Source organism: Macaca nemestrina, chromosome 2, assembly GCF_043159975.1.
Source record: "Macaca nemestrina isolate mMacNem1 chromosome 2, mMacNem.hap1, whole genome shotgun sequence".
Lineage (NCBI taxonomy): Eukaryota > Metazoa > Chordata > Mammalia > Primates > Cercopithecidae > Macaca > Macaca nemestrina.
Window position 1 is genome coordinate 108,690,183 of NC_092126.1, and position 242,177 is coordinate 108,932,359.

Below are 242,177 nucleotides of genomic sequence, written 5' to 3' on the forward strand. Positions count from 1 at the left end.
AGGTTGCCTGTAATAACAGACTGAGACCGCCCTCTAAATGATGAGTGGTTCATCTTTTCAGTCCTTCACTGTTCTGTCTTTGGAGACTGTGTCAGAAGACCACATTTGAGGCTCTACGTTCTCCCACCCTGCCCACCCCACCCCAACCCCAACCCCCACCCCCAGGGACTGGGTGCCCCCAGATTTCTGTCTTGTTGCTATGGGGATGTTCAATAGGCTCTTCTCTCTCCCACCCAAGAATCAATCTGGAACTCTGGCCGTGGGTTTGGACTGCCTCCTGCCACCTGCCATTTCTCCTTAACTTCCTGGTAACGTGCGTATGCATCGTGTCCACAGAGGAAGGAACTCTGCTTCCAAGAGTTCCTGTGAACGCCAAGACAGGACAAATCTCTCAGCCTCTTTGAGCCTCAGGTTTCTCATCAGCACGATGGGGCAGGTCGATGAGAGGATGTGCAAGGATTCACTTTGGAAACATAAGCATTCAACGTCGAATTAATATTTCTTATAGATGGTGCCCTGGGGGTGGGACCTCATGTCCTTCATCTCTTGATTTCCAACAAGAGTCACTGCAGCATCCTCATGTGAACCCCCGATTGTAGTTTACCAAATTAATTATTATTAAACCCTGTTTCTCATAGAGAAAAGGACCAAGCCACTTTTGGGCTGAGAAATCTTCCGGATCCAAGTAACAAATGGGTGGGTTAGCTCAGAGCTCAGTGCCGGCCTCTAAAACAGCAGAGCTCCTGTTGGGGAACCTGAAGTGTCCCAGGTTTCTGAGGACTCCTGTCCTCACAGAAGCCCTGTGACTGTGCCCCCCTGCCAGGAGGCAGGACAGTGAGCTCTGCCCACCCACGAATGCTGTCCCCAGCACAGCACTGGATTGTTCTGTTTCCTTTGAGGCACTAATGAGGTGCGAGACTGTCCCCTCCGGAGGGGAAAATTAAGAGGCACAGTGGGGAGCTCTGTTGTGTTTTGAAGCTTTTCCAGAATTGATTTTGTTGGGGGACTTTTTTTTAAAGAGTCCTTTCTTGAATGTTGGCAGAGTGGACAGACTGCCAGCAAAGGCTGTGATCTGGACACCCCATCCTGTCTGCGTGAGGTTGCCCCCACCCCTCCACAGCCCTAGGGAGGCTGCCCATCCCACCCAGGGCGCTATGGGCTCCTGCGCAGGGGTAGCAAGCCCAGGTGTGTGCTGCACTCAGCAGATCTGTCTGCTCAGGCAGCATCCACATTTGTTTCCCATGGTTACTATAACAAAGTGCCACCAGCTGGGGGCTTAAAACCGCAGACATGTATTCTCTCACGGTTCTGGAGGCCAGAAGTCCGAATCAAGGTGTGTCATGTCTCATGCTCCCTCTGAAGCCTCTAGGGGAGAATCCTTCCATGCCTCTTCCTGGCTTCTAGTGGTTGCCCCAAATCGTTGGTGTTCCTTGGTTTGTAGCCAATCTCTGCCGCTGTCATGACGTCACAGAGCCTTCTTTCCTGTGTCTTTATGTGACCTTCTTGGGAGGACATTAGTCATCCTAATCCAGTATGACTTCATCCTAACTAATTACATCTACAAAGACCGTATCTCCAAATAAGATCCAAGTAGACCTGAATTTTGGAGGGACACTCTTCAAACGGGTACATTATTCTTGGCGCTCGCTCACTCCAGGGCCATAGCACCCTCTCCCGAGACCCTGCCCTGTGCTATTACCCCAGTATCCACTGAGGAGCCGCCATAGTCATGAGTTGGCATCTAGTGCAGAGTCTGCTTGAACTCTGTCAGAGGGGTCTTTAGCAGCCTGAGCAGGGTGAGCTCAGCACCACTGGCATTGTGGTGTGAGGGAAGGGGCAGGAGCCTGGATCCGGGAGACTGAGGTCAAGTTCCAGCGCACCCAACTTCTCATGGAGGGACTTTGTGCCCTACTTCTCTCTGAGAAGGAAGCCACCTGCAGCCCCACGTTTAATGGGATTAAGTACTAAGACTGTCTACATTAAAATTATCCCTCCATTCTCTGCAAGAAATTCCTGCCCAGTAAGATAAAGTTATAAATGACTTTATTATTTGTTTTATTAACTTTCTGAAAATCCATTTATATGAACTTTTACTTACCACTCAACTAGACTTCATCTGGGTAAGAAGACCCTTTCTTAAACAATACATTGTTCAGTTGGGCTTATCAAGCAACTGTTTACTCTTAAGGTTCATTCAAACTTTCCCCACTCTGTGTCGCCCAATCCTCAAAGCTTGTATCAATACCTTTAGGCCGGGCGTGGTGACTCATGCCTGTAACCCCAGCACTTTGGGAGGCCGAGGCGAATAGGTTGCTTGAGCCCAGGAATTTGAGACGAGCCTGGGCAAAATGATGAGACCCCATCTTTATAAAATATACAAAAATTAGCCAAGCATGGTGGCACACACCTAAAGTCCCAGGCTGAGGTGGGAGAATCTCTTGAGTCTAGAAGGTCGACGCTGCAGTGAGCTGTGATCACACCACTGCACTCTAGCCTGGGAGGGTGGGAGTGAAGAACTTCATCTAATCCCAGTCAGTCAGCTGCACCCCAGTGAAGACTCATCTTAAACTATATCCCCCAAATCACATAAATATGGCACCCTTGAGCTGCCTGTTCTGAGGCAGTGGACTCTCTTGGAGAAAGCAATCAGCTGGCTCCACAGGTTATTTAGGTGGCATTTTGTGGGGAGTTGGCAGTTGAAGCCTCTCTGAGTGTCCATCTCATATATATATGAATATATGTGAATATATGAATATATATGTGAATATATGTGAATATATGTGAATCTATATGTATATATGAATATATGAATATATATGTGAATATATGAATATATGCAATATGAATATATGTGAATATATATGAATATATGTATATATGAATATATGCATGAATATATATGAATATATGTATATATGAATATGTATATGATATATGTATATGAATATATGCAAATGTATGTGTATATGAATATATGTGTATATATGAATATATGTGTGTATGAATATATATGAATTTGTATGAATACATATGTGGATATATGAATATATGTATATATGAATGTGTATGGCTATGTAGGAATGTGTATGAATATATATGAATATATATGGCTATGTATGAATGTGTATGAATATATATGAATATATATGGCTATGTATGAATGTGTATGAATATATATGAATAGATATGAATGTATATGAATATATGACTAGATATGGATGTATATGAATATATATGGATATATGAATAGATATATGAATAGATATGAATATATATATTTTTTTGAGACAGAGTCTCGCTGTGTTGCCCAGGCTGGAGTGCAGTGGCATGATCTCTGTTCACTGCAAGCTCCGCCTCCCAGGTTCATGCCATTCTCCTGACTCAGCCTCCTGAGTAGCTGGGACTACAGGCGCCTGCCACAACGCTCGGCTAATTTTTTGTATTTTTAGTAGAGACAAGGTTTCACTGTGTTAGCCAGGATGGTCTCGATCTCCTGACCTTGTGATCCACCCACCTTGGCCTCCCAGAGTAATGGGATTACAGGCGTGAGCCACCGCGCCTGGCTTCCATCTCCTATATTTTATGTTATATAGAGTATATGTAAAATATATCAATGCATATATATTTTATATATTACATATAAACATCATTTTGCTTTATATAGTCTATAAAATGGGGATAACAGTTCCTACTTCACCTACCACGCAGGTTCATGGGCTCCCCACTCTTTGGCACCCTGCACCAGAAAGGACAGTGCAGACCAGGGAAAATTCTCTCCAGCCAGGAAGCAGTCTGAGCCTGAAAGGAACAGTTGCCCACTTAGATTTGGAGTCTCTTCAATGTGATGTGTCTGTGTAATAATTCTGTAAATTACAGGCCACTGTCTAAACCTTAGGGACAATTATTAGCAGTTAGATATTTTTGTCCCTCCACCCTCAAACAGAGGTTTTTGAACCAAATAGCAAAATTTTGTGAGCTAAAATTGGCCACTTGTATAGAAATTCTGGGCCCTCAACCAAGAGTTTCTTTTGTTAATTAGACGTAGAAACCCCCAACCTCCCTGGGGCTCAGGATTGACTTGCATGATGCCGGGTACTGTGGGGAGATGGGGGTGCAGTGCCAGGTGGTCTCCTTTGTCTTCCTCCACCCAGCCTCTGTGCCTCATGTTGCGCCACCTCATGGGAGTCACAGGAATAATTACTTGTCCAATAAGCCAAGAAATATTGAAAATTTACCTACTGAAAATTTAGTAAAGCTAGACTGTTTAGAGTTTTCTGATAGGTATTTTATGTAAAACAGGGAAGGACATTTTGCTATTTTGAAGTTGTGCATAATTCCTCCTAGGTTTAGCAACATACTGTGAGGCTTTCTCCAGGTGTATCTAATATAGACCGTGATTCTGGGGGTGAAACTTCTGCAGATCAGGTAGTTGTGAACTGAGCAGCACATCTGTAGTGTGGCCATGAGAAAACCGAGACAGAGAAATCCACTTTCAACTTTCCTCATCTGTCCCTACAATGTCTCTGGGTTCTGAGTCAGGATCCTATTGAGGTTTGGGCATTACATTCAGTCCCTGTGCGCCTTTAGTCTGAGTTAGTCTAAAATAGTTCCCTAACCTTTTTGTCCCTTATGATGTTGACTTTTGGAGAAGATGATCAATTCTTTATTGAATATTCTACCTTCTGGATTTTGTCAGATTGTTTCTTCACGGTGTTATTTAACTTGTTTCTCTGTCTCTTATGCAAAGTGGAAGTTAGGGCTCAAGTATTGATTAGATTCATTTTTGGGCAAGAACATAGATTTTTAAAATAATCTTTTTCTGCGATAATAACACCAAGTTCACTGTAGAAAAACTTAAAAAAATAAGAAGGTAGCCTGTAATCCTGCCATCCTGCCATGTTTGTATTAATTTATATATCCACTAGTCATGTATGAGCCTTCTCATTTTGCCAAAACTTCACCAAGCCAGAATTTTCTTTTAAAAATTTTTGAAAGGTTAAAAAAAAATGATATCTAATTTGAGCTTTTGTACCTATTTAAGGAAACTAAGCATATGTCCATATGTTCATTAGATATGTTTCTTCTTCATCTAATCTATATTTTTTTCTGTGGATGCAAAGAGTCCTTTATCTATATTAAGAAGAGTAATCCTGTGTCATATATGTTGGAAAATGAAAAGTAATCTTGGATCTACCAGTTGAGAGAACTCTGGGGCAAGGCACAGAGGAAGCCCTTGGTGTGGTGCCTGGCACACAGGAGATGCCCAGCACAGGCTGGGGGCACACTGCCCTTGCAGAGGTCTACCCCCAGGTGATCCCAGGAAAGCCCCGGGTCATGCCCCCTCCTGTGGCCACAGGGACCCTGTGATCAACCACCAGGACAAAGCTCAAAGCTCCTCCTGACCCTGCCTCCCCACCTCCCACTTACTTCATTCCCCTCTCCCCAGCTGCTCTTCGTGGATCCAGCCCCACTTGGATTTGCCCCTCGATTTTCCCTCGGCTGAACTACAGCACAGAGGAAGGTGCCTACCTTCAAAGAAAGCCCGGCCCAGGCTGGCCCTGGGCATGAGAACATCCCCTATAGGCTAATTATTTGGTGCCCCATGAGGCTGATTTTTAAAAAGACATCTGTAATAGGAAGTAGAAAGAAAGCAATTTTCTATTAAAAAAAAAAAATCAGCATGCAGAAAGAGCTTTTGTCCTTTATGTTCCCAGAGTGGCTTCTCTAAATCCTCCTTCTGTGTTTTCCATGTTGCAGTCACCACTGGCTGGTCTGCCTCCTTCAACCAGATGGTGAGTGCCTGGAAGGGGGAGACTTCCTTCAGTGGTCTTGGAGCGCCCAGCACCTGGAGCAGTGTCTGGCACAGAGAAGGCACTGAGATGAATTACTCACCCTCTTTCTCTAAAAGGCTGCAGTAGACACATGAGCGCCAAGAGAGGAGCAAGAAACCCAAACATTACTGATCTCAGGCCACTGCGGACACAGATGCTCAGTCCTTGATGGCTTGGGTCCCCATGCACAGGCTGCGGAGGGAAGCCCAGGGACTCCCCCTGCTCCCTTCTGTTCCAGGATTTTCATTTTTCCACATCTGGAGTCACATTCAGCTCATCTTGTCATAGATTAACTTTAAAATGTAGCAATTCAGCTCAGACAGGGAGAAAGAGAGGAAAGAGAAGAGAGCTGGAGGGAATCTGAATGCGGTCTGGGACTGGAAGGGCCACCATGTTGCCCTGGACACCAGGAACAGGAAATTAGATTTGAGGCAGAGAAGCTGTAGGTGGAAGGGGCTTCAGAGAAGGCTGTAGGCTAGCTTGAACAGTTTACAACAACCTGATGTAGCTCTTCCCCACCACCTGTATGATTTAAATCATTTCAGCATTTAAAAAAGAAAACAGCCCTGGTAGAAATCTGCTGTGGGCAAAGAGGAAAACATAGAAAATGATACCAATCATCCATTCTCCTTTTTTTCTTTCTCCGGACCCCAGGGTGGCAAGATGCTCTCCTCTCTCTGGGCCTTCCCCAGGATAAATGCAACTTCCAGGAACAGGATTCAGCAACCCACCCACCAATGCAATCCAGACGAGAACAATCCGCTCACCCTAACCACTTCCTTGTGTCCCTGTGCAGTTGCTTCTGTCCCCCACCAGCCTCAGGCAGCCACTGATCTGCCTTCTATCCTTATAGTTTTGCCTTTTTCAGAATTGCACATAAGTGCACTCACATAATACGTGATCTTTTGACTTCTTTAATGTAATACTTTTTGATTCTTCTGTGTTGTTCCATGCATTGCTATTTTGTTCCTTTTTATTGACAAATGGTATTCCACTGCATGCGCATTCTACAGCCTGTTTTTCCATTCACATTAATGGACATCTGGGTTGCTCCCAGGTGGATCTCAATAAAACCACTACGAACATTCATGTACACATCCTTGCATGAACATATGTTTTCATTCTTATTAGGCAGATATCTAGAAGTGGAATGACTGGGTCATATAGTAAGTTTAGGTTTAACTTTAAAAGATCCTGCCGCATTGTTTTCCAGAATGGCTGCACTGCTGTGCATTTTGCCTGACAATGTCTGAGAGATCTGGCTGTCCACACGCTTGTCAGCCCTTGGCATTCTCAGTTTATTTTGTTTATTTGTTTTAGCTATTCTCATCGCTCGGTTATGCTGTATCATTGTGGTTTTACTTGGCGTTTCCCCAGTGATGCTGAGCATCTTTTCAAGTGTTTACTGGCAATTTGTATATCTTCATTGGCAAAATGCTCAATTTTTTTGCTATTTTTTTGCGTTGGATTGTTTTAGTATTGAATTGCATAATGCTTAATATTTGTCAGCTAAATTTCTATGAAAATTTCACTCCCATCTGAGGAGTAAATATCTGATTTCTGTCTCAACTGCTTTATCACACTTAAAAGAGACAGATTTGGTAAGAGAAAAACTCAAAATGTGTTTCTATACAGGTTGTGCGGACTACCACGAAGCTATGTCTGATCTACTGTGCATGTTATAATGAAAAAAGTATTTGTGATCCGAATCCTAAGTATGGCTAATATGACTTTTGTTTCCCTTTTTCATGACGATAAACATGGAACAATACTTGTGTGGGGAAACACCCATGTGTAGGTTGACAACCACTTTTTATTTTCTATCTCAACTAAAGTTAGGTCATCCCAAACAGAACTTGAATAAATCTATTCTAGACACAAATCCCTTAGCTTCTTGATTCTCTGATGGGCCATTGCTTGGAATGAGGAAATTCTTACCTCAGAAAATTTACACCTTGGCTGGCATTTTTGGAGTTTCTGATGTTTACAAAAGGTTCTAAATATTCTGGGGACTCTTCTATACAGTGCGTCTCTGCTTCTGGTTCATCCAATTCTCCACCAAGGTGGGACACAGAAAAAACCTAATAAGTTTGGTAATTTAATAGAAGTTATCATCTGTAGACTGCTTACTGTAGGCCTGGCCCCTGGGACTTTGAGTCCATTGTCTCATTTAACCCTCACTTAAACCCTGAGAAATGGCTGTGATTATTATTCACATTTACAGGTGGGGAAACTGAGGATTACAGAGCAGAAGTAACTAGTCCAAGGCCTCATAGCCAGCAGGGGAAGGGCTAACACTCAGTCATCAGAGCCCGTGCTGCTAACCACTCCCCTGAACCATCTCTCATTCTGTGTAGCACAATTACATCGTCTGTTCAGCCAGAACATGATAGTGCTTGTACAGTGGCCTACTGGGCTGGACACACAGGCAGGCTCTCCTCTTTCTATTCAACCTCGCTCTATTTGGAGAGTCTGAAAGCTAGCACTGTGTTTCCCAGACTGCTTGGCTGGATGTGAATGAGGTTCTGCCAATGAGATGCTTCAATGCTAGGTTAGAGTTATGGGTTAAATTGTGTTCCTCATAAAGATCTGTTGAAGTTCTAAGGCTGAATACCTGTGAATGTGAATTCCCCTTATTTGGGAATGGGGTCTTTATAGATGTAATCAATTTAAGAAGGGGTCATTAGAGTGGACCCCAATCCAATATGACTGGTATTCTTTTTTTTTTTTTTTTTTTTTTTTGAGATAGAGTCTTGCTCTGTCACCCAGGCTGGAGTGCAGTGGCGCAATCTCAGCTCACTGGAGCCTCCACCTCCCAGGTTCAAGCAATTCTCCTGCCTCAGCACCTCAAGTAGCTGGGACTACAGGCGCATACCACCACACTTGGCTATTTTTGTATTTTTAGTAGAGATAGGGTTTCCCCATGTTGCCCAGGCCTGTCTTGAACTCCTGACCTCAAGTGATCCATCCACCTTGGCCTCCCAAAGTGCTGGGATTGCAGGTGTGAGCCAACACGTCCGACTGACTTATTCTTATAAGAGGAAAATGCCATGTGGAGACAGACACACCGGGAGAATTCCATGTGATGCAGAGGCAGATTGTGGAGAGATGCAGTCAGAAGGAGTGCCAAGGATTGCTAGCCACCGCCAGAGGCTGGGAAGATGCAAGGAAGGATTCTACCCAGAGTCTCAGACAGAGCATGGGCCTGTGGAAACCTTGATTTCAGACTTCTGGCCCCCAGAACTGTGAGAGAACAAACTTCTGTTGTTTAAGCCATCCAGTGTGTGATTGTTTGTTTTGGCAGCCACAGAAAACTAACACAGGAAGGGAGACACGGTGCAGAGAGGGATGGCAGTTAAGCCCCTGTGGGCATGGGTACTGCCATCGCAGCTTTGTGGCGGTGACCTCCTGCCTGTAGACCTCGGCCGTGAGGCTGGATCTTGAAGTCCACAGGCCAGTGGTGCCCCCAGACTTCACTTTCCCACCCCTTCCAACGACTTTTGTAAGCACAGTTCCCTGTGTCAAATCCTTTTCTGCTCTGTTTCATGTACTGAATCCTGACGGATGCACACTCACGCTGCTAAATACCAGGTAGACTTAAAAGAGGAGAAGACTCTCATAGGAAAAGAGGGCAAGCTAGAATAGAAAGGCAGCTGTGGGGAGGAGGACTTCAAACCTGCCTGGCCCTGCATCCTCCTCTCTCATCTCCAGGTTAAGCATCCTTCTGGCCGGCCGACATCCTGCATCTCTTGCAGAGCAGACATCCTGAATGTGCCTCACCCCAATTTAGTTTGCAAGCTGTGTTGGATTGTTGTTGTCAGTGTTTACTCTGGGAACAACTTTGTCCCAAATCCTGTTCCTCGTGTGGTGTGGGGTTTGATGTGGCCAACATTGAAGTTCTGCGAGATGTGTGAGGCAGAAGCGAAGGCTGGTGCTGGCTGGAGACACTGAGAGAGGGGCTCGCTCATCAGCCCGCACCCTCCTTGCTCCAGTTCTTCCTCCTGACTGCCAGACCCGCCGGCCAGCAATGGCCCAAGACACTGCCATATGCCTCACTGTGAACTCCACCTGTGGTTCACACCTTGGGATAGCTAATTCCTCATTTTATTGTCCCAGAACTAAGGACACTGACTGCCTGCAGTCCCTGCATTCTCTCCTTTTTGTAGGGCTTTGTACACTTCTTCCTGAAATTAGGATACAATAGGGTAGATTGCATTCTAAGCCTTCACCTTTCCTCTGTTTGCTTCCTGTGATTAATGTAGCTGTGGTGCTTGTCATAGTCTGAGGTTGGGTGCACAGGTAGGGGAGGACAAGCAGGGATTTAAGAGCTATTGCTGGCAGCAGGATCCACCTGGTGGTGGTCACAGAGCTCACTGACGCATGTTATACGTCTCAAGATGCCAAAACCACAAAAACATTGGAGGGTTAAGAAAACCCCCAATGAGAAACATCCAGACTCCTCATTCTGCCTGTCTTGATACTCCTTTATAAGAAGGGGGTTGTTACGGTGATGGAAGAGGGCTGAATCGGAAAGGATTTGTTCTTTTGTTATTATTTATAGACAGGGGCATACCTTGTGTGAACCTTTCTGACAATTTTATTCTTTGAGCTGAGCTTGAGACATATTCCCTTAGCAATGGTGGACACCAGGAGGGAGGAGGAGGTTGTTTTCTAGGATTCCCAGAGCTAGGTCAGCTTCTGTCTTCTTGGCATTGCCCAAAGACCCACCCCTAGGGAGCCACACGTACTAGCAAAGTAGAGAACAGAGAGGACAGATGGCCTGGTGGCAGGGCACTGGCATGTTTTATTTGTCATGTTTCCCATCCACCTCTTGGGCTCTAAAATTTGTGTAGTTTTTAGTGAACCTCTGAAGTAGTCATAGTCTGTCGATGGGTACAAACTGCTTTAACTTGCAAAAGAGATGCAGAGCCTGGCTGGAGAACTCACTAGCCGGACTTGGGTAATCTGTCCTTAAGGAAATTCCTGGACTATTAAAATCCTTTCCTGGATTCCCTATTTAATAAATGGTGCTGGAAAATTGGCTAGCCATAAGTAGAAAGCTGAAACTGGATCCTTTCCTTACTCCTTATACGAAAATTAATTCAAGATGGATTAGAGACTTAAATGTTAGACCTAATACCATAAAAATCCTAGAAGAAAACCTAGGTAGTACCATTCAGGACATAGGCATGGGCAAAGACTTCATGTCTAAAACACCAAAAGCAACGGCAGCAAAAGCCAAAATTGGCAAATGGGATCTAATTAAACTAAAGAGCTTCTGCACAGCAAAAGAAACTATCATCAGAGTGAACAGGCAACCTACAGAATGGGAGAAAACTTTTGCAATGTACTCATCTGACAAAGGGCTAATATCCAGAACCTACAAAGAACTCAAACAAATTTACAAGAAAAAAACAAACAACTCCATCAAAAAGTGGGCAAAGGATATGAACAGACATTTCTCAAAAGAAGACATTCATACAGCCAACAGACACATGAAAAAATGCTCATCATCACTGGCCATCAGAGAAATGCAAATCAAAACCACAATGAGATACCATCTCACACCAGTTAGAATGGCGATCATTAAAAAGTCAGGAAACAACAGGTGCTGGAGAGGATGTGGAGAAATAGGAACACTTTTACACTGTTGGTGGGATTGTAAACTAGTTCAACCATTATGGAAAACAGTATGGCGATTCCTCAAGGATCTAGAACTAGATGTACCATATGACCCAGCCATCCCATTACTGGGTATATACCCAAAGGATTATAAATCATGCTGCTATAAAGACACAAGCACACGTATGTTTATTGCGGCACTATTCACAATAGCAAAGACTTGGAATCAACCCAAATGTCCATCAGTGACAGACTGGATTAAGAAAATGTGGCACATATACACCATGGAATACTATGCAGCCATCAAAAAGGATGAGTTTGTGTCCTTTGTAGGGACATGGATGCAGCTGGAAACCATCATTCTTAACAAACTATCACAAGAACAGAAAACCAAACACCGCATGTTCTCACTCATAGGTGGGAACTGAACAATGAGATCATTTGGATTCTGGAAGGGGAACATCACACACTGGGGCCTATCATGGGGAGGGGGAAGGGGGGAGGGATTGCACTGGGAGTTACACCTGATGTAAATGACGAGTTGATGGGTGCTGACGAGTTGATGGGTGCAGCACACCAACATGGCACAAGTATACATATGTAACAAACCTGCACATTATGCACATGTACCCTAGAACTTAAAGTATAATAATAATAAATAAATAAATAATAAAATCCTTTCCTAATATTCCAGCCAACACCATATGTATTTACATATTGCAGAATCCTTGGGAAGTCCTCTCAATAGTTATGGCCACACTTCTGTCTACACCTGAAATCTATGGACCACCCAGCCTGTCTTGCCCTTTGCTGCTGTGACTCAGGAAAGCAGTCACATCTCTACAAGCTCTGGGAAGACTCTGCTTACTTCATGCACACTGCACTTGACTGCCGACATTATCTTCGGAGATGGAGGCTGTAATTATAACAATCACTCTGCCGGATAGACCTGGAGTATCCCCATGATTAATGGAAGAGATTCACTCAAAACACAAGATGTCTCATTTTCTAGTTGGGTGTACAAGCAAAATACTGCAGAAACATAACCTCCACTACTTGAGCTAAGATGTCTCAGCGGGTTTCCTTTTGTTCCCAGGCAATTGGAAACAGCAGGAATATCTCCTTAGAATCCAAAACGATATTCAGGATGGGAAGGCAGTAGAGGTCTCAGGTGGTTTTTTGAAAGAAGCTTTAAAAATATCTCATTTCAAAAGTCATTTTATATAAGTTCACTGCAGAAAAGTTGGGAAATACAGAAAAAATATATAAAAGAAACTGAAAGTCATCCTTAATCCCACCAACCACAGATAACCCTTATTGGAATTTTTGAGCACCTATTTCCATTTTCAGTGCACATATATAGCAATGGCTTCCAAAAAAATGTTCTGTTTTCTGACCTTCTTTTTATTTTAGCATACCCAAATTATGATAAATACTGCCAGTGAACACATATGGAGCATTAGTGATGTACCAGGACCAATTTTCCATGGTCTGCTGGAATTAGTTCATTCAATCCTTCCAAGCACTAAAGGGAAAGATACATTTATGTATGTATGTATGTATGTATGTATGTATGTATTTATTTATTTTTGAGACAAAGTGTCACTTTGTTGCCCAGGCTGGAGTGCAGTGGTGCGATCTCTGCCCACTGCAACCTCCAAATCCCAGGTTCAAGTAATTCTCCTGACTCAGTGTCCCAAGTAGCTGGGAGTACAGGCACGTGCCACTACATCTGGCTAATTTTTGTATTTTTAGTAGAGACGAGGTTTCACATGTTGGCCAGGCTGGTCTCAAACCCCTGACGTCAGGTGATCCACCCACCTCAGCCTCCCAAGGTGCTGGGATCACAGGCGTGAGCTACCACTCCCGGCCAGGAAAGGTACTTTTATCTCTTCCAGTTTTACAGGTAATGAAAGTGAGGTACAGAGGTGTTAAACAACTTCCCCAAGGTCCTTAGCTAATTACATAATGGAGTTAGGATTCAATCCCTGGCAGTCTGGCCACACACTCATGCTCTTGGCGCCCATCATGCTGTGATCAGGTTTCCAGGGCTAGCTCTCCCTCACCGCCCCCCTCCCGCTTCCTGTGAGCTATTGACCTGAAAAGTCCTTGGTTCTTCCTGTCACAGCCTATGTAGGTCTGACACCAAGGTATGCTGTGGGGTCCTTTTCTGAGCACCCACTATGCGAAAGGTACTGTGGCTGCAACTTTAACAGGGACTTATCATCAAGAATCCTATCAAGAATTCTCAAACGTGGTAAAGAGACAGACACCAACTTCCTGGCATAGCCAGTGAATTCACAGAAAGATCTCCAAAGGGCAGACACCCTGGAGGCAACTGAGAGTGGCGACCTGATGTTGGGGTGACCTGGAAGGCTGCCACAGCCCAGATGTCAATGCCTAAAAAAGGTGCTGGCTCAGAATCGCTGTGAATCCTGGTGGGGTTGACCTGGGTAGTGGTGTTGCTTGGGATCAGGCAGTGGAAGTACCTGAGAAGTACTGAGAAGTGTATCTGTTGCCATGGTACCCAGACAGCAGGAGGCAACCTGCTCCAGAGAACAGCTTCTGTGCCTTCTGCCCCTCCACAGGAAGCACTTTACAGAGGGGAGGGCAACCCTCAAGTGGGAGTCAGGGCCTAACTGCAGCCTCAGGAGGACAAGGAGAGATGACATTCCCAGCCATGGTCGGCTCTCATGTAGGAAGGGCTCTGGGAAGGCTGAGCTCTGGCCACACTGCCAGCCTTGACCAGGGCCACTCGTCATCAGCACCACAGCTGAGTGTTGCCTGGGATGGGCTGTGGTGCCACTGCTGCGCCTCCCTCCTTCCTCCATCCTACAAGGGACTACCATGAATCCTACTTACCACACTGGAGAGCTGTGCAGATGGAAGGAAGTGGGAGATGTGGAAACATTTTCAACAACTAAAGCAGCAGACCAAGAAAAGGAGTCAATAGCTGTGCTTTTGCCCACAAAAAAGTGAGTTGTCTTCATTAACGTATGTCTTGAACATGGAGCCCATCCCCTCCAGGTTGTTGACTTGGCTGTGCCCCCTGTTGTCAGAGAAGTGTCAGTGTCTGGGAGCATCTACTGGTGATGTTTCCCTGCTCAGAAGAGTCATGACCACAGACCCCGGGCATTTCCTCCTGGCAGGCACTGGGCCCAGAGTTTTAGGAACAGGCTCACTGAATCCATACATCAGAAGGTAGGTCCTAGGGCCACTCTCGTACAGAAAAGGAAATGAATCTTAGAGAAGCAGGGGCCAACTTGAGGCTGTATGGCTACTGAGGGGCAGAGCCAGATCCCAACTCGGAGCTGTCTGATCACAGACCCCTCACTCCAACATGGTGTGTGACTGTGTCCATCTGTGACACGTGCAGCTCCCTTCAGCCTGGAAATGAACCGAAACTTCAAATCCTTTGGGCTTCACTTGGAGCCATTTTGCTCAGGCAAAGATTCTGGGGCCCTGGGAAGTGGTGATATCAGAGGTAGTAGACGGGTTCTGTCTTCATTGGTCCCAGAGTCCAGGTGCTGCGTGTTACAGTCCCCTCTCAAAGCCCACCGATCTCTCCAGGAAGAGCTCCAGCTAGGAGCTTTGCCTGGCTCAGGGCCATACCTGCGGATGCCACACATCCCGTGCTCCATCAACATGCACTAGATGAAGGCTGCAGGCAGGATTCCGGACCCCGCAGTGAAGCTCGTTCTTGTTGGTCTCAGCCAGCGTTTTCGGCCCCATTCCAGCCCTCTGTTCGAATGAAGTCATTTACATCCCACTCCAGTTCCACCTCCTCACCTTTGATTATGACATCCTTCCTATCAGGTAAGCACCCCCATCCCCCATCCCCAAGTCCCAGCCCAAATTCTTCCCTGTTAAAACGACAGGCTTTCGTCTCTGCTCAGCTCTTGGCACACCTGTTTGAGGTGTCGGAGCCTCTCCAGAAGAGCCCTCCCCTCCTGCAGCCCCTCTCCCTCTCCCACTTGCCATTTCATCCTCACCACTTCTTCTTTGTAAGGAACCATCACATCAAAGCTATTGTATTGTCATGGGAGATAGAAAATTATAAAGGCATTACATTTTTAGAACAATGTTTGTAGAATAAAATTAGCACTAGACATATTTCAGTCCTAGCTTCTTTTTTAAAACGAGATTGTGCATTTCCAAGCCTAATTTTTATATGCCCATTTAAAAATTGCACTTTCCCACGTACTCTCGTCACCACCAGCCCCCTTTCATTATGAGCTCAGGTGAAAGCTGCGGACTCTTACCTGCATTACACAGGTTTATTTCACATGACACACAGCTTCACTGAGATAGAGAAGGCCCTGCCTTCAGACAAAGAGACTTAAGTCAAAGCAAAGGGAATAAAATCTAATCCCATGTGTTCATTCAACACATATTTGCCGATCATCTACAACATGCCAGGCACTGCTGTGGGGATCCAGCAATGAACCACTGTTCGGTGCAGGGAGCCAGAACCAAGCAGGCAAGTGAGCAGCAGTTAGCACATGTTAGGTAGGGGAGAGTCAAGGAGAAGACTAACTCCAGTCACGGGAATGGGGAGTACCTGGAGTGGGGACGCTAAGAGGTGAGGGAAGGCCTTGCTGCAAAGGTAATGTTTGAGCAGAGATCTGAAGGAGCTGAGGAAGCCGATCATGGGGCTCCAGGCACAGATAGCAGCAGGAGCAAAGGCCCTAAAGTAGGCGCGTGCTTGGCAAGCCAGGCACACTAGAAGGCAGACGGCCCAGGGCATGGCCCAGGGAGGGTCTGGAGCCCAAGGCTGGACTCTCTGGCAGATCGTTGGGCCTTGTAGATGACTTTAAATGACTTTGGCTTTTGCCCATGTCAGCTGGGAAGCCTTTGCAGGATCTTGACTCATGTTTTTAATTTATGTCTTAAAGAATGACTCTGGCTGTGGGCAGAGCACAGACTCAGGAGCAGGGACAAAGTGGCAATAGGAAAGCCAGTTTGGAGGCTGTTGTTGGTCTAATGCTTTAAATGTTTTAGTTACAGCATTTCCTGATGATTTGGATGTGGGGTGTCAGAAAAAGAAGACCATGTGATGCCAAAACAATGTTCAAAGTACCCCTGCACATATTATTAGAGTCACTTAAACCCCTGGTGGGGCACATGGGCAGGGTGTCTCTTTACAGATGGGGAAACTGTGGCCCAGAGAGTAAAGGGGTTCGTCACACATTGCAGATAAGAAGAGGCTGTGTAGGGGTCAGCATGGGGTTTTCTCAGTGGTGTTTCTCAGGGCTGTGTCACTAGCCACTCTGAGGCATTTTATGTCACTGTGCTAAGTTTTAAGAGAACCCCAGGAGGGTTGTGCAGGGCAGGAGGCGGGGACCCGGGCTGTGGTCTGAAAAGGGATCTGCACAGGGAGCCGCAAGAAAGGATTGAGCATACCAAAGGCAGGTCTTGGCAGCTGTGGTCAGAGGCCGTCTCTGCCTGGAGCCCCATGATTGGGGCTCCTCTCCACACCGCAGAGGTCCTTCTCCACCCACAGAATGACCATGACATCAGCACTATCCACCCTGTGTCCACGTCCCTCTGGCACAGGACTGTGGAGTAGCATCTACCTATTAGTGCCCACAGCTCCCAGCTCCCACCCCAGAACCTTCTTCATGGTGGGCACAGTATGATTTGACCACAACACAAGAGTTTCCACTGGCCTTGGGACCAACGGGGAAACCCAGACCCTCTGAGGTAATTCGGGGGGAAATGGGACAAACTGACCCCTGACGGAGCTCCCCTGCTCCACAAAAAGGGAATTGGCTTTAGACACCTTGTCACCCAGCTTATGAGGCGGAGTTCTGGCTGGAAGCAGAAGCCAGCCCTATGGTTCAAGAGACTTCAGTGATGGGACTGTTTACAGAAGGTGAGCAGGTGAAGGAAATCCAAAGGCTAGCCACAGTGCGGGGCTGTTGTTATCTCTGGACCTGAAGACTGGAGGAGAAGAGTTATTCTCAGAGCCTTGGGAGAGCTGGGCCTGTGAGGAAAGGCCACTCCATGGGTATTGCGGTCATGGGGACACCACCATGGCTAGAGAAGGGGCCAAACAGAGAAGGCCTCTCTGGCCTCTCTCTCCTCCCACACACAGGTCTCTGCCAGTGCTTCCCAATGGCTAACTCAACCTGAATCTAGAAGGTACGGGGACCCCTGGCGATGTAGTCCTCGGGACCAGCCTCCTGGTGCAAGGCAGGTCAGAGAATGGATGAGGGGAGAGGCCAAGGGAAAATAGCACACCCACAACTGCCTCAACCCTGGGGGGAAAGTGGACTTAAAAACCACATTGGGGCCGGGCATGGTGGTTCACACTTGTAATCCCAGCACTTTGGGAGGCCGAGGCATGCAGATCATGAGGTCAGGAGATGGAGACCATCCTGGCTAACACGGTGAAACCCCGTCTCTACTAAAAATACAAAAAATTAGCTGGGCATGGTGGCGTGCACCTGTAGTCCCAGCTACTCGGGAAGCTGAGGCAGCAGAATAGCTTTAACCTGGGAGGCGGAGGTTGCAGTGAGCCGAGATCGCGACACTGCACTCCAGCCTGGGAGACAGAGCGAGACTCCTTCTCAAACAAACAAACAAACAAAAACACACACACACACATTGGTTATTCATTACCACTTTCGACAGATCCGTGCTTAAGTTGCAGCTGGAGAAAATCAGTTTTCTGGAAAGAACATCCTGGTAGGAATAATGACTGGGTACTAAAAACCAGAGACTGTGAAAGTCAGATTCAGGAGGGCTTTCTAAAACATAATTCAACAGTCATGGCTTCAGATATTGAGATCTTCCAGAAGGCAGAGGGATAGATTGCAAGGCCCATGAAGTCATTTCCAGCTCTAGTATTAACATACAGGAGACAGTATTTTCCAAAATAGCCTATATCGTTTTGATATAATAGAAATCTACATTATTTTCCAGGAAAATTATATATTAGAATAGCAACAGAGACTACTATGTAACCTTTTTCGCAGGAAAAATGCACCTTGATAATTGGGATGGTATAGATAGGTCTTCAAGTCCTTGTAAATTCTAAATAATTAGGATGTTTTAAAACCAAAAGGAATTCATTGTAAACTGTAATTAAATACATTCCTTCTTAATTTAAATATTATTTCTTAAAAATTAATGCGTTCTAATTCCTCTTTTTCCCTATCTAAAATCTAGGTTTCCACAGGAGACCAGCTGGCCTTCTGATTTGAGCAGAATTTGCGACCGATTATAAAGTCAAAGATCAATGTTTAACAAAAATCAAGTCAGCCTGGAAATCTTTTATTCTCCTGAGCTGTGTAGGCGGCTTTTCTGATAGCAAACGCTCACTCTGCATTGGCATTTTGGAGGAGTTCTGCATTTGAAAAGCACCCTGCAATTTGCTTTCCCCCCCAACACCCAGGCAAAGTTGACAGCACTTTCCCCTCAGTCCTTTCTATTAGTGCTGCAGGACAAAGGCTGGGTCACAAAGCTCCAAATTCACTACATCCATCCAGCTGTGCCAAACATGGATCACAATTTAACAATCTAACTTCTCGAGAGAGGTCTGCACTCCAGGCCCTGTGCTAAATGGGGAGGAACAGAAATAAATAACATATGGTCCTGGCATCGAGAACTTAGAATTGTAGAGGCAGAAACAGACACACAAACAAAAACATATGACATAGTATTATGGGAGCCACCAGGAGCAGCTGTTGGAATCCAGTTGGGTACAAGGAAGGGAATGGTCCCTTCTCCTCAGTGTTATTCAGCTGGCTGTAAGCCTTGGGGCTTTCCAAAGGATGGAAAAGAGGGATCTGGGGCCAGCATCTCAACACACACACCAAAGCTCCCAGCCCACCCACCTTTTCCCAGCCACCTCTGCTTCTTGAGGTTTCCCTGGCACCTCTATTACTCTGTTATCCCCAGGTTTCAGGGTCTGCTCACCCAAACCCTAGAAAGAAGAGCCCAGTACTTTCTGTGAAAGCCAGGTAGTGATGTAAAAAGTATATACTCTCTCAACAGCAGGTACCCAAAACCCTCCTAGAGAAACCAGCCTGGGGAAATACCATGACAAACTTCTTAAAGGCAGAGAGGGGAGGTTACAGGGTAAGAACCCAAAGGTAATGGTTAATGAGAGAGTAAAGGAAGTTGCCCTGCTCCTGAGAGGAAGAAGGAAAGAGAAAGGAGGCAAAGGCGTAGAGAAAGAAGTGGAGAGAGAGAAGCCGGAGAGTTACTGAGAGGGTAGGTCCCTGGGGTGAAGGTCACAGAAATGACCCACGCTGGGGTCCAAAAGGAATTTCTAAGAATGAGGACGTCTGGCGGCCAATAAACCCTTCTTCACATGCCCTCACCATCACTCTCCCAATATGCATGCTCATGTGCACACACTCACACATGCACACACACACTTTAGAGAAGACACTATACTCAATAATACTTGGAGGTCTTTTGGTCAAAAACAAAGTGCTGAGCCTCGTGCCTGGGTGAATGCCCTTTGGCACAGAGACGGGGGCTAGATGCATGGGCAGGTCCAAATTTCGTGGAATCTGAAGCTCGGTCTGGTGAGATCCTCTGAAGGGAAAAGAATATTAAAATATTGCAAATTGGACAAAACACGACCACGTGAACACTTTGCTGGGGGCCTCCCACAAGTAAGTGCCTCTGGAGTTGAAGCTTCATTAGCTTCCCTAGAAATCTTCCTCTGCGAAGACATGACCATGGAAAAGCCAGAACCCACTTGGAAATCCTCAGAAAACATGGAAGGGGCCTTTGGGCTTCCACAGGCTGTGCAGTGGGGCAGTTGAGTCAAGCTGATCTAGATTGTAGGGGCTGGCTGGATGTGACTGACAACAAGGCTATAATCGCTTTCCTAATCTCAAGAACAAAATGTAATCTCAGAGGAGGAGAGACCAGGGCTGAAGGAGATGCTAAAGGCAGCGCAGTCAGATGCGGAGGATGAGCTTGAGAACTGGTGTTCCTGAAGGGATGGGGGCGGAGAGTGACCACAGGCCTGCGGGGTGATATGAGCCTACTTTTTAAAAGCTCTTAAAGTCTTATTAGAAAATTGCGATGGAGAGCTCCCCTGCCCTCTCCTCCCTCCCAGCACATGCAGTAAAATCTTTACTCCACTCTGATTACCCTCATTTTGGAGCTCAGAAAGAAGCTAATCAGAGGGCTAACAGTGGATAAGCTACTTCAAACGCAATTTAGAATTCAGCATGATGAAGGGAGTCATCGGGTGTGTGATTGTACAGAAGTATTTCAAAGTAATTAAGGCATGAAGGTGCAGAGCTCAGTATCTGGGGCCGGAGAAGTGGATAGGATCAGGAGAAACGGGCTGGTTTACCACCACTATCAGCTCCCAAAAGTGGAGAAAGAGGGATGGATGCCAGCCAGCAAGCAAACAACAGTTGTGCATCCCACCCATAGTCACCTCTTACTACATTTGCAAATATATCTTTCATTCCTGGTACCCTCCTCCAGACACTCTTGCACTCCCAACTTCCTTCTATTTTCAATGCAAAGTATCATTTTGGTGGCTATTGCCATTAAAAAAAAAAAAGCAAGAAAAAGGGAAGCTTTATGCTTCTTAGTGCTTGTGAGAGGGAAACATTTTACCTGCGTTTTATAATGGCGCCAAGCAAATTTGGTCAAGATGGAACCCTTAATGTAATGGCCTCCTGCTGTGTCAGCCTCAGTCTGAAGAAAAGGGAACCTGCACGTGCCTGCACCTAACAGGAGGCCAGTCTGGCTCAACCCCATACTTTACGGCTGAGACACAGGTCCGAGAGGTTCAGCACCCTGCTGAAGGTCACACAGGTCCATTTAGAGGCAGGAGCAATACTACTTCCTTCCATTAAATAATCCAGGCCTTTGGAGCTTCAAGTGCCTGTTAGAGAGTGGGACCCTTTTCTTATCTGTCAGGCTCAGCATCACCTCATCATGGATGATAATGTGAATGGCACCTCCTGGAACGTACCCCATGGCGGCTGAATCCCGGACCTCTGAGGTGGACTTTGGGCCTTGGCCCCTCGCAGATTGGGAGCATGGGTTACCTGCACTTGAGGTCTGCATGGGAGAGCCGGTGCCACGCTGGGGAGTCTGCAGTCAGATGTGGCTCTATTGATAGTCAGTGCCTGCCCCTTAGGGTTTAAAAAATGGAAAAAAAAAAAAAAAGAAAGAAAAGAGAAATCCCTCCAATCTCTGATCTTACAGAATAAGGCAAATTCCTCGTTTTGATGGAATCAAAACCTAAATCCATCTTTCCAAGAGACCAAAGGAAGAGACAAAGTTCAATAGATGTTTTTGCTTAAACAGTTGGATCCCATTTGAAAGGGAAACGGTTTCTCTCTGAAGCTGAGAGACAGAAGTAAAATGAGCATCCCTGTAGCATCAAGACTTCAGAAGTATCGTTTGCCCCCATCCACCCAGAGGCCGAGGGAAGGTGGAGTGTGTCAGGGTGTGGCTGACAGGACATTTGAGCAGGGGATGCAGAACTGGAGGAGATGGTAAGTTTCCTGAAGCACTGGGAGTCTCCCGATGCCCAGTGACCTGCAAATTGCATCCTTTGGTTTCAAGGAAGGCAAAGTACAATGAGCAGCTCTAATCAAAGCTGGTTTCTGTGATGAGCCTCCCAGCCCCATCTGAAATCACTGGGCTTAATTGTCTTGCTCTAAAGTAGATGGATTCCAAACCCAGAGACCTCATTTTACCTTTATTACATTTCTAGGCTCTCCTTGCATGCACCTAGGAACAGGCCATTTGAGTCAAAAGCATAACAAAATTCATCAACACAAGACCAAAAAGCAAAACCAAAGAGCAAGCAAAACCCATAATATATTTCACCTAGAATAAAACAACCTGTTGTTTATTCTTAAGCCCAGACACACATTGCTTTGCTACCACGTGTACCCCATTTTATCCTTCCAATACATTTAGCCAGCAATTGATGGGGATTTTCCAGAGCAATGTTCAAATATCATCTTATCTGAGAGGTTGGACATCCTATCCCCAACAGAATAGGGCCTCGCACCTAGAACAGCCCCTGGCATATAATAGGTGTCTACTAAACATTTGTTGAATGAATGAATGAAAAATTGTTTTACTAGGAGATACCCAGAACGAGTCTTGCTGATACCCAAGGAGTGAGTAGGTCATTGTATATTCCCTGACCACCCCTAAAGTGGACACAGTGTGGGCAGGGAAAGGAAATATTGCCCCAGGTCACTGCCCTGGAGGACCTGACTGTGTAATTTTTGAGGGAAAAATGCACTTGGAAGTTATACAAGTTAGTAAACTTGTAACAGAAACAGAGCAGTGAGGAGGCAAATGGGGCAGTCCATCTGAAAGAGATGTCATTCATCCATCAGAACTGCTCTGCATGCTTCCTAAAGCTGGCGGCACACTGGTGGCTGGGGGATGATGAATCCTGAGCTCACCCGCTGTCCTCCCACAGTCTTGAGACTGGTGAAGTGGAGAGACGGGGAGAGGAATGCCTGGAGACAGAGAAAGTGTAGGTTTTAGACTTTAAAAGAAATTGATTTAATAGTGTTTACCTTAAAATTAAGGTAGAAATTTGATCAAGAATTAAGGAGCAAAAATTCTATTTTAAGTCCATGAAATTTAGTTTATGAAATCTACTTTTAGAGCCAAGGCAGAGTGTGTAGATCGTGTAGCCCACCCCACTACTCCTTTATTACTGGATGTGGAAACAGAAGCTCAGATCAGCCTAGGAGATGTTTTCCATTTAAGAAAAAGGGTTCATATGCCTCAGGCAAGGAGTTCGCAATCTTTAGACAGTCATATATAATGGGAAGAGCATACAATACAAGAACTATTTTCACTGTGGTCATGGAATTTTATTGACTTTTAAAATTTCACACATCCTTAAAGCTGAATGTGAGATTTGTGTGCTTTTTCAAAGTGAGAGTATACACCTGACCCAAGCTTCTTCAAAAGAATCATGGTCAGAAAAGATAGGGAAAGGCCTAGACAATGCCCAGATCAGAGGACACTGGGAGATATAGTGACTGAATGTACCCTGATCAGTGTACCATGAGGATGTAAGATGTTATTAATACTAGAGGAACTTTGATGAAGGGCCTACAGGAATTTTCTGTACCATCCTTGCAACTCTCTTCTATAATCCTCAAATTATCTGAAAATAAAAAGTAATTATCTGAAAATAAAATTTCTGAAGGAGAGTATGATGTGTTAGACTGTATTTTCTACAAATGGTTACAGCAATATTTCTGGTCCCACATGCTCTCCTAAAGTTTACCACTCCCTCATCAAGAGGTGGAGCCCATGTTCTCTCTCTTGAATGGGGACAGATTACTTAACTTCTCTGTGTCTCAGTTGTCTCTGTAAAATGGGGGGGAAATACTAGTATTGTTTTTATTATTAAATAAGGGGATATATCAAAGCACTTAGGCAGAGCTTGGAAATGTTGGATGTCATTATTATTGCAGGACGCATGTTAGTAACCCAGTTATCAGTACTGGGACACACTAGTCAGAGCTGAACAACAAAAGCAGCTTAATACTGAATCCATGAAGTTCCTTTAAATTCCTTCTGCTTCAGGGGATAATTCTTCCTGGGTTGGGGACACCAAGCTTGCCAGGGGGATCTGGCGGGAATGGGATGGAGAAGACAAACACAGAAATGGGCATAGCATGTAGTGTATTTGTTTAGGGAAAGAGTAAATCCCCAAAGTCTGGGGTGATCAGGAATAGTGTCAAGGAGATGGTGATCTATAGTTGGACCTCGATGGCTGGCTCAGGTGCAGGTGTGCAGAAAGGCAGGCAAAGGTAGCAGAGGTGGAACACTAGGCGTGTTCTCAGGGTCTGCCTGACCATGGGTAGGGGTTCCTACAGATGAACTCCAGGAGATAGAGTCAGAAGGGTAAATTGGGGCCAGGCCTTGATTGGCTTTGAATGACCTACTCAGGAGTTTGGATCATGGAACAACTTAAGCAGAAGACACATTTCAGGAAGTGAAGTCTGGCCAAGGGTGAACTGGAATGGAGAAAGAGAACAGGGAGAGAGACACCAGGTGGAGGTGGGAATTGACAGGAAGTTAAGAGGGGCTGGGGAATGTGGTGACCAATTCCCTGCCTGGTCCTCCCAAGCAAAGGGCAGGCAGTGGTAGGGGTGAGGGGTCCACTTGGGTACAGTTTTAGTGCTATTTGCCTCAAGTTATCCTTCTTCCTTGATTTTTACCAGTAGACAATGATAAAAAATAATCTTTACATTTTATCATTTAAAGGTTGATAGACTTTAGTCATGAACCCAAAGATTCCTGTCAGTTTCATATGCACTCTGTAGCCAAACCCTCTTCCTCCAAGGTCACACAGTCCATCAAATGGCACAAAGTGGAGCTTATACCTGAGACTGGCCACTCAGGGCACTGAATCAACATACTGATAGTGATTGGTTCAGAGGTTGTCCTCAGACCCCAGTGAGGCCAATCGGTGTCCTTTCCTGGGATTGTAAGGACTTTGTGAGAAAGAGGGACCCCTTGTGGTAGTTTTAACAAATGGCCACAAGTTTTTGATACTTCTCCCTTAGAACTAGAGCCCGTGTAGCCCAAGATGCTTTTCTTGAATCTGGGCAGGTTTGCAACTGCTTTGACCATAGAATATAACAGAAGTGATGCCATTTGACATTTGAGGCCGTGGCCTAAAAGATCATCTGGACTCTGTCTTGTTTGCTGAAACACTTGCTCTTAGAGCCCTGAGCCACCATGTGGAAGAGGAAAGACAGAAAGAATGAGAAAAAACCCCCAGTCATTTAAGCCATTCCACCCAAGGTGCCAGACACAATAAAAAGGCACTTAGATGATACCACCCCTCAGCCATTTGAGGCTTCCCATCTGTCAGCTGTTATGAACTGAATGTTTGTAACCATCCCCAAATTCATACGTTGAAGCCTCAACCTCCAGTGTAATGGTATTTGGAGATGGCCCTTTTGGGAGGTGATGCAGGTTAGATGAGGTCCTGAGAGTGGGGTATTCATGATGGGATTAGTACCCTTATCAGAAGAGCTGCCAGATGGCATTCTCTGCCTCTCCACATGCATGTACTGAGGAAAGCCCATGTGAAGACACAATGAGAAGGTGGCTGTCTGCAAGCCAGGGAGAGAGCCCTCACCAGAACCCAGTCAGGCTGAATGCCTCTTGTCAGACTTCCAGCCTCCAGAACTGTGAGAAAATTAATTTCTTTTATTTAAGTCACCCAGTCTATAGTATTTTGTTATGACAACCGGAGTAGACCAAGACACCAATTGAGACCCCAGACATCACGGAGCAGAGACCAGCTATCCCACCATGACTTGTCCAAATTTTGACCCATAGAATCCACAAACATAATGAAGAGCTGATGTTTTATGCCACTAAGTTTGAGGATGATTTGTTGTCTTAGTTCAGGCTCCTATAACAAAACAGCACAGATGAGGTGACTTGCAAAAATTTACTCACAGTTCTGGAGTCTGGAAGTACAAGACGGAGATGCAGCTGATTCATTTCTTGGTAAGGGTTCTCTTCCTAGCTTGCAGACAGCCATCTTCTTGCTGTGTGCTTACATGGCCTTTCTCTTGTGCTCTGTGGAGAGCACAAGCTCTCTGGTATTGCTTCTTATAAGGGCACTAATCCCATCTTGCAGGCACCACCCTCATGACTTCATCTAATCCTAATTACCTCCCAAAGGGCCCATCTACAAATATTATCACACTGGGGAACAGGGCTTCAACATATGGATTTGGGGAAAATACACATTTAGTCCATAGCATTTTTTATGCAGCAGTAGATAACTGGAACGTCCTCCTTCCAGAGCCTGGGCACTAAGGACCATGTAAGCCTTGAGTTACCGAAGGCCATATCTGCTGAGAAGTGGAGAGAGAAATAAGCTGTCAGGGAGCTGGCAATGAAGAGGAAGACAGACAGATCCAGCCTTCCTTGAGGATACTGTTAAAATCTCTGAATCAAGCCAGACCAGATCTTCTCCTCAACTTTTTAGTTACATGTGTCGACAAATTCCTTTTTTTAAAAAAAACATTCTCAAGCCAATTTGATTTGTCTTATGTCCCTGAAATGTTAACTAGGACAAAGGGATAAAAAGGATTAAAAGAAGGAAGAGAGAAATGGGGGATGGGGGAAATAGGACCAGACCTGTGTCCTATTTTCCATTTAAATGTTCAGTGGTATGTATAACAGATGCTCTTGGTTGCCTGTTTTTTAACATCCACACCCTACCTTCTCTCCTGTTAACAGAACCTCAATATTTTGCAAGTGCCACCTTTACCCATAGAGTTAAATCCAGATTGGTTCTAAGCTGATCAAAGTAGTCCCATGCCCCTTATTAGTGATTGGCTTGAGAGTGAGCATGTGACCAAGTTCCTCCAATGAGTGAGGTGGTCTCTGGGAGGAGCCTCTGGGAAAGACGTCTTCCTCTCAATAAGAAGACTGAAATGGGCCCTCTCCACCTCTGAACAGTGTCTACTGGGATGTGAGACCTGGAATGGCCACAGCCACCTTGTTAGCACAATGTGCCACTGAGCAGAATAACCAGCAGAGAAAGAACCTGAGCCTTTGATGATATAAATCTGTTGATTGTCCTTGCCTGAGGCATACCCTCTTCTGCCCCTTGTTATGTGAAATGACAAACCAGTGCGAATGGCACGGCGGTCTTCAACTACTTGCAGCCCTGACGTTGCAGAACCTGAGGGAGGCTGACTCACTCACCTTATTTTACTGAGGAAGGAACTAAGGCCCAAAGGGACAGCTGAGTGTTCAGGCCACACAGCTATCTCATGGCAGTGTAAGACAAGAACCTTACTTCCATTCTCTTAACACAGGCCTCATCCTATCATACCACTGATTCTAGAATCTTCCAGGTCATTGTACTGCCCCCACATCTCCATCCCTACCCCAACAATTAGTCCAGAGCCTTAATTTTTTTTTTTTTTTGTTTTTTTTTTTGAGATGGAGTTTCACTCTGTTGCCCAGGCTGGAGTGCAGTGGCACCATCTCGGTTCACTGCAAGCTCCACCTCCCAGGTTCATGCCATTCTTCTGCCTCAGCCTCCTGTGTAGCTGGGACTACAGGTGCCCACCACCATGCCCGGCTAATTTTTTGTATTTTAGTAGAAATGGGGTTTCACTATGTTGGCCAGGATGGTCTGGATCTCCTCGCCTCATGATCTGCCCACCTCGGCCTCCCAAAGTGCTGGGATTACAGGCATAAGCCACTGCGCCCGGCCAAGCCCAGAGCCTTCTGTAGTCAGATGTATCTACGGAAACTCATCTGGTTTGAATCCAGCAGGCAATATTCCATCTAATTAAGCAATTAGGAGCAGGAAGGCGACATCTCTGGAGCCTACCTGAGTTCTGTAATGAACCTTTATAAACCACACTGGTTGTTGTGACAGATGCTGGGGTCTGCCAAGACCTCTGGAAGCAGAGTTTTGCTGAGTCCCAGTGGGGGCTTGGCTGTGGCTGTTCATAGAATCTGAGGTCTGCTTTTGGATAATTACCTTACATGGGTTGGAAGGCGTTTTTGCTTAAGGGAAGAAAAACAAAACCCTTTGAGGGTGCCTAATGATTGTGAACTTGAAAAGAGCCTGACCCCTAAAAGGTGGTAAACCAGTGTGGTGAGGCCAGACCACAGCCCCACGTTCAAGGCCAGCAAGTGTGCTGCAGACACACAGGCCAGCAAACATACATGCCAAAAAAGTGTGTTTGTCGATGAGGTAGGGAAGAGCCTGAATGAAAATGTGTTGATTTTCCTACTTCCCTCACACACGCATACACTTACACACACCCACACACATGCACTGCAAATTCACTGAGAAGCAGGGAGCAGCAGGGCTTCTGATCAGCACCCTCTAACACAGGAGACTTCTGTCAGGAAAGATTCAGGCTGGAAAATTCAGGAAGAAGACAACTTGGGAAAAGGCTGGTCCCAATAGAAGCTACTTCCATCTTGGACACTGGAGCCACTGCTGTTGTTGTTACCTAAGGGTCAGACATTCAGCTCAAATTCACAGCAGTAATGTTTCAGCACCAAGGCAAATATCTTTCTCTCAAAGGAATTCCTCAAAGACGTTTATGCTGCTGGGAAAGATGCCACTGGTCATGTGCCTGCCACTCAGCCTGACAGCAATGCTGATCTGTGGGTAGGAGGCATCCCCAGTAGATGCTACAGAACTGTGTTTTCCCTCAAGGCCAATGGAGGGGGATGAAGTCCTTGGGTGGCACCTTGTGGGCAGGTCTGGGGGTTTGTATACTTGTTTCTTTTTTTTTTTTTTTTTTTGAGACAGAGTTTTGCTCTTGTCGCCCAGGCTGGAGTGCAATGACACGATTTTGACTCACTACAACTTCCACCTCCCAGGTTCAGATGATTCTCCTGCCTCAGCCTCCTGGTTAGCTGGGATTACAGGCACCCATCACCATGCCCAGCTATTTTTTGTATTTTTAGTAGAAACGGGGTTTCACCATGTTGGCCAGGCTGGTCTCAAACTCCTGATCTCAGGTAATCCACCTGCCTTGGCCTCCCAAAGTGCTGGGATTACAGGTGTGAGCCACCGCGCCCGGCCAGGTTTGTATACTTTTATGGCTCAAGGGCCTATTTCCCTAAGTGGCTCTGTGTGGTAAGGGGGGTGGGTATACAGAGGAACTGGGGCAGAGTCAGTATCCCTGTGTACAAGAGGGAGTGTGTGTGTGTGTGTGTCTTTACACACAGAAACCTGTAGGAATTTGTGTATCTCTGAATATGAGAAATACCTGGTGTTTTAGAAAGAGGGCCTTGAGCCAGGAGTTCACAGCCACACCAATAGAAATAGGATATAAGCTAGGTATGTAACTGTCTAGTAACTACATTAGAAATAAATGAAGCCCATGAAATTATTTCAAAAATATATTGTATTTAACCCAATATACCTGCAACGTCATTTCAACATATAACCAATAGAAAAAATATGTAGATGAGATATTTTAAATCCTTTTTTCTGACTAAATCTTTGAAATCTGGTATATATTTTACTGACAGCAACATCTGAGTTTGGACTGGCCACACGTCACGTGTTCAATATGAACTGGGTATCTCATGCCTACTGTATTGGACAGTGTAGGTCTAGAGACTTGAATTTGAGTTCCTGTTCTGTTTATTTCCATCTGTATGACCCTGAGAAAATGATGTGTTTGGAGCCTCAATGTCTCCATCTGTATAATACTAGTAACAGCCCACCTCATGGCGGTTGTTTCAGTTAGTACCTAGTACATGCTGGGTGCCGAAGGGGACAAATCAGTGCTGCTGAACTGGCTTGTACAGTGGTGTGTTGCAGCTGGTTCATGCCATTTCAAAAGAGCCAATTGTTAACTATTTGGGAATTTTGCAAACTGGTGTTAAGCCATGGGTCTCTTGAACTTGGCCATGGAGGGAGTACATTTACTCCATGGAAATCAGCAAACAAGTCACCCCCTGCCACTCCAGAGAGCTGATTTTTAAATATTGACCTGCACACCACGAACTTGCATATGTTTTTATGTGATTGCAGGAATGAGTGTGCACCGGAGGCTGCTTCCTTGGCTGGCTTTCCCTCACTGGGGCCTTGTTGTTTCCCTTTAGGTGTCCCCGTCTCATGGCGGCCCCTTCCAGTTATTTTCTCCCACTTTGAGAGGCCTTCAGAAATGAAGGGAAGCTCGGACGGTTCTCAACATGCTACCCTAAGCCCTGTCATCTGGCTTTCTGGAGCGCCAGAATTCTGTGGGTGCATTTCCCAAATCAGTGCATGAAAAGCAAAACCAACATATTTGGGTGACTGTGGAAACATTGCTAGAAAATGCAGGCATCAAAATGGTTTGGGGCTTGAAAATTCCAGATCTCTGCCTCCCTTCTTTGACTGGAGTTGACAGCCTTAAGTGTGTCCTTTGCTCTTAAAACCAGCCCCAGCTACCAGGGCCAGCCTGGAGGTAGAGTTCTGTAAGACGCCAGCCCAGCCCACAGGGAACATCCCTGCTTTCCCTGCCCCACCCCTACTCCTGACCTACCTCTGTTGACTTGTACTCCTCCAGGCTCCAGGGCATTTTCCCTACCCAAAAGATATTGCCTTGATGGTTCTTACCCATCGGCACCTCCACAGGTGATGATCTTCCACAGGCACTTCCATCTCCTGCCTCATTCCCCTGCCTCCCACTCCCCGACCCAGGACTCCAACCCTAACCTTGGCCACTGACTAGATGGGACAGGGAGACCTCAAAGGAGCTGAAGAGCTTTTCCTTAAATGTTCCTGGGATATTAAAATACCTCGATATTAATAGAGACTTTTTAAGTGGAAGAAAATGCCAAAAATAGAGCTGGTCAAAATGCTGCTAAATGCTCCATGCCAAACTCAGAAACCGACAGAGTAGAGAGGATAGATTCTCCTTAGCAACGCTCTGGCCAATTAATTCAACTCCCTGTATTCTTCCCCAGCAATATGCCTTCCCGACTCTCTCCCTTGCCCCACTCCTTGAGGAAGATCATTAACATCCGAGCAGAGGTCTCTGAATGACATTCTGTCAGTGCTTCTGTCTAGTTCAGTACCATTTCTGACAATGACTTATGAAATGGAAATAATGTTTTAAATGTACATTTCTTAATTATAGAAGTTAAGTTTCATTTAAGAAAAAATTTTAAGTAGAGAAAAGAAAATAAAAAACACTCATAATACCCCCACCCTAACACAATCACTGCCATCATATTTGTGCTTTTCCTGTCATCTCTGTCCCTATAAATACGTTTTATTCTAACGTCGTGATGTTTGTCTTGGCCTGGTTTCCCCAGAATGCGAGACTGAGACAAAGGTTTCCATGCAAGTATTTTATTGAGGAATGTGATTCCAGGGAGCAAAAGCAAAAGGTGAGGGAGCAAAGCAGACAAGGCTGAATGATGGAACTGGCCACAGCTGAGTGCAGCTCCGAACCATCTGAGGAGCCATATCAAAGAGCGAGGAAAGAAAGAAAGAAGCATTTTTCCATGGCTTCCCAGCCCCCATTGGTCAAAGGCTTTCCCCATGGGGCGTTAACTCTGCCACACTTCTGGACTGCCCTTGCATCAGTGCGGAGTGGATTTCCTCTAAGTCCAGGCAATGATGTCAACAGAAAAGCCCCAAGGTGAGGGGCTAGAGAAATGGGGCATTTATCAGGATGCACCTGTGAGAAGCTGACTGGAGTTGACCCAGAACTGGTTACTCCAACTGTGACTAGACTAAGAGACAGGTGGGGCCAAGAGGACCTGAAGAGGTGTCCAATACAGTCTTTGTGATGCACATGTAATTTTGTTACTGGCTTTTTCACTGAACATTATATATTTTCCATATTGATCAATATTTCTCATATTTTTAATGGTTGCTTGTTAATTTTCTAAGTAGACGGAAAGAGGCACATTTTGAATATAACTAATTTCCTCACATTGTGTCATTTACAAACAGTGACAAGTCAGCCCACTGAGATGACTTATGAAGGGTCATTTTATACCTTTGTGGCATGTAGGGAATTGCCATTCCTCAACCCAAGTGGGGAGTGGGAGAACATTCATCTCAGTGCTAAACATTTCTGCTTCTATTTCAGCTATCTTTGGAACACGGATATCTTTGGAACACGTTGATAATTGGAAGTCAGGGAATGAAGAGAACCTTACTGATTTCAGGGTTCTAAAGAAAATCTATCCCTTTTTTTTCTCCCCAGTGGCAATATTTAGTAGGATTGTCAGAGAACTCTGGATAAAGACAGGTTTAGGACTGCCTTCTCCACTTCTCATCCATTCAACAAGTATTTATTGAGTACCCGCTATATGTCAAGTATGGCATCAGGCACTGGGGACCCAGAAATAAAGGACCATCCCTATCCTCAGGCCATCTGGTGGATGCAGGCATGTAAACAGTCAAATATTGTCATGACGATGCTATAATAGGAAGCACAGAACACAGGAAGGTAAGAGGTGGTTTGACAGTTATTCATCAAATGGGTGTATCATTAATGTATTGCTGCACAACAAATTACCCTAAAACTTAGCTACCAAAAACAGTAATAAATATTATCTCCCATAGTTTCGGTGGGTCCAGAATTGAAGAACCCTTTGCTAGGTGGTTCTGACTCAGGGTTCTTCACAATGTTGAATCAAGGTGCCAGCCAGAGCTGTAGCCATCTGAAGGCTTGACTGGGACTCAAGGATCTGCCCCAAAAAAGGCTCCCTCACGTGGCAGTTAGCAGGAGGCTGCAACTTCTCATCATGTAAAACTGAACTGCTTGAGTGTCCTGTGACATGGCAGCTAGCTGCCCCAGAGCAGGTGACCCTTGAAAAGGAGATTGACGTAACCTCAGTAATCATATACTGTCACTTCCACCATCTTATATTAGTCCAGCAGGATGCTATTCAGTATAGAAAAGGACTACTTAATGGAAGTGGAGATCATCTTGGAAGCTAGTTACCACAACAGTTGATGGATTCCTTCAATTGCCATTTATTAAGCTCCTGCCTGGAGCATGGCATTCATTCAGGACTGGGGATACCAGCATTATCAGGAGTAACTGAGTTTGGTAACCAAGTCTTTGTTCAATTTTATATCTCCAGTGTCTGGAACGCAGAAAGCCTCAATAAATGCTTATTTATTTGTCAAAAGGAAGAAAAATGTAACAGTTAGGAGCTGGGTCTCTGGAGCCAATCTGCCTTAGTTCAACTCTAGGCTCCTCCTTTGCACGCTGATGCTTTTCCAATAAATCTTGTTTAACCAGAGTTGGTTTATGTTGCTTACAATCAAGAACTCTAATTGATACAGTCTTAGTTTTTCCACTAATGTACCTTTACTAGTTCAGGATCCAATCCAGGACTCCACATTGCATTTAGTTGCCCTGTGTCCTTAGCCTCCTTTAGCCTGGGACAGTTCCTCAGTTGTGCCTTGTCTCTTCTAACCTTGCCACTTCTGAAGAGTGCTGGTCAGGTATTTTGTAGAATGTTCCTCGTGAGGAGACATATGAAGACCTTCAATGATTGGGGAGAGAAAGAAAGAAGTATTTTTCCATTGATCACTTTTGGGATTGTGTGAGGTTTTGTCGTGATTAGACTGAGGTAATGCATTTTGGATAAGAACACAACAGAAGTGATATTGTGAATCATGTTGGAGACACATGGTAGCAACATGTCTTAGTACTGGTGATGCTGACCTTGATAATTTGGCTGAGGTTATGTCTGCTCCGTTTCTGTTTTTCCCTTTTAATTAATAATTATCTTGTGGGAAGATACTTTGAGACTATGCAAATACCCTGTTTCTCATCACTCTTTTGCTCACTAATTTTAGTATTTATTGATGGTTTCTGACAACAGTTATTACTGTGCTATTTGCCTAATGCTGATTTCCTATCTCCATCATTCTGTCTACATTTTAAATTGGAATGCTGCTGTAAAGAAGAGCTATATCCGTTCTCGTTGTGTATTTATTCAAGTATTTATTTCTATCAATATGGACTCATGAATATTTATTTAATTTTATAGATTATAATCCATTCCTATCATTATTTACTGCTCAAATTAGCTCAGATTTGGCCATTGGGAGTTCTCTCAAATTGGCTGCTGTATGTCTGGTAGTATTTTTAAAGTATCTTCATTTTTGTTGGGCATGATGTCTCATGCCTGTAACCCCAGCATTTTGGGAGGTCAAGGTAGAAGGGTTACTTGACACCAAGAGTTCAAGACCAAAAATTATTATTTTTTAAATAGCTGGATGTGGTGGCACATGCCTGTAGTCAGCTGCTTGGGAGGCTGAGGCAGGAGGGTCATTTGAGCCTAGGAGTTCGAGGTTTCAATGAATTATGATCATACCACTGCACTCCAGTCTGGATGACAGAGCAAGACCCTGTCTCTAAAAGAAAAAAATAAAATAAAATATCTTTATTTTTATCATAAAAGCAATATATGCCTGGATAAATGGTACATAAAAGCTCTCTGTACTATTTTTGGAACTTCCTGTAAATCTGTAACTATTTCTAAAACAAAGTAAAAAAGTAATATATGCTTATTGTTTAAAAATTTCAGGAAATTTACATGGCAGGGTGCTGTGGCTCATGCCTGTAATCCCAGCCCTTTGGGAGGCTGAAGTGAGAGGATCCCTTGATCCTAGGAGTCTAGGACTAGCCTGGGCAGCATAGGGAGACCCCATCTCTAAAAAAACAAATAACAACAAAAGACAACAACAAAAGCAAAAAATTTAATTAGTCAGGCATGGTGGCAGGTGCTTGTGGTCCCAGCTACTTGGGAGGCTGAGGTGGGAGGATTGCTTGAGCTACAGTGAGCTACGATTGCACCACTGGACTCCAGCCTGGGCAATAGAGTGAGACCCTGTTTCAAAAAAAATTTTTTTTCAGGAAATACAGAAAAGTGCAAAAATCATCATCTCATCTCTTAGACATAATGTGTTTCTGTATTCTGATATTTTTCTCTTCACACCATTTTCGTATCATTTTAATTGCCATCGTAACTTAATTGTGGCAACTCAGCACCAACATTCGAGTTTTGTAATGGAGAGAATGTGGGCCAGAGAAACAGAGATTAATAAAATCATTAATACCACCAGCTCTGATTTGCATGTGTCTACCCCATACGCTCGGGCTCTCCCGGTGCTTGGCCTCATGTATTCCCTCCCCCAGCCATGTTAGGGAGGGTGGTGTGGGCAGTGCTGATCAGTGGGGGTATTGGGAGGGTCTTGATCTGTCGTATCAGGGAGAAGAAAGTATCAACGTCATTAGAAACAAAAGGACTTGAGCTTCTAAATTCAGGAGAATATGCACAGATCAGGCTGACTTTGCAGAGGGAGACAGAGAGATTATTAGAGGGAGAGGAGAGAGGAGAAAATCAGAAAATGTTAAAATGTTACATTCTTGCTACCAAACAAGAGGGCATCCAAGAATCCTGTGGGTGTTTAACCAAACAGGGTTAAGGTTCGGTCAAGGATGGACTTCTTGCCTCCACTCTGGGTTGCCCTGACAACCTCCTCCTTCTGGAATTGACATTATAGTAAGAAAGAAGGAAAAACAGGCTAATGAAGAAAACAGTAATTAGAGGCAGAACCAGCTGTGGTCTGACTTGCTCCATCTTGGGGGAAGGTTAGGGAAGGAACTGGGAGGGGTGGAGGGCCCTTGGGATGGTGCTGCAGACAGAGGCATGAGACCTGGAGAGACATTTCTATACAATGGTGAATTTGAGTCTGTGTGCAAGAAATACCAGGGCCTCGCTCAGAAATTTTGATCCAGCCAGTCAGTGTGAATTAAATCTCTGTGGTGACATATCCTTATTGCTTCACCTGCTCTCTTTGAATTAGTCAAGGATGCTTAGAAGGAAACCCCAGACTCAGGAAATAGCAGCCACTCACTCCTTTGGTTGGGTTGAGTCATCCCATCAGCTTCGGGCTTCCCTCTCTCCTTCTCCATCACAAAAAAAGGATTGGTACCTTCACAGGAGGGAGTGGGAATAGAAGAGGGAAGAGACAGTAGTTATTACTCTCTTCTCTTTCCAGATAGGGAAACTGAGGCTGGGACATTAAGTAACTTGTCCAAGTTCACCAAATTAAGAAGCGGCCAGGATTCAAATCCAGGTCTGATCAATTCAAAGTATTTCCTTGGTAATTACCTCACTCTGTGATACAGAGTAACGGTTCTCAAACTTTCACTTGCATTGGAATCCCTTGGATGGCTTGTTGGGCCCCATACCCAGAATTTTTGATTTGGTAGCTTTGGGGTTTGGCTCAAGAACATGCATTTTCAACAAGTTTCCAGATAGTATTGATTCTACTGGTCCTGGGACCACACTTTGAGAACAGTGTATGTAAGGCAAGTCATTTAACCCCTGGACCTCAAGTATAGTCTCTGTAAAACGAAGAGCAGGACTAGATCTGTTATCTTAAATTTTATCCTGAGGATCCCTCCATTTATCAGATATTTCTAAGCCGTGGGACAGAGATAAGAAGTCTGAAGAAGTTCAGGTCCCCTATCCTGACTTCAGGCAAAGCAGGTCCCCTTGACCTCCTTTACATATTAGAGTTCCACATGAGATTTTATTGGAAAAGAGATTTCTGCTATTAAACAAAAAATCGGGAATTATAAACTACCGAACAAAAAGATGTTCAAATACTGTTTGTTCCTGATACGTATTGCTGTGGCTTAAAACACTATGTTAGTTTATGTCATGGTTTTGTGAATCAGGAATCTGGGCAGAGCCCAGCGGGATAGGTCTACTCTTCACGGTGCCCACTGAGGTTATTCAGTTGTACTAAGAATATTTATATTCGTGAATATGTATTATTCTTGGAGGACCAGGCCCAGAGTAAGGGATCCAAGAGACAGAAAGAGGAAGGAACTGATCTTTTAACTCGAGCCTGGAAACTGGCACAGCATCGTCCTGCTGTCTTCTGTCACATAATCAACAGAACTCCCCCTCCCCAGATTCAGGGAGAGGAAACATAGACCCCTCTTCTCAGTGGACATGATATTTTGTGGCCTTCTTTGTTAACTTTTTAAAAATTTGTTGACTTTCATTTTAGGTTTGGGGGTACACGTGCAGGTTTGTCACATGGGTAAATTGTGTGTGGCTGGGGTTTGGTGGGATCATTCATGATCCCAGCACCCAGGGAGTGAGCATAGTACCTGATAGTTTTTCAGGCTTCACTCTATTCCCCCTTTCCTACTCTAGTAGTCCTCAGTGTTTATTGTTCTCATCTTTGTGTCAGTGTTTAGCTCCCACTTATAAGTGAGAACATGCAGTGTTTGGTTTTCTGTTCCTGCATTAATTTGCTTAGGATAATGGCTTCCAGCTGCATCCATATTGCTGCAAAGGACATGATTTTGTTCTTTTCATGCCTGCATAGTATTCCATGGTGTGTATGTACTGCATTTTCTTTATCTAGTCCAGCATTGATGGGCATTTAGGTTGATTCCATGTCTTTGCTATCATGAATAGTGCTGTCATGAACATACTGAGTGCATGTATCTTTTTGGTAGGATAATTATTTTTCTCTGGGTATATACCCAGTAATGAGATTGCTGGGCCAAATGGTAGTTCCATTTCAAGTTCTCTGAGAAATCTTCAAACTGCTTTCCACAGTGGCTTGAAATAATTTGCATTCCCCCCAACAGTGTATAAGCATTCCATTTTATCTGCAATCTCATCAACATCTGTTATTTTTTAACTTTTTTGGGGGGGGGGTTTGTTTTTTGGTTTGTTTTTTTTTTTTTAGACAGAGTCTTGCACTGATGCCCACACTGAAGTGCAGTGGCAAGATCTCAGCTCACTGCAACCTCTACCTCCAGGTTCAAGCGATTCTTGTGCCTCAGCCTCCCAAGTAACTGGGATTACAGGCACGTGCCACCACACCTGGCTAATTTTCGTATTTTCAGTTGAGACAGGGTTTCTCCATGTTGGCCATGCTGGTCTCAAACTCCTGGCCTCAAGTGATTTGCCTGCCTCAGTCTCCCAAAGTGCTGGGATTACAGGTGTGAGCCACCACATCCAGCCTATTTTTTGACTTTTTAATTACAGCCATTCTGACTCTGGTGTGAGATGGTATCTCATTGTGATTTTGATTTGCATTTCTCTATTGATTAGCAATGTTGAGCATTTTTTCATATATTTGTTGGCTGCATGTATGCTTTCTTTTGAGAAATGTCTGTTCATGTCCTTTGCCCATTTTTAATGCGGTTAAGTTCCAATAGATTCTTAGACCTTTGTTGGATGTGTAGTTTGCTAATATTGTCTCCCATTCTGTAGGTTGTCTGTTTATTCTGTTGATGGTTTCTTTTGCTGTGCAGAAGCTCTTTAGTTTAATTAGGTCCCACTTGTCAAATTTTTTTTTTTTTTTTTTTTTTTTTTTTTTGAGACGGGGTCTCACTCTGTCACCAGGCTGGAGTGCAGTGTTTTGATTTGGGCTCACTGCAACCTCCACCTTCTGGGCTCAAGTGATCCTCCCTCCTCAGCCTCCCAAGTAGCTGGGACTACAGATGTGTGCCACCACACCTGGCTAATTTTTGTATTTTTTGTAGACATAGGGTTTCACCGTGTTGCCCAGGCTGGTCTCAAACTCCTGGGCTCAGCTACCTCAGCCTCTCAACGTGTTGGGATTACAGGCGTGAACCACCATGCCTGGCCAATTTTTGTTTTTGTTGCTGTTCTTGGGGACTTAGTCATAATTCTTTGCCAATGCCAATTTCCTAGTTTTTCTTCCAGGAGTTTTACAGTTTTAGGTCTTACATTTACGTCTTTTCTTTTCTTTTTTTTTCTTGAGACAGAATTTTACTCTGTTGCCCAGGCTGGAGTGCAGTGGCATGATCTCAGTTCACCACAACTTCCACCTCCCGGGTTCAAGCGATCCCCCCTCCTCAACCTCCCAAGTAGCTGGGCGTACGGGCATGCACCACCATGGCCAGCTAATTTTTGTATTGTTAGTAGAGATGGGGTTTCACCATATTGGCCAGGCTGATCTCAAATTTCTGACCTCAGGTGGTCTGCCTGCCTCGGCCTCCCAAAATGCTAGGATTACAGGCTTGAGCCACTGTGCCTGGCCTAATCCATCTTAAGTTAACTTTTGTATATGGTGAAAGGTGAGGATCCAGTTTCAATCTTCTGCATATGGTTAGCCAGTTGTCCCAACACCATTTATTGAATAGGGAGTCCTTTCCCCATTGCTTGTTTTGTCAACTTTGTTGAAGATCAGATGGCTGTAGGTGAATGGATTTATTACTAGGTTCTCTATCCTGCTCCATTGGTCTATTTATTTGTTTCTGTACCAGTACCATGCTGTTTTGGTTACTGTAGCCTTGTAGTATAGTTTGAAATCAGGTAGTGTGATGTTTCCAGCTTTGTTCTTTTTGCTTAAGATGCTTTGGGTATTCGGGCTCTTTTTTTATTCCATATGAATTTTAGAATAGTTTTTTTCTAATTCTGTGAAAAATGATATTGGTGGTTTGATAGGAATAGTGTTGAATCTGTAAATTGCTTTGGGCAGTATGGTCATTTTATCAATATTGATTCTTTCAATCCATGAGCACAGAATGTTTTTTCATTTCTGTCATCTCTGATTTCTTTCAGCAGTGTTTTGTAATTCTCATTGCAGAGATCTTTCATCTCTTTGGTTAACTGTATTCTTAGGTATTTTATTCTTTTTTTGCATGCCTATTGTAAATGGAATTGCATTTCTGATTTGGCTCTCAGAATATTATCTTATAGAAATGCTATTGATTTTTGTTCATTGATTTTGTACCCTGAAACTTTACTGAAGTCATTTATCAGTTCTAGGATCCTATTGGCAGAGTCTTTAGAGTATAGATATAGAATCATATTGTCTGCAAAGAGAGATAATTTGACTTCCTTTCTTCCTATTTAGATACTTTTTATTTCTTTCTCTAGCTTGATTGCTGTGGCTAGGACTTCCAGTACTATGTTGAATAAGAGTGGTGAGACTGGGGATCCTTATCTCGTTCCAGTTCTCAAGGGGAATGCTTACAGCCTTTGCCCATTCAATATAATGTGGCTGTGGGTTTGTCACAGATGCCTGTTATTATTTTGAGGTATGTTCCTTCAATGCCTAATTTCTTGATGGTTTTTAACATAAAGTGTTGTTGAATTTTATTGAAAGCCTTTTCTGCATCTATTGAGGTGATCATGTGGTTTTTGTTTTCAATTCTATTTATGTGGTGAAACATGTTTATTATTTATGTATGTTGAACCAACCTTGCATCCCAGGAATAAAGCCTACTTGATCATGATGAATTAAGTTTTTGATGTGCTGCTGGATTCAGCATGATAGTATATTGTCGGAGGGTTTTTGCATCTATGTCCCTCAGGAATATTGTCTTGAAGTTTTCTTTTTTCATGTGTCTCTGCCAGGTTTTGGTATCAGAATGATACTGGCTTTGGAGAGTGAGGTAGGAAGGAGTCCTTTCTCCTCAATTTTATTTTACTTTTTTTCTTTTTGAGACAGATTTTTACTCTTGTCACCCACACTGGAGTGAAATGGCGTGATCTGGGCTCACTGCAACCTCTGCCTCCCAGGTTTAAGCAATTCTCCTGCCTCAGGCTCCCGAGTAGCCTGGATTACAGGCGTGCACCACAATGCCCAGCTAACTTTTTTGTATTTTTAGTAGAGACTAGGTTTCACCATGTCGGTCAGGCTGGTCTGGAACTCCTGACCTCAGGTAATCCACCCACCTTGGCCTCCCAAAGTGCTGGGATTACAGGCGTGAGCCACTGTGCCCAGCCACGACTAGCTCTCTTTTGTACACCTGGTAGAATTCAGCTGTGAATCCTTTTGGTCCAGGGCTTTTCTTGGTCAGTAAGTTTTTAATTGATTCAATTTCAGAATTCGTTAATTGGTCTGTTCAGAATTTCAGTTTCTTCTTCCTTCAATTTTGGGAGGTTGTATGTTTCCAGGAATTTATCCATTTCTTCTAGGTTTTCTAGTTTGAGTGCATAGAGGTGTTTATAATAATCTGAGGATTTTTGCATTTCTGTGGAGTTGGTTGTAATGTCACCTTTCCCATTTCTGATTGTGCTTATTTGGATCTTCTCTCTTCTTTCCTTTGGTTTTTTTGTTTTGTTTTGGTTTGGTTTGGTTTGGTTTTTGTTGTTGTTTTTTTTCTTTTTAGCAGAGACAGGGTTTTGCCACGTTGGCCAGACTAGTCTTGAAATCTTGGCCTCAAGTAATCTGCCTGCCTCAGCTTCCCAAAGTGCTGGGATTACAGGCATGAGCCACCGTGCTTGGCCTTCTGTTTTAATCTTGCTAGCAGTCTATAAATATTGTTAATTCTTTCAAAGAGTCAATTTTGGTTTCATTGATCTTTTGTATGGATTTTCACATCTTAATTTCTTTCAGTTCTGCTCTGATTTTAGTCATTTCTTCTGCTAGTTTGGGATTGGTTTGCTCCAGTTTTTCTTGTTCCTCCAGGTGTGATGTTAGGTAGTTAATTTGAGACCTTTCTAACTTCTTGATGTAGGCATTTAAATGCTATAAAATTTTCTCTTAACATTGCTTTAGCTGTGTCCCAAAGATGATGATGATGATTACTATTATTGGGCAAGAGTCTCCCTGTCTTGCCCAGGCTGGAGTGCAATGGCATGATCTTGGCTCACTGCAACCTCCAGCTCCTAGGTTCAAGCGATTCTCATGCCTCAGCCTCCTGAGTAGCTGGGATTACACGCATATGCCACCATGCCTGGCTAATTTTTTGGGTTTTTTTTGTTTTTGTTTTTGTTTTTGTTTTTTGAGATGGAGTCTCACTCTGTCGCCCAGGCTGGAGTGCAGTGGCGCGATCTCGACTCACTGCAAGCTCTGCCTCCCGAGTTTACACCATTCTCCTGCCACGGCCTCCCATGTAGCTGGGATTACAGGCATGAGCCACCGCGCCTGGCCTAATTTTTTGTATTTTTAGTAGCGACAGGGTTTCACCATTTCGGCCAGGCTGGTCTCAAACTCCTGATTTCAAGTGATCCATCCACTTTGGCCTCCCAAAGTGCTGGGATTAGAGGCATGATCCACTGTCCCCGGCCCCAAAGATAATGTTTTGTTGTCTCTCTGTTTTCATTAGTTTCAATTTTTAAAAATTTTAATTAATTTTGTTCTTTACCCAAAAGTCATTCAGGAGGCAAGTTGTCTAATTTCCATGCATTGTATGGTTTTGAGAGATCTTCTTGGTATTGATTTCTGTTTTTATTGCACTGTGGTCCAAGAGTATGGCTGGTATAATTTCAATTTTTAAAAATTTTTTGAGATTTGCTTTATGGTTGAGCATGTGGTTGACCTTAGAGTATGCACCATGTGCAGATGAGAAGACTGTATAGTTTGTTCATTTGAGGTGGAGTATTCTATAGATATCTATTAGGCCCAATTGGTCAAGTGTCAAGTTTAGGTCCAGAATATCTTTGTTAGTTTTCTGCCTTGATGATTTAACACTGTCAGTGGTATGTTGAGGTCTCTATTATTGTGTAGTTATTTAAGTCTCTTTGCAGGTGTCTAAGAACTTGTTTTATAAATTTGGGTGCTTCAATGTTGGGTGCATATATACTTATGATAGTTAAGTCTTCTTGTTGAATTGAACCCTTTATTATTATTTAATGCTCTTCTTTGTCCTTTTTGATCATTGTTGATTTAAAGTCTCTTTTATCTGATATAAGAATAGCAACCCCTACTCTTTTTCGTTTTCTCTTTGCATGATAGCTCTTTCTCCATCCCTTTACTTTCAACCAGTGGGTATTGCTCATGTGAGATACATCTCTTGAAGATAGCAGACAATTGAGTCTTGCTTCTTTATCCAACTTGTGTGGCCTTTGAACTGCACATGGAAACTCCATACTTGAGCCTTGTTTAGATAACAAGACCCTGGTCCTCAAGCCTCATGTAGTAAAGGGATGAGACTTTGGGGGTGAGTGTATTTTACATGTGAGAGAAACGTAGGTAATTAGGGGCCAGAGGGTGGGTTGCAATATGTCATAGAACACCTGCTTTTGGAGTCAAGTCACGGTGCTAGAGGAAGCCCAGGTGGCCCCATGGAGAAGCCCATAGAGAGAAACAATGGGCCCCTTTCCTCTACCCCAAAAGCTCCACTGAGTTCTCCACCCATAGTCAGCACTAACTTGCCAACCAAGTGAATGAGCCAGTTAGGAAGGTTTGACTTCTCCTGTCCCAGATGAGCTTCTTAGCTAACACCACGTGGAGTGACAAGACAAAAAAGAGGGCGCTGTGATGGTTAATTTTGTGTGTCAATTTGGAGGGGCCATGGTGCCCAGCTATTTGGTCAAACACTATTCTGGATGTTTCTGTGAAGGTATTTTTTGGATGAGATTAACATTTAAATCAATAGACTTTGAGTAAAGCAGATTACCCTCCATAATGTGGGTATCCAATACATTGCAGGTTTTAATAAAGAAGGACTGAGCTCCCCATAAGAAGAGGGAATTCTGCCAGACCGCCTTTAGACTCAAGCTGCAACTGTTCCCCAGGTCTCCAGTTTTCTGGCCTAACCTGCAGATTTTGGACTTAGCAAGCCTCCATAATCACATGAGCTAATCACATGAGTTAATTCCTTAAAATAAATATCTCTCTGTCTTTCTGTATAGATAGATAGATAGATAGATAGATAGATAGATAGATAGATATCCATATGAATACATATATGTATATGTATATATGTGTGTGTGTGTGTGTGTAGGTGTATATGTATCCTGTGGGTTCTGTTTTTCTAGAGAACTGGGACTAATACTGGCAGAGCAAGGGCAGCATTTCCCAGAGCAAGCTCCATGGAATACTAGTTTTGGATAAATGATATTAAGTCCTCTGCTATTTTTAAAAAATGGTTTCATGGTCAATCATGTTTGGGGAAACCCTTTGTCAAATAATGCTTAAAAGGTCTCTATGCTACAGAACTTCTCACCATCTGATCATGGATCTCGTTCTGTGTAGCACTTCTGGCGCCTTGGAGAAGGCTAGTCTGGGCTTATTGCAAGCTTCCTGACATCAAATCTCTATTTTCTTTTAAAAGTAGATCACCCTGACTAGTTCCCCCTCTTTTAGAGTGTCTCATTTATAGCAGAAAAGGGGGTCTCCCTCTTGGAAAAGTGGTGCATCACCTTGGGCTCTTCTCCCAGAGCAGTGCTGTGGGCCCACGAGGGCTGTGAGCTGAGAGCCGGAGCTCCACGGCAGCCTACCCCAGCTCCTGAAGTTTGCCTGTCCTGGTAGAGAGTTCAAACCACTTGGTTAGATATTCTAGAAGAGGAGCCAATGAATTACTATTTATGTGCTATCAGCTGGTAAGGTATGTTAATTAGATGCAAATGTACACATTAGTGTAAGTTGAAAGCTTACACTGGAAACTTCTTTGCTCAGGGTCACTGCCTCTGCCCCCTATTGGTAGGGCAAAGGAGCAAGGAACTGAAGATGTCTCACAGCCCGCTGTGGAGGTCAGAGGACTCCAGAAACTTTGCTCTTTGCTCTTCTGACCACAGTCTACTCATCTTCCTAGATCCCATTTTGGGGACTTGAGGAATGAACAGCCAGAAGGATATTTGGCCATTCCAGGGGCAGGACAGCACTCAAATCACCTCCTCCAGGAAGTATTTCCTGATCCATTCCTTCCCTGCCTGCCCTCCTCTTTATCTCCAGGCTGAGAGATGTGTGGCTCCTCTGTATTCTGTAGCCACTGTGTGCTTACCATCATCATAGAGGGAGAGGCTTCATTGTCTGTCTCCACTAGTAGACCCTGAGCTCCTGAGAATGTGCTTTGGTGTCTTTCTTCTCTTTATCCCCAAGACCAAAGATGGTGCTTAGTATAATACAGGATGTTCAGACACTGTCTGGTGGATTGAATTGAGTTTTTCATATGTGGTTAGTTCAATTCAGAAGAAAGTGTGGTTATTTTGATTGGGATTAGTCTTTGCCTTTGGATCTGCTAAGCAAATTTAATATGTAAATAGGACTCAGGTGAAGAGATGTTAAGTACTCTTTTAAAAAATCTTTTCCAAGAGATTTGACAGCCTCTATTTGATGAATAGTTGGTTAATTTCAAATGAATTAAATGTATTTATTCAAGTAGATTCAATAGGACTAATCTCTAGTAGGCAAAATTCTGTTAATTCTTCTTTTCTTGTATAGCCTTAGAAGTAATTCATTTTGATTTCATTTCCCTTCTTTCCTTCCTTCCCTTCTACCTTCCTTTTTTCCTTCCTTCCTTTTTCTTTGTAAGTTTCATTACTCAAGCTTCCCACTCATCCAGATGGGCCTTTGCTCCCATAATTAAAAGATTGAGTAAGCATTGGGAAGTAACCAGTGGTCATGTGTCTTGGCTTTATTTCTGCATGGCTTTGATGTTGCGATCGGCTCTGTCACACTGGATCTATCAGTTAGCTCTCTGCTGCTCACAGGGTTGCCCATGCAACAGCAGCATCAGCATTGCCTGGGAACCTGTTAGAAATGTAGACTCTTAGGCCCAGAATCTCAGATCCAGGCTCAGGGATCACCCAGACTGTTTGATCCCTAGGTGAGTCATGAACATACATGTTTGAGAAGCAGAGTTTTAACTAACCTGAACAATGACTCTGCCCAGGCCCATACTTTGTAGAGGATGTGCTAACTGAACCAGGAATTGAATATGTACCTTTTTGCAGTTTATCAGTACTAATTCACCTACACCTTTGCTGGATCTACACACTAAACAGGTTTCCTTGCTTATCCAACCCACAACTCCTAGAAGGGGCAGCCCTACATATAATACCAGGGGCTGGCATTCTTGAGAGCTTACATTATACCAGGCATGGCACCTTCTGTTTTATATGTGTTCTTACTCCTTACAGCAGACCTGTGAGATAGGTACCACGTCTACCCCCTTGTCTGTAGACAAAAAGCTGAGGTTTAGAGAGGTGAAGTGGTTTGTTTGCTGCCAGCCAGCAGAGTGCTGGCCTGTAATAAGGGCTCTACAATTGAGGGCTGTTAGCATCCTCATCCTATTTCTGGGGACAGGGTGATCCAGATTTAAATGGCTACAGAACAGTCCAGTTGACTGGCAGATTGCATTGTGGTGGTAATTTCCTGCTTTCAACCCTTTGTGAGCTCTAGAATGGCATTCCCCTACTCAGGGCTGAGGGCCAGGGGCACTATCTCATTGCCTGGCCAGTCCCAAGGCTGCTACCTCTTCCTCTTGCATGTTCTTCTCCTTCTCCTTCCTCTCTTTCTCATTTTTCTCCTTCTTCTACTCCTCCCATTTTTCCTCCTCTTCCATCTCCTTCTCTTACTCTTTCTTGTCTTCCCCCACCTTCTTCTGTTCCTCCTCCTTCCCTTCCCTCCATTTTTTTATCTTCCTTCTTAGCTCAACTCCTCATTCTTCCTTCCCTCTCCTTCCCACTTTTCTCCTAGGGCTCCAGGTAGAGAATGTAGATGATGATGACAGTAATGGTGATATTGATGTTATCATTTAGCCAGCCTGGATTTCTAGTTTCTTATCATCTTCCCCTCTGGTGGGAAGGAGGTCATTCAGTGTAAGAATTTGAAGGTCTGCTGTGAAAGGCAATCATTATTAGACAGAAAAGACTGGTTTTTTTTAGGTATTTAGAAAGTATGTTTGGGAGAAGGGAGAAACATAAAAGGTTAATAAAGACTGATGGAAATGAGGCAGGAGAGGAGAGAGAGAAAGACTAGAAAGAAGGGGCTTAAGGGAGCTCCTCAGATACTTATTGTGATTGATTCGAAAGGCAATTAGTTCAGATGTGTTTGGTACCATCTTCTCTACTTGGGGTGTGTTTGTCGTCAGCCACCGAGAAGCCACTGTCAGGTGAAGCATGTGCTGGCAAGCCCTTCCAGCCACTGAAGGATATGATGGGGCAGTTACATTATTGTTGTTATTCATATCAGCTGACCAGTTTCCCGGCTCCCTCCTTGAGTCTTGTGCTTGTTAAATTTTTTACAGACACAATCTGTATACCCCACAAGTTGGGCAGCATAAGAAACTAAAGTCTATGTGTTCTCTATTCGTCTGCTGTATAATTGGGCCTGGAAAATACTTAACTAGGTCTTTGGGAGTAATTTATCATTTTGCTGTCTTCTGTATATAAGCTGAACTGCTGATTAAGGATTAAAGGAGCATGATCACTGATTTAATTAATTTATAGACTACTTGGTGGGGGGCAATATACTTACACATGAAGTCAAGGGTTAATTAACCCTACAAGAATATAAGAGACACTAAAAGTTACTATGACTAAAGGCCCAATTGATGGCAGAAATGTAAGAGATACACGATCCATCGAAAGTTATTTATTAGAATTGCAGATATCACCAAAAGATGGGCAAGATACATTTAATACATTTGCAAATAAATGTGTATCACCTATAACCCATTCTCAGACTAAGAATGACAAATTCTAAATATCTGCAGGTCAAATGTAACTCAATACTGTTTTATAAAATTCAGTATTTCTTTAAATAGGATTATCTTTTTCTAGAAGCAATCACAAGGCCTAAGGAGATTTGCAGCAATGGAAAGGATTTTTTTTTCTCCCCTGTAATGAACAGATTAAAAGCTTAATCCCAAGGTCTGTCTCTGTGTCCAAGTATAATTGTGGTATGAGTCATTCTGAATGGGTTTTTTCATATGCACTCCGAACTGTAAGGCATTTAGGGGAAAGCATCAAAGTTTTGAAAGACAATAAAAGAGACAACTTTCAGCAAACCTTGTGACCCTGAGAGGGATGCCCAAGATGAATCATTTTCAGTATCAGGCTCCTAAGAAAACACTGATTTTACTTCAGGACACTTGATGCCTGGATTGCCTTGTGATGAGTTTCAGAAGGGCATCCACTCCTATATTCCTAGTTACTGACCTGTCAGATGCTGACTTTGCAGAGATCCTCATGAGTCCTTTGGCTCACCAAAGCCAGGCCTATCCTGCAGGTCAGCATGAAGCAATGTGAAAAAATGATCCATCCAATTCCTGAATCTATTCCCAAGAAGCAAAGCTTACAGCTAATGGGAAACTGATTTATTATCAGTGCTTAAAAGAGAATAATTTAAAACTTTCTTGGGGTTCAGAAGAGTGAACACTTGAAATAAGACTTGTTTGGACATTGCATGGGTGAAGTGATGCTCTAAAGAAGTTGAGGCTCAATTTGAGGAAAACCAGGACAGATGACCTTCAGAGCAAGAAACAAAGCACGCCCTTCATCTTTACCTTTGTGCATGGAGGGGAAAGGTTGACTATGTGGGATGATGGCTAGTTGACAGGCCTGTTGTTTTTTACTCAACAGACGTTTAACTCATATTTATCAAGCAAGTATGTGCAGCAAGGACTGAGGGAGGCAGCCCAGCTTTAGTGGTTAAGAGCATGAGCTCTGGAGCCAGACTGCCTGGGCTCAAATCCCAGTCTAGCACTTGCTAGCTGTGTGGTGTTGAGTGGTTTTTCTTAATCTCCCTGGGTCTCAATTTCCTCATCTGCAAAACGATGATCATAGTACCTATTGAGAGGGTTTGTTATAAAGCTTAGATGGATTAATATTTATTAAGTGTTTCACACTGCCTGATGACACGTATTAAGTGCTCAACAAATATTAGTTGCTAAGGTTGATAGGTGCTATGTCAGATGCAAAGATAAATCCAGAAGAGGGAGATAGCTAGGTACAGACATTATACACAAATGATGTCCAGTAAGAATGTCGGGTTTTAATTGCTTTTTTCCCTATCTTGTGTCTATGTTCCATTCAGAAAGTAATAGAAGTGGAGTAGAGGACTCTCCCCTGAACTGGGGCCTAAGAGAAGGTATAGGGAACTCAGGGAGAGGCTCTTCCTCAGGGAATTCTTTTCTGCAGATTCATCCAGTTCAGCAAGCATGAATCCTGGGGCCCCACCAATTCAAAAAGGAGCTAGATTGGCAGATGTTTATTGAACAAGGACTATAATCAAGGAAGCTGGCTGGTTGCTGCAGGAATGGAGGAACAAACATTTACTGAAAGCCCCTTGTGCCAGGCATTATATGAGGCATTTTCCATGAATTATTGTACTTACAAGTGGTACCATCCCTAAAAGGTAGGCATTCTCATTTTTACCCTATTTACAGGTGAAAAAAATCGAAGGTAGGTGATTTGTCTAAGCTCACACACAAGTGACTGAGCCTCAATTCTAACCCAGAATGGTCTTCTTTCTGAGCTTATTCACTTGCTATGGTATTTCCCAGGTTGTGAACAAGACTCAGTTTATGTACTCAAAGAACTTACAGTCTGGCAAAAATATCACAGATGCAAACTCCATACCATTTCTTCCTCCACTGAATGTTCAGTAATATGTATAGAGAGATTTCTTCCTTTTCTATACAATCTTAGCATTTTTTTTTCTTTTTTTAAATGGAATCTCACTCTGTCACCTAGGCTGGAGTGCAGTGGCACAATCTTGCCTCACTGCAACCTCCGCCTCCCAGACTCAAGTGATTCTCCCACCTCAGCCTCCCAAGTAGTGGGACCATCGGTGCACACCACTACGCCTGGCTAATTTTTTTTTTTTTTTTTTTTTTTTTTGTATTTTTGGTAGAGATGAGGTTTCACCATGTTGCCCAGGCTGGTCTCAAACTCCTGAACTCAAGTGATGCACCCACAACAGCCTTCCAAAGCACTGGGATTACAAGTGTGAGCTATAGTGCCCGGCCTCTTAGCACTTTTGAACCACTTAACAGGATGTTTGGACTGACTCTTTAAATTCAATAAAAATAACAAAAACATTAACTGCCATTACTGAGTATCTTGAATGTGGCCAAGAACTTTATATGATGATCTCATTTAATCCTCGCAGCACAATGATCCTAAGTTTACCCACAGAGCAAGTGAGGCCCAGGAAGGTTTAGCAATTTGCCCAAGACTGTACGTCATAAAAGTGGTGGGCCCGAGCTTCAAAGCCAGGCTATATCCACCCAGAGTATGAGCTCTTAACGACTAAGCTATGATGTCAGAAGGACCGTGTCACTCCTGTTTGCCTTGTACATGCAGTTGTTCCTCATTGTTCACAGTAGCAGTTATGTTCTATAAAGATGTCTTGAGCACTGAATTTACAAACACCAAACCATTTTTCCTAGGGAAGACACGATTAGATTCCTGCAGGCCTCTAGTCATAACATTTTTGTCAACTGACGAATGCATGCCCTTGTCTTTTGTGTGTTTCTGTTTAAAGACATCTTAATGAATATTATATATAATGTTCGTTAACATTGAGCCCTTGGCCAACAACACAAGCCTGACTTATGGTGTCGGTATGGTCTCTAACCAACATATGGTCCATAGAGACCAAATATGGTCTCTAACCATATTTTCTCTGTGAGGCACATCACAGCCTTCCTGCCCTTAGAAACACTAGACAGCCCTTTAGTACTGTGGCTGGGACCATTTCAAACAGAGAAATCACCAACAAAATGCACAAAAATGTAAAAAACATGACATTGAATATACTGCAAAAAGGACATTGCTTACAGGATTAGCTGAAACAAGAAGGGCATCACCTTGCTCAGCCTCAGCCAGGAATGTGCACCGAGGGGAGCTCAAATTTTTCATCCTTCTCTGCATGTCTATCGATGATCTTAAAAGTGCTGGATCGATTTTAGGGTTACACATCAATTTTAGCAAGTAAACAAATTCTCAAATATTAAAACTATAAAAAATGAGACTCTACTATACTCCTCACCTTTTAAAAGATTACATTTAGGAGAGGCAGAGCAAGATGGTAGAATAAAAGGCTCCATGGATCCTCTCCCCAACAAGGATACCAATTTAACAACTATATACACAGAAAAAACACCTTCATAATAAGCAAAAATCAGGTGAGCCCTCATAGTACCTGGTTTTAACTTCATAATGCTGAAAAAGGCACCAAAGAGATGGAAAAAAAGGTCCTGAATCGCCGACGCCACCCCTTCCCCATCCCTGGCAGCTGACCTGGTGCAGAGAGCATCTCTGAGTGCTGGGGGAGGGAGAGTATAGCAATTTTGAGGCATTGAACCCAGGGCTGTCCTGTTAGAGCAGAAATGAAAACCAGACCAAACCCAGCTGATGCCTGCCAAGGTAGGGAGCATTTAAACCAGCCCTACCCAGCAGTCCAAACGTGAGTGCCTGCAAACCTTGCCTCCAAGGGCCAAGGACTCTCAGTCTCTAAATAACCTTGAAAATCAGTCTAGGCCATAAGGACAGCAACTCTTAGAAGAGTCCTACTCCTGAACTGGCCCAGAGACAGTAGAGTAGGGGGACAGGTGACCTACCGAGGCACCTGCTGGGGTAGCCAAGGAAGTGCTGGCATTACCCTTTCCCTAACCCCAGGCTGCATATCTCATGGCTCCAAAAGAGACCCCTTCCTTTCACTTGAGGAGAGGAGAGGGAGGAGTGGGGAGGACTTTGTCTTGCATCCTGTTTACCATATCAGCCACAGCAGGATAGGGCACTGGTCAGAGTTGTGAAGCCCCATTTCCAGGCCCTGGCTACTGGATGACATTTCTAGACACATCCTGGGTCAGAAGGAAACCAGATGCCTTAAAGGAGAGGCCCCAGTTCCAGCAGCATTCTTCACCTGCTAACTGAAGAGCCCTCGGGCATTGAGTAACCAGCAGCGCATCGAGTGCCTTGGGTGAACCTCTGAGACTTGCTGGCTTCAGGTGAGACTCAGCATATTACCAACTGTGGTGGCTACAGGGCAAAACTCCTTCTGCTTAAGAAAAGCGGAGGGAAAAGTAAAGGGGACTTTGTCTTACACCTTAGGTACCAGCATGGCCACAGAGGGATAGAGCACCGAGGAGACTCTTGGAGTCCCTGATTCCAGAACTTAACTCTTGGATGACATATCTGGATCTGTCCTGGGCCAAAGGGGAGCCCACTGCTCTAAAGGGTGAGTCCCAGCCCAGGCAGCGTGCACCACAGCTAACTTAAGAGCCCTTGGGCCTTAAGAGAACATTGGTGGTAATCTGGCAATACTCTTTGTGGCTTGTAGTTATGGGGAGGCTCCTCTGATTTTGGAAAGGGGAAGGAAGAGTGGGAAGGACTACTTCTCATGGTTTGAGTGCCAGCTCAGCTGCAGTACAATAGAACACCAGGTAAACTTATAGGATTTTGACTGTAGCCCCTGACTCCCAGACCAAACCCAGCTGATGCCTGCCAAGGGAGGGAGCATTTAAACCAGCCCTACCCAGTAGTCCAAACATGAGTGCCTGCAAACCTTGCCTCCTAGGGCCAAAGTGTTTGCAGTCTCTAAACTTGAAAAGCAGTCTAGGCCATAAGGACAGCAACTCTTAGAAGAGTCCTACTCCTGAACTGGCCCAGAGATCTCTGGACTCACTTGAGCCCTAAGGGAACTCTCCACCCTGAAGGGAAGGACACAGTCGTGGGTGGTTTTTGCCACATGCTGATTGTAGAGCCCCAGGGCCTTGAGAGAAGATAGGCAGTAGCCAGGGAGTGGCTACAGCAGGCCTTGGGTGACACCCAGTGCTATGTTGGTTTCAGGTCTGACCCAGTACACCGATAGTGGTGGTGGCAATAGGTGTGCTTGTGTTAGTCTACCCCCAGCTTTAGGTGGCTCAGAACAGCAGGAGAGAGACTCCATTTGTTTGGGAGAAAGTAAGGGAAGAGAACCAGAATCTCTGCCTGGTAGTCCAGAGAATTCTCCCAGATCTGGTCTAAGACCATCAAGGTAGTATCTCTATGATTCTGCAAGAACCACAGTGTTACTGGGCTTGGGGTGCTTTCTAAAGCTGATACAGCTTAGATCACAACATCCAAGTACGTTCAAATATCTGGAAAGCCTTCCCAGGAAGGATGGTTACTAGAAAGCCCAGACACTGATGACTACAATAAATACTTAACTCTTCAATGCCCAGACACCAAAGAACATCTACTAGCATCAACACCATCCAAGAAAGCATGACCTCACCAAATGAACTAAATAAGACACCAAGGACCAATCCTAGAGAAACAAAAATATGTGACCTTTCAGACAGAAATCAAAATAGCTGTTTTGAAGAAACTCAGAGAATTTCAAGATAACACAGGGAAGGAATTCTGAATTCTGCCAGATAAATTTAACAAAGAGGCTGGGCATGGTGGCTCATGCCTGTAATCCCAGCACTCTGTGAAGCCAAGGTAGGTAGGTCACTTAAGGCCAGAAGTTTGAGACCAGCCTGGCCAATATGGTAAAACCCTATTTCTACTAAAAATACAAAAAACAAAACAAACAAACAAAAAAACCGGGCATGGTAGCACATGCCTGTAATCCCAGCTACTAGGGAGGCTGAGACATGAGAATTATTTGAATCCAGGAGGCAGAAGTTGCAATGAACTGAGATTGCACCACTGCAGTCCAACCTGGGTAACAGAGTACGACTCTGTTTCAAAAATAATCATCATAATAATAGTAATTAACAAAGAGATTGAAATAATTTAAAAGCATCAAGCAGAAAATTCTGAAACTGGAAAATTCAATTGGCATACTGAAGAATGCATTGAAGTCCTTTAATAGCAGAATTGATCAAGCAGAAGAAAGAATTAATGAGCTTGAAGACAGGCTGTTTGAAAATATACAGTCAGAGGAGACCAAGAAAAGAATAAAAAACAAGGAAGCACACTTGCAGAATCAAGAAAATGGCCTCAAAATGGCATATTTAAGAGTTATTGGCCTTAAAGAGGAGGTAGAGAAAGATAGGGATAGAAAGTTTATTCAAAGGGATATAACAAGTTTAAATACATACGTGCCCAATACTGGAACACCCAGCAAGTATTATTAGAGCTAAAGAGAGAGATAGGTCCCAATAGAATAACAGCTGGAGACTTCAATACCCTACTTTCACTATTGGACAGATCTTCCAGATAGAAAATCAACAAAGAAATATTGGACTTAATCTGCTCTATAGACCAAATGAATCTAACAGATATTTACAGAACATTTCATCCAACAAATGCAGAATTCACATTCTTTTCCTCAGAACATGAATCATTCTCAAAGATAGACCATATGATAGGTCACAAAACAAGCCTTAAAACATTCAAAAAAATTGAAATAATATCAAGTATCTTATCTGACCACAATGGAAAGAAAGTAGAAATTAATAGAGAGGAATCTTGGAAACTATACAAATACATGGAAATTAAAAACAATATGTTCCTGAATGACCAGTGGGGGAATGAAGAAATTGAGAAGAAAATTGAAAAGTTTCTTGAAACAAATGATAATGGAAACACAACATATCAAAACCTATGGGATACAGCAAAAGCAGTACTAAGAGGGAAATTTATAGCTATTACTGACTTTATCTAAAAAGCAGAAAAACTTCAAATCAACAATCTAACAATGCATTTTAAAGAACTAGAAAAGCAAGAGCAAGCCCAACCCAAAATTAGTAGAAGAAAAGAAATAATAAAGATCAGAACAGAAATAAATGAAAGTGAAATGAAGAAAACAATACAAAAGATCAATGAAACAAAAGTTGTTTTTTTGGAAAGTTAAACAAAATTGACAAACCTTTAGCCAGACTAAGAAAAACAGAGAGAGGATACAAACAAATAAAATCAGAAATGAAAAGGAAGACATTACAACTGATACAACAGACATTCAAAGGATCATTAGTGGCTACTATGAACAACTATATGCCAATAAGTTAGAAAATCTAGAAGAAGTGGACAAACTCCAAGACACATACAACCTGCTGAGACTGAACCAGGAAAAAATCCAAAACTCGAACAGACTAATAATGATTAATGAGATCAAACCCATAATAAAAATCCTCCTAGTGAAGAAAAACCTGGAACCATATGGCTTAACTGATGAACTCCACCAAACACAAACCAATACTACTCAAAGTATTCTAAAAACAATAGACCAGGAGGGAAAACTTCCAAACTCATTCTACAAGGCCAGCAAAGACACATCAAAAAACCTGATAACAAAACCAGATAAAGGCACATCAGAAAAAAAGAAGAGTGACCAGGCGCGGTGGCTCAAGCCTATAATCCCAGCATTTTGGGAGGCCGAGCCAGGTGGATCACCTGAGGTCAGGAGTTTGAGACCGGCCTGGCCAAGATGATGAAACCCCGTTTCTACTAAAAATACAAAAATTTAGTTGGGAGTGGTGATGGTTGCCTGTAATCCCAGCTACTTGGGAGGCTGAAGCAGGGGAATCACTTGAACCCAGGAGGCAGAGGTTGCAGTGAGCCGAGATTGCACCATTGCATTCCAGCCTGGGCAACAAGAGTGAAACTCTGTCAAAAAAAAAAAAAAAAGAAAGGAAGGAAGGAAGGAAGGAGGAAGGAAGGAAGGAAGGAAGGAAATAAAGAAGGAAGGAAGGAAGGAAGGAAGGAGAGGAAAGGAAAGGAAAGGAAGGAAACTACAGGCTAATATCTCTGATCAATATTGGTGCAAAAATTCTCCACAAAATATTAGCAAACCAAATTCAACAACACATCAGAAAGATCATTCATCATGACCAAGTGGGATTTATCTCTGGGATGCAAAGATGGTTCAACATATGCAAATCAATTAGTGTGATACATCATATCAACAGAATGAAGGATTAAAACCATATGATCATTTCAATTGGTGCTGAAAAAGCATTTGATAAAATTCAACATCCCAGCCAGGCACGGTGGCCCACTCCTGTGATATCAGCACTTTGGGAGGCCAAGGCAGATGGATCACTTGAGGTCAGGAGTTCGAGACCAGCCTGGCCAACATGGTGAAACCTCATCTCTACTAAAAATACAAAAAAAGTTAGCCAGGCATGGTGACTCACACCTGTAATCCCAGCTATTTGGGAGGTTGAGGCATGAGAATCGCTTGAACCCAGGAAGTGGAGGTTACAGTGAGCCAAGATTGCGCCACTGCACTCCAGCCTGGGTGATGGAGTGAGACTTTGTCTCAAAAAAAAAAAAAAAAAAATTCAACATCTCTTCATTATACAAACCCTCAAAAAACTGCGTATAGAAGGAATATACCTTGACATAATAAAAGCCATATATGATAGACCCACAGCTAGTATCATACTGAATGGGGAAAAACTGAAAGCCTTTCCTCTAAGATCTGAAACACAACAAGGATGCCCACTTCCAATACCGATATTCGACATAGTACTGGAAGTCCTAGCTAGAGCGATGAAACAAGAGAAAGAAATAAATGTCATCCAAATTGGAATGCAAGAATTCAAATTATCCTTCTTTGCAGATGATATGATCTTATATTTGGAAAAACCTAAAGACTCCACAAAAGTAACTATTAGAACTGATAAACAAATTCAGCAAAGTTGCAGGATACAAAAACCAACATGCAAAATCCATAGTATTTCTATACGCCAGCAGTGAACAATCTGAAAAAGAAATTTAAAAAGTAATCCCATTTATAAAAGCTACACATAAAATTAAATACCTAGAAATAACCAAAGAAGTAAAACGTCTCTATAATGAAAACTACAAAATACTGATGAAAGAAATTGAAGAGGACACCAAAAAATGGAAAAATAGTCTATGTTCATGTATTGGAAGAATCAATGTTGTTAACATGTCCATACCCAAAACAACCTACAGATTCAATGCAATCGCTATAAAAATACCACTGACATTCTTCACAGAAATAGAAAAAACAAACCTAAAATTTATATGGAACCACAAAAGACCCAGAATAGCAAAAGCTATTCTAAACAAAAAGAACAAAACTGGAGGAATCACATTACCTGATTTCAAATTATACTGCAGAGCTATAGTAACCAAAACAGCATGATACTGACATAAAAACAGACACATATACCACTGGAACAGGATAGAGAACCCAGAAAAAAATCTACACAACTACAGTGAACTAATTGTCAACAAAGGTGCCAAGAATATACACTGGCAAAAAGACAGTCTCCTCAATAAATGATGCTGGAAAACTGGTTATTCATATGCAGAAGATTAAAACTAGACCGCCTATTTCTCACAATATACAAAAATCAAATCAAAATGGATAAAATACTTAAATCTAAGACCTCAAAAGATGAAATTACTTGAAGAAAACATTGGGCAAAATATCCAGGACATTGGTCTGGGCAAAAATTTCTTGAGCAATACCCCACAAGCACAGACGATCAAAGTAAACTGGACAAATGAGATCACATCAAGTTAAAAAAAAAAAAAAAAAAAAGCTTCTCCACAGTAAAGGCTATAGTTAACAAAGTGAAGAGACAACCCACAGAATGGGTGAAAATATTTGCAAACTACCCATCTCACAGAGATTAATCACCAGAATATATAAGGAGCTCCAATAACTCTGTAGGAAAAAAAAACCATAATCTGATTTTAAAATGGTCAAAAGATTTGAATAGACATTTCTCAAAACAAGACATACGAATGGCAAACAGGCATATGAAAATGTGCTCAACATCTTTGATCATCAGAGAAATACAAATCAAAACTACACTGAGACATCATCAGGCAATAACAAATGCTGGCAAGGTTGCAGAGAAATGGGAACCCTCACACTGTTGGTGGGAATGTAAATTAGTACAATCACTATGGAGAACAGTTTGAAGGTTCCTCAAAAACTAAAAATAGAGTTACCATATGATACAGCAACCCTACTGCTGGTTATCTACTCAAAAGAAAGGAAGTCAGTATATGAAAGAAATATCCGCACTTCCATGTTTGTTGCAGCAGCGGTCCGGTTCTGGGATGGCTGCAGCAGCTCCTAAGGTTTTTATTACACACAGCAGGAAAGAGAATCTGGGACTCTAGTATTCCCAGCAGAAGTCCTGTGCTTCCCTCTGACTGCTCTGGCTTAGGTCATCTGTCTGACTGAACTGTCTCTGTGTTCCTGGGATAGAATGAGCTGAGTGGTTTACACTGGACCTTAGACTTGGGGATGGAGGTCAAGTACACAGACTAAACAGCCCAGAATTGGGTCAAGAGGTAGTTTCCTAAAGGAAATTCCAAAAGTGGTGATTAGGAAAGAGGGAGGAATAGATGCTAGGAAACAATAGATGATAAGCCCATCTATACCGTAAGTGATTTGGTTATCACAGCTGGGGCAATTTTATTGAAAAGTAATTCCTATAGTAGCATGAATCTTGAGGTTTGCCTTCATCTCCATACTGGGAGACTGAAAGTTGTTCCCAGAAGATCTAAATCAATGTCTAAAATGTGACAGCTGCCATGTGAGGTGGCTCATGCCTGTAATCCCAACACTTTGGGAGGCTGAGGCAGGTGGATCACCTGAGGTCGGGAGTTCGAGACCAGCCTGACTAACATGGAGAAATCCTGTCTCTACTAAAAATACAAAATTAGCCAGATGTGGTGGTGCATGCCTATAAACCCAGCTACTCGGGAGGCTGAGGCAGGAGAATTGCTTGAACCCAGGAGGTGCAGGTTTCAGTAAGCCAAGATGGCACCATTGTACTCCAGCCTGGGCAACAAGAGCAAAACTCCATCTCAAAACAAATAAATAAACAAAATAAAATAAATGTGACAGCACAGGTAAGAATATACCTGGTTAAGGCATGGAAATAAATACCAAGTTGGAATTATGTATTACTCTTACACTTCTAGGTCATTTCTAGTGAGTTTGTCTTACCTAGAGGGTAAGCAAGGAGGAGTAGTCTTGTTTTTACCTTAAGGGGACGAGATGGTCAAGGCAATAGAGATTCCCTTTCCTGGAGATGTTTGCCACAGGCTTTTACATTAGACAAATAGAGTGCAGAGCAAGAAACAAGAAGTAGGGAAAATGAACAGAGGGCAGAGAAATAATGTCACACTGATTCAAGTGACACGATGTTAAGGGATTCCACAAATAACTCAAACAAATTGATCGTTAAGAAATTTTAAATACTACTTAAATTAATCCGGAATGCCAAAACCCTGGCAGGTTCCAACAGAGTAGGTGAGGCAAGGTGAGGTAGGAAGCAGGTGAGGAGGTAGCATGGTGGGGACCACAAAGACCGTCTGAGACGGTGATTGGGAAGCAACAGTAGAGAGGAGAGAAAGAGAGATGGAGTGAGAAAGAGGGAGAGAGAGAGAGAGAGACTTGGCGGGTCAGGTTCCATAATATAGAAGACACACAGATGGGAAGACAGGCAGAGGCACCCAGTTACAGAGTAGAATTAGAGACAAAGATTTGAGTTTGAGAGACTCCTGGAGGGCAGAGAGCCTGGCCTGTTCATCGCTGTAGGCCCATTTCCTGATGCGGGGCATAGTTGTTGCGGCGTTTGCAGCGTTGACTGAATGAAAACCAAGGCAAAGGAGACAAGCAGAGAAGGATGACAGAGCTGGAGGGGGAGACACAAGGGTCAGAGGTGTGCAGTGGTTCAGGTTGAAGATCAAATGCAATAAAAGAAAACAGGTAATTACATTGGGAGGAAAGTCAATTTTGTGGGTATCCATGTGTAAAAAGTAAAGTAGAGGTTCCTTTTCAAAGACTTTCCTCCCCATCTAATTAGGAATAAATAGTAACTTCTCTTAGAAGCAAAATTTATTGAAAGACCTGTGCTAACATTCTTAAATATCTGCTGGCCATAATAAGGAAATCAATGTACTTTTTGTTCTTAGCTCCTACAATTTAGCTTAAATATTTGCCCTAACATGCTTATACTGGTCTAAGTAAGCATTAGGTCATAGCCTGTTCCTCTTCCTTATTTAAAAGTGTTTTTACCTTTCTCAGCATTCCACAAGTTACTTCCTCCTTCCTTTGTTCCCTTCTACCATTGCCTCTTTTAAAAAGTTCTAAGTTGCTAGCCAATCAGGACAAATACAGAATGTGAGGTCCCATTCCAGCCAATGGAAACTGGACACAGCAGTAGGGTGAGTGCAGCAGGTTATAAATGACCCTGTTTCCCTTGTTCAGTGTACTCTTGTGGCAAACCTGCTGGCAAGTGTACCCTTTCTGCAGGAAATAAAAATGGCCTTACTAAATAAATTACATTTATGTTCAAGTGCTATTTCTTTACGGCACTGAGGAACAAACATTTCAAACACATTCTACAGAAGCCTCTTATGATATGGAAAACCAAGGTAGTGTAATTTTTGAAAAAGGACTGAGCTTCAAGTTAAAAAGTAATAAATACTTATTTTTAAAGCATTTATTTATTTATTTTTATTCTCCCATAGGTTATCGGGGAATAGATGGTTTTTAGTTACATGAGTAAGTTCTTTACTGGTGATTTGTGAGATTTTGGTGCACCTATCACCTGAGCAGTATACACTGCACCCTATTTGTAGTCTTTTATTCCTCACTCCCCTTTCATCCCCCCAAGTCCCCAAAGTCCATTGTATCATTCTTATGCCTTTGCGTCCTCATAGCTTAGCTCCCACATATCAGTGAGAACATACGATTTTTGTTTTTCCATTCCTGAGTTACTTCACTTAGAATAATAGTCTCCAGTCTCATCCAGGTTGCTGCAAATGCCATTAACTCGTTCCTTTTTATGGCTGAGCAGTATTCCACCACAAGTATATATCACAGTTTCTTTATTCACTCGTTGATTGAGGGGCATCTGGGTTGGTTCCACGATTTTGCAATTGTGAATTGTGCTGCTATAAACATGTATGTGCAAGTATCTTTTTCGTATAATGACTTCTTTTCCTCTGGGTAGATACCCAGTAGAGGTATTGCAGGATCAAATGGTAGTTCTACTCTTAGTTCTTTAAGGAATCTCCACACTGTTTTCCATAATGGCTGTGCTAGTTTACATTCCCATCAGCAGTGTGGAAGTGTTCCCTGATCACTGCATCCACGCCAACATCTACTGTTTTTTGACTTTTTGATTATGGCCATTCTTGCAGGAGTAAGGTGGTATCACATTGCGGTTTTGACTTGCATTTTCCTGATCATTAGTGATGTTGAGCGTTGTTCATATGTTTGTGGCCATTTGTATGACTTCTTTTGAGTATTGTCTATTCAATGTCCTTACCCACTTTTTGATGGGATCGTTCGTTTTCTTCTTACTGATTTGTTTCAGTTCGTTGTAGAGTCTGGATATTAGTCCTTTGTCAAATGTATAGATTGTGAAGATTTTCTCCCACTCTGTGGGTTGTCTGTTTACTCTGCTGATTGTTCCTTTTGCCATGCAAAAGGGCTTTAGCTTAATTAAGTCCCAAATATTTATCTTTGTTTTCATTGCATTTGCTTTTGGGTTCTCGGTCATAAAATCGGCCTAAGCCAGTGTCTAGAAGGGTTTCTCCAACGTTATCTTCTAGAAAATTTATAGTTTCAGATCTTAGGTTTAAGACCTCAATTCATCTTGAGCTAATTTTTGTATGAGGTGAGAGATGAAGATCCAGTTTCATTCTCCTACATGTGGTTAGCCAATTATCCCAGCGCCATTTGTTGAAAAGGGTGTCCTTTCCCCACTTTATGTTTTTGTTTGCTTTGTCAAAGATCAATTGGCTGTAAGTATTTGGGTTTATTTCTGGGTTCCATATTCTGTTCCATTGGTCTATGTGCCTATTTTTATACCAGTACCATGCTGTTTTGGTGACCATGGCCTTATAGTATAGTTTGAAATCAGGTAGTGCAATGCCTCCAGATTTGTTCTTTTTCCTTAGTCTTGCTTTGGCTATGCAGGCTCTTTTTTGATTCCATATGAGTTTTAGAATTATTTTTTCTAATTCTGTGAAGAATGATGGTGGTATTTTGATGAGCATTTTGTTGAATTTGTAGACTGCTTTTGGCAGTATGGTCATTTTCACAATATTGATTCTACTCATCCATGAGCATGCAACGTATTTCCATTTGTTTGTGTCATCTATGATTTCTTTCAGCAGTGTTTTGTAGTTTTCTTTACAGAGGTCTTTTGCCTCCTTGGTTAGGTATATTCCTTAAGTATTTTATTTTATTTTATTTTATTATTTGCAGTTATTATAAAAGGGGTTGAGGTCTTGATTTGATTCTCCACTTGGTTGCTATTGATGTATAGAAGAGTTTTGATTTGTGTACATTAACCTTGTATCTGGAAACTTTGCTAAGTTCTTTTATCAGTTCTAGGAGCTTTCTGGAGGAGTCCTGAGGGTTTTCTTTTCTTTTTTTTCTTTCTTTTATCTTTTTTTTTTTTTTTTTTGAGACAGAGTCTCACTCTGTTGCCCAGGCTGGAGTGCAGTGATGCAATCTTGGCTCACTGCAACCTCCGCCTCCCTGGTTCAAGCAGTTCTCTCCTGCCTCAGCCTCCCGAGTAGCTAAGGCTACAGGTGCCCACCACCATGCCTGGCTAATTTTTGTATTTTTAGTAGAGACAGGATTGCCCCATATTGGCCAGGCTGGTCTCGAACTTCTGACCTTGTGATCCATCCACCTCAGACTCCCAAAGTACTGGGATTACAGGCGTGAACCACCGTGCCCGGCCGTCTTTCGGATTTTCGAGGTAAATGATCATGTGGTCAGCAAACGGTGATAATTTGACTTCCTCTTTACCAATTTGAATGCCCTTTATTTCTTTCTCTTGTCTGATTGCTCTGGCTAGGACTTCCAGTATTATGTTGAAGAGGAGTGGCAAGAGTGGGCATCCTTGTCTTTTTCCAGTTCTCAGAGGGAATGCTTTCCACTTTTCCCCATTCAGTATTACATTGACTGTGGCATAGATGGTTTTTACTACATTATATGTAATAGGCATGTCTCCATATGCCGATTTTGCTGAGAATTTTCATCATAAAGGGATGCTGGATTTTGCTGAATGCTTTTTCTGCATCTATTGAGATGATCATGTGATTTTTGTTTTTAATTCTGTTTATGTGGTGTATCACATTTATTGACTTGCATATGTGAAACCATTTCTGCATCCCTGGTATGAAATCCACTTAATTATGGTGGTTTATCTTTTTCATATGTTGTTGGATTTGGTTTGCTAGTATTTTGGAAAGGATTTTTGCCTCTATGTTCATCAACGATATCAAACTCTAGTTTTCTTTTTCGGTTATGTCTTTTCCTGGTTTTGGTATTAGGATGATGCTGGCTTCATAGAATGAATTAGGGAGGGTTCCCTTTTTCTCTATCTTGTGGAATAGTGTCAAAAGGATAGGCACCAATTCTTCTTTAAATGTCTGGTAGAATTCTGCTGTGAATCCATCTGGTCCTGGACTTTTTTTTTGTAAAAATTGTAAATTACCATTTCAATCTCGCTGCTTGTTACTGGTCTGTTCAGGCTATCTAATTCTTCCTGATTTAAACTAGGAGGGCTGTATGTTTTCAGGAATTTATCCGTCTCTTCTAGGTTTTCTACTTTATGTGTGTAAAGTTGTTCATAGTAGCCTTAAATGATCTTTTGTATTTCAGTGGTGTCTGTTGTAATATCTCCCGTTTCATTTGTTAATGAGGTTTTTTGGATATTCTCTCTTCTTTTCTTTGTTAATCTTAATCTTGCTTGTGGTCTATCAACTTTATCTTTTCAAAGAACCAGCTTTTAATTTCATTTATCTTTTGTGGTTTTGTTTGTTTGTTTCAATTTCATTTAGTTCTGCGCTGGTCTTGGTTATTTCCTTTCTCCTGCTTGGTACGAGTTTGGTTTGTTCTTGTTTCTCTAGTTCCTTCGGGTGTGTCCTTAGAATGTCAGTGTGTGGTCTTTCAGTCTTTTTGATGTAGGCGTTTAGGGCTAATAACTTTCCTCTTGGCCCACCTTTGCTGTATCCCAGAGGTTTTGATAGGTTGTGTCATTATTGTTGTTCAGTTTGAAGAATTTTTAAATTTCCATCTTGATTTCGTTTTTGACCCAATGCTCATTCAGGAGCAGGTTATTTCTTTTCCATGTATTTGCCTGGTTTTAAAGGTTCCTTTTGGAGTTGATTTCCAGTTTTGTTCCACTGTGGTCTGAAAGTGCTCCATATAATTTCAATTTTTGTAAGTTTATTGAAGCTCGTTTTATGGCCTATCATATGGTTTATCTTGGAAAAAGTTCCATGCGCTGTTGAATAGAATGTATATTCTGAAGTTGTTGGAAGAAATGTTCTGTATATATATGTTAAGTCCATTTGTTCCAAGGTATACTTTAAATCCACTGTTTCTTTGTTGACTTTCTGTCTTGATGACCTGTTTAGTGCTGTTAGTGGAGTATTAAAGTCCCCCACTATTATTGTGTTGTCTATCTCATTTCTTAGGTCTATTTAGTAATTGTTTTGTAAATTTGGGAGCTCCAGTGTTAGGTGCATATATGTTTAATATTGTGATATTTTCCTGTTGGACATGGCCTTTTACCATTATATAATGTCCCTCTTTGTCTCTTTTAACTGCTGTTGCTTTAAAGTTTGTTTTGCCTGATATGAGAATAGCTACCCCTGTACACTTTTGGTGTCCATTTGCATAAAATGCCTTTTTCCATCCCTTTATTTTAAGTTTATGAGTCCTTATGTATTAGATGAGTCTCCTGAAGGCAGCAGATAGTTTACTGGTGAGTTCTTATCCATTCTGCATTTCTGTATCTTTTCTTTTTTCTTTCTTTCTTTTTTTTTTTGAGACAGAGTCTCACTCTGTCACCCAGGTTGGAGTGTAGTGGCACAGTCTCGGGTCACTGCAGCCTCTGCCTTCCAGATTCAAGCAATTATCCTGCCTCAGCCTCCCAAGTAGCTAGGATTACAGGTGCATGCCAGCTCGCCTGGCTAACTTTTGTATTTTTAGTAGGGATGCGGTTTCAATATGTTGGCCAGGCCAGTCTCAAACTCCTGGCTTCAAGTGACCCTCCTGCCTTGGGCTCCCAAAGTGCTGGGATTACAGGCGTAAGCCACTGTACCTGGCCAGGTCTGTGTCTTTTAAGTGGAGAATTTAGGCCATTTACATTCAATGTTAGTATTGAAATGTGAGTTACCATTCCAGTCATTGAGCTATCTGTGGCCTGTGTACCTTGGTTTTTTTGTCTTTTGTTTTTGCTTTTTAAGTTCTATTTTTGTTTTATAGGTCCCATGTAATTTATGCTTTAGAGAGGTTCTGTTTTGATGTGTTTCCAGGATTTGTTTCAAGATTTAGAGCTCTTTTTAGCAGTTCCTGTAGTAGCGACTTGGTAGTGATGAATTCTCTCAGCATTTGTTTGTCTGAAAAAGGTTGTATCTTTCCTTTATATATGATGCTTAGTTTCACTGGATACAAAATTCTTGGCTGATAATTGTTTTGTTTGAGGAGACTGAAGATAGGGCCCTATCCTTTCTAGCTTATAGGGTGTCTGCTAAGAAATCTTCTGTTAATCTGATAGATTTTCCTTTATAGGTTACCTGGTGCTTTTATCTCACAGCTCTTAAGATTCTTTCCTTCGTCTTAACTTTAGATAGCCTGATGACAATGTGCCTAGGCGATGATCTTTTTGTGATGAATTTCCCAAGTGTTCTTTTTGCTTCTTGTATTTGGATGTCTAGGTCTCTAGCAAGGCCAGGGAAGTTTTCCTTGATTATTTCCACAAATGTGTTTTCCAGGCTTTTAGATTTCTCTTCTTCAGGAACACTGATTATTCTTAAGTTTGGTTGTTTAACACAATCCCAGACTTCGTGGAGACTTGGTTCATATTTTCTTATTCTTTTTTGTCTGTGTTGGATTGGGTTTATTCGAAGACCTTGTCTTAGAGCTCTGAATTTCTTTCTTCTACTTGTTAAATTCTATTGCTGAGACTTTCCAGAGCATTTTACATTTCTACAAGTGTGTCCAGTGTTTCCTGAAGTTTTGATTGTTTTTTATTTATGGTATCCATTTCCTCCTTGCATTGTTTTTTGGATTTCCTTCCATTGGGCTTTGTCTTTCTCTGGTTCCTCCCCAATTAGCTTAATAACTAACCTCCTAGATTCTTTTTCAGGTAAATTGGGGATTTCTCCTTGGTTTGGATCCATTGCTGGTGAGCTAGTGTGATTTTTTTTTTGTGGGGGGAGGGGGTTGTTAAAGAGCCTTGTTTTGTCATATCACCAGATCCAGTTTTCTCGCTCCTTCTCATTTGGGTAGGCTCTGTCAGAGGGAAGGTCTAGGGCTGAAGGCTGTCGTTTAGGTTCTTTTGTCCCACAACGTGTTCCCTTGACGTAATACTCTCCCCCTACTCCTATGGATGTGGCTTCCTATGAGCCAAGATGCAGTGATTGTTATCTCTCTTCTGGGCCTAGCCACCCAGCAAATCTACCTGGCTCCAGACTGATACTGGGGGTTGTCTGCACAGAGTCCTGTGATGTGAACCATCTATGGGTCTCTCAGCCATGGATACCAGCACCTGTTCTGGTGGAGGTGGCAGCGGGGTGAAATGACTCTGTGACGGTTCTTAGTTTTGGCAGTTTAATGTTCTATTTTTGTGCTGGTTGACCTCCTGCCAGGAGGTGGCACTTTCCAGAGAGCATCAGCTGTGGTAGTATGGAAAGGAGCGGGCCCTGGAACTCCCAAGATTATATGCCTTTTGTCTTCAGCTACCAGGGTGGATAGGGAAGGCCCATCAGCTAGGGGCAGGGCTAAGAGTGTCTGAGCTCAGAGTCTCCTTGGACAGGTCTTGCTGCAGCTGCTGTGGGGGATGGGAGTGAAGTTCCCAGGTCAGTGGAGTTGTGTACCTAGGAGGAATATGGCTGCCTCTGCTGAGTCACGCAGATTGTCAGGGAAGTGGGGGAAAGCCGACAGTCACAGGCCTCACCCAGCTCCCATGCAATCTGAAGGGTCTGTGTCACTCTCACTGTGCCCCTGCTAACAGCCCTGAGTCTGTTTCCAGGCAGTGGGTGAGCAGGGCTTGAGAACTTGCCCCAGGCTATCCACCTCCAAAAACCAAAGCTGTGAAAGAAAAGGGCTTTGGTTTTTCCCCCACCTGTGGCGTCTGCACACCAGATTCACACCCTCCCCTGAGTTCTGGCCAGGAGGCTTCTCACCTAGTTTAAATTATTACAAAGTTAAGCTGGAGATTTCCTTCTCCCTGTGGCATTTTCCCTGGTGCCTCTGGCCACCCTCCTGAAGGATCCCTGTGGTGCCAGGCAGGAATGGCCTGCTTGGGGACCCAGTGAGCTCTAGGGCCTTTCCTGCTGTTTCTTCTACCTCTTTATTTTGCTTGGCTCTCTAAATTGACTCAGCTCCAGGTAAGGTCGGAAATTTCTCCCACAAACCAGACCTTCGATTTCTCCAGTGGGGGTGTGTGGTCGGGAGCAGAGGATCTCCGCTTCCCACTTCAGCAGTTTGGGCACTCACAGTATTTGGGATGTCTCCCATGTCCCGAAGGAGCAGTCCGTTTACTTCAGAGGGTCTGTGGGTCCTCTCGGGATTCCAGGTTTGTTCTTGCAGTCATTCTGGAGCTAAAATTCACTATGCAAGCTTCCACATGCTGCTCTGTCCATCCCAGTTGGAGCTGCAATCTAGTCCTGCCTCCCACCCATCATGATGAATATATTTATTGTTTTTAATCACAAAAGTAATACCTGTCTGTTGTAAAAACTTCAGTGTCTTAATACAAAGAATAAAATATTAAAGTCCACCTCAACGAGCTTAGCATTTTTTCAGAGATTCTTACCTTTTCACGGACTTCTCTCCTCCAGTTACTTCTTCCCTTTCCTGCATCGTCAGTTTCTCCTTTTATTTGATTATCTCCACCTTCTTACAAATGTATTCATGCATTTTCTTTTTCATTTTTCTTTGCTTTCTTTCTTTTTCTTTTTCTTTCTTTTTTTTTTTTTTTGAGCCTGGGTCTCACTCTGTAGCCCAGGCTGGAGTGCAGCAGGGCAGTCATGGCTCACTGCAGCCTCAAACTCCTGGCCTTCAGCTATCCTCCCACCCCAGCCTCCCAAGTAGCTGGGACCACAGGCATGCAACATCCTGCCTGGCTAATTTTTTAAAAAGTTTTTTGTAAAGACAAGGTCTTGCTATGTTGACTAGGCTGGTCTCAAACTCCTGGGCTCAACCAATCCTTCCACCTTGGCCTTCCAAAGTGTTGGCATTACAGGCATCAGCCACTGCACCCAGATTAATGCATTTTCTATTCCTTTTAAAGGCACCCAAGAAGGGCACTGCCTTCACTTCCACAGTATTGTTGAAAAAATACAAAACCTGAATAAAGCAAGAGGAACATTCTACAAAATACTTGATTAGTACATCTCTTCAGAAGTGTCAAGTCATGAAAGGCAAAAAAGAGAGAGAGGCTGTCCCAGCTTGCAGGAGACAAAGGAGACATAATAATTTAGTGCAAAATGTCCATAGGCTGGATCCTAGACTAGGTAATAGAAGGAAACTCCCTCAGTGTGATAAAGACTATTTTTTTTATCTGTTTCTGAGAAACAAATTATCCTCTAAACATAGCAGCTTAAAACTACAAACATAATCTCACATAGCTTCTGGGAATGGCTTAGCTGAGTGGTTCTGCCTCAGGGTCTCCAAGGGTCTCAGTCAAGCTGTTATCTGGGGCTGCTGTCTTTGAAGACTACACGGGATTGGAGGGTCCATTATACACGGACCTGGCTGTTGGCAGATGGCTTCATTTCCTCAGCATATAGCCCTTTCTATAGGCTAATGATGTGGCTTACCCCCAGGGTAAGTGATGCAAGACACACACGGTGAGAATGACCTAGATAGAAGATGCAATATCTCTTATAACCTAATCTAGAAAGTGACATACTGCTGTATTTTATTGGTCATACTAACTGTGGTACAATGTGGGAAGAAACTACACAAGGGCAAGAATACCAGCAGGTGAAGCTCACTGGAGGCTATCTTAGAGGTGGGATACTACAAAGAGTATTTAAGAAGAACTTAAAGCAAGCGTCATATTTAAAGGTAGAACATTAGAGGCAACCCCATTTAAGTGAGGAACTCATGGAATAAGACAAGGATGCCCACTATCACAGCTATTACAACTTTTATCAAATGTGAAGAAGGCTCTCCTCTTTGGGGACTGTTTATGGTCTCTAGTATTGTTTGACTCTGACTTGCCCTTCAAGTTGAGTCCTGGCCGTGGGGGACAAATAGTGTTATGGGTGTGACTCTGGAGAGCCAAGCTCCTTTAATGGGACAGTGGCAAGTAAAAATATTTCTGAAGATCCATAAGTTAGAGTGTTAATAACAAACAACACTCTGAAAGGCATAAAATTAAGCAAACAGCGATGGGTATCAGTTCCTTTATTTAACGAAGAAACTTTTACACTCTTTTTGGGATACAAAATTCCAAAACCAATACAAACTCATCCTAGAAAACTAATCCCCAACTAATACAGAATCTGTATTAGTTTCTTATGGCTGCTATAACAAATTACCACTAACTTGGTGGCTTAAAAAAAAAAAAGAAAAAAACGCATTTATCCTCTTACAAGTCTGGATGTAAGAGAATCCCAAATCAGTTTCACTGGGCAGAAATCAAGGTGTTGGCAGGGACTCACTCCATGTGGGGGCTCTAGGAGATAATCTATGTTCTTTTTAGTTTTGAAATGGAGTTTTGCTCTTGTTGCCCACGCTGGAGTGCAATGATGCGATCCCAGCTCACTGCAACCTCTGCCTCTCTGGTTCAAGCAATTCTCCTGCCTCAGCCTCCCAAGTAGCTGAGATTACAGGTGTGCACCACTATGCCTGGATACTTTTGTATTTTAGTAGAGATAGGGTTTCACCATGTTGGCCAGGCTGGTGTCAAACTCCTGACCTCAAGTGATCCACCCGCCTTGGCCTCCCAAAGTGCTGGGATTACAGGAATGAGCCACCACACTCAGCCTATTTTCTTTTGTTTTTTTAAATTATGGTAAAATATATATATAATGACATTTATCATTTTAACAATTTTTAAATGTACAGTTCAGTGGCATTAAGTACATTCACGTTGTTGTGCCAACATCCCCACCTTCCATCCCAGAACTCTTTTTATCTTCCCAAACTGGAACTCTGTACCCCTTAAATAATAACTTCCCATTCCCTCCCCATTACCCTATCCTCTGGCAACCGCCGTTCTGCTTTCCATCTTAGAATTTGACTGCTCTAAATACCTTATATAAGAGGAATCATACAATATTTGTCCTTCAATGATCACCTTATTTCACTGAGCATGTGATTCATCTATGTATAGTGTGTGTCAGAATTTTCTTCCTTAAAGGCTGAATAACATTCCATTGAATGTATATACCATTTTCTTTTATACATTTAGCTGTGGATGGACACTTTTGTTACTTATACCTTTTTGCTGTAGTGAACAATGCTGCTATAAACATGGGTGTACAAATATCTCTTTGAGGCCCTACTTTCAAACCTTTTGAATATCTACCCAGAACTAGAGTTGCTGGATCACATGAGAAAAATTTGTATTCCTGCCTTTTTTATCTTCAACTGCATGAGCTGCATTCTTTACATTCTTTGGCTTATGGTCCTTTCCTTCATCTTCTAAAACAGCATTGTAGTATCTTGTTTTAGTGGTCATTTTGCCTCTTCTCTCTCAAATTTCTCTCTGCCTCCCTCTTATAAGGACCCTTGTGATTGCATTTAGGGCCACCTGGCTAATCCAGGATAATCTCCCTATCTCAAGATCCTTAATGTAATCACATGTGCCAAATCTCTTTTGCTATATAAGGTGACATTCGCAGGTTCCAGGGAGTAGAACCTGGATATCTTTGGGGGGCATTATTCAACCCCATACAGCTAATAGAAAAAGTAAAAAGAATACAGAAACATTGTTAATAGAAAGGTCCATAAAATCCTACTGTCTCTAGAGATCATCACAGGAAATAGTTTGGGATATAGTTTTTTATATTTCTTCCTATGCATATACTAACAAATGCCTTTCTTTTACTTCCTTTCCCTTTTTAAAAAACAAAAAAACGAAGCCGGGCATGGTGGCTCACGCCTGTAATCCCAGCACATTGGGAGGCCGAGGCAGGCGGATCACAAGGTCAGGAGATCGAGACCACGGTGAAACCCCGTCTCTACTAAAAATACAAAAAATTAGTCGGGCATGGTGGCGGGCGCCTGTAGTCCCAGCTACTCAGGAGGCTGAGGCAGGAGAATGGCGTGAACCCAGGAGGCAGAGCTTGCAGTGAGCCAAGATCACACCACTGCACTCCAGCCTGGGGGACAGAGCGAGACTCCGTCTCAAAAAAAATAAAAATTAAAAAAAAGAGGTAACATTCTACACAGCCCAGCAACTTGTCTGTTTCATTTAATAATGTATTCAAGCAAGCTCTTTAAGAGTGAAAAGGATTTATTTTCATGCTACTGTCTTCTTTGAACTAAAAATAGTAACTTTCCAGTAAAGTAAGTGACTTTTAGAAAAATTCTAGTTGAAATAATCTCTAGAAATGTCAATGTTAACTGTAATTCAAAATAGGAAAGACAGATTTTTCAACCAAAATAAGGTTAGAAGCTGTATTTTGGGTAAATTAGAGAAAGGGGCACTCTAGTTATATATGGATGCACATGACATACCTGTAGGCTAAACTGCATCAAGTGTGGCAGGATAATATGCCAGCCAATGTTTCCATGGTATCAGTTTAAATTAAGCGTCTGGTGTTCAGAGTGGGACCTGGGTTGGAACCCTGGCTCTGTCATCAACTACATATGTGACCTTAGGCGAGCTATGTCCAACCTCTGGACCTCAGTGTCCTTGTCTTTGAAGTAAGAGGATTTGACTAGAAGTTCTAACCTCTTTATGATCTTCCGTTCTGCAACTTGAGAAGCGCACTATTCTGCCAGGATGGAGATCCAGTTTTGAATAACAAATCTTATGACCTGAGCAAGACAGCTCTTTTGGGCCTCAGTTGATTTATCTGTAAAATGAGGAGATTGGACTAGAAAGGAGCTAGATCTTTTCTAGCTCTCACATTCTAGGACAGTGAGTCTTCAAACTGAATATGTCTAGGATCAGTTAGGGGTCTTGTTAAAATTCAGAGTCTGATTCAGAAGGTCTGGGGCAGAGACTGAGTTTCTCATTTCCAGCAAATTCCCAGGTGAGGCAATAACAAGGTATTTGGATGTTAAACTATTAGGAAACCTTGTTAGAGACATGGAAATGGGCAAAAGAGAATATTGTATGTCCCTTGAGTGGAGTATTGGGGGATTATCTGATGCTATAGGAGCGCAAACCTTTGCTTGCCTTTCTGTTAACTAGCTATTGTTCATCTCTGTAAGAATAGAAGCTAAATTATGGAATATGAGACCGGGCACAGTGGCTCATGCCTGTAATCCCAGCACTTTAGGAGGCCATGGTGGATCACTTGAAGTCAGGAGTTCAAGAGCAGCCTGGCCAACATGGCGAAACTCCTTCTCTACTAAAAATGCAAAAATTAGCCAGGCATGGTGGTGTGCGCTTGTAGTCCCAGCTATTTAGGAGGCTGAGGCAGGAGAATTGCTTGAACCCGGGAGGTGGAGGTTGCAGTGACCTGAGATCATGCCACTGCACTCCAGCCTGGGCAACAGAGTGAGACCCTGTCCCAAATAAATAAATAAAAATGTAGAATATGGATACAGTAGTCCCCCTTATGTTCAGTTTCACTTTCTGAGGTTTCAGTTACCTGAGGTCAACCAAGGGCCGAAATTATTAAATGAAAATTTTCAGCAATAAATAATTCATAAGTTTTAAGTTGCATACCATTCTGAGTAGTGTGATGAAATCTTGCTACATCCTGCCTGGGATGTGAACCATTGTGAATGATTCCTTTGTCCAGCATATACACGCTATATAGCTACCCAACTTAGTAGCCATCTCGGTTATCAGACTGACAGATCACAATAAGAAGGGTGAGGACAGTACAATAAGCTATTCTGAGAGAGACCACAGTCATATAACTTTTATTACTGCATATTGTTACAATTGTTCTATTATTGGATATTTTTGTTAATATTTTACTGTTGTCTAATTTACAATTTAAACCTTATCATAGGTATGTACGCATAGGGAAGAAAAACAGTATACATAGAGTTCAGTACTGCCCCAGTTTCAGGCGTCCCCTGAAGGTCTTGAAACATGTCTCATGAGAATAGGAGGGACTACTGTAATCATGTGATGAATTTTGTTTGGTAGAGATACGATTTCAAGCCTGTAAGAAAGAAATGGCTCCCAAACATTACTTTTTCCCGTCCTATAGGATATTAACCAATTTTGCACAATTAGCAAATTCATTTCAGTATTCTTGACTCCCCACATATATGAGTTCTTCAAGTTCTCCTTTAAACCGGTTTTACCTTTTTGAAAATTATGCTCTAACACCACTGGTTCTTTGCAATTCACTGATTTGTTGATTTATTACAAGCATGAAACACTTGCCGGGTGTGCTACAGTGCGGGCATGGGATATACAAACTCCTCTAGGAAAGGGAAGGCATCATGCTTTCCTGACTCCCAGCACACTTGCCAAGTGAGAAAAGTACCTTACCCCAAACCTATTCTTGACCAGGTAATTCCACCCCCCGCCCCAGGGCTAGAGGATTACGCAATATGGTGGAAGTAGGTGCCTCACTAATCAAGCGGTCAATTAGGAATCAAGAGGTCAAGACCTGCCCAAGCCCAGGAGGCAGTAGTTGCTACGCTGGGATTCGAACCCTGAGGTCTGGGCTACATCTTAGGGCTCTTTTCACCAGCTGCCGCCTAATTTACTCTGAGGCTACTAAATCAACGGCTTTCATCCGTCTGCTATAATTATCATAATTTGAGCCCCACACGTCTAGAGCTTTGCCGACGCCAGAGCGGCTGAAGGGCGTGCCAGAGGCCGGCGGGGCGGAGCCCAGGGCCGACGCGCACACGCCCCGCCCGACCCGGCGGGCTGCTGGGAGTCGAGGACTGGGTTGCTCTCTCTCCTTCCCCGGTCCCGCCCCCTTTTGTCTGTGTCGACCGCGGACGCTATCTATAAAGTTGTTGTTTTGACAACATGGCGGCGCCCATGATGCGTGGCAGGGCAGCGCTCGCCTGAAGGTGGAAAACGAGGAGTAGAGGAGCCGCAGGCCAGAGCCTGTGAGCAGGTAAACCCCTGGATCGGGCGCAGCGAGATGAGAGACGAGACCCGGTCTCTTCTTCCTCCGGCTCGGGAGAGTCTGACTTGCTGAGGGCAGGAAGGGAAGGTGCGGGCTGAGTTAGGTGGTCCTGGAACGTTGCAGTTTCCACACTGAGAATATCTGAGATGCAGGTCTTTAGGATCTTTGAGCCACCGACCCCATTGATAGCTCTGGACTCTTTCCCAGAAAAATGCACATATACACGTAGTTTTGTACTCAAGCTCCCCTCTCCACTGCTCCCCTATCTCAGTTCATCCTTGGATCTTTGCTCCCCGGACTAGGGGTTTAGACCCAGTTGAAGGTCATCCCTTGTCTCTCTGGGGCCCACAGGTCGTTTTCACATGTTAGGGCTCCGAGGTCCTCAGAAAGATGAGGTTCCAGACAAGAAATCTGCCTGAGGTCACAGGTAATTAGTAGCTGCAAAATCCAAGATACTTACTTGTTTTCACAAAACTTGGTTTCTTTAAGATGAATTTTCCCAGGTGCATTCTTGCACTTTCTTTTGAGTGTTGTGCACACATGCCCTTGTGTGCTTCTCCCCTGTGTTCTGTTTCTTTTTCTGCCTCCTACTCTTCTAGGCTTCTCTGTCCATATATGATCTCATTTTTGGTCCAATTCTCAGGCGCTTCCTATTCTCAAAAACCTTAACCTTAAGCTCCAACTGAGATTGAGGTCAGGGTTGATTCTAAAGAGGGGTGGAGTAGTGGGAATTGATTCTTTGGAAGGATGTGGAAGAAGAGACAAGATTCTAAGCATCTAGGGACGGAACTGTAGGAGCCAGAGCTAAGGAAGAAAAGGGCCAAGTTGATCATAATAAGACATGAGCCACACCTTTCACATCGTCATATCCTCACAGCCGTTTAATAAAATGGCTGCTCCTCACTGCCAATAAGAGGCAGTCCATCAGGGCTTTGGTGGAGGTGTACTTGGAGTGGCCAAGAACAAGGCCTGGGAAGTAAGGGAAAGGAATAGGGCTGAACCCTAGGAAGTTCAGTGATGAATCACAGCCGTGAATAGTGACTATATGTTGATTCTTGTGAGTCCTCTTATGGGATTAGAATTTGAGTGGGATCTTGGGGACTCCTAACCACAAAAGATGTGAACTATTCTTAAAAAGTCTTAACACAGGTTATCAGATTACTCCCCCAAAAAGGTGGAATCAATTTATGTTCCTACCAGCAGTTATTTAAAAAATGCATATTTCTTTTTCATTTGCCAATCTGGTAACTGAACTTTCATTGTTTTAATTTGCATTTATTTGATTAGTTGTAAAATTTATCTTTTTCAGATTAACCATTTGTATGTCCTCTTTATTAACCATTTATATGTCATCTTTGTTATTTTCCTTTGCCCATTTTTAAAATTTGATTTTTAGTGTTTCTTTTCTCACACATGAACTAAGGAGTAGAATAACCTTTTGTTTTTGCAGTTTTGGTGAACATTTTCTCATAGCTAATTGTTTGCTTTCCAATTCTGTTCTTAATGGTTTTGATATACAGATATTTTACATTTTTAGCATCAGATTTATTAATATTTTCCTTTGTGAATTTTTTCATTGTTTCATTGTTTTTATACATTGTTTTATACATTTTGTTGTTTTTATACTCAGGACAGAACATCCTGCATCCTCTTAAGATTTATTAAATACTCATCTGTGGTCCAGGTGCGGTGGCTCACGCCTGTAATCCCAGCACTTTGGGAGGCTGAGGTAGAGTGATCACGAGGTCAGGAGTTTGAGACCAGCCTGGCCAACATAGTGAAACGCCGTCTCTACTAAAAATACAAAAACTTAGCCGGGCATGGTGGCGTGTACCTGTAATCCCAGCTACTCGAGAGGCTGAGGCAGGAGAATCGCTTAAACCCGGGAGGCGGAGGTTGCCGTGAGCCAAGATCACACCATTGCACGATCTCATTGCGACAGTGCGAGACTTTGACTAAAAACAAACAAACTCATCTGTATTTTTATTTTGTTTTATGGTACTTAAAAAAAATTCTTATTTATTTTATTTTATTTTTTCTTATTTCTGCTTTTCAGATCGAGACCTACAGATAAAAAACATTTAATCTGTCTGGGATTTACTCCAGTTTATGATTTGAGGTGGAGCTCTAATTTTAAGTTTTTCTCCTCTTTGTCGAATAATCTATTACTATCTAATCTGCTCCTGCTTTTTTAAAAAAATGAACTTTAAATGCGTTTAAATACCCAGATCTGTTTCAGGATTCTCTAGTTCACTGGTTTATTTAAGCAAAGCAGAGGTCATTAGTGAGCCAGGTATTATGTAAACATTTTTAGAAAGCTTATTCTTGTTGTGTAGACAGAGCAGTTTAAGTCACTGTATTTTATAATTTTGTTGTGCCCCTTGGTTTCTGTTTGAGAGGATAGCCCAGAACACTCCTTATGTGTTCTTAGGGGATGCTGTCTAGGAGAGAAATGGCAAGCACCCATCTCTGTGTCTTCTGCTGAACGGCGTTCTTTGGCTTGCAAAGGTATGAAAGTATTGACTTGGCAAGAGAACCATAAAATCTGTGACTTCTATATAATTAGGGAGTTCTAATTATAGAAACCTAAGCCCTAAAAATATATGCAGTTGCCTTAAGTGTAAAAATGTATGTATATTAGGTCGGTCATATGGAATTGCTAACATTTAACCAATTTCATATAGATCAAATACCTGTAATCAGATCTGTGTACTTTAAAATAGCCAAGCCCAACTAATAGAGAGTTTTCTTTTCTTTTTTTCTTTTTTCTTTTTTTTTTTGAGATGGAGTCTCACATTGTCACCCAGGCTCTAGAGTGCGGTGGTGCGATCTCGGCTCGCTGCAACCTTTGCCTCCCAGGTTCAAGTTATTCCTCTGCCTCAGCCACCCAAGTAGCTAGGATTACAGGTGCACATCACCATGCCCAGCTAATTTTTGTATTTTTAGTAGAGAAGGGATTTTGCCATGTTGGCCAGGTTGGTCTCAAACTCCTGACCTCAGGTGATCCACTTGCCTCAGCCTCCCGGAATGCTGGGATTACAGATGTGAACCACTGCCCCCGGCCTAAGGGAGATTTTGTTTTAAAGTCTATACTTTATTCTACCCCTAAAGAAACAAGAGGTGTTTAATGCAGTGAGAATGTCAGTGACTTTGGCAGACCAACTTGTAAGATGCCCACATTATGTTGCTATCTTATGCGAGCATGGCACTCACTGTTATAAGCCCATATTGACCTTCCTGGCAACATTTGTGTTCCAGTACCTTTGTGAAACAGGCCAAATCCTAATAGAAGTTGAAATAATTTTGAGAGAATCAAAGAACATCAGCTTAGAGTGCCAGGTTTCTTTATTTCTGTCTTGTTTTGAAAAGATCTGTTTTCATCTGTTTTTTCACTGTAGCACTTCTTGAATGCTATTATGCAAGAAGGAGAAAGTTTAGGCTATTTAGTCTAACATTTATATCTTAAATATTTGTGAAATATTTGATGAAATCTCAACCCTTTAAATAGCAATAAAACATGCAACTTCTTCAATGAGGTCATTTCTAGAATTTACTTGTGGAAGAAGCCAATGAAACATTAAAATTGAATTTTCAGTCACAACTGGATATCCTGGTAGGCCCCAAACTATGAGTTGAATTCCAAAAAATAGCACTCACCATGACTACACATTATATATTTTTGTTTCTTATCTGCCTCCCTTACTGTTTGTTTCTTATCTGCTTCCCTACTAATATGTAAGTGCCATGAAAGAAGGGACTCTGGGTCAGGTGCGGGTGGCTCATGTCTGTAATCCCAGCACTTTGGGAGGCCAAGGTGGGCAGATCATGAGGTCAGGAGTTTGAGACCAACCTGGCTAACATGGTGAAACCCCATCTCCCTAAAAATACAAAAATTAGCTGGGCATGGTTGTGCGTGCCTATAATCTCAGCTACTCAGGAGGCTGAGGCAGGAAAATTACTTGAACCCAGGAGGCGGAGGTTGCAGTGAGCCAAGATCATGCCATTGCACTCCAGCCTGGACAATAGAGCGAGACTCTGTCTCAAAAAAGAAAAAAAAAAAAAGAAAGAAGGGACTCTGTTTTTGTTTACTGCTGTATCCCCAGTGCTTAGAACAATGTGTGGGCCTAGTGGTACTCAATAAATATTTGATGGTGGCTTATGCCTTTAATCCCAGCACTTTGGTAGGCTAAGGCAGGTAGATCACTTGAGCCCAGGAGTCAGAGGTTACACTGAGGTATGATTGTGTCACTGCACTCCAGCCTGAGTGAAAGAGCAGGACCCTGTCTCTAAAAAGTAAGTCAATAAATAAATAAATATTTGGTAAATGAAGGAGAAACTAAATGAATTATCAGTCTTCTAAATAGTGGTTGTTTTCAGGTTCAGCCTACAGGGTATATTTAACTCATAATATGTATAAAAATTGCAAATAGTAGTTCAGAGTTTCTGGCCCTCCTGGGAGGCCTCTATTTAGACCCCTTCTGCTATTTGAGCCTAAGGCCAACCCAACATGTGCTTGAGCTCTTCTGAGGCTCGAAGACATAGGAAGTGAAGCCTGCTGGAGAGTCCCTGGGCTGGCCCACGGGAAGGGGAGGGAGGGCACTCCATGCCTTCCATGCAACTGGTAAGGTTGTGCAGGAGCTGGCCAGCTGATGGTCTCCATTTTTTCCTACAGGATTTTTGCATTTTTGATGTTAGGGGTCACTGACCCTTTATATTTTCTATTAAAAAGTTTGTGTTTAGCTTAATTGAATTGCTAAAGTATTCTTTTCAGGGAAAGAAATCATTAAAAGAGTAAGGGGAACGCACAGGGCCATAACACTGGACTGTGACAAATGGAAAGATAGGCTCTGGGGAGGGTTTGAGGCAGCTTATAGTGTGCTTTCTGCCCTCTTTTTCAGGGCCTTCTCACCTTCTGAAGAATGGCTTCTGCTTGGCAGAGATTGGGTTTTTATGCCTCTCTTCTGAAAATACAGCTAAATGGTGGGCCAGATGTCATCAAGTGGGAAAGAAGAGTAATTCCCAGATGTACCAGAAGTATCTACAGTGCCACGGGAAAGTGGACAAAAGAGTATACATTGCAGACAAGAAAGGATGTTGAGAAATGGTGGCATCAGCGAATAAAAGAACAGGCCTCCAAAATTTCAGAGGCTGATGTGAGTATTCTGAGAGATTCTAAGAGGGTAGAGAAGAGGGGCTGAAGGTTTGGACCCTGGGGTTAGACTACCTGGTTCAAATAAGATACTAAATATGTGACCTTGAACCAAATTGTTGAATTTCTCTGTGCTTCAATTCTCTTATCTGAAATGGAGAGTGGTCATAATAGTGCCCACCTGCACTATTGGGAGGGGTAAATGGATTGGGAAGCATAAATGAGGTGATACAAGGATAGTGCTTACAAGAGTTTCCAGTGTGGTGGATACACACATAGTAATATTGTGCACAAGGTATATGGCAGACAGCAGCAAACCAGATGTTCTAGAGCAACATTTACTAGGGGAAGCTAATCAAAATAGGAGCTCTACCAGATGATGGGTCCTTTGTGGTCCATTGCATGGTGGGGCAGCACACAGATTTCTGGCAAGGTCATATCTGAGACTCCAGGAGAGGCACCCGGGCTCCTCGCTGGCTGCAGGTTCTGAGAAGTAACTGCCCCTTCCCTGGCATGACCTTAGCCTCCAACTCTGTTCTGCGGCCTCAGCATCATAGTTTGGGGGATATCAGCCCTTCCACTGTTGTGATCTGGGGTAGGGTCTAACCTTGAGGTAGCAGCTACACGTGTTAGTGGACCCTTGGCTTCTGCACCAGGTGCACCAGCTCGGCACTTTACCTGAATTAATGGTGGAAATATAATACTTGGCTGCAGCCAGTTTCCGTGGAGTGCTCTCTGTTCCTTTTCTGGGGGGCTAGCCTGCTGGGAATCAGTCTGGAACGTGTTAACCCTTACCTCTTGATATTGGTCAAAATGACAGGTGGGAGATGTGATTTGTTACATGAAATGTTTGAATCTGATTGGAGTTTTACTCTTAAATTCTGATCATCTCTTTGTAGTAGTTATAATCAAATAACTTAAACTTCTATGTTTAATAAAGAGATTAGGCCCAAGGCAAGCAGCTGAATAAATATAGCTGCACAAGACCACACCTCTCTAAATTTGCCTTTTCCCCATCTCCTGATTGTGTCATCACATTCATTCTTTCTATAAGATTGGTGGTTATGAAAAATGAGTGAGGGAAGGGGAGCTATTTGTGTTAAACTGAAAGATGGTTAGAAAGAAAAATTGCTATTGAGAAAGATGTAGTGTATAACAAGTAAAATGAAATGAAAAAAAGGGAAAGTTTGAATGTAATGCATAATTTTACAATGAAAGTTTGACTTTTACCTCATTAAGAAGTGAAAAGCCCTTGTGTCAACATCATCAGACTAATGTAACTTAATAGATTCTGAAAACAAACTCTTAAGGAGCCGTTTAATTCTGAGTGAGGACAGTAAAATTAGCTTTTTTTCCCCCTTTTGGTTTAGATGATCATTTATTGACTTCCAAACGTTTCGACGTTGTAGCTTATTGATTTTGTGACATCTCATCCTTAAGCATACAGTTTTTAAAAATGTTAAATGGATCAAAAGAAATTGTTTTAATAATTGGGGAGATAGCATAAAGGGCATTGTGTGTGATCCCCTGGCAGCCCCCTATCAGGGTTTGAATCAAGGAATGGCAAAGCAGAGCGAGCACTCAGTGAGTGAGCCAGAGCCTGGGCTGCAATGCTGGCTCTGCCCCAGGAAACCTGCGTGATCCAGGCCACATCATTTAACGTTTTGGATTCTGGGGCTCCTTACATTGTTTATCTCACAGAATTGTTTTGAAAATCAAATGAGAAAATGTGTGACTGAACGCATTTTACAAACGGAAGTGGTACATAAATAAAAGATACATGAAGATCAGAACGCGGTGTGTCTATCAGGAACTGAGACTGTGACGGAATGCTCGTGGATTTTGAAGCATTTATAATCGATCTCACTCTGGTATTAGATTCACTTGAAATCCACTCAAATAAGTTTTTCAAAATGGAGTGTCTTGTCATCAACATAATTATTATTTAAAAAATAATTTCCATTTAATGAGCATTTAACCATGTGCCAGGCACTGTCTTTCAGTTGTTTATCTCATTTAATCCTGAAACAACCCAGCGGGTAGATATTATTATCCTCATTTTTGGAGTAAGAAAACTGAGGCTCAGAAAGAGGTTTAGGCAATTTGCCAAGACATGGCAGAGCCAGGATTCAAAATCAAATGTGTGTTTGATTCCTGAGCTCATGCTTTTTACCCAGAAACCTTCTTTTGTCTCACCTCTGATTTATAGATAGCAAACTAATCCCAAAAGGCAAAGGAATTTGCCCAAGACATCACGGCTAGTGACAAAGCTAGGACCAGAGCTAGGGCTCCGGACTTCTATTGAGGTGCTCCTTTTACTCTTTCCTTCTCTAGGCTCAGCCACAGCTTCAGAGCGTGATCTATAAAGAGGCAGAAGTCATTTTTCTTCTAAAGTCAGAACTTGACAAAAATAATAGGACCCACTTATAAAAGCCATCCTTTCCCCGTCACTTAAAATCTTAATCTCTTTTAAAGGCTTAAATTCTTACACTTTTATATAATTATGAAAATTTCCCTTTCAATCAGATTCTTGCTCAATTATAACAGAAACTCCCATCATTCCTTCTCTCTTTTCCACCCCCAGATGATAGAACTCATTTCATTGTCACAGAGGAAAATGACTTAATTCATGCAGAAAAGCAAAAGGCAGAGACAGGCAATAAGCTGAATACCTTTTCTGCAATAAACAAAAATCTTCATACATATTAAAGACTTTAGAAAACAATACTTTTCTATGTATCTTTTATGAACTCAGATTTGGATTTTGGCTTAGCTAGTATATAATTATTCATTTGATTTTGCTATTAATTTAATCTTTATTGAACAAATGTAAAAAAAGAGATGTTAGTGAAGAAATTACAGGTGGAAAATATTTGGGGCAGGATTGTTAAATATATAACAAACATTAGTATAATAAAAATAATTTTATGTAAAAAATTTCAAATGAAAAACTAGAAACAGCTTAGATCAAGGATTTTACTGTTTTTCTAAGCTCCCGAAGAACTCTTAACAGCTATTTTCCCATATTCCTAAAAATTTCTGAAGAATAAGCCATAGGCCTAATTCATTGTAAGGAGTAAGGCATGAATTGAGTGGATAGTTTTCTTCTGATTCTGCACTAAGTAAAAGAATGGGGTCTTGTACCTCCTTGGAGGGACTTGCTCATAAGCTGAGAGGGTTATTTGCCACTCACTTTGTTAAAGACAGTTATTAAGTTCCTGAGTTCCCACCAACTCCTGAATCTCAGGTCCTCTCTCACATTTCTGTGATTTTCCTAAGAGTTATAAATCTGCAGTTTCTAATTAAAGTGTGTGACCAATGTGTTGCTTTCCATCCTGTTTGTATAAATCCATTGTAGTTGTCATTTCAGCAGTTCCAGATGATTTTCTAATTTGTATATGATCCAGATTTCTTAATTGTTCTTTTTTTCCCATCTCTTCCTTCAGGCAGCTTAACACTCCTTGGTAATTTCTAGAGGATGGGCAGCACAAAGAAAAGTTCTATTCTAGTTTTTGTGGGTTTTTTTTTTGCCACTTGCTAATGGTTCCGTTAAAGGTTTGTTTAACTTCTTTGCTGAAGGAAGTTTAAGAACTCCTTGGCAAGAATCTGATTTCTGGTTTCTTCTGCTCTACTGATTATATTTGGTTTATGTGCATTATTAGTCATGCGAACACTCAGCAAACAATATTTAAAAACCCCCTCCCACATATGTACACAAAAGAAGGGTTATGAATATTCTGTTTTGTGTTTGTTTGCATTACTTTGGGGGAAGCAAATTGTTAAAGAACTTGAGTAAAGTTCTAGGAAGGGAATAAGGCCAGGAAGAAAAAAACAGAAGGCAGGAATAAATAAAACAAAAGCAGAAGTTCTGACCCTCAGTGACAAAACAGAATCAGTCACCCAGTTACCTGTTGCTCTTCCTTTCTCCCCAGCCCCTCCACCCCGACCCCGTCATGAGATGATTTAAACTTGGGTGTGGGGAACCCTCCTATTACTTGGGTAGGATTTGTGAAGTTTGCTGGATAAAAGGTGCTCCATAGGGGCCAGTTATTAGGCTTTTGGAGCACGAAGGCCAACAAACATTTATCCAACATTTTATGAAACTCCTGCTGGTACTGGGGGCAGGTGTGGAGAAGGAGGTGACTAAAACACAGTTCTTACCCTTGAACAGTAGGTCCCCCCAGTAGGAGTCCATTCAAGGACTACCATCTTTGTTCACCTTACCCATTCATGTGCACACTAATGACAACATTCATCATTTTACCAGGGGAAGAATTAAGACGCCAGAAGTCAGTGATCTAATAAGGACTCACTGGCCTGTGTTCCTTCCGTTCAGATACATGTACAGTTTTCTATGTTTCTCATGACGAAGCTGCTTCTTTGGAAGCTGGAGAGTTACATAACCCTGGTCTGAGGCTGCTTATTTATCATCCCTGGAGAACAACAACCTTCTCCTTTGTTAAAAAGATCTTCTCATTACCTTCCCATTTCAACATTTTTGTTGAAAGACAGGCTGTCAATACAATGGGGAAACTCAGGACCCAAATTGGTACCTTAGGATCCTGTTGTTACTGCTAAACCTACGTCAGAATGCAGCTATAGAGAATTTAGGAAGAGACTCCTTTTTTTTTTTTTTTTTTTTTTTTTGAGACTGAGTCTCGCTCTGTCACCCAGGCTGGAGAGTGCAGTGGCCGGATCTCAGCTCACTGCAAGCTCCGCCTCCCGGGTTCACGCCATTCTCCTGCCTCAGCCTCCCGAGTAGCTGGGACTACAGGCGCCTGCCACCTCGCCCGGCTAAGTTTTTGTATTTTTAGTAGAGACGGGGTTTCACCGTGTTACCCAGGATGGTCTCGATCTCCTGACCTCGTGATCCGCCCGTCTCGGCCTCCCAAAGTGCTGGGATTACAGGCTTGAGCCACCGCGCCCGGCCTAGACTCCATTTTTAGAGATGTTACATCTATGTGATTCAACTGTTGCTTCTTTGAATTATATGGATATATGTATGTGTTAGAGCTTCCTTCGGAAAAACAGTTCTTTAAGGCCCTAGATGGAAGCTGTCTTAAAAGAGAAGTGTTGTTTTGTTTTGTTTTTAATGGAGTAGCCATTCTTTTATTCCTTTACTTTCCTAATAATCTTGCTTTCACATTCCTCTACAGACTTGCGCTGAATTCTTTCTTGCACGAGATCGAAGAACCCTCTCTTGGGGTCTGCATTGGGACCGCTTTTCTTTCTTTTTTTTTTCCCCATAGGTTATTGGGGTACAGGTGGTATTTGGTTACATGAGTAAGTTCTTTAGTGGTGATTTGTGAGATTTTGGTGCACCCATCACCCGAGCAGTATAGGCTGTACCCTATTTGTAGTCTTTTATCCCTCGCCCCCTTCCACCATTCCCCCCAAGTCCACAAAGTCCATTGTATCATTCTTATGCCTTTGCGTCCTCATAGCTTAGCTCATACATATCAGTGAGAACATAAGATGTTTGGTTTTCCATTCCTGAGTTACTTCACTTAGAATAGTAGTCTCCAATCTCACCCAGGTCACTGCAAATACTGTTAATTCATTCCTTTTAAAAAAATAAGTTCTTAAAAGAGAAAAAAAATAAGATGTATGGGTAATTAACACTTAGAGGTTGTTTGGCATTATTTTGGACATTTGTTAACTTGAACCAGAGCTTTGAATTTTGCTTTTTGACATTTTAATTGATTTACATTCTGGGAACAGTCTTTTTAAAAGGAAACTTTTAAAACGTTAAATTATTACTTTGCATAAAATGCCAAAATATTATGTATACATGTGGAGTTCCCAGAAAATGCTTAATAAATACTCATTGTCGTTCTTTCCTAGAAATCAAAGCCAAAATATTACGTGCTTTCCATGTTCCCTTATCCTTCTGGTAAGCTGCACATGGGCCATGTGCGTGTCTACACCATCAGCGACACCATAGCACGGTTCCAGAAGATGAGAGGGATGCAGGTAAGAACAGGTACCTGCTGGAGCAGCCCTTGTCTGCCCCACGCAGGGTCAGCATATAGTAATATGTGTTCAAGACAAATGAAGAAAACCAACTTTAGTTAAGTTTAGGACAGCTTTGAAGATGGACATGAAAAGCTCAGTGTTTCCTTTTATGAATTAGAAGATACTATAATAAAGCATCTAGGTTAATTGGGGGGCAGCTATGAGTTGAGTGTTGTGCTGGGGTGGAGATCGGGTGGGAATGGGGTGAAAGGTAGATACAAATGTGGCTAACACTGATAATCTTCCCAGGAGATGCTCACCCATGAGTAGAGAATCATTGTATAAGGAACTGAGGTCAATAGTACAAATACATATCAGTGCTATGAGTGGCAGGTGAGACTGCAAGATATTTATTTCCATTCTATTTGTTTTTTTTTCCATATTCTTTGAGCATGTATTTCTTTTCGGTTTTTTTTTTTTTTTTTTTTTTTTTTTGAGATGGAGTCTCTCTCTGTCACCCAGGCTGGAGTGCAGTGGTACAGTCTCAGCTCACTGCAACCTCTGCCTTCCGGGTTCAGGCCATTCTCCTGCCTCAGCCTCCCGAGTAGCTGGGACTACAGGTGCCCGCCACCACGCCCGGCTAATTTTTTGTAGTTTTAGTAGAAACGGGGTTTCACCATGTTAGCCAGGATGGTCTCGATCTCCTGACCTTGTGATCCGCCCACCTCGGCCTCCCAAAGTGCTGTGATTACAGGCATGAGCCACTGTGCCCAGCAGATCATGGATTTTTTTTCTTTTTTTTTTTTTTTTTTTTTTGAGACGGAGTCTCGCTCTGTTGCCCAGGCTGGAGTGCAGTGGCCGGATCTCAGCTCACTGCAAGCTCCGCCTCCCGGGTTCGGGCCATTCTCCTGTCTCAGCCTCCTGAGTAGCTGGGACTACAGGCGCCCGCCACCTCGCCCGGCTAGTTTTTTTTGTATTTTTTAGTAGAGACGGGGTTTCACCGTGTTAGCCAGGATGGTCTCGATCTCCTGACCTTGTGATCCGCCCGTCTCGGCCTCCCAAAGTGCTGGGATTACAGGCTTGAGCCACCGCGCCCGGTGGATTTTTTTTCTAATGGAAAAAAATAATTTTTTTAAGAAAAGGTATTTGGGGAGTAACAACTCTGGGGAGTTGGGGAAAGTGCTACTAAAGAAGGAATATCTGGGCCAGGCACCTGGCTTATGCCTGTAATTCCAGTGCTTTGGGAGGCCCAGGCAGGAGCATTACTTGAGCCCAGGAGTTCGAGACCAACCTGGGCAATGTAGCGAAACCCCATCTCCGCAAAAAATACAAAAAATTAGCCCAGCGTGGTGGCACACACCTGTAGTCCCAGCTACTCAGGAGGCTGAGGTGGGAGAATCACTTGAACCTGGGAGGTCAAGGCTGCAGTGAGTTGTAATTGTGCCACTATACTCCAGCCTGGGCAACAGAGTGAGACCCTATTAAAAAAAAAAACAAAAAAAACTGATATGGGCCTTGAAAGATTAGGTGAAATTTATTGTGAGAGAGGAGGACAAACACCCTTCCTTGGCTGATGTGGGCCATTCCTCTTTACCCCATTGCCTGCTTTTTAAAAAAATTTTTTTGAGACAGGGTCTCATTTTGTCACCCCAGCTGGAGTGCTGTGGTTGCAATCACAGTTCACTGCAGCCTCGACATCCCAGGCTCAACTTCTGACTCTGTCTCCAAAGTAGCTGGGACTATAGGTGCACACCACCATGCTCAGCTAATTTTTTATATTTTTTGTAGAGATGGGGTTTCACCACGTTGTCCAGGTATGTATTGAACTTCTGGGCTCAAGCAGTCCACCCACTTCAGCCTCCTAAGGTGCTAGGATTATAGATGTGAGCTACTGCACCTAGCCCAGAGCCTAATCTTTACTAGCAATCTTTAGTAACACATCATCTTTAAGATGGGTGTTGGATAATCCTGATGTCTTCTTTAACCACCTATGAAATTGGCAGTATTGAAGAAGGGCTGAGAGCATGGCCCATTGAACCAGACTGCTAGGATTCAAATGCCAGCTCTTAACACTTACAAGCTGTGTGGCCTTTGAGTAGTTAATTAATTAACCTCTTCAACACCTTGTTTCCTCTCATCTATAAAATAGGAATAAAATAGTACCTGCCCCATTGGCCTGTTACAAGGATTCAAAGAGGGTGACTATGAAACACTTAGATAGCCAGCACACAGTATGTAACCAATAAGTATTAGCAATTGCCAGCAGTGGGCAGGAACCTGCTCACACCAGCTCCTGAGAGTCAACTATGTATATCTCTGCCCAATGTTGTGTTTATTAGTCACCTTGGTAGCTTGAAATCTGCCATTGAGGGAGTATTTACACCATGGCAATCAGCAAACCTACAAATCATGGCCTTTTCCTCCAGGAAGCCAATTGTTAATTAAACATTTACTGGAACCCCAGTGGCCATTGCTACTGTGAACTTGTCAGGGCCTATACAAATGATATCTGCTGCCTCTCAGTTCTTTATATTTTCTTTTAGCAAGGTAAGTGCATCCATTGTCATAACTGGTTTGAAATTTTATGCTGAGCTGACATTGGCTGCAAGAAGTATTCCTAAAAGAGGGTCACGTTGTAATGTCTTTGTCAGTTGAAGAGTTCAATAACTTTATACTACCAAATTCAGAGATTTATGTTCCACTTTAAGATGGCTGAGGGTGTTTGTCTCTCTGGTTTTTATCAGATGTTATTTTTCCCAGATACTGCTTTTCATTATTTCTGCTCTGTTTATTAGAAAGAGGTGGGACAGGCCGGGCGTGGTGGCTCATGCCTGTAATCCCAGTAATTTGGGATGCCAAGATGGGCAGATCACCTAAGGTCAGGAGTTTGAGACCAGCCTGACCAACATGGGGAAACCTCATCTCTACTAAAAATACAAAATTAGCCTAGTGTGGTAGCCCGTGCTTGTAATCTGAGCTACTCAGGAGGCTGAGGCAGGAGAATCGCTTGAACCTGGGAGGCAGAGGTTGCGGTAAGCCAAGATTGCACCATTGCACTCCAGCCTGGGCAAAAAGAGTGAAACTCCGTCTCCAAAAAAAAAAAAAAGAAAGAAAAAGAAAGAGGTGGGACAGAATGAATTGACTCTTTGCCTAAAGTACAGTTGTTTTTTTTATTTTGTGTATTTTTTTTGAGACGGAGTCTTGCTCTGTCGCCCAGGCTGGAGTGCAGTGGTGCGATCTCAGCTCACTGCAAGCTCTGCCTCCCAGGTTCACGTCATTCTCCTGCCTCAGCCTCCCGAGTAGCTGGGACTACAGGTGCCCACCATCATGCCCGGCTAATTTTTTGTATTTTTAGTAGAGACGGGGTTTCACCATGTTAGCCAGGATGGTCTCGGTCTCCTGACCTTGTGACCCACCCGCCTCAGCCTCCCAAAGTGCTGGGATTACAGATGTGAGCCACCATGCCTGGCTAAAGTACAATTCTTTATCTCACTGGGATAAAGAATCTAGTTGTGATTCTTTAACTAGATTTGTCTGAATTTTTTTTTTAGCTTATGCCAACTTATTTCGAACAATTAGAGAGTGCAGGCAAATTGCCGACAGTTAAGTTTTTTTTTTTTTTGAGGTGGAGCTTCGCTCTTGTTGCCCAGGCTGGAGTGCAATGGTGTGATCTCGTCTCACTGCAACCTCTGTCTCCTGGGTTCAAGCAATTCTCCTGCCTCAGCCTCCCAAGTAGCTGAAATTACAGGCACCCGTCACCACACTCAGCTAATTTTTGTATTTTAGTAGAGATGGGGTTTCATCACGTTGGTCAGGCTGGTCTCAAACTCCTGACCTCAGGTGATCCGCCCGCCTTGGGACAGTTAAGCTTTTACAGCAAAACTGTACATTTATGATAGGGTGCAGGGAAGCCTGTTAGCAAAACAGGTGGTTGAGGGCGTTGTAGGTGGGATTCTAATTTCCTTGGATGGGATGAGATGTTACAGAGGAGGCTCAAGGCAGAGCCCCAGGCCCAGGGGAACTGGTACCCTTGCAGGCAGCTCAGACCCAAAAGACAAGGAGTCCTCCTACCATATCTGAAGCCTAAGGTCAGGCTAGACCCAGAAATTGAACAACCTGGATTTGAACCTACCAGTTTCTAGCCAAGTGACTCTGCAGCGTCATTTAATGTCTCTGTATCCCACTTTCTTAATCTTTAACATAGGGATAACAATACTTTATTCCTCACAGGGTTATGAGGATTAGATGAGCTAGTGCTTGTATCTGGCACATAATAATCCCACAAGTGATAGCTGTAATTATTATTTATACTGATCTGATTCCTCAGAGCTGCTTAGGAAGGTGATTTGTCACCATTTAATAAATGAATCCTGCAATTCATAATATCCATCCTGTGGCTTGATTTGCTTCTTATGGTTGAAACCACTATTTGTTATTTGGTTGATGGTTTCTTAGTCTGTGTGATCAGCAGATACCTAAGGTTGTCTTTTTGTTTCACAGTTTCAGTTGCTGTGTTTAAGATGACAAGCCCTCTTTTCAGGGTGTTCTCTAGGTTCTCCTGAAATTAATTTCTTATTAATTTTCATAATTCATATTTAAGTCACAGCATCTCAGATACAACCACCAAATCTGGTGAAAACTTGTCTGGCCATTTTTAAGTGATGTGGCAAAAGAGAAACAGAAATCTTTGTTTCATTGTCAGTAATGTGAAAGAAAGTCTGTTGAGCTTCCTTGTCATTTTAAAATCTTTCCTGCCTAATGTTAGGCTTGGTCCCTGAGGTTGAATAGACTTGGACTCAAGTTAACTTTAACGATCCTCACTCTAAGCAGGGAAGGAATATCTAATCTGGGACTGCCAAACGGGGTCTGCCACATGTATTGATTAATTCAGTCAGTAAATAATCATTGAGCACCAGCTTTATTCTTGAATGGAGATATATGAAATAGTTCTAAGGCACACTAAGAACAGTATTATCTCTGCCTCCCAGGTTCAAGTGATTCTTCTGCCTCAGCCTCTCGAGTAGCTGGGATTACAGGTACACGCCACCACACTTGGCTAATTTTTGTATTTTTAGTAGAGACAGGGTTTCACCATGTTGGCCAGGCTGGTCTAGAACTCCTGACCTCAGGTGATCCGCCTGCCTCGGCCTCTCAAAGTGCTAAGATTACAGGTGTGAGCCACTGTGCCCAGCCAGTCCTTGCTATTTTTCAAAGTCCATTTAAATTCTTTCTTCTACCATAAACCCATCCCTCAATTCTCCAGTTCACATTTGTTATGAAATAATTTAGCACTTATAGTCAGAACCACAAACTAGGGAAGTCTATATGTCATCCACATGTTGTTTTATCTGCCCAATAATATAAGCTTCTCAGCAGCAGGGAAGGTCTTTCTAACTTCTTTTGTGTTAGCAGGTCAAGTTTTTTTTTTTCTTCTTCTTTTTTTTCTTTATACAAGATGGGGTCTTGCTATGTGGACCAGGCTGGTCTTGAACTCCTGGCCTCAAGCAATCTTCCCATCTTGACCTCCCAAAGCACTAGGATTACAGGCATGAGCCACCACACCCAATCATCATGTCAAGTTTTTAATGGTCAAATGTAACTAATATGTTTTTAGGTCTACAACCTATAAGGTCCTTTGTTCCCAAGGAGTTTATAATCTGATAAGCCTCAACTGTTTGTGAGTTGATTGATTCAATGGATGTTTTTAAAAGCATACAACTCCTTTATTTAAGTCTGGACTAAGTGTTCATTGTGCATCTATAGCGCAGAATAATATTTCTCAAACTTTAGAACTCACATATCCCAGTGACAAAATCCTTGGGCTCAAGATTGGTAAATATTGAATTAAAAGTTAAACTGTCATTCTAGGTGATTACTTGACATTTAGATGATTATAAATACAAAGGCAACCCCAGACACCCAATTCATGTGCTAGTTCTTGGTGATCAGATTTACCTATCAGGAAAAATTAGACCATGCTGCTGTAATAAAAAATCCCCAAATCTCAGTGGCTTAAAACAACATTTCATTTCTTGCTTTTGCTACATGCCTAGCAGGAGGGCTCAGTTCAAGGTAGTCAGGACCTGGATGATGGCTGTTCTTACCTCAGTGAGTGCCTCCCCATCTCTGTGGCTGGGAGAAGGGGGTATAGTGAATCCCCACTGGCTCTTAAATCTTCCACTTGGACTCAACTCACTTCCACTGACATGGCCACATCCAACCTCAAAGAGGGTAAAGAATATTCCCACCATGTGCCAGGATGGTGAGGAGGACCAAAATGTTTGTGAACAGCTCCAGTGACCCCCACCTAAGGTGATCTAGATGACCCAGAATATTCTTATCTTGGGTAATCTTTTTAAAAATTATTGATGTAAAAGTATACATTTAGAAACCATCAGGGAGACTAGCAGACCTCTCAATTGGAGCCTGTGGAATTTGAGAAACATTGCCCAGAGCATGAAGTTGTTGCCATCAAGTTTAGCATCCAACCATTTATGCTCTGTAAACATTTCTCTGTGTGTCCGTGATTCTTAAACCTTAGGGTGCGTAATGATCCCCTGAGGAGTATGCTAAAAAGGCAGGTTGCGATATAGTCCAGGGTGAGGCTCAGGAATTGGTATTTAAATAAGCATTTCAGGTAGTTCTGATGTAAGTGCTCTCCCAGATTTGGCACTTAGATGAATGGGATTGGATGCTCCACAGAGCCAAATGGACATGGTTCTCTAGGTTCAAAAATGTATCCATTGAAATGAGAAGAATGCTAAAGGTCACAAGCAGCTGAGCAGACACACACAGATTAGATGTGGACTGTGTATGTGGAGGGGCAGGTGGTTTGGGGGTGATGAATCAATTAGGAAGCAGGGGGTTCGTCAAAGCAGTGATGATGTCTGCCCTACCCACATCATGGATTTGTTGTGAGGTTTGTGTATGAGATGATCACTGAGAAAACCCTCTAAAAACAATATGCAATTTTCAAGTGTAACCCAATTAATAGTAGCAATAAAAAGAGAGTCCTGAGGTTTGGATGTTTGAGCAGGGGCCATTTGAAGCCAGAGATAAATTATTCTCTTTCAGTAATCAGAAAAGGCTGTACTGCCAATCGGTTTCTTCTTAAACTCATAGAATGCCTGATGACATATTTAAAACTTAGCTCCATATGGTGATTTTGTTGTGTTTTCATATGTTGTATGCACAGATGGCTGGAAAATAAAATTCCCCACCTCCCACCTCGGCTGGTCTCCCTAGCACCTTCTGGTCCAGAAGCCGGGTGATAAAAGCATCAAGGTGCCAAGTCCCCCTCACAGAGTTGGGCTTGGACTAATTTGTCTCAGGCAAAAAGCCACCAGGCATTGCCCAAGTAGAGGAGTTTTCTGCTTGGGCCTTTTTGCTATTCACTGCGGAGGAGGAAGAAAATTGAGGCTGTGTGTCTGGCAGCTGCATAATCATAATGTAATTATCCACAAATATCAGGAAGCAAGGGAAGTTCTTAGCTAGTAAACGGTAATGTACATTCCATCAGTTTTCAGTTTGCCAGTCAGTCAACAAGTGTTTATGAAGTGCCCGGAGAGTGCATAGCATGGCATTTAGTTTTCAAATTTGCAAATCTCTGTAGCATCTGAAAGTAGATAGTGAATTTCCAGGGCCTGTTGTCTCAGATGTCCTTCGAAGGAGAGAACGAACTGCTGGTCCAGTGCCTTGATTGGAAACTGGCTGATTTATCTGCCTTACACATCCCTCCACGTTCCCAGAGGAGGTCTCCTGCTTTGGGCCTAGGTACTGTCATTTGGTTTTTATAATCTGAAGTATTCACTTGATTTTTATCCCCAATCTGTAATAATGGTGAGTTATTACACTTGCTAAACAAAATTAAATATTGTGTTTCTCATTTCTTGGAAATAAGAAGTGTTGAACATACTCCAAAGACACCACGACACCCTAAAAATAGCAGTTTTTGGAGAAGCAGTAACCATAGTTGCTCTCAATTAGAAGCTGAATTGGTTTCAAATATAAAATTTTGTTTTGATGAAAGGGAGAGAAATCTGGTAATCTCTAGGGAACTGGTTGGCCCTTTCATAGTAACAGTTACACTGCTTCCCTCTCTACTGGGAAGGCAGATGACCAGCTGCCTGGGCTTCCTTCTCTTCCATCTCCAAACTCTACTCAGTCTTACTTCTTGTGTCGGATGACAACTGTCTCTTGCCTCTTTAAAAATAATTCCTTCTTTTAAAAAATATATTTTAAAATTGTACATAAATGTCCATATTCCCCCTATAAGAAAAAGAAATACAACATAGATAAGGCTGTAGTCCCCTTTGGGCACCCATTTCTGCATCAGGCCCTCACACCAGGCAATAACCTCTGGCATTTTCCAGGTTATATGCCTTTAGAGCCTTCTCTGTATGTTATATGGAACTGTGTTTTCTCCTGCCTCCCTTTCTTCTACTTCTTCTAGTTTGCTTGCTGTCCATCCTGCCTGCCAACTCCGAGACACAAGGCTCACCCTGGAGCAGGGCAGGGGAGGGCAGAAGGCCCCGCCAGGGTGTGCCATGGCCATGTGATTGCCGGGCCTCGCCCCCTGGCCAGGGCTCTGACCCCTGTGCTTTTGTCATCAGTAACTCCTGGTCTTCCATAGTAATAGCTGGCCCCCACTTCTCTCTGATCTCAGAGTGAGGCAGGTGATGCAGTCCTGTTAGTGTTCTTGTGCTGGTCCTTGACCAGTTTGCTGTTAGATCCATCCCTTGCTTTTTGTATGGCAGAAGGGCTGACTCCTGCAGGTCAGGTTCCCAAGCTGGCCCCCTCCTGGTTTTCAACAATAGGAAATCCTGGTAACATTGGAGGACAGGAGAAAGGGAGAGGCCAGAAAATTTCTCTCTCTCTTTATCTCTCTCTCTCTCTCTGCCCTGGTTTGGTCTTCACTAATCTAGTTCCATCTGGGCAGTCCAGCCTGTTTGAGCTTCTGCAGCTGAGATCAGCCTTTGGGCTTTCTTACTTTGTCTCTGCAGTCCAGAGATTGTGGTAATGTCCTACCCTTCCAAATTGCTAGGTAGATTCACCCATTTCCTCGGCTTCCCACTCAACTTTAAATACATAGAGTATTTGTTATATGAACCAGGTGGAAATGATGCTTTTTCAGACTTTGGAAGTTTATTTTATGGATTTCCAAGTTATAGCTACTGGCACTTTTTCTTGATTCCATCTCTGAGTAGTATTACATTTATTATTTCAAAATTATCATTAGTCTTCTGCCACCCTCTGTGATGTCATATTCCTATCTTTCCAAATTGACATGATATATATTTCAAAGTATATTTTCAGTAGATGTTTTTAAAAATAAAATATGTGGAAAAAATGTTCTGAAGCTGCAGAATGCACTCATGTCCAAGAAGTTAACTTCTAGAAAGTTGAGAGGGTTCAGGTGGGCTCAAGCATATAAATAGAGATGCCAATAATTTATTTTTATTTTTATTTTTTTAGGAAAATTGCCTAGTTAGCACATGTGAGCTGTAAGTTCAGTTCAGTTCAGTTACTTTTTCAACTGTGGATGGATTAAAATAAGTTACGGTGATAGAAAGAAAGGAATTGAAATTTTAAAACCTAAAAGGAGAGTTTGGAGTTCTTCCCAGTGAATGGACAGTCTTGGCCATAGAGAAATCAAGGGCATGAAAGTGCACCATGTATCTAGAGGTATTTGATCCGAACAGTGCACGAGACATGTACAAGGCTTGCAAAGGAAGCACCTGACCCATTGTCTTTCACGTAAATAGGCCATAACAACTTGACCAAAAAATAGAAGCTGCTCTCTGTGGGGGAAGAGACAAGCTTCAGTAGTTTGTAATCCTGTTGTAGGTCTTCACTTTGTTTCCCCCTTGACAGTGGTGAATCATCTTATAGAACAAAAGTGAGTTTTGCACTTGGTCACTGGGCTGTGGGAAACCCAGGTATAGAAACAAAGAGACTCTTTCCAATTTTGTGGAAATTTGGCTCACAGAAACATTAATTCCAATGCTCTGGCTCATGGTGGGAAGAACAATTCTGACTTCAAGATGCAAAAAGGCCTTCCCACAATCTGATTCTGTTAATCTCTCTAGGGCAAACATTTGCTTTTTGTTAATTTTTGGTAAGAATCTGAAATATTAAGAAACTTTAAGATTTTTCTAACTTTATTTTCATAGACAGCTTAGATAACATGTAAGCTAAGAATATCTTTCCATGTTAATTCTATCTGAAAACAAAAATAGAAATGAATAAGTATATTATGTAAATCTAGGCTGGTTTTTGTGACAGTCTCTGTATTGCCTTTATTTAAAAATATGGACGGCACCTAACAGAATGTTAATAGGCAGAAACATTGAATTGGTGCCATTTTGGCAGTTCTGACAAAGAAACCAAGTGGTAATTAAGTTTCTCCCCTTTCTTGTGGAACAGTTACACAACAGTTACATTATTCTGCCAGTGACACAGCCCTAGGAGAATTTAAAGCACAGCTGGAAGCTGCTCAGGTGTTGTCCTTGGAAGTATTGCAGAACTTTCTAGTAATACTGCCCATATTCCCAGCAATGGATTCTTTCTTTTTTTTTTTTTTTTTTTTTTTTTTTGCTATTGAAATTTAAATAGAAAAAGAGAAAGAATTGCAGAACTTGGTAGCAAATAGGGAAGAATGTTTGTCATCTATGGATCAAGCAATATTGAAGTGAAAATTGTAGCCTAAACAGTGTTTTTGTTTATGATTCTTGTCTACCATGGACTGAAAACCCAGCTTAGACCAGCTTAAGCAAAAAGGGAGCCTTTTTTTTTTTTTTTTTTTTACAGATCCTGAAACTCACAGAATCAAAGGAAATGTAGGAGCTGGGCCCACTGGGTATTGGGACTAGGTCCTTGAAGTACACCAATTTCCCCAGTCTCTCTGCATTTCCTATTTCTGCTTCTCTCCACGTGCCAGCTTTATTTTCTCAGACATTTCTACAAGCTGGGGGGCAGAGCCACCTGAAGCCTTTATGGCTTCTGATCAAGGAGAAAAGAGAGTCCTCTTCTCCTCCAGCATTCTGCTTTACTCCATACAAGCCTAGAGCTGTCTTGGGAAGGATTCAGGCACTTGCCTCTCTCTGTAGTGAGGGGGATGGGTTTTTAAGATTGGCAGTTTGCACTAACACTGTATTAAGTTGGACGCAGAGCAGTTTCCTAGAAGGGGAAGATGCTGTTTGAGAGGGTGAAACACTTTGGGCCTGCCACATTTAGTAAGAGGAAAAGAGACCTCAAGTCTCGACTGGATTGGGATATGTCCAGTCAGTTTCGTAAAACTGCATAGAATAGATATACTAAGGGAATGTTAGAATTTTTAGAAAAGACATATATGCACCGCGGGGGTTTAACCCCCAGACCCTGACCTAGCAACAAATGAATAACCTACACTGACACAGATATTATGCCTGTCAGTCTGGCTGAGCATCTGGGCCACTTACAGACTCCAAGGAGAGTGCTGTAAAGACTTGCAGCTGAGGTCCTGACTCACTGGCCCTGCTAGCATTTATTCAGCATACATTTAATGACAAAGGCTTTGAATAAACACCACTATAGGATAATTGACCTGGTTGCCAATACCCGGAGTAGAGAGCAATTATGCACCCGAGGTTGATCAAAGGTTGGTCTTAGGACCACATGAGTAAACAAGCTATTTAGATAAACTATTCTACATTCCTTTATATCTACTTTTAAGCCATTTACTCAAGGATTAGGCTGCTTTCAGCCATAGCCCTATCCTGAGACTTTTGCAAAACCTTCCAGCCTTCCAAGAAGATTTGTATCTATATCCTATAACTTCATCTTAAAGTTTTTCCCACCAGCCTGACTGAACTCCCACAATGCATACGTACATATTTTGTACAGATGTCCCTGATATAGTGTTAAATGAAAAAAGCCCATAAAATAATGTGTATAATCATTTCTATTTCCTTTCTCTTTTTAAAATAATCTTTTTAACTTTTAAAAAAAAATTTTATTTTAGGTTTGGGAGTACATGTGCCAGTTATATAGGTATAGTCATGCCAGAGTTTATACCTAGATTATTTTGTGACCCAGGTACTAAGCCTAGTACCCAATAGTTATTTTTTCTGCTCCTCTCCCTCCTCCCACCCACCACCCTCAGGTAGGCCCCAGTGTCTGTTGTTCCCCTTTGTGTCCGTATGTTCTTATCATTTAGCTCCCACTTGTAAGTGAGAACATGTGGTATTTGTTTTTTGGCCTGCATTAGATTGCTGAGGATAATGGCCTCTAGCTCCATCCATGTTGCTGCAGAGGACATGATCTTGTTCTTTTTTTATGGCTGCATAGTATTCTATGCTGTAAATGTACCACATTTTCTTTATCCAGTCTACCATTGATGGGCATTTAGGTTGAGTCCAAGTCTTTGCTATTGTGAATAGCGCTGCAGTGAACACACGTGTGGATGTGTCTGTATAACAGAACAATTTATAATCCTTTGGGTGTATACCCAGTAATGGGATTGCTGGGTCAAATGGTAATTCTGTTTTCAGCTTTTTGAAGAATCCCTACACTAGTTTCCACAATGGTTGAACCAATTTATGCTCCCACCAAGAGTGTGTAAGCATTCCCCTTTCTCTGCAAAGGTTCTATTTTCATGAAAACAAATAAGCAGGCTCCTATGTATGTGTACATATGTTTGTATATATGTATTTGAGTGGGGAGATAGATGTGGAAGGAAACAAAGGCTGGCGTTATTGGTCACATCATTGACGAGTAGTGACCAGGAGTTAAAAATCAACTTTGCCTTTATCACTGTATTGTGCCATTTCATTTGTTAAATTAAGCTTCTATTATGTTTGTAATTTGAAAAAAACATCAACTTATATAAAAAGAAAAGCAGCCTATTCTGACTGACCTCAGGATGGGTGTGGATGCAGGAATTGAAGATAGTAGCTTGGGATCATCCCAGCCTGGAAATCCAAGGTGTCCCAGATTCCCAAGACTGGGAAATGCAGCATAGGATGTGGCAAGCCAGCCTCCCCTGGGGCAACAGCAAGCTTGAGAGGTCCACAGGACTGCTTGTTCACTAAGCACATATCCCTTTCAGAAAGCAGTTGTGAGTGGGTCACATCCACCACCACCTTCAATATGGCAACGTCTACTGTAGGGCAGAGTCTTTGCCTGGGGCAATTGGAAGCAGGCCCCGTCCTTCCAGTGCGCAGATGGTTGCCTTCTGCTGATGGACTGCTTCTGGTCCAATCAGCTGTGGCAAGAACAGCCGGGCGGCTTTTAATCGAAGCACCTGATGTCAATCATTAATTATTCAGGAAAGAAGAACTGCTGGGCCTCTTTTACTGAAAAGGGGGCCAAGTACTTGACTGGCCCTTTGAGCCTGCGTGGTCTGTTTGGTTTGGGTAAGAACTTCCAATGCCTAGCACCAACTTTCTGCAGAGGCTTGTCAGAAGTAACACACCCTTAGGAATGTACATGTATGTGTGAGGATCTGTGTGAGATTCAGGTATTAATATCTTCCATCCTCTTGTCAGAAAGCAACTATATTAAATGTGGCCAAAGAGATGGAGGCTGAAATTGTGGCAAGGTAATCAGTGATGTGCAATGCTGTGAGATGCTCAAGGTCAAGAAAGCAGACAGCCGCAGCGGCCACAGCAGCAAGTGCTGCCGTTTATTGGGTGCCTGTGCTGTGCTGGGCACCATGCTAGATGCGCCACGGACATCATGAACATATCATGCTCCATAATTCAAGGTGGCTGCTTTCAGTCACCACTTACAGTTGAGACTCGGAATAAGTAATGTGCCTCAGGCTCCACTGATAGTAAATGGGCAGAGTTGGATTTAGGACCTTTACCCTCAACAGGCTCCTGGAGAACAAGCCTTTGTTAGCATTTCCTGTGCACTAGCCAAAGGAGTAAGAGCAGCTCTATTTTAGAGAGAGGGTCTCAGTTCTTCAGATGGAATTGTTTCATCAGACTACTAAAAAACAACTTAAAAATTTTAATGTGCATAATGGAAGTATGCCTTTAAGGTAAGTGACTCCAACCACTGGAAGGGGTATGCCTGTTCTCTTATTGCTGCCTTCTAAGACAGGTGCTTAGGAGAGAATAGATCTGGTGACTGGGATTGCAAGATGCACCTAGGTTGGGACACTCTGAAGTGTAAGTGCTTATGGGACCTGAGGCAGAGGTGGCCAGTGGGTAGTACTAGTGTGCACCTTGGAGAGTCCTTGAGCTGGACATAAAGATGGAGGAAAACTCCAGGTGCTCATATGCAGGTGGAAGTGTGGTTTGCTGCAGTCTTTCTGGGAATGTCATTTGGCTGTATATGTCAAACGTCTTAAAATTCTTCATACCCTTTTACCCTGTAGTTGCACTTCTAGAAATTTTTCTAAAGGAAATGTTAAGTGTATATACAGATTTATGCCCAAGAATGTTCATCCTGGCCTTTTTTATAATGGTGAAAAATGGAAATAACTTTTAGGAAAACAAATATAGCTGGCCAAAGCAGTCACTAACAGAATGCATTGATAGCATGTACAGTGAAAAAACAGGAGATAAAAATACATATATAAATCATATATTCTCAATTTTTAAACATTGGACACAGATTTAGCACATGTAACTGGTGTGTATGGCTGTATGGTAGAATAACAGGTGAGTCTTATTTTCTTCTGTTTTTCTCTACTTACCAAATTATGGTGAATATATAATTATGGAAGAAAACAAGACCTATTTCTTTAGTTGAAAATGTCCCATTCTAATATGCGTGTGTGGTGAAGTGGTGCCAGTAAGTGCCTCTGTGTATTCGTCATTATTTTAAGGAAATATGTGTGAACATAAGCCCAGCTTCTCTGCATGATCAAAAAGCAAAGTAAGGGACCAGGGACAGTGGCTTATGCCTGTAATCCTGGCACTTTGGGAGGCAGAAGGATAGCTTGCATCCAGGAGTTAGAGGTTACAGTGAGCTGATTGTGGCGCCACTGCACTCCAGCCTGGGCAACCAAACAAGACCCTGTCTCTTAAAAAAAAAGGCAGCAAAATAAAAACTTACCCAGGTTGACAGCCCATGAACTTGATAGGACAAAAGAGGGTCAACTGGAATGGGCTGTTTTCTGTAATAGAAATATCAGAGTCTTCTTGGTCAGTCCTTCCCCACAGGCAGGCTTCAGAAAGAAGTGGCGTCTGTGATTTTGTGGCTGGATTTAGTTTCAGAGAATGGCAGGGGACTGAATTTTGTAAACAGGGTGTCTTTCCTGATAGGATCAGGGAGCCTGGCTTCCTGAGACTGTCCCCTGATGCCACAGCAGATGTGTCAAACCATTTTTCCTGCTCCTGGCACGTAGTTAGTTTGAGAGAACTTGATAGTGAAGCTGCCGGCTCAGCGGCAACTGGCCACTCATTTGCAGACAAGAATGCCTTACTGGTCTGTGCTTGCTTAAGGTAATTGCTTCTAGGCTACTCACTCCTGCTGGGCCACAGTTGCTTGAACAGTCAAATAAGGGGTTGGGGGTAGAGGATATACCTCAAAAGCTTCTTTGTCTTGAAGATTTGTGATTCCTTGTTCTTTGGAGAATGAAAATATCTTCTAGAAGGTGATTGGAGAGCAGTACTCTTTAGAAATAATAATACTAGTGGCCTTATATACAGCAGTTTACTGCGTGGCAGGCACCATTTTCGGCACTTTTCTTTTCTTTTCTTTTTTTTTTTTTTGAGACGGAGTCTTGCTCTGTCGCCCAGGCTGGAGTGTGGAGCACAGTGGCACGATCTTGGCTCACTGCAAGCTCCGCCTCCCAGGTTCATGCCATTCTCCTGCCTCAGCCTCCTGAGTAGCTGCGACTACAGGCATGTGCCACCACGTCCGGCTAATTTTTTTTGTATTTTTAGTAGAGACAGGGTTTCACCGTGTTAGCCAGGATGGTCTCGATCTCCTGACCTCATGATCCGCCTGCCTTGGCCTCCCAAAGTGCTGGGATTACAGGCGTGAGCCACCGTGCGCAGCCTGCTTTTCTTAAATTAACTCATTTAATCTTCACAGTAATCCAGTGAGGTAGTTATGCTATCATCCCCATTTTACAGATGATGAAACTGAGGAGAAAAGAGGAACCTACACATGGAACATTTCTTATACCAAAAGCATAGCTAGTGGTTTGCAATTAATTTTTAAATATTGGCTATTTTAGGCCAGGCTCAGTGACCACTCCTGTAATCCCAGCACTTTGGGAGACCAAGGCAGGCAGATCACTTGAGGCCAGGAGTTCGAGACCAGCCTGGCCAACACGGTGGAACCCCATCTCTACTGAAAATACAAAAATTAGCCAGGCGTGGTGGTGTGTGCCTGTAATCCCAGCTACTAGGGAGGCTCAGGCAGGAGGATCACTTGAACCTGGGAGGCAGAGGTTATAGTGAGCTGAGATTGTGCCATTGCACTCCAGCCTGGGCAACAGAGCAAGACTCCGTCTAAAATATGTATATATTTATATATATAAATTTAGTGTAAATGCTGTATAGGGCTTGGTCCAAAACCTTACTTTTATCTGGTCTCAAAAGTAATTCTCTGGAATACCTTTTCTGCTGTGTTCCTGTGTATTTTCCGTAGTTTTCATCTATCTGGCTGTTTGGGTAGGGTGGGGGTTTCCCTTTCTTGCTGGTAGGGAAGAAAGGGATGAACTTCAGTAGCTGGGCATGGTGGCACACACCTGTAATCCCAGCTACTTGGGAGGCTGAGGTGGGAGAATTGCTTGAACCCAGGAGACACTTCAACCTGGGTGACAGAGCGAGACATTGTCTTGGGGGGGGGGAAAAAAGAAAGCGATGAACTTCAGGAAGAAATGGGTAGTGGGCCATTCAAAAGAGTGTTGCCTCAATCAGGGGAGAGAGAGAGAGAAGAAAGAAGCGTGAAACTCTCGTGTCTGGAGCAAAATGGAGCAGGGTGCTGAATGATGTACATTAAAGAGGGACTGTGTGCTGGATTCAGGCAAGCCTGAGAAAGGGACAGGCCCGGGCCACTGAGGAGGGTTGGGATGGACTTTCTTAGGTCTGGGTAGAGCTGGGACTGCCTAGAGCCACCAGTGTGGTCATTATACATGTCCTCTGCAGCGCTGTCCAGTAGCACTTTCTACCATGATTTGAATATCCAATATCTGTACTATCTGGTTCAGAGTCCAACAGTTACATGTGTCTGCTGCATACTTGAAAGGTGGCTGGTGAGACTGAAGAACTGCATTTTAAATTTTATTTAATTTTAATTAAGTTTAAATGTAATAGCTATGTGTGGCTAGTGGCTACCATATTGGACAGCACAGTTCCATAAATGAGAAATACTGACGTGATGTGAGCATTTTGAAAGCCTATACTATATATATATATATATATATATTTGAAACTGAAAGAAACTCTTTATAATTTCAGAAAAACAATTTGGGTTCAATATAGAGACTATAGAAAAGAAGCAGCAAATAAAAAGTACCCATGAAAACACTTCCTCAGAGGTAACTTATTGGTAGTTTGGCATATAACCTTCTAAACTGTCATCTGTGGTTAGGTCATAGGTAGCCAGCTGGCTGTCAGATGCATAACCTGAAATTATCCAGCAAAGGATAAGGCATGTTAGCAGGAGAGAGTGCTGAGTTTACCCTAGAAGAGAATACCAATGGAGTTCTTAGTGATTTGCCATGGTTGATGTTTCTCTTCTGGCTCCTAGGTCATCAACCCCATGGGATGGGATGCTTTTGGATTGCCTGCTGAAAATGCCGCAATCGAGAGGAATCTACATCCAGAAAGTTGGACACAAAGGTAAATGTTAACAGGCATGCATATTCAAATACTTGCATACAAAAACCTTAAAAAATTTTTTTTAACCTGTTCATAAAAAATAGAAAGCAAAGCAAAGCAAACACTGCAGCTTACCAAGAGATAAATAGGATTGTATATATTGGTGTTTGTCTTTTTTTTTTTTTTTTTTTATGAGACAGAGTCTTGCTCTGTCGCCCAGGCTGGAGTGCAGTGGCTCACTGCAAGCTCCACCTCCTGGGTTCACACTATTCTCCTGCCTCAGCCTCCTGAGTAGCTGGGACTACAGGCGTCCACCACCACGCCCAGCTAATTTTTTTGTATTTTTAGTAGAGATGGGGTTTCACCATGTTATCCAGGGTGTTCTTGATCTCCTGACCTCATGATCCACCTGCCTTGTCCTCTCAAAGTGCTGGGATTATAACCAGTGAGCCACTGCACCCGGTTAACACATTGTATCCTTATCTAAGAAATATTCAAAGAGGGTTTTGGATATTTATTCATGTGTTCATTTTGATGCTTTGTTATTTACAGTTATTTTTCCTTTGAGTATTTACATTTGGTAGGAAAAAGAAGAGGGTTGCATTTGTTAAATTTCTATAATGCTTCTGGTCTTCTTGACTGTAGTTTTACTATATCCAAATACTACATTATACTTTTCTCTGAAAATTCGGTTTATTTTTTGCCTTCACCATTCAGAAGCAAAAGGAACTTAGGCATTCCATGTAGAAATATATGGCCACTTTATTCTGGGTGTGGTTTTCTCGAAGGCGGAACACACTGCGAATCCCTCCCAAGCCTCAGGCTTCCACTACACATGGGGCAGCTGTGCTCTTTCCTCTCCCTCCTGCTAAAGTCCTGAGGTCCTCACCCTAGAACTTGGCAGAGTCCTCTGGGACCACTGCATCAGCTCATTTCACAAAGGCCTGGGACCCTTCCCCATGCCACCCCTTAGAGAGACAGAAGGGCAGTTCTAGGGCCTGTACCCAGTGTCTCTTACCTCTCTTTGTTCTAGTTTACCCCAGGATACACTGTAAAAATGTCTACTATACTTCTGTCCATACTATGTCATCCAGGTCTCTTTTTTCTTTCTTTTTTTTTTTTTTTTTTTTTGAGACGGAGTCTCGCTGTGTCGCCCAGGCTGGAGTGCAGTGGCCGGATCTCAGCTCACTGCAAGCTCTGCCTCCCGGGTTTTTACGCCATTCTCCTGCCTCAGCCTCCCGAGTAGCCGGGACTACAGGCGCCGGCCACCTCGCCCGGCTAGTTTTTTGTATTTTTTAGTAGAGACAGGGTTTCACCGTGTTAGCCAGGATGGTCTCGAACTCCTGACCTCGTGATCCGCCCGTCTCGGCCTCCCAAAGTGCTGGGATTACAGGCTTGAGCCACTGCGCCCGGCCCAGGTCTCTTTTTTCTTCCTAACCCCTAGCTTCTGCTTTTCTAGTAATGTTTAATTCTAGATTAATTAATTTTATCACTAGATTTTATCTAGTGAGTAAAAAAAGAGGAGGAAATGATGATTCAAATAAAGTGGATCAAACACGGCTTATGTTTGATATAAGCTAGACCAGGAGTTGACAAACTATGGCCTGTGGGCTAAATTTGGCCTTACATGTTTCTGTAAATCTGTGTTTTATTGGAACGCAGTCAAATCCATTTGTTTACATATTGTCCATGTCTGCTTTCGTGAGACAGTTGCAGGGCTGAGTGGTTGTGAAAGAGATTGATTGGCTCACAAAGCTGAAAGCATTCATCATCTGGCCCTTTTAAAGTTTGCCAGCCTCTCTACTAGGGAATAGTGGTTAAGATGATGGCCCCTGAGCCAGGCTACCTAGGTGCAAATCCTGCCTTCCCTTCTTGCCAGCAGATCACCTTGAGCAAATTACTTAACTTCTCTTTACTTATCTGTGCTTCAGTTTACTTATCTGTGAAAGAGGGATAGTCATATTTCCTATCTCCTGTGATTGGATGAAGATTAAGCACATCTCTGCAAAGTGCTTAGCATAGGGCCTTGGATTAAATAAGCTGTCATTAGCTAATCCGAGATTACACAGAGGACTTTTTCATGGTTTTTCATAGTTTTAGTCTGCTAGAAACTAAAAGAGGATGCAGTAGAAATGAATTAGGCCTTTTTGTTTAAAAAAGAAAGAGAAAAAGATTTATTTTTTTATTCCGTGTTATATTATAAGTTGGTTTACCCGTTTATCTCCCTATTTCTCAATGGTGGATAGTTTTAGGTTTTAGGATTTACGTTTTGATTAACAAAGCAGTGTGGTTTCTTTTGGATTCCCACAATTTATACATTAAGCCTTTTGTTTTCAGCCACTTTTAAACTTATAAATGCTTGGCTTAAATAATATGGCTTAATTGCTTGCAGAATATTGACATCTGGATGGCCCAGCAGTGCACATCTCAAAGGGGTTGCCTATTTGAATGGCCAGGGGAGGGGGCAGTCCTCAAGGCTAGAGACCATTGTGGTTTCTAATGGATTGTGTGTGTGTCCAAATAATGGGTGTCTTCTAATCTGTTGGTATTTTTTGCTGATTCTTAGTGGTTGATTTTTCTGCTGGGGACAGCAACACTTAAAGCCCATTTGTGTAATTTAGACTTTTCAGTTTTCCTTTACATTTTCAAAGTGTAGTTTGTGTATGACTTTAATCCCCCCTCTAAAAACCAAACCTTTTTCCCATTGTTTCACAGTAATATTAAACACATGAGGAAACAGCTTGATCGACTGGGCCTGTGTTTCAGCTGGGATAGGGTAAGTCAACTCTTTTTCCTGAAAGGTCATCATTTTAAGGATGGTCCTGATGGCATGGACCTCCTCTTCCTCTTTGAGTTGGGAGAAGGCAAGGGTGGGAGGCAGGAAGCAGGAGGGAAGAATTAGCACTCCTCAAAAAAGTGTCCTGAGTGGATAATTTGCTTGAAAACAAGTAATTTTCTGTGGGATTAAACTGAGAGTTAACTTCCTATTTAACTTTAGAGTTGGCCATGATTTCTGTGTGGCAGAAGCTTTGCACAAGGATTTCTCTAGTTCTAAGCAATAGTTCTAAAAGACTGTTGGAATCTATGTTTAAGTGATTAAATATCAATCCTTCTGGTCCTTGTGGTAAATAGACATTGATTGACCATTTATTTATCTTTTGTTCCAAGTTCAGAAGTGAGGCTCATAACAGCCCATAATTATTCTGTCACATATAATCTTTTGGTGTTAGACACTCTCAAACTGTACATTAAATCAGTGGAGAATTCCAGACCCACCAGGAGTTCATGGAAAACCACCCGGCTGTTTGGAACACTCATGTGTTGCAAACATATTGTGAACTGGGCCCTTCAAAGCTCTGGCCCAAGGCCCGCCCTTTAGACATTGAAGAATAGTCTGTTGGGTAGGATGGACTGTTGCTTGTCTCCTCCACGAAGGGCCCCTTCCAATGCCACAGTTCCTCTTAACATCCCATTTACTCCACAAAACAATTGGGATTTTCATTGCTGGGCCTGTCAAGTTTGTATCATTTTCTTTATGAGAAGCAGGGGAACAAATCCAAATGAGGGCTCCTCATCCCTCCCCCAACAATTTCTTAAATGATTGAAATTTGATGAGTACAGTGAAAAAGAACAAAAGTCAAACACATTTGAATAAGCCCTGAATTATTATTTCCTCACGCCAGAGTCAAGTTGTCCTGAGGTGCCAATAGGGAATCGCTCATAGAGGATGAAATACAGTCACAGGCAGAGAGAACTGAGTATTGGCCAGAGCTCTTTCAGGATGAAGAGTGTTGATTCCTTGAGGGCAAAAGTGGACTCAGTAACCCTCTAGAATGATAACTAGCCTAGTCCTGCACAGGAATATCAACCACAAGTGACTTAAAAGTTGTTAGATTGTTTTCCTAATCCTCATAGAGGATTAGAAAATACAGAAAAGTATAAAGAACATATTATGGCTAATTTAACAATTTGCAGTCTTTTATTTTGGAATTATAAATGTTTATATAATTTACAAAGTTCAAATCAATATGCATATATTTTTTGTCTTGAACATTTTTATATCTCATTAACTATTTGAAAAAGTGACTTTTTATGAATATATCATAACGTATTTAAGCTATCTCTTACTATACATTTAGATAGATTCTAATGTTTCTCTATTATAAATGCAGATTCTCAATCCTTCTTGTGCAAATCCAAAGTCCAGAAAGTTCTGAAAACTGAAAGTTTTTTCATAATTTATTTGACTGTAAAACCTGAACTGAACTGATATTTCTCACTAAAAATGAATATTCATATATTTTACTGTAAGAATAGTAAAATTACCAAGTAATATCCCAGACCTAGTTAGATAAATGCACTATTTTCTTTTAATTTCCAAAAATATCTTAATTCTGAAGCACATTTGGCTGACACCATTTCAGATAAGGGATTTTGAACCCCTATTGCAATGATGTAGATATATATCACCACTTCTACTACCATTGTCTGTTACTGAACACTTACCATGGGCCAGGTACAGAGTAGGTATGACCTTATTATCTCTTTGGATCCCTAGAAAGCTCTAAAAGTCAGATACTTTTATTGACATTATTTTATTGCTGGTCACCCAAGTGGCAAGGCTGGGCTGATCCATTGGCCAAGTAATGACTGCCGTGCTCCTCCCCCACACTTAAGGGAGAAATCTTAGTGCAGATGATCCTGGACTTACAATGGGGTTATCCTAAATTGAATAAACCCATCCTACATTGAAAATATTGTAGGCATGTAATACATCTAACCATCATAGCTTCACCTAGCCTACCTTAAATGTACTCAGGACACTTACATTAACCTCCAGTTGGGCAAAATCATCTGACAACAGTCTCTTGCAGAGTATCGGTTGTTTACCCTCTTGATTGTGTGGCTAACTGTGAGCCGTGGCTCAGGGCTGCTGCCCAGCATCTCAAGAGTATCATACTGCTTTCTACTGAATGCATATCTCTTTCACACCATTGCACCACTGTAAAGTCGAAAAATTGTTAAGGCAAGCCATCATATGTTGGGAACCATCTATATACATATTTTATTATTTCCCTTAAAATGAATTCTCAAGTCAAGAACAATTTGGTATTTATTGCCAAATTATCCTCCATAAAGGCTATACAAATTTCCTTTCTGAAGTTATACAGTTGTTCTCATGTGTATTTCCTTTATTGTTAGTGATTATGAGGTTTTTTCATGTGTTTAATGAATGTTTGAATTTGAATGGGGTTTGTATGTGAATGGTCTAATCATGTATTTTCCCATATAGGTAGGAGGTGTTTGTCCTTTTTTAAATGATTTCTGTTACAAATATTTTTCCTCGGTCTGTCATTTGCCTTGCATTTTGTTTATAGTGGAATATTATTAGCATACAGATATGTGCTTAGAAAGACCCTCTTTGAGATAGAATAAATAACATATTTTCTTCTGATCCTTTGTGATTTAAGTTTTACACGTAACTGGAATTATTTTAGTATATGAGATAAGACAAGGAATTACTACTTTTTCTAAATCACCAGTTGATTTTAAAAATTTTTTCAAACAATCCTTTCTCCTTGTTGATTTAAAAGGCAAACTTTATAGTAGACCAAGTTATTTCATCCTATTATTATACACCAAGTTCTGTTTGTGTTCATTTGATCCATTTATTATTTCATGACCAAACTAGTTTTAATTACAATTGCTTTTAATACTTGGCAACAGAAGTTTTCTCTCATTGTCTGATATTAGCAGTGCCATCTCCACTTTCTGTTGTTTTTCTGATATGTTTGTCCATTTAAAAAAAACCTTTTAGCCTTTATTTGTTGACTTCTATTGGTATACCATTTATAGATATAATTCATTTAAAAAATTAAAAGATGGGCAAATATATGGGGGAAACTTTCTTTGGGGCAATTTGGAGTCTTTGTGTTTAATAGGAAAGTGAAAAGCTATTTGTATTTATTTTCGTAACTGGTACTTATTGTCTAATTAAACTTTTTAAAACGTAGTTTAAGAGTTCTTTTTTTGAATGATGTCTTGCCTTTGGATTTTGTTTTCTTTTATTTACAGAGACTTGAAAAATATCAATTCTATTATTCGATCTGCTAAAAGATAGCTTTAAGAGTGCTTTTTAAAAATAATTTGTATCAACATAAAAAATAAAACAGTGTATTTCTCTTGACCCCCTGTATGATAAGAAAAGTAGCAGGTAGTTGACATTTCCCATTTTCGAAATCTATTTTCCAGGGATTTTTTGTTGTTGGTTTTTATGGGGGTATATCCTGAGATGTTAGTCCTGATTTACTGTTTCATTGTTTTTGTTTTTGTTTTTGTTTTTTAAACAGAGTCTCAGTCTGTCACCCAGGCTGGAGTGCAGTGATGCAATCTCAGCTCATTGTAACCTCCGCCTCCTGGGTTCAAGCGATTCTTGTGCCTCAGCCTCCCCAGTAGCAGGGATTACAGGCGCGCACCACTACACCCGGCTAATTTTTGTACTGTTGAAGAGACGGGGTTTTGCCCATGTTGTCCAGGCTGGTCTCAAATTCCTAGCCTCAAGTGATCCACTGTGCTTGGCCGATTTACTGTTACATTGCAATTTTTCTAATCATGTATCATTTCTTTTTTTTTTTTTTTTTTTTTTTTTGAGTCAGAATCTCGCTCTGTCGCCCAGGCCGGAGTGCAGTGATGCCATCTTGGCTCACTGCAAACTCCGCCTTCCAGGTTCATGCCATTCTCCTGCCCCAGCCTCCGGAGTAGCTGGGACTATAGGCGCCCGCCACCACGCCCAGCTAATGTTTTTAAAATATATTTTGAGTAGAGATGGCGTTTCACCATGTTAGCCAGGATGGTCTCAATCTCCTGACCTTGTGATCCACCCGCCTTGGCCTCCCAAAGTGCTGGGATTGCAGGCGTGAGCCACCGTGCCCGGCCATGTATCATTTCTTAACCATTACATTTGATATTCGCTTCCAGTTTTACAATCATATTCATAGCAATTATTTAAATTTTAATGCTCTTTAATTTCAGAGTTTATGAGGAGATCTTTTAAAGGACAACTGTTCATTTAAAATTTTTTCATTTATGAACATTTTTAAAACTTTGTTTTAACTCTTGGTTTGGTGTGATCTTTGCCCAGGTGTCACAGGCTACTTTCATAACTAAGAATGACTGCTGCTTTTATCTACAAACAGCAACTTACTGGGATATAGAATCCTTCATTCATGATCTTTTTTCTTTCATATCTCTATAGTAGACTTTGATCTATTGTCATTTTAAAAAATACTTACAGGCTCACAGGAAGTTGCCAGGATGGTACAGAGAGATCCTGTGTGCTCTTTACCCAGCTTTGCCCAATGATAACATTTTACATAACTGTAATAGAATATCAAACGAGGAAGCTGCCTTCGGTACAATACTGTTATTAATAAGTAGAGTGCAAGTCTTATTCAGATTTCACCAGTTTTTAGATGTAATCATTTGTGTCTATTTGTGTGTGTATAGTAGTATAGGTTCTCCTTTGTAACCTCACATGTAACCTTACAGTGAGGTTACATCACAATAAACACATTGTTAAGTTGAAAATATCATAGAGTTGAAAATACATTTAATACCCATAACCTAATGAACATAATGCTTGAGCCTACCTTAAATAGGCTCAGAACACCTATATTAGCCTACAGTTGGACAAAATCATCTAGCACAAAGCCTATTTTGTAATAATACTGAATATTGAATGTTGAATATCTTATGTAATTTATTGGTGTTCTATTCAATGTGTATCACTTCCACACTATTGTAAAGTCAAAATATAGGTCTAACCATTGTACGTCAAGGACCATCAGTAGTAGTAGTAGTAGCAGCAGCAGCAGCAGCAGTAGTAGTAGTTCTACATGATTTAATTACATGTGTAGATTTATGTAACCACCACCACCTGATCCATTGTATTTTGATGGAGAAGTCTGAGGCCGGCCAGAATTGTCTCTGTTCATATAGTAATCTTTCTATCTGTATTTTGATGCTTGTTTTTTTATTCGTTTTTTCTTTGCCCTTGCCATTTTCCATTTTTCGTCAGAGTGTATCTCAGTATCAATTCGTTTGCTTTAATTTTGCCTGGTGCTCAGTGACCACTTTGGATGCACAGTTGTAGGTCTTTCATTGTGACGGTTTCAGAGGAGCCCTTTCTCAAGAACACTGTCCATATACTCATTTCATTGTCTTCCATTGTTATCAGTATCTCTCATGATTTTGGTCTCCTTTTTCTTCTCTCCATTCTGGAAGAACTTTTCATGTTTGCTTTTTATACCACTGATTCTATTTCTGTAGAATCAATGTGGTTTTCTATGGTTTCTAGTACAAATACTAATTTTGTATTTTTAGATATATTATTATTTTTCCTTGTCTCATTCAGTTCCCATTTTTTTTCTAAATCCTCTTGGCCAGATGCTCTATTTTCCTTCTTGTTTTCCTATCTTATTTATCTTCATAGACCTTATATGTTCAGAAATTTTCCTAAATACTAGGAGATGCCCTTGAAGATTTATTTTTGTTTCCTGTAATAAATGTTTTTTACAACTTTGGTATGCTGTGTTCTTGTCTGTTTTGGAATCTTTTTGTAGGTACCTGTAGATTTTCCCTCATTTCCTGATTGAGGGGGACTAGTGTATCCATTTGGAGCTTTATCAGCCGGAGGGAGTGTAGTAGAAGCTGCCCTCTAAGGCCATTTTTCACTGAAACAAACTCAAAACGGACCTCACACTCTTCCCTGCAAGCCATGTGGGCTAAGAGAGGTTTAGAGTGTGGTTATCCGCAGAGCTGCAGAAGAGTTTGTGAATGGAAGTAGTCAGCAGCACAGCCACATCAGAGCCATGCTCTGTTAGAATTTTTACTGGGACAGGCTTTTGGTGACTTCAGGCCCTTCCAAGTTTTGTCCATTAGTGCCTCATAGCCTGTATAAAGTAGGGTGGACATTGAGGGGTTTGTGATGTTCCCCACCATATATCTTTGCTTCTATTTCTTTCTCTCCATCATGTAATTTTCATCTGTTAAGAATCTGGTATTGCCGAATAGACAATATATAGCAGTATGTAGCTTTTAAGATGAAGGCTCTTGTCTGTCTTGCTTGCTTGTTTTCGTGTAATCACAATTCCATCATCAGACCTAAAACACTTAATGATAATGCCTTAGCATCACAGAATCTTAGTTTGCAAATTTCTCTGGTTTTCTTGTGTCTTTTTTTTTTCTTTCTTTCTTTCTTTTTTTTTTTTAATATTGTGGGTTTGATTGGCTGCACTTCTCTTAGCCTGCTCTTCCCATCGTCATGTTGTTACAGTAGTTTAGGAGCAGTGCTCTCTTTCCATCCAAAACATATAGACTCTGAATCATGTCTGCCTCAGTTTATTTTAAAAGACAGCATGATTTGTATGATTACAAAGTGAAAATTATTATTACTTCAAAGCCGTTACTACCTTGACACCTTATTTACATAGAGGACTGGACCTCTGATAGGAGGCTTGAACTAATAACGAAGCCTCCAGAATAATAGAAAGACATTATTGTTTTTTATCTTAAAAGGATTTAAAGAATAGCTTAAAACAAAAAGAACTTAAGGGCAAGTGAATGCATGAAAACTCAGTGGGGAAGATTCCCTTTGCAAGAGCTTGGAGCCCTGGTTGCCTTGACAACGTGTCACAGACACCCGAAGTGTTTGACCCGCCCAGTCCTCTTTCAAGTGCTCACAGAGGTGAGACACTTTGTCTGGCAGATCTCCGGCTCTGGATGACTTGTTCTCCCTCAGAGTCAGAAATTAACCTTTTCCTAAAGGTTTGTCCTTTAGTTCGGAGGGGAAAGGCAGTACCTTTGTTTTAGCTGAAATGATGTGGCAGCTTACCTATTTTTAAGATGGTTGGTGTTGACACATAAGGGGTAGTGTAGTCCGTCACCTTGAGGCCAGGGACCACATCTCATTAATAGATGGTACACTTGCAGTTGACCTCATGAGGAGCTGTGCCCGCTTTGTGCCAGTCAAAAAACATGTGAGATGTGTTTTTTATCGCTTCAGCCAGTTCTCGCAGTATTCAGCCTTAACTAAAGAGGGATGTCTCCTGGGGCTGCCCAGCAAATGTAGCTATGCAAGGAAGTTACTTGTTTTGTCCGCAGTCCCAGCTGGTGGTCATGAGCCCAGTCAGGTCGTGCCTATCAAGGATGCATACTCTGGCTAATGGAATAGAATTTCCCGATGTAATGCTTGTTGAGTGCTTTCAGGAGACAGGATCTTCGCTCATCTTGGAGACCTCAGTTTTGATGCTGGATCTGGCTATTAACATTTGGTGGGCATGGTCTGTTGCCCCTCTCAGCTTCAGCTTCTTGCAAGGGAATGCTTCTTGTCATAAGATTGGGTTACTTTTTAAATGCCTTAGAAAATAAGGGTACAAAATCTCTCTCTTCCTGACTGAATCAGGCCTCCAGATCAGTCTTGTACATCAGCCAGGTACAACATTTGATAGAATGAGAGACCACAGTTATACAGATAAGATGGGGTTTAAGTGCATCAGGAGCAGTATTCAAAAGGTCTTGAAGATGAGGTTGTTACTCCATGAAAACAACAAGATTATTTTTACATATACTTACAGCAGTGGTTCTCAAACTTTGGCAAGCATCAGAATCACCAAGAGGGCTTGTTAAAGTGCAGATCTCTGGCCCCATCTTCAGAGTTTCTGAATGCGTAGGTCTGTGATTTTGTTTTTCTATTCAGGAAAAGGAACCTTAAGAATGATCATGCTTCCGAACGTTATTAGGTAGGAATCAAAGTACAGGCCCATCGTCAATTCTTTCTGACATAAGATAGAACATACATGAATAATAAAAACAAATTTCGGGAAAACTAGGTAATGTTTTGCAAGTACAAGACTTACTTTTAATAACTTCCTTTTACTGTGAAATACTAGACATAAATAGACACAGCATAAAACATGCATGTGTAACTTAATACATTGTAGTAATGTATAGCTGCTACCTAGATTGAGAAATAAAACATCTGCACCCAGAGGCTCAACATGTGTCCTCCTCCAGTCACAACTCTGTCTCTTCTTTCTATAGGTAGCCACTATTCTGACATTTATGATCATTACTGCCTTTTTTTCTTTTCTTTCTTTTTTTTTTTGAGGTGGAGTTTTGCTCTTCTTGCTCAGGCTAGAGTGCAATGGCGTGATCTTGGCTCATTGCAACCTCTGTCTCCTGTGTTCAAGCGATTCTTCTGCCTCAGCCTCCCAAGTAGCTGGGATTACAGGTGTGCACTGCCACACCAAGCTAATTTTGTATTTTTAGTACAGATGGGGTTTCACCATGTTGGCCAGGCTGATCTCAAACTCCTGACCTCAAGTGATCCACCCGCCTCGGCCTCCCAAAGTGCTGGGATTACAGGCATGAGCCACCACGCCTGGCTACTGCCTTGTTTTTGATGTAGTTTTACCACTACATATGCATTTGGGTTTTTTGGTTCTTTTTCTAGGTGCTTTTTAAATTATGGTAATGTTCACATAACAAAAATGTACTATCTTAACCTTTTTTTTTTTTTGAGACGGAATCTTTTGCTCTGTCACCCAGGCTGGAGTGCAGTGACTCAATCTCGGCTCACTGCAAGCTCTGCCTCCCGGGTTCACGCCATTCTCCTGCCTCAGCCTCCCGAATAGCTGGGACTACAGGTGCCTGCCACCACACCCAGATAATTTTTTTTGCATTTTTAGTAGAGACAGGGTTTCACCGTGTTAGCTAGGATGGTCTCAATCTCCTGACCTCGTGATCCACCCGTCTTGGCCTCCCAAAGTGCTAGGATTACAGGCGTGAGCCATCATGCCCAGCCTATCTTAACAATTTTTAAGTGCCAGTTCATTGCTATTAAGTACATTCACACTGTGGTGCAACCATTATCACTGTTCATCTCCAGATGAACTCCTTACCTACACATAGTTTTTAAAGTTATATCAATGGAATAACATAGTATGTGTTCTTTGGTGTCTAGCTTTAACTCAACACTTTTTCCCCTCTATTTTTTATTATAACAATATAAATTTTCAAACACTTAGAAAGATTGAAAGAATGGTACAATAAACATTCATATACCTTTCACCTAGATTCAATAATTGTTGCTGTATTCGCTTTATCTCTCTTTATTTATAAGTATTTTATATATATATATATTTTTCCCCCTGAATTATTTGAGTATGTATTGCAGACATCATGGCTCTTGACCCCAAAGTACTTCAGCATTCCTATCTGAGTAAGAACTTTTCTTACACAACCACAACACCATTTTGAAAACTAAGAAAATTAATAGTAATTCCATAACGTTATTTATAATCCAATTTATATGGGAATTTCCCACTTGCCCCAAGAATGTCTTTTATAGTTGTTTTTACTATAAATAAGTCCCCTGCGTTAGTTTTCTGCTGCTACCGTGACAAATTATCGCAAACTTAGCATCTTAAAACAACATCAGCATATTATCTGACAGTTTCTGTAGGTCAGAAGTTTGAGTGAGCTTGATAGGGTCCTCTACTAGGGTCTTACCAGGCCAGAATCAAGGTGTTGCTAGAGCTGTGGTCCTTACTGGATCCTCTGGGGAAAAATCCACTTCTGAGATCATTTAGGTTGTTGGTCGAATTCACTTCCTTGGTGACTGTAGGACAGGTCCGTTTCCATACTGGTCATCAGCCAGGGTTTGGTCTTTGCTTCTAGAGGCTGCTTGCATTTCTTCTCAAGCCTTCCACATGGCCCCCTCAGCAGTGCATTCCCTCTCATGCTTCAGATCTCTCCCATTCCAGCCAGAGGAAGATTTCTGCTTTTGCAAACCCATTTGATTACATTGGGCCACCTGGATAATTTAGGATACCCATCTTATTTTAATTACATCTACAAAATTCCTTTTGCCATTTAACTAACATATTGAGAGGTTCAAGGGATTAGGGCATGAACATCTTTGAGATGGTGATTCAGCCTACCACATCCTTCTACCTTTTTTTTTTTTTTTTTTTTTGAGATAGGGTTTTGATCGGTCGCCCAGGCTGGAGTGCAGTTTCACGATCTCGGCTAACTACAACTGCTGCTTCCTGGGCTTAAGTGATTGTCCTAAGTAGCTGGGATTACAGGCACCTGCCACCATACCCAGCTAATTTCAGTATTTTTTGTGGAGATGGGATTTTGCCATGTTTTCCAGGCTGGTCTTGAACTAGTGAGGTCAAGTGATCCACCTGCCTCGGGCTCCCAAAGTGCTGGACTTACAGGCATGAGCCACCATGCCCAGCCTCTTTTTTTTTTTTTGAGACAGAGTCTCGCTCTGTCACCCAGGCTGGAGTGCAGTGGCGCCATCTCGGCTCCCTGCAAGCTCCGCCTCCTGGGTTCATGCCATTCTCCTGCCTCAGCCTCTCAAGTAGCTGGGACTACAGGCGCCGGCCACCATGCCCTAATTTGCTAAATTTTTTTTGTATTTTTAGTAGAGATGCGGTTTCACCGTGTTAGCCAGGATGGTCTCAATCTCCTGACCTTGTGATCCGCCCGCCTCAGCCTCCCAAAGTGCTAGGATTACAGGCTTGAGCCACTGCACCCGGCCCAATTTTTGTTTTTTAATGGTTGTCATGGACTGAATGTATCCTTCTAAAATTCATATGTTGAATCTCTAATCCCCAATGTGGTGATACTAGGAAGTAGAGCCTTTGGGAGATAATTAGGTTTAGATGAGGACATGAGGATGGCATCCTTATGATGAAATTAGTACCCTTATATGAAGAGACCACATAGCCCTCCCCACAAGTCCCCATCTCTCCCTGCCATGTAAGGACACAGCAGTACAATAGACTTCCACAAGTCAAGAAGAGGGTCCTCACCAAGAACCCAATTGGCTAGCCCGTTGGTCTTGGTTTCCCAACCTTCAGAACTGTGCAAAATAAATATTTGTTGTTTAAGCCACCCAGTCTGTACTATTTTGTTATAGCAACCCAAGCTGACTAAGATAAATCGTTTGTGCCTCCACTTTTTGTTTTCTATACAATTTAAGAGACTAATACATTTTAAAAAATTATTAACCTGAAAGCTATTGTTGCAACTTTGGTTTGAAACTCCACGTTTTGTTTTCTGCATAATTTAAGAGAAGAATACATTATAAAAAACAACTATTACTTTATGTTTTTGCACACACAGTGTATAAAGATGTAATTTTGTGACATCGATAACTGAAAAGGTTAGGGATGGAGCTGTATAGAGGCAGTTCATGTACGTTACTGAAGTTGAGCTGGTATAAATTCAAATGGGAATGTTATAACTTTTGGGTGTTAAATATAATCCCCATGGTAACCACAAAGAAAATAGTTGTAGAATATACACAGAAGGAAATGAAAAGGGAATCACAACATTTTACTACCAAAAAATCAGTTAAATACAAAAGACAATAATGCAGGAAATGAGGAACAAAAAAGCTACAAGGCATATGAAAAACAAATAGCAAAATGACGGAAGTCTCTCCCTATCAGTAATTACTTTAAAAATAAATGGCTCGAACTCTTCAGTCAAAAGACAGATATTGAAAAAATGTATTAAAAAACATGATCCATCTATATGCTGTCTCCAACAGAGTCATTTTAGATCTAAAGACACAAATAAGCTGAACGTGAAAGGCTGAAAAAAAGATATTTCATGCAAATAGTAATCAAAAGAGAACAAGGGGCCGGGCGCGGTGGGTCAAGCCTGTAATCCCAGCACTTTGGGAGGCCGAGACGGGCGGATCACGAGGTCAGGAGATCGAGACCATCCTGGCTAACACGGTGAAACCCCCTCTCTACTAAAAAATACAAAAAACTAGCCGGGCGAGGTGGCAGGCGCCTGTAGTCCCAGCCACTGGGAGGCTGAGGCAGGAGAATGGCGTAAACCTGGGAGGCGGAGCTTGCAGTGAGCTGAGATCCGGCCACTGCACTCCAGCCTGGGCAACAGAGCGAGACTCTGTCTCAAAAAAAAAAAAAAAAAAAAAAAAAAAGAGAACAAGGGTGACTGTAGTGATCAGACAAAATAGACTTTAAATGAGAAAAGGTTACAAAAGACAAAGAAGAGCATTATAAATAAAAGGCTCAATACAATAAGGTCTATTATAAGTGTTTATGTACCTAATAATAGGCCATCAAAATAACTGAATCAAAAATGGACAGAATTGAAGAGAGAAATAGACAGTTCCACAGTAATAGTTGGAGACTTTCCTACCCCACTCTCAATGGATAGAACAAGCAGACAGAAAATACGTAAGGAAACAGGGGACTTGAAAAACGCAATAAACAAACTAGGTCTAACAGACACCAGAACACTCTACACGACAAGAGAGTACACATTTTTCTCAAGTGCACATGGGACATTCTCCAGGATAAACCATATATTAGGCCACAAATTAAGTCTAAATAGGTTTTAAAAGATATATAAAGCATCTTCTCAGACCACAATGGTATGAAGTTAGAAATCAGTAACCGAGGGAAGACTGGAAAATTTGCAGATTTGTGTAAACAACACACTCTTAAACAATAAATGGATTAAAAAATCACAAGGGAAATTAGAAAATACTTAGAGATGAATGAAAATGAAAACAACATACAGTCTTATGGAATGCAGCAAAAAAGTACTAAGTGGGAAATTTATAACTATAAATGTTTACATTAAAAAACAAAGATGTCAAACAACTTTACTACTTATGGAACTACAAAGAGAAGAACAAAGTAAACGCAAAGCCAGCAGAAGAAGGAAGTTGGTTCTTTGAAAAAATCAACAAAATCGACGGATTTAGGATTGCTGTGTCTTCTTGGTGATTTACCCATATGTAATTGTATAATGTCTGTCACTAGTAATTTTCTTTGGTCTGAAGTCTATTTTATGGTATTTAACTATGAAGCATATATGAAATATATTGTACTTTGAAGTGTACATGAAGTGTACTTTATGGTTTTTTTGTTTTTTTTTTTTTTTTTGAGACAGAGTCTCGCTCTGTCGCCCAGGCTGGAGTACAGTGGCCGGATCTAAGCTCACTGCAAGCTCCGCCTCCCGGGTTTACGCCATTCTCCTGCCTCAGCCTCCCGAGTAGCTGGGACTACAGGCGCCCGCCACCTTGCCCAGCTAGTTTTTTTTTTTTTTCTGTTTTTTAGTAGAAACGGGGTTTCACCGGGTTAGCCAGGATGGTCTCGATCTCCTGACCTCGTGATCCGCCCGTCTCGGCCTCCCAAAGTGCTGGGATTACAGGCTTGAGCCACCGCGCCCGGCCCTTTTATGATATGTTAATACAGCCACTTCTCTTAACTTACTTCATCTTACATTAATATAGCCACTCTTTTCTTGTGATTAATTTTTGCATACTATGTCTTGTCATCTTTTTACTTTCAACCCACTTACTATATTTGAAGTGGGTTTTGTGGAAATTGAAAATAGTTGGGTCATTTTTAAAATACATTCTTCCAGTCTCTTTTAATTGGCATATGTAGACCATTTACATGTAATATAATTATTGATATATCAAGACTTAAGTCTAGCATTCATGTGTTTTCTGGTATCTCCTTTTTTTGTTTCTATTTTCTTTTTCTGCATTTCTGTGAGTAACTTGAACTTTTTTTAGAATTCCATTTTGATTTATCTATATTGTGTTTTAGTATCCCATTGTGTAGCTTTTTTATTAGTTGCTTAGGTGTTACATTATAATGTACTACAATCTACTGGTATGATCATTTTACCAGTTTAAATAAAGTGTAGAGACCTTACTTCCCTTTGCATGCCTTTACTTACTCTTTCCCATTTGTAACATAATTGTTTTAAATGTTTCCTCTATGTACATTAGTAACCACATAGACAGTGTTATAATTCTTGCTTCAACCATCAAATATAATTCAGAAAACTCAAGAGAAAGAAGGTCTATTGTATATACTCCTATTTTTGCATCTCTCATTGCTTTTTTTTTATTCTTAATATTCTAAGGTTCCTTCTTTTATTATTTTTCTTCTGCATAGAGAACTTTCTTTAGCCATTCCTTTAGAGTAGACCTGCTTATGACAGATTCCCTTTGTTTTTCTTTATCTTAGAATACTTGATTTCCCCTTAGTTTCTGAAGGATATTTTCATGGGATATAGAATTTTGGGTTAACAGTTCTTTTCTTTTAGTACTTGAAAAATGTGCCACTTCTTTCTGGCCTCTGGTTTTTGATAAATCTGCTGTCTTTGAATTTTCTTCCTGTACGTATTGCATTATTTCTCTCTGGCTGCTTTCAATATTTGTTTCTTTGTCTTTAATTTTCAGAAGTTTGATTATGATGTGTTTTGGAGTAGATTTATTTGAGTTAATCTTGATTGGTGTTTGCTTAGCTTCTTGCATCTGTATGTTTATGTTGTTGCCAAATTTGAGAGAATTCCAGCAATTATTTTTTTGAATAGTTTTTCAACTCTACTCTTTTTATCCTTGCCTTAGGAGACTCTGATGACATGTATGTCAGATCTTTTGTTATAGTTCCACGTGTCCCTAAGCTCTATTCATTTTTTTTTTCCAGTCTGTTTTATCTCTGCTGTTCATTCAGATTAGGCACATTCAGTTGTTTGGTCTTCAAGTTCACTGATTCCTCTGTCTCCTCCATTCATCTGGTAAGCCCATCTACTGAGCTTTTATTTGTGTTACTTTATTTATTAGTTCTGAAATGTTCATTTGGTGGTTCTTTATAACTTTCTTTGCTGGGACTTTCTATTTTCTAATTTGATTCAAGTGTGTTCATAATTGCTTGTTGAAGCATTTTTATGCTGTCTGCATAAAATCCTTGTCAGATAGTTTTGACATTTGGGTCATGATGGTGTTGGTGTACGTCAATAATCTTTTCTCATTCAGTTTGAAATCTTCCTGGTTTTAGGTATGGCTAATGATTTTCTATCGAAACCAAGATATTTGGGGATTCTTTTAAGACTGAATTTTATTTAAACCTTATATTTTAGCAGGCCTCCTCTGATACTGCTATGGCAGGTGAAAGGGGCCACTCTCTCTTTACTTCCAGGTGGATATGGAAGTCCAGGATCTCCACATGTTCATCACTTATACTTGGGGGAAGAGAGGGTCTCCTTGTTACTGCTGGGCAAGGATAGAAGTACAAGCTCCCCACTAGCCTTCCACCAGCATCACCCTGACTGTGAGTGGAAAAGCCACTTGTTACTGTGCCTGTGGGTACAGCTGCCCAAGCTATAATTGTTCTATTTTTCTGGAAGAAAAATAACATTAATTTTATCTGCAGCATCCTTGAAAATGTTAGGATCAACAGGACAGAATCATCTGAAAGATGCTTTTGTGATGCCAGTTCTCTAGGTTTCCTGAATAATATAAAGGCTATTAGATACAGACATGGATCCCCACAGGGACTCCACTGACATGATGGAGAGCACTGAGCTGTGTGGAATTCCTGCCTCTCCATTCCACCTCCTCTGACACTGTCTTATCAGGGAGAGGGAGGTGTACTGCATTCCTGCTAGTTAGGGGTAGAAGTCCACACTTCTGTGGGCTCCACTGATACCACCAAGAGGGGGATGGGTTGTTCACTAATGCCCAATAGAGCTAGAAGTCCTAGCTTTTCCCTCAGCTTCTTGTGACACCACCCTGGGAACGCGGTTGCAGTGCCTTATTATTGCCCCTTAAGGGTATAAGTCTAGGCTCTTTGCTAAGCCTTTGCTGGTGGAACTGCAGTTTTTTTCTGTGGTATTGACTGAAGTAGAATGGTTATTGGCTAAAAGTTTTCTGTCTTGGCTAGGTTAACCTTTCCTGGTACTTTATCTAGATAGAGCAGTTTAAGTCTTTCTTTTCTTATTTTTTCCCCTCCCTCCCTCCCTCCCTTCCTTTTCTGTTTTCCTTTCTTTCTCTCCTCTCTCTTCTTTCTTTTTCTTTCCTCTGTACTCATTGGCATTTCTGGGTTACTGGCTTTGTTAGCTCCAATTCTGGGACTTACTGGGCATTTAAAAAGTCAACAGGACTTACCATTGTCATTCCTTAGGTCCTCACGTCCCTAACCTGCCTTCTCTTCTTCACCGTTTAGAGTCTTATGTTTCATACATATATACATTCCAGAGTTTTTAGTTGCATTTAGAGAGAATCGGGAAAAGTACATTTACTCCATCTTCCCAGAAGTAGAAGATCACCATGTGTAGTTTCAAAAATCCCTCACCTCTGGTGAAATTCTGATCAGTGCTTCCCCAACCCTTCTCTTAAAAATCACTGGACTATCAAAATGATTTTCTATGAGTTTTCTAAGTTTAGAGTTTTATTTCTTGTCTGTGTCACATATGAAATATTTCAGGTCATGGCATATTTCTACTCCTCATTGTTTATGGAATTTGCAGGCAGCAAAATGGCTCATTTTGGGCACTGCTGTCACTGTTTGCATCCGTGGAATTGATGATTGATATTTCCTCTTCCTCTGGATCCATGCCTGTGTCTAACAAATAGCCCTTATATTATTCAGGGAACCTAGAGAACTGGCATCACAAAAACATCTTCCAGATGATTCTGTCGTGTTGATTCTGAAATTTTCAAGGATGTTGTAGATAAGATTAATGTTCTTTCTTTCCAAAAAAAAAAAAAGGGAACATTTGTAGTTTGGGCAGCTTTATGGCATGTGCCCAACTAGGCTAATAACAAATTGCAACTCAAACCAATTAATCTCATCTGTAGTTTAATGGAGGGTTTTCTCTTCCCAACTGTCTAGTTAGAAAAGCTGTTTGTATTGTTAGTATGCCTTGATAAAATTCTTGTAAGCTGGCAAAGAGCAATTACCAAGAAATTAAGAGAATTGTTGCCTCTTGTCTGATTATGGATTATTTGTAGAATCTTGTGTAGTTTGTAACAGGGGACAGCTTTCAGGTTACCATAAAAATGATAGTGCTCAAAAAATATTGGCCAAGAAAATAGAAAACAAAGGGGAGCTTACTGATCAAGCTGTTTTCGGTTAAAAAAGAGTGTGAGATGTCTTTAAAACTGCAAAGACCATGATTTCCTTGCCATCAACACTCATTCTCTAAGTTGGCTTCAAGAGCACTTAATTAGAACATGAACATGAACCTGTCAGATGACTTAAGAATTTAACTTTTAGCCCTAGATTTGAAAAACAAGACCCTTAAGAATAAAATGCATGCCCTATAAAAAGTGTCTAGCATTTGTCATTTCCAATTTTCATTAAATGCTCATTTTCAGCTTCAAGTTAGTCTTAAGATAAAGGAACATATTGCATAAAAATGAGTTCTTAGACAAACATTAGGCTCAAGATTAATTAATTACCCTGACATTAACACCTGTTCCCTCAATTCTGCAAACAAGAGAACAGGAAAGATAAAGGAGGTTAGAGACAGAACCTTGGCAAAGATGGAATTTGACAGATGGTTGAAGGAAAAGGAATTTAGGAGAAGAGGCTGAGAGGAAGCAGTCAGTGAGGCTGAGGAAGCCTGGGCAGTAAGAGTCATGAGGAATCACAGTTCAGGAAGGAGGAAGACGTGGCTATGTGGTCTAGCAGAGAGCTGCTGACTGGGCCTATAGATGACAAGAAATCATTTGTAGTGGTACAAGTACTAGGTCACTTATGCTTGGATTCTAATTTTGCCTCTGAGTGTCTGTGTGACCTTAAACAAGTTACTTTGCATCTCAATTCTCTGATCAGTAAAATGGCGACTTACTCATTCAACAACATTTATTAAGCATCCTTTGTATCAGGCACTCTCCTAAGTACTTGGAATACATCAGTGGGGAGAAAAAGACAAAACCCTTTCTTTCACAGGGAGACCTTAGCATTTACAGTTTCAGGAGGGGATGAAGACAGACAATAAACATAATAAATAAGAAAATAATATAGTGTATCAGCAGGCTATAAGTGGTATGGAAAGAAAAAAAGGTACAGTAGGGTAAGGGGAGAGAGCAGGAGGGCTAGGGATAAATTGCAATTTGAAATTCAGAGGTCAAGCCCACTTTTGGTAATAACTACCTCCTGGGATTGTAATGAGAAGGACGTGAGAGGCCCCTCAACTGCCAACGCTGTACCCAGTACTTTGTCAGCCCCTGGTAAGCATTAGCTGTTACTGTTACTGTTGTCATTCCTAAAAGAATATTCACCATGCGGTTCCTTTATCTAGGAGTACTCCAGTTCACTCATGTTGCTTGGTTACTGGCACCTCCTTAGAGTATACGTGTTTAAGCCAGTCCAGTCATAGCTGGGTTGCACTTACCATGGTGCCATGTTACTGCTTGACGCCCCTCTGAATCCAGAGACCTGGGTACTAGTTTTGCTTCTGCCACCCCGGAGCTGGGCAGCTTTGGGTGAGTTTTCTTGTGTATAAAGCAGCGCTCACCATCCCTGCCTCTCAGACCACTGCGGGAATGGTCTGAGAGGCAGGCATGGTGAGCGCTGCTTTATATATGAGAATGTATAAAGATGAGAGGATGGGCTGGGCACAGTGGTGCATGCCTGTGATCCCAGCACTTTGGGAGGCTGAGGCAGGCAGATCACTTGAGGTCAGGAGTTTGAGACCAGCCTGGCCAACATGGAGAAACCCTGTCTCTACTAAATACCAAAAAAAAAAAAAAAAATTTAGCCGGGCATGGTTGTGGGCTCTTGTAATCCCAGCTACTCAGGAGGCTAAGACACGAGAATCACTTGAACGTGGGAGGGGGAGGTTGCAGTAAGCTGAGATCGCACCACTGCACTCCAGCCTGGGTGACAGAGTGAGGCACTGTCTCAAAAAACAAAAACAGAAACAAAAAAAATAGAACGATGAGAAGATGGAGGAAAGAGCAATTTGGGAAGCCTAGAGCTGGATCCCAACATGTCCTATCATTTGTAAATTGCTGAGGGATTTGTTAGATACAGGAAGGGCTAATTCAGACTCAAAGTCAGGGCTGTACTGAGTGTCTGAGCTTCATTCTCTGTCCCTCTCCTGCATGAGGACCATTTAGGAGCATCTAAGTGAGAAACTAGCCCTGTTCCCCACTTCCTCCTCCATTGAAGCCCTGTTGGGAGTTGTGGGAGGGGAAGGCCATTCTCATTAGGTTTTCCACAGCTTCCTCTTCAAGAATCATTTCTCTTCTAGCAAGAGAAATGAGCTGTCAGAAACTTTGGCTTTTTTTTTTTTTTTGGTGACGGAGTCTCACTCTGTTACCCAGGCTGGGGTGCAGTGGTGTGATCTTGGCTCACTGCAACCTCTGCCTCCTGGGTTCAAGCAACTCCCTGCCTCAGCCTCCTGGTAGCTGGGATTACAAGCGCCTGCCACCATGCCCGGCTAATTTTTGTTTTAGTAGAGACAGGGTTTCACCGTGTTGGCCAGGCTGATCTCGAACTCCTGACTTCATGATCCACCAGCCTCAGCCTCCCGAAGTGCTGGGATTACAGGTGTGAGCCACCACCCCCAGCCAACTGGCATTTTTATTTTTTATTTATTTATTTATTTATTTAAATTATACTTTATGTTCTAGGGTACATGTGCACAACGTGCAGGTTTGTTTCATACGTATACATGTGCCATGTTGGTGTGCTGCACCCATTAACTTGTCATTTACATTAGGTATATCTCTTAATACTATCCCTCCCAGCTCCCCGCTCCCCAAAATAGGCCCTGGTGTGTGATGTTCCCCTTCCTGTGTCCAAGTGATCTCATTGTTCATTCCCACCTGTGAGTGAGAACATGCGGTGTTTGGTTTTCTGTTCTTGTGATAGTTTGCTGAGAATGATGGTTTCCAGCTGCATCCATGTCCCTACAAAGGACATGAACTCATCCTTTTTTATGGCTGCATAGTATTCCATGGTGTATATGTGCCACATTTTCTTAATCCATTCTGTCATTGATGGACATTTGGGTTGGTTCCAAGTCTTTGCTATTGTGAATAGTGCCACAATAAACATACGTGTGCATGTGTCTTTATAGCAGCATGATTTATAATCCTTTGGGTATATACCCAATAATGGGATGGCTGGGTCAAATGGTATTTCTAGTTCTATATCCTTGAGGAATCAGCACACTGTTTTCCATAGTGGTTGAACTAGTTTACAGTCTCACCAACAGTGTAAAAGTGTTCCTATTTCTCCACATCCTCTCCAGCTCCTGTTGTTTCCTGACTTTTTAATGCTTGCCATTCTAACTGGTGTGAGATGGTATCTCATTGTGGTTTTGATTTGCATTTCTCTGATGGCTAGTGATGATGGGCATTTTTTCATGTGTCTGTTGGCTGCATAAATGTCTTCTTTTGAGAAGTGTCTGTTCATATCCTTTGCCCACTTTTTGATGGAGTTGTTTGTTTTTTTTCTTGTACATTTTTTTGAGTTCTTTGTAGGTTCTGGATATTAGCCCTTTGTTAGATGAGTAGATTGCAAAAATTTTCTCCCATTCTGTAGGTTCCAACTGGCATTTTTAAACAGCTGGTCATTGAGCACAGCTGCCTAATGAAGTTTATGTATCTGTTGCCATGAAGGTGGGTTGAAAGTTGTTATTTTTTACTGTTTTTGTTTTTTTTAAGTTTGTTTTGTGCAAACACAGGATTGAATGTAAGGACTAAAGAGAATCTGTGTTGGGGTGGGGCTGAGGCATGCAGGGAGGATTTGAATCAAGAGCAGGCTTATGAGAGATCCCCCTTAGCACAGTCATCGGAATACCCTGATAGAAATTTCATACTAACCAAATCATGCTCTTAGCTCCTATTGAAGTCTGTTTCATTAGGTTCTGTGAAGACATAAAGGCAGGACAGGACCCTGCCTTTCACACAGTATCTGGGAAAGAGATGTATTTGGGAGGAACTTCTTTGCAGTGGTTTTCAACCCTGGCCCCATGTTAAATTTCTAGAGGTGGGGCCTAGGCATTCGTAACTTTTAAAGTTCAATTCCAAGGTGTAACCAAGTTTGAGAACCAGTGCTTAGTACAGAGGACTCAGCGGAAAGTGGCCATCAGTGTTCTGATTCTGGCAGATTTTTCTCATGAGCCTCTCTCTTCCCTCTTCCAACACAGCAGATGTACAGAGCTGTGAACTGGAACCTTGAACCATCATCAGTGAGAATCATCTGATGTAGCCTGGATTGTTATTTTCTCTTTTAAGCTGCACAATAGGAATGCCAAGGCTAGTTTCTCTGCCTTTGAGCTGTATTATGCTTTTAGAACCCCTCCCGTTTAGAATTAAAGGACCTGGGAATGCATAAAAGACAAAGCCATCACTAAACATATGTTTCCTTTTGATCTGTTGCAAATGACAAAGTGCACAATAGAAAAGATCGTTTGTTTAAAAAGCATGTGAACAGCTCTCCCGTTTCCAAGACTCATTGTTTTGAAGGCAGGAGGCTCACAGTGAGACTTGGGGAGGTGAAGTGATGCCTTGTTGCTGGAAACTGTGATGTGCAGTGGCCGCTCACCTTTCTGATGTGCTTACAGGGCCGCCGGATGATTCACTTGATAAACATGTTGCCTCAGGTTTTTTGTTTTGTTTTGTTTTGTTAAATTCCTGGTAGCTAACCTAAATATCATGAGGTTGTGATGCCAATGAAATACGTGACGGCTTTGAATGAGCTGTTCTGAAATCTAGGGCCAATCACTGCCAAAGATGCAAGTGGACCGAGAAACCAAGACTAAATCCTGCCCAAGCAACAGTGTGGGGGTGGAGGCAACCTAGCAGGCCCTCCCGGCCAGAGCTGACTGGGAGCAGCCTAGTGTGGATTTCTCCATCTGGTCATGTGTTTTGGTCTTTCCCTAATAAACACCATCTCTTTTTAGTTGAAAAGCCAGTATTTGTTAAGGAGTAGAGCACTGTTTTTTACCCCAGTTCTTTCCTCTCCCTTGTGCCTTACCCCAGTAGGCTGATGGCTCTATCAGCCCACCTCTGAGTGGTATAGTAATGAAGCCAGCCTCACTCACCCCTGCCATCACATGCTCTTTTTGTTTTTAGACAGAGTCTTGCTGCGTTGCCCAGGCTGGAGTGCAGTGGCACAATCTTGGCTCACTGCAACCTCTATCTCCAGGTTCAAGCGATTCTTCTGCCTCAGCCGTCCAAGTAGCTGGGATTACCGGCACATGCCACTATGCCTGGCTACTTTTTGTATTTCTAGTAGAGACAGGGTTTCACCATGTTGATAGGCTGGTCTCTAACTTCTGACCTTAGGCAATCCGCCCCCCTTGGCCTCCCAAAGTGCTGGGATTACAGGCGTGAGCCGTCGCACCCGGCCCATCACACGCTCTGAGTAAAGCCAAGGGATACAGTACTTGTTGATTTTTCTTGCAAGCCCAGCCTAATGCTTTGCACACATTGTTGCCTTTTAACCTCACAGCAACCCTCTTAGATGTGTTTCATTGCTTCTGTTTTCTAAGAGGGAAATGTGGCGTGACCACAAACTAGTGATGCGAGGACTTAGACCCAAGTCAGATGACTTCAGGGTCTTTCCTGAGATCACGCTCTCCCAGGCTCTTTTCCTAGAGCAAGGAGTGTGAGCCTGAGGAGACTTCAGTGGGGAACATGGAAGGTGGCCAAGTGCTGTGATTCTTCCTTTACAGACCAAGTGTTATTTTATAGCAGGAATAGTATAGGCCTCCGTGGCTCAACCTTCTTGGACTTTATCATTGATGAATCGCTATGTCTCAGGAGCTGCTGGCCAGACTGGCTTAGTTGTTAATTTGTGCAGTCATTGAGGTATGGGCGGCAGGTCTCAAAAGATGGTATTTTGAGCCTCACTTGTGTTCTCAGAGAACTCAGGTTGTGTGTTGGGCTCTGTGGTTGCTCGTGAATGTGCAAAATATTTTTAATGCCAAAAACCAGGTATTATAGAATGTAGAAATGCAGCTTAGAGGAACAATTCTAGTTGGAATCCCAGACTCGTAAATTTGGTCTCTTGGCAGCTAGATTGCACTTTCTAGAGCTCAGGAAGATATAAAAGTTGACACTTTTATGTAGATTTATGTGGAGTGTGGCTGAATTGCCAGTGCTTTTGTAGCTATAACTTTGAATTGCCTGACTTTTGTATTAAAAACAATGGTGCATTAACGTAGGCGTTGGCTTATTGGAAAAACGGCCGAAGGAAACGCCTTTAACTTGTTATTTGACTTCTTTGGTGGTCTCCCTAAGGACTCTTACCAGTTGGTGCTATCCCACAGCTTGTGGGCAGATGTGAGCAACAGGAAGCCCTACCCCACAGACTCTGGGTTCCCCCTTGGAGTTGCAGGCAGGGTTCCATCTGGAATTTGGGTGCTGTGGGGCAGATTCTCATGGATGATCTTTAAACATTTATTTGTTCAACAACTATTTTATGGGAAGGGATAAACTCATGTATCAAGAAAAACTGTATGCATCTCTAACTTCAAAATAGGGAATTTATTACACAAATTTATTATGTAGATTTTCCAAGTCAGACAACTACTTGGAGGCATATTAAATGATTTAAAATTTAGATAGTAAAATCAACCACTTATTACCAGTGAATAGCATTATGCATGCATAATAGAGTTTCAGAATTTTATCTGCCTGCAACCCCAGACTTGACATGTCCCTTCCTCTGGTTGGTCTCCGAGTTGGTAGAAGGCTTGGTGGTCGCATCATGCAGCATTCCTGTGTGCACTGCAAGTCATGCTCAGCAGAGATGGGGCTACCCCCGATGGAGAAGGGAAACTCACTTAACCGCCCCCATGTTTCCACTTTTGCCCATTGATGCTTAACAAGTTATCAGTATGTATAGAATGGCCACCAGAGAGCTGTTTGATTGATGCTTCTTTAATCAGTCTGTGATTATAACTCAGACTGAAGAAATCTGAATTCGTGGATCAGGGTTCCTCCACCTTGGTGCTGTTGATTGATATTTGGGACGGGGTGATTATTTTGTTCTGGGGACTGTCTTGTTCACTACAGGTTTTTAAAGCAGCATCCCTGGCCTCTATCCACTAGATGCCAGTAGCACACACACAACATACACACCTGAGTTGTGACAAACAAAAATGTCTCCAGTCAGTGCCAGATGGTCTCTGGGTAATAAAATTTTCCCAGTTGAGCTCTCTTGCTTTACAGAAGGGAAGAAAGGACTATTAACATCACCTCTGTGGGTACTGAGACCCCAAGAAGACCCTTGTCTACAGAACTGGGTTTTGAATAGGCACTTCCCAGTGAAAATATGAAAATAGACTCTTGATTTCTAGCCAGTTGATTAAAATAAAAGCTTTTCAGCAGTTTAATTTCAGAAAGATGGCTTTGATTATTTTGATTGAGATAAAGCATTAGAAGACTCAAAATAGCTGTTTTTGTTTTGCTTTGTTTTAATGAGCAAATCAGGGAAGGTTCCAGAGGGCTCTATGACTTTCAGGAGATGTATTTCTAAGTGATGTCTGTTCCCAACCGTATTTATAATCCGTGTGAGACTGAGCTCCTGGTGAGCCTTGCGAGTGTCTGTTCTGGCATTTCTTCATGGAGTGGACATTACTGAGGGTCAGTCGGTGGCTGGGCCCTGTGTGCAGCAGATGGGAATAAAAGGGACAGGAGCACAGTGTCTTCCTCAGGGCACACCCAGCCTCCTCTGGGCAGGTGAGTCACGCACTTCAGTACGATGGAACTTTTGAGTGCTGTGTATATGCCTGGAAATGAAACCGCCAGTGATTGGAATAATGGTCCTGGAGCAGTGGTTTTCAAGCTGTACTCTTTTAGCAGTTAAGGTTGCTTTTTCTTCAAATGACATGTGCAGAAATGTAACATAAATAAATAGATCAGACCCATATTGGAAGCCAGGGTGAAAGCAGGGGCCTGTAATTCCCCACCCCTCCCTTTACCTCGGAGCTGACACTTCCAAAGAGAATGCCCTTTTGTTACAGGTTTGACTGAAAGTAGGCTAACGCTTGGTTGGATGAAGATCATTGTTTTTCCTGACTAGATCATCCTCTTTTTTCTACTTTAGGTAAAAGCGATTTTCAGAACCATCAACCTAAATGAAGATAACAATGCTGTTTTATGGCTGTGTAATTTTTGCTGTCACTCTGTGGAAGCAGATTCACGGGCTTAGAGAAAAAAACACATACTTGTATATTTTATATATGTGTGTATATATAAAATATGTTGTATATATATTACATATATAATATATAATGTGTTACATATTTACTAAAAGAATTTTGATATGAACAACTCAAATAATAGAAAAATAGAGAAAATAAAATATTGAACCTCTATCCCTTAGATTTAACAATTCTCATTATTTTCTCAAAATTATTTCACACACTTCTCTAAACCTCTAGTGGGTAAAGATTTTTTAAAAATAAAAAGATATATCCACAATGACCAAGTCTTGGGAATATTTTTTCTATACTACCTCCACCCCTTACCCACATCCCCTATCCCAGTTCATCTTGGGGACCACAATGTAATAATTTGAATTTTGTTGTGAAACCTACATGAAGGAATCAAACTTGATTCAATGTGCAATAGTTCGTATCTCTACTTTATTCTTCCTTCAACAACAATTTTGGGTGCCTCAATGTGCCGGGACCTGAGCATACAACAATGAGCCAATGAAATAGACCAAATGTAGCTCCTGCCCTGGGTTTCGTTAACAATGGAAGTTTTTAAGTTGCTTGTCTAGAAAACTGAGGAGAACAAGTTCTGTGCCATGCTAGCTGGAGGGGTAGCTGGGGAGGAAAAGGTGATGGATAAGGATGAATTTGGAGGTTTGGGGAAGCAAGCCCATTGGCAGAGTGCCGGTTAGGTTCTTGAGTTGATGAAGATCTTTGTGCATGACGCCCCTGTAGACATCTGTGAAGCTGGAAGCCAGAGCAGGCTGCATCGTATGTGTGCCTCAGAAATTATGGCTCTTGTGTTGTGGAAGCTGGCCTAGGCAGACAGCTACAATGTGGGCAAAGCCTCTGACTGGCTGGTGGTTCACTAGTTGCCTTGAAGTGGGAAGGTAGAGCCAATAGTCAGAGTTGAGTTATTTTCCCTTTAAAAGAATTGTTTTCTAATAGTTATTACTCTGCTACTTTTATAAAACAGCACAAAGAAGGACTCAGGAATCTTACATAAGAAAAACAGCCCACTGGGAGCACAGATGTTTACCTGACACCTTGCTTAGTTCCTACCACATGCCCAAAGTCCGCGTTTGAAGCTGTCTCATTTATTCACCTTAAGGAAGACTGAGTTGTTTGCACTTTTGGTAAAAGTATGCCTTCTATCAAAAGTTTATTACAAGGCATGGTGGCACACACCTGTAGTCTCCGCTACTGGGGAGGCTGAGGAGGGAGGGTCGTTTGAGCCCAGGATTTTGAGACTACAGTGAGGCATGATCACACCACTGCACTTCAGCCTTGGCGACAGAGCAAGACTTCTGTCTCTTAAAAATAAAGTCTGTTACAAACGGAATCATCTGAAACATTTAAAGAGCACTAGAAAAGAAACGTGACAGTGTAGAGGTTTTGTGTTTATTTGACTTTATCAACCATAAATTGTGTTTTTCAGAATTCTATAACAAATGTGTTTTTAGGACAGAAAGTAAATTTGGGGAACCTTTGATTTAGACTTGGAAATATAAACCAAGTGGTTTCTTACTAAGTTTAATGTTTTTAATTGTTCTTCCTAAGTAGACAATGGCCCGATTCACATAATGGAATAAGTGGAATAGACGGAGTCTAAAGGAGCCACAAAGCCCCAGTTATGTGTGGAAACACAAGATATATTTTCAAATGAGGATCATACTGAGGCAGGCAAATATTCCTCTTGAATTTTGTGATTGCTTTCAAAATGAACTACGTTTGTGAATAAGCATCAGGGCCCCCGTGTATGTTTGTGTGACAAAAATATTAATACCCAATTTTGTACAACGTAATTCACTTGTTAGTGCCATAGATGAGTGGGCAGGAGGTGTGCAAAAGACTTGACATTGAGTTTCTCATTGAACATGCCCTCAGAAAGGTGTAGGTGGCATTTCAATAACATATCTTTCCAGAATAAATTGCAGCTCTCCTTACTTTACAATTGGTGAAAATATTTTGAGCTGATAAATATTTTTGTGATTTCATTACTTTTCAAAATTCAGTTGCAAGACTGATGCATGCATGGCAGCGGGGATGTTTATAATGGCCTGTACATTATTTTTCTTCTTTGTTGGCAGGAAATAACTACGTGCTTGCCAGATTACTACAAGTGGACTCAGTATCTCTTTGTTAAACTGTATGAGGCTGGGCTGGCCTATCAAAAGGAGGTAAGTTAAAATTAGCTGCACTTTTAAAATTTAGTGAATATCTTTAGGACACGTCATTGTTAAATAAGAAGCAAGTAAACCCTGTTTGCACAGTAGCAGTTAAATGAACGCTACCTCAAGTTCATAAATTCAGTCACAGCAGACCCAGAAAGTGACTACTTCCTAGTTCAGTTTAGTGTCATCAAGACAGGGTCTGGGCTTCTTTCACCCTTGAATTCTTACCACATAACCTGCTCTCTGGTTCCTGTAATGAGATCAAGGAGGGGGTGTAAGAAGAAAGAATACAGCTTCTCAAATCCTAGCTTAGCTCCCTCTCCCAGCTGTGTAACCAGCTGGGTAACTTAACCTCTAGGAAACATGGTTTTGTATCTGCTGAATGGGAGTGGGCACATTTTCCTTGTGGGGTACTATGGTTTGGATGTCCCCTCCAAAACTCATGTTGAAATTTAATTGCCATCGTGATGGGTTTAAGAAGAGGAACCTTTAAGAAGTCAGTGGGTCATGAGAGCCCTGTCCTAATAAATGGATTAGTGTTATTATTGTGGGAATGAGCTCCCAATAAAAGGATGAGTTCAGCCAAATTCTCTGTGTGTGTGTGTGTCATACACTTACTTGCTGTTCTACTTACTGCCATGGGATAATGCAGCACAGAGGCCCTTGCAGATGTTGGCACCATGCTCTTGGACTTCCTGACCTCCAGAATCAGCCAAATAAACTTCTATTAATAAATTATCCAGTCTGTGTTATTCTGTTACAGTAGCAGAAAATGGATGAAGACACAGGGTTCTTGGAAAGATTAAAGGTAATAGTTAAAGAACAGCGATCACAGTGGTCTCCTGAGAAATGGAAGTGTTTGTTATGGTGGGAGCTCAATAATGGTAGATAAGACTTGGAATGGTAGGAGATGAGCCAAGGGCATCATAGTGTGACATAGAACTGTCCAGGATGATAGCCACTAGCCACATGTGAATTTAAGTTTAAAATAATTAAAATTAAATAGTGTTTAAAAAGTCAGAGCTGGGCACAGTGGCTCACATCTGTAATCCCAGAACTTTGGGAGATTCACACAGGAGGATTGCTGGAGGCCAGGAGTTCAAGACCAGCCTGGGCAACACAGTGAGACCCTGTCTCTACAAAAAGTAGGAAAAAATTAGTCCCAGTTACTCAAGTATCAAGACGGTGAGACAAGAGGATCCTTTGAGCCCATCAGCCTACTGGAGTAAGGCAAAAGGGAGAGGAAAGAACTGAGGTAAAAAATAGTGTTCTATTCTTTAACAAATATTGGCTTTTTGACTAAAAAGAGATGGTGTTTATGAGGGAAAGACCAAAACACATGACCAGATGGAGAAATCCACACTAGGCTGCTCCCAGTCAGCTCTGGCTGGGAGGGCCTGCTAGGTTGCCTCCACCCCCACACTGCTGCTTGGGCAGGATTTAGTCTTGGTTTTTTTCCAGGTAGCTCTCTGTCTTAGTTGGTTTGTGCTGCTACAATAGAATACTTGAGACTGGGTAATTTATAAACAACAGAAATGTATTTCCTCATAGTTCTGGAGGCTGGGAAGTCCAATATCAAGGTGCCGGCCTCTGGCAAAGGCCTTCTTGCTGCATCATCCTACAGTAGAAGGTGAGAGGGCAAGAGAGAGTGAGAGTGAGGGAGGGAGCAAGGGGGAGCCGAACTCACTGGTTTTTTTTGTTTTTTTGTTTTTGTGGTTTTTTTTTTATTTGAGACAGAGTCTTGCTGTTGTTGCCCAGGCTGGAGTGCAATGGTGTGATCTCGGCTTACTGTAACCTCTGCCTCCCAGGTTCAAGCAATTCTCCTGCCGCAGCCTCCTGAGTAGCTGGGATTACAGGCATGCACCACCACGCCCAGCTAATTTTTGTATTTTTAGTAGAGACGGGGTTTCTCCATGTTGGTCAGACTAGTCTCGAACTCCCAACCTCAGGTGATCTGCCCGCCTCGGCCTCCCAAAGTGCTGAGATTACAGGCGTGAGCCGCCATGCCCAGCTGAACTCACTTTTATAACAAGCCCACTCTTGATAACTAACCTACACTCGTGATAGCAACATCAATTTATTCATGAGAGCAGAGGCCTTATGACCTAATCACCTCTGAAATGTCCCACCTCTTAACACTGTTGCATTAGGGATTAAGTTTCCAACACATGAACTTTGGGGAACACATTCAGACCACAGCAATCTCCTTTTATTGGATAGCTATTTTCAAATTGGCCTTGAAACAGAAAACATTGCTATTAGCCTTCTATTTCTGTGGTTTATTTCAAAATACAAATTTTTGGAATAAACTTTATAAAGTTAACCGACTTTAGAAATATACTTTGTAAAGCATATTTAACCAAAATAACTCAGGTAAATGAGCATTTAGGAATGGTATTTGAGCAGAGCATTACTAAACATAGCTGGAGTGTTTAAGTCTTTTGTTCTTAACAAGCACTGTCCACCAAATGTTCAGTTCTGTTGCAAAAAGAATCTGCTGTTGCTTTCACAAAACAAAGTATTTTCAGCTGCAAATATGAACATAAAGACCTCTACTTGGTAGAACATTAATTTCACCTTTTGAAAAACATTTTCTTAAAACTCTTTTTTAAAAAGTTCTATTCCGTCGATGTAGTTTTAGAGGGTTTTGTTGTTGTGGGTTTTTTTTTTTTTTATTAATACATCATAGTTGTACATATTTTACATGTGATATTTGATACATGTATACAATGTGTCATGATCAAATCAGGGTAATTGGGATATCCATCACCTCAAACATTTATCTTTTCTTTGTGTTGGAAATAATTAGATTTCTTCTAAATATTTTGAAACATACAATAAATTATTTTTAACTATAATTTCCCTACTATATTATCAAATGCTAGAACTTATTCCTTTTATCTAACCGTGTTTTTGTACCCATTAACCACTGTCTTTTTATCCCCCCTCTCTCCCCTTCCTTTCCTAGTCCCTGGCCGCCACTATTCTACACTCTACCTCCATGAGATCCACTTTTTTAAGCTCTCACATATAAGTGAGAACATTTGATATTTGTCTTTCTGTGCCTGACTTATGTCACATGGTAACCTCCAGTTCCATTCATGTTAATGTAAATGAGAGGATTTTATTCTTTTTTATGGATGAATAATATTCCATAGTGTGTATATACCACATTTTTAAAATCCATTAATCCACTGATGGACACTTGGGTTGATTGGATATCTTGTCTATTGTGAATAGTGCCACAATAAGCACAGGAGTGCAGGTATCTCTTCGATAATACTGATTTCAGTTCCTTTGGATATATACCCAGCAGTGGGATTGCTGAATCATATGTTAGTTTTATTTTTAATTTTACGAGGAACCTCCTTACTGTTTTTCATACAGTGTATGAGGGTTCCCCTTTCTCCATATCCTCACCAACATCCATTACTCCGTCTTTTAATAGAAGCCATTTTAACTGAGTGAAATTATGTTTCATTGTGGTTTTGATTTGCACTTCCCTGATGATTAATGATGTTAAACTTTTTTTTTTTTTTCATATACTTTTTAGCCATTTGTATGTCTTCTTTTGAGAAATGTCTATACAGGTCTTTTGCCCACTTGCTAATTGGAGTGTTTGGATTTTTGTTTTTTGCTATTGAGTTGTTTGGATTCTTTATATATTCTGGTTATTAATCCCTCGTCAGATGAATAATTTGCAAATGTTTTTCCCCTTCTGTAGGCTATCTCTTCATTTTGTTTATTGTTTCCTTTGCTATGCAGAAGCTTTTTTGTTTGATGTAATCCCATTTGTCTATTTTTGCTTTTACTGCTTGTGCTTTTGTGGTCTTACCCCAAAAAAATATTCGCCCAATCCAATGTCCTGTAGCATTTCCCTAATGTTTTGTTCTAGTAGTTTCATAGTTTTTGGTCTTACATTTAAGTCTTTAATCTATTTTGAGTTTATTTTTTTATGTGGTAAAAAATGGGGATTTAGTTTCATTCCTCTGTATATGGATATCCAGTTTTCCCAGCAACATTTATTAAAGAGACTGTCTTTTCCCCAGTGTATGTTCTTAGAACCTTTGTCAAAAATGAGTTGACTGTATAAGTGCATGGATTTATATCGGAGTTCTCTGTTTCATTTCATTGGTCTATGTGTCTCCTTTTATGCCAGTACCATGCTGTTTGGGTTACTATAGTTTTTTAGTATAATTTGAAATCAGGTAGTGTGATGCTTTCAGCTTTGTTCTGTTTTTGCTCAGGATTGCTTTGGCTATTCAGGGTCTTTTGTGGTTCCATACAGATTTTAGGGTTGTTTTTCTATTTCTGTAAAGAATGTCATTGGTATTTTGATAGGGATTGCATTGAATCTGTGCATCACTTTGTGTAGTATGTGCATTTTAACAATATTAATTCTTCCAGTTCATGAACATAGTATATTTTTCCACTTTTTGTGTGTCCTTTTCAATTTCTATCATCAATGTTTTATAGTTTTCCTTAGAGATATTTCACCTAGCTTAAATTTATTCCTAGGTATTTTATTTGTAATTCTTATAAATAGGATTACTTGCTTGATTTCTTTTTCAGATTGATCATTGTTCACATATAGAAATGCTGCTGATTTCTGTGTGTTGATTTTGTATCCTGCAACTTTACTAAATTTATTTATCGAGTCTAAGTTTTTTGGTTAGAATCTTTAGGTTTTTCTAAATATAAAATCATGTTGTCTACAAACAAGAATAATTTGACTTCTTCCTTTCGAGTTTAGTTGCCCTTTATTTCTTTCTCTTGCCTCCTTGCCCTGGCTAGGACTTCCAGTACTATGTTGAATAAAAGTGTTGAAAGTGGTAATCCTTGTCTTATTCCAGATCTTAATGGAAAGGCTTTCAATTTTTTCCCATTCAGTGTGATATTAGCTATAGGCTTGTCATATATGGCCTTTATTGTGTTGAGGTATGTTTCTACTATACCTGATTTGTTGAGGTGTTTTATTTTTATTTTTATCATGAAGTATGTTGAATTTTATTGAATGCTTTTTTAGCATCTATGGAAATTATGTGTTTTGGTCCTTGGTTTTGTCATATGACATGACATTTGTTTATTTGTGTATGTTGAACCATCCTTGCATCCCTGAGATGAATCCCTGTTGATCACGGTGAATGATCTTTTTAATGTGTTGTTGAATTCTGTTTACTACTATTTTGTTGAGGATTTTTGCATCTCTATTTATTAGGGATATTGGCCTATAGCTTTCTTTTTTGTTATGTCTTTGTCTGGTTTAGATATCAGGGTAATGCTGGCTTTATAGAATGAGTCTGGAAGAATTACCTCTTTCTAGAAGAGTTTGAGAAGAATGGGTATTAGTTAGAATTCAGCAGTGAATCCATCAGGTCCTGGTCTTTTCTTTGATGGAAGACTTTATATTACTGCTGTGAACTCATTACTTGTTCTATTCAGGTTTTTGATTACTTCATGGTTCGATCTTGGTAGGTTGTGTGTGTGTCAGGAATTTATCCATTTCTTCTAGGTTTTCCCATTTGTTGATGTATAGTTGTTCATGATAGTCTCTAATGATCCTTTGTATTTCTGTGGTAAAAGTTGTAATGTTTCTTTTTCTGTCTGATTTTATTTATTTGGCTCTTTTTTTCCTAGTCTAGGTAAAAATTTGTTGATTTTGTGACTTTTCAAAAACCAAATTTTTTATTTTGTTGGTCTTTTTTTTTTTTCAGTCTCAATTTCACTTACTTCTACTCTGATCTTTATTATTTCGTTCCTTCTACTAATTTTGGGTTTGGTTTGTTCTTGCTTTTCTAGTTCCTTGTGCATTTTTTGTCTGGAGTTGCTTATCTGGAGTCCTGTTGATCTCTCTTCAAAGTTCTTTTTCCTGTATGGTACTCGTTGATTATCAGTCTTGTGCTGGTATTTAGCCTTGGATGGTGGATATAGTTATTAGAAAGAATAATGGTTTATTATGCTTGGACATTCTAGGGAATGATAGAGAGTCCCCTAATTTATGAGTCTGTCTTTAGCTGTCTACATGAATTTAATAGCAGCTAGTGATGGTGCTAATTTACCCACTAGGTAAAGCTAAGTTTGCAGTGTGGCCTTGGCTTCAGGAAGCATACTGAAAGAATTGCTACATACTGGCACCTCTTCCACTGTGCCTCCTTGTGGCTTTCGAATGTAGTGACAGTAACAAACGGTAGCTTTGTGGTCTCCCCCTGGACTTAGTCCAAATTCAGGCCCATTCTGGATGGAATGGAGCAAGATTGATTTTGAGTGCTACTTTATAAGACCTATGTGATGTTCCTTAGTTAAGCATGCTTTGTCAAGAAGGAAGCTAATAGACCTTGAAAAAAATCAGTACCCTAAAATATATATTTTACTAGCCTTCTGGAACCTGAAGCTGACAGTATATTCAGAAAAGGTATTTGATAGTATTAAAAAAAAAAAGAAAGAAAGAAAGAATAGAAAAGAAAGAAAAGAAAAGCAGAGCTTGAGGAGAGAGGTGGGGAAAACAATGGAGAGTAGACAAGGGCCTGAGGAGTGATATGCTGGCCAAGAGACAAAAGCATGCTGATGGTGGGTGTGATCTAGAAGGGACAGGCACCTGTGTGAAGGGCGAGGCAGGGAGGCAAGGCAAGGAGGATCTGAGGGAAGAGGAGAAATGGTAAAAATGAGATAAGAGGCGTGAGGGTTTGAAACAGTAGGGCTGGCTGGGGCAGCAAGCCCCACAGCTGCTGTGTCACAGATAGGAAAGCTGATAAACACAAAATTAGGAGAATACTGCCCACATAATCCCCAAGGGAGCCCAAAGTCACCTACAACTCCAAGAGTGTAATGGCAAAGAAGAGTAGAGAGAAGAGACAAAAATCCCTGCTCTGACTAATCACTGTGCAGATTTGACCCTTTTATGAACATGGCTCCTTTGTGTTTGTAATTGTGTTATGAGGTGCATTTCTAAATTGCTTCCTAAAAGCTTCCCACAAATCACTCAAGCAAAAAATATTAGTCCTAATGTTTAACCCTTTAATAAGCAGGGAAATTACCTTCTTTGGAATGTCCAATTCTGTGATATTCCCAGATAACTATTGCGAGGGAAGCGGTGGGTAAAATCTACCCAGAGCTCAATGTGTTTGCAAGTGTTTTAATGATTTCAGTGTTAATTTAAGGTTCATTTCAATACAGGCTTGACTTTATTTTACAAATAAGGCTAGTTAACTACAAAGGAACATGGAATTGGCTTCAGTAGGTGATAGATAACATAAATGCCAACCAGGGAAATGAATAGAGTCAGTGAAGTTGCCCAGAAATTATATCCTATTCATAAGGCTGTGCTTGCTTAAAAATCAGCATGTTCATCCAAGTAAATGTTCAAAATGTGGAAATCCAGGATTGCTGGATGAGGGAAGCTATTGACAGAGACAGTTGTCCAAGAGAGGAGACCTGAGCAAAGGGATTTAGGAAGCACTCCAGGGCTTGAAGGAGTTACAGGTGCTCCCTGAGCCCCAGGGCCCTGGATTTTGATGACTCCTAATTTAACCGCTCTTGGAAAGTCTGAGCCTGAATCTGCAACTCTGTGGCTGAGGTGGATTAGAGTTCTAGAAAGAAATCCTGTGGATTCTCACAGCTGATGCATCTTTTGAGACACTGTTTCTTTTGGTGTTTTTCCCCTTTCCCCCAAGTCTTTCACTAGAGGGAGAAATTGCCTTTGTGTTTTGCTTTTTTTGTTTTTGTTTTGTTTTGTCTTTCATTCGATGCCTGGGTTTTATTATGATGTGCAAACCTCTTAGGAACACACCTTCCTCATTGTATTTTGTGACCTAGAACCTGAGAGATGCCAGGCCATGTGGGAAATGTCGATAAGAAAATACAGTCCTATTTGTTCTTGCAATCTGCAGTACCAAGTGTTCACTTCTTCCAAATCCTCTGAGGTTTGCCAGGGACAAGAGACAGAGGTGGAGGGATATGGGGTGCTCTTTTTCTACTTTTTTTTAATATATTTCATACAGTTTTAATTGTGCGTGGGTTGTCTGGAGTGGGGAGATGCCTCTTGAATGAACTGTCTACATTCCTAAGCAGTACTTGGTCCTTTCTACCTGTTTTTTAAGTGGAACCCTTCCAGAACCTGTGTACACTGTGGGTAGAAATGTAAATTGCTATAGCCATTATGGAAAACAGTATGGAGGTTCCTCAGAAAATGAAAAATAGAACTACGATATGATCCAGCAATCCCACCTCTGGGAGTATATCCAAAGGAATTGAAATCAGTGTGTCGGAGGGATATCTGTACACCCATGTTAACTGCAGTACTATTCACAGTAGCCAAGATGTGGAATCAACCTAAGTGTCCATCAACGGACGAATGAATTAGGAAAATGTGGAGTATATACACAATGGAATAGTATTCAGCTTCAAAAAACAATAAAATTCTGTCATTTGGGAATGACAGGGATGAATCTAGAAGACATTATGCTAAGTGAAATAATCCAGGCACAGAAAGGCAAATACCATGTGATCTCACTTGTATGTGGAATCCTAAAAAACGGTGAATTCATAGAAGTAGAGAGTAGAATGATAGTTACCAGAGGCTGGAGGGGTAGGGGTGGAGCAAGGGAATGGGAAGTCCTGTCAGGAGTACAAAGTTTCCACTAGACACAGGAATATGTTTTGAGATCTGCACAGGAGGGTGACTCTAGTCGGTCACGTTTTGAGATCTGCACAGGAGGGTGACTCTAGTCAGTCATAATGTTTTGTGTATTTCAAGATAACTGAAAGAGTAAATTTATCACCACAAAAAATGTTTTATTAGCTTAATTATTCTACATTGTGTACATATATCAAAATATCACACTGTATTCCATAAATACAATTATGATTTTTCAATTAATAATTTTTTAAAAAGAAATAATTAAGACTGGGTATGGTGACTCATGCCTGTAATCCCAGCACTTTGGGAGACCAAGGCAGGCAGATCACCTGAGGTCAGGAGTTCGAGACCAGCCTGGCCAACAAGGTGAAACCTTGTCTTTACTAAAAATACAAAAATTAGCCGGGGGTGGTGGTGGACACCTAGAGTCCCCACTACTTGGAAGGCTGAGGCAGGAGAATCGCTTGAACCCAGGAGGTGGAGGTTGCAGTGAGCCAAGATTGTGCCACTGTACTTCTGCCTGGGTGACAGAGTGAAACCGTGTCTCAAGAAAAAGAAGAAATAATTAAGTGGTGCCCTTCTCTCCAACCCCCTAACACAGGCAGGAATAATGGATAAGGAAATGGACCTTTGGTTTATTAAAGTTTTTAGGTCTAAGGGACTTGTGTCCCATATTTTGTCTCTATGCACTTACTAAGTTAAGGCTTTTGGGAACCCTATCTTAGAAGGGAAACAAATGCATGTCTTTCCCACCCAACTCTGGACTTCACATAGTTAAATTTTTCAATGGGGGTACTGCTTCTAGTTGTAAAATTACAGCCCACAAATTACAACCCACAGATGGGTTAGCCTCCCCTCACCCCTACTTTTTATGTAACTTTTAGACATATCTCTGGATCAGTCAGGGTCCCAGCAAGAAAGAGAGAGCACACCTGAAAGGAGTCATTGAAGACAATTTGATAAAGGACTATTTGTGTGGAGTTCAGGGAAACTCAGAAGAGATGGCGATGCATTTGACCCTGGCAGCAGAAGGATGCCTTTGCCACCTCTAGGCTGCAGGGGCAACGTTAGGGAGCAGTTCGTGGAACATGGGAGAGCAGTAGCTGTAGCAGCAGGGGAGACCTGCCCAACAGAGGTGATGACCTTCAGTAGAGGCACGTGACCGCTGCCAGCGCGTGGCCAGGAAGCGGCCAGTGTGCCTGTCGTTGATCGAACCCAGCCGGAAGGCAAGAGTCCAAGGGAATGCAGGTCGCAGAGGTCAACTTCTTGGGCCACAGAACAGAGCAGGAAGAGCGTCTGGAGGGGCAAATGGGTAATAGTGAACACAATCTCTTATTAGAATTGCTTATTAAAATTTTTACAGCCAGGCATGGTGGCTCATGCTTGTAATCCCAACAGTTTGGGAGGCCAAGGTGGGTGGATCACCTAAGGTCAGGAGTTTGAGACCAGCCTGACCAACACGGTGAAATCCCATCTCTCCTAAAAATACAAAATTAGCTGGACTTGGTGGCACATGCCTGTAATCCCAGCTACTCGAGAGGCTGAGGCAGGAAAATCGCTTGAACCCAGGAGGTGGAGGTTACAGTGAGCCAAGATCGCAACCATTGCACTCCAACCTGGGCAATAAGAGCAAAACTCTGTCTCAAAGAAAAAAAAATTACAAAAAAAATGTATATGAAGTCAGGATATTTTAAGTCCCCAACACATCTCTCTGTACTCATTCCCTTCTTTGTACCAAGTGGTACCTGAATGTCATAAAGGTGTGAATGTAGATGACAGAGGTACTTATTTTAAATGAAGATAAACACTAACTAGAACTCTATGGAGAGAATGAATCTTCATAATAGTTAAGACTACATGTTTTATGTGTTCTATCAGCTGAATGAATCCATGGAGACAGAGCTCAGAAGAGCTACCATTGTGGGGGCAGGTATTGATTGGTAGAAGGCACAACAGAGTTTTCTAGGGTGCTGGAAATGTACTTTATCTTGAAATGAGTGGTGGTTACATGAGTATATAACTGTAAAAATTTATCAAGTTGTACACTGAAGATTTATTTCCCTAAAATAATCCTATTCTGTTTAAATTTTATTTATTTATTTATTTATTTATTTATTTTTTGAGACAGAATCTCGCTCTGTCGCCCAGGCTGGAGTGCAGTGGCTGGATCTCAGCTCACTGCAAGCTCCGCCTCCCAGGTTTACGCCATTCTTCTGTCTCAGCCTCCCGAGTAGCTGGGACTACAGGCGCCCGCCACCTCGCCCGGCTAGTTTTTTGTATTTTTTAGTAGAGACGGGGTTTCACTGTGTTAGCCAGGATGGTCTCGATCTCCTGACCTCGTGATCCGCCCACCTCGGCCTCCCAAAGTGCTGGGATTACAGGCTTGAGCCACTGCGCCCGGCCTTAAATTTTAAATAGGTACCATTTTTTCTTCTTTTATTCTGCTTGCTAAGATTTTCCATCCTGAAAGTTCATCCTTTCATATTAAAATACCAAAGTTGAGTTAGACGCATCCTTAAAGTCTTCTTTCCCAAGCCTGTTCTAATAAGATGGAAACACAGAGGAAATCAGTGTGTTCTTTGTACAACTTGCACGTGGTTTCTTTACCAAGCAGTACTCCACGGAGCAGAGCCATTGCGTTTGCAGGCCTTCTCCCATGTAAGAAACCTCAGGATGGTCTCATTAAATGAGTACTCACCTACGCGGTGGCTCACGCCTGTAATCTCAGCACTTTGGGAGGCCAAGACAGGTGGATCAGGCGTTTGAGACCAGCCTGGCCAACATAGTGAAACCCCATCTCTACTAAAAATACAAAAATTAGCCAGGTGTGATGGTAGGCACCTGTAATCCCAGCTACTCGGGAGGCTGAGGCAGGAGAATCACTTGAACCTAGGAGGCAGAGGTTGCAATGAGCTGAGATCATCACTGCACTCTAGCCCAGGTGACAGTATGACACTCTGTATCCAAAAAAAAAAAAGTACTCACCAGATTGTGCTATTTTGTTTCATGAATTATACAGGCCCTGGTTAACTGGGACCCAGTGGATCAAACAGTGCTCGCCAATGAGCAGGTGGACGAACATGGCTGTTCATGGCGTTCTGGAGCAAAGGTGGAACAGAAGTACCTCAGACAGTGGTTTATTAAGACAACTGCTTATGCAAAGGTGAGTGTCAGCCTGGAGGCTCCCCACTAATGCCTTACATGCTGGCAGGCAACACCAAAGGCTTCTGGGTAGGAGAGAGCCTCACTGTGGGGGGTGAGCTCTAGGAGGGGCTCAGAGCCATGGGTGTACAGACAGGAAGCAACTGAGCCTCATCACTCACTTTGCTGGTGATGGGCTGGTATCTTCAATTGTAAGTCAAGTATAGCACCTAGAGGTCATTGTAGGCCATTGTTTGCTGACCTTTCAACTCACTGCCACAGAGGTCAAAAATCATCCATAATTGTATCAGTGATAAAGCTTCAAAAAAGAGAGGTGGCCCCTAAAAAAAGAGAAAAAAGTGTCTTCAACTGTGTAGTTCTGATGAGACCTCCAGAAAGATAGAATGGAATCTCAGATAAGTAAATGGACCTTTGGTTTATTAACTTTGGTGCATGTCTTTCCCACCCAACTCTAGACTTCACATTCTTAAATTTTTCAATGGAGGTCCAGAAGAGATTATCTAAAAGAAGTGAAGAGATGGCTGGCCTCCATCAGGGAAGGCCAAGTGAAAATAAACTAAGGCAGGTGCTAAAGCTTGATAAACTGGTTCCTGGGCCTTAGTTTTCTCATCAATACAATGAGCAGGTTGGACCAAGCAGTCTTTAAGGTGCCTTCTAGCTCTTTCCATGTTCAGAGATTCAAGTCAAAACCAAGCATTGAAAGTAGGGACTTGCTTATTAAATCACCAAGAGCCTGGGCAAAAAATCGGTTCTGTACGTGTTGGGACCGCTCTGTGCAATGTGCTCTTTGAGCTTACCATGTTTCAAGGTGCTGGAGTTGAGGGGTCACTCCCTGAAACTCCAGAGAGAAATGATTAAAGGAAATTAGGGACATTCACATGGCAATTTGGTGACCTTTGTATTCTTATGCATGCATGAGACCGGATGTAAGTAGGGTCTGAAAAGGTAAGGGCATCATGAAGGACTACTTGTGGTATGTCATGTTGTTCTTCCCCTGTGGTAGTCACCATAAGAAGGATAGTTGTCACCTTTCATGGTGGACTGTGAGTTGCTTTATGGGTATTGACTGAAATGGCCTCTGGGTTAGATCCAATACTGTCGTTCTTATATACAAAGAAAGCACAAGGTTCTCAATAACCCGTGGTCACTACAAAACTCTGTGAATTAGAATTGTAGGACACCAACTCAAAATACCAGTGCCATACAGAAATATGACTTCTAGTTTCCTCATGCAAAAGACATGTCTTAAATGAGGCTGTTTTTCCATTTTCATTTATTCTGAATGCAGCAGAGAATAGCATATGGATTTGGAGAAGTGCTCATTAGAACTTGCTAACATGGTGCCTTGTTCCTTTTAAGCACAGCAATATTGGAGACTGAATGTGAAGAACAAAGCTGAGGATGTTGCATTCTCTATCACCCCAAGCAGTGGGAACCCCCATCTGCTGACAGTTGGGGTCCACTACATTACTGGGAGGGATGCTTGGTTACCTCTTGGACCTGTCAGATGATTCTGTTATAGGCATTGTTGGAGAGGCCACCTAATTAGCTCTTTTGTTTTGACCTCTGCCTCTAGTTGGAAATGTAATAACCTAACTGAGGAGCATTATTCTTTAAATTGTCAGCTGTGAATTTTCAACTGTTCAGTGGAAATGGTTAGTTACCATGGTGACTCGCCTGTTTTTTGCCGAACTCCTGTGCAGATGTATTGAAAAAACTGTCTTTGAGGTCAGCACTTGGTTTGCTCTGAAAATCTGGAGAAGAGGGAGAGCAAGACTCCATGAAGCCTAACAGAGATCAATGCTATGGGGCTGAGAACAGAACAGAGACACAGACATGAGGGGGCTGTGCAGTACTGGAAAACATTGGCATTATGAGTATATAGTATATATACTGTGTACAGCTAAGGGTATATAGTAGAGACCCCCAAAAAAGGCCATGCATTAGAGTAGGGATGACACCCTAAGACTTATGACAAAATCAAAATAGACTCATTTTAATAAAAAATAAAATAAGCCTGAGTGTTTCAAAAGGAACTTCCAGAACAAAACTCCACATCTTTAAAGGGAGACAGTGTAATCCAGACTCCCAAGGTTGTATCTGCAATGTACAACATACAATTAAAGTTACTAGACTTGTAAAGAAGCGGGAAATTATGGCCTAAAATCAAGGGGGGGAAAAGGCATTCCAATAGAAATAGACCCTGAGATGACCCAGATGTTGGAATTAGTAAATAAAACCAAAGACATTTATCATATAAATTGTCTGGGACTTAAAGGAAAACATGGTCATAATGAATGAACAGATGGGGAATCTCAGGTGACAGTAGAAACTTAAAAAAAAAAAAATGAACCAGTTGGAAATCTAGAATATGAAAGTTTAATATCTGAAATGAAAAATCCACTCTTTGGGCTACAGAGGGATAAGTAAGGGTTATGAAGACATAAAACTTCAGGGAAGCTCCCCCCTCAGAAAGGCTCAAGATAGGGCTGGAGAGATGTTTAGGGGCTAGATCAGGCAAGGTCTTTAGGTCTTGAGGAATTTGCACTTTAACCATGGGGACCATAGGAAACCACTAAAGGATTCTAAGGAAGGGAATGGCATGGTCAGATTTATGTTTTTATAAGATCACTGTGGAAGGAAGGGCAAGTGTGGGTGCAGAGAGACCAGTTAGAAGGCTATTGCAGTGGTCCAGGCATGCAAAATTTAGACATGGGTGAGAATAGTAGAGATAAGTAAGTAGGTAGAAAAATACTCAGGTGGCAAAATCCATAGAGCTTGGTAATATATTGGAAGACAGTATGTAGGAGATGGTAACATTGAGGAAACCCTGGCTTGAATAGCACATGAATGGTTAAGCTGCTTACTGGGATAGGGAGTCCCGGAAGAGACATAGTCCTGACCCTTTTAAGTTTGAAATGGCCAGGAGATATTTGAGTAGATATAGGAAATAATAGGGAAATTATTATTTGGATTATTTGGAAAATTATTTGGGAAATTAGGTCCAAAACTTCAAAGATTGAGTGAGGTAGGACATCTGTTTTAAAACCTGGTATGATAAAAATCGTCTTGAGTTAGTGAAGAAGTCCTCCTGTATAGATAAGGATGAGATGTTGAATCAGTTAGTAATGCTTTCAGCTGCAAGCAACTGGAAACCTGAGATACAGTGGCTTAAACAAATGGGAAATTACTGTACCCACGTAACAGTCTGCCAAGACTGAACTGGGATAGGATTCTGAGTTGTCATCTCAGTAGTTCTCTTGGCCCTGTCTTCCTGTCACCTTATGGAGAGATGGTTGCTGCAGCTCCAGACATTGCGTCTCCATTTAAGACAGAAAGAAAAGGGCTGGGCACAGTGGCTCATGCCTGTAATCTCAGCACTTTGGGAGGCTGAAGTGGGAGGATCACTTGAGCCTAGGAGTTCAAGACCAGCTTAGGCAATATCGAGACCCCCATTTCTACAAAAAAAAAAAGAAAAAGAAAGAAAAGAAGCAGAAAGAGCAGTGCCAAAAACTGTTCCTTTTATCTGGAAAACAAAAACTTTCTCAAAAATCCCCAGTAGAATTCCACTGATGTCCTGTTAGCCCCAGGTGTGTTTTGGCCACCCCCAGCCTCAAGGGAGACTAGGAAAGCAGGCTTGGGCTTTTTAGCTTCTGTAGTTGAGCTGGAGGGGGGAAGAGGATGGGCAGTGGGTGCTGGGATAGGCAGTGAGCTGTGCCCGCACAGTTATCTTTAGAGCTTTGTATTTGCATCTCGTTTTGCAGCTCTGCGGGCTGCCTCTGTGATGTATGGCTGTGGTCTTCTTGGGAGCATGGCTGTGAAGGAGCCCTCCTTTCATTCACTTAACTTCCTAATTTTAAAGACAATGCCTGATGTGAAAATTACAGAGAACCCAGTAATATAAAGATGCTTTATTCAGGCTGTTCTGTGTTATATTTGATTTTTCTCCTCTTACCCCCCACCCCGTCTTCCTAGGATTGTTTGCTTTGTGAAACATTAAAAGTGATTTCAGCCACTCATTCTGTGAAAAAGAAAACTTGCAGTAGGAGTATCTGAAGAACATGAATTAGTCTTGGCAGAGCTGTGTGGGCGGTGTCTTGTGGGCAGCACTGCTGAGGTGAGAGCAAGGGGAGGAGGATGGATTGGAGCCTTATATACAGCAAGCAAAAGGGATTCAGAGTCTGATGGAATGCCTCAGTTCCTGACCGCAGAGTGACAATTGGAAGGAGAGGCAAATAGAGAGAAGGTCTCACATTTGAACTTCTCTATTAGAGTTGTGATTTTGATATCTCCTGCTGACTCTGCTGGCCCCTCTTGGCTGCAGTGCAGGCTCTCAGCCCCTGGGCATCATGCATGCGCCCCTCGTTGGTGTTAAATGGACATAACCATGCCCTCATGGTGCTTAGTCAACCCCCACACCAAATTGGTGGTTATGTTTTCCCGGTTTTCAGGAGTTATATGGCAACTGCTGTAATACGAACAAAGTCTGCATTTGCCTCTCATTTCCTACCTGATTATCTCAGATCAGGGCTCAGGCCTTTCTTTGTACCATCTTACTGAACCCTCACTTTAATCTTTTGAGGGTAGGTACTCCTCTTATCTTCATTTTACTGATGAGCAGACTGAGGCTTATACTAGTAATAAGTAACAGCATGGGGATTCAAATCTGAGCGGCTGAGCTGTTAAACCAGCAGTCTCTCCTCCTTCTCCGTGGTCTGAATTCATTCATTTTTTTTCCTGAGATGTTATTGAGTGCCTGGCCAGACCCTAGGCGGGGTGCTAAGAATACAGACAGAGCAGCTGAGGTCTCTGCTCTTAAGGAGCTTAGACTCTAGTGCCACAGACAGTGGTGGACATGAGCCGTCACATCCCCTGCAGGAGAGTGCAGGAGAAGGAGGAGCCCCAGATCTACCCAGCAGTCCAAGGAGGCATCACTGAGGAAGTGGTGAAAGATGGGAAGCACAGAAGGTCTGCAAGGGAGCATCTTATTGCCCTGTAGATGTGCAGGAAACCTTCTTCTTCATCGAGTATTTCTAACTGGGATGAATTTCTGCTGGTGAGAAGCAGATGGGCAACAGTGAGCCATTATGAAATCAGTGGGCACTGGAGGCAATAAGCGCCCATTTCCCTGCCCTCTTTGTTCCTGTCCTCCTGATTTTACCTGTGAACTTGTGAGTAAAGCAGAAGTACCTTTACCAGAACACACTGGTCTTGTTTTACCCTGCAGAGCATGCAAACACGGGGCTGGAGGAGAGAGGAGGTAAGGGGACAGAAGGGAAGTTTGTGCCAGGAGTTCTTCGGGGAGGTGGCGGAGGACGTTAGAGCGAAGAGACAGCCTCACAGAAGCAGTGAGGCAGGGTCCAGCCTCCAAGAGTCACCTGAACTGTGGAATAAAGACTGTTAGGGGACCTTTGTTCCAACTCTAAGGCACTGGGATGCTTGTGGAAGCATTTGGCTGCCCCCTGGAAATTGGGCCTCTTGCCTGGCTTTCTGCTCCTAACTTCAGATCCTGTCTCAGCCCCAGAACAGAGGCTGGGTCACAGGTAGCACCAGGAAGTGCCTCTCCAGTCACATCGCCCCCTTAATCCCCTTCACCCCTGTCACCCCTGTCACCCCTGTGTTGCTCTGGAAGCTTTGCAAAGGAATTGTTAGCGAAGTTTGGTAACTTGACCCTACTCTGCCCTCTGACCTCAAGAAAGCGTCTCCTCCTGTTTGTGCTTCAAAGTACTTCCTCCTCCTGTGTGTGCATACTGTGCCTTCTAAGGGGGTGGGATGGGGGTGGGGGGCACAAATTAGATGTTGGTAGAAGAGGCAAAATGACAGAACTGAGAGGAGCAAGTGAGAAATGTTTAGCAAACTGTCAGCTTCTCTGCAGGGCTCTGAGGACCAGGCCAGGGCTGGGATTTGGTGATGATGATGATGCTTGGGTTTATCCACGACACGGGCTTTCTCTTAAAAGCTCTATGGCTTCGAAGCTCTTACTGCATTTATCCCCACCATGCCCCTCTGTGGTCAGACAGGGCTGAGGGTGGTCTTATCCCTCCTCACTTTAAAAAAGATCAGATACTGTGGGGTAGGAGGCCAGAGCCCATGCCGGCTCTTGACCCCTGTTCTCAGACCAGTGCTCAGCCACACCCTCAGAGCCCCCAGCCTCCCTGTCAGGATTCTCCCCCACGCCATGGCTGTCTCTTCTCTTGGCTACGGTAGATTCTGCTCCCAGTCCCAGGGATCTGGTTTTGACTCCCTGTCTCACAAAGCTAATTAATTGTTAAATTCTGCTCCTTCTTACATAATATCTCCTGCTTCTGTTTTCTGTTTTCCCTGCCTCTCCAGCATCTTTTCTCTCCTAAGCTATTCTAAGTTGAACTCTCTTCTATCCTCCATCCTTTGCTCTCAGCCCTTCTCAGCATGATTGCTGGCCAGAGTGGCCAGTGCCACAGGGACCAGGTGGAAGTTGTTACTGGGAGAGCCAGCCCCTCAGAAGTCCTTCTAGGGATGGGACTGGGCAGGGGTGGGAATGACACAAAGGCCACAGAAAAGTAGACAACTTGAGGTTGGCTTTTCCCTGGCACTTCCCAGGCAAGTGAAAAGCTGCCTGAATAGAGGGAGTAAAATCTTTAATAACAGCTTGGGGCCTAGGTGAGATGCTGGGAGGAGGCAAGTAGCTGGCTCTCAGCAGGCCGGAGAGGGAACTTCCTCCAGGAAAGGTCCGCCAGGGGTTGGTACAGGACTGGGCCCTCGCTCCGGGATTCTGAAACCAATGGTGTTTCTAAATGGTACAGAGACAGTACAGGCCGTCAGGTTTCCCTCCTTGAATGCAGGGCCTTCCTGCTGACCTCCCAAGTGTCCCCACCGAGTGCCTAGTCACATCTGTTTTAGTCTCTTATTAGGTCAATTCTCTACCATCATCTCATTTCCCTTAGCCCTGACTTCTTGCCCACACTCCACTGTCCCTCCCTGTCAGTGAAATAAAGACAGCTATGCTTGGCACACGTACTCCGGAGTGTATGAGAATAAAAGAAAACTTCTGCAGGAAGCGCGGTGTCTGGGTCAGCAACCTGCTCTGCAAAGAGAAAGGTTTTCATGTTTTGTTTCTAAGATGGAATGACTGCAAAGGAAAAATGGAAGAAATAATTTAATAGTATACTTCTTATGGTATATGGACAATGAAATATATTGTAAATTTGCTCAGGAAACAATAAAGATAGAAAAGCATTGTGTGTTCGTTTTGAACCCTGAGTAGCCTTTTTGAGCTCCTGTTTTTTGGGTGTACAGGTCTTCTTGAGGTGTCAGCCTGGACTCCATGGGAAGAGATGTATTTAGCTTCGTGTTGAGGGGTCTCAGGGATCGCTGCAGAGGCCTGGTGAGTGTCACCAATGAACCTCTTTAGCTTAGAGAGTTATTTGAACTTCAAAGCTAGAAGAAACTTGAGAGAGCATTTCATTCAGGGTCACTTTTAAATCCCTGCCCTGATCTGAAAAACGTAAAAGCAAATAAACAAAAAACCCCTCATGCCTGCTTTTACTGCTGCTTGAAATTGCAAAATCAATATGATGTCTGAAAACAAATTAAAATAAATGAATAAGGTGTTGCTTTATTTTGAGCGGCCCACATCATGTCCTCCTCACTCCTTCCCAGGGGGCTGATTGCCATCCTGAAATGTGTGTCCCATTCTTGAAAATTGCTGACGCAGCCCACATCTTGTTTTATAATCGAGGTACCAAGACCAGGGAAGGGCCAGAACCCAACTTGGGTCTCCTCAGTCCCAGTCCTGCATTCTTTTTTATTATTATTATTCGAGACCGAATCTCACTCTGTCCCCCAGGCTGGAGTGCAGCGGTACAGTCTCAGCTTACTGCAACCTCCCCCTCCCAGATTCAAGTGATTCTCCTTCTTCAGCCTCCTGAGTAGCTGGGATTACAGGCAGCTGCCACCATGCCCGGCTAATTTTTGTATTTTTAGTAGAGACAGGGTTTCCCCTGCATTCTTTACCCCTGCTCTTGGGGACAATTCCCAAGCAACCGAGTATTTCTGAGAATCATGTGCAGACAATAGCCAGTTAACGTGTGTTGCAGGAAGGCAGGGCATTTGCAATAGGAAATGCAATAAGTACAGAGAGGGCACAAACGGCCAGGTAATGGAAAGTGTGGTGATTAGAGGTTTTCTGGTTTGTTCTTGATGGAATTGACTCATTGTCCTCTCCGTCTTGCTTTTGTCATTATTTACTCCAATGCTCTGTCCTTACCCTGGGTTCTTCTGAGCCCAGCTGCACAGAGACCAGTAAAGACCGATCCAGCTGCTGCTATGAAGGAAGCAAATAGTCATTAACACATACATACAGGTCAATACTGTGTTTTTCAAAATAACCATTCTCTTATGCAGAGAGACGCTTTTCCACAGCACCTTTCCACTTCTCTGTATATTTGCTTACTGTTCCCGGATGGCTAGCTCTAAGTGTCAGATTTGCTCAAAATAGAGACTTAGTAGAACTGTGATAAGTTGAAAACTCAGGTAAAATGCATCTGTAGTTTTAAAAGAGTATATTAACAAGATGCTTTTAACTATATAAAAGCATATATACAAACGTACTAGATTTTATCAATCCTGACATGATTAGTTTTAAATTGAATGCTCCATTAAGAAAGAAAAATGCTATCAATATATTGTAAGATACCATTGATTGTAAGACATGTCCCAATGTCAGAGTTTTTGGGAAAATGTTTATCTTAGAATGAATAGAAGGTACGATATAAGTAGGATGGAAGGATATAGAACAAAATATTAATAGTCATCTCCCTGGGTATTTTGACCAATTGTGGGTAATTGTTAATTTTCTTCTTCTCTTCCAAAATTTCCATAAAAACGTTATTGCTAGACAAGGTGGCTCATGCCTGTAATCCCAACAGTCCTTTGGGAGGCCAAGGCAGGTAGATTGCTTGAGACCAGGAGTTCAAGACCAGCCTAGGCAACTGACGAAACCTCATCTCTACAAAATATACAAAAATTAACTGCGTGTGCTGGTGTTCACCTATAGTATGCGCCTATAGTCCCAGCTACTCAGGAGGCTGAGGTGAGAGGATCACTTGAACCCCAGGAGGTGGAGGCTGCAGTGAGCCGAGATCACCCACTTCAGCCTGGGTGACAGAGTGAGACCCTGTCTCAAAAAAAAAAAAAAAAAAAGATTATCATTTTGATAATTATAAAAGAAAACAGCATGATATCAGGGCTATATCATAATTTATTTACACATCTTCTTTAGACCTGAGTGTCTTAGAAAGGGATGGTCTTATAGTCTTACAAATATTCAGTCTATATTTGCAAGGCTTCCAACTTGAAGGCAAGTGAGTAGAATGTCCCCTGGGATGGCTGTTACCATTTTGTTTTTCATGATTAGACCAATAAAAGCTTTCAGACTTGCCGTCAAGACTCCTCTTTCCTGGAATGAGACCACCTTTTCAGGCAAGGATAGTCTAATGCCACAGATTAGACTGAGAACAATTTTCAAGTTGTAGCTGTTTGACTACTCCCTCCCTCTCCTGTGGGAGCCTCTCCCTTATCTTGTAGACACAGGGGCAGGGAGGTGGCATACGTGGCTCTGCGAATCAGAAGCAGTCTCATCTGACAGGTGGCTCTGTCATTAGGAGAGTTTAGCCTTCATCATCTGCATTCTTAGGACTGTGGTGGTGACATTTCAGAACCTGTAGTTCCCTTCTCTCCAAAGTTAGTGGAATTAGAATTGTTCTGCTGCTGAAAAGGTGGGTCAGAGCGGGGAAGAAAAGATGGATCAGTGTAACCTGAGTGGATATATGGATAAGAAGAGATTAGTCAAATTGGCTGCCGCCATACTTCCTGGTTCCTGTTACTGCATCCTTTTCCACAGAGCATGTACATGGGGCTGTGTAATGCAGTCCCCAGGGCATTCCCTGATGGGCATACCTAGAAAGCACATCCTTCTTTTCTAGCACCAGTGACACCATTTACATGTATACGAGTCCTTTTATTGGAAGCTATTCTATAGCACTTGGTTTGTCCCTCACTTTCCCATAGCTCTGGGCTGTGCACTTCTATGTGTGGCTGCGTGGTACCTCTTTTCCTCTTGCCCTGAAATCCCACAAAACCACACTTTGTTGGCAAGTCATATATCATTAGCAGGATGCCTTGCTCGGAATGGATTATTTCCCTGCTGGGTTAACAGCACTTTCATTGGAATTGAGACTCTCGGATAGTACAATGGTATTTGCAAATAAATGTTTTGCATTGTGATGCTACAACAAATGGATTTTGCTTGGAATACATATCACATTCCAATGAGAGGTTGACGCAGGGCTATCATAGGGAGGCTTTATTATATTTATGTATTTGTCATGTCTTCTCTAAAGTCAAACAAGGTAGTCATCATGCCAAATGGGTTTTTTTGGTTTTTGTTTTTTGTTTTTTGTTTTTTTGAGATAGAGTCTTACTGTCGCCCAGGCTGGAGTACGGTGGCGCTATCTCGGCTCACTGCAACCTCTGCTGTCTGGGTTCAAGCGATGCTTCTGTCTCAGCCTCCTGAGCAGCTGGGATTACAGGCGCCCGCCACCACGCCCAGCTAATTTTTGTATTTTTATTAGAGACGGTGTTTTACCATGTTGGTCAGGCTGGTCTCGAACTCCTGACCTCGTGATCCGCCTGCCTTGGCCTCCCAAAGTGCTGGGATTACAGGCATGAGCTCCCGCACCCGGCCGGGTTTTTTTAATATATAAATCGTCATGCCAGAGTCTAGTCAGGGGACTAGAGTGTGAGAGAAAGCTCATTCCTCCAGAATATTCTAGAGGAAATAGCTATATTTTTAAACATTTTGCTGCCTTCAGAATTGATTTTCCTTTTTTAGAACTTAAATATATATTGTGCCTTTAAAGTGATTGCATTGAAATGATTCCCCCCTTCCCCACCCCAAAAAAAGAATAAAGAAATTTTGGCAACAAGAATAAGTTTTAGAAAAATATTTATAAATCATAATTCAAAAATAATTGCAAATCAAATCACACTGATTTATAAGTATGCTAAGTGTCAAGCTTTTAAAAAGTGTACATTTTAATTAGATGTTGTCATTCTATCTTGTGTCTTCCATTCTGTCAAATCTGTGTCCAGCTCTTAAGGTTTTTGATTATCCACCCTCCCCTTAGTAGCTAATACATCCACTTGTTTTAAAGGGTCTGTACTTCTCAGTTTGCTTGCACTTTTTTTTTTTACCTGGGTCTTCCAAAATGTGTCATGTTTTCAACCCACTTTTTCTAGAAGTCTCATTTGTGGTCGTGTCGTATCTTGTTCTTAATGCTTCAGTTTAACTTTCTCTCTTGGAAAGTATGGATTTATTCCTAGCATTATTTCTGCTTCTTTGAAGAGAAAGTCATATTAGCCATGTTATGTTTAATCCTCTTTTTATCCCCAGCTTTTTAGTTTTAATCTTTCTCTCTCTTATTCCTGATTATGTTTTGTATTACTAAAACCTTTTTGATTGGATGTTACTTCAGCCCATCTTTTATTGGTGCATGTTCTTAAACACTGGCTCATCTTGACTCATGAATGCCTAGTTCTATTTCAATTTCTTCAAACATCGTTGTTCAGATGGTGTACCCTAGAGTGACAGTGGCAGTCTTTTCAGACACATCCTAGCACAAACGGATTTAAGGCCCCTTTGCAAACCACATTACTTCTATATAGGCCAAATAGCAACCACAAGGAAACTTTATAATCAGAAGATCTGGATAATTCATTACCTTGGATCTGCTGCTGACCGACTGAGTTTAGGGAAATCACATGACCTCTCAACCCCATTTTTAAAATTTATTAAATGAGAGGTGTTAAGTAAGTTAATGATTTCCAAAGTGTTTCAAAGCCTTGGGAGTCGATAGCGAGGAATTGAGGAATTAGAGGAGAGAAAGGGCATTTCATTCAACTCTCACATATTGGGTTCCCTCAGATTTGATTTGAAAAGGGTTTCATAGCACTTTTAAAGAGAATCTAAAAACCTGCTATTTTCCCAGGTTTTTGGATTCTGTGAGCCAGTGGGATTTCTATAAATTAAGATTGGCCGGTATAGGGAAGAGGTACACATACCAGTCCTGTCTGCCAGATGTAAAGACATGAAATGAAGTGAATACCATCTACTATCACTGTGATTACAACACTTGAAAAAAAAAAAAAAAAGGAGGGGGGAAGGATATAAACTCAACAAAAACCCCAAACAAACAAAAATAGCTCTTTAAACAGCTGTAGCACTGTAACTACTCATATCATTCTTATTCTGGGGGAACCCTGGTCTGGGCCAGCCCAGGGTTGAAGGAGAGGTTATCAGCAGTATTGGACAAGGTACTTTCTGAAGCCCTGTTAATCAGAAAACAGTCCGGAATCATGTGTTCATTATACAGTGGGGACTTAAAAGAGCTTGCAGAGTTGTTCGAGATGTTGATTTCATTTAGTTAATTTTAAAAATTTCTTTTGGTTTTTAAAAATATTCATAGATTTGGTTAGGTTTTAAGCAGGCATTGTTCCAGAATTAGCATATGAAAGCATTCACATTTCATCCTATTTGAATCTGTCATCCTCAGCAAGATCTGAATATTTTAAGCTAGGTACCTCCCAGCCTTGACGATTAAATCTAGAAGAAAAAGCACAATGAGAGGGCTAATACACTAGTGGCTCAGTAATGCTGGTAAAGGAATGGATGTAAAGTGCTATCAGAATTGGACCCAGTCAGGGAGATAGAGCCAATTTTCAGACCATGTAATGTGGATTTGATATGATGGAAAGACATCAGATCCCATTAGACCACATATGGGTTTGCTTGGAAGTTAAATGGAGCCTCATCGGTCTTTGGAGAGGAAAAGCTATTGGTCATTTTCAAAGTTTATAATATACTTGCATGCTTGTTGACTTTTAAGACCCCCTAAATTGTCTAAAAATTGAAAAGCATTCTAGAGTACTTAATTTTATCAGAAGATTGTTTATTAACATGTTGTATTAGTATATAATTAACATATTCAAGATCTACTTTTGCTATAGTGACTTCGAGGCATTACTATATTAGCTAATATAGATATATATGTGTCAGGATATTGAAATTTTTATAATCCATTGATGTTAGTTAGGAAACTTGGTTGCAAACAACATAAAGTTACTCTGGTTAACTTAAGCCAAAGAGGAATTGATTAGAAGAGAATCAGTTTACTCACAGTTGAATGAGAAAGCCGGAGATCCAAGCTCGGGCAGAAATTAGGGGAGAACAAGGGCACAGCCACAATCTTTTCCCAAAATGGTCTGGTTAAGCGATTGCTGCCATTGGTACCAGCATCTCCAGCCTCTGAATCTGGTGTGGCATTTAAGCCAGTTGATCCTGTGCCTCTGGGTCACCCCACAGTGTTCTGAAACTGTGCTGAGCCTGTGACTGGTTATACTCCTAAGTGTCAGTGGGGAAGGGAGTGGGATGTGGTAGCAAGTTTGTCCCCTTTCAAGCTGAGTAATAAACCAAGAGACCTGAGTACAGTGGTCTCAGGCCTGGCTCCAATTAGCTAAGTGATATGGGGCAGATTGCTCTCTGGGCCTGTGTGTCCTCATCTATAAAGAGAGGGGATTTTGATGACGTCAGCCTATGGCTCTATGTCCAGAGTCTTCCTTCTAGGAAGAAAATAAATATATAAATAAGATAATAGAAGCAGATGGATCTCTAATACATGCCTTTTAGTTAGAGTATGATAAGCTGAAACTGTCTGAAATACAGATATGGGAAAGCTGAATGTAAGTACTGTTGTTATAAAGTAGTAATTGCATAGCAGAGTATCAGACTGAATATGGACTTGGGAGTCAGCTACATCTTGCTTCAAGTGTTAGCTCCATCCCATACTTATGGAGTGACTTAGGGGAAAGTTCTGAGACTTGTTTCCTCATCTGGGATGTGGACTTGACTTGTGCTGTTGATGTGAAGATTAAATGAGGCAACATACATAAAAGTGCCTGGTACTTACGAATTATTCTGCAAAGGTTACTACTTCCCTTCTCAGATGCCTGGGGATCTGCTTCTGTAGTACTGCTCTCTAATTCTCTCCCTTGAGTACAGGGAATTAAATGGTAATTTAATGAGCATTTGCCCAAGATAAGGCACAGTTCTAGGCTTTGGGCCAGGGCCTGTGTGGAATATAAAGAAAAATCAGAGTTTGCAGTTGAGCCATAGAGATCACAGGCCAACATTTCCCTATGCCATACTCTCTGAATTCAGATCAGGAGCACTGTGGGATTAAGGATTGCAGCCTACACAATACCAAACTTAGCAGTTATGTTTTTGTTGTTGTTGTTGCTTTACATTTTTATTATAAAATGAAATATGGGTGATCATATAAAACAAGTATATAGCCTATTGAATTATTTTAAAGCGATAGATTGCGTAGATAGATGACAAATATGGAAAATGCTTTGGGTGTGTGTGTGTGTGTGTGTTTTTTTGTTTTTTTTTTTTAAGACAGAGTCTCACTCTGTCACCCAGGCTGGAGTACAGTGGTGTAATCTTGGCTTACTGCAACCTCTGCCTCCTGGGTTCAAGCAATTCTCTTGCCTCAGCCTCCCAAGTACTTGGGACTACAGGCAAGCACCACCACACCTGGCTAATTTTTGTATTTTTAGTAGAGACGGGGTTTCACCATGTTGGCCAGGTTGGTCTCGAACACCTGACCTCAGGTGATCTGCCCGCCTCAGCCTCCCAAAGTGCTGATATTACAGGCATGAGCCACCTCACCTGGCCTGTTGTTTTGTTTTGTTTTTTTATCATACATTGACATAAGAATCTTTGTGCTGTAGCAGAAAGAACACTGTTAGTAAATCTAGGTTCTAGTCCTGGCTCATCAATTCCTGTGAGCTTGCATGGGCCACATAACCTCTTCTGAAAATGAGCTACCATACCAGAGTGTGGGAAGAGATATATGAAAAGCACTTTATGAATTATAAAACACCAAACAAAGCATCATTATATTGCCTCTATTAACCGTCATGTAAAGGAATTTAAAATTGGGATCTTCACATTACAAATATGATTGGCTTTTAAATCCATCTGTTGAAGGAACACATCTCATTATCAAATAAGGGCTGGTATGTGCTTGAGGCCATAGAGAATAATTTATATAAAGACTTCCATTTTAAAGGAATTTAGGATTAAAAGTAGACAAGATGAAAATCAATTTTCTAATGGCAAATGTTTATACAAATTAATCTCATGTTTCCCTTATATATTTATAAAATTAGTATTTTTTAAATACAAAGATAAACTTTATAATGTCCTATGTATGATATTGTTTAGTTGTGGAACACTCATGAATGACTTAGAGTTTCAAAATTCATAAACTCGAACTTAATTTTTTTAGTTCCTAGACTATGGGAGAGAATGTACTAAACACGTTTGCCAAAGATGTGAATTATGACCTTTGTGAATTTTCTTCTTTCTATGAAACCTTGACTCACTTGGGACAGCAAAATCGGTCAAACCCATCTCACTGAACTGAGTCATAATGAATGCATCTGTTTCTAACCTTTCCTGGCTTCCCCTGACTTAGTGAACAAGGAGAGAGCTAAATCCTGAATCTCCTTTAGTGTCCCTGCTTTTCCTGCCTTAACAAGCTGCAAATCATTTGCTGCTTCTTAAATAAGCCTTGTGCCTCTACTTCTTTGTTCTCTTTTCTTTTGCACAGGCCATGCAGGACGCGTTGGCAGACCTTCCAGAATGGTATGGAATAAAAGGCATGCAAGCCCACTGGATCGGGGACTGTGTGGGCTGCCACCTGGACTTCACATTAAAGGTGATCAAGTGATAGCAGCTCCAGCAATTCATGCTTACAAATCTCCTCTACATTTGGGACTCATTGAGTAAACCAGCAACTTGGGACTCCCCAGCAGCACAGTCCAAACATGCACAATTTTAAATTTTCTAGTAGCCACATTTTTTAAAAGTGCAAAGAACAGGTGAAATGAATTTTAATAACCTATTTTATTTAACCCATTATAACCAAAATGATTCCATTTCACAATGGGCTCAATAAAAAATGATTTATTAAAGAAAGGGTTTACATTTTAGTACAGTCTTTGAAATCCGTATTCTACATTTATAATACATACTAGCCATATTTCAAGTGCTGTGATTCATAGCCACATATTGCTACTGGCTACCATATTGGACAGCACAGACACAGAGGGTCTTCAGGGGTCCATGAACTCCCTGAAATTTTATGTACAAAGTGTTTGTGTGGGCATTTTCCTGAGCAATGGGTCCATTACTCTCATTGTAGTCTCAAAGGGGATCATGTCACAAAGCAGATTAAAAGCCAAGGAAGCAGAAGCTAACTGTAGCACCATTTCAAAATTAGATGGACTTAGAGCTTAGGGACTGTGTTTGAAACTGCTGTGGAAACACTGCTGAAAGGTCACAATACAGGGCCCACCTGTTCTGGAAGGGGCCCCTAAAACTTCTCTCTTTGTCTCTAATGACAAGAGAGTTGTTCTATTGCTATTTTTTACCTGGGTGTTCTTTTTTTTATCCTTCTGATTTCTCTTTCTGTCATCAAGATTTTCTGCTCTGTTCATTTAGTGCCAAACCTGCCCTCACCTTTGTCCCAGTCAAAAACCTTTAGGAGGAGGAAGCAGCAGCTGAGACGACATTGGCTTTCCTTTCTAGACTCTTGCATGCTGACAGCCATACCTGGTGTCTGCAAGCACCTGCCGCTTGCCACTGAGCTCATAATTCCCTGTGCAGCCTCCTCACAAAAGTGATCCAACGTACTCTGACTGCAAACATGGAAAGCCTCCCATAAGGGAGTGTGTACTTTGGAAACATTTCAATAACAAATCCTGGACTGAGCTTTTCCTCTTACTGCTTTCCCAAGAAGGTGGCGAGAGTTCTGAAATTCAGTCCTGCCGTGACTTTTGTTTAAATGTGCAAGGCCATCTCTTTCAGGGCCTTTGCATTAGCCTGAGTCTGGTCCTCACGTTGAAGACCTTTGCTTCTTAACTAGCGTTTGGTGTGGGTCTCTGGGCCTGCCGGCTACTACGTGTGGAGTATCTTCTACACTTTCTTCTTTGCCCAACATTTTACTATGAACATGTTGTTATCTCCATCCCTAGACCCACCTGAAAATGAGATGGGGCAACATAGTGTCTCAGGAAGGAAGCGTCTCAGTCCTACAGGGTAGGCCACATCTATGCCTCTGTGCCCCAGTTCTGACTCCATAGGTGACACCTAATTGGCACTTAGGCCATGTGGTAGACTGTCTTTTAGCTCATCATTGGCACTCTGTCAATGTGTTTGAATAAATGAATGAAGGAAGTAGCACCTGTCCATTCTGTGTCCTCCATGTCTGTCATATTAATTGGCACTCAGTAGATGGCTAATGTGTGCCTCTTAGAAGGCATTTTAACCAGCTCTTGGGACTCATAGTCATGAACTCAGCTCAGGCCATCCTTTCTCTCTTCAAAACAGTAATAACCTTGGCACCTGTTTTTCTTGTTAGAAAAGTAGATGCCTATTTTTTTTTTTTTTTTTTACTCTACCCTTATATCCTTGAAGAAAAATACAGCTTCTTTCTCAGAACACAAACAATATAACACTAATAGTTATTTTTGATTTGTGAACAAAGGAGCCAGAAAAGCCAGGAACGTGTCTTTCTGAGCATTCTTGAACCACCTTCAACTTGGGAATGCCTGCATTCCCGGTATGGGGCAAGTGGTAGGAGGTGTTTCTGAGAAAGGAACTATGATCCTCTTCTCAGCTTCTGCCAGGCACCATCTTAATCCCCACACCCCTGGCCCAGTGGTCAGAGCTGTGGTCACTGTTGGGGAATGAGGAGGGAAGGGGAAGGGGATACAGTTAGGGAGCAACACAGCCCAAAGGGAGGACTGAGAAATGACATCACTCTTCTTTCCTACCACCAGGTTCATGGTCAAGCCACAGGAGAAAAGCTGACTGCTTATACGGCCACCCCTGAAGCCATTTATGGCACCTCCCATGTGGCCATCTCGCCCAGCCACAGACTCCTACACGGGCACAGCTCTCTGAAGGAAGCCTTGAGGATGGCCCTTGTCCCTGGCAAAGGTGAGTTGGCAAGTTACGGCTCAGGTGGTAGGATTGATACCTTACATTTGGATGGCTCCTCCCAGAGTTCAAGGTCCTTTCCTGTATATCATCTTGCATGGGTTGTTCTTTGCCTTAGCCTTACTTTTTGTTTTTATTTTGAAACATGAGGATAAAAAAGAGCTCTGAAAATCTTTTTATTACCCCTGGTTTCTCCATGAGTTACTAGTTTGTCTGTGTCTTGAGCTTCTGATTGAAAGCGCAGCTCTCTCCCTTTCAATATAATCTAAAGTTCTTTTCTCCTAGTTATAAATTAGGAAAAGATATAGGAATCTATTCTATTAGGAATAGAATCTTCTCCTAATTTATAATTTCACCATCAAATAAAGCTACACTGTCAGAGACCAGAGGGAAGCCAGTAAGAATGAGAGCAAACTTGCCGGGCGCGGTGGCTCAAGCCTGTAATCCCAGCACTTTGGGAGGCCGAGACGGGCGGATCACGAGGTCAGGAGATCGAGACCATCCTGGCTAACACGGTGAAACCCCATCTCTACTAAAAAAAATACAAAAAAACTAGCCGGGTGAGGTGGCGGCGCCTGTAGTCCCAGCTACTCGGGAGGCTGAGGCAGGAGAATGGCGTGAACCCGGGAGGCGGAGCTTACAGTGAGCTGAGATCTGGCCACTGCACTCCAGCCCGGGCCACACAGCGAGACTCCATCTCAAAAAAAAAAAAAAAAAAAAAAGAATGAGAGCAAACTTTTCCAACTTAATTTTATTGTTTTAAAGAATTCATGTGGTCATCTGAGCAGCGTCTTGCTCCATACAGATTTTTAACATACCTGCTTTATCAAGCTGACTTAGAACCGGCATATCAAGTTGTACTTGGTCCCTGAAGATTTGAAGATTCTGTGGTTGCAAGCAACAGAATCCATCTCTGACTAACCCAGAGGAAAGGGGAACACATTGGAAGGCTGTGGGGAAGACCGTTGCTAGAGGGACAGCTGAAGAGCCAGTCCGAAAGAAGACTGGGAGAGTGCAGCCCTGAGAGTTTGGGGAGCAGGAACTCACAGACAGTCCCCTGAATGCCACTGTCAGTAATTCTGCTCTAACCCCACCTTCAGTGCCTGAAGCACTTGGTTCAAGACTCCTCTCGCAGGGAAAAGTGTTTGACTGGTGTAACGGGGGCCCCCAGCCTCTTTCTTGGCAAAGGGAGGCCAGGCACCTTCCTTGGTAGACCACAAAGATTGTCCCCAGGGAGGGAGGGGGAGCTCTCCAAAACAAACTTGAGGGCTCTTACCAGAGAAAGGGATATGAAGCCTGGGTAGGTGAAAAGAAGTCCATTCTAAGTTAGAAATAAAAGTCTCTGAAGTACTTTAAATATTTCCACAAATATCTCATCCCTATTCTCTTTCATGAACTATAAACTTCAACCCAAAGTATACAATCTGAATTACTGGGGTCTGAAATAGCATTTGACTAAAAAAATGTTTTGGATGATGATATTAAGTTGCCATCTTTGAAATGACCGGAATGAAACTCTGCCTAATACTAGGCTGGAGAGATAGACAATGTCATCCCAATTTCTCTCTGCTTAAAATTTTAATTGTTTACTTAGACCATTAAAGCCGGATTCAAATCAGTGAGCACTTTCTAAAGAGCCTGCTGCGTGCACTCTTGGTGGGGCATAGATGAGACATTTCAGTCTTAACTGGATGCCCCTGGGAGGCAGAACAGAGGACAGCCAGATGCTTATGCCACTCACCCCACACAAGGCAGATGTCACCCCTCAGTTTCACCTCTTTGTGATATGCATTGAAATAGAGAAAAGAGTCTTTTGAGTTAAAATTTCTTTGTGTGCTTATAAAGCCCAATATAGCTATCTCTCTCAGGTTTATTTTCTCTACTTGCTCAAAAGAAAAACTGGATACTTTTCAACTGTTTAGTTTAAAGGGAAATCTCATAGTTTTTACTCTTCGTGAGCAATTTGATATTCCTTGAGGGCTATGGTGGCTGAATAATATCTAAAATTGAAGAACTAAAATGTGGAAACGTCTCTAGCCCTTACATTTTCTCTTATGGCTAATTTGGGGACACAAATGAAAATAAGAGAATATTAATAGGGGAGCTATAATTTGTTAAGGAGCTAACAAATTATGGAGGATGGAGTTCCTGAGATGAAAGGCACTGTATACCTTCAAAACATTTTCATATGTAGGAAAGTGAGAAATTTTTTTAGTACATGCAGACAGCACTGTTTTCATGACCACATGGATATCGACACACCTGACCTGGCCTAGTCATTTCATTTTGGCAAATTTAGTGCCAAGTGTAATGTTCCATTTGAAGGACTCATTATTTTCTCCCCTCTTTTTAATAATCTCTAAAATTATTCCAAATGGAACATTATACTTGCCAATAAAATTTTACAGTTCTAATCTTCAGAGTAGAAATATTCTTTTTGCAGATATCAATGTATTCAAAATCTCTGGATTAATTTGCACATCAAGTCCCTGGATTTTGACATCATAGTCACAGAAGGCCAGTACAGTGTATTGAGTGTAATTCACCAAAAGGTGAATTCAGATTACCCTAGGAATGTATGATTTATGCCTCTTCTGGCTTTTGGGGTTACATTTTAAACCAGGATGTTGTATCACTGCTGTCATTTACCATTGCTGACCACCTCATTTTTTCCATCGAATGTCAGGTTTTAAGGATGATTTGTGTTAAAGCAGTGACCACTGAGTGTCATGGAAGTGCACAGTTGTGACTAAATTTATCATTTGCAGGAGTTTCAATTCTCAAACATGAGCTTCTGTTGTTGCTAAATTTATTTCTACATATCAGCTCCTGATTTGGCCCAAGATGACCAAGATTCTCCTCCTAGATCCATCCATGTGACTTAAGGAAGGTCACATAAGCTTTGTAAGTTTAGCCTTCTTGGCAGAGCACGTAATGGGGCTGCCAGCCAAGGTGGTCTTGGAGGACCTTGTGGGTAGAGAAGGAGCCCTGAGGGGCCCTGTGGAGGAGAGTGACCCATGTGGCCAGGGCGATGCTAGAGTGGCAGGCCGGCTGACCCCATTAATTGTGGAAAGAGATGGCGAGGCCTCCAGAACAGCAGGGGTCAGGATGGAGGGAGGGAACCCATCTGAGAGGTCGGTGGAAAGCTGCGAGGGTGGAGGATCCCCAGATGATTCCTTGATTTCTAGCCTGGCCAACTGGGTTGCCGATGTTATTGGCTAAATGAACTGTTTTTACTTAGCATCCTTAATTTGGCACAGATTCCTTTAAGAGAGGAAAAAAAGCAAGGTGGTCCCCTAGAGCTCTTGAAATTTAGTTTATTTCCATAATCATTGACGTCGCCTCCTTTTCTCAGCTGACCAAATCTGACTTAAGTCATGTTATGTAAGCTCTGACTTGATAGGAACTAGAAACCATAAAAGGCATCAATGGGGGAAATATCATCAGAGTTCTAGAAGCTGTTCTGTCTTTTCCTGAAATCTTTTCTTACTTTCCTAATATTAAAATATTCAAACCCTGGGGCTTTGGAACCACACATTTCAGCTCTGAGTCACCAACTATCTGCACAATATATTTTTTGCTGAAAGGGCAGATGAGGTCTCTCTAAAGGACAACTTGGAACTCTGTTGTTATTGACACATTATAGGCACATTAGAGAGCAAGAGCCTCCCTGGAAGCCCCAGGACATTAAATAATAATTAATTGCTCACTGTTGTTTTGCTCTTGTCTCCATAGCATCGGTATGAGGTGAGGACAAAGGGTGAGAGCAGATCTGTAATTCTGGGGTAATGGTTTGGTTTTCCATCAAACTGTTTCAAGTAGAATTCTTTGATATTATGTGAAGGGAAAAGCTTGTGTGCTCAAAAAATCTGGAATAAACAAAAATAAACAGGTATCTTTGCTTTGGACTTCTCAGAATCTTTGCTGTGCTAATGTGCGCTGCAACTGTCTGAGAGAGGAAGTCATAGGCAACACTTGTCACACCCAGTTGACCACGGAGCCCTGTTTCCATGAAGTATGCCTAGGAACTAGTTATATGGACTGCTGCCTTGGTGAACACCAAATAAAAGTCACTTGTCTGTTTTTCCAGAGGGTGGGAGAGACTGCCTTCTTTGCAGTGGGTGCCCTGAGAGCGAAGGACAGATACCTTTTTGTCTAATGTTTTCTTTGTAATTACTAAAGTGTTTTGCTGTTATCTAACTACTTTGTGAAATGCTTCAGTGTCTTCAGATTTCAGGATTCCTGCATCACATCACTAGCACAGGAGTGATTGCTGAACACGTTAGTAATTACAAAGGAAACACGAGAAATATGGAGAACACTAGAGACCTATTCAGGAACTTTGATTTTAATTATGTTGTTTCTAGGAAATAGATTTTGACCAAGTATAGCATGTGAGCTGCTACCATGCATTCATTGCAAATCTGCTAATATTTAAGTTCAAAGACCAATTTTTGTCCTACCTGAAAAACTGGTATAATATAACTTTTCTGTGTAATAAAAAGCAGTTCAACTCTTTCAAGCCATACACTACATTTTTTCGTGTTACTTTCTTTTGTAACAACTGAGCATACCATATAATAACCTACTTAATATATAGAATTCCATGGTTTTTAATATAGTCACAAATTTATACAACCATCCCCACAGTCAATTTTGGAACATTTTCATCATCCTAGAAATCTCAGACCCTCTGGCAGTCATCCCTCCCCAATTCTTGCCTAATCTCCAGCCCTAGGCAATCACTAATCTACCATCTGTCTCCATAGATCTGCCTATTCTGGACATTTCATGTAAATGGAATCAAATATAGTATTTGTCATCTTATTGTCTGGCTCCTTTCGCTTAGCATAATGTTTTCTTTCCTTTTTATTTCCAAGTAATACTTCATTGTATGGCTAGGCCACATTTTATTTATCCATTTTATTAATTGACAGGCATTTGGGTTATTTCTACATTTTTGCTATTAATATTATGAACATTAATAAAGGTTTGTGTTTGGATGTATGTTTTTATTTCTTTGGCAGTATACCTAGGGGTAGAATTGCTGGGCCATGAAGTTTAAGGAACTGCCAGACTATTTTCCAAAGCAGCTTCACCATTTTACATTCCCACCAACAGTGTATTGAGAGTTCCAGTTTCTCCGCATCATTACCAGCTCTTCTTATTGTTTGTGATCATTTTGATTATGGTCATCCTTGTGGATATGATGTGGTATCTCAGTGTAGTTTTAATTTGCATTTCCCTGATGGCTAACATTGTCAAGCATCTTTTCATGTGTTTATTGGCCATTTATATGTCTTCTTTGGGGAAATGTCTATTCAGTTCTCTTGCCCCTTTTAAAAAATTCATTTTCATTTTTAATTTTAGTTTGCCTTTTTATTATTTTAGCCATTTTTATATATTCTAGATACTAGTCCCTTACCAGATATGTAATTTACTAAGTTGTTCTCCACTTCTGAGAGTTTGTCTTCATGGTGCCCTTTGAAGCACAAGTTTTTCATTTTGATGAAATTCAGTTTATCTGTTTTTTCTTTTGTTGCTTTTGGTCTTATATCTAAAATGCCATTGCCTAATAAAAGTCCACAAAGATTTATACATATTTTACTTTCTAAGAGTTTTATAGTTTTAGATCTTACAATTGGATCTTTAATCCATTTGGAGTTAATTTTTATATATGGCATGAAGTAAGGGTCCAACTTCATTCTTTTGCACGTGGTCATGTTTCTTTTTAACTCACATTCCCACATTATCTTAAAAATCAGGCTGCTTCTGCCTCTTTGTTTTCTGGTCTTCACTTAATATGCTATCAGGAAACATTTCTGTGTTTTTATGCAGGCTTCACAATTGTTTTTTAATCCATACATAATGTCCTATCAACTCAATGTACCTTACTATCCTAAGTCTTTCCCATCATGTTGAACACTGGGCTTTTTTCATGTTTGGGGCTATTATGGAGATAACTACTGTGACCATTTATGTCCACATGGCTCTTTGCTTCGTAGAATTTTCCGTAGGAGATATTTCCAAGTGTGAGGTTTTTTTGGCCAAAGGTTACAAACATTTTTCTATTTTTCTAATTTCTATTTCTATTTCTACATGGTTTCTGAAAGGGCTATATCAATTTATAGTGCCATATCCAATGATGTATGCATTTCACAGCAACTTCACAAACATTAGTGTCACCTTGCTAAAACATTTTGGTAACTTATCAGATATAAAATGATAATACTTGAAGATCACTCTTTTTAAAAACCAATTCGTTTTTTAAAGTCCAAGTGATACACGTACATTGTATGAAAAGTTAAAGAGTACTAACAATAACAAGAACAATAAAAGTAGCCTCCTTACCCAAACACTTTTATTTTAGGTATATGTTACTTAGAATATAAGTTCGGTGGCTATGACAGAGGCTTAGATAAACAGCAGTTTATTCTACCCACATGAAACTCTTGAGCATGTGTGATAAGTCTACTTTGTGAGGTGGTTAGGGCAGTGATCCTCTGTCTTGTCTTCCTGCTCTGCCCTTCTAGAGTTTTGTCCTTCTCTGTGTTTCTAAGTTGCTCTACACTTGATCTGCATTCCAGTGAAGTAAGAAGTGGGGAAGGGTGGGGAGAAGGGCATGCTCCTTCCCTTTGAGGCCGTGATCTAACAGTTGCTTCTGCATATCCTCCATGGCCACACCTAGCTGCAAGGGAGGCTGAACAGTGCTTCTATTAGCTAAACACAATAGCCATGTGTCCAACTCAACATTGTATTGCTGAGTCAGAAGAGAAGGCAGGTACAGGTGTCAACTGGTAGTCTGTGCCACCCACTGTTATTCTGGCATTGACGTCCCTGTCTGTATGCCTGTCCATATGCCGTATATGCTTATACTGCTGTCTTTTGATTCACCAGTTCTAGATGTTACCTCATGACTTTTATTCTACCACCCCTCACCTCCCAGCCTCCTGATAACATCATTTAATTGCAAAATTTGAAAATACACATTTCTTCTTTGAGAAAAGATAGTGTGGAGGCCGGGTGCGATGGCTCATGTCTGTAATCCCAGCACTTTGGGAGGCAGAGACAGGCAGATCATCTGAGGTCAGGAGTTCGAGACCAGCCTGGCCAACATGGTGAAACCCCATCTCTACTACAAATACAAAAATTAGTCGGGTGTGGTAGCATGCGCCTGTAATCCCAGCTACTTGGGTGGCCGAGGCACCAGAATTGCTTGAACCTGGGAGGCAGAGGTTGCAGTGAGCTGAGATCACACCACTGTACTCTAACGTGGGTGACAGAGTGGGACCCTGTCTCAAAAAAAAAAAAAAAAAAAGAAAAGAAAAGATAGTGTAGAATCAGAAATACGGGTCTCTACTTTGAGAAGTGAGTCTGCACTCAGCCAGCTCCAGCAACAGGTGTCTCCCAGCTAAGACATCTGTACCATGGGTGCTGGCTGGAGACCCGTGGGGGTTGCATTTCACTGTTACCCTACCATATCTCATTCTGTGCTTCCTGACACCAAGGTGATGAAAGATAAGGGCTGACTTAGATGCCTATAGTCTGTCATTACTCATTGAAATATAGACCCTGGCTAGGCACAGTGGTTCTCACCTGTAATTCCAGCACTTTGGGAGGCCAAAATGGTAAGATTGTGTGAGCCCAGTTGTTTGAGACCAGCCTGGGCACATAGGGAGATCCTGGCTCTACAAAAAAAAAAAAAAAAAAAAAAAAATAGCTGGGTTTGGTGGTGTACACCTGCGGTTCCAGCTACTCAGGAAGGTGAGGTGGGAAGATCAGGGTGAGACCCTATTTCTAAATAAATAAATATCTTAAAAATAATTAAATATAGATCTAATTCTTAGGCTTATTTTAATTTCAGGATTTGCAAAGTAAATAATTACATGAAGTCTTAAAACATGGCAAGTATTATAAATAGTAAGAATTCATAAGTTATAACTGTTAATTGCTTATATTGTAAATTAAGTCACGTGAACTCACCAATTGTCTACCGTCTCTCATCTCTTCTTCCGTTAGGACTTCACTTAGGTCATTATGCTTCCAACTCTCCATAAATTCACATATATGCACATATGGCTTATCTCCTTGTTATAGTAGTTGTAATACACTTCATTTAAGATGACACAGTGTTAGCTGGGTGTAGTGGCTCCTGCCTGTAATCCCAGTGCTTTGGGAGTCTGAGGTGGGAGGATCACTTGAGACCAGGAATTTTAGACCAGCCTGGGCAACATAGCAAGACCCCTGTCTCTACAAAAAAAAAAAAAATACATATATATATAAAAAAATGTAAAATAAGATGTTATTTTAAATAACATAATACAATGTTAGAATAATATACTGTAATACAATTATTGTGTTGTAACATAATACAATAATACAATGTTAGAGTAAATCCAAATTAAGTGTTTTATTAGGGCCACATAAATATTGTTCACAACTGAGCCAAATACATTTTCCTTTTTATGTAACTTTTTATTTTTCCTAAAGTTCATAATGTCTTCATTTTTTTTTTTCATTTACTTTGTATTCTTTGAATTTCTAGCTAAGTCTTCCTGTACACCCCCCATATTTCTTTGAAACTCCTCTAGTGCAGTTTTCTGTACATTCCAACCTGCCAGGTAATCTATCAATTTCCTTATTTTCCCAAAGATGCTTCCCAGGTCACTGTGTACTGCTCAGATATGACCTGGTCATTCTCCAGGCCTCTGCTGCAACCTGGTCTCTTAGAACTTCCCTCTGTCTTTGTTCTTTGAGTGTCCTCATACTTTTTTCTTTGCTGGATCCCTTGTTTCCTGGATCCTATGTCTGTCCCTTCCTTGATTTGCCCCTTCATTTTGCTGGAACACATTCTCCAGTAGCTCCTAAGAAAAAGGTAAGTGGGTAGGAACTCTTTTGTCTTAGGATGTCTGGAAATGTCTTCCCTCCTTTCTGTTCATTTTCTACTCTCTGTCCACTTCCCTCTTCAAGTGTTATGATGGTTTGGAATTTCTGATGTCCCTAGTTTCACTATAGATAGACTTTGTGTTTCTCATCTTCTGTATATTTGAGGTATTTTTCAAAAGGAAAAGACAGTGATGGGAATGTCATTACTCTACCATCTGGAAAGCAAAAATGCTTTTTCACTTTTCATGAGCATGGAAGAACATTTTCTCATTGCGTATTTAATCTTTCGATTATTCACTGGTGTGAATTATCTACAAAGGACAACTTCTTTAACAATTAGCACAAAGCACAGAAGTTCCTAGTGCTTATTTTTCTCACTTGTTTCCTCCGAGATTCAGATGATGTTGGTGTCTCAGTTGAGTGGCATCCACAGTTATTTGCTCTCATTTTCAGATTGCCTCACGCCCGTGATGGCTGTGAACATGCTCACCCAGCAGGAGGTCCCTGTCGTTATTTTGGCCAAAGCTGACTTGGAAGGCTCTCTGGATTCAAAAATAGGTAAGCAGCTATTAAAATGTAACCACAACAGTATATTTTGCAGATTTAGGATCAAAATACTCCCCTGTTGCTGTCATCTGGAAGAGCTGACTGTTGATTCCATGGTCTGATTTGTTTCCTCATAAAAATGAATAGCCCTTCATTTAATCATCCCTTGTTTCAGAACTACATTTTGAAAATAAACTAGGTATATTGCACTTTACTAGTTGCTACTGAGAATAACTAGAAATATCTGACCTACAAATCTTGCCAGTAGAGTTTGTTGTTAAGACTTGTACATATGATACGAGGAACAATGCAGCTCAGATGAAAATTCAGTTTCAAGACTCATAGAACCATCCCAGGTATACTACCAGCTTTAAAAAAAAAAGAAAGAAAAGAAAACTCATAGAACCAACAGCAACTGCTGGGACGGGGGTTCAAATGAAGCACAAATGATCGATGTGGGCTGGGTTTTGGTGAAGGCTTTGTGGAGGAGGCGAACTCGAGCTATTCAAGAAAAGGATTGTGAAACAGCAGTAAAATTGAAGGCATATTTAGAACTGTAAATTGGATGTCCTTGGCAGCCTTACTCATTCGTGAGCGTTCTAAACTATCGTCATGTAACAGGAAGTCTGAGAATGAACAAAGAGAAGGGAACCTAAAGACAGCTTTGTCCAAAATCTGCCTCCTTTAGGACAGACCTGTGCATTTTTCATTACCAACATTCCTACTGTAGGTTCCAGCCAGTGCCCAGAGTCCCGAAACCTTGCAGAGGAAGTTATTTCCACACTATTTCCTAGCACACAGAAATAGCATTTCTTCTTAAATTCACATTTTTTCCCCTCATAACGCTCAGATCAGTTTTTGATGAAGTTGTTTGAAGAAATGTCAAAGCAGAAAATTCGTGTTACTCTCTTCTAACCATTTAAACCTAGAAAGTGTGTTGTTTAAAGAAATAATTCCTTCTGTTACTTTTATGCATTTTACAATCAGTAAAATGTATTAATATAACCAGCTGGGATAAACATAAAGGCAGTTTTTATTGATGTGGCTTTTGGGGGAGTTTTTTGTTTGTTTGTTTGTTTGATATTTTGAATCAGATTACTGACACAATATTGAGAGTTTTGAAGGAAAAAAATCGGATTTTTTTAGGTGCATATGGAAAACTGTCTCTCCTGTTGTCTTGATGTCCCATAGTTTCATAATTAGCTTTTTCCAAATGTTTGCTTTTTGCCCTCCAAGAAGAACAGGAGATAAAGTGATGTTTTTGCCTCCCACCTGCACTGTTAGAAATAGTTCACATTCAACTGAGCACAACATGACTACCGCCATGGCCTGAGGCATTCTTTATACGGCCAAATACATTTTGTGGTTACAGTGTCTCCTTTTAAACATTACTCCTAGTTCTTCCAAATTCCATTTTAGAATGTAGTAAATGACTATTTTCCCTTCTGGAATATGAACAGCTTTTGGTAATATTTATTGCTTGCCATTTGTCCTCATCCTTCAAGTCCACTCAACATTTATTCACTGCATTAGATGCATTTTGTCTGTAATCTCAGCTAGAACACTACAGAACTTTTCATCATGTCACAGAGCTTTTCATCATATTTGGGAGCTTTAGAACATGTCTCCCAAACATTCAACCACTGTTTTAGGGCGTTGTTCCTATCTGATTTAAGCACCTTGTGCAATACCCTTAGCTTTATCTCTCTCAGTTTTCACACAATGTGTTGTATCCATGAGTATGTCACCTGCTTTGACGGTTGACCCTACAGCAGAGGTTCTCAACCAGGGGAGATTTTGCCACCAGGAGACATTTGGCAATTTTGGAGACATTTTTGTTTGTCACAACTCAGGGAGTGCTAGTGGTACAGTTCAACATCCTGTAATGCACAAGACAGCCCCTGCAACAAAGTCCACAATGTCAGTAGTACCAAGGTTCAGAAATCCTGCCCTTACAGAACCAAAAGCTGGGAAGAAAAAAAAAAAAAACCCGTTTTTATGAATACCCGAAGCCAAAACAGCAGGCCTTGGCCCCTCTGGGTGAACGATTTATTAATGCTCAACTTCCCAAGGACATATGTGGGTTGAAGAATAAATGTCTACTTAGAATGTACTATTGCCTTTGGGAACAAAACATAGTTACCAGCTTTTGACTTCCTGACTGAGTGGATTTTCCTAGGATTGCTGGGAAATGCTGGAGGAGTCGGCCCTGCTTCTCGAGAGAAACCCACTGCCCTCTGCCACTGACGGAATTCAAGGAAGAGGCTTCCACAAATGCTGATGATTTTCAGTGGCAAAAAAAAAAAGCACTCAAAAATGTGTATATTAGGATTGTAACTATTTAAAAAAATAGGCTGGACACAGTGGCTCACACCTGTAATCCTAGCACTTTGGGAGGGCAAGGTGGGCGATCACTTGAGGTCAGGAGTTCGAGAACAGCCTGGTCAACGTGGCGAAACCCCTTTCCTACTAAAAATACAAAAATTAGCCAGGCATGGTAGCACACGCCTATAATTCCAGCTACTCGGGAGGCTGAGACATGAGAATCTCTTGAACCTGGGAGGCGGAAGTTGCAGTGAGCCGAGATCGTGCCACTGCACTCTAACCTGGGCAACAGAGCAAGATTCTGTCTCAAAACAAAAACAAAAACTAAGCAGAGGAAAAAGACTTAAAAGAGGTAATACCAATATGGTAAACTAGTTGTGTTTTGGCAGTGGGTTTCTCCAAGACCATGTTCCATTTTCCCAACTAATGTGATGTGGTTTTAAAACTTCTGTAACTAAAAGAGATAGTCTCCTTTAGGAAGCTAAAGCTGGGTGTCAGTACTGTCAGTTGTTTTGTGATTTGGGCACTTGTGAAGGCAATGTTTTGTTTTCTTCTCCTCTGAATAGGAATTCCCAGTACTAGCTCAGAGGACACCATCTTAGCCCAAACCCTGGGCCTGGCCTACTCTGAAGTCATTGAAACTTTGCCGGATGGCACAGAGAGACTGAGCAGCTCTGCTGAGGTTGGTGCCTAAGAACTTACTTCCAGAATGATCACCTTGATGCGATTTTGATAGACATTTTCCTTCAGGTGCAAATTACAACCTGTTCCTTCACTCGTCCCCATACCTAACAGCCCTGTAGCCTCATATCTCTATGAAAACAAAATAATATTCTTCAAGATCTGGAAGTTTGTCAATTGTAAATCAAATTCAGTCCTCAAATAGAATGGTATCAAAATAACTAATTTTATGTTGGGGATCTCTGCTTGAGAAAAATTATCTTTTCTAAGGAATCTCTGGTTCCTTGGGAGAAGTGACTGAAATTGTTTCTTCTTCCTAGAGGAGATATCTGTTCTCTCCAGATTACTGACATTATTTCTGCCTAAAGTGTAACTCACTTATAGAAATGAACAGGGAAGTTCAGAGTCATGTTTATTTGGTCAGGGTTATCTCTTGCTAGCATGAAACAGCAGCACTTAAAGATGGTATATCTGGCAGGATTTGAGCCCAGCCTCTATGTTGAACTAACCTGGAAAGTAGGATGGAAGAGGTAGGGTGAGGGATGGGAGGAGGTAGTGGGAGCAGTGACTCTCAAGTTTGAGCACACGTCAGAATCCCCTGGTGGCCTTGTTAAACCACAGCCTGGCCCCCACCCCCACCCCAGGGATTCTGATTTAGTAGTCCCAGGTGAGACCCCAAAATTTGCACTTCTAACAAGTTTCCAGATACTGCTGCTAATGCTGCTGGTCCAGGGAACACATTTTGAGAATCAAGGGCTTAGAACCTTGCCACTCAATGTCTGGTCTCTGGACCAGCAGCACTGGCATCACTTGTTAGAAATGTGGGATCTTAGATCCCACGCTAGTCTAATAAGATCCCTATATGATTTGTATGCACATTAAAAGTTTGAGAATACTGGCTTAGAGCACTCTTAAATTTAACTGCACACTGGAAATACCTGAAAGTTTTAAAATAATACTGATGCCTGGGTCTCACTCCAGATACTCTGATTTGATGGTTAGTGGTGGTAAGGAGGGCATGGATCAGACATCAACAGTGTTCAAAGCTCCCTAGTTGATTCTGATGTGCGGCAGAGCCTGGGAACTACTGACTTAACATAGCGATGCCACCCCTGGCCATGGCTCTGAATCATCTGGGAGGTGCCTACAGGTCCCACCTTGGCTGATCTTGATTCAGTGAGACCTGAAGATCCAAGTTTTTCTGGTTTGCGACTATCTGGCTATATTTATATCTATAAAATAAGGGAATATGGTCAGATTTTCTCCTTTGTAGGGAGTGCATGGTTTCTAACCCCATGTTTGTGGCTTTACTTCATAAATTGCATCCCCAGACATGAGTCATGCTCTAAGATATGGACCCTTAAGCCTTTTTTTAGACCTTGTTTGAGCAGGTTCCCTGGAGGGTGGAGCAGAGCGAAGTCACAGTGTCTGTAAGGAGCCCCAATTAACCCTTTCAAGAAAGGGGACACTCGTGGCCAAAATTAGGCTTCTGAAGTTCCCAGTGAAACATCCACTCTTTAGTACAGTTCTCTGAGCATCAGTTATGCTTTCTGGCTTCTTTCACACAGCTTCAGATGGTCTGTTGAAGCCTCTCCTGACTCTAGGCTGAATATCTAGAGTAAAAGAATTATTTCAATAAGTAGAAGGAGAATGGCTAGGGAAAGGCCACTTTCGTCTATGAGCTTCTGGAATGGAAAGACAGTGATGTTAGGAGAAGACTGACTTTCAGGAGAGCTTTTTATGATTTGCATCGTGACTGTGCTAGTGGGAGTGCAGAAAGACACTTCAGACCATTCATGAAAAGGGCTACTTTTGATCAACATAGCTGTATTTTCTTATTCTTTATGCCTCTTGACTGTAAGCTCCTTGAGGACATGGGAAGATCATATTTATCTTTGTGCCCCCAGTGGCTAGCACAAGCCCAGCACATACAGATGCCCAGTGGGTCTTCATTGAACAAATTTGAGGGTGCCCACAATCCAGGTTGTTACCAAGCCACACTGGCGCAATTCATATAATTAGTTTGGCTCTCTGAAAAGCACCAAGTGAAAAGATAATTTATCTTTTGTACTATTAGTGGTCTGTCCTGCTGTCTATAAAATGGGAGCATTTAAATATAAAAAGAGTGGTCTGGTTCTTCAAGCCGAAGCCTCAGAATGTTCCTCTGCTTGTCTGAATTCCTTCTACTTTAGGATAATATTGAATTTTTATTTTCTGAATATTTTCCCCCCAACAGGGGAGTAGTCATTAAAAATCCTTATCATGCAGTTCTTTACTGGCAGCTAAAAGCTGATATTTGATGATCTCTGTAGTTGTCACAGGGCTCTGGTGATAAGGAAAGCCACAGAACCAGGGCCAACCGAGACACATTAGACACAGTGCCTCGGGCTCACAATACTTTTAGAGGCCTCTGCAAAAGTTTTAATTTCTTTTAAAATCAGAAGAAAAAAAATGAACTTTTAGGGTGAAAAGTTACATTTCTCTTTATATTGATGCAGTCTTAATATTATCTGAAGGAGCAAGGAGCCTACAAAGGCAGAAGCACCTGGGGCTCATGAAAGTCAGGAATACAGCTCTGCACAGAACTGGTCCCTTGGGAGAGCCACACATAAACATGGCAGGACTGGTGGCAGCATTGGGGTGGTGACTCGTGCTATGCAGAGAGGAGTGAGCTCTCTTTTCTCTCCCTGTCAGTTCACAGGTATGACCCGGCAGGATGCTTTTCTAGCCCTGACTCAGAAAGCCCGGGGGAAGAGAGTGGGTGGAGACGTGACAAGTGATAAACTGAAAGACTGGCTGATTTCGCGGCAGCGCTACTGGGGCACACCAATCCCCATTGTCCACTGCCCAGCCTGTGGCCCCACACCTGTGCCCCTGGAGGACTTGCCCGTGACCTTGCCCAACATCGCGTCTTTCACTGGCAAGGGAGGCTCCCCACTGGCCATGGCTTCAGAGTGGGTGAACTGCTCCTGCCCGAGGTAAGAAGCCACATCCCTGCAGCGGTGACTGTGCCTATGGCCCCATACCTGCTAGGGCTTCAGACACCCTCCTCCCTCCTGGTGCTAACTCTGCTCCCCTTTTCCCTGACTTCCACGGGGCTGGAAAGAACACTGTGGATCTTTGAGGCCCTTTAAGAGAAGGGTCTGGAATCTGTGACCCTGCCTCTGCAATGGGCATCCTCCATTCTCTGAGCTATTGGAAGCAGCAGTGTCAGTTCAGATCTATGCCAGAAACATCTGATCCAACTGATGGAAAAACTCTAAATTTTCCTTACAGCTTTGTAAAAAAAAACACTTTCCTCCATTTTGATATTCCAGAGAGCCACGTGGAGAGGAGAGAAAAATGTTCTCTTCTCCACCTTGCAGTTTTCCAATATAGTGACTGTAACAACAGTGGAGATTTTATCACGAGTAGCAGAGTAGTAGCTAAGAGAGCAAGTGTGCTCAGGGGCTCCATTCTTTAATATGCGGAAGCGCCATGGTTCCTTTCTCCTCATTTTGGAAGCGGGATTATGGTTTTCTGTCTATTCACTGGCATGTCTCAAGTGTGGTTTTTAATGATGCTGTCCATATCAGCTAATTAAACAAACAGCAGATTCCAAGTTCCAGTATTTTCCTTCTTCTGCAGAGAAGCCATTTTTCTCTGCCTTATAGATCATGATGAGGATATTTTAAAATAATTTTGTATTCTGTCCGTATAGAGCTGAGTTATTAGGTTGACAATTAGGTAACCACATAATGTAATTGGAAGTCTTGAGCTGGGAGTCAGATCAGTGATGGATTCAAGTCCTGGCTCTGCCTCCTAACTGTCTAGCCTTGGGAAAGTCATTTACCTTCTCTGAGCTTGAAATCCCTCATCAGGAACAAAAATAACCCCATCGAAGGGCTTTTCAGAAGACTAGAATTAACACATGTCATCCTGCACAGTGATACCTTCTAGGCCTTCAATAAATGGAAACTTTACAGCCATCCAGCCAGGTACTTGCCAGCCATCCTCCCAGGTCCTCACTGAGGCAGTTTTGAAATTCAAGATGGAACTTGGAGGAAGATACATAGGAAGGCCCAGACCATTTTAGGGTAGAAATGCTGGCTCCAGGAGGAAAATAGAGTACCCTCTTTGTTGATAAACACTGACAAAGGGCTTCTCTACCAGAGATGTTGGTGGCCTACATACAGCACAGCAGTTGTGGCCTTATTGATGAGGATAAGGTTTCCTGCCTTGGCTGCAGAATTACTGGAGGGCAGAACCTAGGCCTTGGTGTTGGGCAAGGCTCCCTGGATAATCTTAATGAGCATCCAAGGCTGAGAGCCACTGAGCCAGTGTGGCAGAGCGAGGCAGCCCAGTGGTACAGACTATAGGCACCAGAGCCCACCAGATGTGGATTTCTTACCCTTGAACTACAAGGCCTTGGAAAAGTTTCTTAACCTCTCTGAATCCTAGTTACTCATCTGAAAAATGGGGATGTGAGTAGTATTGGTCTCATAATCCTCAGGGCTACTGGGGATAAAATGAGACAATCCCCAGTAGCCCTGAGGATTATGAGATTAAATGAGATAATTTCAAGTACTTTTGAAGTACTTGGCTCAGTTCCTACTACCCAGTATTATTATCATTACTATTGGAGCTAATCCTGATAACGTTACCACCATTATCTATCACTTCTATCCCTCCTACTTGCCACGTAGCTTCTTCCTACTTTTTAATATCAGCAATAAAACATGTTAGTTGCCTTCAAGTCCAACAAGGCCATTAAAAAGGAAATCAGCATGGCAAATGTTAGCCAGATGTTATTCCTTTTGTAAATTGAGCCCTGCATTTTCTCCCTCACTTGGACCTCACTTGCACAAGGTGAGGAAGAAAAAGTAATCTTTATTTTCTAATTGTTTCCCAAAATAGTGTCTGTGTTCTGGTTGATTGCTCTCCAAATAAAAAGACCTGGCTTTAATTTAGAGATGCATTGTTGAGATCAGCTTCTTAGAGCAGCCCTGGGTGGTAGGAAGCTGGATTCCCTGAGGACTCGCTCCGAAAAGCTTCTACTCCTAGAGACCACCACTGTTCTCATTGGGAGGTCCCCTGATTAAAATGCAGGGGGTCCCAAAGCCCTGCCAGATCTAGGGCGCCCATGCTCTCTGCTCAGCCACTGCATTTAAGCAGCTGATGAGGGAGCTAGGGGAATATGTGGGGGACTGGCCGTTTCCTTGGGTAATATTTGTAAAGCTGGTATGAACTACTTCACAAATGGAAAATAGAAATGCAACCCTTCTTTTATTCTTAAATTAAAAATATGGGCTCAAGCCCATACATGCTAAATTTGCAGAAGATGTATCAGTTCCTCTTGGGACTCCTCATCCCTTCTCCCCAAATTCTGCAATAACCCCCAAAGACTTTACTGCCCAAAACGTGATATTTGGAGGGGTGATGAGCCTCATATCCATGCCTTAGAAGGGAGAGCCTGCTATGGCTTCCTGCTGCCACAGAAAGCCCTGTTGATAGCTGGTCCTACCCATCAGACAGAAGGTGCTGATTCTCTGCTGATCCAGGCCTTGAGGAGTCTCCAAGGCAGCTAATCCCTGTCCTGTGCTAGGCTTGACTAAGGGCACCTTCTTTTGAGTTCCTAGGTAGTATGGCTTTTGGCACCTGGTTCTTTCAGTCCCACAGGCCCACAACTCTAGGAATGTTCTTAAGAATGAGTGTAGCAGCTGGGCACGGTGGCTCATGCCTGTAATCCAGCACTTTGGGAGGCCAAGGCAGGAGGATCACTTAAGGTCAAGAGTTTGAGACCAGCCTGGCCAACATGGTGAAACCCCGTCTCTACTAAAAATACAAACATTAGCCGGGCATGGTGGCATGCACCTGTAATCCCAGTTACTCAGGAGGCTGAGGCAGGAGAATTGCTTGAGCCCAGGAGGCAGAGGTTGCAGTGAGCTGAGATTGAGCCACTGCACTCCAGCCCAGGTGACAGAGCCAGACTCCCATCTCAAAAAAAAAAAAAAAAGAATGAGTGTAACACTTGGGCTCTTGTGAAACCTTGGTCCTTCTGGACATGTCTGTCCCTAGGACAAGGATTCCTTTTTCTTTTCAACCCTTCACATATCAAGGATCTCACTTTATTCTCTGTCTTGAGCACCAGGGCTTTCTTCACTCTAACATAAGGAACCTATCTTTAGGCAGTGATCTGGCGGTAGATAATGTAATTAGCCTTGGAGGGGGGTCCTGATTTCTAGCATTTGCCAGTTTTTGTGATGTACATACTCCCATCAGGGCCAGTTTCAAGCTACCAACTTGCCATCTTTTGTCACAGTGGTATAAAGAGATGCTGACAATTGATTCTCACAGGCTGGCGTGAGCTGGCTCCAGCAACCATTGCCTTTGGGGCTTCCAAGATGGTTTGTCTTCCTCAGGTCATCCTGGTAGATTTCTGCACCTGTCACCCCAGAACAGAAGTAGAAGAAAAATCCAAGTTGATTTTCCACACATCTCCCTATGTTTGGTTCTCATTTCTCTTCATGCATTGATTGGCTTCACAAGCATCATAAAGTAGACATTGGCGAAGGCAATCTTGACATGCCTGGAACAGAAGTTAATGCACAAAAGAGATGCCTAATCCTGTCTTGTCCTTTTGGGTGGTGAGGCTTTCTACCAGGTTAAATTCAGAGAAGTGGAAAATAAGGCTTTTAATTGTTGAAAATTGAAACTTTTATTTATAAATTTCTTTAAAACATCACATACTATACAATATAAAAAGAGAGCTTTCCCTGAATTGTCTTTTCATATGTGGCTTTATTCTTTTTTTTTTTGAGATGGAATCTTGCTCTGTCGCCGGGCTGGAGTGCAGTGGCACAATCTTGGCTCACTGCAACTTCCACCTCCCGGGTTCAAGAGATTATCCTACCTTAGCCTCCTGACTAGCTGGGACTACAGGCACACGCCACCACACCCAGCTAATTTTTCATATTTTTAGTAGAGATGGGATTTCACCATGTTGGCCAGTATGGTCTCGATCTCTTGACCTTGTGATCCGCCCCCCTCAGACTCCCAAAGTGCTGGGATTAAAAGCTTGAGCCACTGCGCCCAGCCTGTGGCTTTATTCTTATGACATTTTAAATTCATACTTATTGTTATAGCTCTCTCAAAAGCTGGTGGAAAACTGCATTAAAATGTAAAAAGAAACCAAATGATGAATTTCATTTCTTTCTTAGGTGCAAGGGAGCAGCCAAGAGAGAGACAGACACGATGGATACCTTTGTTGATTCTGCTTGGTACTACTTCAGATACACTGACCCTCACAATTCGCACAGGTAAAACGTCCTTGCTGACGTCCTTGAGCATGTGTCAATATAGCTCCTCCCAGAAGCAGAGACCAAGATAGAATTAGACATGCAAGAGATTTCTTGGGGGAAATGCCTGTGCGGATTAAAGGGGAGAAGAGGAGGAGTGGGCAGAGAGTGCTCTTAGACCACAATGGCCTATGACAGGTGTGAAAGGAGAAGGGAAAGGAAGGAGGATCAGATGGAGGAGCCTCAGTTCACAGCACAACTCTGAGAAAACCTCGACCTGGCCAGTGGGAAGCCCCGAGCAAAGCTAGTCCATTAGAGTCTTCAGTCAGGCTAAAATGTCTTGGTTCCAGCCCCTCCCTCTACTCTCCTGAGAGCAGCCTGGGAGAGCAACATGGGCTGGCAGGAACACACCAGAGTGGGTCCACAGATGCAGCAGCTGGAAGCTGTCAGTCAACTGTGCACCTCGGAACAGGCTCTCTTAAAGGGAGAGTGCTACATCATTAAGTTAGATTATTCATAGCCAAGTAAATCCGAAGTACAACACAAATACAAAACAGAAAAAGGAAGGAAATGCTACTGTAATACTCTCCTTGCAGTGAACTGCATTTGTATGATTGTAAAGATGTAATGTTATTTATTTAACTGAAAAGAATGATGTAACCCTACAGAGAAAGTAGCAGGTGGGGAGGGTGAGAGAGCTAAGAAGCCTCACCTCTTACCACAGAGTCAATAGATCATTTCCTAAATTGATAAATCAATAAAGAGTATAAGCATGTTTTTTTTTTTTTTCCAATAATTGCCAGGAGAAACAACCAAAAGAATTAAAAGTGGCTAAGAGACAGGCCTGAGGCAAGGAAAGAATTGGGGCTGGAGACCACTGTTTTTCATTATAAATCTTTCAGTACCATTTGATTTTTCAGCTGTATTCATGTGTTTCTTTGAACCCTGCCCCCACCCCTGCCCACCCAAAAAAAAAAAATTAAGGGAAAGAGAACAGTAGGTAGCCTTGTAAAGAGAGAGAATGAGAGCTGAAAGAAACTCTTCCAGAGCCCAGGAAAAAAACAGCATTGTGCTTAAAAGGGCCTTGCCTGATTGCTCTTGTCCATGGCAGAAACATTCTGGAACCCTGTTCCCTACATATAAAATATGCCCCCCATTCTTCGTAGTTCTAAAATAATATATTTCTAGTGAGACAGATACTCCTGCCCTCACCTTGCCAGAATTTCAACCTGCAGTGTTGTGATTCTGTAATTTGAGTTCATATCAGATATGAAGGGGATCCTTGTCGTCATGGTGGCTCACGCCTGTAATCCCAGCACTTTGGGAGGCTGAGGAGGTGGATCGCCTGAGGTCAGGAGTTGGAGACCAGTCTGACTAACATGGCAAAACCCTGTCTCTACCAAAAATACAAAAATTAGCTGGGCATGGTGGCGAGCCTGTAATCCCAGCTACTTAGAAGGCTGAGACAGAAGAATCACTTGAACCGGGGAGGCAGAGGTTGCAGTGAGCCAAGATCGCGCCACTGCACTCCAGCCTGGGCAACGGAGTGAGACTTCCTCTCAAAAAAAATAAAAAAGAAAAGAAAAAAGAAATGAGGGGGATACTGAGTGAAAGATACCCTGCAAAGGCAGGAAGGGTGCAAGGTGACGATTGTGGCTGGGAACCACCAGCATGGCCTTCTCTGGCCCATAGAGGGGCTCCCCTTCAGGGCCTTTCCTCTATAAGGGGCCATTGGTGCATTTCATGTAGTAATAACTGGCTTAGAATGCAAGTGGGGTCAGAGTCTTTATTTTCTCTGAGTGCTTCAAAGGAAAGCCTTCACACAGATGAGAGAGACTCCAAGTAACTGGCGGGAGAGACATCCTGAGACCGTCACAGCCTGTGAACAGCAGTGAGCACTTCATTTCCCTCATGGCACACTGTGGTTAGCTTCAGCCTGGGCGCGAGTTCTTCCTGGGGTGGTTTCCTGAGTGGATCATAAATCCAAGCTGTAGCTACTTTCAACATTTCACTCCTTAATATATCCCAAACTTGTTTTCTGGCCAAATACCATCCTTCACTTCCCTTTCTTTTCTGTCGCCTGGATTGGCAGTTGAATTTCTTTAGGGAATTATTTTTCACAAAGCAAAAAAGTGATTTTTAAAACTTTTATCAGAATTCTGGTACAGTGACTGGAGAACACCAAACTATATTAAAATGCAAATATGTGGTGGTGGCCAGACTCTTTTCTAGCCTCAGAGCTGAAGTCAGCCAAGTCCATCCTGGGGGAAAAGGTGGCTTGAGGTGTCAGGGAACCAATTCACAAATATTCGAAGCCCTCCAAAGGCAAAGGTTTGCTTGATTGGCTGACCTCAAGGGACAGCATTACCTTGGCAACACAGAGGTCTGTCGCCAGCCACTGCTGCCTCTCCCTGTGAGGGTCCCAGCCAGAAAATGGAAATGGCATTTCCTTTCCTCTACAGTGTCCATTGGGACCTGAGAGTATGAGAAAGCCTTTCTATTAGTATCTGTTGGCCAAAAAGTATCTGTTGAGTACTATTAAGTGAGAGAGAGTTATTGGGCTATTTTATGATAATTCACCCTAAATATGCTGCATTGCATTCATTAAGCAATATACAGGCTCTTGCTGACTAGATTTTCAGGCTGCTTTAAAAAACAAAATCAATTTTCTGTTTTAAAATAAATATTTACAGCTGGGGCACAGGCTTACACCTGTAATCCCGTAATTTTGGGAGGCCAAGGCAGGAAGATCAGTTGAGGCCAGGAGTTCGAGACCAGCCTGGACTGAACATAGCAAGACCTTGTCTCCACAAAAAATGTTTTTAAAAAATTAACAGACGGCCAGGTGCAGTGGCTCATGCCTGTAGTCCCAGCACTTTGGGAGGCCGAGGTGGGCAGATCACCTGAGGTCAGGAGTTTGAGACCAGCCTGGCCAACATGGCAGAACCCCATCTCTACTAAAAATGTAAAAATTAGCCGGGTGTGGTGGCAGGCACCTGTAATCCCAGCTACTCAGGAGACTGAGGCACAAGAATAGCTTGAACCCTGGAGGCGGAGGTTGCAGTGAGCCGAGATCACACCCCTGCCTGGGTGTGTAACAGCAAGACTCCATCTCAAAAAGAAAAAAAAAAAAAAAGAAAAGAAAAAATTAGCTGGGCATAGTGGTGTGTGTCTGTAGTCCTAGATTCTTGGGAGGTTGAAGCTGGAGGATCGCTTGAGCCTAGGAGTTGGAGGATGCAGTGAACTATAACTGTGCCACTGCATCCAGCCTAGGTGACCGAGCAAGACCCTATCTTTAATAAAGGAAAAAAAAGTTTAAATGTGAAAGTAAATTAATAAATAAAATAAGCATTTAGTTTCTACATGTTAATCTTCATTGTAAATACCACATTGCCCTCTATTGGTAGGAACTCCGAAGTCTCAATTTTGTAATCATAATAATAATAACTAAAGTGAATCTGGATATTCAAGGTACATTGTAGCAAGGTGCCTTGTTTTGCTGGTATGTTTTCCTCTTGTCCTCATTTTATATGCAAATTGCTTTTGTTGAAATATATGAGTAATATCTTCTGTAACCATTTTTAAAATTTCATAAATTAACACATCTGACTTTTTTCTTTTTTAATATATAAGCTTTTCTCATATATATATATATTTTGTTTGTTTGTTTGTTTGTTTCGTTTTTGAGACAGAGTCTTGCTCTGCTGCCCAGGCTGGAGTGCAATGGCACAATGTTGGTTCACTGCAACCTCCGCCTCCCGGGTTCAAGCGATTCTCTTGCCTCAGCCTCCTAAGTAGTTGGGATTACAGGTGGCCACCACCACACCTAGCTAATTTTTGTATTTTTAGTAGAGACGGGGTTTTGCCATGTTGGGCAGGCTGGTCTCAAACTCCTGACCTCAGCTGATCCACCTGCCTTGGCCTCCCAAAGTGCTGGGATGACAGGCATGAGCCACCACGCCCGGCCTTCTCTTATATTTTAAAAAGAAAATCATTGTTATTCCCTGATGCAGTTCATTTCAGGGCATATGCGTGTTACAGTAGGTCTGTTTAATTTACACAATTGTGGCAAAGCAGGTTTTTAAAAAATGTCCCTATCTCTTTTTTACAGCCCCTTTAACACAGCAGTGGCCGATTACTGGATGCCTGTGGATTTGTACATTGGAGGGAAAGAACATGCTGTCATGCACTTGTTCTATGCAAGATTCTTTAGTCATTTTTGCCATGATCAGAAAATGGTTAAACATAGGTAAGCATTCATACTGCTTTGCAAAAGAATTCAGTTGCATGAATAGCAACTTTAAGCAGGTGTCAGTTCTTCTGAAGCAAGGTAAATGCATGTAGTAGAGTAATACTAGTTATCTAGTATGCTTTAGAGGTTGTTGTCAACCTTAACCATTTGAGGTCCATTTATATTGCTTAATCAGTTCTGGCAAGTGATGTTGCTGGCTTGCATAGAACCTAGCCTTCTGTGCTTCTCTGTTTAACTGAGTTAAGTAATTAAGAATTGTACCTGTGAGGCAGAGAGGAGTGGCCCATAATGTTTTATAGCATCCCGTGTGAGGTCATGCTTATCACCTAGTCCTTCTGTGTCAGCTCTGTTCCTAAGCTTGGCTGAATCCCACCTTGATGCATCCCTCTGAAAAATGTATAGAGTGGATTTGAAAGAGAATCACATTGTAAAAACATCAGTAAATTCTTTTCCTGTTGGCCTATTGTAACCCTTTCCTAATAATGGCCAGAAAAATGTGTGTGTGCTTTTTCCCATGAAACGTATCATATATAAAAATTACATATTTAATGCATTTAAAGAATTGTACAATACATTAAATATGTAATTTTTATATATGAACATACATGCCCCACTCCTCAGTTTAAGAAACAGAGTGTTATAGGTATCTTAGAATCCCCAAGGTGCCCCCTCCTATTATGTATCTCTCTTCTATGCCCACTACCTTGCCCCTAGCTAATACCGATCCTGGATTTTTAATTCCTCACTTTCTTCCTTTTCTTTATAAATGTATCATTTCTGCATGTATTTTTAAACTATGTATTGTCTGGTTTTCCTGTGTTTGAACTTTACATAGGTAGGATTATATTTCAGGTATTCTGTCTTGCTTTCCTCACTCAGCAGTTTTTTGAGATTCAGCAGTGCTGACGGATGAAGTTATATTTCTTCCTGTTTCACTGCTGCAAGATATTCCATTATATGGAATGAAACTTCCAATATAGAACTCAGTTTATGTATCATACCACCATTGATGGTGGTCAGACTGTTTTGTGCAATTGTGAACAAAACTGCTATGAACCTTCTTGCACATGGTTCATAGTCACCATTTCTTTAAAATGCGTACCTAAGAGTAGAATTCCTCGATTGTAGGATATGCACATGTTCAACTGTCTTGAGAAACACCAAACTATTTTCCGTAGTGATTACCTAAGCCTATGCTCCCACTAGTGGAAATGAGGGTTCCAATCTCTCTACATCGTCATCAACATTTTGTACTATCCAACTTTTAAATTTCACCAAACCAGTGGGTATATAATGCGTCACGTTGTGAGTTAAATTTGAATTTCAAGACATCGATTTTTTTTTAATTTTTTTATTTTTGATTTTTGCAGGTACATAGTAGGTGTATACTTATGGGGTACATGAGATATTTTGGTACAGGCATGTAATTTATAGTAATCACATCATGGAAAATTGGGTATCCATCCCTCGAAGCATTTATCCTTTGTGTTACAAAATCCAGTTTTACTCTTTTAGTTATTTTTATATGTTTAATTAAGTTATTGTTGACTAGTTGATTTCTTAATAAAGTTTATCATATTTCATAGGTTTATGAATCTCTGTGATCAAATCCCTGTTTGTATCCTATGCTTTTATTTTTTCTAGATCATTTCTCTTTTATTGATTTGTAAAGGGTTCTTTAAATATTCTTGATACTAATCCTTTTTCAGCTATATGTATTACAGGTAGTTTTTTCTAGTTCTTGGCTTGTCTTGTTTTTATGGCATCTTTTGATGAACAGAAACTCTTAATTTAATGTAGTAAAAATTAATAATCTTTCCTTTATGGCTATTGCTTTCGGTGTGTCAGTATTCTTAATGGAATAGTTCATCCTTTTCCCCATTGATCTGTAGTGCCCTCTCCATCATAAACCAAGTTGTCATATATTCCAGGGCCTGTTGATAGGATCATTATTCTGGGACTACAGGCGCCCACAAGCACGCCCGGCTCATTTTTGTATTTTTAGTAGAGATGGGGTTTCACAGTGTTGGTCAGGCTGGTCTCGAACTCCTAACCTCAAGTGATCCACCTGCCTTGGCCTCCCAAAGTGCTGGGATTACAGGCATGAGCCACTGTGCCCGGCCAGTTTCTTTATAGCTATCTTCCAGTTTCTAATTGTCTCTCTGTCTCCATCTGCTGATTAACCCATTCTTTGAGTTTTTTTATTTTAATTATTCTTCATTTCTAGAAGTTCTAGGTTTTTAAATTTTCCTTTATTTTTATAGTATTTTCTTGCTATCTTTTAAGTCTTTATTTTCTAAAATAGATTAAACATACTATTATATTGTCTGATAATTCTTTAATGTCATTATGGGTCTGTTTAGTCATTTGTTGTTTCTGCTCTTCTCACTCATGATGCCTAGTTCTTTGGGGGATGGAGTGCAAGGGGTGTTTTAACTGACCTTATATTTCTTGAACCTTTTTTTTTTTTTTAATAGGAACTCTTTGGAACCTCTCTGCTAGAGGTGATTTTGTGTTAGCGTCTCCCTGTTGCCTGGAGATGCTATCAATCCAAGACCACTTTAAATTGAATTTTCTGCTTGAGGTTTTTAGGACCATATAGGTAATATGAATACAGTCCCAAACCCACATGAGGGTCAACTTCTGTCTACAGATTCTCAGGAGAAATACTTTTCTTTCCTCCTGCACATTACCATGGTCAAGATAGGCGAGTTTCCTTGTTTGTCTCTTCTAACCACAGGTTTATTTCTAGTTCATTGATGATTTCTAGTTCATTGATGATTCCTGTCTTGAGATCTTCTAGACTCCCAAAGTTGCTTAGGCTTTAGGTTTTGTGTCCTATCTTTTGTGTACCATGCCATGCACAAACATTTATGATCACAGGGGTTCTATAGATATGCCCAGGGTAGACGCTGGCTTCAGGAACTGTGTTTTCCTAAGTTGGGTTTGGTTTTGTTTTGCCAGCTCAATGTATTTTACATTCCAACTAACTTTTTCACTTGTTTTGCATCAGGACAATAATTCAGGCTCTCTTGTCTGCTGTATTACCAGAAGCATAATTGCTGGATTTTTTTTTTTCAGTTGTTGTTATGTTGTTTTTCTGTTTGTTTACTACAACATTCTTTAGAATATTTTTTAATTACATAGAAGAAAGGGGAAATATCTGATTGTTTCCCTATCCAGATAACCTATGTTGACAATTTAAAAAAAAAAGTAATACATGTCTAAACCATTTTGTAACTACACAGAAAGTGAACATTGTTGTCTCCCTCCCTGCACGCCACTCTTTAGCCCTTTCCTCAACTTTTAGGTTTCTTTTTATTTCTTCCAGGAAAATATTTTGCCTATCCCCACATGTGTTTTTATTGATATACTCATTTTAAATGTTGCTTATATTGCATACATATCCTTTGCTTCTTTGACTTAATAATATAGCTTGGTGGTCTTTCCATATCAGCACAAACAAATATCACATTCTTTTTAATGTAGGCTTAGTATTCCCTCATTTGGACATACCATAATTTATGTAAGCGGTCACCTATTCTTCCAATTACTATTTTTTTTTTAAAGTCCAGTGACCCTCTTTATTGATATGCTTAGCAAATAATTGGGAGCATCTCTGTAGGCTCAAGTCCTAACACTGGGGAATTCTGGGTCAAAAAATATGTGTCTTTAAAATTTTGATAGACAGAAAAATATTACTTTTAAAACTTCTGTAATGCAGACAGAAACCCATTTTCATTAAAATGAAGCACATTGAAAGCTCCTTCCCTTCACCTAACCCTCGGACCAGATGGCTGACTCTGCACAAGCATGCATGGATTAAAAGAAGTCTACTGTACAGAAAACTAATTTAGGGTCTAAATTAAAAGCTTAAAATAAATTTATTCTCATCAGTTCCAGAGACCTTCATGTATAAAAATAAACTGGTCTGCATCAGAAGGACACTAAAAACATTAACAGCATTACTCCTCATGTAAATAAATTTGTTAAAATGTTTGTACTTTAGGTTCTAGAATTTACCAATTCTGCCTTGCATTTCTTATGTCTGGAAACTAATTTACCTAACTAGATAAAGATTGTCATTGACAATGGGAATTGTGTCCTGTTACTGTCATGGTCTCATGGATATTACACATTTTTAGTGAAATCCTTTCTTTCTTTCTTTCTTTCTTTCTTTCTTTCTTTCTTTCTTTCTTTCTTTCTTTCTTTCTTTCTTTCTTTCCTTTCTCTCTCTCTCTTTCTTTCTTTCTTTCTTTCTTTCTTTCTTTCTTTCTTTCTTTCTTTCTTTCTTTCTTTCTCTTTCTCTCTCTCTCTCTCTCTCTCTTTCTTTCTCTCTTTCTTTCTTTTTTCTTTCTTTCTTTCTTCTTTCCTTCTGGAACTTGAGTTTAGGTTGAATGTGGTAACTTATGCCTGTAATCCCAGCACTTTGGGAGGCCAAGGTGGGTGGATCGCTTGAGGTCAGGAGTTAGAGACCAGCCTGGCCAATGTGGTGAAACCCCATTTCTACTAAAAACACAAAAATTATCTGAGCATGGTGGCATGTGCGTGTAGCCCCAGCTACTAGGGAGGCTGAGGCACAAGAATTGCTTGAACCTGGGAGGCAGAGGCTGCAGTGAGCCAAGATCGTGCCATTGCACTCCAGCTTGGGCAACAGAGCAAGACTCTGTCTAAAAATTTTTAAAAAAGAAAAGAAATTGAGTTTAATCGCTTGAAACAGATAAAAGTTTATGTTCTTCAAAGGAAATGTTCTCCAGTGTGTGCAGTTGTGCACACCTATGTTCTTAGCTACTCCAGAAGCTGAGATTGAGGCTGAGGCGGGAGGATCACTTGAGCCCAGAAGCTTAATTCCAGCCCGGGCAACATAGCAATACCCTGTTTCTAAAACAAAACAAAACAAAACAAAACACAAAGGAAATGTCCTCCATGGGCTAGGGAGCATTGATTAGAACTTAAGTTTAAAGACCAAATACAACTTGAGAAACATCTCAGGCCAGGCGTGGTGGTTCACACTTGTAATCCCACCACTTTGGAAGACCAAGGCGGAAGGATCACCTTCGGCCAGGAGTTTGAGACCAGCGTAGGCAACATAGTAAGACTCCATCTGTAAAAAATAAAATAAAATAAATAAATAAATTTAATGAGCCAGGTGTGGTGGTGCACACTTTTAGTCCCAGCTACTTGGGAGTCTGAGGCAGCAGAATTACCTGAGTCCAGGAGTTCGAGGCTGCAGTGAGCCATGATTGCCACTGCATTCCAGCCCAAACAACAAATAAGACACTGTCTCCAAAAAAAAAAGTTGGGGGGAGTAACTCCTTCTTATGTAGGTCTGGAAACAAAGACTATATGTAAGTGATTTCTAGCCCCTTAACAGTAGAGCATATTTCTGCCAGTTTCTGAACGATTTTTTATAGAAGTACTCAATCAGTAAATTATTCAGTGGCCAAGTATCCTAAGGTGTAGGACAGGGTCTGGCTATTTTTGTGATTTCTTTACAGCGGTTTAAGACTATATTCAAGCAGGAAAAAAGGTTTGCAGCATTGTGATATAATTTTAAAGTGCAGTTTCAAGTATGACTTTGTTTTTACTCAAATGCATTGCCAATTTGCAGAGCCTCCAGGTAACACCTCGATTTTGCTTTACCATCAACAATAAGGAACTAACTATATGGTGTAAATTGAAATAGACCTATGGAGTTTTGTTTTTTTGAATCTGTTTTTAAATTCTGTTCAAGATTCCGTTCCATGCTTTCCTCCTCCAAAAGAGACTTATTTTAAGTACTGAGAAGGCTGACCTTTGCAGAAGGTACAGAAAGTCATCTTAACTGTTTCTCAGTGCTGCTGTCAGCATTACTCTTGCTGGAGCACATCAGGGCAGCAACAGCCTCTGAAAACTCTCCCGGTGCATTACCTCTTTCTTAAAGGTGTTTTGGGAAACCAGTCAACCACACATGAAATGAAAGTCACCCACTTTCTGCGATGAGTAATTTGGAATTCTATAATCAGAATTTTTGAGAGCCTCCAAACAACTTTATCAAGCTGGGCTGGGAGGAAAAATTAAGACCTGTCAACCACATATGTGTTTCTGAAATCTGCATAAATTGGAATTTCCTAGTCTATTTCTGTATTCCTTTTGAATAACATTGTCATTTCAGGAGGTTATTTGAGATGATGGTACAGCTATTGCATTTTAGTTTAACATTTCTGAGACCCTCAGCCCTTGTCTCAAGTAGCAGCTCTGGAACAGGAATCCAAAGACCTCTGTCTGTGTTCAGTGATGCCCCTGATTAGCTGTGTGGACAAGAAGCTGAACTCCTTTGGGTCTCAGTGGTCTCATATGTTAGGAACTCAGTTATCTCTGAGCACCCTTTTCACTCTTATTCTAATTTCTTCAAATACAGACAGCAAAGGTTTATGTATATCTAATTATCTTTCCTGTTTTCTAAGAGTCGTGGACTTTTTTTTTCATCACCTGCATGTTAAGGCTTGCAGTTCGAACTTAAAGTCTCCTTATCATACATAAGAGGCTGGCCTCCAAGTTGAGTGTGCCACCACACAGGACAGCAGGTGCCTTAGTTGTGTGGTCTGAAATACCAAGTTAATGATTAACCAGGAATTAATGTAAGCAGGAAGCCCAAAAAAGAAGATATCCAAATGATTAATAAACATTTTATCACACTACAAAATAACCAATAAACATCTTACACTATAAAATGTTTCTGGCCCAGCACGATGGCTCACACCTGTAATCCCAACACTTTGGGATGCCAAGACAGGAAGATCATTTGAGTGCAGGAGTTCAAGACCAGCCTGGGCAACAAACACAGCAAGACCCCATTTCTATGATTTAAAAAAAAAAATTCCCTCACTGGCAAATATAAATTATTCAGCAGTGAGATGCCATCTTCCATGTAGTAAGGAAGCCAGCATAAGAGCAGCACTCTCATATATTGCAGGAAGTAGCTTGGAACAATCTTTCTGAAAAGCAGTTTGGCAATACATAGTGAGAGCCTTAAAAATATTCATTTTTGGATGCACTAATTGCACTGCTAAAAATCTATCCTAAGGAAATAATCAGAAATGCAAACTTATGCACCAAGATGTTCATGTAAGTGTTATTTCAAGTAGCTAAAAATTTGGATACAATCTAAATGCCCCAAAATGCTGAGACAGGGTAAATAAAGTATAATCCATCTACATGGAGCACACTTATACAACATTTTCAATTAAATTACAAAGAATGTTTAATAACATGGAGAAATTCATCTGAAGTAATGAGAAATAGAAAAAGCAAGATACAGCTTGGTTATCTTTGTCTTTATATATACATGCACATATATACACATACTCATAGCAAGAGAAAAGACTAGAAAAACTCATGCCAACATGTTAACACTAGCTATCTCTGGGTGGTGAGCCCAATGTACTTCTGATTTTTTCCAGATTTTTTATAATGATTATGTAACTTTATCATTTACAATATGGTATATATTCTGAAGAAGGAAAATGCGCTGAGCCTCCTGCTGTGCTTGGGATTGTAGGGTAGGATCAGCTTTCAGCTTCCCTCCTTCTGGTGGTTAGCATCAGGTTGAAAGAGAGGGGGCACATTAGAGCGTGGGAACACGTCGTGGCCCATCTTCACTGAATGAGGTCAGGAAGCCTTTTCTCTCCCTTTGTGGGAGACTGCTGTAAACATGGAATCTTGTCACTTTTGGTTGTAGCTCTGTAATGCAACTTAGACACTAAATTCCCCAAACTGAATTTCTCCCTTCAGTTTGGAATCAACAGAAAGCAAGCAGCTGCTCAGGTAGCTCCCATGTGGAGGGCAGGCTGCCTGCTGACCGTGGAGAGCACAGCAAGCCCCCATCCACAGAGCTTTCTTCTCTGTTTCTCTGATCATGCCAGAAACGGGGCTACTGGGAAAAGGAACAGGAAGGGAAGAGAAGCTTTACTTGGGTCCTGCTGTATTAGTAGCACCTCCTTCTGTGCTAGGATATGGGAATGGTGATATTTTAAGAATGAGCCATGGCTAATACTTGGAAACTAAGCTAATTATGTGACATGATAGCCCTGGGCACAGAACAAGGAAGAAGAGGAAGGTAAACGTAGTCTGATTTAATGAAAAGTCCAATTTGGAGACCATTTTCAGAGATCCATGGCCTTCAAAGATCTGCAGCCTGGCGGGCGGCTCTCCCACCAGGTCAGGGGAGCGGGCAGCAGGCTATCTGGGGCTTCATGAGTAGGGAAATGTCATCTGCAACAAGTAGGTGGGGCTCTGATATGCCCTGATATTCTTTGCTCATATTGTAATTAGCACATTCTTTGTATGTAGTGATTTTTTAAAGAGCACTTAAAATGGCCAATGTTCTGAATTTCCTTGTTTATCCTAATAATTAGCAACTCCTTACCTCCCTCCCTCCCTCTCCTCCCTCCCTACCTTCCCTCTCTCCCTTCTCTTCCCTCCCTCCCTCCCTCCCTCCCTCCCTCCCATCTTTCCTTCTTCCAAGTGGGACAAATGTGGCCTTCAATGCCCAGCAGCTATCAGTTGTTGCAATTTCTGAATTAGGGCAGTCTAAACTAATGAATAAATTGTGAAGATCTCCCCCCAGTTTTCATCACTGTGCTTACATATAGCTGTGCTTCAGTGCAAGCAAGCATGATCTACCTCCAGGGATGTACCGAAGGAGTAGGAAGAAAGCTGACTCAGATAAATCCAGGGCCTTCTTCAAGGCAGAGGCCCTGCGTAATACTCCCGCATTTGATGGTCCTGAGTCAGAAGGGTTTGTTAGTGGTTTAGAGTTGCAGATTTTCCACTCACGTATAAAGGCCCCTGCTGTGCACAGTCGGTATGATGAATGAATAACTCAGCTGCATACACAAGTCTGTTCCCAAGTACCATCTGCTGAGTGAATGAATGAGTGAACAAAAGGGAAACACATTACCCCAGTTGTGAATCTGAATAATGAACTTGGCAATGTGATGTGATCTGTGCTTCAGCAGGCTTGGGTTCCAAGTCCAATAGGGCCCTTAACATCCTTTGTCCTTCATTCCTGTGCACCTTGCACCTCCATATCACATTTGGTATGTCTTTCTTGTAGTGTTGATGGTTATTTATGAGCATGTCTTGGGCTGCCTGTTCTTATTGTAAGCTCTCCAATTAATTGCCCAGTGTGCTGTGTACCCAATTGTCATGTAAATACATGTTGAATGAATAAACAAGTGTGACTCATTCAGAGCTAAACTACCCACGAGAGTAGACATGGCCAGCTTCAGCCAAGAGAGTGAAGACCAGATTCCCAAAGCCCTGTGGCCCATTCCCTACCTCCCTGGAAGAGTGGAGGGAAAACACTTGGGAATGAGCAGGCTTCTGGGAGCTGGGAAGCGCCCCTTTCCCCACTGGGACATTCCATGTGAGCACTCATCAGGGCGTTCCCCTGCTCTCATTCTCTTGCTTCGGCTGCTTGGGATCTTTCAATGCACCCCTCCCTGCAAAAAGGTGGTGGCACTAGCTGGAAAGTATAGCATCCAGTGCCCCCCTTCATTCATTTCTTTCTTCCCTCCTCTCTTGCCTCCACTTTGTCCCACCCACATTATCCCCCACCCCTCCTGCTGGTAGGTTTATTCATTCACTGAAACAAGCCTGATTGAGTCCAAGGCAATTAACATTACTGAGCATCTATTAGGAACTGGAGACTGAGAGTGGCCTTCAAGGATTTTCAAGGCCAGGAGCAGTGGCTCATGCCTGTAATCCCAGCATTTTGGGACGCCAAGGTAGGAGGATTGCATGAGCTCAGGAGTTCAAGACCAGCCTGGGCAACATAGTGAGACCTCATGTCTACCAAAAATACAAAAAATTAGCTGGGTATGGTAGTGCGCACCTGTGGTCCCAGCTGCTTGCGGGGGCTGAGGTGGGAATATCACTTGAGCCCAGGAGACTGAGGCTGCAGTGCACCCCAGCCTAGGTGACAGAACAAGACCATGTCTCCAAAAAAAAAAAAAAAAAAAAAAAAAATCCTCCTCCTCACAGGAGAAAGGTAAGCAGCTTATCCGAATACACAATAAAATGTAATAGCTGCTAGATACAATAGAGGCCCTACACAGGATGCGTCAGGAAGGAAAAAGCAACTCATTCTAACTCTGACCAGGAGATACCTTCTTAGTGGAGATGGCATTTGAGTTGAGCCAGGAAGGAGGACTAGAGTTTTGATAACAGTTTGGGAAATGGCATGAGTAAAGACATGGAAGCAGGTGTGGGCAACATTTGAAAGAGCAGAGGGAGTGGCAGGGGATGGGGAGAAGTCCTGGATGGCTGTGTGGAGGAATCTGGACTTGATTGGGAGGAGGAGCTCTTCAAATATGACTACACGCTTTTCCTCCCTCACAGCTGAGAGTTGTCAGGCATTGGTTTGGTTCAGTGATCGTCAACAGGCTGGCTCCCCACGGGCAGGGATTGCTTTGCCCAGATTATATCCCCAGTGCCTAGCTTAGTGCCAGGCACATAGCAGGCACTCAAGAAATACTCACTGAAGAAATAAGCAATACATTTCACATAATAACTCTGTGCTTTCTGATTATATGGCACAAAGAAGAATTCTGAGACTCATTCTGAGCACCAGCAGTGCTGCTGTCGATGAATGGCGTCTGGGTGGTTGTAGGCGAGGGCACTAGGGTTAGTTGACTAGGTTTTGCCATCCCTGCTCTAGATGATCCATCTGAGATGGCCCCTGCTGCACTGCAACCCTCGGAGAAGACAGACAGTCCAGAAGAGCTTCGACTAGCAAGTTGCATTGTTGGGAGCTTTCAGACGTTAGGATGTATTCATGTAACCAGCAGGCCTTGGTGTGGGTGTACTGCTGAGGGCCTGCCTGCCAATTCTGGGCCTCACCTGTGGACATCCCCTGAGAGCACTCACTCAGAAATGGTTACAGGTGGGTTAGAAATAGGCAAATGAAGCGATAGTGTTCGCAGTCAGGCTATAGGGGCCCATAGTGAGGAGACAGTGCCTGGAAGTGGGCGGCGGAAGGTTGATTTCACATTCTGCTAATTGTGCTGAATGCCAATTACACAAGTGTGTTTTATGTTGTGAAAATTCATCATTATACCCCTAGGACTCACACTTTTCAGTATGTATGCTATACTTTAACAGTTTACCTTAAAAAAAAAAGTTATAATAGAGGAGGCAGGAGAAGCTGCAGCTGGTTTTAGTCAGATTTTCGCAGGTTGCAATTCTGTCTGTTCTCAAAAGGTGGCAGTGTTGTGCCACTTGATAAAATGCAAGACCAGAGAACAGGATTCCTTGGATTCCCAATGGATTCCCAGCCCCTTCTTGAGGCTTAATGCTGATTTTTTTTGTTTGTTTTGTTTTGTTTTGAGATGGAGTCTCGCTCTGTCGCCCAGGCTGGAGTGCAGTGGTGCAACCTTGGCTCACTGCAACCTCTGCCTCCCAGACTCAAGCAACTCTCCTGCCTCAGCCTCCAGAGCAGCTGGGACTACAGGTGGGAGCCACCACACCTGGCCAGCTCTTTGTATTTCAGTAGAGACAGGGTTTCACCGTGTTGCCCAGGCCAGACTCGAAATCCTGAGCTCAGGCAATCCGCCCGCCTCAGCTTCCCAAAGTGCTAGGATTATAAGCATGAGCCACTGCACCTGGCCAATGCTGCTGATTTTGATTATCCTACCTGTCTTTATCTTTGAATCCAGATCATTCCCTCCTAATTTTTGTCCTAAAAACACCTTTAAAAATTTATCTTGAGCAACCAAAGCCATGTACTGGTGATGTTTGAGGAGAATATCACTGGATCTCCAGGAAATGACTGCTCCTACCTGGTGCCCTGAATGTGAAATAATGTGTGTTATCAGCAGATGTCTCCATGAATCATTCTTTGAGTTTGGAATATGTCTTGCTGAAATGCCTCAAAATTGAATCAGGCAGATTCTTAAGAACAAACAACTGCAAATTTGCAATAATTTCAGTATGAAGGTCAACCTGTTTTTGTCCTCTTATGAGAAAAAGTTTATATGTCACTATTTACCCAGTAAGGATATAACTAAAACTGCTTTTTAAAAACAGGCACTATAAATAAGTTATAATCAATTCATATTTCAGAACACTAGGTAACTTTTTAAAAAATGAGATAGATCTATATGAACTGCTATGGAGAAATCCACTCATATCATTAAGTGAAATACCATAAAGTATACAGAAGGTATAATCCCACTTATATAAATCCCAAAAAATCTATAAAACCCGTATGTGGGTAGGTATACATTTATGTATACAAAGGTATTGAAAAATGTCTCCAGACTTTACTAGGGATATTTACCAAACTATTAATAACAACTGCCTCCTGAAAGGACATAGGCCTAGAAAGGAGTGGTGGTGTTTGGATTTGAACAGAAGGTTTATATTCATGTATGACTTGTATGGTTTAAAACTTTTTTTAGGCCAGGCGGGGTGGCTCACACCTGTAATCCCGGTACTTTGGGAGGCTGAGGCAGGCGGATCACCTGAGGTCAGGAGTTTGAGACCATCCTGGCCAACTTGGTGAAACCCTGTCTCTAAAAAATACAAAAATTAGCTGGACGTAGTGGTGGGCATCTGTAATCCCAGCTACTCAGGAAGCTAAGGCAGGAGAATCGCTTGCATCTGGGAGGCGGAGGTTGCAGTGAGCCGAGATTGCGCCATTGCACTCCAGCCTGGACAACAGAGTAAGACTCCATTTCAAAAAAAAAAAGAAAGAAAAATTTACAAGTACTTTTATGAAGTCATTTTATTTAATCTTCCCGACTACACTTTGAGGCAGGTTTTTGTTTTGTTTTGTTTTGTTTTTTTGAGACAGAGTCTCGCACTGTGGCCCGGGCTGGAGTTCAATAGCACAATCTCGGTTCACTGCAACCTCTGCCTCCCAGGTTCATGCTATTCTCCTACCTCAGCCTCCTGAGTAATAGAGAGGGCTTTCACTATGTTGGCCAGGCTGGTCTCAAACTCCTGATCTCGTGATCTGCCCACCTTGGCCTCCCAAAGGGCTGAGACTATAGGCATGAGCCACCGCACCTAGCCAAGGCAGGTTTTTTTTAACCCCCATTATATAGGTAAGCAAACTGATACTCAGCACAAGTAAGTGACTTGCCTTGGCTCACAGAATTCGCTGAGAAGCAGAACTGAGACTTTGAATCCAGGGCTGCCAAATCTGAGGCCTACGGCTCTTTCCACTTCACCATAATATAAAATAGACCTGTAGGTAATACCTACAAATTTGACTTTCTGACTTTTTCTTTTTTTTTTTTTTTTTTTTTTTTTTTTTTTTTGAGACAGAGTTTCATTCTTGTCATCCAGACTGGAGTGCAGTGGCACGTCTCAGCTCACTACAACCTCTACCTCCCTGGTTCAAGCGATTCTCATGCCTCAACCTCCCAAGTAGCTGGGATTACAGGCACCCACCAACATGCCCAGCTAATTTTTTTGTTTTTGTTTTTAGTAGATTCGGAGTTTCACCATGTTAGCCAGGCCATCTCAAACTCCTGATCTCAGGTGATCCGCCCGCCTCAGCCTCCCAAAGTGCTGGAATTACAGGTGTGAGCCACCACACGCGGCCTGTTTATTTTCTTATCGCTTATTTCTAAAGAGCCATTTATTTAAGCTGGGTTTATAAGTGGCCTCGGTCAGCTCACCTGCTTTTATGAGGCGCAGCTACTTCTGCCCATCTGAGGTAAGGTCTGTGTTGCTGTTTTCTCAATGCTTCATGTCCCACTCCTCCTGTTTCCTTTTCCTGTTATCTTTCCTCAGGGAGCCTTTTCATAAGCTGCTGGCCCAAGGCCTTATCAAGGGGCAGACATTCCGCCTACCATCTGGACAGTATCTACAGGGAGAGGAAGTGGATCTCACAGGTAAGAATGGCCTGTCCGGTCCCATCCAGGTACTCCCAGAGAGCCAAGGCCAGGCCTGAGAGCTACTGAGCAAGCAGGCATCTGCCTCTAGAGTGGGGCAGGATGCGGGAGAGAGACCTGCTGGCCGTGTGGTCTCTAAGCCTCAGCTCCCTCTTGGCCTGCGCCCCCTGAAGCCTGGTCCTGGACTAGCCGTCTGCTCCTCTGCCCCAGCCCCCTTGAGCCCAAGTGCCACCTCAGCTTCTGGCAGGGTTTTCATTTGTATGTAACAGAGTCAATTGGGGTATCACCTCCTATCCCAGACCATCTTTGAAAGCCCACCTCAGGGACAGAACCCCCAGGCCCAAGACACATTCTTCTAGAACTGGGGTACTCCCAGTGTTTCTCCCCACATGGTCTAGTGGCATATTTCAGAACCTTAGGGGGCAGCACTCTGTTTACTCGTAGCTCCCCAGAGCAGCCCCCTCTTAGCATTTCCCAGTAAAACACCTCCCCGTGACTCCCCGAACTTCCCTCCTGTCCCAGCCGTCCTAAGCCTTTTCCCTCCACTCTGCATTTTCACCCTTTACCCTTTACACTTCACCCTTCATTTTCACCCTGAGGATCACCAGATCTTCAGGTTCCATGGTGAGGATGCATCACATGCACCCAGCACACATGTGGAATATGTGACATGTTAGAAAACAGGTAGGGGCGAGGCGCGGTAGCTCACGCCTGTAATCCCAGCACTTTGGGAGGCCAAGGCAGGCGGATCACCTGAGGTCAGGAGTTCAAGACCATCCTGGCCAACTTGGCGAAACCCCATCTCTACTAAAAATACAAAAATTAGCCAGGCATGGTGGCATGCGCCTGTAATCGGAGCTACTCAGGAGACTGAGGCAGGAGAATTGCTTGAACCCAGGAGGTAGAGGTTGCAGTGAGCCACGATCATGCCACTGCACTCCAGCCTGGGCAACAGAGCAAGACTCTGTCTCAGAAAAAGAGAGAGAGAGAGAGAGAGAGAAAACGGGTGGAAATATGCGGTATGTATAGGGACAGCTGTGAGAAACCCCCAGTACTGTGACTATTACATTTAGAAAAACCAGTACAGAATGGATGAGATTAGGTCACACAACAACCCTGTAAATGGGAGGCAGCCTCTCCAGGCAAACATTAGAGACAGGGTTTAGGGAAGCAGTCGATGCAGTTACGTCATCAAAGCAAAATATATCAAGGTTTGTAATGGTCCGTAGGAGAAAAAGAAGCTGGAGAAGTAGAACTGGCAGTGTTTCTCCAGCATGGATGACAGAGGGAAAGAGCTAAATTCAGGTGCACATAGAATTCAGCTTCACAATTAGTGAAGTGTTCTTTGTAAGGGGCAAGGCTGCCCATGTATAGCTGTGCAGTTTGTGCACTACACAAAAAAACCAAGCCAAGGCTCTGATTTCAGTAGGGCCTGAAATGCAGTCATTTGTCAAGTCATACATTTCAGGGCCACATCTGCCAAAAGAGGGTGACTTTTTCTAACTGGTCAACTTCTCTGCCCAGAAAGATACATTTTTCCTAATTTGCACAACAGTGTTTTAACGTCTAGACACAGCCTGGGTCAGAATAGAGGGGGCCAGTGGTTCCCTGAGTCTCACCATAGCCTGGATAAACCTCTAGGACTTCAGTCTCCTCTTCTCTGCTGTCATGGGGTCAGGCAGTATTGTGAACATCTTTTCTCTTCACACGTAGTCTTGCCTACTAGGTGAGAATACTTTGATCAGCAAGGGCAGGTTTCTGTCTCCTTCATGGATGTAACTCTCATGAAGCATGGAGTTGGCTTTTAGGTCTGTACATTGGTCCCCTGTTAGTTTGGTTGCTGTTGGAGTCAGAGATTATTTGGCTGGGAGGAAAAGAAATCCACCCAAACCCAGTTGCAGGAAATAGAGCTAGGCCCTACTGCCCATAGGAAGTCACCAGCCACTCCTTTTTCCTTTTCTCTTTCTCAGCTCTCTAGTTCCTAGTTCTTCCTGCTACTCTCCATTCTTCTGCCCTGTTCTCTTTCATCTGCTAGACTTGGATTCTGCTCTCTGCAGTTTCAATTTAACAAGTGACCCTGGGTAGATGCAGTGGCAAATCTTGCCCCATCTCCTTAGGACCGGATGGTTCCAGTGCTCAGCAACATGGAAATAGAGTTTCTGTGTCTCTTAGCTCCAATTCATGAGATAGAGGCTTAGCCTTGCCAGGTGCCCTTACTGGTCCTCTCCGGTAGGGCTTGGCAACAAGGTCACATCATCCAAATGTGGCCATTTAAGACCTCTTCCATCAGCACCATCTAGACCAGTGGTATGTGAGTAGGGGAGGAGACAGTTCCAAAGAACAGGGTATGGGTGGCTGGCACCACAAAGGGACCACCACATTTACCATGAGCCCGGTAAGTAAATTCCATATGCCCTGAGAGTACCAGATCATGTTTTGGTGACTGCAGCATGCATGGGACAGGTCAGGCTGCCAACTTGCATGAGAGACCCTTGATCCATCAAGAAAACAGCAACGTGTATGAATTTTTCAAAATTACTTTTTACTTTCCTTTTTTTGTGTTTAAATAATTTACTTGTAAAGGGGGAAATTGTTTTACAGAAAAAGCTGGTACAGGCCATTATAACTGTACTGTTTATTCATGAAGGTTTGTGAGAGGAAGGTGGGCTCATTCATTTAAAAATAAAAATATTTTTATAACAATACAGAGGGAGAGAAAGCGGCTTGTTAAGTGAATTAGTGTGATTCTTCAAATGGACACTTTCCATCGCTCACCCAGTTTTTTCTTATTGACGCTATTTCTGTAGAAGCAATTCAGAATCACACATACCATACCTATGGATTGTTTTGGCATCTAGGTTCCTTTCCTGTTCATGCAAAAACGAAAGAGAAGTTAGAGGTGACGTGGGAGAAGATGAGTAAGTCCAAACACAATGGAGTGGACCCAGAAGAAGTTGTGGAGCAGTATGGGATCGACACGATTCGGCTCTATATCCTTTTTGCCGCCCCTCCTGAGAAGGATATCTTGTGGGATGTGAAAAGTAAGTCACCTTCCTCTTCCTGACCTGCTTCCTTTGTGATCTGCCCTGGACTTTGAAGGAATTTGAGGAAGGAAATATCTTTGCTGAAGACAGTAGTAGAGAATTCTAGGAATCAGTTCCATAGAGCAAGTAGCAGGTTGACCAGCATCCTGCACCACTCTTAGACGGGTGTTGACAAAAGTAAGCGAGCCTCAGAATCATGTGGAAAACATGTTGCAGATGCAGACTCCAGTGCTCCGCCCATGCCTGCTGACACAGCCTCCAGAATGGGGCTCAGCAGGTGGCCTTTGAATAAGCTCAGCGGTGATTCTGGTGCACCCTCTACAAGGACCACGCTTTGAGAGTGGTTTCCTTAGAGACAGACTGGCTTCTGAGCTACTCCTAGGCCTGCTATAGTCCCAAGAGGCCAGTTCCCTCTTACTTGATGTACCCTGGAAGGTTTTTTCTAGAACAGTGTCATTCTCCCTCACCAATCCAGAAAGCCCCTGGAGAGGCCTGGGCCGGGTGTCTCCTATGGCCTCTCAGTCACCCACAGCACCCTCCATCTCCCCGCTTAGGGGAGATTTGCCTCTCCAGAGTTGTTTAGCCCTAAAATGACATGAAGTAAAATAATCTTGAGTATCTGGCTATTCTAGAATAAACCCGTCCAACAGTCATTCATTTTTACTTCATGTGATCTGCCCTAAGTGTTGTTGTGGGAAGAGGAAGTCAGATGCCTGAAATCCTGAGCCTTGTGTGAAGTATGCATGTCATTTGAGAAACCAGTTTATTTTGATGTACTGTGGCTAGTGGGAAGTGTGGTCTGCAACAGTGGTCACAGATGCCAGTCCTGGAACTGGCTGCCTCAGAATCACTGGGGGGCTTGCAAAGCACAGACAGGTGGAGGTTCTGGCTCCCACCCCTAACCCAGGGGACAGGCTCCAGGAATCTTTCTAAGAAGCCTCCCAGAAGGTTCTGCTGTACATTCAGGCTTGAGGATGCCTAGCCTAGTGGCCAGAGAGTACAGGGACCTGGACTGACCCTAATTTGGCTACTGGTGTAACCCAGGGCCACCAGGTAAAGCCAATTCAGCTTTACCAGAAGATCAGATCAGCAGCTGGATTGGATGAGCTTGTGTAAAATACGGAAAACACACATACCTGCAAGGACAGGGATTGTGTCAACGCACTTCACACTCTACAGCAGCGTGGCTGCAAGCACAGTCATGCTATCCACAGAATAAGAGCTCGCACCAGCAGGAGTCAGCGCTGTCTCCCAAGCACCATGTTAGCTCCATGGCATTTTTGTCCCACCAAGCTTGCTTAATCAAGGTGGCAGGGCACCAGGGCTCATCTTGACCAAGCTTCTGAGCTCATGACCGTTGGTGGCTGGCACTTTGAGTGGCCCTGCCATCTAGTCCCCTGAATCTGGGTGCTAAAATGAGATAGAATTGGTCCTGGTCTGAATTCTCAGACACTGAAAGCCAGGGAGGATCCTTCAGCCTGCCCTCAGAGGAATCCATTAGGGTGCAGTGAGGTGTCACATCAATTCACAGGTGCTTTTCTCCGCTTAGTTATACCAAGTCCATCACCCTTATGTTGTGCACTCTCTCTTTCTCATTTACTGATGCTGAATTCAGCTGATGCTCTTCCTGGGGTGCTGAGATGGCAACAACGACTGTGGGCCTTGACAACTAGGTTTATTGAGGCCAGGGCTTCTGGGAAGGCTCCCCAGCCTCAGCTGCTGAGTGACAAGGAGAAAGCCGAGGCCAGGAAGCTCTGGGAGTACAAGAACTCCATCATCTCTCAGGTCAGAAACTCCCCAGTTCCAGGGGTTAACTCTGTAACCAAGCACTCTTTGGGAACCTTTGCCTGTGGTCTTTGTGGCCCTCCCTGCCGTGGGGTGGGCTGCTGTGGGTCTTCCTTTCTGGCGATGGTGGTCCTTGCTTTGAGTGATTGGCCCTGCTGTTTTGGGTAGTTTACCAAGGTGGATCACCAGTGCATACATTCTAATGCAAAGAGAGGCCCTCAGGAAATGGCTGTCTGATGATGTCTCACATTTGTCCATGCTGGGTCTCAGGAAGCTGCCACTTTCCATGTTTCCACATTTAACACATCCAAGCAGAGAACCAAATCCAGGATCACCCTGTCCATCCAGGATGACACCGCATGTGTTACATTAACAGAAACACAGTTTTAGAGTTGACGGGGGCATTCAGAAACTGTCCTCTGTAGCCTCCTCGTTGTACAGATGGGGACAGAGATGAGGTCCAGATATCTCGCCTAACGTCACGCAGCTAGTGAGGAACTGAGCAGAGATTAGAATCCCAGTCCTCCACAAAGCCAGGACCTTCCCACTCAGTTACTTTGTTACACAATATCCATGTGAACTGTTGTGGGTTAACTTCTGCAAATCTGAGTCATTATAATGGGTATCTAATATCCCAAATTCTTCTTAAGCTGATTTAAAAAAAAAGTATGCTGATTCAGACATAAAGTTAATCAGCATCACTCATCTGCACTCTGATAATGAAGACAATGATGCATGGCAGGCTTTTGCCTCTCTGCTTTGTATAACCTGAAATGGCCCTGGGTCCAGCATGGTCTCATTTGTTGACACTTCTTCCGCTTTATTTCTGTCCTCTGTACCCTCTCTGTATGGAGGAACAGAGCTCCCTGAATGAATGTAGGGGTCTGAGTGATGCCTGAGCGATTGAGTTCATACCACATATTTTCTCCCTGGATTTGGCAAATTCTTTTACTCTGTCAGATAATAGAATTGGGTTATTTCAACAAGTTGGAAACTCTTAACATCCTTAAAGATGTGTCACTTTTCTGTATTCTTGCCTGTAGTCAAAATAGAAAAGCACAGAAATATGAAAAAGCTGACAAGTTGTGTTAATGTTCTTATGTTGACTGTACATTTCAAAATGTAAAATTGACTGGGCCCAGTGGCTCACGCCGATAATCCCAGCACTTTGGGAAGCCAAGGCGGGCAAATCACAAGATCAGGAGATCGAGACCATCCTGGCTAACATGGCAAAACCCCATTTCTACTAAAAATACAAAAAAATCTCCTGGCATGGTGGCACGCGCCTGTAGTCCCAACTACTCGGGAGGCTGAGGCAGGAGAATCGCTTGAACCTGAGAGGCAGAGGTTGCAGTGAGCCAAGATCGCGCCATTGCACTCCAACTTGGGCGACAAAGCAAGTCTCTGTCTCAAAAAAAAAAAAGAAAAAAAAAGTAAAATTAACCTTATCCTGTAGACTAAACACCATTACTGTGAAGCAAAGCCACATAACCAAGCAGAAGTGACATCCTTTACTCCTATTTTCTGTTATGTTGAGTTTGTCCATCAGTGGGTCCTGCCTCCTATTCATGTTACTACCATTGTTTGTTGTTGTTGTTGTTGTTGTTGTTGTTTTTGAGACGAAGTCTCGCTCTGTTGCCCAGGCTGGAGTGCAATGGTGCAATCTCAGCTCACTGCAACCTCACCTCCCAGGTTCAAGCAATTCTTCTGCCTCAGCCTCCTGAGTAGCTGGGATTACAGGCATGCGCCACCACACCCAGCTAATTTTTTGTATTTTTGTAGAAAAGGAGTTTTGCCATGTTGGCCAGGCTGGTCTCGAACTCTTGACCTCAAGTAATCCACCCACCTCGGCCTTCCAAAGTGCTAGGATTACAGGTGTGAGCCACCACTCCCAGCCGCTAGCACTGTTTTTCTAAACACCTACTATGAGAACCAACAGTATCCCAGATATGTGGAAGAATAGTCTTAAACAGTGGAAACAGTATTGTCTTTGAATTTTAAAAATATTTGCGCAGATGAAACATAGTGATTATTTGAGGTAGTAGATATATTTATAAATATCTTTGCATCCAATTCATTTTCCTTTTTTTTTGTTTTGATAATTTAGTCTTTTTGTGGAAAACTTAAAAGCATTTTGAAATAAGTGAATAATTGAATCTTTACCAATAGGTGACCACCCATTTCACAGAGGACTTCTCACTGAATTCTGCAATTTCTCAGCTGATGGGGCTCAGCAGTGCCCTCTTGGTAAGTGGCCTGTCCTCATTTGCTGGTAGCAGAGGAGGAGGGAGAGGTGTGGCAAGGGGTCCCACAGGGTCCCAAGTGGAACAGAGAGCACCCCCACTGTGTCACCACCTAGGTGTGGCTTGATTATCTTAAGGAAACATTTTTCCATAGTCACAACCTAGTTTTATTACTGGAAGTTTCTTAAAGATTTTCTGGTCCAAACCCCCTTATCCCCCAATATTTTACAGATGAGGACATTGAGGCCCAGGGAAGTTAGATGACATGTCTGGTTGATTAGTGACAAATCTAAGACCAGACTCAGGCCTCCCTGTCTTCTGGCTCTTCACACCCTTACTGTCTGATTTCCTGAATGAATTGTGATACCTCCTCAGCATCATTACATTTGATATTCATTTAACCTGGATGGATCAGGATCATTCTCACCAATGCCAAAAGTCAGCCTTTTCAGTATGGACTTTCTCCTTGCTAAGTGTGACTGCCATTTTTCTTACCAGGGAAAGGACTTGTCAACAAATGTTCTTAGCTATTGGACAACAAAAGCATTCATTAAAGCTATTAACAGGCCGGGCGCGGTGGCTCAAGCCTGTAATCCCAGCACTTTGGGAGGCCGAGACGGGCGGATCACGAGGTCAGGAGATCGAGACCATCCTGGCTAACACGGTGAAACCCCGTCTCTATTAAGAAATACAAAAAACTAGCCGGGCGAGGCGGCGGGCGCCTGTAGTCCCAGCTACTCGGGAGGCTGAGGCCGGAGAATGGCGTAAACCCGGGAGGCGGAGCTTGCAGTGAGCTGAGATCCGGCCACTGCACTCCAGCCTGGGTGACAGAGCGAGACTCCGTCTCAAAAAAAAAAAAAAAAAAAAAAAAAAAAAAAAAAGCTATTAACAAAGGCTTTTTTAGGCCGGGCGCGGTGGCTCAAGCCTGTAATCCCAGCACTTTGGGAGGCCGAGGCGGGTGGATCACAAGGTCAGGAGATCAAGACCACAGTGAAACCCCGTCTCTACTAAAAATACAAAAAATTAGCCGGGCGCGGTGGCGGGCGCCTGTAGTCCCAGCTACTCAGGAGGCTGAGGCAGGAGAATGGCGGGAACCCGGGAGGCGGAGCTTGCAGTGAGCCGAGATCGCGCCACTGCACTCTAGCCTGGGCAACAGCGTGAGACTCCGTCTCAAAAAAAAAAACAAAAAAAAACAAAGGCTTTTTTAAAATTAAGGCCTCTCCAAGCTTTTAAGACCAGTGGAGGCCAGGCACAGTGGCTCACGCTGTAATCTTAACGCTTTGGAAGAACCAAGCTGAGAGGATCACTTGAGGCCAGGAGTTCGAGACCTGCCTGGGCCACATAGAAAATAAAATAATTAGGCCGGGCGCAGTGGCTCACGCCTGTAATCCTAGCACTTTGGGAGGCCGAGGCAGGCAGATCACGAGGTCAGGAGATCGAGACCATCCTGGCTGGCATGGTGAAACCCTGTCTCTATTAAAAATACAAAAAAATTAGCCGGGCGTGGTGGCGGGCGCCTGTAGTCCCAGCTACTCTGGAGGCTGAGGCAGGAGAATGGCGTGAACCCGGGAGGTGGAGCTTGCAGTGAGCCAAGATCACACCACTGCACTCCAGCCTGAGCGACAGAGCGAGACTCCGCCTCAACAAAAACAAAACAAAAAAATAAAATAAAATAATTAGCCAGATGTGGTGGCATATACCTGTAGCCCCAGCTACTCGGGAAGCTGAGGCAAGAGGATTGCTTGAACCCATCCTGGGCAACAGAGTGGGAGACCCTGTCTCTAAAAATAAAATAAAAAAGGTAACTTTAAAAAAGCAAAATAAAGATAAAAAAGAACAATGGAAGATATTTCAAATTTGACTACATAAAACTTGACATTTTCAGTATGTTAAAAAAAATTATAACATGTCAGACAGGTTAATGTTCTTAATAGGTAAAGCACTCTTGCATATTAATATGAAAATACCTAACCAAAAATGATCAAAGCATATGAAAAGATAATAACTCACAAAAGATGATATAGAAATAGCCAATAAATTTATGGAGAAAAAAAAATCTGCCTCTCTAATTATCATGAAAGGCAAATTTAAAACAAGGTGCTTTTTTTTTTTTTAAATACCTGTCAAATTTGCTGAGAATGCTTAACGTAACTGTTCAGGGCCAGGCACAGTGGCTCATGCCTCTAATCCCAGCACTTTGGGAGGCCGAGGCAGCAGGATCGATTGAGCTCAGGAGTTTGAGACCAGTCTCGGCAACATAACAAGACCTCATCTATAAAAAAATTAAAAATTAGCCAAGTGTGGTGGCATGCACCTATAGTCCCAGCTACTCAGGAGGCTGAGGTGGGAGGATCCCACGAGCCCAGGAATTTGAGGTTGCAGTGAGCTGTTTGTTGCCACCGTCCTCTAGCCTGGGTGACAGAGTGAGACCCTCTCTCAAAAAAATGAAAATAAATGCATCATTATTCCCCATGTTATTGCAAAGATGGCAAAATAGACTTTTACACACCAGTGATAGCTGTGGTTGATGTACCTTGCCAGGAAGCACTCTGGCTGTCAGGTTGATTGTGTTATATCCTCTGATCCAGGAGTGTTCATTGCAGATAATTTATAATCAGAGACTCGGAACCCCAAATGTCCTCTGATGGGGAATTGGGAGATGACTGATGTCATATCAATAAGAAAGGAATGTGCCACCACCATTAACATCATGTCTTGAAGAATACTTAATATCAGAAACTGTTTATCATATAATATTAAGTAAAAACACATGACACAAGGCCAGGCACAGTGGTTCACACCTGTAATCCCAGCACTTCGAGAGGTCAAGACAGACAGATCGTTTGAGGTCAGGAGTTCAACACCAGCCTGGTCAACATGGTGAAACCCTGTCTCTACTAAAAATACAAAAAATTAGCCGGGTGTGGTGGTGCACACCTGTAAACCGGTAGTCCCAGGTACTCAGGAGGCTGAGGCAGGAGGATTGCTTGGACCAGGAGGCAGAGGTTGCAGTGAGCTGAGATCATGCCACTGCACTCCAGCTTGGGCAACAGAGAGAGACTCAGTCTCAAAAAAAAAAAAAAAAAATCCAAAGGTGTTCATATGAGCTGGGTGCAGTGGTTCACACCTGTAATCCTAGCGTTTTGGGAGGCCAGGGCACCAGATGGCTTGAGCCCAGGAGTTCGAGACCAGCCTGGGCAATATAGTGAGACATCCCATCTCTATAAAAAAAAATAATAATTTTTAAAATTTAAAAAAAAGTGTTCATATGGTAAGAATATCAATCCTGAAAATGTTACATGTATAATAAGCATTTATATACACATTTTTGCATTTTTGGAGACAAGGATATAATATACCTTTTTTTCTAGGTTGTATAATTATGAGTAGTTTTTCATTTCCTGTATTTTCTGTGCTGAGTGTTAGTTTTTTAATCAGAAAAAATAGAGCAAGAAACTGAAATGAAACTGTAATGAATTTCTCTTTTTCCATTCTGGAATTTGAGAAGTCCTTAATAATAACACACAGAGCTAAACACAACCATGTTTGCTGGAATTGACCAAAGGTGTTTAAGAGAATAGGGGTTCCTGAGTAGGGTAGAGAGTTCCCCCTGCCCTGGGTGTTTCACAGTTTAACACCTTTGAGCAGGTCTCTGTGCACTTCTCTGGGGACCTACAGCGCAGAGGAAACCTAGCAGAGTGGTTAAGAGTTTGGCTACAGTATGCCTGGGGGCAGATTGCCCTCCCTCGCTGATCCTTAGCTGCTTCATCTGTCCAATGGGGTAAGAATACCACCCTCAAAGAGTGGTGAGGACTAAATAAGTTAACATCATGTATTCGTTGTTGTTGCTGCTGCTGTAGTTTTTTTTTGTTGTTTGTTTGTTTGTTTTTTTAAGACAGGGTCTCACTGGCCCAAGCTTCAGTGCAGTGATACAATCATAGCTCACTGTAGCCTTGATCTCCTGGTCTTAAGTGATCCTCCCACTTCAGCCTCCCAAGTAACTGGGACTATAGGTGTGCAACTGTGCCTGGCTAATTTTTTTTTATCTTTTAATTTTTCATAGAGATGAGGTCTTGCTATAGTGCCCAGGCTGGTCTCAAATTCTTGGGCTCAAGTGATCCTCCTGCCTTGGCCTCCCAAAGTACTGGGAGTATAGGCATAAGCTACCACACCTGGCTTGCTGTAGTTTATCTTCGTGCTATCATTAAGTAGGGGAAGTTCTTTGTCCCAAGCAGAAATGGATGGCAAAGGGAGTTTCTTCCTACCAGCTTGTGTCTCTGGACTTCAGATACATTAATGGTCTTTCTTACCCATGCTTATTTTTACACCTCAGTCTTCTTACTTTTTTTCTCTTCCTTAGCAAGCCTCTCAGAGAGTCATTCTCCACAGCCCCGAGTTTGAGGATGCTCTGTGTGCCCTGATGGTGATGGCTGCTCCAATGGCCCCGCACATAACCTCAGAGATCTGGGCAGGTACGTGGCAGAGTCCTTGTTTGACCAGTTACTACTAACCAGAATTTGCCCAAGCCTCTTTTTGAACATCATTCGGGACTCAGATGTCCTCAGATATAGGGTCCAACATTTGGCGTCTATACTCATCAGCCTCTCTGTGCTGTACTCTGAATGGTAGTATTTCATCCGCATGGTCACCCCTACCAAAAGGAAAGACACTTCCTTGCTTTGAATAATGTGCCCAGACTAATGCAGGTGTTGATGTTACTACCTTAATCCCTTCTTGTGACTCAGCTCCCCAGTATCCACGTATTATGACCTGCATGGTCCTTTTAAGATAGAAACTCATGTTTAGTACCACTCTACAGATGGAAATTAAGTTATAGGTCTAAACTTACACTGTAATTCAGCACTTTTCACCAATTATTCCTAATCTAGGCATCAAAGCAGGCCTGAATGCCTGCTTGAATTTCAGCCCCTAGCACTCTCTCCACATCATTGGAGCGTTAGCCTGGACAAAACCAAGACTTCACATAATCATCAAACTGGGATTAGGCCAAGCATATAGGGAGGGGCAAAGTGACATGTAATTGAGCTCCTGAAGGATCATGCATGGGAAAGTCTTCAGATGTTTCTAGAAATAGGTCATCTGAAATGCATGTGATCTCTCCTAATTAAATTTACTGATGTGGTGTCACAGAGAAGAAATGCATGTTGTTCAGTTGAGCAAACCACGAGTCTCAGTGTAAGCTTGAGTGATAAGAAGAATTTGAGGATTATGTGAAATTCCCACCATCCAAGCAGCTTTATGCCTACAGGAGATGGGTGGAAATTACAGTAGGATTTATAGTTGACAGAGTAGTGCCAGTGTCTCTCACAAAGCCTTGTTTATTGCTTTCTACTTTAAAACATAGTGCTCCTTGTTGATTTCAGGGAATCGCTGGGAATTGGGCCCTACCATCTCCCTCAGAGTTGCTTCTTAATTCCACAGGAGGAGCAGTGGTTCCTTTTTCTTTTTAGCTAAGATGAGACTGTTATTTTTCCAGGGTCCCCTTTTTTACAGTATAAGTGTCTCTGTCAAAAGGAAGTGTTTCTCATCCCTTGAGGAAGAGCAAATCTGTTTTAATTTGCTTTCATTGTAAACCCATGAGCTTGGTTTGGATTTTTATCCTTTTTGATATCTAAAGCCACTTTAAAATTAAACTTATTCAGCCAAATACTGAAGTTTACGCAGTGGGATGATTTGCCAGCCAGTTTTGTGTTTATGTACCATATCTACAATTTCTGACTTTAAGCATCAACCAAAAAAGTGGAAAGGGCTTTGGAAATCAGGAACTAATTCTAAAAACTGGGTAAGGATTTGGATGGGTATGACTCTGAAGTTTCCTTTGGATTCATTCTTTGCTGCTTGCAAGACTGAATCAAGGTCCAGTTTACTTTAGCAGGAAAGAGATGTGGTGTAGCTCCCAACAGATTTTGCCCACTTTATATGCTTTAAGACATCCCGATTGAGTACAAGTGTATTTCATTGTGTCTTAAGTCATCTTCTGGGTCTTTCCAGTTACTCTTTTAGTTACCCTTTTTAAACCAAGCTTTTGCAACTCCTGGCCCCCTCCAACAGGTGGCTTAGTTGGAAGAGGTCAGAGAGTCCTGAGTTGAGTGTATCCAAGGTAAGTCTGAATGCTGTAATGAATTCCTGTCTTTCCATTCTGGAATTCGGGAAGTCCTTAATAATAGCATGCAGAGCGAAACACAACCACATAGCTTAAATACTCCTACCAGTCAGTGTCAGATGCCTCTTTCATAGGGGTTGCAATTTTAAGTGACAATGAGGTAGTGCAACTGATTTAAAGTACGAGGGGAATGAGAGAGAAGGAGGAGAAGGCAATTATAAGGATTTTACGAGTTGAGCAAGGTTTTAAACGTAAAGACAAAGGACGTGAGGAAAGATGGGAAGAACTGAAATTGTTTTCAGTGGATCTACAGAGGAAACCGTTTTTAAATTTCTCACACTTTGAATCTTTAAGGGAGAATTTTTGAGTCCAATTTGTGTTTAGAAACCTCATACCAATTAATGAAATCATACCATTGGATAGTCAGAATTGTTTTATCCTTTTTGTTCTAAGGAACCTCTCAAATGAACAATTTTGTTCATATCAGAAGTTCCCCAAAGGGATCACTGTCATTCCAAATTGTCTTTGGAAACTTGTGGCACTTAAAAAGATATGCACAGGAGTTAGGGCTGTAATTAGAAAACATAAAGAAAGGATGTGCTGCTTGTGGTGGAGGAGGCAGTTTTAGGTTGAAAAGACCAAGAAGACCCTGTGAGAGCCTCAACACATCCACAAGTTGGTGCTTGTGGAATTTTGCGTCTTGGTGCTTGATCAAAGTCATCATTGATCAGGACCCAGAGAAAGCCTCCTGATTATCGGCAGACAAAACTAACATAAAAGCAGTTCTCAGGAACACAAGAACAAGACTGAGGAAGAAATCATTATGAGATTTTGCAGTGGTGACTCGGGGCATAGTGTGTCTCCAAGAAGTAACCGACTGACCACTTCACCCTTAGGGCCAGCTCAGGGACAAATTTATGGGACCTATTCCCATCCTCTCCCAATAGACAAACAACATTCAAGATAGTACACAAGCAGATAGGTAGGTCATTAGGCCAGCAGGTGTTAGTTGCTAGAAAACAGTTTCACCAAAGAACAATAGAATTCTGATCAAAAAACCAAATGTCCAAAGTGGGACCTATTCTTAAGAAAATCAGATAAATGCAACACTAAAAGCTTCAGTGAAATCCTGGAGTTCAATTCCGCATGAACTTAATTCCCAGGCAAGGGTGAGTGGCACCTCATCCAGGTAGAGACACAAGGGGGTCTCAGATGCGTGCCCTGTTTCTGAGTCAAGGGTTCCAGCCAAAGGCAGTGAGGATCTCGGGTGAAATTCTGTGAACCCGCAATTCTATCAGCATTCTCCAGCCAGAGACCACCAGGAACACACCTTCAGATAACAAGTTGGGTTTCTTACCAGGGGGAGACATTGGGCATCTCAGTAAGAGGGTATTAGGAAGGACCTGTTATGTAATGAATTTAGGCTTTGGTAGAATAATTTGGGGAAAGGTCTCAGGAAGTGAAGGTTTGCTCTAGATTGAGTGCTGTCAGTAAGTGGGGACAGTTTTGTGATTGGTATCTTAAGAAATCTTATCTCTAGGGAGGTACACCTGAGCAAGGATAAAGTTGTAATTAGTAAAGAAATAGTAGTCACTCGTATTTGCCTAGAGAAGGGGATGTTTGATATTTTGTGTGTTTTGCAGTGACCTTGTCTTTGTGTTTTGACAAAATTATGACGTGGTCTTGTTTTGGTCTCCTTTTATGTTGTCGGTGTGACTGTCTGATGTTGGCGTTCAGTGAGATCATTTGTGTTGAAGAGGCGAATAATATGGCCTAGCTATGCACAACTGGTGAATTTCTTATAACACTGAGGCCCAGCTAGAATTGTCAGACCAGTTCCCAGATGACAAGGACTGAGAATAGAAATCTGCTTACCATCACCCTCTAGAAATAAACAGCCACTGTCAGCGTCTTAGTGCAGATCAGGTGGTGGGTGTGGTGGCTGGGTGCGGTGGCTCACACCTGTAATCCCAGCACTTTGGGAGGCCCAGGCAGGAGGATCACTTGAGCCCAGGAGTTCAAGACTAGCCTGGGCAACATAGGGAGACCCCCATCTCTACAAAAAATTTAAAATTATCTGGGTGTGGTGGCATGTGTCTGTAGGCTGAGCTATTCGGGAGGCTGAGGTGGGAGGATCACCTGAGCCCAGGAATTCCTGGCTGCAGGGAGCCAGGATCATACCACTGTACTCCAGCCTGGCTGACAGAGCAAGAGTCTGTCTCATAAAACATAAAAAAGAAAAAGTAAAATGATTGTGTTCACTTACTTATGTGTGTTGTATTTTGTGTCCGCTTGTCTGTGTTGTTTTAATTGTCATGTCTCTTTATAAAATTTAAATACCCTAAAATTTACCCATTTTAAGTATATACTCAATGATTTCAGTAAATTGCTATACTTGTTCAGCCATCACCATGATCGGTTTTAGAACTGGGTTTCCATGACCGAAAAAATGTTCCTCACACCATTAGTCAATCGTACACCCACTCCAACTCCCAGCATGACTAATCTTTCTGTCTCGGTAGTTTTGCCTTTTCCAGAAATGTTATATAAATGAAATCATAAAATGTGTAGTCATTTCTGTTTTCTTTCATTTAGCATAATGCTTTTGAGATTAATCCATGTTCTGTTTATAGTAGTTCATTCCCTTTTATTGATGACTTGTTTTATTGTTAAGCTAGAGGTTATCTTATAACCTGATTTATTCACTTAAATAAATATTCCATGAACGTATTTATTTATGGGTCATTAAATACTTTTCTACAACATCATTTTTTTTTTCTTTTTTTGGAGATAGAGTCTCACTCTGTCACCTAGGCTGGAATGCAGTAGTACGATCTCTGTTCACTGCAACTTCCCCTCCCAGGTTCAAGAGATTCTCCTGCCTCAGCCTCCTGAGTAGCTGGGATTACAGGCACCTGCCACCACACCCGGCTAATTTTTGTATTTTTAGTAGAGACAGAGTTTCACCATGTTGGCCAGGCTGGTCTCAAACTTCTGACCTCACGGGATCTGCCTGCCTCGGCGTCCCAAAGTGCTGGGATTGCAGGCATGAGCCACTGCGCCTGGCCTACAACATCATTTTTAATGGTTATACAGTTTTCCATTGTTTGAATTTACGCACTCCCCATCATTGAACATTCAAACTGTTTATAGTTATACGTTTTTTTAAAAAAAGCTAAATAGCTGCCGGGTGCGGTAGCTCACACCTATAATCTCAGCACTTTGGGAGGCCGAGGTGGGCAGATCACCTGAGGTTGGGAGTTCGAGACCAGCTGTCAGGCTCTACTAAAAATACAAAATTAGCTGGGCGTGGTGTGCATGCCTGTAATCTCAGCTACTCAGGAGGCTGAGGCAGGAGAATCGCTTGAACCTGGGAGGCAGAGGTTGCAGTGAGCCGAGATCGCGCCTTGCACTCCAGCCTGGGCAATAAGAGTGAAACTCCATCTCCAAAAAAAAAAAAAAAAAAAAAAAGCGAAATAGCCAATGCTTATGTGCAAAATTATTTCCTAAGAATACATAACTAAGTGTAATTGCTTGGTCAGAAGAGATACAAAAGATTAAGGCTTTTGATGCACATCCTCAAATCAAATTCCAGAAATTCTCTGGGTCTTCTGTGAATATGCCTGAACAGAAACAGGAGCAGATATCATGATTCCAGATGTTATATATGGACTTTTCAATCCCTTTGTGATAAACTCATTCTGCAAACTGGAGTAGCCCAACCTGGGCCCATCCCATGTCTTTGAAATCCTGAGTGAAATCACACCTTTGCAGCTGTGAGGATGGATAACAGGGGCCCATACACCTGGGCCCAGAGCAAGGCGATATGTCTTACAGGAGCTCAAGCACCAGGCTGTGGTGGTGGTGGTCTCAGCATCAGAGGCCTAGTGCATCCTGTCTAGACAGACTTCAGAGAGTCACTCAGAACACAGAGCAACAGTTTGACCATCTTTGCTTTACACTGGGCTTAGGTCAGTTTCTCAGGTTAGCAAAAAATTAAATTCTCAGTATTTCCAGTTTAACAATATGATATTTAAGAATATAATATTTGGGGGTTTTTGTTTGTTTGTTTTTTGGGTTTTTTTACATATAAACTTTTAAAATAACAGCATTAGGCTGGGCGCTGTGGCTCACGCCTGTAATCCCAGCACTATGGGAGACCGAGGTGGGCGGATCACGGGGTCAAGAGATCGAGACCATCTTGGCCAACATGGTGAAACCCCAGCTCTACTAAAAATACAAAAATTAGCTGGGCATGGTGGCGCGTGCCTGTGAAGTCCCACCTACTCAGGAGGCTGAGGCAGGAGAGTTGCTTGAACGCGGGTGCTGGAGGTTGCAGTGAGCCAAGATCGCGCCATTACACTCCCATCTGGTGACAGAGTGAGACTCTATCTCAAAAAAAACAAACAAACTGCATAATTGTCCATGTGTGCCATGACTTAGTGTGTCTAACATTTCACTCCCATAAACAATCCGCCATGGACAATTCTGTGCATAAATCTTGTTCTCACTTCAAATTATTTCCTTGAAGTGGAAAAGATATGAATCTATTTAAGACTCTTGATATATATTGACAAATTATTTTCCTGAGAAGTTATTCCATCTTCCACTCTAGGATCTGTTTTTGAATTGTGCATTGTGCTTCGATGATTTAACTATTGAATTTTTACAGACAGTTTTAACACCTGGCAGGCTAACCTTTCTTCATTTCTTTTCTTATAATTCTTTAACTCTTCTCACCTGTTTATTTTTCTCAGCAAAACTCTGCATAGTTTGTGAAGTTCTCCCGAAATCACCATGACAGTTAAACTGAAATGTGGTTAAACTTAGAATTAATTTAGGAAGGTTTCACATCTTTACCTCATCCAAACTTTCATCCCAGCTCATGGTCTGTCTCAAATATTTTCTTTTCTTTTGTGTTCTTGTAGACTAGAATCTCTTTCTGCTATATTTTCTGACTGATAACGGCTGGTATATTTTTCTTCTGTAAAACCACATTGACACCAACATTTGTTTTATTTCAGTTAAGATTTATTGTGAGTTGATAGTCTTCTTAATGGTGTCAAATAAAGGTTAATACCATGGAAATTTAATCAGTTAAGAAAAATATATGTAGACTGATAAACTATAAGAATTAATCTATTAATCTAATAGATTAATCCAAGTAACTTGAATCCTCTGGAATATATGAGGGAAATAACTCATTATTTTCTTAGTATAATTGATTTTTTAAATCTTTTTAAATTTTTTAAAATTTATTTTTATTTTTTGAGACAGAGTCTCACTCTGTTGTCCAGGCTGGAGTGCAGTGGCATAATCTGGGCTTATTGCAGCCTTGACCTCCTGGGCTTAAGCGAACCTCGTGCCTCAGCCTCCCAAGTAGCTGGGACTGTAAGCACACGCCACCATGCCCAGCTAATTTTTGTATTTTTTTTTTTTTTTTATAGAGACAGTGTCTTACTGTGTTGCCCAAGCTGGTCCTGAGCTCCTGGGCTCAAGCAATCCTCCCTCCTTGGCCTCCCAAAGTGCTGGGATTATAGGCATGAGCCACTGCACCTGGCCTACTGTCTTTTTAAAAAGATGTAATTGAGAAATAAAAATTGCATATATTTATGGTGTACAATGTGATGTTTTGATATATGTACACATTGTGGAATGATTAAACCAAGGTAATTAGCATATCTATCACCTCACAGATATCATTTGTTGCGATGGGAATGTTAAATATCTACTCTCTTACCAATTTTCAACTAAATAATGCATTGCTATTAACTGTAGTCACCAGGATGCACAGTCGATCTCCAGAACCTATTCCAACGGCATATAATTTTTTAAATTTTGGTTTGCATATTTGTTTTCTATCCTGATTCCCTACTGATCTCTCTTACTTTAACAGGTAAAATCCTCTTGGATTTTCTAGGATTCTATGACCAGCAAATAAGGATGCTTTCTTCTTCTAATAGTTATACCATGGTGTCTGATTATTTTCTTTATTACACGTCTTAGAAAACCCTCTGCAGTGTTAAGGAATGCTGGCTACAGGCAATCAGGTCTCATTTCCAGATATAAATGGAACAAACGCCTCCCTGGTTAGATGTGATGTTGGCTGTTGGTTTGGGGTGGATAGTCTCTGTCATGTTAAGGAAGCAGCCTTCTGTTTTTGTTTACCAGCACTCATATTAGGAATGGGAGTTATATTTTACTTAATGCCTATTGTCCAGTTGTTGAGGTGATGTATTATTTGCTTTGAATTTTCTCTTTTGCCCTTTAGATATGATGTATATTCAGTTCATTGATTGCCTATGTGTTCAGTTCATTGATTGCCTAATATTGAGATATCCTCAGATAAATTCATATTGACCATGGCATGGTAGACTTAATATACCATTAAATTCTATTTGGAAAAAAATCTATTTGCAAAAAAATCTATTCGCTGGGGTTATATAGAATTTTCAGTTATTTTACTAACACTAGCTTTTTCTCAATATGAATTGTTAGGTTAGTGAAAGAGGGTTTCACTGACTTCACAGAGGGAATGAGTTGCCTCTGTCTTTTTTTTTTTTTGGAAACAGAGTCACACTCTGTCGCCCAGACTGCAGTGCAGTAGCGCCATCTCAGCTCACTGCAACCTCCGCCTCCCGGGTTCAAGCAATTCTCGTGCCTTAGCCTCCTGAGTAGCTGGGATTACAGGCACACACCACCACATCCGGCTAATTTTTGTATTTTTAGTAGAGATGGGGTTTCGCCATGTTGACCAGGCTGGTCTCAAACTCTTGACTTCAGGTGATCCGCCCACCTCGGCCTCCCAAAGTGCTGGAATTACAGGCATGAACCACGGCGCCCGGCCGCCTCTTTTTACGGTGTTACAAGAGACTTCAGGAGGGTGGTATTAGGCCCTGACAAGCTGCAGCCATATTATATTCTATTTTGCAGCCTTTAATTATCTTCTTTTTTTTTTTTTTTTTTTTTTTTTTTTTTGAGATGGAGTCTCGCTCTGTCGCCCAGGCTGGAGTGCAGTGGCGCTATCTCGGCTCACTGCAAGCTCTGCCTCCCAGGGTTCACGCCATTCACCTGCCTCAGCCTCCTCAGTGGCTGGGACTACAGACGCCCGCCACCACACCTGGCTAATTTTTTGTATTTTTAGTAGAGATGGGGTTTCACCATGTTGGTCAGGATGGTCTCGATCTTCTGACCTCATGATCAGCCCGCCTCAGCCTCCCAAATTGCTGGGATTACAGGTGTGAGCCACTGCGCCCGGCCCCACATTAAGTCTTTTAAGTGGCCTGCTGTTAATTCTGTCGTAGTCTTTGCTATAAAACAATACTGATCCAATTTGTGATAAACTCACCCACTCTCATCGTAGAATATACATTTCTCCCTTTCATCTTCCTTCTTTGGCCCACATTATCTGTCTACCTCCTTCATTTTGTTTCTCCCAGGAAGGACTGATGTAAATTGGATTTTCAGAAACTCCCTCCCTCATGCCCCTCTGGTCTCTGCATCTAGAATACCGGAGTCAGAGGATCTACTCTCTCTAGGGTCCTTCCTCTCCCAGGCAGGTCTTATGGTACAGTGTACACTGTGGTGTTGCCTCTGTCAGTCTGTCCTTCATTTCTGTGACCAGATCTCCAACAGGACATGTTCTAAAGAAGTGTGGTAGGAACTGGCCCATTTCAAACTTTGCGCCGTGATTTTTCTACATGTCACCCCACTGGGGCTTTTGTGATCAGTTTTATAATGAAGAGTGGATCTGGATTGAATCTTAGTTTTGCTACAGTGTTTCCATCAGTCATTCCATAAACATTGATTGAGCATGTACTATGTGTCAGGCAGTGTTCTAGGCATTTGTAGGAAAGCGGGAGAGAGCAGTTGGAGCAGTGGACATTGTGTTCATTTCAGTTGCAGTCCTCCCTAACGTTTTACAGATCTATAGCAACTAATTTTTTTTTCAATTCAAAGAAGCAGTGGGAAACCTGTCTCCTGCTCTCCCCCATGAGATGTGTATCTTTTTTTCTGAATGAGCAGCTGGGGACATAGCCCAGGCAAGTGGGGAGGCTTAAGCACCAGGAATGTCCCCTGGGTCGTTACTCATGGGCATTAGGTGCCCCCAGGAGAGAATGGGGAAACGATGCCTCCTGCCTCTCCCAGCATGTGAGGAGGGTTAATGTAACAGGATGTTGAAAGTCTTTTGCAAACAGAAGCACTATATTATGATAGGGCCTCAATATTGTCTTCTCAGACTGTCAAGTCATTCCTATCCCAAGGATCTGGGACAGTTTTTATACATATTTCATTTTTTCTAAAACACTTACCTTTCATATACCTTCGGTTTTATTCCTGCATCTTAGAAAGATAACTCCAGAATGACTGAAGAGAACATGGTCCACCAAGGTGGCATGTTCAGAAATGGCCATTCCCAGAGTTCCCCTGGGAGGCTGATTTTCAAAGGAGAAGTTCTCCCCAAAGAGCAACAGAATTGAGATCTGTCTCTTAAGGGAGATTTGAAGTCCTCTTGGCATAATGGCCATTATTGCCCTGGATAAAAAGGAAACATTTTAGAGATGCCCAAAGTACTTAACAGTCCTCTATCAATTGCTTAAAGAGTAAACGGAGACCTTTTATAAGAAACAGACCCAGTGTCTTGGCAGTTTGCAAACAGGATGAGGAAATCTTTTTTTTTTTTCCTTCCTGAAGCTTCTGATCTGAGAAGCTGAAGACACCACATCTGAATTCACAAAGTTTCTTTTGTTTACCATAATACTGTCCTATCCAGATGAGGGTGGTAGCTGCTTGCCTAGGGAAATTTTGAGTATTTGGAGCCACTGATACTCTTTCTAGACGAAAGACTCAAGGGTTCCTTTGTTGGTGAACAGTAAAAGAGCAGAATATCATCAAACAGGCACACTGGCTCACTTCTGTATTCCCAGCACTTTGGGAGGCCAAAGCGGACAGATCACCTGAAGTCGGGAGACCAGCCTGGCCAACATGGTAAAACTCTGTCTCTACTAAAAAATACAAAAAATTAGCCGGGCGTGGTGGCACATGCCTATAATCCCAGCTGCTCAGGATGGACTGGGGCAGGAGAATGGCTTGAACCTGGGAGGTGGAGGTTGCAGTGAGCTGAGATTGTGCCACAGCACTCCTGCCTGGGCGACAGAGTGAGACTCTGTCTCAAAAAAAAAAAAAAAGAAAGAAAAGAAACGGAAAGGAGGGAGGGAGGGAAGGGAAGGAAGGAAGACAGATCACCAAACAGCAAGCTCCTTGGTGGTGCTCATGTTGGAGACGTAATTTCACCATCCTCAAAAATGACCCAACAGGCAACAGCTTGGATGGATCTTATGAGAATATGCTGATTGAAAGAAGCTAATCACTAAAGCAATCTACCATATTATTCCATTTATATGACAGTCCTGAGATAACACAATTGTAGAGATGGAGAACATATTCATGGTTGCCATGGGTTAGGAGTTGGAGATGGTGGCTCTTAACTGTGTTAACTGGTGGTGGTTACATGAAGCTACACATGGTTATGCTAAGCTACACACACACACACACACACACACACACACACACACACTAGTTATTAAACTGATGGAATCCAAATAAGCTCTATGGATTGCATTCATGTCAACTTGCTGGTTTTGATATTGTGATATAATCATGCCAGCTGTGACCATTGGAGGAGGCTGGGTGAAGGGTACACAGGACCTCCTGAACATTTCTTTGTAACTTCCTGTGAATCTATAATTATTGCAGAATAAAGGATTTTTTTAATTGCCTTTCTAAACTCATAAGTCTTGAGTGTTGAGATTCTAATTCTGGAAAATAGTATAGACCATGAGAGAGGAAGGAAGGGAGGAAGGAATTCATTTCTAATGGAAAGTTTTATTTTTTGTTTTTATTTATTTATTTTTTGAGACAGAGTCTCACTCTGTTGCCCAGGCTGAGTGCAGTGGCATGATCACGGCTCACTGCAACCTCAACCTCTCAGGCTCAGGTGATCCTCCCGCCTCAGCCTCCTGAGGAGCTGGGACATAGGCGTGTGCCACCACATCTGGCTAATTTTTGATTTTTTTGTAGAGACAAGGGCCGAGGCTAGTCTCGAACTCCTGGGCTTAAGCGATCCCTCCACCTCAGCCTCTCAAAGTGCTGGGATTATAGGTGTGAGCCACCACAGCTGGCCTGAAGGTTTTAACACCCACACGTACACACACACCTAACCAGATCCAACCATTCATCTTACTACTGTCTGAGGCAGGCATTCCTTCTGCTGCGTGTGGCAGAGTGCGTGCAGTGTGCCTGCAGGAGCACTCGGAGCCCTGGCTGGCCTGCCCTCAGGGCACTGCTCCCAGGGAGTGAACTCACTCTGTATGTGCCCAGCTTCTGAAGAAAAGTGCCTACAACCATCTGCAGAAAATCTGTCCAGTTTCCAGTGTGCCTGTCTGGGCTTCTTAAAGCAAAGCAAAACCTAATTTTTAAATTGAAAAGCATGTCTATACGTGTTTTGTAAAATATTCAACATTACTAGAAAGTGTGTCCTAATCTGTCACTCAGTTGCTTCCCAGAGAACCTTTGTCACCAATGCTATGTTTAATCTGACACAAGAATGTGATGGATGGATGTGACATGTCTACCTTTATACAGGTGTTAACATCCTGTACAAACATTTTTTGCTCTTACTGTGCTTTAGAGTAGTTCTGTATCAACAATATTCCATTCTTTTTTAACAGAGATAGGGTGTCCTAACCAATGAATGTAGTGATGGGCATTTGGGTGATAGTCCTTCTTTTGCTCTGTGTGTGTGTGTGTGTGTGTGTGTGTGTGTGTGTGTGTGTGTGTCTGTCTCTGTCTGTCTTTGTGTGCCTCTTTGAGATTAGTCCCTTTTCTAAAATACAAGTTATTTAAAAGAAGTAAGATCTCCTTAACATTTCTGTTTCTCTGGCCATTTTTATAGTTCTACAGTGACTTTTCCTTCTTGATATTTGCCTCTGGTGTCTGACTGATGATCTCCAAGTAATCCATCAACACCTTAATTTTGAGAGCACAGTGGGGAGAGCCTATATCTCCCTTAGGGATTCTGAAGGAATTCTCCCTCTTGAGGTGTCAGTCCACAACTCTATTTTTCTTCATAAAATAATTTGGGATGACTTTCTTCATAGCTTTTTATAAAAAGTGGCTGTGAAGTATAGCTATTGTGTTTTGCTCTCTATACGCTGTACTCATTAACTTCAACAAAATTATAAATGTAAAAATCATATAGAAGTATGTGTGATAATTACAGGGGAGAACAAGATACCCACTGATGCTCTGATAGTTCTTTATACATGAAATGTGTGTGCTGTGCAGATGTTGCTATTTCAAAATAATGTCAATGAAATTATTTCTCTGGATAAAGGATAAAGCAAAGTGGCCTCACTTCCTATTCACTTCCTTGGAATTGCCAAGGCTAGACGAGGCACAGCAGGGATCAGACGCCGCAGAGTCCCCGAGTCTTCCCCCCTGGTGTGTCTGTGAGTGCAGGGGTGGGGAGATGAGGTGGAGGCAGGCCTGAAGATGGCCACCAGGAGAGGACTGCCATCCACAGAAGCCATGATCCCTCTGGGGTGCCCTGGTGACATGGGAGCGTCACCACCTCTCAGTGGGGAGAGGAGGCTTGTTTCAGTTATTCTGCGGGAAAGTCTGCAACAGCAGCTCTCCCAGAGGAGGGGAAGAAAGGGGGTGGGCTGTGGGCTGTAGCCAACCTTGTCAGGTAGGCTTGCGTGCCAGGGCCTTGCCACTTCCCAGCCTGTGTTTGGACTTTCCCCATGTGTGTCCTGAAGGCCAGCTCTCCACCTGACCTCTCCCCTTGGCATTACAACGTAAAGGAATCATTGTATTTTCCACGCAAGTGTTAGGTATTTTTTACTTCCCTAAAACGAGCAAGGAGGCAAAAACACTACATAAAACCCAGGGTCCTGAGTTTCTGTTCCTCAGTGCTGAACAGGATGGCCCCACTCCCATCTATATGGAAATGTTGGCGGGGGCCCAGGCTGCTATAAATAAGCATCCTGACTGCTCCAGGAAGGCTGGGCTTCCTCATTTTTTTTTTTTTTAATGGAATTTGTAACAGCTTCTGCCCAGAACATTTGTGTCCAAGGTCCTTTCATCTGCCAGGCATCCTGTACAACTGCCATACGGAGGTTTTGGAAATCTTCCCACTGCAGCTGGGTCACAGGACAAGCCACACAGGGCCAGCTCACTAAAAGAAGTGATGAGCTCTCTTCTGTGACCTCCATCTCATGTTCAGATGTGAGTTTTAATAGGATTCCATCTGAACAAGCAGGAATCTCCTTTCTCCTTCTGCCAAAAGGCACATCTGTTAGACACAGAATAGGTTCATTAGTAAGCGCAACAGCCTCGGGCCACAGGAGCCATCTGGGCAGCAGGAATCTGTCTTTCATACCACATGATCCTCAGCTCCTAAGGAGTCTTCACTTCCCTCAGGCTGACTGGCAACACAGGGTTACAGCAGGAGTGCCAGGTCGTAAAACATGGAAAGCTACAACAAGTAAAGCTGTGGCACTGGCACAAGAACCAAAACAGGTCAACAGAACAGACTGGACTGGTGGAGAGTGCAAGTCAGAGCAGTCGGTGGAACTCTCAGCTCCAGTCCACAACAAGATAAGGAGCTTGTGCCAGCTCATAAGTCAGCTGTGTCACCGAAGACACCATTGAGTTCGGCTACCGTTTTTTTCCTCTCAATGAAGGAGGCGATGTGTTGATTTACATTCTGGCCCAAGTTCTTTACCTCATGGCAAACAGGCACTTTGAGTAGCTCAGACGTGAACAGTTTTTGAAACAGTCCCTGGTATGATACATCTTGAAAGAAAAATCACAAACCAATGGGGAAGGGAAGATGTATTCAACAAATTGGGTTTGGAAAGTTGACCATGTTGTTTTCTTTTAATAATGTTTTTTCACAGTAAACACAAAATAAATTACTAATAGATTTGAAAGTTAAATGGAGAAGAAAATGAAATCATGAAAAGAAACTAAAAACTGATCTCACAGGACGAAAAAATGTTATTTTAAAATATTTTTTCAAATTAAAAAGTAATAAAACATCCTTTGTAGAAAATCTATAACATAGTATTTTAAAAAGAAAGACAAGGCTGGGCGCGGTGGCTTATGCCTGTAATCCCAGCACTTTGGGAGGCTGAGGCAGGCAGATCACCTGAGGCCAGGAGTTTGAGACCAGCCTGGCCTTTTATATATATATAATTTATATATATATAAATTATATATATATAAAATTGTGATATATATATATAAAAAAAATTGTGTGTCATTTTTGCCGTGAAATATCATTTTAAAACATGGGAAAAAGAACATACAAAATCATATTTACAACATGATCTTGTGGTGGTGGTGTTTTGTAGAGTTGGTTTATATATACAAATAGTTATTACATACATTAAATTACTATCTTTTAAATTACTATCTTTTAAAATGCTATCTGGGGCTGGGTGCAGTGGCTCACGCCTGTAATCCCAGCACTTCAGGAGGCCGAGGCAGGTGGATCACCTGAGGTCAGGAGTTCGAGACCAGCCTGGCCAACATGATGAAACCCCATCTCTACTAAAAATACAAAAAATTAGCCAGGCTTGTCGGTGGGCACCTGTAACCCCAGCTACTCGGGAGGCTGAGGCAGGAGAATCACTTGAACCTGGGAGGCAGAGGTTGCAGTGAGCCGAGATTGTGCCACTGCACTCCAGCCTGGGCAATGAGCAAAACTCCATCTCCAAAAAAAAAGTTAAAAATGCTATCTGGGTGAACACGATGTTTATTTTTATATTTTGGACCTTTCCAAATTTTCTGCAAGGAGCGTGTACACTACATTTGTCATCAAGGAAGATAAAACAAAAAGTTGTCATTCACAACCGAGTATTATTGGAGCTGGTTTTGGTGGAATTGTCTCCCTCTGTCACAGACTCAGCTTCAGCCCATACCCTGAGCCATGGACCTATCCCTCTAATGCATTGTTCTAGTCTCAGGGCTAATAACAAGGGAGAGGTGTCGAAGGGCCAGTTCCACCACCAGTGGAAAAGCTATTCCCAGGTGAGGACTACAGCTACCAGGGCACTGCTCCAGAATGGGCATGCTGGCCATATTCACTTGCCCGCTTCTGCCCAGGGATCTATTTTTCTGTGGTGTGTATTCCCTGTACCTTTGGGGGCATCTCTTATACTCATGAAATCAGCAGAGGCTTGCATCTATCTATCTACCTACCTACCTACCTACCTACCTACCTACCTACCTGTCTATCTATGAGACAGGGTCTTGCTCTGTCACCGATTGGACTACAGTGGGGGAATCATAGCTCACTACAGCCTCAAACTCCTGGGCTCAAGCAGTCTTCTTGCCTCAGCCTCCCAAGTACCTGGGATTAGAGGCATGAGCCACCATGCTGGTGAATTTTTTTTTTAACAGATGGGGTCTCACTGTGTTCCCCAGCCTTATCTTAAACTCCTGGCCTCAAGCGGTCCTCCCATCTTGGCCTCCCAAAGTGCTGAGATTAGAGCAGAGGCTTTGAAGTCAAAGCTTTCCCTGCTAGGATGAGCCCTAGTTAAAGTCCTGGAGCACTGGCCACTGCAGCTGCACTTGGACAGCTGGCCCTCTGCTACCCTTAGTGCCACCTCTACTTGGGGGCTGCGGCACGAAGCACTCTGGGAAACGGGGCTTGAGACGGTTTCATTCCTCAGTGTTTCCTCATGTTTGGCCCACGCTGAGCCAAGGAAAGCTCCTTCCATTCCAGTAATCAGAGGGCTCCACTCCCGAGAGGAAGTTTGCGGGAAGGTTAGGATCCCGCTGCACATGGTGAGGAGTGTCCTGCCATTCACTGCATCCTGGCTCCAGTAATTGTGAGTAAAAGAACAGGTTGGGAGGCCTTCTCAGACTATAGAATGCGTAGGCGAGATAGCTAGCGAATGCCGCTCCATACTTTGGAATCAGCTCTCAAAGGCACAAAGGCATTCCTTCACCGGCAGAACTTCAGGGAGATGCCATTCAAACCAGCAGCCTGTGTCTCCACATGCACACTTCAGAATGGCATAGCCACCCATCTTCACAGCCCTGCGCGCCGTCTGTGAACAACAAGAGCTCCCCAGCAACCTGGGATTCTAAACCAGGCCAAAGTGCTGAGCGCCCGGCAGGCTGTGCTGTGTGGGGGCGGAAGCTTTGGTCCTGCTCTCCTAAGCCTCCCTGTTCTTAGAGTGACCCCACCCTTCTGTGCCTTGGCATTACAGGCCTGGCGCTGGTGCCAAGGAAGCTCTGTGCCCACTACTCCTGGGACGCCAGTGTGCTGCTCCAGGCATGGCCTGCCGTGGACCCGGAGTTCCTGCAGCCGCCGGAGATCATCCAGATGGCAGTTCTGGTAAGTATCTCCTCTCAACCCCAGAGCCCGGCAGTCCCTGCCCTGCTGGTGGCCCCTAAACACGGTGGCGGTTTTGAGAGGTCTATTAGCAGGCCTTTCTGGCTCACTCAGCTCAGCCCTCAGCCACACCTTGTGACCGGAAGGCCCAAGGCCTGTCTCTCCTTTGCCAGTACCCTCAGTTCTGGGGTGTGGTGACCTACAAAACTGTGAGCATGTGAGCATAAAACTCTCATGGCCCTCAAGGGCTTGGAAAGAGGAGTCATAAACCTGGCCCGCCTTATAGGCTCTCATTGTTTTTCCAACTGAGGACCGTGTTTCAGTCGCTCTCAATTTCACTCGGGTGCTCTTGGGGGCTTTTGGGGGCTGGGGAAGGGTGACAGTGAGGTGGGTGGCTATGCAGTAATACCTGTGAAACATAATTCAGAAAGCTTCCATACTTTTTTTTTTTTTTTGGTAAATTAGGTAATTTTAAGTACATAAGAGGAGTTTATTGTTTAAACCTTTTCTAAGAGCAAGTAACCCCCTTATAGTTTATCCTATATGTGATTTTTCTATGTTTATTTAATGTGTTAAATGAGACACATTTATGATGAGTATCTCTTAAATATGCTGATGTGTCTGAAGAAACAAAGAGGACAGGGAGTGGACGTTGAACCACATGTCTCCCCGGAACCACACATGGGGCCAGGTAATTCACATTCAAAATGATCATTTCACTCTCATCACCCTATAAAGTGGGTGTTGCCATTCTCATTTTTTCAATTGAGGACTGAGGCTCAGTGAAGTTGGTCCACCTTGCCCAGGTTTATTCGTTTATTCACAGATGCTTATCAAGTCTGACTCTACGACAGGCAGAGTGCTCTGGGGATACAAAATCAAGATAGGACAGACAGGTTCCCTGCCCTCACGGAGCTTAAAGCATAGTAGGAGAGAGAGGGAAGAATAAAAAGGAAAGAGGAACATAAATAAAATGACTGCAAATTGTGGAAAGTGCCCTGAACAAACCCACCTAGGGGCTGAGGGAGGGCATAGCCCCACAGAGGTTGGCCAGCCAGGCCCTGGCCCCTCTGCACCTGTGCAGGCCCAGCAGGAAGGTGGAGGTTTGGAAAAACAATACTTTGCCGAGGAGACCAGGCTCTTTCACAGCCCCCTTGTCTCCGCACCAACTCTCCTGGCACTGTGTTCTCTGCCACCCCACCCCAAAGGGAGAGGAGGTGAGAGTGCCCTGACAGGCTTCTTCCAAAAATCTTTAAAACCAAAACCATCCTTGTGGCATAGAGGAAATTTCTTTTTATTATTATTATTATTATTTAATAGAGACATGGCCTCACTCTGTTGCCCGGGCTGGTCTCAAGCTCCTGGGATCAAGCAGTCTTCTTGCCTCAGTCTCCCAAATTGCTGGGATTAGAGACATGAGCCACCACACCTAACCCAGAATTTTTTTTTTTTTTTTTTTGAGACAGAGTCTCACTCTGTCGCCCAAGCTGGAGTGCAGTGGCACAATCTTGGCTCACTACAACCTCCGCCTCAAGCAATTCTCCTGCCTCAACCTCCCAGTTAGCTGAGATTACAGGCATGTGCTACCATGCCCAGCTAATATTTGTATTTTTAGTAGAGATGGAGTTTCATCATGTTGGCCAGGCTGGTTTCAAACTCCTGACCTCAAGTGATCTGCCCGCCTCAGCCTCCCAAAGTGCTGGGATTACAGGCGGGAGCCACCACACCCGGCCCCAGCCCAGAAATTGCTTTAATTTGAGTAATGTTTATGATAAATAAATATCTCATGCATCCCTAAGAACTTGTCCTCAGCCCAGTTGAGAAATGCTAACTTGAGAAAAAGGGAGGGCTTCAGTCTATGAAAATATCTTTCTATCTAAATTACCACTGCAGAAAAGCAATTGAGTTTTGATCATTGGTAAAATAATTTTATATAATCATTGAAATGCAAACCTAAAATTAAAAGCATGTGTAAGACTCTCTGCAAGTGTCCCCAGCTTGAGAACCCGGGCTGGGTCGGCCCCGCGCCAGCAGCAAAGACTTCTGTGAAGGCCCGGGTTCTCACTCCGTTTGATCTCACTTCGTGCCCTGGCCAGAAGCATGCTGCAAGCACAGTTCAGTGTCATTCAGTTCCCTTGTGCCCGTGTTCTTTGTGCCTGTGACATGCTGGGCTCTGCCCACACCAGGGATACAGAGACAAGAGCTACCGCCTTATCACTTTGGAACAAAGGTCTGGGGGCACATAAGCTGTCACACACAGTTTATGTAAGGGCTTGGAAGTCGGGCCATCCTGGGTATAAGTCTCAGTTTTACAACATAGTTAACACCTCTAAGCCTCAGTTTCCTGAGTTATAAAATGGAGGCACGCACAGCGCCTGCCTTATCCGGCTATTGAGAGAATTAGGTGGGATAATGCCAGGAAGTGCTTAGCTTGCTTCTGGATGCACTAATGACAAAATCCTCTTAACACAGAGTGAGCCCCGACCCACTTCCCAGGTGTGAGCTTATTTACTAAGCACAGTGGCTCTGTGAGGCAGGCTTGTTGTTGTCCCCATTTCACAGACAGGCAGATGTGTGACTGACCCTGTCTTACAGGCAAGGAAATGGTGGCAGGATGGGGCTGAATAACTCACTGATGGTCACACAGCTAGTCCAGAATCTACTCTGTGAATGGTGACTGCCGCTAGCATCAGTGTTGCCACTTCTGGCAGTTGGAGAATCAGAAAATGCATCGTGAAGAAAAGGAGAGGCAGCTTTGGCTTTGAAAGAGAAGCAGCCTCTCCCCAGTGGAGAGAAGGGTGCCGCAATACCAGGAGCAAACACAGGAGGCAGGCCCACAGAGACCCGGGCTGAGCCAGGGAGGGGCTGGAGCAGAGGGCACAGGGCAGTGCTGGAAACAGGGCTAAAGGTGGGGAGTGTCCCCTCCTCGGAGGCCAGACTCCACCCCTCAGAGGACAGGGGGCTGTCAGGGTGTGTGAGCAGGAGAGAGAGGGGCTGTGTCAGGTCATCCCCTCTCTACTGCTGCCTGGGGTGCAGCCTAGGTGGACAAGTGACTTCACTTCATGTGCCTCAGCTTCCCCATCTGTAAAATGGGATGGGATATTCATGCATTGACTCAGGTTCATGCAAGTGAATTGCATAGTTCAGTGCTTGGCAGAGTGCGAGCGCAGCAAATGGAAGCTTGTATTGTTATCAGCCATTCCAAGGCTACCTCATGATGGTGACAGGTGATGGAGTCGAGTGGGAGGAACACCTGTGGCCTGGGCCCTGTCTGACAGGTGTCAGAAAAGTCCAGGAGAGTCATGATTAGGCCCTTTCCAAAGATGGAGGTGCAAGAGCCCCACAGCATAGCAGCCTCTGTTTGAAGTGATATCAATGTGCTTATTCCTCTTTGGGCCCCTGAAGCCCAGGCTCAGTGTTGAGTCCCAGCCTGACTTCTCTGCCCGTCTCATTGGCACTTTATGCCAGAGACAGGGGGAGCATGATCGGCACCTACTCACCCTGAAGGGACTGCCTTGTTAAGGCAACTCAGGGGAGGCCTGGGGAGCCAGAGCCGTGTGAGGGTGCCCGAGGCAGCATGGGAAAGACTCAGAGCACCATGGCCACATCCAGAGATGACATGCCCTGCCCCCAAAGCCCCAGCTGTGGACAAGAATGACTCAGGTCCCTTGGACAGGCTGTCACCAGTGATGACTTAGGACCAGCCTGCCCGGCTCCGGCAAAGCACAGGAAGCTCGAAGGGTTTAGAAATGGGTCATTGTTGTGCTGAGGCCATGCGTCAAAGAGGACATCCCACAGCCAGCTCCTTCTATCCTGGCCACCACTCTTGACAAAGGCAGAGGGAGTACGGCCTAGTGAGCTGGTCCCTTTACACAGGTTATTTTACCTCCTTTACTCCAGAATCTGGAGAATTCTGTCCTTAAGAAAAACTAAGCTCAAGATCCCACAGCTTGTAAGACCGGGTCTAAGAGTCAAACCTGAGTCTGCCCACATGAGACCACCATGCTCCCCCTCGCCCAGCACCCCCTCTGTGGGTGGTGACCCAAAGGAGATATTGGCCTGGGCTGCTCTTCCATAGGAGGAAAAACGTGATTCACTGACAACTGCATGTCCTGAGAATTCCCTGCTGGGGACCCCAGGACTTCACTAGGGGCATGGCTCTTGTGTGACAGGTGGAAGCTCTCTTCCAGGGTCTCAGTCCAGCCCAGCATGTGGCCTTGAAAGAAGGCAGCTTCTAATGACTCAGAAACACCAGGGCAGAGGGGCCACAGTCCTTCACACCACACGCGTAGTTCCCCAGCTTCAGAATGTTTTAAAACCCTGCAGCATGGAGCCTCACGCTTTCAAAACAATATTTCATAATATGCCAGGACTGCGTGTTTTATTTATATCCTCTCCCTGTTTCCTAGGCTAATGGAGACAGTAAAAATGCCACCAAATTCTCCAGAAATCTGAAAAAAAGGAAGTGGGTGATTAGGGGACATTTAATAATGTGCTTTGGTTGAAACTCGAGAAATTATTCGTAGTAACTTTTCCTAAGACCGTGACTATATTTTCCAGTGAAAAACAAGAGTTAGTGAAAGAAATGTGTGTAGATTTCGGAGCAATGGGATTGAGGATTTGGAAGCATGACTGTTCAGAAGCTGAACCACGTGGTCATCTTCCCTCATTGAATCGATATTCGGTGAATACCCACCTGTGTCTGGAACTGTACTGACCCATGTTAAGGGAGAAAGAGTGATTAATGCCACACGATGTGGGTCCGATTTCTAAGTCGTCACACTTGAGCGCCCCCTTCTGGAGCCAGTCAGCAGAGAAGTTTGACTGTGTCCCCTGTGAAACCGTCAACTGTTTGGTCCACTTGAGACCTAGGTAAAATCTGAGGGGACAGCTCGCTCTAGCCTGGATCTGAACTTACACTTGAGCCCCGATGACAGAATAATCCCTTTCTGCCTGGAAATGGCCCAAGCCATCTCATGCTGAGAATTTTTGACATAATCTCTACCACAGCTGTGTATGAGAGCAGTGCTCAGAAAATGCAAGGCAGTCCTCACTCCACCTACGGGCACTCACATGCAGTCTCAGTGTCTGTCTCTTTCTGCAGGTCTAGGTGTTAATCCTATTCAGCTGGTTGCATTTTACCCTGTGGGAAGAAGGGTGCTGACTTCCTCCTTTCTCCACCTCTATTGCCTTCCCCTAAACAAATGCAGCCACGCCCTTTGCAGGCAGGAGGTTTGGTATTGGGCCGCCTGCCACTCTGAGGATGTTCCTCATTGTTTGTCTTGGCGTTTCTCCTTCTCAGATCAACAATAAAGCTTGTGGCAAAATTCCTGTGCCCCAACAAGTTGCCCAGGACCAGGACAAAGTCCACGAATTTGTTCTCCAAAGTGAGCTGGGTGTCAAGCTTTTGCAAGGGCGAAGCATCAAGAAGTCCTTCCTCTCCCCGAGAACTGCCCTCATCAACTTCCTGGTGCAAGATTGACAGCCAGGAGGCTGCAGCTACCACGCAGGGCCTCTGAGGAACCTCCTTCCAGGCCTGGGATGAGGGGGCGACGTCTGCTTCCCAGGGGAAGGGAAAAGACAAATGTCTGGGCTGTTGACCTCAGTCCCGTGGCAGACTGCAGTCAACAGTGTGCCTCTGCAGTGGGGCCTGGTGCGGGGGCGAAGGTGAGCTGAGCAACGGAGAAATATGAGCTACTGAGGAGGGTGTCGGACAGCCTGCCCCTCACCCCCCACCCACAATGCAGGGGGAGAAGGCCATCTGATCCCATAGGAAGCCCTCAGAGACACTGCTGGGTGGGAGCAGGAAGGAGCACAGTGCCCCTTGGGCAGCCAGGAAGCCTGCGGATCTGGGAAATGGCTCCGCCTTAGGCGCTCCTCGGGAATTTGAGGTCAGCCTGAGGAACTGCAGGACTCAGGTGCAGTGTGCCAGCCACTTGGAACTGCTAACTGAGCCTCCAGATGGTGGTGAAGGGTCTCTTTGCCTTCAGGCTGGATGAGGAAGCCATTTAGGAAATGTTCAAATAACCAATATGTGGAGATGGACACAGGGATTTTCTAAAGGTGCTTTGAATCAAAAGGCAGGCAGTGCTGGTTCCTCCACCTCTGTCCCCACCACTCCCCAGCTCTGTCATGCAGGCCTGTCCTCCCCAACCCCAGCTGGACATGCCTCCCAGGCCTGCTATGGTTCTGACACACACGATCCCAGGCAAAGCACCACTTCCTCACATGAATGAGGAGCAGCAAGTCATGACCACTCCCCTGGGTATACAATTTGCTGTGTAGTGAAGTGGAACCAGGCTTCAGGCTGCTCATCCCTAACCTCAGAGCCCCACCGCAGCCCAGTAGGTATGCAGCAGGCCCCGGAGGGCTCATGTGGGCCCCAGATGGCAATGCCACCATTATTGATTTGACCCCAGAGCCAGTTATTAGGAAGAGCAAGCTCACCACAGAGGAGTGGAACTGAGGTCCCACAGGTGTTGCCTTCAGTGTCCAAGCCACAGCAGTCTGGCTGTTGGGAAGACAGCCAGGAATGGGCTCATGTCATTGGCACATTAGGCTAATCCTTGTTTTATGTGAAGTCAGCAATTAAGTGTTCCCACTAGAACTGGTCTAAGCCACTGATTAATATTTAAGGAAGGAAGGTGGGGGAGAATCTAGCCATTTTGTAATGCCAGAAATCTGTATTTGTTATCTGATGCCATTTTTTCTGAAGTAGCCTCAGATGTGGTCCCCGTGCAGTTCAGCAGTTAACAGATGACTTTTTTAGTGTAATAAAATGTTTATCATCTGTGACTTCAGGACATATGTGTGATCTTGGAATATCTACCATATTCCAATTTCAGAGTTAATGACAAACAGATTGAGGTATTCCATCATCACCAGAAGCATTGGCTGTGTGTCTGACTCCACATGGAATGCTATAAAGTGGGATACATGTGGTTCTTCTTGTTCCAGAACTTACAGTCCATGGTAGACAACACTGATACAGGCACACTAGCAACAGCAATTAAGTCACTGGTTCTCAGGCCTAATACTCTGCCTAGTCCTCATGCCCAGATATTCCCATTTAATTGGTCCACGGTGTGGCTTAAGCATCAGGAATCTTTAAAACTACAAGTGATTCTAATGGGCAGCAAAGTTTGAGAACCACTGGATACACTGATGCACTTGAACCATCATTTCTATCTAGTTCTTCCTCTTCCTAATCTTCAGCTTAGCGGGGTAAGTGTGGTCCAGGACCAAGAGTAGGACCAAAAGGGAAGACGGGGACCAGAAGTCTGGAGTGCTAGAGCTGACTTGAATGTACTCAGTCTCATTGCACATGGCAGTGAATATGGATTAAATATAAGCCCATGAAAATACTTGATACAAGGAGGAGTGAGTGTTTTTGCTTGATTATCTTGTTCTTTCTTAGGGTAAGCTAAGTGGTCTTGAACAAGATGAGGGAAGGGAGCCCTTTATTTGCACATGATCTGAGCAGAGCAGTGGGCCAGTAAAGCCTACAGGCTGCTAGACTGACCAGCTGGCTGACACCAGCATGACTCTGGAGAAATTGCTCCTAGAGGATAAAGCTTTTGCAAACAAGAGCTCATCAGTACATACTAACAGTATGGGTAATGGAACAACTGGACAGAAAACTCTGACCCCTGGGAGTGGGGTGGTGGGGAATAATCTCAGCCATTTATTGACTGTCTTATTGAGGTCAGAAACTGGACTCAGCAGGTTCACTTATATTATTATCTTATTTAATTCCCACAAAAACTCTAGAGGGAAGGAATTATTCTCTCATAAAAGAAGGAACCCAGGCTCTGAGGTTCAATAATTAGCTCGGTTTTCACGGCTAATAAGTAGGAGAGCCGGGATCCAAGCCCACATCTTCTGGCCTCCACATTTGCCTCCCCGCCATGTCTACCAGTCCCCTCACCTAATTGTCCGTGTTGCTTGATGTGCATGGACAGGTGAGATGGCTCCCAAAACCCCTGGCATTTTGAGCAGAGTATGGCTGGGGCTTCCCTCCTGGAAAGCCAGTAAACCTGGGAAATCACAGAGGTGGTGTCCTCTCTACAGGGGCAGTGGTGGGTGAGAGGCCAAGAGCATGTGGTTAGTTCCAGAGAACTGGGGGGAAAGGTTGTCCAGCAAGTGGAAGATGTAGACTCGTGGGCGGGTATCAGGGTTATTTCTATGGGGCAATAAGAGAACACAGTTTGTGCCCAGGGAGAGTGGTGCTCCATGGCAAATGCTACCACAATAGGAGCCAGCTGTCTGCCTAAGAAAATTGATCTCTAAGACCCTAAAACAATTAGTGAGCTGGGAAACAGCACAGGCATATTTCATCCCAGCCTAAATGCACACCTTCAGGGGATTGGCTTTGAAAAGCAGGGTACATCCAGTCAATGGAAGGCGAGGCAACCAGCAACAGATGGTTTTTTAAAAACATGTAGCCTGGAAATTTTCTTATGAATCAAGGAAGATACATGCACAATGCAATCCTGACCTTTTTTTTTTTTTTTTCAATGCTTACAAAGAAAATTGAAAGCAGGAAATTTGCTTGCATATCATAGGCTGAGACTCCTACAAGTTATTTTTTCCTTCTGTCTACTTTTTTGCATTTTCTCATTTTTATTGGCCATGAAGTTATTTCAGTAATACTTCATGAGGCAAAACATCAAAATGTACAATTTTGTGAAGCTGTAAATGAGCTAAGAACTTGTTTCCCTTGATTTTTCTTTTCTTCTCCCAGGCAGGATATCTAGCTGCCTCTGAGGATGTATTCTAGTTAGGAAAACATGCTCCTTTCCTTGTATGAAGTGGAATCCAAAGAACAAAAAGCAGCCCCCATGAAGTTCCTGCTCACGCAGTTGCTTAGTCTGGGTAGGTGTGGGGAGCTCACTTTCTTGTATCTCAGCCTTAGGCTCTTGCAACCTTAGCACAGAAGAACAGAAGGGCAACGTTCCCCTAATGGAACTCTCTTGCTTACTTGCTGACAGATTCAAGGTTGTGGATAGGAGGCATTATCACCTCCTTTTGCAGATCACGAAACTTGAGACCATAACAGTAAGTGATGATGTATCTTGACCCCCAATCTGTGCTCATTCAACTTAGAGCACCCCCTCCCCGTACGACCACCAGGCAAAGTGTAGTGCAGGAGGTAAACTCTCTTTCTTTTTTGTTTTTTTTTTTTGAGACAGAGTCTCACTTCATCACCCAGGCTGGAGTGCAGTGGTGCGATCTCAGCTCACTACAACCTCTGCCTCAAGGGTTCAAGTGATTCTCATGCCTTAGCCACCTGAGTAGTTGGGATTACAGGCACGGACCACCACACCCAGCTAATTTAGGAGGTAAACTTTCTTAACTGGCGGGCCCAGCTGGACTGCATAAGTCAAGGAAAGACAGATCCCTCCTCTTTCTTCCTGTGAGAAGAGCAAGCAGAAAACAGCAGTCTCGTGGGCTGGGTCCCTGCCTGACAGAGGTGGGTGGCTAAAGGCTCTCATCCAAGCTGATGAGCTTGGAGAAAGGAATCTGGGGTGACCAACAACCAGCAAGTAGGGAAATCCCCCGAGGGTGGGTGGGTAGTTGGTGACAGTGCTGGTAGGGAGGGGAGAGCCTGGAGCAGCCACGGAAAGGCCAGTCCTGTACGCAGAGGCCTCAGATCCAAGGGTGGGCCCAGTGACCTCACTCCAGGCCTCCATTGCCCTCCCTCGGCCTGTCCACGTGAGGGGCTGGAGGCAGCTGTGCAGCGATAATGAGGCCCTGGAGGGGGGGTGGTGATCAGGACTGCTGGAATCCAGTGCCGGATGACTCATCTCCCTGTGCCTTAAGTCCTAAACTTGAATTTCAGTTCTTATTCAGCCTGTGGAAGAGCACATCTAAGACAGACACCCTGTATACAGGAGCCATGGGCTGCAATCCCCCGACATTACAATAGTATCTATCATTTCTGAGGACTCATTATGGGCCAGGTCCTGTTCTAAGTGCTTTACCACATAAGGAGCCTTGTCCAAGACCACACACAAGAAGGTGGCAGAGCCGTGATCCCACTCTGCTCCACCTCGCTGGTTCCCAAAGACCTTTGTGCAAAGCCAGCCCTCGAACCTCCTGAATTTTCCCAGATGGTCCTTATTTATAGCTTTCTCCCCAGTTGTTCCCCAAATGCCCTAGAGCCTGCCGAAACCACACTTCCTCATGTGTGTCTGGGAAGGTTGGCTCACTGTGGGCACACACCTGGTTGAATGCATACCTGAAGTTCTGAGGCACCCAGTTCAGCATGTGGGGTCGGCTCTCTCTCAGCCTGGGACTGACCGCCCCCAGGGAGCCATCACCCCTGGCAGACAGAGCCTCCTTTGGACACCATCCCTGGGACCTAGAAGCCGGGAAGCCATCTTTGCTCAACTCCACCTACTGTGAGGAAAATTCCATGGCAGATGGGAGAGGGGAGACCTGTTCTAGACCTCCCCGGTGATAAGCACTCCTTGGCACCACAGCAGCCCCATCTGTGTCTTCCACAGATCATCCTTTCCACAAACAATAGAAAAGCCCCATCTGGGATTAATTAAGGAGGGCTCAGCCCTGGTCCCGTCCAAGGGAGGCCTCACCCACCACATCTGCGCTGCATACTCATGGCTGCCCTCAGAACTCAGAGGAGAACTAGATCTTAGGGGAGGGGTTCCCCTTCCTCAGGCACTGCCGCGGGGGTGTAGAAAGGAATCATGTGTCCTTTACACGGTGAGATCCATAGAGGGAGCAGGCACCCAAAGATTATGCCATTCATTGGGTCCAGTTTGTCAGTCATCAGGGCCAGAGTGGGCCAGAGGGGCTTTGTCGGGTGAACTCAGACTCATTGTCTGTGCACAAGAGGGCAGCTGCTACACACAGATAGGCTGAGAGCTGCGACGAGGGAACCTAAAGCAAGTGTCGCCGGATATCCCCATTATTAGTTATCAACTAACTCTTAGTTGTCAGTTAACATCATAGTTTCCAGGAAATATTTTAGTTTTCTATTAATATTTTAACTACTAGCATCAGAGTCATCAGCAAATATCTAAGTCATCAGTAAACATCTCAGATGTCAGTTTCCCTCTGAGTGAATGTAGTAGACCTCTTAGTCATCATTTACTTCATTATTACTGGTGATACCTTAATTATGCACTAATAATTAGTGGCTGCTAATGTCTCGCCTACCAATCATCTTCAGCAATCAACATGTTTTAATTATCAGCTGATAATTGTCAGCTGATAATTCGTGTAGCCATAACAAGTAAACCCCCAAATGTCAGTGGTCTGATCCAGCAAACTTTATGTCTCATTCCCATGAGTCTAATCCTCTGGAGAAGGGAACAGGGGAGGGGGTTCTGTTCCTTTCAGTTCCAGCTTGACGGAGGGTTCGTGCAGACTCCACCGTCTTCAGCTCTTGGCTTTCATGGTTGCCCTGGACATCAAATCTAGCCCACAGATAAGGGGGAGGGAGGTGGAGTGTCACAGGGGCTTTGGCCAGGTCTGGAAGCACTGTACGTCACTTCTGCCCACTTCCTCTTGGCTAGAATTCAGCCATGTGCCTTAGCCAATTGCTAGAGGCTGGGTAGCCACTTCCTAGCAGCAACTCTGTAGGAGGGAAGGGGAGCCTGATCTTGGAGGGCAGCTGGCCGCCTCTGCCACATGGACAAATTTTGTTTTCAAATTGTTGCTGGTCAGTGTACACCTAAGTTACCTTCTAAGTATCTCAGGTGTCTGCTGACACCTTGTTTTGCAGCTACTCCTGAGTCACAGCTGTTTGCCTTCTAAATCTGTGACAGTTGCTGTGGGTCTAAAATAGTGGAGCAATCAGACTCTTGTTACCTGCCAAACTGGGATGTTGCCTGCCAAACTGGGATGGCGCCTGCCCCTTGCTCTAGACTTTGCATGGAGATGTGTGAAGTCACGGACATGCTTTGTGCCGTTTTATAAAATACCAGGTTTACTCCGAGGGTTTGTTTATTGATCCCCATTTCTTCCCACCCTCCTCCTGTGAGGCTCACACATTGGTTTGTGAGACAGTTTGGAGTATTTTGGTTTAGGGGGTGTTGGGACATTTTGAAAGGTAGAGAAAGTCAGGCTTCCTAGATGCCCTTCAGGAAACCTGGGAAATTCTCCAGATTCCTGCTCCTAAAAGGTCATGGCTGCTCATTCAGGGTGGAAATGTGACACTTCCCCAGATGCCTCACTGTGCTCTGGTCCAGGAGACTCACACCTCACCCCAACACACACACACACCCCACCCCACCCCCCCACACACACTACATACACCACACACCACCTACACCACACCAGACACATGCACACGTATACACCACATACCACACATTCATACACACCACAAAACTCAGGGCCTGCTTTGGGGGAAGGTAATTTATTTTTGCCTGACAGAAGAACGTGCCTCACATCATGTGGCTGTGGAGGTGGGGAGGGCAATTTAGTCTTGAGAGTTCATCAGAGTCACAGCTGTTAGGGAAGTGCCCGGGCCTGGGGCCAAGGTGGACGGTGAAACAGGAAGGCTGCCCCCATTTCCACATGTGCTCACATGGGGCTCCCCCACCTGAGGCCTCCAACTACAGGTGCGCCGCTGCCCCGACTGCACCCACCTTTGGTGGGAGTCTTTTGTATGATTAATAAAAAGCATAGTAATAATAATCATATGTAATGGCCATGGTGTATTGTCACTTTTTCTTTTTTCTTTTTTTTTAAGACAGGGTCTCACTGTCACCCAGGCTGGAGTGCAGTGTCATGACACTGCAGCCTCAACCTCCCAGGCTCAAGCAATCCTCCTGCCTCAGCCTCCCTAAGAGCTGGGACCATAGGCATGCACAAGCACACCCCGATAATTTTTTGAATTTTTGTACAGACAGGGATGTACTCCCTTTGTGCCACAGATTGAACTTGACAGATGGCCCACAGGGT

The 242,177-nt window shown here is 42.6% G+C and overlaps 1 protein-coding gene across 2 annotated transcripts; it reads left to right on the top strand.

Annotated features, from left to right (window-relative positions):
• Positions 1 to 73,661: 73,661 nt before the first annotated feature.
• LOC105480334 (leucyl-tRNA synthetase 2, mitochondrial) lies at positions 73,662 to 236,047 on the top strand. 2 transcript variants are annotated; one of them, XM_011739006.3, is made up of 22 exons: positions 73,662 to 73,790; positions 76,234 to 76,310; positions 78,701 to 78,955; positions 84,796 to 84,924; positions 102,601 to 102,692; positions 105,387 to 105,447; positions 132,800 to 132,889; positions 144,538 to 144,681; positions 160,394 to 160,501; positions 162,627 to 162,786; positions 172,126 to 172,230; positions 175,110 to 175,225; positions 177,919 to 178,202; positions 182,424 to 182,522; positions 186,613 to 186,750; positions 200,539 to 200,639; positions 203,498 to 203,680; positions 205,299 to 205,468; positions 207,638 to 207,715; positions 212,072 to 212,183; positions 229,120 to 229,247; positions 234,547 to 236,047. In XM_011739006.3, the coding sequence occupies exons 3-22, from the start codon at positions 78,722 to 78,724 to the stop codon at positions 234,724 to 234,726; spliced, it is 2,712 nt and encodes a 903-aa protein (XP_011737308.1). In that variant the 5' UTR covers positions 73,662 to 73,790; positions 76,234 to 76,310; positions 78,701 to 78,721; the 3' UTR covers positions 234,727 to 236,047. The 2 variants fall into 2 exon arrangements, with proteins under 2 accessions (XP_011737308.1, XP_011737307.1); XM_011739005.3 differs by lacking the exon at positions 76,234 to 76,310 and having other exon boundaries at positions 73,663 to 73,790.
• Positions 236,048 to 242,177: the final 6,130 nt, after the last annotated feature.

Bases quoted from the DNA above. Each gene is read 5' to 3' on its own strand.
- LOC105480334 (XM_011739006.3), top strand. From the start codon at position 78,722: ATGGCTTCTGCTTGGCAGAGATTGGGTTTTTATGCCTCTCTTCTGAAA. The intron at 132,890-144,537 runs GTAAGTTAAAAT...TGAATTATACAG, and splicing joins GGCTGGCCTATCAAAAGGAG to GCCCTGGTTAACTGGGACCC. The intron at 172,231-175,109 runs GTAAGCAGCTAT...TCCTCTGAATAG, and splicing joins CTCTCTGGATTCAAAAATAG to GAATTCCCAGTACTAGCTCA.